Here is a 288358-nt window from a genome sequence, read left to right as displayed (position 1 = left end):
AAATAAATGGCCACATGGACTAAAAACAAAGACCCTCTCTCTTTCTTTCTCCAAGAACCCAGAGCTTTTGCTCAGACATGTTGATCCAGCTCTGTTCCATGTTCCCTAATACAGAACAGCCCCTTGCAGAACCCTTGTGTTCTAGTGTGGAGGAGGCCAGAGAGTCATTACACTTCTATAAAAGCCAAGTGGTGCCTAGACCAAGGTGGCTAACCTGGCAATGCCAGGGAGTCCCTTGGCTTTTTGGTAAGAGTCACAGTGCAGAAGTAAAACACAGAGGTCCATATGTGTTGTAAGAGATCACTTGTTCATTTTCCGGCCGCCCAGACTCCCAAAATTATCACTCAGAATCTATATTAATTAAAATGCTGCTTGGCCAATAGCTTAAGCATACTGCTAGCTAGCTCTTACATCTAGAATTAACCCATTCCCATTATTTTATATTTTACCACGCAGCAAATGGTCTACCAGCAAGGTTCCAACTGACAGCTCACGTCTTTCCCCTCTGTCGGCTACATAACATCTCGCAACTCCGCCTTTTTTCTCCCAGCATTCAGTTTAGTTTTTCCACCTAGCTCTATTCTTCAAAACCACTGGCCAAACATTTATTCATTAACCAATAAAAGTAACACATAGACAGAAGGACCTCCTACATCATATATGCACGAACTCACTCCCTTCTGAATGTCCTTGGTGTTTTCATCTATAAAATGGGGCCCTCTCCAGCTCATCCCCATCCACAGCTCAGTGAAGGAGAGTCACATGATGTGGTGAGTGGTGTGGATGATGATAAAGTGGGGTTCACTCCATCTGTTGGGATTGCCATCGCTCCACCATAGCTGGGATGGATTGATCAAATCCTAAGGTCAAGCTGCCTGCTCTGACCTTCCAAACCCTCAGGAAATAAGGCCACGGTTATATGAGGATGTAAAGCTGCATGTCTTTCTTTGTGGATAACGTGTTTTAAGCAGACACAGTGTAAAGAGAAACAGGGAAAAACATTATCCACCTTCTGCACTTGTGTTTTACACCTGTGTTTGTGCCATCCAGCAGCCTGTGTACGGGCAGCACAAGCCTGTGACCTTGGCCATTGCATCAGAGTTCCCTGACATAGGAAAAGAAGACAGGCAGGTGCCACCATCCCCTATAGCACGCCTTCACTCTGCAGCACGGTGAGGGTTCCTATTCTAGCCTGTCTTTGTTTGGAGACCTCACCATGGGAGTTCATGTCACAAGAGAGCCTGCTTGAGTCCCAGCTGCGGGAAGTGGAGGACGGTATACTGGCTGGAGAGAGAAGAGGGGCCCAGTACAATCCAATCAGAGACTTCACTCTGTGTACCATCTAGACAGTTTCCAGGGCTGGGTCAAGACGTTGTGCTAATAGCTGTGCACAGGACACTTCAGAGGCAGCTGGCAAGGAAAAAGGGCCTCAAATTGGGTGCTTGAGACAGTTGGGTTTACACTCTGCCTCCCCGGACCTCTGCACCTCATATTTTCTAACCTCTTCTAGCCTTAGGCATGTTCACCAAGGGTGCTTTTTGTTATTATTATTGTTTTGTTTTCATACATTAATCAAAGGAGTTTAAATGTGTGTGTGTGACATCACTAGCCATAAAAATGGTGGAGATCAGATGTCCTCCGAAGCCCGTATAGACTTCAAGTTTTTTTCATTTTTAAGGATAGTTCAGTATCTTCCATGTGTTGCCTTCATAATTGCTTCTGGCAAACTCGGAGGTCACAGAAGAATGCCCGTGCTGAGGCCCATGCAGTGAAGGTGGGGGATTATCTTGTGCAGAGTCCCAGTTGGCAAAGGCAGATTTAGAAATAGCTAAAATGGGCACACCGCAAACAAGCATGACTTGGCTCTGCCTCGCATGGCCTGTACGTGGGCTTCCAAACTATCTGCTTGGAAGGGCCTCCTCACCTCTAATGAAGTGACTCCACGGCCTGGCCAAGTCTCCACCTTCCCTGATTACTGTAGCCCCAGGTCTAGGCCACATGCCTGGGGGCACACCACCCTGGCCACAAGAAACCAGTCGGCCAGAATATGCTGGGAAATGGTTTGCGAGGCTCTGATATTTATTACTTTCCAAATGTATCACGGCTCTGCCTTCCTCCAAGGAAAAATGTGGTTTTGATTTTAGCATTGGTGAGTCCCAAAGCCCCTAAAATGTCTTGCTGGAGGCTGCCTGGGGCCTGGAGGACTCTCTGTAGGACCGAGACTGAGGCCTAGGCTCAGAAAAGCCTGCTTCTCTGATGCTGAGGCCACTGGCCCCTCTCTGTGTGCTGGATTTTTTTTTCCCATCACACACTCCTTTGACGGCACTTCCCCATGTGTCTCTGGCAAGCCAGCATCTTTCTTGGGAGACAAGGCAGAAGCCATTGTCACCTCAAGTCCCTGAGCACCAGACGTATACCAACATGTTGAGCCCAGAACAGCCTAGTCCTATTTACTCAAGGGCAATTCTGAATTGGAGAGACGAGGGAAAGAATAGCTAAGGCCAAGGTCTGGGTCAGATGAGGGCCACAGCCAGGAACAGCTTTCGCTGTCTCCTTCTGTTTCTCCAGGCCCTTCTCTGAATTAGCTAGCTTGTCATTGCTGTCACCACAATATCCGGTGGAAGCAACTGTAGGGAGAGGAGACATTTTAGTTCCTGGGTGCAGAGACGTTCAGTCTACCAACGATCGGGAAGTCAGAGCAGAGCAGCCCCGCTCATGGCACCAGGAGAGCATAAAAGCGAGAGCCAAGGTGGTCTGCTTTCCAGTGACCCATTTCATTCAGGTGGACACCCCTTATAAAGGCTCCACAACCTCCCAAAGTAGAGTTACCTGTGGCGGTGAAGACAACACAACACCTATGGGAGACATTCCAAATACAAATACACATCGGTGACATATGCTTACCTCTTCCTTTCTGTCCCTTTTCTTCCCTTTCCCCATGTTCACTTATGCTCTATTCTCTCTCTCTCTCTCTCTCTCTCTCTCTCTCTCTCTCTCTCCCTCTCTCTCTGTTTCTCTCTCTCTCTTTGTTTCTTTCTCTCTCTGTTTCTCTATCTCTGTTTCTCTCTCTCTGTGTTTCTCTCTCTCTGTTTCTCTCTCTCTGTTTCTCTCTCTCTGTTTCTCTCTGTGTGTTTCCCTCTCTCTCTCTCTTTCTCCTTCACCCCTTTCTTTCTCCCGGTCATGGTGTCCTAGTTAGGGTTTCTATTGCTGTGATGAAACACTATGGCCAAAAACAACTCGGGAGGGCGAGGGTTTATTTTGATTGTATTTTATATCACCATTCATCATCAAAGGAAGTGAGGGCAGGAATCCAAGCAGGGCAGGGACATGGAAGCAGGAACTGAAGCAGAGGCATTGCATGGAAGTATGCTGCTTGCTGACTTGCTCTTCATGGCTCCCAGTACCATAAGCCCAGGTATGGCAGCTCCCACAGTAAGCTAGACCCCCACACATCAATCAAGAAAATGTCCCAAAGGCTTGCCCACCAGGGCAGTGTGGTGGGAACATTTTCTTGTTTGAAGTTTCTTCTCTCTAAACGACTGTAGTTTATATCAAGTTAGCATTAAACGGGAAAGCACACATAGTCAGCTTCAGCTGCCAGCTCTGCACAACCTAGTCCTGCGGAAACCTCAACTGAAGAACAGCCTCCATCAAACTGGTCTGTGAGCATATCCGTGGGGCATTTTCTTGATCACTAATTGATGGCGCGAGGTCCAGATCACTGTGGGAAGAACATGCCTAGACAGGCGGGCCTGGGCTCTATTACAAAGGCTAGCTGGGTAAGCCAGGAGAAGCAGGGCGGTAAGCAGCCTTCCTCCACAATTTCTACTGGCGTTTCTGCTTGTGTTCATGACATGGCTTTCCTCTCTGATGCATTATAACCTAGAAATATAAACTAAATAAACCCTTTCCTCCCCAAGTTGCTTTGGTCATGGTGTCTATCACAGCGACAGAGAGACTTCCCTTCTGAACTTCTCAATCAGGGACCCTTTCCTGGCAGCAGCTGTGCCCAAGGCCTTCTGGGATGCCTTCTGGTCATCTTAGCCATTCTTCCGCTTTGTCCCACCATGCCTGCCTCTAGCCCCGTGCTTGCCCTCATACTGCCCCACCTCCAAGCTTCATTCTGACCCACTGAGCCATACTGTGCCTGTTCCCTGCCTCTTGGAACTATAGAGTGCTAGAATGCCACCCGCCCTCCTGCTCTTGGGTAGTTAATGTCACCCTATAGTGAGTGTCTGTCTCAGGAGGCCTCAGGAATCCTATTTCACTATCCCCTTGCTTCTCTATCCGGGTGGGAGGAGCCATCCCCTATGTCAGGGGTATTGGTGGTCAAGTCTACTCGGAACTTTATACATGAGAGAAGGGCCTAGCTCCAAAGCATCCCCACCCATAGCAGCTGCTCCCAAAGCCACTTGTCCAAACTCTGTGACTCAGTGGCTTGGGGGATGGGGAAAGTCTTCCTTCCTTGGTTCATAAACTCAGTCCTACATTGTAAATACTAATGACATTAGGTGATTGTCATTGTGTCCCTCTTGGACAAGAGGCCAAAGTGGATGCTGACAGATATGTTGCATCATGGAAAGGGACCAAGGACTAAAGAGGATACCTATATCATTCCAGAGGCTTGGTACCCCAGGAGCTCAGAGAGACACAGGTAGGAAGCATTGCAGTAGAGAAGAGAGTTGGGGGACACAGCAGGCCTGTGAGACACAGGCTCTCTGTGGCAGCAATACCTTCTCCTAGTGTTGCCAGAACCTCCAAATTTCAAGACAAACTGCAGAGCTAGATTTTTTTTTCTATGAAAATGTCAAGACACAACCCAAACTTTTTGAGAAGCACTCTGCAAGCCAAATAAAACACACCAACAGAACAAGTATGGCCTGTAGACCCTGGTTATGGCTTCTATGCAATAGCCCCAACACCTATCCTGACCCAGGACCTCCTAGGAGCTGGCAAGAGGCTTCCCCCTTCCCACACACTGCTCTCCAATCCTACCACAGGCTTGAGACCCAGCCGTCTCCAGAGCTGTCTCCACACTCAGATGACCCACACTGTGTGTAGACTCCAGACCTGTCAGCCTGCTCTCAACCCACAGACCCGTGGTCACTCGTCACTCTGCACAGATGGTTATAAACACATTAGAAGATGCCTGTCGGGCATTAGTGTCAGAGGTAGCCCCTGAAGAACCCCACTGCTAGAAGAGTATTTTCTTGGGCTCTTGGCCTGGTCTTCTGTCACGGAAGAGCCCCCCACACAGCTACTTTCTGCCTCGTCTAAGGCAGCCAGGGACATCATACCACAGATGAACTCTAAGGTCTCCAGAGGAGGCCCCTAGGGGGACCCTCAGTGACCAGTTTTGCTTCTCACCGGCTATACGAGCTGGACTGGAGCTTGAGATCTGTGGGTCTCAGTTCTTCACCTGTAGAAAAGAAATGCTACATCCAAACTTAGATGAAATTATAGAAACCCCTCATCTGCCAATCCTGAAACAGAAAGTAATAATGGTTGCCTTGCTGGTCCCTGTGTGGAAGGCTGGCAGGCACTGATCTGCCTAGCCCTCTTGGTTACTTAGGGGTCACAGTCACCCTCACCTTCTTTCCACCACACCATGTCTATGTCATAGACAGATACAAAGCCCCACAGACAATGACTATGGAGTCCCAATATGAAGTTCTAGGGTAGGGCTTGGGGCCACCCTGGCTGAGACTCCCCCTCCAGGCTGAGACCCCTCTGACCCTTCTAATTCTCTTGTCCTGGGATTGATTCCTTTCCCCACTGGGTCTTCTGTTGGTTCTGGGGCCCAGCGTGTGTGGACCCAGAGGCCTGAGCCATAGGAGGAAGCTGGCTCCTCCGCTACCCATGGTTTTAATAGCGCTTTTTTCATACCTCATGAGTCCGCTACCATAGTGAGTGATGTCCCTGGACAGAGGTGAATCAGCTGTTGCGGGTTCCTGTGTCATCTTGGGGTTGCAGCAGATGTTCTAGGGGCTTGGTTGCTTGCTTTTGAGAGTATCGTAAGGTTTAGTTCCCGGTTCCCAAATATTCCACAGCCTTCTACGGGCTCTGATGCTTCAGGGGCCATGCTGGAAGTACCCATCTTGTTATTGTGAATGCTGATCCTAGACTTGGCCTAGCGAGCACCCCTTCATTTTTGTTTTATTTTTACATTTAGCTCCAGATTCCTTATTCCTGGGTACTCTGTGTGACTTTCTCAGGACCAAGCAGAGCTGAGGGGTCCCAGAGTCTTGGCTGTTTCCTCACCCCCCACTGTGTGACATCCTGCGGTATTATTAGCACAGGAGGTGATGAGGTGAAGACGGTTTGTCAGCTAGAGCGGGGACTAGATTACCCTCTAAGTCATGCCAGAGAGGGGCCCCGCACTCAAAAATGCACAAATGTGTATTCCAGCTGTGGCAGGGCATCCGGGCCCGCTCAGAGGCACACTGCCCTCTGCTGGTCTTGTTGAGAATATAGTGCCAGCCAGTGGGGCCCTGCTGTGTGGATCTGTGGATCTGTGTGGAGAGGAACAGATGGGGTAGACAGGCATGCACCACTTCCTCGGTCTCCCTCCCCATTTCTCATGCCACAGTGGCCTGTCTCTTGAGACTCCACTCCCCACAGTGCTGGTATTTCTAACGGACCAGTGGCATAGTCAGTCCACATGTACATAGGCACCTGCTGCGTGCCCACAGGGCTCCAAGCTATCTCACCTGGGGAACCTCTGATTCCCGTTTCCTGTGTTCAGGTTACCAGAGTTCTCTTGTCCTTACTCCAAGGTCCACCGCCTCTTTGGGACTGGCATTTCCTGCTGTCTTCTGAACATGTGACCAGGGCCCTTAGCAAGTACTCTGTTCTCTCCTGTACCCATCTACCGTGCTGACCACTCTGCAACCCAGTCCTCTTGACCAAACAACTTCCACAGACCAAAGACGAAAAACCCATAGTTCCTCAAAGTAAGACCTTGACTGTAACGGTGCAGATCTGTTCAGAACTAGCTTTAGAAGGGCAGGAGCTGGTTAAGCCAGGGCAACAGCAAACAGAGGAAGTTTTTCCCATCATTAGGTACCATCAGAGGGGACACCACCTCCCTGATATACCAGGCAAACCACGGTACCCACCCGAATAGCAGTGAACCCTAGATAGTGAGCCCAGACTCAGCATCTGCCTCACAGGTTGCCCCTTGACTCCCCTTCCCAGCATAGGGGCCTCTGCATGGCAGTTCCTAAAACCCTTGCACACTCACCTGGTTCTTGTTCCCTAACCTACTAAACAGGGATCCCCTGAAAAGCCCCCTAGAGGACTCCCAACATCAAGAAGTGTTCCCCTCCCCACAATTTCCAGGGCCCCATCTTGTACAGGCTCTTGGGGTTCTGTGTGGAAAGGAAGGATGCAAAGAGAATACATCCTTTGCCTGTTCTCCAGGGGGAGCCTTTCAAAAGAGTTGTATTCACATGGGTAGCTTTGGTTCTCTGGAGGGCAGTGACTGGCCACCAGGGCTATGCATCCTGTGGGGTGAGACTGGGCAGCCAGCAAGCCATTGTTCATGCTCTACAGCAGAGCCAGGGTGGCCCTTCCTCCAAACAAGGGCCTGGGATACAGAGTCCTAATGGTCCATTTAAGCAGCTCCCCTCGAGCAGAAGTTTCCCACATGACGTTCTAGCCAGGGCCCCAGGCATTCCTGCCTCCACAGCAACTGCAGCCTCCTCTGCTTGGCATTCTGTCCAGCCAGGGCACAAGGGAGGCTCAAAGCAAGGGAGGAGGAGAGCAGCAGAGGTTCCTGGGCTTTTCTGGGTGAGACCTTTCCTGTGGGAACTATTAGCCCTCTGGGTCTGCTTCTGCCCCTTAGCAATACCCCGAGAGGCTCAGGAGCCACATCAAGCAAGGAGCCACTCGGCTAAGTCCACGTCACCGTACCTCATCCAAGACACTGCGTGACCTCAGGTAAGTGACAGCAGCTTTGACTCCCTGAGATGTCCTTGCTAATTTAAGTTCGAACGACACGTATGCCCATTAAGAAAGAAAGTTCACGCAGGAACCCAAATGCAGTCCTGGCCACTGAGTGATGCCTTCCTTTCCAACCTACCTCAGCCGCACCCTCAGCCCAAGGACCACCTGTCCAGCCTTGAGCTTCCTGGGTCTGGCTGTGTGAAGCCCAACAAGTGTGTGCCCAAGAGCTGCCTGCCCTTGTGCTACCCCGTCTGTCTCTCCTATACAATGCAGGATAGTTTTCTTTAGTCACCCCAAGTTCCTCATCCGCGGATTTAACCAAGCACAAATGAAGAAGATTTAAAAAATACAGTTGTGTACTGAGCGAACACATGTTTTTATTATTCTTCCATTAACCATAACAAAACAGCCTTTCTCATGGCATTTGCATTGTATTTAGTGAAAGAAGTCTAGATATAATTATACAGAAGGGGACGCAGGCTGTAGTCAATACAATACCATATAAGTCACTCAGCACCCATAGCCTGCTGTCTGTAGGGAGGGCTGGGCTCCAATCAGGCCTCTACGCCCTCAGAGAGATAGATGTGCTGAACTGTGTTGGAGATGTGTCAACTCTTCTCCCAAAGAGTCCTGAGGGCAGAGGCCCTCATCAGTCTGGCTTCTAATCTTCCAGACCCCTGTCTAGTCCACCCTAGCCCTCCATCCTTTCTCTGTAACCTTCCTACACTGTGTCCTACTCATGAGAGAACCTGGCCTTCTGTCACGTTACTCACAGGTCCCAAACCCTGAGTGCCTAGATGTTCTGCACTCCCAGATCCTGTCTGCCATGGTCTTTGGAGCCTTTGTGGACACGACAGCTTCCAAGACCTTTAAGGCTAAGTGCAGGCCCATGCAGCTCACATACCCATGCAGCTCACACCTGCTCCCATGTGAGCGAGGCCAAAGAGCAAGCTCCTTATTGTTCTGCGGTTCTCAGTTGTCACTATTCCTGCGTGTATTCCTATTTCCATCACAGCTCCCTACTGGGCTCAACCATGAGAGTTGGAATGGAGTTTGTGTGACTTACAATTTAGTTCTTTACTGTGTTCTGCCCAGGGTCTGCATAGGTGGATGCCTAAAGCTAATCTGAGCCGTCCAAGACTAGATCCTTAGGAGGGCAGGGCGAGTAGGGAGGATGATGTGATGCTGGCTTCACGGTGACCAGTTGCACTTCCTTCCACATCGGAAACCTGGGCCTCTGCAGTCATGAGTTGGAAATGTTCAGGCTCGTGTTCAAAAGTTTGCTCTCTAGCTCGGCCCTATCTTGAGAGGCTGAGGAGCCTTTGGTTATGCCTGCACTCCATCACTGGGATTCTTGCCTTGAACTCTGCTTCCTCATCCCCTGTGTATCTGTCTCATGTTCCCACAGTCATCTGTGAGTTGCAGCACTGTGTCTTCTCCACAACACACTGAAATCCTCTGAACTGGGATCCAAAAGAAATCTTCCCAACCTTAGGACATCTTAGTTCCTGCTTTAGTGCAGTGACAAAATACCATGACCAAGGTAACTTATGGAAGAAAGTGTCTAATGGGGCCTATGGGTCCATGACCATCATGGCAATGAGTTTAACAGCAGGCAGGCAAACAAGCAGGCATGGCACTAGAGCAGCAACTGAGAGCTGACATCCTGACCCACAAACCCAAGGCAGAGAGAGAACTGACTGGGAATGGTGTGGTCTTCTGGAACCTCAAAGTCTGCTTCATAATATTTTTGAAAGAGTTCTACTAACTGGGGAATAAGTATTCAAATATATAAGCCTATAGGGGGGTGCATTCTCATTTAAGTAACCAATACACCCACACTCTTATGGACAGACCAAACAACAAATGGGGGTAACCAGTGGATAGACAAAATGGGGGACACCTGCTGGGACCTCCAGGCCCTAATCCTTGCCCCACAGAAAGCTCCGGAAGTCTCATGCACTGGATACAAACATGTATTTCCTCCCGAAAATGAAAACTACATACACTATCACAATAATATACCTCAGTTAACAGTATGAAATGGGCCATTTCCCTAGTATCAAATATTTAAGCCTCAAAGGAACAGTGCTTCCAAGTCATACATGGAGACACAGACTCTAAATGAAGATGAGCCAGTCCTTATGGGTGGTCAGGTCATGCTTAGCGGCATCATTTCTACAGTGCACAGTAGTACTTGGAGAACAGGGAGCTCTGGGAAGGATGGGAGGATGCTTCTTACTGTCCTCTTGGCCCTGGGAATATGAGCGCCTCCATGCCCTTCCTTGGGGCAGAAGTGTCCTATGAGAACCTGGCATGTAGTAGGTATCCAGCAAAGGCTAGTAAGTGCTCACTCCCTGAAGGAGTGCAGAGGTGCAAGGGTCACTGGTCCATGTGATTCCCGTCTGAGGCCACAGCCCTCTGGCTCATGTGTGTGTCTGCCTCACTGAGGGAGGGAATTGTGTTGGGACAACTGGGAGCCTCTTTTCATTCCTGTGCCAAACAGGCACCACGCCAGAACTATGATCCAGGGCATCCTTGCCAAGTTTCCAGGCTCCTGTCATGCTACACTCCTACCCTGGGGGGACCCCTGCTCTGTCTCACTTCTTCTGAGACAAATCAAACTGAAGAAAGTTGGCTCGTATGGAGTATGAAGACTCTTTTCTGCACACACTTCTGGGGAGGGGATGAATTCTTGTGGATCTTCTCCATGAGATGGTAGTGGAGGGCCCTGGAGGGACGTCCTGGGCACCTACCACCAACTCCCAGGGTGGAACACAACGCAGAGGAGCACAGTGCCAATTGCAGCAGGCTCTGAGACCGAAAAGAGACATGTAAGGTGGGTCTCTAAAGGCCAGTAGTGATTGTGGCATGTGTGGAACGCTGCGGCCTGCATAGTGCCCTGAGAGTCACAGGCCACAGTGGGAGCCACTGTTGGTGCTGCAGGGCTAATGAAGCAGAAAAGGCAGATCCTGGCTCAATGCTTCTCCTGGGTCCTACCACCTTGAGCTTGGGGGCATACAGGAAGCACCCATAGTCGCCGGGCCTCTCTAAATCAGTGTGGAGCCTGCTGCCCAAGTGCCAGGGTGGATGATAAAGTTAGGCTTGGGTGAGAGATTGCTCATAGTGTGGGACATCCGTATAGTAGGCTGGAGTGTGCTTCTTCTAGAACAGGCTCGTGTCAGCTGAAGGGCAAGGCCACACACTAGGCAGCTCTGGTGGAAAACCATGGAGGTTCTTTACCACAGTGGGCACAAAGATGGGGACCCTGGGCAGACCCTGAATGGTTGTCTACCTCATGATGATGTCCAAAGCATTATCCATCCCACCAGTGAAGGAAGGAATGAGAAGACCCAGTCAGAAGAGTCCCATGGGTAAAGCACTTAGGAGAACTCCTGTTAACAGGGGCAAGAATGGTCCTGGGGCAGGACATGGCTTCTATTTCCTTTTAATCTATGAAAAAAAATTATTGGGCGATATGGAATCTCCTTCTGTATATGTGTTGCTTTTATTGGTTAATGAATAAAGCTGTTTTGACCAATGGCTTAGCAGAGTAAAGCCAGGTGGGAAATCCAAACAGAGATATAGAAAGAGTAGGAGGAGTCAAGGAGATGCCATGTAGCTGTTGAAGGAGACAGACACCAGAACCTTACTGGCAGGCCACAGCCTTGTGGCGATACACAGATTAATAGAAATGGGATAATTTAAGATGTAGGAGATAGCTAGGAATATGTCTGAGTCATTGGCCAAGCAATGTTGTAATTTATACAGGTTTTGTGTGATTATTCGGGTCTAGGTGGCCAGGAAATGAAAAAAGTCTCTGCTCACAGTTGGGTTCTGCTCCCTTTATCAGCAGGTCGGCTCAGCTAGAAGCTGAAGGAAGCAGGGAGTGCTCTGGTTCCTGTCCTCCTGTGGTTCTCTGTGGGAGTTGCCCTCTCACCTCTCCTCTCCTGGCAGTCTTACCCCCAAGTCCCTTCCCTGCTTCTCCATCTCTTCCCCAGGATTCTGCGTCTATGACACTGGGTGTACCACATCCACCCAAGCGGCATTGCCCCCTGCTTGGGCAACAGGCTGCTTTCCTGGTCCCCACCACCACATTCCTCCTTTGAGTGGTTCCCTGAGTTCATGCAGCACCTCCTGGGAGGCAGGTGTTCTTCGATTCTCATTTAATAGACAGAAAATCTATAGCCCAAAGGTGCCGAATGACCTGCTGAACGCAACCAGCTGACCAGTGGCAAAGCAAGGACTCCACTCAGCCTGGTGTGGGGCCAGGATCCGTGCAGTAAATCTCCAAGTCAGTGTCTCTGATAGATTAACATGATGTCCTCTAGTGAGGGCTTTGCAAATATCTTTCAAACAAATAAATCTAGACCACCTCCATTAGATTTTATCACCGCTACCCCATACCTACACAGCACTGTGTGAAACTCATGTTATGGAACCCCAGAGCTTCATCCTCAAGGGCAAGAGATGCCTTGGAGCCCGTGAAGGCAGTGTGATCCCTGCCTGGTGATAGGGTCCGCGCATGCTGCCTTTCGGGCTCAGCAGCAGGCAGAGGGCACTGAGCACTGGGCCACAGCTTCTTTCCTGATGCAGTGTCCTCCCACAGTGTCCTTCCCCTTCCTAGCACACCTTAAAAAGCACGAAGGCCTCCACAGAGACCTCATGAAAGAGATACCAACTCGTTAGTGGAGGGAGTAAAACGGGCTGAGTCCCATGTTCACATTCAGAAGCTGTGTGACCTTGGGAAGATGATCCATGGTCTCTGAACTGCTGCTGTCTCCCTCTCCAGGGGAAGCACACAGGTGGGGCCTGTGGGAGAGGGTACGATGGTGGCACAAGGCTTCCCACCCTTCTCCTGTCCACCCACCAGGGATTGCTTATGTTAATGTCACAGCTCTACAGCCTTATCGCCAGAGGCCAAGAGATACAAAAGGAAAAGTCTTTTTCCAGAGAATGGTGCTCTGTCAGGAGCCTGGGGCTGGGTGGGAGGGTTTGCACTACCCCTGCTGGTTTGTTAGTGGAGTGCATTCCTAGGACTCCTGCAGCCAGAGCTTCCTTTAGCCTCTGCCCTCCTCCGGCAGCTGTACCCCTCATTAAAGGATTAGCAACATTGGCCATGCAAGGCAGTGAGCTCCAGGCCTTCTGCGGCCATCCCACCCCAACCCTGGGCCTTATCGGGGCTCCTGAGCAGTGTTTGTGCTGGAAAAGCCAATGCCTGGATAGGGCGGAAATCATGGATCACTGGTGTCACGAGCTAATTAAAGACTCCAGGAGGCAAGTCCAAGGGGAAGAACACAGATTTTTCCCACCCAGGACCTCTCTGGTAATGCATGGCTGGCTACAGGCTGAGAAAGCTGCTGCTGCCAATAGCCCATATGAGAGTGATAAATGGGGATGGTGGTGGGATTTGTTTCGCCACTGAGAGAGGCAGGACCAGCCCACCTTGTCACCGGAGCTGAGGGGCCGCAAGTTGGGGAGCACATTTGACAGCACCCCTTTTCAACAGTCTCTGCTTTGAGACAGGGAGAAGGAACATCATGGGCTGTGGAACTCTCTGATTGTGAAATCAAGTTTCCAAAAAAGGAGACACACCCGTGTAAAGATTCTCCTGGCAGATTGGTTAGAACTTCTGTGATTATAGTGAATTAGAATGTCGCAGGTCAGGAACCACACTCTCTCGGGTTGTTTTTTTAGCTTTTTATTGTTTGCTTTAATAATATTTCCCTTCATTTTATTGTATTTAAATAAAGTGTATAGTGAATTCATTTTTTATTCTTTGAAGATTATCTATATAATATATATTTTGATCATATCTCCCCCTTACAACTCTCTTCTGAGACTCCCTAATAACATCCCATCCTGTCCCCCTCCTTACTTCATACTTTCCTTTTATAATTATCTATTACTTATTTAATTTTTTAAACTATCAAGTCTAACAGTGCAACAATATATGGGTTTTCCACTGGGACATGGGTAACCTGGCCAAATTCCTAAAGAAAAGTAGCACTCCATCTGCTAGCAGCCAGCAACTGTGATAGCTACTCAGCTAGGGATGGAGCTTTGGGAGCCTCCCCCAACTCCTGTTGGGCTGGCTTCTTAACTGGCTTGATCTTGTGCGGGTCTTGTACAGATGCTCACAGCCGCTGGGAGTGCCTGGGTGCTAGGCTCCTGCCAGGGTCAGCTCCACTGCTGTGTTCCATGCTCAGGCCCTCAGGAGTGGAGAGCCGTGCTCTCATTACTCATAGACTAACACCTCAGGTCCTCACGTTTGAGTAATGTGCTCCCTTCTCACTTCACTGAAGTCCTTTCGGGGAATTGAGCCCAGGGTGTGATTCCCCAAGGACAGGAAGTTATGACAGCCTGGTTGAGCATGGCAAAAATCACTACACAGAACATTCATGCACACAGGATGTACCCAAAGTTTACCGTCAGCCTGCGAGAGCAAGCGTTCCACTTTGCTGCCCCAGCAAGGTGGCCACTGTCAGAGCCAACAGCACTACAAGGCTCCAACAATTCCCCATCTAATTGGTTGGGAACCCCTAACAAAGCAATCCCATTCAATTCACAGTGATGGGCAGTCACTTCCCAAGACTGTGTACCATGCCCATTCAAAAGATTCATATGATCAGTGACCTCCAGGATCCCAGGACACTCTTAAGCCTTTCTCAGGAGCAGATTACTGGAGGCAGGCCTATCTGTGGCTCATGGCATGCCAGAAGCAGAAGTATTATGGGTCACTACTGTAGTCCCCTAGGAGGTCCTTCCCCTTGCCTCTCCTGCAATTCTCTATGCCTAACTCGTGGTGAGCAATGTGTCACTCAATCCAACTTCTTCTGTTAGGTGGTACCTCACACTAATTGAATATATACTGCTTTCTATGGGAGACTTTCTGAACATCCAGCCTTCTGTCAATAAATCTTTATTAGAAGTTAATGTTCATCTGTTTCTGAATCATCTGTGACTGATCTCAAACCATAGTTGCAGAGGTGAGTGGTTGTAACAGAGACCATAAAATATTCAGCATTCGTTGTCTGATTCTACACAGAAAGTCTGTGTCTCCTAGGGGGTTTACAAACAGTTTTAGTTAATCTGCATAAAGTCTTCACATGCTCAACCCTGATTTTCATTTAAGGGAATCTACTAAGACCTAACAGAGTCCTGCATTTCTCTGGGCTCTTGGGAGAGAAGGTGCAATTCAAGTCCTCATCTCTCTTTCTGAAGTCGCTCTCAGCCTTTGTCATGTCAGCACAAGCTGAGACTGAACGTTGCCAAGGCCACTGGGACTTTACCTCTCCTAAACCCGAAAGATGCCTAGTGACAAGACCCTGACTTTGTCCTTCAAAACCTTAGTTAAAATTAGAAGACAAAAAACAGTCACCTGGTTGTCTCCCCAAAGCCTGGACCGGAGAGGGAGATGCCAGGCATTAGGCACCAATGGACAAGCTGGGTGGCTGAGGTTTCCACGTATGCTCCTCACCATGTTTCTCTTCTAAAAATTCATCTTTATACATGCGATCACCCGCCCATTGACCTGACTATATTTAAAGTACTCTAAAATGAGCCATCTGAATCAAGAGCCACATCCCTGATGGCCTTAGTCAAAGTGAAGACTCATGGTCACAGTTACCCTCCCTGTGACTCACGGAAGTCACTTCTGCTGGACCAGAGACTGTCTCCTGAGCGCAGGGTGTGTGTGTGTGTGTGTCACTTTCAAAGCCTCAGACAGGAGCTGCAGGGGGACAGCCCAACTGTGTTGTGGCTTTAAGCACAAAGACACAGATTAGTCTTCGACGCAAATGGCCATGATCCTGTGTCCATTTCCTTATCTATGACACGGAAGAAGACCCCGAGGATCCTGACCTTTAATGTGTGGAACATACAACGCACAAGAAGAATTAGGTCATGTGATTGGCACAGGACCTGTCCGCGGCAGGTGCTCCCAAAATGGCAGGACTCATTAGCATCAAGATCCACAGCTGCCGCCTCAGCTCAGGGTCACTGTCACCAGCATCAGCGTCGTCATTCACTTCCCCGCTTCCTCCATTTTACAGCCTCCTGCGCTGTCAGTACCTGCTTGCCAGGGGTTCCTGAAGGCCTGGGACAATGATTAAGAAGAACAGTAATGAATACAAATAGTTCCCTGGGCACCACAGAGGCTGTCATGGGCAGTGTGGCCTCTCAGCACTAGCCATCCCTGCTCCCTCTGGATGGTCTGTCACTCCGCTGAGGCTGGCTTGATGAAGACAGATGACGACCCGCGCCTGGGGTGACACCATACTACAGCCGAGCGGAGCATTTAATCAGAACGCTGCTCTCGGCCAGAGAGGAGTAATTGGAGGCAGGTGCTAAGAGCAATTTAAATAAAATGTTGAGTTAATAAGGACAGCTGACAAGAATGTTACAAGTCCCCATCCAAGTTTTCAACAGGAATTTGTAGGCAGCTCGGAGGTCTGAGAAATGGTGACTTAATTTTCTACATGTCTCCTAAAAAAAACAAGTACGACAAACTGCAATTTTTTAAAAGGCTTATTTATTTTCACTTTAGGGATTTAAAAATGGTCAGAGAAGCAGACAGCGTAGCTTAGACACCCAGGACGGAGCTTATGGAACCTTCCAGTAGTTCCTGCTGCGCTGCCTCCCTGGCCGTCTACCCTTCCTCTCCCAACCCATGTCTCGGCCTGGGGGCTCACCAATCTCTCACCATGTAGACGGCCTCTGCCACCAGAACAGTTCTTCTGGAGGCACACGGCACCACCCTCCTGGAGAAAGATGTGGAAGAGCTCTTGACCCCTCCCAAGCAGAGCCCCTTAGGATACTGTGCCCTGGGGCTTTCTCTCATCAGTCCTGGCTCTCCATAGCTGTTCCAGAATGGTATGAATCCCTAAAACCTTCCTAAACCTATCCAAAGGGCCCACCATTTCCATGTCTTAACACCCTCAAGGTCCTCCTTCATCTGCTGGGTGTCTGGAGCATCTCAGCGCCTGTAGTCACAGCAGGGGACCACCACCGTCTCTAAATGTTCTGCAGATTCGAGGCTGGCTCTCCTCACCAGAGAGCTGAGGTGACAGTGGACTCTGTCAGGCCCTGTGAAGCCTATATAGCAGCCTGCTAACTGTACCTCATGGGGTTCCATAGACATGGCTGCCTCTCCCTGTGCCACTACTTGTCAACCAGAAAAGCCCCTCAGTGCTTTTCGGATGACCCCAACAGTGTCTGCAGTCACTCTTCTCAGCCCCAGTTCATGATTACATATCAACGCTGCCTTCTGGAAGCACGCAGGTCACAGGGGAGGAAAGGAGGAGAGAGAGAGCATGCGTCTTATCAAAGTGACAGACAAGTGAAAGAAAAAGCCCTCCCATGCGCTGTCCAGGGAAGGATGTCTCTGAGTACCCTCTCAGGCTCTGTCTTCAGTCAAGTAAAGTCTTGTGGAGACAGGCTGTGAATTGTCCACTCCAGGGGCAACTCCCCAGAGTCCAGAAGAACCCCATCTCAACCCTGAGGGAACCGCCAAAGATCCACCGGACCCAGATCCTGTAGAGAGGATCCTTCCGTGGTTTGAATGAGGCTTGATCACTTTAAAACTCGTGTATTTTTGAAGCTATGGAGCTACTGAGTGGTTGTCAGGTTGTTAAAGGGATAGTACTTTCCTGAGGGATGGGGTTAAATCTCACAGCGGAGTGAGTCCTTGTCTTTCAAGACTGGATTAGTTACCATGGGAACGCGTGGTTCTAGTAACATGTCAATTTTGCAGATACCTACCCACCTGCTTGTTGCTGTGGGGCTGTCATTAGAAGCCAGGCAGATACTGGCAATGTGCTGCTGGTGTCCTAGTCACCAGAACCATGGACTACAATGCACATCGGTTCTCTTTTAGGGGGAGACACCCCCAAATCACATAAGATCAAAAATGGGCATTTCTGCATTATCTCTAAAGTTGTAACCTAACTTCACAAGACCCCTCAGAGGAGGACTGCTGTGAAAACAGCAGCTCTGAGGTGTGAAAGACCCTGGGGCATCTTCATAGTCATGGTCCCCCCATTCTTTCCAGTGGAGCAGCTGGGGCCAACTGAGAGGGAGCTACCCTTCCCATGAACAGTGTCTGTGCTCCTTCATCAGTCTCTTGGAGGAATAGTCCCTCATGGTCCCAGCCTGCTCTTTCCTGCTTAGGCAAATTTATTCCTCTCCAGGAGACCTTGTGGAATCCAAGTCACACAGAGGAGGCCTCACACCCCATCCAGACAGCTCTGTTCTCACTGGTGAAAGTGGCCCTGGGAACACACTCCTGGCAGCTGTGACCACACTGACTTACCCTGAGCTTGAAGCCTGACTCGCTGGTCACGTGAGAAGCTCTGCACATAATGTCCCAATTCCTTTCCATCTATTCAAGCCAGAGTCACTCAGTGGAATGCGTGATGCGGAGGGCTGTCTCATGGGAGGCTGGGCCGGAGCTGCACCCAGCTTATCCTTGGGATGCTCCCTGGGAGTCTTTCCACCTCCCGCTGTGCCTCCAGCCTGGCCTCCACAGTCCCATCCCTTCAGATCCTTTCAGAAGCTCTACAGAAGTTCTCAGTCAACATGTCCCAAACTGAACTCTTACAGATTCCTCCAGACTATCTTGTGCTCCAAAGAATGACACGAACACCAGTCAGACCCCACAGCAGAAAACCTGGAAATCAGAGCCAGCCAGATGGCTCAGCAGGTAAAGGTGCTGGCTGTAAAGTGTGATGACCTGGGTTCAATTCTCAGGAGAAGCATGGTAGAAGGAGAGAACCAAATTCCTGGGATGTACACCCATACCCATATATACAAACTTAAAAGTAAATACATGTAACCTAAAAATTAGAAGCTTGGAAATCATTTGAGTACCCATCAACATTATCTATGCCCAATGATTAGTTAGCACAGTGGGTTGTCTTTGATTAAATCCTATCTAGCCCCCACCCCATCCTCAATAATTTCCCCAAGCAAGGTCTTCAGTTTCATTTGTCTGGGCTACTTAACTACAACAGCCTCTGAGTGTCATTTTGATGTATTACTGAGGTAAGAGTTTGTGTAGCAAGAGAGGATGACTTTGAACTCTTGCCTCTGGCTTCTGAGTACCAAGATCACAGAGTGAGTCACCACGCCCAGATTATGTGGTACTGAAGATCCAACCTAGGGTCTTGAGTGTGCTAAGTAAGCAATTACCAACCGAGCTTTATCTCTGGTCTTGACTGGCCTTTCTGTTTCTCGGCTGGACCATTTCCAATCCACATCCAACCCCAGCTTCAGGATGATCTTCCTGGAGGGCCAACTTTTGTGAACTTGAAAGAACACTCCACACTGGTGCTGTAGAGTTTGAAAACTTGACCCCCTGGCTCAGGCCTGTGCCCTCAGCCTTTCCCTATTGTCCTCTGGACACTCCTTTCATTTCTCTATGACCCTCATAGTCTAACGCGTGCTTCTCCCTCTCCCTGCCCAGGCACACTCTAGAACAATGACTCTCAAGCTAGGATCCTTCAGGTGCTGATGAGGGAGTCAGCTGTAGCCAGGAGCTTTCATTGACTCATCATTTTTAATTTGTTTTTGTTTTTTGTTTTGTTTTGTTTTAAAAGACTCAGTCTTACTACACAGCCCAGTCTGGCCTTGAACTCAAGCTCCTTCTGTCTCGCCCTCTTGAGCACTGGAATTGTAGGCATGCACCTCCCATGCCCAGCTCTAGGATCACACTTTCAAAGATGCCGATGCTACTGCTGCTGGCCTGGGCTTCTATCAAGAGTCTCCATTACAGAGGCACTCAGAAATGACTCTGCAAGTGCCAGGTGAATGACTGAGTGCAGAGATAGCACACACTCTGGCCCGACAAAAGCTTGAAGCTAATCGTTAAGAGTCTGTTGATCAAGTTTCATGCATGTGAGCAGTCTTGGGTGGAATTTCTGAGTAAGTCAAAGGAGTCAAGTGACATCCTACTTAGCAACGGTCCTACGGACTTGTCTTAGGCTGTGTCTGTGGTTAGGGCCCAGTTGTGTGTCTTGAGGGATCAGCATCTTTCCCAGGCACAGAGGTGGGAATTAGAAGCCTTAGGCCTGGGCCCCTGTCTGGATTCCCGTTACATCATTTGGATTTCTTTATAGACTAAAGAGTTTACAACATCGTCAAAACACATGTTTTTGTGATTTTTCCAATAGCCTTGATTCCTGCTACCATGTCCTGTTCCCAAGCCACTGCCAAGCACCACCGATACATGCCAGCACACATCTGAGCTCTCAAATGCATACAACATGTCCTGTCTCATATATGGGTGGGGTTTGGAAAATGAAAAACAGCCAGAGTATGAGGCATCTTGAAAATGCCAGTTCTTCCTACAAGTGGGCAGAACAGCCAGAGACTTCATGAGTTTACGGGGTCATGGTGGGTATAGCAAAGATCCCAGTACTAGCCAGGTACAGGAAGCAAATACTAGAAGACGGTCAAGAGTTCTAGACCAGCCAGAGTGAGATCCCGTCTCCAAAGCAAAACAGGACTGGCCATCTGGAAGGAGGGAGATGTCAGGAGAAACCATCCCTGTTGGCATCTTCCTCTTGAATTTCCAACCCACAAAACCTAAAGGCTGCTGGTGGAAGCTGCATAGCTTAATTGTTTAAGGCAGCCTGGGCAAACTTCACATATGCCCAGAGAGGCAGCCAGTGTAACCCTGCCTGAAGGATAGAGAGCCAAACAGAATGAGCCTTATGAACAGTCGGATGCACTCTCCTGTTTGGGAGTACCCTTCAGCTCTAGCTTTAAAGATTTCTCTTGAGTACCTCAGGCACCCACACGTCACCATGAGTGTTTTTGTTTGTTTGTTTGTTTGTTTTTTTGCAGATACGTGCCTTAGATCCTAGGACTGAGTTTGTCTTCTCAATGACATTACCAAGTCCCAGATAGCAATGCTGTCATTTGGTCCCTTGGGGGGCTGATCTCCAAGGAAGATGTGATGCATTTCCCCATGCTGACTCCCAAGGATGTGGCCTAGCTATTTCTGTGAGAGACCTCAGTTTTCTCCCGCTTGGAGCTGTGCCACACAGTCCCAAAGGGATTCTTTACAGGATGCCACCTCTGACTCTCTTCTTGCTTCTGCCATGGGGGCTCTGGAATTCACCTGCCTCTAGGTGACCACCAGGACCTTCCGCCAATGAGCCTGGGGATTTCCCTGGAGGTAGAATGCAGGAGGGAAGTTCAGATAAAGATGCTGACCACACTTCTGCCTGCCTGACTACACGTCTGGGTATCCACACAGACCACCATCTTTGGGGTTCATGATTTGCTAAATTGACTCAAAATACTCAGCAAATGGATCTTCTCACTACCAGTCTGTTGTAAATCCAGGAAGGAAGGAGGCATGGTACAGGCACTAAGCCAGAGGGAAAAGCTCTTGCCCTGCGTACCACCAGGAATCTGTCAAGCTGCCTGGCTTCCGGAGTTTTATTTGGTTTTCATAATATAGCCATGGTTGAGTAGATCACTGGTCACAGGTGGGATGACCTGTTGATCCCTGCCCTCCTCCCTGAAGGTCAGAGATGAGAAGGGGTAAAGTTCAGTCCCCCAAGAAAAAGATGGGTTTTCCTAATGGCCACTTGCTTTAGTCCATTCAGGCTGTGTGACCAAAAGTGTTATGGTTGGGTGACTGATAAACAACAGGAGTTTCTCACAGCTTTGGTGGCTAAAAGGACAGCACCACAGTTTCTATGAGGCCTTCTTTCTGGTTTATACCAGACACCTTCTCCTTGTATCTTTACACGGTAAAATGAGGTCAGGAGAGCTCTCTGGGTACACTTCCTAAGGTTTCTGATGCCATTCACGAGAACTCTACCCCCCCCCCGACCTAAATAATCTCTCAAAGACCTTACCTCATGATTTTATCGCCTTAGGTAAGATTCAATACATGCATTGGGGATAACACAAATGTGGCAAACAGTATGTTCCTCTCTGTCAGGACAATGGTAGGCACATATGCTGTGGCCTGCAGACTCTCATCTTGATCCCACTGTCCAGAGAGTCATGACCCTGGGGTTCCCCCACATATTGCTCCTGGAATGCCAGGGCAGAGCCTCAGAGGCAAGAGGCCCACTGAAGGGTATGGCGGTGTCCTGCTCTGTCTTCCAAGAGACACCTGATGATTGGGCTAATAAAAAGCTGAATAGTCAATAGCAAGAGAAGAGATATAGGTAGAACTTCTGGGCAGGAAGAGCAAGTAGGAAGAGGAATTTAGGCTCAGAGAAGAAAGAGAAAAGATGCCAGGGAGACATGGAGAAAGCAGGAAAGTAGGACATACAGAATGAAAGAAAGGTAAAAAGCCCTTGGCAAAACATAAATGAATACAAACAGGTTAACTTAAGTTAAAAAGAGCTAGTTGAAAAAGCCTAAGCCAAGATCAAGCATTCATAATTAATATTAAGTCTATGCATCTTTATTTGGGAGCCATTTGGCAGCTCCCCAAAAATTCCAATTACAGATTCTAGCCTGGCACCAAGGAAAACTTCGTACTCCTCTCTTTCTCCCCTTTCCTAGCTGAGGTGACCTCCTCACACAGCAAAGAGGCAGGAGTAAGCCACTGACTGCAGCACACAGTCCTCAAGAACTGACCCCTTGGAGCTTTTGTGGGGCCTGATATCCAGCAGAAACATAGGCCAGACTCTGACTTCTGCTAGTATTGCCAAGAATGCTTGGGAAATAGAGCCTAAGAAGGGTCAGCGGAGGATGAAGAGTGGGTGGCTCTTGCCCTCTTCACATACCTAGATAGCTCAGGGCATAGACAGCAGGACCCTGGTCGAGAGATGTCTGAGGGCCTAGTTATGGTTGGGAGAAGACAAGAGCCATTGTAGAGGGCACGCTTGGCAGATTCAATCACAGTTATTTTTCAAAGAACAAAAACTTTAAAATCAAAATTTAGTTACTGATTTTCCCCTCTCCTGCCCTGTGGAACACTGTGCAAATAGACATGGTGACCAGACTGGCCTTGGTGATTGGCAGACAGCTGGCAGGGAGCAATCTAGCTCTTATCTCAGGGGATTATTCTCTGTGCTCGCCTCTCCCACTGGGCTTTCCGGGATCTCCTCAGGCGGGATTCAAGCCTTGGTCTGTGATGCCTGGCTTTCGTTACCTCCTGGCTCTCTTTACCTCCTAGCTCTCTTTACCTCCTGGCTCTCTTTACCTCCTGGCTGTGAAACTCCAGTTACTTAGCCTCTCTGAGCCTCAGTTTCCACACTCGACAAGTAGTTGAAAAGACCCAAAGCAATAACATGTGAAAAATACATTGGCTGGAACAGAGGAAGGCCCTTACGTTGGATAGTTTTATGTCAAGTTGACACAAACTAAAGCCATTTGAGAGGAGGGGCTCTCTTGAGAAAGTGCCTTCATAAGATCAGGCTGTGGGAAAGCCTGTAGGAAATTTTCTTAACTGGTGATTGATGGGGGAGGACCCAGCCCACTGAGGGTGGTGCCATCCCTGCGGCCTTTAGTCCAGGGTTCTATAAGCAATCAGGTTGAGCAAGTCATAATGGACAAGCCTTTGCATCAGCGCCTTTCTCCGAGTCCCTGCCCCGTTTGAGTTCCTGCCCTGACTTCCTCTGATGAACAGGGATGCTAGTGTGAAAGTGTACCCTTTCCTCCCCAATTCACTCTTAGCCGTGGTGTTTCACCGCAGCAAAAGGTGCGCGCGCCCTCTTCCTCCATGAAATTAACACCAAGCTCTAGGAAATCAAAGCATGGCATGACTTAAGTTCGTGTTCAAATATTACTCAGGCTTAATGGCAATTTAGACATGAACTCGTGTCCCAGAAGAGAATGGAGAATTCACCAGGATCCATGTTTAGAAGGAGATTCTGAAAGACCTGCTTGGCCAAGATCAGTCTCTGGTTCTGCAGTGGCAGGCTCACATGCAGAGAGTGCCACCTAGTGGATATTCTTGCTACCATGAATGCCAGGCTAGCCCAAATAAACACAGCCCACCCTGGCTCCCCCACACACTGGACACACACTCTGGTCCCCACACCTGACTGCACACCAGAGCCTAACAGGGCCCTACCATCCTTTGCACCTGCACACAACACAGCTGCCTCCCAGCCCCCTGCTTTGTGACTCACCCAGGCCCTGGCATCGGAAACCCTAAAGCTGTGCTTCTTTCTCCTTCCAACGGTTCATTTCGGTGACTGTGTGAGAGAGCCAGATGATCCGCAGTGGAAAAGAGGTGAGCTCACACTAACTAAGGGTGCAGCAATGTGTGCCAAGCTTCAGCCATGAGGTAGGTGTCACCATCACACAGCAAGGTAAAGGCACTTGCCCAAGCCCACCCAGTAGCAGGAGGCTCTGCCAACCTCAGCCTGCACAGCAGTGTGTCTTGGTCTTTACAAGTTTCACAAATGCCTATCTATGAGGACCATTTGTCTGGATTCTTAAACTCCTTGAGTTGAAATTCTACTTGGAATGGAATTACACTGGTCTGTAATTCTAGCTGTGGCCCCAAGGAAATTATGTGACATCTGAACCCCAACTCCCAATAGCCTTTATCAAACCTGCCCTTCTACTGGCAATGCTCTGTGTGTGTGTGTGTGTGTACATTTGTATATGTATGTATGTGTGAGTGTCTTATGTTTATTTGTATATATATAAATGCATGTTTATAAGAATATGTGTTACCTGGTATGTATTCTCTCTGTGTGGTGTATATTATGGGGTGTGTTTATACAGTGTGCTGTGTATGGCTATCTACATTGTGTGATATGCATTTGTGGTGTGGACAATGTAGTGTGTTGTGGTTGCTGTGTAAGTACCTGTATGGCATATGCCTATCTGTCTGCGGTGTTGAGAGTGTGTGGTGTGCGGAATGGTGTGTGGTGTAGTATGTGTGGAATGTTTTTGCTGCATTCAATGAAAGATGAGGTCAAATCCTAGTTCCTCCTCTGGCCTCAGGGTGTATCACACCCTGGTATCTCACTTTGAATCTGGGCCACTCGTAATGATGAGTTCTAATGAACAGAATAGAGCAAAAGTTAGAGGATGCCACTTCCAACGAGATCATGGTAGGGTCTTGGTTTCAATCTGGTGTCCAACCTGCTTTCTCCCTCACTGGCTCCAATGCACCTTGGCTGTTTCCCCATGGTAGGAAAGAACCAAGACACGCATTACTGGGAGCCAGAACAACCAAAGACTTACTCAGAGATCCTGATGAAAGGACAAAGGGAACTTTGGTTTCATGTCCTTGTCTAGGAGTAGACTTGGCAAGACCTAACTAACATTGGAACCAGTGTCTCAAAGGAGTCAAGGTCCAAGGTTACTGCAGGTTTGGGGGACCCAACTCTTCCTCGTGGTCTGTGGTTATCAGTCCTTAGTCAGATGTCTGAGGTATCCTGTATTCTCTTTGTTGGTATTAGTTCAGCTGACCTCAGCCACCCCAATCCTGCAAGTAGTCTATATGATGCTCTACTGCTTTATACATTTGTTCGGCATCAGCATCAGCTTATGCAAGTCCTCCTGCTCCTAGCAATAACTTTTTGGCTACTTTACTTATCACCTCTGGTCATTCCACTCAACATCCTATTCCTGTGGATTTGGGACTGGGTTTTGTTGTCAGAGGCTGCTTGTTTGTTCCTGGCCACCCAGACCTGAAATAATCACACAGAAAATGTATTAATTAAAACATTGCTTGGCCAATCACTTACACATATTGCTAGCTAACTCTTATATCTTAAATTAATCCATCTCTATTAATCTGTGCATCACTACCTACTGGCAAGATTCCGGTGGAATCATGCAGGTATCTTTTTCTTTCAGAAGCTACACAGTGTCCCCCTGATTCTATCATTTTTCCTCCTTCATCTGCTTGGAATTCCTGCCTTGCTCTATTCTGCTAAGCCACTGACTGAAACAACTTTATTCATTAACCAATAAAAGCAACACATATACAAAAATTTCCACACAATTTCCCCTTTTCTATTTAAATAAAAAGAAAGGTAAAATTACATATAGCAAAACAGGTATCAGGCAAAAATTACAGTTACAATATTTACATCTACTTTATCTTTTATCATAACTAAGGAAAACTATAATTATTCTATTCTTCAACTCCATCAAAGACTCCAGAAGGATATAATTTTACGTAAGTAAAGAAGAAGTGCATTGTAAGCAACTTCCAAAACTTTAGAATTGACAGAGACATCTCGCTGCCTGGACAGTTACCAAAAGTTTTTATGTTATGTTGGGGCATCCATCTTCAGCCTACAGGCCCACAGTATCTGGCAGACTTCTCCATAAAGCAGGAAATTTCAAAGACAGTTCCACCTATATTGGCAGTTTGTCAGTCACTTCACTTTCTTCTGAGTCCTGCAGAATGTCTGGCAGACTCTTTGATGAAACAGGAACCTGAAGGACTATCTCTTCTTCTTTAGGCAACTTCAGCAATCATTTTTCTACAGATCCTGCATGTCCAGTTCATACAACATACCATCAAGCAGTACAGGCAAGAGCAGTTTCTTGCTCAAATGGCTAACCAATGTCATAAGGAGCCTCTTCAATGTTCATCATCCTCTTGAAGTAGATCGGTGCTGCCAATGTGTCCAATGGTCATGAAAAGTACTAAGTTTTTTAAATATTTTAAATGAAATATTCTGTATGTCTTTGAAAGGTTTGGAGAATAACTTTCTATCTGAAATATATCTCTGTACATCTAGAAAACCTAACTAACATGACTACAAGCTTGACTATTATAGATGACTCTCTATTAACCAGTGTTTCTTAATTATTCTTACATTTTTAAATTATCTGCACAAACACAATACCTTAACCAAGAGCAGAAATATACATATACCAAAATTGACCTCAAATTTATATCAATAAACCAAGATCCATACCAATGCAAAATATTCATCTCTATAGCATATTTCCCTTTAAATGTAAACAAACATTTATTAAACAGTCATTTAGGGAATTTGGGTGTAGTTCTCTCCAAACTGCTTCCTGTTTTTTGGGGGTGGCAAAGTAATTTTGGGCTGCTTGTTCATTCCTGGCTGCCCAGACCCAAAATAATCACACAGAAACAGTATTAAAACACTGCTTGACCAATAACTTAGGCATATTGCTAGCTAACTCTTATACCTTAAATTAGCCCATCTCTATTAATCTGTGTATCACTATGAGGTAGTGGCCTACTGGCAAGGTACTGGTGGGCTCCTGTGGGCATCTTTCTCCTTCAGTGGTTACATGGTATCCCCCTGACTCTGCCTTCTCTCCTCCTCTATCTGCTTGGTACTCCTGCCTTGCTCTATTCTGCTAAGCCATTGGCCAAAACAGTTTTTTTTTCATTAACCAATAAAAGCAACACATATACAGAAGGACTTCCCACACTAGAATCTTGAATTTCACCAGAAACCCTAAGGGAGTATGGAGAGGAGCTGCCCCCATGGAGCTTTGAGATAGCATAGTCCTAACCAATACATATGATGCAGTCAGCTTCTCAGAGCCAGGCTGGAATCCTGAACTGGAATCAAGTGTTACATGGTAGCAATACCTAATACACTGGGTTATGTGATGCACCAAACCAAAGCTAGTCCTTGTAGCTCCACACCCCACACCAAGTGGAGCTTGGAAAGACCTTCTCGTTAGGCTAACTCCCACTGTAGTTCCATGAGCTAAAGAAATGATTTTAAGGCACTAGTTTGGAGGCAGATTTTAAAGTGGTGACCAGAGTTTATGTGATGAGCTGAGATCAGAGTTCATGGCTGTGTTCAGTCACAGCTTCCATCCTGATTCTCCTTTAATGTACCTGGAGAACTTGTTGAGATTGATAGCAATTTTCCAGTTTTGAGAACACTCTGGAGTTGGGCTACTCATCCCACCACACACAATCTCCACCCGGATACCCTTTCAGGTGCATCTTTACTACATTTCAGTTTCCCAGTGACAAGAGTGCAACTCAAGGTGACCACTAATGACCCTTCAATTAGTCTGTTTTCCATTACTATCACAAAATACCTGAGTCTGGGTATTCCCAAAGGTGACTATTTAGCTTGCAGTTTGAGAGGCTAGAAGTCTAGAGTTGGATGGTCCCATCCCTTTGTTCCCCATTGCTCTTGACTGTATCTTGACATGGCAGATACCATCATAGCAAAGGGTGTGCTTGGTAGGGACAAGTCACACAGTGAGACACAAAGCCAAAGGGACTCAGCAGCCAGCTCCCCTCTTTAATGATGATCTGTTCTGATATGAAGTAACACATTCTTCAGAACCACATTATTCCTGCACAGACTTAATCACCTCTCATTAGACTCACCTTTTAAAGGTAAATACCACCACACTGGGGGAAAAAGCCTCCAACACATGAACTCTTGGGGAAAACCACATCCAAATGGCTGCGCCCTGTGCCCTTGTACAGTGTTCTTCCCTTGAAGGTCGGTAAAACCTGTATTAATTATGAACCATGACTATGTTACTTACTTGGCAACAGGACTTGGCAAAAGCTGTTAATGGTCCTAACCAGTTATTTGGAGATGATATTTTCCAGGCAGAACCGGAGCCCTTTCATGGCAGAACATTTTTCCTAATAATGAGAGATTGAGTAATCGTATTTCAAGTCTGAGGGGCTCGGGAAACTTGGAGAAAGTTCTCTCTTCTAAAATACAGGGAACAATGAGGCCAGAACCTGAAAGACACCTCTAGGAGCCAGGACAGTCAGCCAGTATGAAAGCATGGTCCTCAACCATAAGGATCAAGAATTTTCCAAACTCCTGGGTAAAAAAGGCACAGATTTTGTCCAGCATTCCTGGATAGGATCCTGACCCAGCTTACCTTGATTTCAGTCTCATGCGAGCCAAAGTAGGTATGTCAGTCAAGCCTAGCAAGACATATGACCACAGAACCCTAGCTTATAAATAGATACTGTCTTAAGTTCCTCAAATGTAATTGGTTGTATAGGAAAAAAATCACTAGAATTCTTGTTTGTAGATGTCCTTCCTATCATATCCTTCATGTTTTTATTAGAAATTTCATGACTAATAACTAAGATAGGAGTCCATAGCCTTGGGTAAAGACCCAGAGCCAGGCTAAGTAGGAAGAGTTGTACCCACTGGCAAAGACTTAATGTCTGGTGGAGCCTCTGTGGGAAGGATGAAATCCAAGTCTGAGGGATGGTAGCATGAAGCCACAGACCCCCAGTTATCAGACTCCAGAGGTCCCGTGTCAGTAACCAAGCCAGAACTTAACATCTGAACTCTTACACTCGGACACCACTGAGTCCATCAATTTCAGACAGCAGCAGACTCACTCTCTGCTAAAGGAGTCAGCCCCAAACTTCTTCCCACAGGATATAACTTTATTCCTGTCTGCTTCCAGTCTGGGTTCATCTTTCAACTCCTCTGAACCTAGCTATACTCAAACAGTAATCCCTTGTAAGGCTGTATGCCTTGTTAAATGTAAGGATGGAACCCAATATACCAAAGACATTTGCCCACTCTGCTCCCAGTCTCCCGGCACATACCTAAGGCAGATAGTGCAGGAGCTCCCATACCTATTTATAGTATGAGTATTCTGAGACTCTGGCATAGAACAGAACTCTTAGTACATAAAGGTAGGGCATTTTTCAGTCACCACACATCAGAAACTTCTGTGTAAGTCATCCACGTTACCTTAGTTGTCTTCAGTTGTCAACTTGACATAGCCTAGAGTCTTGTGCGAGAGCCTCAGTTAAAGAATTCCCAGGTCATGTCAGCCATATCTGTAAAGGATGGTCTTGACTGAGGATTCACATAGGAGTGTACAGCCCATTGTGGGCAGCAACATCCCTAGGCAGATTTGCTTGAGCTACATAAGAAAGCTCGAGCCATTAAGCCAATAAAAAGGCTTGGTCCAGTCTCTACCTACAAGCTTCTGCCTTGAATTCCTGGGCTGACTTCCTTCAGTGATGGAGCATAAGCCAAACAAATCTTCCCATCTCAAGTTGCTCTAGGCTTAGAGTGTTTTATCACAACAATGCAACAGAAAAGCAAACTAGACACATGTCCACTGGTAATAACTTCCTCAGAGAAAACAAGAGCCAGGCACATCTCGCATTATAAGAAAAATTATTTATTAGGTATGAGGTTATATATTTATCATCAAATCAAGAAGAAATAGATGGTTTGATTCCCTGGTTCCTTATTAATTGTCTTATCAGCATGGATTTTCCATTTATTTAGCAGTAAATAGAAACCTCCCATGGCAATTGGTATTGCAAGCTTTTTTAGGACTGGCAATCTGTTCTTTATACAAGTTATGGTAATACTATTTTTACATTCCAGAGCCATATTATTAAATCTATACACTTCATAATTGGAGCTTGCTTCCGCTATGACAATGTGTTGCTCCTCACTGCCTTTAAACGCTATCTGCCTTCAATTTATTTCATCTGCTAGTAACATCACTCTGCTATTTGGGACTGTGTATCTGATGCAGTTCTTCTGTCCCTTGAGGTTTTTTGTACCTTATTTTAATTGTGTCACTTATAAGCAATAAAGGATTAGTTTCTGACTTTATAGTTTTTGTTTCTTATGATTCTCTCCTCCCCTTTCTTTTTTTTCTCCACTTTTCCCCCTCTTTTTCCCTCCCCCTCTTTCCTCTCGATTTAAGCAGCCCCTGTTTCTTCTCTGCTTTTGAAATCATCTATTTTTTTCCCTCTTCTGGTAATTGGTACCTAACTTCCAATCCACAGAGTGAACTTTCTCCTTTCTCTCAAGGAACTTCAGTTTGTTATTTCCTCTCTTCTTCAAAGTGCAGCATGGACTTTGCCAAACTTTAACCACTTCTTCATCCCTTTGCAGTGTGCTGTTTCTGTGTGGTTAGTCACACACACACACACACACACACAGCTTTTAATTTTTACAATCAAAAACGAATTATACACATGGTCTACATTAAGATCCGATGTCCACCTTAGCTTCCTGCCCCTTTAGGAAGGCAAGCAGGCTGTGTGCGCAGCTCTGACAGGTCCCATTTCTGTGCTTAACCCCATCAACCGTTGCCAGTCTCCCAACAGCACCAGTCTGCCTGCAGGTACCAGGAAACAGTTTCTGGAAGTGATTACAGAAAGTACAAGTTGTGACTGGGGACCTAACACCTCTTCGGAAACCCTTCAGGAATTGGCCACTGAGCACGCTATTTGCGTCACACATAGACACACGGCACAGGTGCACAGCTGTGCTGTCTCCTTGACTCATGCTGACATTTTACAGGACTGTTTTAAAGAAGAGGCATAAAGAAGTGGAGAGTGTTCAGCCAGGCAAGCTCAAGCTACTCTTTCCAAGTCTCTTAAATGAGCCTTCCGTTTTCAGCATTTACATTACAGTATAATACATATACTAAGTTTTCCTCTGCTGGTTACTTTCCTCCAGACTGGTTAAAATCAACCGTGGAAGACTTTGATGTCTTGAAAACAAGTTTGAGAGGTTTTACTAAATAGATGCAACCTCACAGATTAAAATTGCTTTCTATTCTTATTGTTATCTTTCAGTTTTGTCTGATGCGAGAGTCAAGCAATCACTGTTTTTGAAGAGTATTCTGTTGTTGCCAGTCCATATTCTCCTGGAGTATCTGGGCAAGGGACAGAATGTGCTGCTACTGCTACACTGACCTTAAGGTTGTATGCATGTAATCTATGTATGTATGCATGGTATGCCTCTGCCTCCTGAGTGCTGGGATTAAAGGTGTGCGCCACCACCACTGCCCAGCAGTCTCATGGCTTTGAGACATCTTTGAGATTGGTTAACACTTGGCACTTCTAGCTCTAAACTCACTCAAAGGTTCACTCTCATAGCTTACTTTTCAACATCTCTACCAAGGTGACAACTGTCTGGTCCTCTGTTTCATCCTTCCCTGGTCATTTAGTTGTGTTCCTAAGTCTCCATTCTCCTTCCCATCCTTACTCACCTGGTGACTAACATTCACCCTGGGGAGATCTCAGTGGTGTCAGCTTGGAGTCTCGTCGTACTTTCCCATCATATTGATGTTAGCATTCTCAAACCATGCCCTCCCATCTCCCCACACTGGGGATTCCTATCGCTTTGCTAATAATTGACCTGACTTCTCATGCGTACCAGATCCCATCCCATGCCAGTCCATGGCGTGGCTCTAACACTGGGAACATTGGTAGGGAAGAGAGTTCACCTCTCTTTCCCTCCATTGCCGCAGCCGTCCCATGCTTCACCACACCCGAGCCTCCCTCATCTCAGAGGACACTGCCAGCATCCCCGGCTCTCGGTTTCACTCTGTTACTTAGCTTGCAGGGCAGGGTATGGACAAGACATCAGCCTCTAGGCTGGCTAATCATTTAGAACTCTGCTTCCGTTGCCTCTGGACCACGGGTTCTACCCTTTCCAGACATATAGTGTTGCATTTCCAACTCATGTTTCTCTGTCCCCCCAGAATCACTTCAGCTGCAAAGTCATGTCCTCTCCTGTCATGCTGCTAGTCCCCATCTGCCCGTCCATCTTTCTGCAGGTCTCATTCACCCCCTCTTCAGCCCCATTCAGACCAGTGTTTCTTCCTGTAACTTCTTCCAAAACCATTTTTATCCCTGGCCTCACACTCAGCCCCAACTCCTGACCCTTCTTTCCTGACATTTTTCTAGTCCCACCTTGTCACCCGTCAACTCTGAGTCAGCTACCACCTGCCTGTCTTTCTCTCCTGGCTATGCTGCCATGCAACGGCACGGCTTGGCCCCCTGATGAAGCAGTGCTCGCTGGCCTCCATGGCTCCACCGCTGAAGATCCCCCAGCAGCTGTTCCCAATCTTCCTCCTTTTCCGGAGCCCTCAAGCCAGACCCCGCTTCCTGGACTCAGAGCAGATGAATGTGCATTATAATTTATCGAGAACTTCATTCAATAATGACGTTCTCACTTTCGCTCCCCTTCTCTGAATGTCTCTATCTCCCCCCAGTGTGTCTTTATTGGAGAAATATCCTTCCTCTTTTCAAGACAAACTTTCCCCGCTGGACTCTAGATCCTTCTCCTTCCTGATTCCTTCCTGACCTCCTTCCATTTCTCTGTCTCCTAGCTTCTTCCTGCTAAGTTTAATATTTAGTTTTATTAATAAATTCTTATGAAGTACAACATATTGCACACATCTGATGTAGATATCCCCATGAATTTGGATATATGAGTACACCTGTGATCTGTCACCATAGCCAAGTGAACATATTCATCACCACCACGAATGTTCTTTCATGGCTCTTTGTTTTTGCAGGAACACAGTGTGAAATCTACCCTCATAACATTTCAGAGTGCGCACTAGTACATTCACGTGGGTCTCTAGAACTTAACTCATCTTGCATAATAGAAACATTATGCCAGTAAAAAAAAAATCATTTCTATTTTCCCCCATCTTTGAGCCCATGGCAACCCCCATTTCATGCTCTGCTTTCATGGGGTGGACTGTTGTAGATACGTCACATAAATGAAATAATGAAGAATTCATGACTTACTTCACTTCCGTTATCCATGTCACGGTTACAGCATATTTCCTTTGTCATTGATTGATCAGTGGATAAAGCCATTGAATCGTGTATGTTGTGGGATCGGGCAAATGTGATCTAACCCATTTCTAATATTCTGTGTAGCACCACGAGCTGGCTTACCAGGAAAGATCTTAACCTGTGTCTGTCTGGAGTGAGAGAATCATGGCAACTGACTGAATCTGCTTCTTTTTCCCAGCATTCTGTTCTGTTTACTCCGCCTACCTAAGGGTTGGCCTATCAAATGGACCAAGGCAGTTTCTTTATTAATTAACCAATGAAAGCAACAGATTAGAAAGAAATCACTCCCACATCAGAGGTTTGTGTCAGGGTTTCCTGTATTACTACTACGACATACTGAGCATATGGGTGCAGATACCTCATCAAGATCCTGCCTTCCATTCTTTTGGAGAAATATCTAGAAATAGGATCATACAGCGGCTCCTTTTGCATTTCACACCACTGTAGTGGCTGTTCCACTCTGCAGTCCCGGCCACAACAGTTCTGTGTCCTCCATACCCTTAGCAGCTCTTTTTAACCTTTCGTCCTTTCTGTAGTGGTCATCCCAACCTGCGTCAAGTTAGGTATCTCTCTGTGGATGTGACCTGCATTTTACTTATGACCACGACAGTGAGCACTTGCTGGTCATCTGGATATCTTCACTGGAGAAACACCTGTTCAAGTCTCTTGTTCATTTGTAACTAGGCCATCTGGATTTTGGCTGTTGACTTGTAGATTCAAACATATTTTAGATATTGACTTCTTATCGGATAGATGATTTTCAAATGTTTTCTCCTGTCCCACAGACTGCCTCTTCACTCTGCTGGAGTTTTCCATTTTCTATGAAGCAATGGTGTCATTTAGTGTAGTACCACTTAACTAGTAGAGTCTTGTTACCAGTGATTTCTCTTTTTAATCTCAAACCCAAAAAGTCATTCAGAACCAATGTCGCGAGTATTTTTCCTTACATCTTCTTTGAGGTGCTTCAGATCTAAACCTTCAGTGTATTTAGACTTGGGTTTTGCTTATGATGTGCAAGAGGGGCCCAATCTCATTCCTCTTCTGTGCATATTCAGGTATTCCAGCACCATTTGTTGAAGAATCCCATATTTTGACAGAACTCTTCCACACAATTCATAGAAACAAAGTTTATCCATGAGATTTAATGATAAATTCAGCACTTGCTGCTTCTTGAGTGTCTTTCATTTGCCCTTGGTCCTCGGGTCCGGTGGCTGGGCTCTTGGATCTCCTGAAAGTCATATGTATGGTTCCCTTCCTTGTTCGCATTCACCACAGCCTGTCACACACGCAGCTGTCCATCAGTCTCCGAGCAGTAGTGGTCATGGTCCTAGTTCCACTCTGCCTCCCCTCAGCCCTATCCACCCATCTCCAATCCTTACTGTCAGTGAGCCCCTTAACCAGGGTAGCAGGGACACAGAGATGCTTCCAGACTGCAGGTATCACCCACCCCAGGTAGCCTGTATGTTACTATCCCGTCCATCACTCTGCAGCAACATATTTGAACGTGAACAGAGAAGGATGCTGTCTTAGCCTGGTGTTGCCATAGCAGGATACAGGGAGGGCCCTCTTCCTAGGCAGTAGGAAGCATCATGCAGAATAAGCAAGTTAGACTCTGAGTTAAAGGATATGGTGGTTTGCTGCTCTGCAAACCTTTTTGCTGGTTTACATTTGAAGGACTCTCAGTAAGGATATTCTCCCCAGGGAGGAAAACAAGGTACACAGATTTTAGGGGAGATCATTATTGCTAGTGATTTTGTTGTTGCTTATCTGTTTTTGTGATTTACTTATTTTTTTTCAGGCTCATGGGATTAGTGGTTTTGAAACTAAAGCTCTCCTTACGTAGATGGGACTCAACATCCGGTGGGTCTATAACCTATTTCACGGATGTGCAACTACCCCGACCTCAAAATCTGACAGCCATTGCTCTTCGATGCTAATATGTTCCACCTGTTCCTTCTTGTGGGTCACCCCAGAGACATAAGCTAAGTGACCCCTCCTCCCCACCCCCTCCCTACCAGTTTCAACTGAAGCAATCAGTTTGAGGTTCTCTGAGTAAAGGCAATTTCTCACACTTCCATGAATTTATTTCCCAGTACTGGGACTACAGACAGGTGGTTTTTGAAACGTGTGTATTTGAATCTTCCCTATGACCTTGAGAATACCACATACACAGAAGACACTATATTGACTTCTGCCTATAAGATTGCTCCAGAAAAGAAGGGAAAACCCAAAGAGAGAATATAGGAGTGGGCAGATGTGTGGATGGATGGATCGATGGATATATGGATGGATAGATGCGTGGGTGCATGGATGGATGAACGGAGGGATGGATGAATAATTTGGAATATCCATATTGGAGAGTCTTCTCTGATGAGAAGTAAAATATATGGCATGATGAAGATTCCTTTCTTGACTAACTCCTTAGTCTCCTTGAAACCTGCTCTTCCAGTGAGATTTTGCTGAATTTTCCAGGAGACTAGGAATACTTCCATCAACCCTTGATATCAACCAAGTTCCTCTGAACAATTCCCTGTGCACTGATCCCTCCTAATGCCCTTTGGCTCTAACTCTCAACTAGCTTTGCCCTATGTGGAGTTGAGCTCCACCTACATTGTTCTCAAGCAGTAGCTTGAATAGAAAGAACCCTTTTGTCACTTGATTTCTCCTTGATAGGTAATAAGTGTGCCTACAAAGGCGCCAGTCTGGGTGTCCTTGGCTACCCTGGGTGAGCCTTGAGTTACATGGTGTTTCTCTTTCCACTTACTTTCCGATGAAGGGGCCACAGTCTTCAGCAGCAAAGTCTCACTGATCCAAGTTTGTTATCTCAGCTTAGAGATGCCAGAATAAGAATGGGCTTGAGGCGGGCAAGTCATAGGGCACAGGAGTTGAACTCTGATTCAGTTGTCACAGCACACCCGGATTTGTGCTAAGCCTTCTGACCAGTGAGCTCATCTGGTCTTGACCACCTCCTACTTTAACAACAGACACCCATCTCTGGGGCCCGTTAGCAGGAGCTGATCTAGTCTGAGTTCCGTACAGCATGGCAATGGCTTCTCTGAGAAAGCATAAGTTGCCTAGCGTCATCGCCTTGTCCACAGCTTGTCCGTAAAGACCCGCCAAAGGTCTAGTCTGTATCTCCCAGGCAGGAAAATTGTACCTCTCAAAATGAGAACAGTGTTCATGCATTAAGGAGAAAGTAACTGATAGTGGCCCTCCCCCAAGACCATTTACAGCTCACACCAAATATAAAGTTTCTTCCTCGGCGGATGAGCCTCTGGAAAAGGCTATGCTCATTGAGATGAGAAAGCAGTTGTTGGGCGCCTTTGGTCACAGACAAGAAGTATGTCACCCATACACCTGGGCCAGGAATAGGTGCTTACAGATTTAGAAGGGGACAAGAGAGTTCCACATTGAGTTCTGTAACAAACACTTGTCTATGAAAGCTCAGACACCACAAACCCAAGCTGATCTGGAGAGGGAACTGTGACTTTCTGTCCCATGTCATGGAGAGTCCTATGCTGTAGCAACTGGTCAACCTGCCCAGGAGACACCTCAGCAACAAGGGTCATGCCTGGTACTTGCTGGTGAGGCTGAGTAGGGGTGGATGGCTATAGCAGAGTCGAAACCTCACCTTCCAAACTTTCCCAAGCAAAGCTCTGGAGGCAAAAACACCTCCTGGTTGTTCTCATTCCCCAAATGGCTATGTTTTATGATGTGTTAAGTTTGGGGGAAAGAGAGAGTTCCTCCAGCTGTGGCGTCCTCCCAGCTGAAGGCATTCCAGTCTTAGAGATTTATGACCTGCTGAGTGCCAACAGCCCACTGGCTTCACCAGAGGACCTGGGAGTACAGTGGATTTCCAGAACTCTGTACCCAGCCCTGCAGGGACTATAACTATGGCTCCCAAGCCAAGGCATATCCTCTGTGGGCTCCTGATTTATACATGCTTGTAGCCTGTTTTGTCCTGTCACTGGTAATCTGTAGGATGTTGTGGTGGTTTGAAAGAAAATGGTCCCGAAAGAGAGTGGTACTATGTGGCCTTATTGGAGTTGGTTTTGTTGGAGGAAGGTATGTCACTCCAGGGGCAGGATTTGAAGTCTCTTTTTTAAGGTTCACTCAGTCTGACAGCCGACTTCCTGTTGCCTGCATGTTGTGGGACATTTGGCTATGTCTCCAGAACCAAGCTTGCCTCCATGCCGCCATGCTCCTCGCCATGATGTTAATGAACCAAACCTCTGGACTGTAAGCAAGCCGCCACAATTAAATGTTTCCTTTGTAAGAGTTACCATGGTCTTGGTGTCTCTTTACAGTGACAGTAACCCTAACTAAGACAGATATGTCTTAGAAGAAGGCCTGGATTCCTTGATCCCAAGGCACTGATGTTATAAGTTGCCTTTCCCTTCCTCAGGACCATGGGGAGGTGGCAGCCTCTGATGAGCCTTTGATCGTCAGTATCCCACTCCCTAATATTCTCATGAGATTTACCCCCCCCACACACACACCCAAGATTCCTTTCACAGAAGGAATAAGAAATTAGATTTTGTGGTGGCCCAGCCTGGGCTGCCTGAGGTGGGACTCTTGCAAGCTCTTGAGGATGGCTTCTTCCTTAAGAGTGTACCTGAGAAACAGGCCACCTGGAAGGCATGTACAATGCCTACTGTGTCAGGGTGCATGTATGATGATGCCCCATGCATGCGTGTGAGGCAGGGAGGAAGGAGCGAGGTGGGAGAGTGGTGGCAGGAAGACCCTTCAGAGAAGGTTAGAATGGCCCAGCTAAGGTCACATCCAGAGTCCTCCCTCCTGTGATGGTGCAGATCCTACCTGCTAAAGTCTCACTTGAAGACCTCCCCTCACCTTGTAGGCTGTCTGTACTTCCTGTAGGTTAGGGAAGGTGAGAATGAAGTCCCTGATGCAGACTGGGGCTTCCGTTCCTACCACCCGTAGCAGGGCTGTGGAAGTCATGTGACAATATGGCGGGTAAACAGGAAGTGCACACAGAAAGCTCTGGCCATGCTCCTATCAGCAGAAGTCAGTTGTGTCTCCGTGTCCAACTCTACATAGAAAAGGTCCCCAGAGAAGACACTTTGATTGCTATACACACCATAAACCAATAGCCATGGCCTGGATTTGCCTGTCCTTGGGGACAGCCTGACCCACTGAGAGAGGCTGAGCTCTGATCTCCAGGTGGAAAGAAAAAGAGCAGCAGCATCTGGTTCTGGCCACCTAAGGTAATTGAGCCTGCCAGGCCTCAAGTCCTCCAATGGCCAGCAAATCTCCCTTGAGGTTTGCCATGTGCTCCCTGGGAGACGCTGGCTAGGAAGGGCTTCTGGGATCCTACAAAACAGTTCTTTGCAGGAAGCACACCCCTAAAGCCCACGAGGACAGCACTGCTCTCCCCAACAGGTCATGCAGGGAACAGGCTAATATTTAGTTAATCTGAGCTCACCCTGCTGCCTGTTTTCATTAACATTTATTTATTCAGTTATATAACAAATGTGTCAGATCCAGAAAATACACTAGGCAGCAAAAATACAGAATCAATGTGCCAGAGTTGGAAATTTTCTTGACCCAAGAACTAAGCTTATTATTAATTCAATGATCAACTTGTAAAATTGTGGTCTGTTGTTCTGAGGGCTGGTCGTCAGAGGAATTCCTACCTGAGTAATTAGACAATAAAGGTTCTGGTGGTTGGCTCGCCTGGTCTGAGTCCTAGTGGGTGCTGGTCTCTGTTTGTTCATTAGAAATTATTATAGATGCCCCCTTGACTTATGATGGAGTCACTTCCCTATGTAAGTTATGTCATCAGTCTCAAATGCATTAAATAACTCAACCTCTGAACCTCCCAGCTGGGCCTAACCCACCTTAACTATTGTGCATAAGCTGCTGTTGTTGGACAAGATCATCTCCCGCAAGCTTACTGGACAATGACACATTGAGTATCTCATGTAATTTATTGAGGATTGTAACAAACATGACAAACAAAAGGGCCTTCTGGGTACTTTCACACCATCATACAGTTGGAAATTGTAACGTACAGTCATTTTAACTATGGGATCATCTATGCATGACCAACAGGAAGACAAATGTAAGTGACACAGCGGGCCAGCTCCCTTGGTCCCGCACCCTTCCTTCCTAACAGGCAGAAAGAGGCCAAGGCTTTCTCCTAACAGGAGTGAGTTCTAGTTGGGGCTAGAACAAGACTGGTCAGAGAAAATCATGTCACCGAGCTTGCCATGGCCTGTTACTAACGTCTGTCAGAAAACAGACAGGCAATTCAACTTGATAAAATTGCAGTCCTACATGGAGGAGCTCCCTTATGAGCCACACCTGCTAAGAAAAGAAGGGATCTGTACAGGGTCAAGGCAAGACCATAATGAGAGTAAGCCAGGCAAGAGTCAAGGTTTCCTCGCCGTAGCAGTGCTGTTAGGCAGATGGCCACATTGTGACCTTTCTGTTAACGGATAGTCCCAGAAAACTCAAGCTGAGCTAGAAAGCTAGTTCTTAGCATTTTTACTGTAGTTTTTCCATACTTAGAAATTGCCATGGGGCTACAGTTGCCTGTGGTACTCATACAGTACCATGCTGCATAGGTGGGCTACCTAGGAGCCATAGCGGTATCATCCAGCCCGAGTGCACAGCAGGCCTTACATAATAACTGTGTGTGTGGCTCTGAGATGCTTGCACAGAAATGCAGTTCTAAGAAGGAGTCCTGGTTCTTAAGTGACACAGGGCTGTACTGAGGAAGGACCACACACACTGCATAGCCACTGTCTTGATTAAGAAACCACCTCTTCTCCCTCTCCTCTTTTTGATTTCCTGCTTCTAATGTTCTTGGTGAGTAGGCTGTCCCTGGTACTGTCCAGAGAGAACAGTTCCTTTTCTACAGTTCCGTGTGGTACCACCTTTTCCAGCTTTCTGTGATACACCAGACAGGGAGATGTGATGGCTAATTTTCATTGTCAACACATCGAGAAAGAGGAAGCTTCAACTGAGGAATTTCTTCCATCAGATTGGTCCATGGGCATGTGTGGGGGTATTTTCTTGACTGTTAATTAATGTCGGAGGGCCCAGCCCACGGTGGGTGGTGCCATTCCTAAACAAGCAGGTGTGGGCCATATAAGAAAGGCAGCTGAATGTGAGTCTGGGAATAAACCAATAAGAGGCATCCCTCCATCCTTCTTGCCTAACTCCCCTCAAAGATGGACTGTGGCCTGGAAGCATATGACAAAATAAAACCTTTTCTCCCCAAGTTGCTTGTAGTCATGGCACTGAGCAGAGTAACAGAAAGTCAACCAGGAGTGGGGCTTTGGGATATTTAAGCCATCACACACAAAGGGCACCATCCCCTGGAAGACGATTTATTTTAACCAGCAAATCTTTCGTCTCTCATCTATTAGCAGAAGGGGCTAAGCACAACAAGCACTCTAAAATTTGAAGGATTAAATTAACATATTTCTGCAGGGCCTGTATGAACGCAAGGTGAGTAAAATCCGACCCTGTTACAGTGCATTATGGGGAGCTTTCCTCTAGTAAGAGATGTCTTGGGAAGGCCTGGGTCCCAGGTGCTGGCCCATCTGTCAACTGTCTCTTTAACCATTTTGGCTGGCACTGTATATGAAAATTCAAATGTGTCTCTTGTCATTCTACATAAAAGGAAAGTCCCTATGGCCTCTCGTGACAACATTGCTCTATTTATTCTTTACTCTGGAGAGGTGCTTGGCTTTTTTAGAGGCAAAGGAGAAACGGTGGTGTCTGTAAGAAATTACATGATGAAAATAAGGTCTCTCTGTATTTATTTGTTCTGTGAACTGAAGCTCCGGGGGCGGGAGGGGTAGGTAGCCATAAAATTGAAGGACTCATTAGAATTTTTTGACTGTGCCGAGCTGAATGTCACAGGTCCAGAGCCAAATTATCTCACCCAATCTTTAGTCTCCTAACAACCACTCATTGTCCACCTGTGTGCTCAACCTGACATCCTTTCAACCATCAGATCATCTCTTTGGGGTATATTAACAGACCATTAGAGTCTACCAGCCCCAATACTAATAACATCGTCAGAAAGCAGTACACCCTACAGCTCCCCTTTGCTGTGGCCCACTTCACTAATGTCCCCATTTACATATTGGGAATGCCTCGACTTCAGACTTTGGTTTGTGTAACTACTTCTACATTGGAACACATTATTTGGGGCACCCCAAAACCATGCTTCTGGGCCACGATATGTGGCTCCAGGATAATCTTTCTCCTGTTCCCTTTAAAGTGAGAGCTATGTTTTGCGCCGACAGTTTTACTCACTTACAATATGAACTACTTGGAACAGGACGGGGACATGAAGAGGCCCTTGTTGCTGAGGATATTTAGAGATAGCAGCAAAATCCAAACTGCCCCTGATGACTGGGGATGTGACTCAAGCAGGGAGAGCATGTGTCTAGAAAAGTAAAAGAGAAACAAAACAATGCCAAATCGGGGCTGGAGGTGAATGAACTATCCCTGTGCCCAGCCAGAACTAACTGGTAGAGAGAAGGACTGCTGTTCCCTGGAATCACAGGAAAGCTGCTCCGGAATCCTAACAGAAAGGAAATCAACAGCCCACGGCTGAGCATCCCCACCAGATAGGAACGACACTGAGGCTTCCACAAGACTGATCAGACACCAACCTGCAATGACGGTAATGGGGTAACAAAAGGAGTTGCAGCAAGATGACAGTGCACGGGGGCAGGGCTAGGGATATTCTTGTTTATTATCCAACCTTCCTGCTGGCTCACTAAGAAGGAATCAATGAACTGTGCTCTGTGCATGAAATGTGTATTCAATACTTAACATTCAATGTTAAGACAAAAGGAAATGACATTTCAAAACCTCCAACAGAGGAAAGATTGGCACATGAATTTGACAGGGATCTAAAGCAGCACCCACACAAAGACAGCCCACATAGGCAATCAAAGAAGTCAGAGATTAGCATCCCACTTTGAGAAAGTGACTGAAGGATGAGCTCCAGACAAACAAGCCCTGCATCATGCTGACCTCGGCAACAAAATCAAATATGGTGCACTCGTCAGTTGCTTGACCTGCTCATCCCTGTTCCTACAGCCGTAATTCCATGCTGTTGACCAAGAGACCTGACACTCTTGATAAGCCCTGTCCTTCCAGGTGTAAAGACACTAACACTGGAACACCAAGAGAAATGATGCAGTGTCTCTAAACCCTTGTGATCATGAGGCCATTCTCTTGTGGACAGTTCTGGAGAAATGGGTCTGTTATGCAGTATTAGCTGAAGATGTGTTACATTTGTTTGTGTTGTGGGACATTTGTTTACTGATGCAAAGATGTGTTGTATTCTTTTATGTTGCATTTGTTTAATTCTGTGAAGCTCTCTTACTTTACCCATCTAAAACACCTGATTGCGCTGACAAAGAGCTGAACAGCCAATAGCAAGGCAGGAGAAAGGATAGGCAGGGCTGGCAGGCAGAGAGAATAAATAGGAGGAGAAATCTTGAGGAGCTAGAAAAGGAAAGGAGGACTCCAGGGACCAGCCACCCAGCTACACAGCAAGCCATGGAGTAGAAGGAAAGAAAGGAATACAGAATAGAGAAAGAAGCAAAAGATAGACAGGATAATTTAAGGAAAGCTATCTAGAAACAGTCCAAGCTAAGGGAAGTTTGTTTATAAGAATCTGCCTTCGTGTATTTATCTGGGAACTGGGTGGCAGGTCCCCCAAAGAGCAAAGAGTAAAAAAATCCCTTACATGGGTCTGTACAATATGCCTCAGTGTTGGCGTTTGGGGGTCACACTCACCTCAGAAACAAACTCCAAACTAGGCCTAAGACTCCAGGGCCATTCATCTGACACTTCCTGAAGACCCACTATGGGACCATTATGCTGGGCACGTGACTCGAAGCCAAGCGAAGTATGGGTAAATCTTTGCAAAGATCACGGGAAAGACGTAAGCGACAAACTACGTAAGGTGCTTACTGTAAAGCTCCCTGATTTGGAGTCAACTATGACAGTTCTTGAAAATGAAGAAATTTGTTATCTGGACTTTTGCCCTCCTGGCCCTATTAGTCAGGAGACATGCTTGTCCATCCCCTCACATAAACTTCACACTTCCAAGCTACTCCTCATAACAGCTAACTTCTAGCCCAAACACAACTTTGATGTCCTTCCCACTCCCATCACTGAAACCTATAAGAGACCCCTGAACTCTGCCGTGTGGACCCGAACTTTCCTCAGAGCCCCTGCCATGATGCTGTCTGCTTGTTTCTGCCATGGATACTTCTTCTAATACGTGTCCTTGCTCAATCTGCCTCCATGTTCCCCTTAAACCCCACATTTGAAACCCTTCAGACCCAGTAGCCAAAGGTCTACATTCAGATAAACAGAAGCAACCCAGCTCCAGGGTGAACCTGCCTTTAAAAGCCCTTATGCCGAGGCCTTGGTTCTGCCAGGAGCCTTGGCGGTCTCTACCTGCTGGACAAATCTCTCTCACAGGACTTCACTGTGAGGTTAGGGTTCACCACTGTGCTCTGATACTACAGGAAGTCAATTTCTATGTAGCTCTGAGAGCAGCCATGAGTGGCAAGGGGCCCAGGTATTGTTTTCCAGAGGCATTGGAAGCCTCATATTGACAAGTATGCCAGCTTGTCAGAGGCCATGGGAGTTCAGCAGATGACAGCTAGTGTTCAGATGTCAACCCACCAGAGGAGTGACTCTTTGATGGAGGAGAACCCCATTTGGGAAAGGCCTGTGGGACCACTGACCCTGGAAACTTGCCCCTGTCTGTAATTTCATGTGTGCAAAAGCAGCTGTGGTGCCTTCCAGGTACTTGTAAATGAATCCCAAGTTAAAAACTTTACGGATAGGCACAAGGTCAGAATTGCAGATGTCTAACCAAGATTAACACAAAGCAACTTAAAAACACATGCCAGCCGGGCGGTGATGGCGCACGCCTTTAATCCCAGCACTCGGGAGGCAGAGGCAGGCAGATCTCTGTGAGTTCGAGACCAGCCTGGTCTACAAGAGCTAGTTCCAGGACAGGCTCCAAAACCACAGAGAAACCTTGTCTCGAAAAACCAAAAAAAAAAAAAAAAAAAAAATGCCAATTCTTCACTTGCCAAGTCTGGCTGATAAAAATACCTATGTCTCCCAACTTGTCTCACGGGGTACTGTGCCCCCAGCCTCTGGTCACAATCTTACGCCAGGAACCTTGAAGCCTTCCATTGCTATGGTAAATGGCTCTGCTCTTATTGTTTACCTAAGGAATGAGGTATGACCAATGAGATGTAACTCTTGTAGCCTTTTTCTTATTGCCTCAAGCCTCCTTTAAAATGTGTATTTATGCTAGGTGAACAAAGAAGCAAGGAAGAATTGAAACAGAGAATTGGAACTAAAGAGAAATAGAGTTGATTAGAGCAAGGGAATTAGAACTGCAGAATAATAAAAGTGACCCTCAGATATTGTGTGACGCTATTATAGAAAACTTTTAATTCTTGCTCCTGAGAACTCTTTTCTGAGTTGCTCTGGGTTGTGGCTTGGGAGCTAGACATTCAGTCCACAAAGCCAGCCCAGAATCCCTGCAGGCCCCAGCATGGCCATCCTTGGTGGCAGCCACAACAAAGTAAAGGGTGCATGTTTGTTGTGTGGGACCAGTACTACTTAGCCTCTCTCATTTGGCCTTGGTCGACTTTCTGCTTCATACCAGCAGAATCCCTGGGAAATAAGTGCTTTGGAAGTACTTACTGGAAGAATACTTCATTGGAAGAGCATGTGCTTTGCTAAAGATGGATATTTTGCAGAATGAAACACTGCCACTATCTACATTTGAGTTTGGCCTCTGAAAAGCTTTTTGTACATTGAGTTGATAAAGGAAATGCTTCTTCCCTAGCAGAGAGATACAGCAGAGTGTGTCATGGGTACTCTAAGGGGTAGGTTAATCAAATCCACTCATTCATCTATGAAAGAGTCTCAGGCTCATCACCAGCCTGACTGTGTGGTAGAGTTTTCCCACACTCACCCCATCCATTCTCACCGTACATGAGAGACGGTACTCGAGTTGTAAGAGACAAGCCTTCAGTTTTAATAAACACCTGTGGTATATTTGCTTCTGCTTGAAGGTGGTATCTGGAGATCAATGCAATTTCCTGCTATTCTTAGTTTTCTAAGACTCCTTTTCAACATTAAAGATGGGTAACATGTTGGAGTCAAATATTTCTCTGTGATCTACTGAATTGTAAAGAAGGAGGACTCTCAGGAATGATACTCTCCCAGCATCCTCTGATATACCACTTGTGCATAAATATCAGTCTTCTAAGATGAAATCCCAGACTTTTAATCTCCCACTGGAAATTATTTTTATATTTCTTTTAGTTGTAAACCTTTACTATCAAAAAGACTGACAGTAAGCTAAGTTTCCTATCACATTATTTTTGAATACATAACCAAAGGATTTTTAATTTGTTTCAAACTTCAGTAACTTCACTAGAGAAGCCTTTGTTACTTATTCTTCCTCATGTGATATCCTCAGGGACACACTATAAACCTTCAATACAAAGATTTAAATATTTTATTTCAGGAATATTTGAATGACTATTCAAAACTGTCTTAGCTGGGAAGTGGTGGTACATGCCTTTAATCCCAGCACTTGGGAGGCAGAGGCAGGTGGATCTCCGTGAGTTTGAGGCCAGCCTGGTCTACAAGAGCTAGTTCCAGGACAGCCAGGACTGTTACACAGATAAACCCTATCTCAAAAAACAAAAAGACAAAAAACAAAAACCTGTTCTTTGGTGGTGCATTTGCCCTGACCCTTGCTTTATGCTGTTAGAATCAATTATCTGTACGCTGGTTGTCTTAGAGAACTTTCGGTCACTGTGACAAAACACCATGACTACAAGCAAGTTATAAAAGAGGTTTTTTGGGCTTGCGGTTCCAGAAGAATCCACAATGGTGGGGAAGTATATTTTATATGCACACAGAAAGCAGAGAGAGGTCATGAGGTAAGTCTATAAATTCTCAAAGACCTGTCCCCAACACCACCCTGTGAATACTTCCTCCAGCAAGACTCCATGTACCAAAGTTTCCATAAGCTCCCCAAATAGTGCCACCAACTGGGGGCCAAGTGTCCGGACTGATGCATCTATAGGGGACAATTCTCATTCAAACCACCACACTCAGAATGAGATTTTTTTTCAGGAATATTCTTTGAATCACTCTTCAGAGTTGTTCTTGAATATTGAACCCTCACTTTGGTTATGTCTCTAAGACCTATTTTCTATGGCCTTGACCTGCTCACCTGCCCTCCTCACCTGTCCTCGGTGATTATTATAATTCATAAATTCTGATTTCCTGTCCAGTGTTAATGTTTCTTCATAAGGTGACAGTTGCTGAGTTTTTTTCTGTTTTTTGTTTGCTTGAACTAAATTTGAGTTTTTCTGTTTAGGCTGCTCTTCAGGTCCTACGTGACTTTTCTAATGTGTCTGTCTGTGTAAATGTCCTTGGAAATGGGCTACGGTTCATCTGATTTTTAAAAACTATTTTTATTTTTCCCTAACATAATATTTTTATTAATTACTTGAAAATTTTATAAAACAAACCCACATCACACTTGCTTCACATCCCCCCCAGGTTCACCTTCCCACCCTGTTCCCTCCCTAAACAAACAATCAAACTACCAAAAACCAAACCTACCAAGTCCATTTTGTGTTGCCCATTTATCGCTGGAGTGTAGTCAAATTCCCAGTGGCCAGCTCCAAAACTGACTCCTTTGCAGTCCCCACCCCTGCTAGGAGTCATCAGCAATGAAGAGTTACATTTCAGCATCTTTATCACAGGTTTAAGGACTCCCTTTAATGTCTTCCAGTCTAGACTGGTTCTTTCTTGTTGGGGAGGGAAGAAGAGGTTCTCACAGAAGCCTTCACTATCTCAATGATGAGTCTACAGTCGTTGATTCCACTGCAAACGAAGCTTTCTTGCTCACAGAAGCCAATAGGCAGCATGGCTTCTGGCTACAGCACAGATCATGGACAACAACAGTTTCTGGCAGCAGCATGGATCATGGACAGCAGCATGGCTGCTGGTGACAGAAAGGACTACTGAAGTCTTTTGAGGAGACTTAATCCAGAAAATGAGACATTCTTCATCTTGATATATTGTTGCTCGTGTTGGGGTCAGGGTGATCAGCCTCTGGATAGTGTGCCCTCAGCACTGGCAGTGCCATGAGCATCCTGGGCATGGCAGTAGTGTGTGTTCTCCTCACCCAAGCCAGCAAGCTGCAAGGCCAGCAGCAGCAGGTGCTCCATGCCCCAGGCTGGGCCTTCAAATCCAGCTGCCACATTGACCTAGTGGGCAGTGACTGGACAAGGTGGGCCTGAGCCTTCCTGGCAGCCTGAGAACCAGGTCTACTCAGCATGCGACATGTTCCTTTGTCAACTGCCAAGTCTCTGGTTCCCCTTCTCCACAGTGGGCACTGACATCTTTTTTCCCAGTACCATGAAACCACTTTTTAGAAGCATCTTCCCATGAGACCTGTCATTTTTTTGGTTGTTCTACAGATATTGTATGCTTTGCCAGCTCATCCTCCACCATCTCAGTCTGAGAAGTCTCCCTGGCTCTTCAAATCTGGCCTGTAGCCCCTTGGTTGCTGGCAGCCACCAATACATTCTTTGTAATAGAAAAACCCCAAGTCGTGTTCCTTGCCACTGGACAGTGCTCTGGCTCAGGCTTGGACTCCAGTGCAGCTCCTCCATAGTGGCTGCAAGGCTGAGAGCAAACGCGGGCAAGGTTTTTTGTTGTTGTTTTTATTGAATCATACATTTTTATCCACTTCTCTCTCTTCCTCCCCCTCTCCTTCTACCCACTCCCATGACCCCCATGCTTCCAATTTACTCCGGAGATTTTTTTTCTCCTTTCTATGTATATCCTTTTGTGTGGGGGCATGTGCATTTAACTTTGGGTGAATCATCAGATCCCGTGGAACTGGAATTACAGACAGGTGTAAGCCACAATGTGGGTCCCGGGGATCAAACCCAGATCTTCTGGAGGAACAGCCTGTGCTCTTAATCACTGAACCATCTCTCTAGCCAGGCTCCCTCCCAATCTGATTTTGAGCATGATTTTCTGTGCCTTTATTGTCCACACAGGAGTGATAGAATTTCCTGAATCTTTTGATTTCTTCAACTTTACTCATAGGGTATTTGATGACAACACTTTTGTTCCCTGTAAATTTAGTCTGGGCCTTTGCTGGCTTTCACGTACCTCTTGTAATCGTCAATGAAGGCGCTGTCTGGCTATGCTCACTCTCCTCTCTTCTATTTGAACTTTTCCTTCACCTCTTTTCTCAATGTTCTGTTAAAATTTTGTTTTAAGATTTATCCTCATTGTGGGACTCTGTTAAAGTCCTTAATTGTTAATCTTAAGTACTTTATATACTTGATAAAATGTTTTGAAACATTTTGCTTCACATTTTAGAGACATTAGCCCTTTCCACTGTAGATTACACATTCAGTTTTAGTCACCACCTTCAAATGAGACTACTCCATTTTCTAGTGAGTATCTGTAAGCTGTCAGTATCCTTTGGCATAGAGCTTAGGAGGTACAGACAAAGAATAAGATGGGGACAGACACCACTGTGTAGCAATTTCCTCTAAACTGAGGCATTCTACAGGAGGGATGCTCATTACCACCCAGGAAGTGAACAACACACAAGTCTCAGGAAGTCCCTGAAACTTATCAGGTTCACAAGGTCCCCCTGTACACAAGGTTATAAAAGAAGTAAGGACTACTGAGGAACGAGGACTCTCTGACCTGTCAAGGTGCCTGCAAGTTCTGCAGAGTACCAGCTTTAATGTGTTTCACCCATGCTAGGGTGGGTTTTGGATAACACAGTTGCCTTTGAGTAGACTGTGCTCCTAAAAAGAATCCCATACCCATACTTCTGAAAGAAACCCCCAATAAACCCATTCGTTAGCCAGGTTAGATTTCAGCAGTATCATTATTTTGATTGTCATTGGTGGTGGTTTGAATGTAAATTGGCCCCCAAAAGATCAGTATTAGGAGATGTGGCTTCATTGGAGTATGTTTGGCCTTGTTGGTGGAGGTGTGTCACTGTGGAGGTCTCAACTATGCTCAAGCCATGCCCAATGTCTCAGATACTGCCTGTTGCCTGCAGGTCTAGATTAAAAACTCTCAGCTCCTTCTCCAGCACCATGTTTGCCTATATGTTGCCTTGCTTCCCACCATAATGATAATGGACTGAACCTCTGAACTGTTAAGTGAGTCACCCCAATTAAGTGTTTTTCTTTACAAGAGATGCTGTGGCCATCATAGCAACAAAATTCCTAGTGAAGACAGTCATCAACTGCCCACCTGGGGAAAGTAAATGTCGGTACACGTTACCAAGGAATGGTGTCACACAGAATGAAGAAGTGGCTCCGCAGTCAGGCGACCAAAGGTAGTAAGAACACTAGAGCTCCCCAGGGCTCAATCCTTGGGTTTTCATCTTATATTATTTGAGCAGTTCGTCCCATGCCTCGGCATCATGTTCAAGGCAAATGTCCCCTCAGATCTGAGTTTTTAGCTTGGGAATAGTTTTAAAGCAGCTAACATGGAGGTCTCACAGGTACAAAATACAGCAGTGCTCAAACGGTATACACCACTCTCCCTCCTAAGGACATGACCACATCTCACAAGTTTCATTTGCATTTAGTCCAAAATACTCTTTAGTTTCTCTAATAATAAGTTTCTTTTTCGACTCCTGGGTTATTTAAAAAGATACAAATATATATTGGGCAGGTAAGATGGCTCTAGAGGCCTCTGCTGCCAAGCCTGGCAACCTAAGCTTGATCTCTGGGACACACATGGTGGGAGGAGAGAACCCACTTCCTTTACAAGTTGTCCTCTGACCTCCATCCACATTCATACTGTGAAACATGTGCCACCCTTCACAAAATAAAAAAATATTCTGAATATTTTGAAACTTTGAAACTGACTTTTGTTAATCTTATAAAAGTATTTAATATGTTATTATGATTCTTTTCAATTTTACTGAGACAAAGAATTTATTCTTAGAGAATATCCAGAATGATTCAAAAGAATGTGTATTCCGCTACAATCTGGTGCAGTGTCCTTTTTTTTATCATGTGGATCTGGTTGACAAGTCAGATCTCAGCAGAATTTCTCACCTTTTTCCACTTGTCCTGATAATTACTAAGACAAATGTTGAACTCTCCAAACATTATTGTATATTTGTCTATCTTTTTAGTATCATCAGATCTGTTGAAATTTCCTTTAATTGTTAAACTCTGGACTTTAAATACTAACTTTGTAACAAATTAAAAAAAATATAAGTGGACATGGGTTGGTGAGGTAGCACAGAGGTTAAGAGGCACTGGCTACCAAGGCTGATGACCTCAGTTCAGTGCCTGGGCCCCATAGTGGATTCCTGAGAGCTGTCCTCTGACCTCTCCATGCACTGTGGCATGCATCCACCCAAGTACATGTGCATACCTCCATGTGCACTGTGGCATTCACCCACCCAAGCACATGTGCACACTTTCACATGTACTGTGGCATGCATCCACCCAAGCACATATGCATACCTCTATGTGCACTGTGGCACACATCCACCCAAACACATGCACACACTGATACACACAAAATAAATAATAACTTAAAGATTTTAATGTAATGACTCTGTAATTGACAATTCTATTGTGTTCCACTGATTCATATCTCTGCACACTAATTGCTTGCTTTCTTTTTTTGTGTGTCCTGTGGATCAAATTCATGGCCTCACAAGTGCTAGGAAATGCTCTACCACTGAGCTACACTCCTGCCCAGAATCATAAGTGTTCAAATCCCTTTGACTTTTCCACCGTATGTGCTTACTCTCCTTCCATCCCAATTAATTTTCTTTTTCAAAATAATCTTCTCTTTAATTAATTTATTGTCATTTAGAGCATGGTCATTAACTGCTCGATTCTTATTAAGTTTAATCTTAAGTTGTTTTGGTTTTTGAAAGAGGGTCTCACTGTGTATCCCCGGCTAGCCTAGAACTCACTATGTACACCAGGATAGCCTTGAATTCACAGACATCTACCTGCCTCTACCTCTTGAGTTTATGAGATTAAAGCATATGCCACCATGCCTACATCTGATTAAAACATTTTGTACAACTTTTTAAAAAATGTTTTTATCTCTCTATTGATGATATAGAAGGAGCAGGCAAAACACTTTAAATGGGCCAGGCAGTAAATACCTTAGAACCACACCATCCCTGATAATATGAATTAACCCAGTCGTTTCTATTACAGCACAAAGCAGCTATAGAATGTAATTTACAAGTGAAAGAGGCTACAATATTACAAATAAAAGCAGGCTATGGTGTGCTACCTAAAGGTAGCTTAAAAATCATAGAGAATTCAATTTTATGAACGTACCTTGAAGTCGGACTTTGTAATATCTTTTCTAGTATTATTTCCAAAAACTATTATAATTCTATGGAGGCAAACAAGTAATTTTGTCTTAACTGTCCAATATTATTAGCAATGATCGTACTTTGTATTCTTACACTATCACCAGCTAACTCCTTAGCGATAGTGTTGATGGCATTGTTAATGGGCTCTCCTTTTCCACCCTCAAATATAATGTGATTTTTCTAAAAACTGTTCCTTATCATGTTCAGCCTTCAACGATGACAGTTGCATGGATAGCATTTACAATACCGTCAAATTCAGGCTGTTTCGTAATGACACCATTACTCCTACTTTTGGATCACAGCTAGAGACCAAGTGGTCTGAGCCATTCATCCTCCCTCCCCAGTCCACTGACCCATTTTTGCCGAGTGGACACATTCCAACTCTTCTCCTTCAGTTTTTCAAATCTCAAGACAACAGAGGGGAAAATTAAGTCTTTCCAGGGTTTAGAAAAAAACTAATAGGAAATGGAAATCTCATTTTAGATTTTTCAAGGTGTTTTCCTTTGAGATTTTTTCAATAAAATAAATCATTGAAATGGCTTGAGTCATAAATGTGATCTTCATTGGAAGTTGAATGATACAGAGAGAATAAGAGTGAAAAGACTGAAGAAAAAATAAATTAGCAGGAGCAGTGTGAGGATAAAATATGTAGTACTTATTTCTGAAAAGCCTTGGTCTAACACTTAAGTGTCCTTAAAGTATTTATTTAAAGTTGAAAGTTAACAAATATCTATGCTTGCTTATTTATAAATATTTTTAAACTTTCTTTAAATCAGCTTTCACACGCTCACAAAGTTGCCAATGAGAGTTGCATATTCCTACCCTAGGTGGAAAGTGACTCACTACTAGCAGTGTCCAGTTAACCCCAAGTTTCTACCTTGAAGTAAACCTTCAAGAACAATATCAAAACAAATTCAATTACTACTCCATGTTTATTACTTATATCCAGGAGAACTCAAAATAGTCCAGCTGTAAAGATAATGAAACACATTTTAGAAAAAAGGTATGCTCATCAAGACATGAATCACAATATCCTGATAAATAAAAATACTTCAGGCAATATATAGAAAATATTTTTAATTTAATAACATACAGTCCATCTTGGGAACATTGTTCTGTATTATATTATCTTTTAGTAACAGAATGAAAATACAGTTATAAATGCAAATATTAAAAACCAATAATCAAAATGGTATTTTTGTTCAGCATAGACTATTATGCATATAAACAGTATAAATAGCTATAATCATCAACTTGAGTTAATGTCATATATATGGCATATAATTATTTTTAAAATGAGACTTATTAATTCTAATTTAACCAATTCAAGTACTCATTTAACCAAAGCAATAAGCCTCTTAAAAGTTTAGGATTTATAATTTTAGGAATTTTCAGTATGATTCACAGCTCTTATCCTACTGAACTGACTGTATAATACCCTTATCAATTGCTCTATGGGTTATAATTAGGAATGACTGACCGATCTCCAAAACCCCTTAACCAAAGAATTACTATAACTGTCTGAGGCAGAATCCTGATATGATGAATATAATAATGGCCAGAAGTTTTTAGCAAGAATATAGAAGTTTCACTTTCACAACTACAAATTTAGTTTTCCAAAATCTAGTTCGAATGTCCAGAATCTAAATCTTTCTACAGAGGAAACAAACAACTTAATGGACCTCTGGAGAAAAGAGAGAGGAGGGGGGAGAAAGGAGGTGGGAGAGAGAAAGAAAATGAAGCTTCTTTTAGATCTTAGTTTGAAAAAAATTGGTTTAACAAGTAATAAAAAACATAGCAATATCATTATATTAAAGTTTATTTGTTAGCTAAAGATTAAGAGGCAAGCACCATATAATACTTGCTTCTGATAAAGCAGACAGAATGGTGTTATCTGGTAGGGCAGGGTAGAAAAGAAGTTTGGGCCTGAAAAACATTTCCACTGAATTTACAGATCGATAAGCATTTTTTGTTTGGGACTGTTCACTGGTGTGCTCATGTGAGGGCGAAGAGGGACTCTGTTCACCAATAGGGTGTTTCTCAGGGCAGCAGGACAAGGGCCTGGCTGCTCCAGAAAGGTAGCTGTTTCGTGGAAATCCCTAGGGCACTCTGGGACTATGCAAGTACAGGACACGAAAACCATTTATACTGAAAGTCAATCCATCCTAGTTAGAGTCCTTTTGAGTTATTCAGTTGCCAGCTGAGAGTATGGACCCTAGCTTCTCTAAAGACCATAGACAATATCTGCAAAATGCTCGTGAGAGGTCCACATATGAACCTACCATTTATTGGTCCCATGTTCTCCCAGAGTAAGGCCTGTAAGGCTTGGAAATCTTCTGAGGTTGTTGGCCACCTTTCCAAGTAAAAGCTTAATGAATATATTTCAGTTATTGAACTCTAAAATCCCTTAACCCAAACAGCTAAGCTGAGGTTATTTCATGTAACCTTTGCTCCACTGAAAAACATGGGTGGGTATTTTGCTACTGTCCAGAAAGATCAAGTGAAAACAGTTCGCTCTGTGCCCAAAGATGCTGCCTTCAGTGAGATTTCAGAGAGAAAATCAGAGGGCAAAGTGCACGGCCAGCAGTGCCTTCAGCACAAGCTTCTTGGTAATCTCAAGTGAGAGGCGCAGTCTTTCTTAACTCAAAGCCAGAAGATTCTGAAGAACTTCAAGCACAATTTCATAACAAAAGTGATACTGCTCCTGCGCACACACAAACGACACGGTTAAGCAACCAGAAGCCAAGGTCTCCTTCGGGAGTACACAGCTGTAACATGAGAAAATTCCCCTCAAAGATCAAATGTTGTCTACAAACCCTTGAGAGCTTCTTTAAGCAAGTATGTATTTAAATATGAAGAACATAAATAATCAAAATAAATGTCTTGGTATAGGACTCTTTAGCAGACAAGTATCTAAACAGAATGAAATCAAACATCCCTTTCCTTATATCTTCTCTAGCTAATCTAAGGCTCTCATGTAAGTTTAACATGTCAAATATAAACAATTGTTATATAATATATAACCAAATATATCCCTAATTATATATACATTTTATATATAGTATACATATCAGTTCAGAGGCAAGTGTTTTTATTATAAATATTCTCTTTATTTCTCCTGGTGGTTACAAACTAATCTGTGATATTAAAAAATATCTTTTTGCAATGTGCCAATAACCAAAAGACAGACAGACAGGTGTGTGTGTGTGTGTGTGTGTGTGTGTGATAGACAGAGAGAGAGAGAGAGAGAGAGAGAGAGAGAGAGGCAAGTACACATTTCAAATTACTGTCTAGAAACCTAGAAATAACATTTGATATACTGCTTATACAGAATGTGGTCAAGGCCTGTGATTTCAGTCTCAGTGCCAAGTCCTCCCCTTGTTCTCTAAGTAACCCCATGGAACAGACTCCATTGCTGAAAATCTAATGTACTTCATCAAGATTATCAGAGCAAAACAACTCCACCAAAGTTAAGAATTAATGCTATCACAAAGGTAAAAAGAGCACTATGAACTGTAAAGCGCTGCAGTACACTAATCTGTGTCTTGGCTGTCCTTATTAAGGTTTATGAGAGGAGCACCTACCTTTGTTTGGATCATGCCACAACGCTGTTTTCTCATCTGGGTCACTATGTTCATAATGTTGAACTGAAATGAGATGGCGGTAACTGAATTATCCAGACAGAGGAAAAACACCAACTCATATGTAGAGCACAAAAGTGAGCACTCTATACCTCCTTCTAGTGAAAAGGGACTTCAAGATGTAAGCAGAAAGGTCTCCTTCCCAGTTACAACGTCTGTTTGAAAGCACAGTCCGATGGCTAAGAAGGACTTGTTTCAGTCGACTTCTCACGGGGAAGAAGGAAGCCATCATTTACAAGAAAGAGTGTTCCCAAAAGGTGACCCCCTTTGTGCTACCAGGGAGAACTGAAAGCAGCACGGGCTCACATATGCTGTGCAGGTGAATGTACGTTTAGAACCCAGAGGTCATCTTTAGGTCTAATCCCTTGAGAGTTATCCACCTTACTTTTTTGACCTTTTGGGACCAAAGTTTTTTTATATACCCTAAGTCCACACTCTATGTTGAGCATTTAAGTATAAGGTTTTAATTAAGTATAATATAATTTAAATTATAATATAATTTAATAAGTATAAAGTATAAGGTTTTAATTAAGATTTATTTTACCTATTCATTTATTTATTTATTGGGTATGAATAACCATTTGTTCCAAAACCATTGTTGAAAAGGTTATTCTTCCTACATAAAGTTGCTGGAATACCTTTATTTAAAATCATTTGGAGAATTCTGGCTCTGCAGTTTGTTCCATTGATCTGTGTGTCTTATTCTGTTGCTAGTTTAAACCTTTGTATCTCTTTAACCACATAAAATATTTAATATTAGACAGAGTTATTCTTTATACTTTATTCTTACATTTCAAAATTGTCGCCGGGCGGTGGTGGTGCACGCCTTTAATCCCAGCACTTGGGAGGCAGAGGCAGGCGGATCTCTGTGAGTTCGAGACCAGCCTGGTCTACAGGAGCTAGTTCCAGGACAGGCTCCAAAACCACAGAGAAATCCTGTCTCGAAAAAAACAAAAACAAAACAAAAAAACAACAACAAAAAATTGTCTTAGCCAGTTCAGAATCTGTGTTTTCCAACATAATACTTTTTATTATTAGGTTTGTGTCTTAGGATTTCTATTGCTGTGATAAAAAGCAAGCATCTTGAAAAGAAAGGGTTTATTTCAGCTTATAGTGCCATGTCATACACAGTAAATCACTGGCAGAAATCAGAGCAGGAACTCAAGGCTGGAACTAGGGTTTCCTAGTTTCGTTCCCATCACCAACCTACCCAGAGATGGCACAACTGACAATGGGCTAGGCCTTCCTAATGTCCATCACAACTCAAGAAACATAATTTTCAAGAAAGGCCAATATTATGGAGGCGTTTGCTCAGTTAAGATTTCTTCTTCCAAGATATGTCTCTAACATCTGTCAAGGTGACATAAAACTAGTTAGCACAGCTTGCTTCTGGAATTGTGGTAAAAATTACCTGCAGTCTATATATGAATTTTTGGAGAGAACTGACAATTTCCAGAATTTTCATGAATTTAGCAAATCCATGAATATACTATATATTTCTTCATTTATTAATTTTTTTACATTCTTTTCTAGGTATTCTACAATTTTCTGAATCATGTTGTTTTTGTTAAACTTATTCTATTTCATTTTCTTTGAGTAAATTGTAAATTTACTTTTTTACTTTCATTTTTCACATACTTATTGCAATAAAAATGAAATATAGAAATGCAAGTGACTTTTTCATATTGATATTGTATCCTGTGATCTTGTCAAGCTTAACAAGTTAACAAATTAACAAGGTTAGCAGTTAATACAAGATCAAAACAGAAGAAAAGAACAAAGTTTGCTGAGAATATTTGACAAACGCTTAATGTTTCTTCAAGACAAGAACTAGTTTGCTTTCAATGTTTTAAGGGTTTTTTATCCTAACTCTAAATAACAATAAAAAGACATAAGTGGTTATGTAGTTTCCTATTTTTGTTTTGTTTTGTTTTTCAAGACAGGGTTTCTCTGTGTAGCCTTGGCTGTTCTGGAACTCTATAGACCAGGCTGGCCTTGAGCCCAGAGATCCACCTGCCTCTGCCCCCTGAGTGCTAGTATTAAAGGTATGAGCCACCACCGCCCAGCTCAAACTGTCTCTTGCACCCCAGTTTAGGAGAAAAGTACGAGATTGCTAATGTTTGGCTCACACCTGTGTATAATTCTCTCCTCATTTTATGCTAGGAAAACTGACTTTTAGGGCTAAAGAAACAGCTCCATGCTCAAGAGAGCAAACTGCTCTTGCAGAGAACTTGAGTTCAATTCCCAGTACCCATGTTGAACAACTCACAACTACCTGTAACTCCAGCTTCAGGAAAATCTGAACCCTTTATTCTCTCCTGGCATGTGCACATACCCATAAATATACACATAGTTAGAAATGTTAAATCACAAAACATAAAATAATACAGCTGATATTTGAGAGAGGATGAGCGACCTATATAAAGTCACCCAAATCTAAAGCATATAGGAAAATTGTCAGTTAAGCCTAGGGACCTCTCATTAACTCTGAGCTCAACATGTTTTCAGTATACATGCATGTCAGATTTGTTCATGGAAAGCAATCACACTTCATTGAAATTACCTAGAAAAATGCTAACGCCGCAAGTGGCACACGGAGAAAGGAAATGAATGCACACTTACAGAGTGTCCACTCCTTTCCACACTATCCTAGCAATTTACTTGTATAATATGCTTTAATCCTCCCCACTATTCCCAGGAGCCTGCAGCAAGTGCAGTGAGAATGAGGTCTCCTAAGCTACTGCGCATCTGATGTGGTCCACTGGTCCAAGTCAGTCTTGCAGTAACACCAGGCTGTTAAGAACTGTGTTTAGAGACAACATCAGTCCATCTGCTTCATCACACACTTACTGACAAGTTCTTCTCGATGGCACAGAACACGACATCCACACATATGAACACCCCCGTACGGCCTACGCCAGCACTGCAGTGAACAATCAGGGGTCCTGTGATGTGGCTCTTCCTCACATAACGGACATATTTGATGAAAAAGTCTGCTGAGGCAGGAGTGCCATGGTCTGGCCATTTTGTGAACTGCAAGTGTTTTACACGGTGACTCATTCCTGTCTGTTAAAGAGACACAGAAAGGTTTATTGATTTCTTATATTAGAGGTCTCATTTCAACTTCTAATATATCAACAACAGCAACAACAATGATGATGGAGATAACGCAAACTGGTATACAGAGCATTCAGAGTACTGGAACCTAATTTTGATGTTTACAGAAACTCTGAAAGTTATCAGAGTTGGCTTTTCTCCATCTAAAAAAGGAGAACACAATAATTAAAACAATAAAAATAAAAATGCTCTCAGGAGGCAGGAATTCAACACTTGATCCACACCAGGTAATGTGGCAGGAATTTCACATCAGTTATCTAATTTAATCCTTATATCATCATTTTTAGAGGCCAGGGTTGGGAGGTAAATATGCTAGGTCACAAGGCTTCTATAGTCAGAGCTTGTATTTGTATGTATGCCTTCCAAATCCTAAGCTACCTTTTTTTCTTCTCTATCATGAGGCTTCAGAAAAACCAAGATTTCAAAGTATTTGAAAGTAAAAAAATAGGCTGACACATTCAGAAGAATCTGCACATACTGGTACAGTAGCCAAACTTAGGCATAGTTGACATGGTTTCAAAACCCTCTTCATGTCATAAGTCACAAATCCTAAGCATTTTATTAAGTGTGGCAATTTTATTTAAAACAAAACAAACAACAATCCCACCTGTGAGTGTTTCATCCCAGTTACCATTTATTAAATTTATGTTCTTTTGAAGAAATCGGGTATGTTCCAGCTGGTCCCTGCTTTACGTTTATAGTCACACGTTATTTCTCATTGTTCCTTGATAATGAATGAATTTATGTCCCAGAGCATTTAACTTATATGTGTATGGGACTGTGTGTGTGTATGTGTGTGTGTGTGTATGTGCGTGTGACGTGCACGCCTAAGGCAATTTCTTTTTAAAATGTCTGCTTCCTTTCCTTCTCATCTAAGTCCTGCACGTTCCGTTCCGGTTGTGATGCTGCCTCCAGTCGTCCTTTTCTCCACCTTCAGGTAACACTAGGTTTCCCCATCTTAGCCCCAAAGCGCCCCATGTGAATCCAGTCACTGTGGCTGAGCACAGCAGCTCAAGAACGGGAAAATACAGATATCTCCTGGCTCACTGCTTATGGCGGAATCCAGCAGTAGTAAGCACGCTCATCTGGGCAGAAGCCAGCAAAGCACATCACAGGGCCATCTAGTGCCCACTCCCTGACCTATTCTCCCTCTCCATTTTCTTTTCTCTCCAGTTTGACTAAGCAGAAGTGAAAATTTATAGCTTGATTTTTAGAGAAAAGAGGCTAAAAGTTACTTTTATTTTTCTGTTAGAGACAGGGTCTCTCTAAATAGCACTAGCTGTCCTGGAATGCTCTCTGTAAACCAGGCTGGCCTCGAACTTAAAGAGACCGTCCTACCTCTGCCTCTGGATGCTGGGATTCAAGGCATGTGCCACCACCACCGATCACGGTTACATTTTTTCCCATTTATTTATTTATTTATTTATTTATTTATTTATTTATTCTTCATTCCGACTGTAGCCTCCTCTCCCTCCACTCCTCCCAACGCCCCCCTTACCCTATCTCAGATCCATGGCTCCTCCATTTCCCTTCAGAAAAGAGCAGGCTTCCCAGGGTTATCAAGCAAACACAGCATACCCTTAGTGCCTATTCCACCCTAGTGGAATATGGCAGCTTCTATCATAAAGCATGCATCTACTAGCGGCATTTTAAGACTTACGGACTTCTTCACAATTTGAAATATTTGAATGATGAAATATTGAGTTATCTGGCAGTTCTCCAGAAGGATGCTCAAGTGTTTCAATTCCAAAGGTTCCTTCAGAGAAATGGGCCAGTACCTCTGACACTTGATAACTCCACCTTCTATCTCTCTGGTTATCATAGCAATAACATTACAATTGTTTTCCATAACCATTTGCCAAAAGTCTTCTATAGTCTCTGGCAGTGGTCCTTGAGTAGCAATATAAAAATACTCTTCTTCATCATTTTCTATTCTAATATAACTAGCATTGATGTAGTTTTTGTTTTTTCCAAGAGGAACACGTGTTGAATCATCTATTATAGAAACAGAAACATGTGGTGAAAATATGGAAGAGTGGGTAGACAATCCATCCAGACTTCATAAAACATCCCACATAGGTAAATCCATGACCCTCCCCTCAAAAACTGGCACACAAGATTCTTTTCAAAAGGGCTAAGTTTAAATTCACTTCTCCACAAAACCTATTTGCAAGACATGAGAAATACACAGCCAGGAGCATACTGAGAGCAAGAGCCATCACAGGGCCCAGCACCTGTGACATACAGCAGTATTAGACCCAAGGGTGTCTGGTGACAGCTACTCTGCAACTGAGTATAGCAGCTGTCAGGGACAACAGTGAGTGGCATTCTCCTGAAAATCAGAGAAATCTGTACGTGTATGGCAGCAGAGACCACAGTTTTTACAGAATGGCATGATAATGGTTTAGCAACAAATTCTAGTATTAATGGAATTCCACCAATGTCCTTATTGCAGCCAGGCAGCCATATTTTCCAATCCTTCCTCAGCTTTCACTGGGTAAGGTAATGTGCCAATCAAAACAAGGTGTGGTGGTTTGAATGTAACTGGCCTCTATAAGCTCACAAGGAGTGGTTCAGTTAGGAGGGGTGGCTTTGCTAGAAAAGGTATGACCTTATTGGAGGAAGTGTGTCACTGCGGGGTAGACTTTGAAGTCTCATATATGCTCAAGCCATGCCTAGTGTCTCAGATCACTGCCTGTTGCCTGCGGGTCAAGATGTAAGACTCTCAGCTCCTCTCCAGCACCATGTCTGCCTGCATGCCACCATGTCACACCATGATGATAATGAACTAAGCCTTTGAAAATGTAAGCCATCCCAGTTAGTGCTTTTCCTTTATCAGACTTGCTGTGGTTCACAGCAATAAAACCCTAACTGAGACAGACACAAGGTAAGTGGCAAAAAGGTGGTACTGAAAGTACTGGCTCCAGATGGCATGGGACTTGTCTCACACTGTTAGAAAGTATGAGAGGGAAACTGGTATTTGGCCCATAATAAACTTCACCGTCCAGGAGCTCTTGATTTACTGCACACAGACATCTGGAGCTCTGTTCCACCACTGCTCCGACGTAAAACGCATCAGTGTGCTTTGCTCAGGGCCTTCCCTGCCACAGTGTTCTTCTCACCAGCTACTTTTCTTACTACTCAGGATGTCATGAGCAGTCATTTAGCAACTATGCTATGTTTAATGGTCACCAGACAAGGTCTGTGGAGTCTGACAGAGTCTGTCTTGAATTCCAACGTAGTATACAGAACTCTCTTATAAAGATGAACAGGAAAATCTGTTGCTAAATATAGAAAAACAAGTATTTTCAAATGGAAGCAAAGTCAGTAAATGCTGTTAACTGACAGGAATGTACTTTATATAAGCATTTTTAGTGTTGAAAAGGGAGATTAGAAGTGTTAAATAATTCAACCAAGTCTAGCTTAGAGATACAAACCAGAAGTACTCAATTCAAACTCCTGCCCTACTTGTCCCATTCTATGCAGCCTCTTGCAGGCTTCACAAATCCAAGCAATTATTGCATTCTTTGTGATTCTCAAGAAAAGAGACAGCTCTGCAGAAAGCCACCACTTGACTTGGAATAACATTGAAGAAGAGAGTTGTTAACAGCTTAAGGTCAATGTCATGGAAGTAAACAACTACTTTCTGATTGGATTAAAGGTACACTCCATAAGATGAAACCCATACTGGAAACCATTAGTGGCCCAGAATCAATGACTAGACAGTTACAGACCCTAGGGTAAAACCTACTACGATGGCTGCTAAAAGGCCAGAGTATTAAATCAACTCTTTATGACCTATCATTATACCCATATATTAAAGTATCCCTCAATCCTCATCAGAGGCACTTACATTTATAGTAGATAGTGATCAATGCACAGACCCACAATTGGGCAAAATTCCTAATTGAGAATAACAAACTGCAGAATGAATGTTCAGCCCTAAATGAAACATACACACCCACTCTTCCCTCCAAAGGCTCGGGCTCCACTGTAGAAGAGGGTACATAGGAATGTAAGAGCCAGAGAGGTGGAGGGCAACAGGAATGTGCTTTGTGGATACAGCAGGCAGTTGCATTTATGAACTCACAACGGTTGTTGAAGCAGACATAAGACCTCTGAGAGCCCAAGTCAGACCAAATGCCAGCATGGAGAGGAAAGTTGGGTGCAAAGTTCCACCCCTAGCTAAGGCGCTATTGGCAACTGATAGCTGCTGGAAGAAGTTTTCTCTAAGAGTGTGCTGAGACATAGACCATGCTCCAACAAAAGGCCCACATATTCCAGAACGTTTGGACAGACCAGTTTGGTCTTTATGGGGAAGGGGAGGACATAAGTCTGGGTGGGAAGGGAAGGGATGGATCTGGGAAGAGCTGGGGAAGTGTGAATGTGATCAAAGCATAAACAAAATCCTCAATGACCTAATGAAAATATCTCACCACCACCACCACAACAGAGACAATGAGAAGTCACACAGCCAGGAAGCAAACATTGTGCTGATGGCTTATTAGAGTGATGTTGCTCCTGTGTGTACCCCTTAGTCTCTGAACCCTGGCTAGAGCAGGTACTGTGTATACACACAGTCTCCTAGAGAATACTGTCCCAAGAAGAGAATGTCACCTATTTAGCACTGTAATTGTTTTCAAAAGGGCATCCAACCACTATATCAAGTAAGTCTCCCCAGAATGGTGAGTTCCTTTGTGCGGCACATCCATGATGGTGTATAAGGCATTCTGTAGGTCTACCAAAGGTATATTTGGAAAAAGCACTGTGTCTAGGTAAGAAAAATCCATATACCGAGCAAATTTATCTTTTGTTTAAAAAAAATCACTATCTCTTCCAGATAGAAGTGGCTCAATTATAACTTGCCATCTCAAGGAAGGGTTTCATGACAGGGACTCAGTGCTGGTCCATGCTTCTGGAAGCCCAGATACTCATCAATGGTTGCTCTTGGTAAGTGGCAGGAAGTCTACAAAACTGAATCCATACATAACCTCCAACAATGCTGAGTAGGCTGTTTTTTCATGAGCTACTGAAAACTGGCAGGGTAATCAGGGAAAATGGCTGCTGTCCATAGAACAATATTCTATCTGCATGGCTACTGCCCCTGTTGAAGCCACTCTTCATGAGTGCTCACATGAGACATCAGGATCAATGTGGGCTGTGCTCATTTAGAAAGCTCTGGCTACATACATTTTCCTAGACCTCCTCTTACTAATTTTTCAGTCATACATTTTCCGAAGCCTTGATCATCCACCCAGTTAAGGCACTGGCTTTCACCTAAGCTAACCCTCCAACCATTTCTCTCCAAGAAAAAAATGAACAATCAAGTACACCAACCAAAGTTATTCCCTCACCATTACACTTCAGAAATGTCTCAAAAACTACCTATCTATGGTGGTGCAATTGTCAGGTGACACAGCAGATCTATGGAAACAATACAGGCCACGTGGAACCCTCCCTTTGCTTCCCTTTGGGAATTCCTCATAAGAACATAGGGACAAGCAAGGGAGAGAAAGCAGTATACCAGGAATGAGGATCATAGATACTTAAGACAATTTTTTTCATGGAACTTATTTGTGCCTTCAAGGTTGTGAGGGGTTGAGTGAGGATGACCCCCATAAGCTCTTAAGTTTGCATGTCTGTTCTCCAGGTTAGAAGGTCTTGTCTTACTGGAGGTGGTGTGTTTCTGGGTAGGCTTTGAGAATTCAAAATCCCATGCCACTTCCCAGGTCTCTTTCTTTGCCTTGCACTTGTGGATTAGGTGTGAACTCTCAGCTACTGTTCAAGTTTCATGCTGGTCTGACTGTTAACATGATGTTCATGGACTCTAACCCTCTGAAATCATGAACTCCCAAATTAAATGCTCTCTTTTATAAGTTGTCTTGGTCATAATGCTTTGTTACAGCAATAGAAAAGTAACTAAGAGGGTCTACTCGACATGTCTACCATTTTTCTCTGATAATCAAGTGCTGTTGTGTATACCCAGCTTAATATCTTGCTTATTCACATAGAAGCAATCTCTACTTAGTTCTCTTCTATGCAGTCTCTGCTAAGGTGTAATAGTAGGCTAAAACCTGCCTCTCCAAAGGAAAGCAGTTCACAGAGGGATTGCAGGGCATTCCTTCAAAATCCTAAGAGGCTTTGGAGCAATGCAACAGGTTCTAAACATCACAACTGCCACCAACCATTACATCTTCTGAATTCAAGTGGCAGAGCCTTCCACCGTGGTCTACATTTGTGGCAGAGTCTTCCACTGTGGTCTACATTTGTGGCAGAGTCTTCCACTGTGGTCTACATTTGTGGCAGAGTCTTCCACCATGGTCTACATTTGTGGCATAGCCCCACACAGTGTCTACTTTTGTGGCAGGGCCTTTTTTAGAATTCCCATCTAAAAGAGGAATATGTTGCCACCCAGAGGCTAGAGAGGCTCAAGAGACATTGTGACATCATTTTTGGCTTGAGAAGTCTTATATAGTAATTCATCCTTCTTCATAGAAGAGAGTATTTCAAATTGTCCCACAAATTTGGACCCCTTGAAATTTCAACCAAAGAAGTTCCTTTTAAGTGTATTTTTCATTCTCTGATATGAAATGTGTTACGAAAAAGTCTAGACTATTTGCTACTGTTTTCTTACCATAATGGCCTATAGAAGGAAAAGACGTTGAAAGTCCTTTGACCTAAATTATGACAGAACTGAAAAGCTAATCTATCCTGAGTTCAGACAGTGAAGTGAAAGCGAACTACTTCTAGTCCATTCACCTCCTCAAAGTCTTCTCAAATCTTTTGTTCACTTGTTGTTAAATTGTTGTTCTTTGAGTCATAAAAGTTCTTACTATATTATAAATGCATATCCTTTATTAAGTAGATTTTTATACTTAATTTTTTCTAGCCTGCTATTTGTCATTTTGTTTTTAAGATGGCATAATTAAAAGCACAATTTTCTTTAAAAGTTTGATGAAGTCTAATTATTTTTCCTTTGGCAGTTTCAGAGTTTTGTGTCCTGCTGAGAAATTTTTTTACTTAATCTAATGATGCTAAAAAAATTTCTTTGGTTTTACTCCAAGAAGTTGTATGCATTTATGTTTTTAATTTAAAATATTTTATATGTATTTGTGTATTTCTCTGTGTGTCTATGCCATATGTAATGTGTGTACGCACATGTGTGTATGCATACACATTTGTGGAGAACAAAAGAAAACATCAGACTGCCTGAAACTGGAGTTACAGGCAGCTGTGAGCCATCTGACATGGGTGCTGGGAAATGAACTTGTGTCCTATGGAAGAGCAGCAAGAATTCTTAACTAATGAGCAATCTCTCCAGTCCCAAATATGACTTTTATTATATTTAGTTTTGTGACCTATTTTGAGTCCATTTTTATATAAAAGTATGAAGATCAGAAAATTTTTATATAAATATGCAGCTAACAAGAGTGTTACTTGAAATAGTATCTTTTCCTTATTGTTTTGCATCCTCAAATTCACATATTATTATCTCCCCTGCCTTCCTTGTATTTTTATAAAGAATATCCGGAAATCTGAGACACTATCTTGACCTAAAGACAAGTAACAGAAAAGATATTCAGCTTGGAGTTGGATACTTGACATACAATGTGTTTTCACTTCTTTTATAAGCCATTAAAATGGTTTGCCAGTTATAAAGTGTTAAATAAATACACTATATTGTGTTTCCACCTGGAAACCCTTGTAATAAAGGCCTTCTTTGCTTTGCATGATGGTACAAGGTCAAAATATGACTACACAAAATGAAGTTTCAAAAATCTTAATAATCAATAGAAAAATATGATTGTTTCATGGCCCTTACAATTTTTGTCAAAGCTCTAAAAATTTTCCTGTTGACTATAAATACACAGAAAAAATTAAAGCAAGATTTGTATTTATTTTGAATTCTAATCTAAAACATTAGAAACACTGAGAATAAAAGCCCTTCATTTTTAGTTTGAACAGGGTTTGCACTTCCTTTCAATGTATAACTCAGGGCGAGCCTCTTATTCTATCTTGATTGTCATGACCCCTCCTACATTTGCATTTGTTCCTATCATTTTGCCCTCTGTGTTTCCATTGTCGAGGAACTAGAGTTCCTGCAACACAAAGCTTCTAGCCAGCACACTTCTAGGTGCTCTTCATCCTGGTCATCCCAAACTTCCTGCTTTTATTTTGGTAAGCCACCCTTCAGCAAGTCCCTGGATGCAGCAAAAGAGACTCTTTTTTCAATATCAAATGCTCCCAGTCAACTATTTATTCCATAAGGTCGGGTGTGCTAAATTCTAATTGTATCCCCAGAATTATAATTTTTCTTTTCTTTGCTGTCAATGACTGGTATCTTTGTTGGTCAGTTCTATCTTGATTACCCTATTTGTAGAATACCATGTACGTTTCTCACTGGGAGATAAAGGGCACAGCATACAACTGTATGCTTTGCTGTTTGTTCACACAACACAAACAGATTTTGAAAAAAGTCCGGTTAGTCCTTGGTATGCTGCCCATCTTTTACTGACAGTAATTTGCACACTTAGGAGTGAACAGCCATATTTGCTATGTTTGCAACTATTCACAGTTAATACAATGACAACTGAAATCTGATTCATGTTTCAATATTTTAAACAATATATTATATAAATAATATATGTGTATGTTAGGTTTTGGAAGGTGAAGACTAACTGAAGTGGAAGAAAATAAATGAATTTTAGCCTTCTTGACATGCCATTAGAACTTCCTCTGTATATGTGATGAAGAAACCAAAAATATTTTCCCACCTACACAGGCTGACACTCAGATAGATTAGATTGTGTAATGGTTGCCATCTACATAGGCTGACACTCAGATCATACTAGATTGTACTATGGTTCTCACCTATACAGGCTGACATTCAGATCACACTAGACCGTGTCACAGTTTCACTTACACAGGCTGACATTCAGATCACACTAGTCCATGTCATGGTTCTCACCTACACAGGCTGACATCAGATCACACTAGATTGTGTCATGGCTCTTACCTACACAGGCCGACATTCAGATAACACTAGACTAGACCATGTCATGGTTCTCACCTACACAGGATGACATTCAGATGCTAGACTAGACCATGTCATGGTTCTCACCTACACAGGATGACATTCAGATCACGCTAGACTAGACTGTGCCATGGTTATCACATACACAGGCTGACAATCATCTTAGACTAGACTGTTTTATGAAGTATGCAAATCATAAATCAGAACTTAGTTGAATTATAGTTTAAATAAAGCAAAAACTTTAGGATGATTTTCCTATTTTTAACCATTTAAGTGAACTTTTTTTGTGTCTCTATATCTCCTTGTCAACCTTTGTGCCCAGGATAGAACTCAACCAGGATCAAGTATACATAAACTTTACTCTTAAAATGCACTTATTCCCTCTTAAAATCCTGAGAGGATCATTTTTTAAAATCTTTTTGACTTTCAATTTCCTTGATGAATAATTGCACATATCAGGATAAAAGTCAATATATGAGACCTTTGACCTTTCAGTGTAGCACCAAATGGTTTGCAACACTAAAATGTTGCATAGTGGATAGTTATGGACCTGATTTTCAGAAGTACTAGTGAATTTCATATTGTCTCACAGAAGATAACAAAGTACATCATTTTAACCATCTTGAGAAGGTACTCATTGATTTATAATCAATGTTATTTATGCTGGAATGAGCTGACAAAACACAAAGGTATCTATTTTATCTTGGCAGACAGTGTCCTGCTTTGATTCTATCTAGAGAAACAGCAAAAATCATTAAAGCATAATTTGGAAAGTGGGAAAAGTACTCACTAACAAGACACTAGGACACTTGGGAAATCAGCACATCTAGCTTTGTGGAAAACAACAGAGGCTGAACTGACAAGTTCTAGATGCCAGGGATAACTACAGCAGAGAAAGGAGGCCATTCTTGCATGGGTTGAAGATTTAATCATTTGGAGGGAAGAAAAAGAATGACTTTTAGAAACCTAAAGCAGGTACAGAGACAACCAGACAAACACCACAGAGAAATCAGCATGACTGTAACATAGGGTCACAGAAGAGGACGGCTGGGTGTCCTCACTATGAAAATCCCTCAGCAGCTCTTGTGAATGGGTAGGAAAGGGGCAGAATGAAGACGAAATCAGCTGAGAGGTGAGAGACATTCAGTCCAGGTTGGCAGCACTGTCAACAGAGAAGGGTGGGGGATTCCAGAGGCATTAGAGAGGTCAGAGGGAAAGAACTTCCAAGCACATTTTGTGTATAACAAATGACCCAGCCTTCTGGCTTGAACAGTGGATGGTTACAGTAAGACAGTAGTTAATAATGGAAGCTGGTCAAGTTATTAAAAAAAATGGTAAATTTGACTTAGAAAAGTCTGATTTTCAAAGAGATGATCATAAAATAAAATTTCCATTAAGTCTGCAGTATCTTATTTTTCTTTCTCTTCTCTGGATGATTTAGACTGACAAATATGGTGAGAAAATATACAGAAATGAGAACACCATTCTACCTTCTGCCCAATGCAGGGAAGCTACAGGTAGAACCCTGTTGATATAATAAAGCTGCTGCCTGTTGGGCAGTAGATTGATGAGTTAGCATGAATGTCTAGAGCAGAGGACATAAATAGCCCCACTGTATTTTAATGTTTAAACAAACTCCAGGGAAGGTAGCCAGGCTTCGGCTACCAGGTGACAGATGGCAGTTTAATAAACAGACTTAGTTTTAGATGGCAATCAGACTAACGGGCTGTATAAAGAACTTACTGACAGTACTCAGAAGAGATGCCACAGGTGCTTGCTACTAGAGTTCTTCATGATAAAGTTCAAAATGTGTCATGCAGAAAGTCAGTTTTTACCTTTTCCCAACTGTTAACAGGAAAATAATTTAAAATGCTCTCAGCTTACATGGAAGAATATCTCGGTATCTGTTTTTGTCTCTGTTGAGTAGTTCATTCCCGGAGTTGAAGTCATCGGGCACAGTCATTTGTTCTAACTCCTGCAGAAAGTAAAACAAACCACATATTTACCATTTAAAAAGAAGGAAACCCTCCATTTGATTAGCATTAATTATCCCTAAACTCTGTGTGGTATGACCTGCTATTCAATGTTACACAACAAACAAGAGAAACTTGAATCTTGTCTAATAAGGATAGCTGCATAGAATATACTAAGTTAAGAGAATAAATCAATGAGTTGCTTGATTTAAAAAAAAAAGGTAATTCTCAAGATAGTTTTTTTCCCTGAACACTACTGTTTACTTTTTCATAAAAAATGAAATAGAGTATTTATTATTAGAATCTAATTATAACGCTATCATTTTATAAAAGAAAATATAACAGAAACATTTCAAAACCCTATAAGAAGCCTTAAAATTTACTGCTTGAAGAAATTATAGCTGGGATACTGACTAAAGAAAGCTCTTCCTTTCAAAAGATTTTTTTCTTTTTATAAGATTTATTTATTTTGCATATATGAATGTTGGATCTGATGTGTGACTTTATGCCAGATTAGGGCATCAGACCCCACTATAAATAGTTATGGGCCACCATGTGGTTGCTGGGAATTAACTCAGGACCTCTGGAAGAGTTGCCAGGGCTTTTAATGGCTGGGCTATCTCTCCAGCTCCTCAAAAGAAATTCTTAAAGAAGTATGAATTCACCAAAATTTATTAAGCATTTAGTTCTAGATATTGGAATAAAAAGACAAACTAGAAAATTTTCCCATCCTTAAGCAGTGAATAAAGAATATTTATCAAATATGTGACTTATAGAAATAGTGTTAATGATAGTGTCTAAAGATACATAAGAAAACACCAAGAGAGTAAGCAGAATTTAGCCTGGGTCTTAGGAAACTATCAAAAGGACTATGTGAAAAGTAAAGTGGGTGGAAGGATGCAGGAAGGGTGGATGTAACATAGTAACAAGAGCTCAGGCATCTCATCTAGCTCAGAGATAGGATAAAACTAGGCGTCATTCCCTACGAGATTCATGGAAACCAATACTTGGTGGATATAAGAGGTGAGACAACAGTGGCCCTGGGACCCCATACCCCCCCCACTCCCTAAAACCTCCACGTGGGAGAAAGGCCAGGGCTTCCCCCTCCCCAGGTGCCTTCGGCATTCCTAGCACCAGCAGGGAGCTGGTCTGCTAGACAGTCATCTACCCCGCCCCCAACGCATCATTCCCTGCGAGCTCCGTGGAGACCAATTCTTCGTGAACATAAGAGACATGAGAGCTGAAGGAAGAGACGGGAAGGCGCCAATGCAAGAACTCCCCCAACATCCTAAAAAGCAACATATTACCACCAGAATCCAGTGGACACACAACAGGAAGACTTGATCATCCTAACCCAGAAGATATAGAAGAAAATGACTTTAACATTACTTAACGAAAATGATGGAGACCTTTAAAGAGAAAGTGGAAAAACTCCCTTAAAAAATGGAGAAGACAAACAAAAACTGGAAGAAATTAATAAATCCCTCAAAGAAAATCAAGAAAAAGCAATCAAACAGCTGAAGGAAACAGTTCAAGATCTGAAGATTGAAATAGAGGAAATAAATAAAACATAAACCGAGGGAACTCTGGAAATGGAAAATCTGGGTAAATGAACAGGAGCTACAGAGACAAATATAACCAACAGAATACAAGAGACAGAAGAAAGAATCTCAGGCACTGACGATTCTATTGAGGAAATAGACTCGTTGGTCAAAGAAAACACTAAATCCAACAAATTTTCTTTCTTTCTTTCTTTCTTTCTTTCTTTCTTTCTTTCTTTCTTCTTTCTTTCTTTCTTTCTTTCAGATTTCTGCCTCTTTCCCGCTACCGCCTCCCATTTCCCTCCCCCTCCCCCAATCAAGTCTTCCTCCCTCATCAGCCCAAAAAGCAATCAGGGTTCCTGCCCTGTGGGAGGTCCAAGGACCACCCACCTCCATCCAGGTCTAGTAAGGTGAGCATCCAAACTACCTAGGCTCCCACAAAGTCAGTACGTGTAATAGGATCAAAAACCCATTGCCATTGTTCATGAGTTCTCAGTAGTCCTCATTGTCTGCTATGTTCAGCGAGTCCAGTTTTGTCCCATGCTTTTTCAGACCCCGGCCAGCTGGCCTTGGTGAGTTCCCGATAAAACATCCCCATTGTCTCAGTGTGTGGGTGCACCCCTCGCGGTCCTGAGTTCCTTGCACGTGCTCTCTCTCCTTCTGCTCCTCTTTGGATCGTGAGACTTCAGTCCGGTGCTCCAATGTGGGTCTCTGTCTCTGTCTTCTTCTATCGCCTGATGAAGGTTAATATTCAGGAGGAAGCTTATATGTTTTTCTTTGGGTTCACCTTCTTATTTAGCTTCTCTAGAATCACGAATTATAGTCTCAATGTCATTTGCTGGTGGGAATGTAAACTTGTGCAACCACTTTGGAAAGCAGTGTGGCGGTTTCTCAGGAAAGTCAGGATCAACCTACCCCTGGACCCAGCAATACCACTCTTGGGAATATACCCAAGAGATGCCCTAACATACAACAAAAGTATATGCTCAACTATGTTCATAGCAGCATTGTTTGTAATAGCCAGAACCTGGAAACAACCTAGATGCCCTTCAATGGAAGAATGGATGAAGAAAGTATGGAATATATACATATTAGAGTACTACTCAGCAGTAAAAAAACAATGACTTCTTGAATTTTGCATACAAATGGACGGAAATTGAAAACACTATCCTAAGTGAGTTAAGCCAGACCCAAAAAGAGGAACATGGGATGTACTCACTCATATTTGGTTTCTAGCCATAAATCCAACAAATTCTTAACACAAAACATTCAGGAAATCTGGAACACAATGAAAAGACCAAACCTGAGAATAATAGGGGTAGAAGATGGAGAAGAATTCCAGATCAAAGGCACAGAAAATATATTCAACAAAATTATAGAAACTTTCCCAACCTAAAGGATATACCTATGAAGGTACAAGAAGCTTACAGAACACCAAATAGACTGGATCAAAAAAAAGAAAACATCCCCTTGCCATATAATAATCAAAACGCAAAACATACAGAACAAAGAAAGAATATTAAGAGCTGCAAAAGAAAAAGGTAAAGTAACATATAAAGGAACACTCTATCAGAATTACACCTGACTTCTCAGTGGAAACCATGCAAGCTAGAAGGTTCTAGATAGATGTACTGCAGACACTAAGAGACCATGGATACAAGCCCAGACTACTATACCCAGCAAAGCTTTCATTCCCCATTGACGGAGAAAACAAGATATTCAATGACAAAAACAGATTTAAACAATACATACGCATAAATCCAGCCATACAGAAAGTACTAGAAAGAAAGCCATAACCCAAGGAAGCTAACTACACTCACAATAACACAGGCATCTGATAACCCACCACCAGCATAGCCCATAGAAGGAAAACACACAAATATGACTACCAAAAGATAACCAGAGCCAACAACCACTGGTCATTAATATCACTTAATACCAATGGTCTCAATTAACCTATAAAAAGACACAGGCTAAGCGAACAGGATCCAGCATTCTTCTGTTTACAAGAAACACACCTCAACCTCAAAGACAGACAATACCTTGGAGTAAAGCATTGGGAAAAGGTTTTCCAATGAAACTGACCTAAAAAATCAAGCAGGTGTGGCTATTCTAATATAGAATAAAATTGATTTCAAACTAAAATCAATTAGAAGAGATGGAGAAGGACATTTTATAGTCATAACAGGAACAATTCATCAAGATGAAGTCTCAGTCCTGAATATCTATGCCCCTAATTCAAGAGTACCCACAACGCCGGGCGGTGGTGGCGCACATCTTTAATCCCAGCACTCGGGAGGCAGAGACAGGCGGATCTCTGTGAGTTCGAGACCAGCCTGGTCTACAAGAGCTAGTTCCAGGACAGACTCCAAAACCACAGAGAAACCCTGTCTCGAAAAACCAAAAAAAAAAAAAAAAAAAAAAGAGTACCCACATATGTAAAAGAAACATTACCGAAACTTGAATCGCACATCAAACCCCACACACTAATAATATGAGATTTCAAAACTCCTCTCTCAACAATGGACAGGTCAAACAGACAGAAACTTAACAGAGAAATAAGAGAACTAACAGATGTAATGAATCAAATGGACTTAAGAGACAAACAAAAAAGAATATACCTTCTTCTCAGCACCTCATGGGACCTTCTCTAAAACTGATCACATTCTCAGTAACAAAGCAAACACCCACAGATACAAAAAATTGAAGTAATCCACTGTGTCTTATCAGATTACCATGAAATAAAGTTAGAATTCAACAGTACTACTCCCAGAAAGCCTATAAGCTCACGGAAACTGAACAGTCAACTACTGAACCACTCCCGGGTCAAGGAGAAAAAAAGAAATTAAAATCTTCCTTGAATTCAATGAAAATAAAGGCACAACATATCCAAACCTAAGGGACACCATGAAAGCAGTGTTAAGAGGAAATTTCATAGCATTAAGTGCCCACATAAGGAAAATGGAGAAAACTCACATCAATGACCAAACAGCATGCCTGAAAGCTCTAGAAAAAAAAGAAGCAGACTCACCCGAAAGGAGAAGACAGGAAATAATCAAGTTGAGGACTGAAATCAACAAAACAGAAATACAGAAAACAATCCAATGAAACAAAGAGCTGGTTCTTTGAGAAAATCAACAAGACTGACAAACCCTTATCCAAACTAATCAAAAGGCAGAGAGAGAATATCCAAATTAACAAAATCAGAAATGAAAAGGGGGACATAACAACAGACACTGAGGAAATTCAGAGAATCATTAGGTCCTACTACAAAAATCTAGACTCCACAAAACTGGAAAATGTAAAAGAAATGGACAATTTTTTTAGATAGATACCACCTACCAAAATTAAATCAAGACCAAGTGAACAATTTAAATAGACCAATAAACTGTGAGGAGATAGAAGCTGCCATCAAAAACCTCCCAACCAAAAAGAGCCCAAGGCTGAACGGTTTTAGTGCTGAATTCTACCAGAACTTTCAAGAAGAGCTAATACCTATACTCCTCAAAGTGTTCCACATAATAAAAACAGAAGGTTCATTTCCAAACTCTTTTTATGAAGCTACAGTTACCCTGATACCAAAACCACACAAATACTCAACAAAGAAAGAGAATTAGAGACAAATCTCACTCATGAACATGGATGCAAAAATTCTCAATAAAATTCTGGCAAATTGAATCCAAGAACACATCAAAAAAATCATCCATCATGACCAAGTAGGCTTCATCCCAGAGATGCAGGGCTGGTTCAACATACGAAAATCAATCAATGTAATCTACCACATAAATAAACTGAAAAAAAATGATAATTTCATTGGATGCAGAAAAAGCATTTGACAAAATTCAACATCCCTTCATGATAAAGGTCTTGGAGAGATTAGGGATACAAGGATCATATTTAAATATAATAAAGGCAATATACAGCAAGCCGACAGCTAACATCAAATTAAATGGAGAGAAATCAGAGATTCCACTAAAATCAGGAACAAGACAAGGCTGTCCACTCTCTCCATATCTCTTCAACATAGTTCTTGAAGTTTTAGCAATAACAATAAGACAACATAAGGAGATCAAGGGGATTCAAATTGGAAAGGAAGAAGTTAAACTTTCGTTATTTGCAGATGATATGATAGTGTATATAAGTGACCCCCAAAACTACCAGAGAACTCCTACAGCTGATAAATACCTTCAGTGAAGTGGCAGGATACAAGATCAATTCAAAAAAATCAGTAGCCCTCCTACACACAAAGGATAAAGAAGGTGAGAGGGAAATCAGAGAAACATCACCTTTCACAATAGTCACAAATCACATAAAATATCTTGGGGTAACACTAACAAAGGACATGAAAGACCTATTTGACAAGAAGTTTATGTCTTTGAAGAAAGAAATTGAAGAAGATACAAGAAAATGGAAAGATCTCCCATGCTCTTGGATAGGAAGGATCAAAATAGTAAAAATGGCAATCTTACTGAAGGCAATCTATAGATTCAAGGAAATCCCCATCAAAATCCTAACACAATTCTTCACAGACCTTGAAAGAATGATACTCAACTTCATATAGAAAAACAAGAAACCCAAAATAGCCAAAACAATCCTATATAATAAAGGAACTGCCGAAGGCATTCCCATCCCTGACTTCAAGCTCTATTAAAGAGCTACAGTAATGAAAACAGTTTGGTATTGGCATAAAAACAGAGACATTGACAAATGGAATCTAATTGAAGACCCAGATATTAATTCACATACCTATGAACACCTGATTTTTGAAAAAGAAGCAAAAAAGATACAATGGAAAAAAGAAAGCATCTTCAACAAATGGTGCTGGCATAACTGGATGTCAACCTGTAGAAGAATGAAAATAGATCCATATCTGTCGCCATGCACAAAACTCAAGTCCAAATGGATTAAAGACCTCAATATAAATCCGACCACACTGAACCTGATAGAGGAGAAAGTGGGAAGTAACCTTCAATGCACGGGCACAGGAGACCACTTCCTAAATATAACCCCAGTAGCACAGACAATAAGAGCATCAATAAATAAATGGGAACTCCTGAAACTGAGAAGCTTTTGTAAAGCAAAGGACACAGTCAATAAGACAAAAAGGCAGCCTACTGAATGGGAAAACACTCTTCACCAACCCCCCATCAGACAAAAGACTGATCTCCAAAATATATAAAGAACTCAAGAAATTAGACATTAAAATTCTAAATAACCCAACTAAAAAGTGGTATACAGAAATAAACAGAGAATTCTCATCAGAATAATTTCAAATGGCCAAAAGATACTTAAGGACATGTTCTTCGTTCTTAGCGATCAGGGAAATGCAAATAAAAACAACTTTGAGATACCATCTTACAGCTGTCAGAATGGCTAAGAGCAAAAACATTAATGATAGCTTATGCTGGAGAGGTTGTGGGGCAAGGGTAATACTCATCCATTGCTGGTGGAAATGCAAACTTGTGCAACCACTTTGGAAATCAGTGTGGTGGTTTCTCAGAAAACTGGGAATCAACCTACCACAGGATCCAGCAATTCCACTCTTGGGAATAAACGCAAAAGATGCTCAATCATACTACAAGAGCATTTGTTCAACTATGTTCATAGCAACATTATATGCAGTAGCCAGAACCTGGAAACAACCTAGATGCCCCTCAACTGAAGAATGGATAAAGAAAGTGTGGCACATCTACACATTAGAGTACTACTCAGCAGTAAAAAATAATGACATCTTAAATTTTGTATGCAAATGGACAGAATTAGAAAACTTTATCCTGAGTGAGATAACCTAGACCCCCAAAAATGAATATGGTATGTACTCACTCATAAGTGGATACTAAACATAAACAAAAGGCAATGGGCCTATAGTTCAGGATCCTAGAGAAACTAAGTAATAAGGTAAACCCAAAGAAAAATATATACAGACCCACCTGGAAATTGGAATCAGACAAAAATTTGGGAGCAGGGAGAGCAGGAGGTAGAAGGAAGGAGAGAAGGGGGTTTGAAGAGAATTTGAGGGAATGGGATAGTCAAGATGGAGGAAGGACAGATATGAGAGCAAGGAAAGAGATATCTTCATTGAGGGAGCCATTATGGAGTTAGCAAGAAACCTGGCTCTAGAAAAATGCCCAAGAACCCACAGGGATGAACTCAGCTAAGACACTAAGCAATAGAGGAGAGGGTGTCTGAACTGACCTTACCCTGTAGTCAGACTGATGATTTTCTTAAATATCACCAGAGAACCTTTGTGCTACAACAGATGGGAACAGAGGCAATGACCCACATCAGAGCACTGAACTGAGCTCCCAAGATCCATTTGAAGAGTGGAAGGAGTGAGAGTATGAGCAAGGAATTCAAGATCAGGAGGGGGTCATCCACTGAGACAGTTTGCTTGAGCTAATGAGAGCTCACCAACTCCAACTGGACTAAGGGTGAATGAGCATGGCAACAACCAAGCCCCTCTGAAGGGGGCTGACAACTAGAGCAGACTGAGGGGGCCACTAATAGTGACACTGTGATGTACTGGCTTCATGGGATCCTATTCTCTTTGGATGTTAACCTTGCTCAACCTAGATGTAGTAGGGAGGGCCTTGGACTTTCCACAGGGCAGGGTGCATAACACTTCCTTAGGGTTGGAGAGGTGGGAGGAGGGTCTGTGGAGGGAGAGAAAGGGGACTGGGAGGAGGGGAGGGAATGGAAATTTGGATTTTTTTTAAGTAATAATAAAAAAAGAAAGACCCTATTTCATCATACCGTGGTATCTGATGTAGGTGGGTCTTCTTTCTATGTGTTGATTTCATTGGTTAATTAATAAAGAAAACTGCTTGGCCTCATAGGTCAGAACATAGGTAGGCGGGGAAAACAGAACAGAATGCTGAGAAGAAGGGAAGTGGGTCAGACGCCATAGCTCTCCTCTCCAAGATGGATGCAGGTTAGAATCTTCCCGGTAAGCCACCATCTCGTGGTGCTACACAGATTACTAAATATGGGTTAAAGCAAGATGTGAGAATTAGCCAATAAGAGGCTGGAACTAATGGGCTAGGCAGTGTTTAAATGAATACAATTTGTGTGTTGTTATTTTGGGTGTAAAGCTAACCATGCGGGAGCTGGGTAGGATGAAAAGCAGGCCTGCTCATGTCATCACTACAGGTATCCTCAAGGAACTGGCCCTAGGACTCCCACGGAAATAAAGATCTAGAGCCGTTAGAGTCTTGTATATATAAAATGGCGAACAGTGTTTTCATATGCCCTGTGCACATTCTTTCATGATTACATGATCTTCAGGTCACTTACACTCAATACAATATAAATGTATATACACAGTTGTTACACTATATTGCTTAAGGTATAAAAACAGGTAAGTTCAACACAGTTCAGCACAGATACAATGTGTTGCCATATTTTTTTGATCTATGATGGAGGTGGGTCTTGTATTAATCTGTTGCTTTCATTGGTTAATTAATAAAGAAACTGCCTAGGCCCATTTGATAGGCCAACCCTTAGGTGGATGGAGTAAACAGAAGAGAATGCTGGGAGAAAGAAGCCGAGTCAGTGAGTCGCCATGATTCTCCCACTCCAGACAGATGCAGGTTAAGATCTTTCCTGGTAAGCCAGCTCGTGGTACTACACAGAATATTAGAAATGGGTTAGATCAATATGTAAGAGCTAGCCAATAAGAGGCTGCAACTAATGGGCCAGGCAGTGATTAAAAGAATACAGTTTCCATGTAATTATTTTGGGTGAAGCCGTGAAGCCATGCGGGCAGCCGGGTGCCAGGGACGCAGCCCCACCGCTCTTATTACAACAGATCTACAGTTTATTGAGACCAGTAGTGTGGAAACCACAGACACAGAGGGCCAATGGTACAAAAGAAACTGGAAAATATCAGGTCCTTTTTATTCTAATATATATGAATAAAGCCTGAGACTCTGTATATTTTAAATTTTCTTTGCTAATTTTTGTGTATCCACTATTTAGCCACCAGTGCTTAAATGAGTGCCAACAACTGCTGCGATCATAAGATGGGGTTTACCTAGGTGTCAAGCACTATGGTACTATGGCCAGATTGACAATTTTATTCCTTCTGAAAACCAATTCCAAAACTAACCCAGAAAGAAATCCTTAAGAAGAATCAGAAAAAAGTCACACAATAGTAATTAAGGATAGTCCTAATATATGGTAAAATCCTAGAAATCTCGAATCAGTACATGAACAATAAAGTCAATTTTTAAAAAATTCTAAGATAAATGACATCAGCAGAACTTTCAGCATTGTCTTAAGACAAATGGACAGATATACAATAGTGGTTCCTTCCAAATACCTTAAGTCAAGTTAAAAATCTAACCGGACACTAGATGAAAGATTCAAATACTAAAAACAATTTTAATAGCACCAAGAAAATATAAAATAATTATTATGTTCTTAGAATGAAATGGATAATACTAAAAATATAAAAACTCAGAAGTTCTTTGGTCACCAGATTTCACTACTAAAAATTAGCTATTCCTTCACGGTAAACAAGTATATATGCATATGCTCACATCTATGTGTATATACTACACATTTAAACAGAAAAGGAATAGTTTCTTCATTATATGAAGTGCAATTAGTATGAGAAATAATAAGAAAAATTTTGGGTAAAGAACCACATGTAAATAGGCAATGTTTTAAAATATGGAAAGATAATTCTGTATCTAAAAATACAGAAATGACAAATCATCAACCAAAGTCATGATGGATAAATTTGAAAATGTGATAGCCCAAAATACTGTTTTTTAGGAATTTGTTCTTTAAAAAGACAAATGTATAATATACATATGAAGGATGTTTGATATTTAAAAAGCAGGGAATAGAACAGACTAAATTCCTGGAACTATTACAAGAAATGAAGACGCTTGGCATGTGATTAACTCAAAGGTTCAGCTGTAAACACTGGTCATATGAATGAAAACTGTCTGTCATAGGAAAGACTCTTTAAAGAGGTAGACACACGAATACAGAACATCCCAATACTTCACGCTTACAGGACAAGCCTATAGTCAAAGGGAACTTAGGGGGAAGTTGGGGGAGGAGAAAGGAGCATATCTACATATTTTATACCTTTTTATGCTAAGTTGATTATTTTTACCATGTACATCTATTATTTTTAAAATATGGTATTTAAAAATACAAGCAATGCACTTTGCAAAAAGGAAGAAAAAAGCAAAAGGAACTTTTGGTTGTGGTATAGAAAAGAAAATTATAAACTTTTCTTTAGACCAACATATTTACCAAAAACTCACGGATGATATCATATTCATCTTTTTTCTGGAGCGTTTTCAGACAATCCCTCATGGCAGACTGTGAAGAGTAGTTGAATATTAATGGTCGGATCTGTGCCAACTGAGTCAGCTCCTTTTCAGAGACAGTTGTTTTAACATCTGAGAAACAGAAAGAACCACATTTCTAAGTTCCACGTAGTTACTGAAGAGTTATTCTTTATTTCTCAGATTTTTTTCCTCTATAAATACAAAGCTTTAAACTTCAACAGAAGTTTACCTTTCCAGAAGCACCTCTTACTTTTAAATAGACTACCATTGTTTTCGAGAAAATACACTACCTACCTTGAAATGATGGAAAACCCATTCAGTGGTATGACAGACACAGTAGACTGCAGCATATTCTGTCTTGTAATATGAATGTGGTATGTAGACTGACAACTACATGAAGGGATATGCATACGACTTCAGACTAAGACAAAAACAAAGCTCCTTACCCTCCATGGATTTAGTATTTGGAGTATTTAGAAGTATTTGTATGTCCCTAGAGTCTAAAGAAGAGGATGCAGAGAGTCTAACACATGTCTCAATCTACTAAAATAGATCAAACAACACAAAACACATCAAAAGACAGAGTGGGTCTAAGTATTACAACCCACAAGACAGAATAGCAGATATACATCACACATAACAACAATAGAAGAGTATGTTCTTTATCAAATAGCTCATATGGAATCCATGATTTTATAATGACCTTTAGGTCACACTGTCACGTATAAGTGCCAAGTATCTGAAATTGTACAAGCATCATTTGAGGGTCAAAATGCAGTAAGCCTAGAAGTTCATAGTAAAATATATATTTTTTAATTTATTTATCTATTTATTAAATATTTCTGCCTCCTCCCCGCCACCACCTCCCATTTCCCTCCCCCTCCCCCAATCAAGTCCCCCTGATTTTCGATAAAGGAGCTAAAAGTATACAATGGAAAAAAGAGAGCATCTTCAACAAATTGTGCTGGCAAAACTGGATGTCAATCTGTAGAAGAATGAAAATAGATCCATATCTATCACCATGCACAAAACTCAAGTCCAAATGGATTAAAGACCTCAATATCAGTCCGAACACACTGAACCTGATAGAAGAGAAAGTGGGAAGTACTCTACAACACATGGGCACAGGAGACCACTTCCTATGTATAACCCCAGCAGCACAGACATTAAGGGCATCATTGAATAAATGGGACCTCCTGAGACTGAGAAGCTTCTGTAAAGCAAGGGACACGGTCACTAAGACAAAAAGGGAACCCACTGACTGGGAGAAGATCTTCACCAACCCCACAACTGACAAAGGTCTGATCTCCAAAATATATAAAGAACTCAAGATCCCAGTTTTTGCCCTGCAATCTTGTCTACTTCCCCTCTCCAGGCGGATGACTATATGATTTTCTTTGGGTTCACTTTCTTATTTAGCTTCTCTAGGATCACAAATTATATGCTCAATGTCCTTTATTTATGGCTAGAAACCGATTACGAGTGAGTACATCCCATGTTCCTCTTTTTGGGTCTGGGATACCTCACTCAGGATAGTGTTTTCTATTTCCATCCATTTGCACGCAAAATTCGAGAAGTCATTGTATTTTACCGCTGAGTAGTACTCTAATATGTATATGTTCCACACTTTCTTCATCCATTCCTCCATTGAAGGGCATCTAGGTTGTTTCCAGGTTTTGGCTATTACAAACAATGCTGCTATGAACATAGTTGAACAGATACTTTTGTCATTTGATATTGGGTATATTCCCAATAGTGGTATTACTGGATCTTGGGGTAGGTTGATCCCAAATTTCCTGAGAAATCGTCACACTGCTTTCCAAAGTGGTTGCACAAGTTTGCATTCCCACCAGCAATGAATGAGTGTGCCCCTTTCTCCACAACCTCTCCAGCAAAGGCTATCACAAGGGGCAAAGGGGAAATGGGATGAGAAACATGAGAAGGGGAGGATGGGAGGAGCTCGGGGGATTGGGATGGTTGGGATATAGGAAGGGAGGATACGGGAGCAGCGAAGTATATATCCTAACTAAGAGAGCCATCTTAGGGTTGGCAAGAAACTTGACTCTAGAGGGGTTAGCAGGTGTCCAGGGAGATGTCCCCAGCTGGTACCTTGGGCAACTAAGGAGAGGGAACCTGAAATGACCCTATCCTATACTGATGAATATCTTGCATATCACCTTAGAACCTTCATCTGGCGATGGATCGAGGTAGAGACAGAGTCTCAACTTGGAGCAACGGTCTGAGCTCTTAAGGTCCAAATGAGGAGCAGAAGGAGGGAGAACATGAGCAAGGAAATCAGGACCACGAGGGATGCACCCACCCACTGTGACAGTGGAACTGATTTATTGTGAGCCCACCAAGGCCAGCTGGTCTGGGACTGAATAAGCATGGGTTGAAACTGGACTCTCTGAACATGGCGGACAATGAAGGCTGATGAGAAGCCAAGGACAATGGCACTAGGTTTCGATCCTAATACATGAACTGGCTTTGTGGGTGCTTAGCCTGTTTAGACGCTCACCTTCCTGGACATAGATAGAAGACCTTCGTCTTCCCGCAGGGCAGAGAATTTGGACTGCTCTTCAGTATCAAGAGGGAGGGGGAATGGTGTGGGGGGAGGAGAAGAGGAATGGGGATAGGGGGAGGGGACTGGGGGGAGGGGGCAATATTTGGGGGGAGGGGAGGGAAATGGGAAACGGGGAGCAGGTGGAAATTTTAATTAAAAAAGAATAAAAATAATAAAAAAAAGAAAAAAAGAACTCAAGAAACTAGACTGTAAAAGGCTAATCAATCCAATTATAAAACGGGGCACTGAGATGAACAGAGAATTCTCAACAGAAGAAGTTCAAATGGCCAAAAGACACTTAAGGTCATGCTCAACTTCCTTAGCGATCAGGGAAATGCAAATCAAGACAACTTACCATCTTACACCTGTCAGAATGGCTAAAATAAAAAACACCAATGATAGCCTTTGCTGGAGAGGTTGTGGTGAAAGGGGTACACTCATCCATTGCTGGTGGGAATGCAAACTTGTGCAACCACTTTGGAAAGCAGTGTGGCGGTTTCTCAGTAAAATATAATTTTTAAGTTTCACAATTTTAAGGTAAAATATTGAAGTTCTCAAAAATCTCTTTCCAAAGAAAACAAAAATTCCAAAGAGAATAAAATTTAAGTTACTACTAATAATACATAAAAATCAATTAAACAAAAGAAGGAGATGACCATTTCCAAGAACCTCAACAGCCTTGGGTAGGTCATCTTGTCTTGTAACCACACACAATATAACCAGAATCCCTTTAGAGGGGCAGGAGAAAGAGGTTATTATTTAGATGAACAGCCAGAGAAACCCTACAGTTCTTTATAAATGCCTGTAGCAACAGTGAGAGAGGCAGTATAAGCAATCCATAAGGGGAAATGTAATTATCACAACAACAGAGGCTATTTTGATTACCTTTTAACCACAACAAAGATAAGCAAAAATATTAAAGTCTTGGAGATTCCAGTTGAATGACTTATCATATCATATCAAATCCAAAGACGTATGGTCATCTTGACAGATGAAGATAAAGCATTTAGTAAAATGTAACATCCTATCGTGGTAAAACAAAACATTTAAACCCTAGTTTAAAAATTTAAGAAATGTACCATAGTACAATATAAAGTTACACATTATAATCTGCAGCAAACATCCTGAAATGAAGAGCTAAAAGATTTTACTGCGAAGTCATGAATGAGATAATGTCCATTTTCATACTATTATTCAACACAGGATCCAGTGAAAAGATAAAATGGCTTTGTAAGACAAGTAAGGAGAAAGCCAGAGGTTACTCATTAATAGATGGCATGATTTTATATGTGGAAAACCATGAACTTTTCTCCTAAAACAAAATTTGTTAGAACTGATATATTTACTAAATTTACAGGATACAAAATCAAAAGACAAAAATATAATTTTATACATAAAAAAATTTGTTGATCAAGAAGTTAATAAACAAGCCTATTCATGGCAGCCAAAATAAAATAATCTAGTGGCATATTTAACAAAGGAAGTTGAGCTGATCTCTACAATAAAAAACTATAAAATATTAATGAAGAAAATGATCAGGATATTGAAAAGTGCAAAGACCTCCTGTATCCTTGGACTGGATAAGCCAATATTGCTAACCAAAGCAATTTACAGACATAATGTGATATCTAGAAAAATGCTAATGGCATTCTTCATATAGGAATAGAAAAAAAATCTAAAATTCACATGGAAGCAAAAAATATGCCTATTGGCTAATCAATCTTGAATAAAGCAAGGACATAAAAATTTGAATATCTGGCCTTTACATATTACAAGACTATATAGTAAACAAAACATGATACTGTCACAACAAAAGGGCACATAGCAATGAAACAGATCTCAGAAATTAATCCATAACATCTAAAGACAAATCATCCTCAACAAAGTTTCTGAAGTACACACTGGAAAGTAATAGTTTCTCTAATGCATAATGCTGAGAAAACTAAATCCATACACAGAAGAACGAAGCCATCTTCCACCGTCTGCAAAAATCAACTCCAAATGGACTAAATGCTTAAATGTATGACCTTAAATTACAAAACTATTTACTTCAAGAAAGCTTAGAGAAGTCTTTCAAGAAATTCATATAGACAACAACTTTTTGGATAAGACCCCTAAATGCTGTGCAAAACTGCTAAATTACGTCTGTTATTTCTCATGCAGAGAAGTAAGGTGAAACTAGATTAAAAACCTTAATTTAAAACCTGAAAAGCTGAGGCCACTAGATGAAAACATGGGACAGAGAGATAGACAGAACATTGAGAACATAATACCAATAGTACAGAAAATAGACTCAAGAATTCACAAATGGTTTTAAATAAAATAAAAAGGGTCCAAAGTGAGGAGACAACCTAGAGAACAGCGAAAACTCTTTCCAGCTACACTTCAGACAAGGTGCTAATATCTAGAATATGTACAGAATGACAAAAATGAACAAAACTGCCGGGTCAGCAAACTGGCCAGATACTTCTCAAAAGAAAACACAGAAATGTCATAACATAAGTATTTTTGAAGTGTTCAACATCCTTAGACATCAAGGAAACACAAATCCACTTTGAGAATCCACCTTTCCCCAATAAGAATGGCTATTATCAAAACAAAAACAAAACAACAAACAAAAAACACTAGCAAGAATATAGGGAAAGAGGAACCTTATTTATCATTGGCAGGAGTATAAGCTGATGCAGCTAGTCAGAAATCTGCAGTTTGTCAAAAAACTAAAAATGTTACTATCATACGACCTAGCTAGACCACTTATAAGTGTATACACAAAGGACTCTCTACACAAGAGATACTTACCCATGTTTATGAATTCTGTCTTCTTAATATTAAGGAAGCAGAGTAAGCATAAATGTCCACCAACTGATGAACAATGTAAAAGTGATATAAATACACAAAGGAAAATTATTCATGTATAAATTAAAATAAAATTATTCAATTTAAGGAAAAATATATGGAACTGGAAAATGTTATATTACACAGGTAACCCAGGTTTAGAAAGACAAATGCCACATTCTCTCATATATGGATCTCAACTTTTAATTTCTTTTTGGGGGAGCAGGATCTTGCTATGTAGCTCTGGCTGGCCCAGAACTTTCTATATGGACTAGGCTGGTCTCATACTCACAGAGATCTGTCTGGTCTGCCTCTGTCTCCCATTTGCTGGAATTAAAGGCGTGGGCTACCACACCCAGCTTTAATTTATATATAATGCATTGTAGTGAGGGACCATAGATGCCAAGGAACAGAACGGGGACCTGACAGGAAAAAAGAAGTTTTAAGGGGGAGCAATAGGAAAAGTAATAGAACACATGTGATATGATACTAAAAGGAGGACTACTTAGGATGGAGGGATTTGTTTAGATGTAGCAGGGTGAGGAGATGCTGAAGAGGGTAAGGGGAAGAACAATAAAACCTAGTAGGTATATAAGTGCCAGAAGGAAATCTGCTACTTTATATGTAAAGAGAGATGATAAATGGACAGATGATAGACAGACAGATATATGACAGGTAACAGATATAAACGATAGATAGATAGATAGATAGATAGATAGATAGATAGATAGATAGATAGATAGATAGATAGATGATAGATAGATAGATAGATAGAAAATAAAAGCAAAGGGGTGGTGGCGGGGGGACAAACAAAAAGCCAAGTGCCAGGAATGGGTTACCTCTTTAGGATGTGTTGGTCAGTGAGGTTACATAGTCCTCAAACATTACCTTCTATTACAGTCTACTGCCAATGTTCTTGGTGACCTTTTAGAACACGATAGTTAAGACCTTATTGCTTTAGTTACCACACAGTTTGGATATGGGTCATGGAGAAATCATGTTGGTCCTCACCTGGAAACCTCACCCCTACTAGATAGCATTCATAGTGTTGAAAGGTGTGGTGTAGGCTACCAGAAGAGGTCACTTTGGAATACTTAGCTCCAAACAGGACAGATATATTACATTCCTGCTTTGCAAGGCTTGTGGAAGAGGGTATAGAAAGATCATAAAAGCAAAAAGCTGTAGATGACTACAAGGAAACTCTGTTTTCCAGACATAGCAGGGTGACTGCATGTATGAACTCACAGTAGTTGTAACACCATGCACAAAGTCTGTGCAAGCTCAAGCCAGATAAAGTCCCATCATGGAGCAGGTAGGTAGGCATGAAGTTCTACCCCTACCTGAGTATCCAGCTGCAAATGCTGGGGGAGGACAGTAAGTTTTAATACTGTGGCCCCCGGTAGGTCTAAAATCACACATTCAAGAGTATATGGATAGCAAAAAATTGACTTAATTAGTTTGAAAAATGAAGAGGACATAATTTTAAGTGTGTAGGGCAGAAAGGCAGATCTGAGAAGCTAGCAGAGGGAGGTGAATATGATCAGAATACATACATGAAATTCTCAGAGAAAAATTGCAAAAACATTACAAAAAGTGTCCCATTTCAAAATGGAGAAACAGGAGCATAGCGAGGAAAAATGGGACCAAAGTAAAACTCAAGCCTAGCAAGCAAACATCAAACCCATGTCCAGAAATGGAGTTCCTCATGAACTGTCAGATCTAATGACCTGGGGTAGTCTTGCCCTTCCAGTTCTTGGTCTCTCTCCTTCTCTGTCTCTCTCTTTGTCTCTCTCTTTGTCTCTCTCTGTCTCTCTGTCTGTCTCTCTGTCTCTGTCTCTGTCTCTGTCTCTCTCTCTCTCTTAGTGCTGCAGACACTAAGAGACCACGGATGCAAGCCCAGACTACCAAACCCAGCAAAGCTTTCAATCACCATCAACGGAGAAAACAAGACTGTATTCATCCAAACACTGTCTGGCCCATTAGCTCTAACTTCTTATTGGCTAATTCTTACATCTTGATTTAACCCATTTCTATTCATCTGTGTATTGCCACGTGACTGTCGCTTTCCAGCAAAATTCTAACCAGCATACATCTCAGGCAGGATATCCATGGCTTCTCTCATTCTGCCCTTCTTCCCAGCATTCAGTTCTGTCTTCTCCGCCTACCTAAGTTCTACCCTATCAGGCCCAAAGCAGTTTCTTTATTCATTAAACAATGAAAGCAAGACATGAACAGAAGAACCTTCTACACCAGGTACTGCTCACCAAAGAAGTAAAAGACCTGTTCAACCTTTAAGTCTTTGTTTTAAAAAAATTTAAGAAAGAAATTGAAGAAGGTATAAGAAAATAGATCTCTCATGCACTTGGATAGGTAGGATCAACATAATAAAAATGGCAAGTCTACCAAAAGCAATCTACAGACTCAATGCAATCCCCATCAAAATCCCAACACAATTCTTCACAGACCTCAAAAGAACAATACTCAACTTCATATGGAAGAGCATAAAAAATCCAGGATAGCCAAAACAGTCTTGTACAATAAAGGAACTTCCAGAGGCATTACCATCTTAGACATCAAGCTCTATTACAGAGCTACAGTAATGAAAACAGCCTGATATTGGCATAAAAACAGAGAGGTTAACCAATGGAATTGAATCAAGGACTCAGATATTAATTTACACACCTATGAAGACCTAATTTTTGATAAAGAAGCTAAAATTATACAATGGGAAAAAGAAAACATCTTCAACAAATGGTGTAGACATAACTAAATGTTAACATGTAGAAGAATGAAAATAGATCTATATCTATCCCTATGCACAAAACTCAAGTCCAAATAGATTGAAGACCTCAATACAAATCCAACCACACTGAACCTTACAGAAAAGAAAGTGGGAAGTAGCCTTGAACACATGGGCACAGGAGACCATTTCCTAAGTATAACGCCAATAGCATAGACACTGAGAGCAACAGTAAATAAATGGCACCTCCTGAAACCGAGAAGCTTCTGTAAAGCAAAGAACACAGTCAATAAGACAAAAAGGCAGCCTACTGAATGGAAAAATATCTTCACTAATCCTACATCTGACAGATGACTGATATTCACAATATATAAAGAACTCAAGAAACTAGATATCAAAATACCAAATAATTCAATTAAAAATGGGGTACAGACCTAAACAGAATTCTCAACAGAAGAACCTTAAAATGCCGAAAGACACTTAAGGAAATGTTCAACATCCTTAGCCATCAGGGAAATGACTCTGAGAAACCATCTTACACCAGTCAGAATGGCTAAGACCAAAAATACTGATAACAACTCATACTGGAGAGAATGTGGGGTAAACAGACCACTCATCCATTGCTGCTGGTAGTACAAACTCATACAACCTCTTTGGAAATCAGTATGGCGGTTTCTCAGAAAACTGGGAATCAACCCACCTCAAGACCCAGCAATACTACTCTTGGGCATATACCCAAAGGATGCTCAATTGTACCACAAGGACATGTGTTCAACTATATTTATAGCAGCATTACTTGTATTAGCCAGAACCTGGAAACAACCTAGATGCCCCTCAAATAAAGGATAAAGAAAATGTGGTACATTTACACAATGGAGTTCTTTCTACTCAATGGTTTAAAAAAAAAAATGACATCTTGAATTTTGCATGCAAATGAATGGAATTAGAAAACACTATCCTGAGTGAGATAACTCAGACCTAGAATGATGAGCATGGTATGTATTCACTCATAAGTGGATACTAGCTATAAAGTAAAGGATAATGAGCCTATAGTCCATGACCCCAGAGAAGCTAAGTAACAAGTAGAACCCTAAGGGAAACATATATAGATCTCTCTGAGAAGGGGGAATAGATGAGATCTCCTGAGAAAATTGGGAGCATGGTGTGGGGGGGGAGGAAGGCAGAAGGGGAGGAGGAGGGCAGAAGGGGAAGGGAAAGAGAACTCGAGGGAAGGAGATGGTAAAGATGGGGGAAGGACAGAGATTGAGAGCAAGGAAAGAGATATCTTGATTGAGAGAGCCATTATAGGGCTAACAAGAAACCTGGCAATAGAGAAATTCCCAGGAATCAATAAAGATGACTGTTGGGGGAGGCTGCTTGTTGGTTTCCAGACCACCCAAATTCCCAAAATAGTCACACAGAAATCTGTATTAATTGCAATACTGTTTGACCAATAGCTTAAGCATCTTTCTGGCTTACTCTTATGTCTTAAATTAACCAATTTCCATATTTTATATTTACCATGAGGTTTGTGGCCTTCCGCAAGATTCCACCTGGCAGCTTGCATCTTTCTCCTCTAGCAGCTCCATGGCTTCTTCCTGACTTTGCCTTCTCTCTCTCTCTCTCTCTCTCTCTCTCTCTCTCTATATATATATATATATATATATATATATATATATATATCACACACACACACACACACACACACACATTCAGCCTAGCTATATTGTTAAGCCATTGGCCAAAAGCAGTTTCTTTATTAACCAATGAAAGAAACACATATACAGAAGGTCTTCCCATACCATTTCCCCTTTTCTGTTTAAATAAATGAAAGGTTTTTTTAAGAGTTTTATTTTTTTATTGATTTATATTGAACTTTACATTTTTCTCTGCTCCCCTCCCTTCCTCTCCTCTCCCCTTCAACCCTCCCCCAAGGTCCCCAAGCTCCCAATTTACTCAGGAGATTTTGTCTTTTTCTATTTCATATGTAGATTAGATTTATGTATGTCTCTCTTAGGGTCCTCATTGCTGTCTAGGTTCTCTGGGATTGTGATTTATGAGCTGTTTTTTCTTTGCTTTACCTTTAAAAACCAATTATGAGTGAGTACATGTAATAATTGTCTTTTTGGGTCTGGGTTACCTCACTAAAAATTATGTTTTCTAGATCCATCCATTTGCTTGCAAAATTCAAGATGTCATTATTTTTTCTGCTGTGTAGTACTCCATTGTGTAATTTACTATATTTTCCTTATCCATTCTTCTGTTTAGAGGCATTCAGGTTGTTTCCAGGTTCTGGCTATGACAAACAATGCTGCTCTGAACATAGTTGAGCACATGTCCTTGTGGCATGATTGAGCATCCAGTGGATATATATGCAAAAGTGGTATTACTGGGTGTTGAGGAAGGTTGTTTCCTAATTTTCTGATCGCCACACTGACATCCAAAGGGGCTGTACCAGCTTGCATTCCCACCAGCAATGTAAGGAGTGTTCCCTTTACCCCACAACCTCCCCAGCACAAGTTATCTTCAGTGTTTTTGATCTTGGCCATTCTTACAGATGTAAGATGGAATCTCAGAGTTGTTTTGGTTTGCATTTCTCTGATGACTAAGGATGTTGAACATGTCCTAAAGTGTCTTTCAACCATTTTAGATTCCTCAGTTGAGAATTCTCTGTTTAAGTCTGTACTCCATTTTTTTTATTGGATTATTTTTTCTTTTGATGACTAATTTCTCTAGTTCTTTGTAAATTTTCGAGATCAGACCTCTGTCTGATGTGGGGTTAGTGAAGAACTTTTCCCATTATGTAGGCTGTCATTTTGTCTTGTTGACCATGTCCTTTGCTTTACAGAAGCTTTTCAGTTTCAGGAGGTCCCATTTATTAATTGTTTCTCTCAGTGTCTGTGCTAAAGGGGTTATATTTAGGAAATGGTCTCCTGTGCCAATGTGTTGAAATGTACTTCCCGCTTTCTCTTCTATACGGTTCAGTATGGCTGGCTTTATGTTGAGGTCTTTGATCCATTTGGACTTGAGTTTTGTACATGGTGATATATATGGGTCTATTTTCATTCTTCTACATGTTGATATCCAGTTATGCCAGCACTATTTATTACATATGCTTTCTTTTTTTTTCATTTGATATCTTTTACTTTTTTATCAAAAATCAAGTGTTAGAAGTTGTGTAGATTAATATCTGGTTCTTTGATTTGGTTCCATTGGTCTTCTTGTCTGTATTTATGCCAATATCAGGCTGTTTTCAGTACTATAGCTCTGCAGTAGAGATATAAGTCAGGGGTTGTGATGCCTCCAAAAGTTCTTTTATTAACAGGATTGTTTTGGCCAGATAATCATTTTAAACAGCCTACCAGCCCTAGAGAAATAGAAGCAGTTATTGAAAATCTACCAACCAAATAAAAGCCTATGTTTGGTTGATTTTAGTGAAGAATTCTACCAGGATTTCAAAGAGGAATCTTTTTAATCCCTGATCTCTCCAGGCCTTTTCATTTTTTTCTGTTATTATTATTATTATTAAAAATTTCCACCTCCTCCCATTTCTCTCCCCCTCCCCCTCCCTCTTCCTCTCCAGTCCAAAGAACAGTCAGGGACTGATGGAGCATGTGATCAAATCAGACTCTCTGAACATGGCGGACAATGAGGGATGACTGAGAAGCCAAGGACAATGGCACTGGGTCTTGATCCCACGCATGCACTGGCCCCGTGGGAGCCCAGTTCGCCTGGATGCTCACCCCCCTAGACCTGGATGGAGGGGGAAGTACCTTGGAGCAGAGAAGTATATATCTTAATTAAGGGAGCCATTTTAGGGTTGGCAAGAGCCTTGACTCTAGAGGGGTTCCCAGGGGTCCAGAGAGATGTACCCAACTAGGTCCTTGGGCAGCTGAGGAGAGAGAGCCTGAAATGGCCTGATCCTATAGCCATACTAATGAATATCTTGCATATCACCATAGAACCTTCATCTGGCGATGGATGGAGATAGAGACAGAGACCCACATTTGAACAATGGAATGAGCTCCCAAGGTCCAAATGAGGAACAGAAGGAGGGAAAACATGAGCAAGGAAGTCAAGACCATGAGGGGGGCATCCACCCACTGAGACGGTGGGGCTGATCTATTGGGAGCTCACCAAGGCCAGCTGGACTTGGACTGAAAAAGCATGGGATAAAACAGGACTCTCTGAATATGGTGAACAATGAGGGCTGCTGAGAAGCCAGGGACAGTGGCTCTGAGTTTTGAACCTACTGCATGTATTGGCTTTGTGGAAGCCTGGCCTGTTTGGACGCTCGCCTTCCTGAACCTGGATGGAGGGGGGAAGACCTTGGACTTCCCACAGAGCAGGGAACCCTGACTGCTCTTTGGACTGGAGAGGGAGGGGAGTGGGGCGTGGGGAGTGGGGGAAGGTGGGAAGGAGGCGGAAATTTTTAATTTAATAAAAAAATGCTTGCAAGCTGAATCAAAAATACATTGAAAAGATCATTCATAATGATCAAATATTTCATCCTAGAGATTCAGAGATGGTTAAACATAATAAATCAATTAATACAATCCACTATCTAAACAAATTAAAGATAAAAACCACATAATTAATTAAGACCTTTGACAAGTTCAACATTGTTCATTTTAAATGAAAGGTTTTAACTTTAACATAGTAAAATGACATATAACAAAACAGGTATCAAGCAATAATTACAGTTACAATATTTATATATACTTTATCTTTAATCATAACTAAGGAAAACAATAACTATCTATTCCTCAACTCCATCAAAGACTCCAGAAGGATAAGTTACCAAAGTAAACAGGAAGTGCATTGTAAGCAACTTCCAAAACTCTAGAATTGACAGAGACATCTCTTGCTTGGACAGTCACCCCAAGTTCTTCTACATCATTGCAGGCATCATCTTGAGCCTACTGGCCCATAGTATCTGGCAAACTTTTCCATGAAGGAGGAAACCTCAAAGACAGTTCTGTCTATATTGGCAGTTTGTCAGTCACTTTCTTCTATGTCCTGCAGAATGTCTGGCAGATTCTTTCATGAAGCAGGAATCCTGAAGAACTGTCTCATCTTTAGGCAAGTTCAGCAGTCATTCTGTTGTGGGTCCTGAATGTCCCTTGCATGTGCAGTTCATCAAGGAGTCCAGGCAAGAGCATTTTCTTGCTCAAACGGCTAGTAAACTCCATAAAGAGCCTCTTCAATGCCCATCTTCCTCTTGAAGTAATTGCTGCTGCCAGGAGCAGATGTGTCTCATTGTCATGAAAAGTCCTAAGTTTTTAAAACATTTTAAATCCATATTCTGAAGTTCTCAGAAAGATTTGAAGAATACCTATCTAACAGAAATATATCTCTATATATCTAAAAACCTAAATAATTGACTATCTATTAACCTGTATTTATTAATTATACATTACATTTTTAAATGAACTGCACAAACACCTTAATCAAGAGCAGAAATACATATATAACAAAATTGACCTAAAATTTTTATCAATAAACCAAGATCCATAACATTGGAAATCTCTATAGCAGATGACCCCAGATAAGACCCTAAACAATACTGGAGAGTGTACCTGGACAAGACTTGCCCTGTAGTCATATTTATAACTACCTTAATTGTCACCATAGAACCTTCATCCAGCAACTGATGGAAGCAGAGACAGAGATCCACAGCAGAGCACTGGATTAAGTTCACAAAGTCCAGTCAAAGAGCGAGAGGAGTGAAAATACAAAGAGGTCAAGATCATGATGGGGATACCCACTGAAACACCTTACCTGAGCTAATGGGAACCCATTAACTCCAGCCTGATAGCTAGGGTGTCAACGTAGGACCAAACTAGGCCTTCTAAATGTGGGTGACAGTTATATGGCTGGGACAGACTGTGGGACCACTGGCAGTGAGACCAGGATTTATCCCTATTGCTTGTACTAGTTTTTTGGAACCCATTCTCTTTGGAGGGATACCTTGTTCAACCTAGATAGAGTGGGGAGGGCCGTGGCCCTACCTCAAAGCAACGTGGTAGACTTTGCTGACTCCCCATGGGAAGCCTTTCCCCTTCTAAGGAGTGGATGAGGGGTGGGATGGGGGGAAAGTGAAGGGAATGGTAGGAGGGGAAGGAGTGGAACAGATTGGTGTGTAAAAAGAGAAGATTTTCATAACAACCATCTAGCTTTACAACTTAAGGCATCCATAAAAAAAAAAAAAGAAAAAACTAGATGTATGGATTGATATCTGGGTTTTGGTTTGGTTCCATTGGTCCTCCTGTCTGTTCTTATGTCAATACCAGGCTGTTTTCAGTACTGTATCTCTGTAGTAGAGTTTGAAGTCAGGGATTGTGATGCCTCCAGAAGTTCCTTTATCGTACAGAATTGTTTTGGCTATCCTGGGTTTTTTGCTTTTCCATATGAAGTTGAGTACCATTCTTTCAAGGTCTGTGAAGAATTTTGCTGGGATTTTGCTGGGCATTGCATTGAATCTGTAGACTGCTTTTGGTAAGATTGCCATTTTGACTATGTTAATTCTACCTACCCAAGAGTATGGGAGATCTTTCGATTTTCTGGTGTCTTCTTCACTTTCTTTCTTCAAAGATTTAAAGTTCAAAAAAACAAATAATCCAATAAAAAATGGAGTACAGACCTAAACAGAGAACTCTCAACAGAGGAATCTAAAATGGATGAAAGACACTTAAAGAAATGCTCAACATCCTTAACCATCAGAGAAATGCAAATCAAAACAACTTTGAGATTCCATCTTATACCTATAAGAATGGCCAAGATCAAAAACACTGATAACAACTTATGCTGGAGAGGATGTGGGGTAAATGGAACACTTTTGCATTTCTGGCTGGAGGGAAAACTGATACAGCCCCTTTAGATATCAGTATGTCGATTTCTCAGAAAATTAGGAAGCAATCTACCTCAAGGCCCAGCAATACCACTTTTGGGTATATACCCAAAGGATGCACAATTGTACCACAAGGACATGTGTTCAACTATGTTCACAGCAGCATTGTTTGTTATAGCCAGAAGCTGGAAACAACCTAAATGCCCCTTGACTGAAAAATAGATAAGAAAAATGTGGTATATTTACACAATTGAGTACTACACAACAGAAAAAAATGACATCTTGAAATTTGCAGGCAAATGGATACATCTAGAAAGCATCATATTAAGTGAGATAACCCAAACCCAGAAAGACAAATATCCTATGTACTCACTCATAAGTGGCTTTTAGACATAAAACAAAGGAACCAACCTACAATTCACAATCTGAGAGAACCTAGACAACAATGATGACCCTAAGAGAGACAAACATGGATCTAATCTACATGGGAAGTTGAAAAAGACAAGGTCTCCTGAGTAAATTGGGAGCATGGGGACCATGGGAGAGGGTAGAAGGGGAGGGGGAAAAAGGAAGGTGAGTGGAGAAAAATATACAGCCCAATAAAACAATAAAAAAAGATGGAAAAAAAGAAAGGAATTAAGAATTAAAAGGGCAGGTATAATAAAGACTCAGAGATAATAGAAATACAAAGTTTCAGATATAAAACCAATAAAAACAAGGTAAGCATGTTAAAATACAACACCAAGTTTGGGTAGCTTTTCTTTAGATGATGTTATAACATGACTCTTAAGTGTAGCCAAAGAGCCATGTAGGAAAGTCTGGTCTCCCAGCATGACTCTATTGGCAGTGGTGGAAACTTCCATAGGCAGCGTCTAGTTGGGTGTTCTTCAAATCATTGGGGAAATATTCTCTTTCCCTTGTCTCTCATGTTCAATGAGTAACAACTTTGCTCTACCACATACATACAAATTCCACAATATGCTGCTTAAAACTAACAGTCAACCAGTCTGAGAACCTCAAAGCTGTGAGCTGCTATAAATCTTTTCTTTTTATGATTGAATTACCTTTTTGCTAACATAATGGAAATCTGACTAACACAAAGAAAAATATTCAGGTGACTAAAATCAAGAGTAAAGGTTAGAATATTAATACCAATTACTAGGAAATTAAAAATCTTATATTCAAACATATACACAAAAAAGTTAGGTAAGCTAAAGGAAATGGACAAATGGTGTAGGAGGTCCTTCTATATTTGTGTTGTTTTCATTGGTTGAATAAAGAAACTGCCTTGGCCTTTTGATAGGGCAGTTCTTAGGTGGGCAGAGTAGATAGAACAGAAATCTAGGAAGAAGGGAGTGTGGCAGATGCCATGCTTCTCCTGTCCAAGATGGACGCTGGTTAGACTCATGCTGGTAAGCCACAGACAAGTGACGATACACATTAGTGGAGTTGCGTTAATCAAGATGTGAGAGTTAGCCAATAAGAGGCTAGAGCTAATGGGCCAGGCAGTAATTTAATTAATACAATTTCTGTGTGGCTATTTTGGGAGTTAACCTATCTGAGCAGTGGGACACAGCCCACAGCTCCTACTACAGATTGGCGCTCCAATGTGATGGACTAAATCCACTTAAAAACCTGAGAGAGCTTAATTTTAAACACAGAACAAAACAAAGTTTAACACAGCTTTTTGCTGTTTGCTTGCAGGGTACCGCAGATAAATTTTCCCTACTCAGCCATAGCAGCAGTAAAAAAGCTGTGCCATTTTAAAATGAGGCTTGTGGGCCCTGCCGCTTGGTGCAAACTCGGGCTTTGGAGCATTTGTGGGCCTGGCTGGTTGTGGGCCCACTCAGGGTCGGGAGAAAAATATCTGAGATCATGTCCATGGCTCAGCTCTTTCTGCCTGCGTAGACAGTGGGGTCAGGTCTACTAGAAAGTGGCTGTTTTGAAATACCAGTTTCTGGGCTGTGCTGCCATTGCCATCTCTGTCTGAATCCTGTGGGAGACAGAACTTTTGAATGGGGTTTGTGAGTAAAGTGCTATGGCTTGCTTGATGGCAATGTGGACTGCTGTGTGCTTGGAACTGTGTGCAGCTAAAGGGCACCAAATGGCTCTGAGGCACGGCTCCACCTGCTGAACTGTGCTAATCTCGGGCAGGAACTGTTGTAATTATTATAATAACAGCACAGTTAAGGTTTAGACTGGGCAGGAAACAGGCGGTACCATATTACCCTTACATGGCACAAGCTAAGGTTTTAAAGAAGTGCTTAGCATTTTAAGAAGTGCTCCTGAATAGTAAAGAATTACAGATTCACAATAGGACAGATTCAGACATAAAAGACCTCTAAATGGGTCACACTGTTGAATAAATGTACATAGGCTAGGAAGAGAAAAGATAAAGAGCACAGAGACTCATAAAATAAAGTTAATGCTTTAAAAAATATTGGGTAAAGTCTTTAAAGAGACAGAGTAAAGTAATAGAGTAAAAAAATAAGCCACGTAAAACTGGAAAATTCACAGAGTTTGGAGTCTATGTATTATTGGGTTTTCTTTGAATTTTTTTACTGTGAAGGAGCTAAATGCAGAGAGACATTTCACTGCTAAGCTAATCCACCATGTATATTATAAAGGTATCTTGACTTCAGAAGTTGGGTCTAAGGATATGATGTTTTGGGAAAGAGATTTTTCTTTTGTTTTCACAGAGGATGAGACCCTGTGGATTGCTTCTAGACCAATATGGTATGATAGACCATGCCCTTCTGAAAGGTTGCTGTAAACACACTCAAAATAATTACTTCACTCATCTACCAACTGAGATGAACCTGACACACAGGATACACCATGAATGACCTAATTAACAGCGCCCCCATTCAGCATGAAGCTGTTTGGAGAGAAATAACTATGTCCATATTCTCAAATATTGTTTATAAATGTTCTTTTACATTTAAAGGGGGTTAGGCTATAGATATGAACAATTTTCATTGGTATGGATTTTGCCTTTATTGGTATAAATTTAAGGTCAATCTTGTTATATGTATATATCTGCTCTTGATTAAGGTATTGAAATTGTGTAGTTCATTTACAAATGTAATGTATAATTAGGAAATATAGGTTGTTAATGGATAATCATCGATAATAGTCAAGCTTGTAGTCATGTTAGTTAGATTTTCTAGATATACAGAGGTATATTTCAGTTAGATAGGCATTCTTCATATCTCTCAAAGACTACAGAATATGGCATTTAAAATGTTTTAATAACTTAGGAGTTTTCATGATAATGAGACACGTCTGTTACTGGCAGCACCAGCTACTTCAAGAGGAAGATGGGCATCGAAGAGGCTCCTTATGGAGTTTGCTAGCCATTTGGGCAAGAAACTGCTCTTGCCTGGTCTGTTGCATAAACTGAACAAGAAGAACTCACAGAGAGAGGACTGCTGAACTTGCCTTAAGGTAAGATGATCCTTCGAGGTTCCTGATTCATTAAAGAGTCTGTGGGACATTCTGCAGGATACAGAAGGAAGTGACTGAACTGTCTTTAAAATTTCCTGCCTCATGGAAATGTCTGCTGGATACTATGGGCCTGTAAGCTGAAGATAGATGCCCCAATGATACAGAGGAACTTTGGGGGATTGTCTAGGCAGCAAGATGTTTCTGTCAATTCTAGAGTTTTGGAAGTTGATTACAATGTACTTCCTATTAACTTAGGTAATATTATATCCTTCTGGAGTCTTTGAAGAATTGAAGAATGGTTAGCTATAGTTATAGTTTTCCTTAGTTATGATAAAAGATAAAATAAATATTGTAACTGTAATTCTTGCTTGATAACTGTTTTGTTTTATGTAATTTTACTATGTTAAAGTGAAAGTCTTTCTTTTTGTTTAAATAGAAAAGGGGGAAATGGTGTAGAAGGTTCTTCTGTATTTGTGTTGTTTTCATTGGTTGAATAAAGAAACTGCCTTGGCCTTTTGATAGGGCAGCCCTTAGGTGGGCAGAGTAGACAGAACAGAATGCTGGGAAGAAGGGAGTGTGGCAGATGCCATGCTTCTCCTGTCCAAGACGGATGCTGGTTAGACTCATGCTGGTAAACCAGTCAAGTGGCAATACACATTAATGGAGATGGGTTAATCAAGATGTAAGAGTTGGCCAATAAGATGCTAGAGCTAATGGGCCAGGCAGTAATTTAATTAATACAATTTCTGTGTGGTTATTTTAGGGGTTAAGCTAGCCGGGTGGCAGGACACAGCCCACTCCTCCTACTACAGACAAATGCCTAGAAACACAATGCCTACCAAGGAAAAATCACAAAGATGAAGAATATCTGAAAAGATGCATAGCTAATAATAGAACTGAATTAGTATGCAAATATTTCAAAGTAAAGCCTTAGACATGGTGACTTTACAAATAAATTTTAACATACAGTTAAAAGAAATAACAACACATTTCCTCAAAATTAATTATTCCAAAACCCCCAGCAGGGTCGAATATTCAGCAACTATTTTTATAACATCAGTTATCCTGACAATCCAGAATCAGATAAAGATGCCATATACTGACACATTTCACTGTGAACACTTATCCTGACAATCTAATGTCAGATTAAGATGCCATCAGGAAACCCTGACACACATCACTATGAACACTTATCCTGACGGTCCAGTCAGATAAAGATGCCATCATTAAATACTGACACATACCACTGTGGACATTTATGTGAAGATCCTCAACAAAATGTAATAGAGTAGTTACTCAACAGCATATTTAAAAGGTCATAATTAAGTTGGATTTATTACTGGAATTTAAGTATTGTTTGCATTAGAAATGCTTCAAGTAATATAACACAGTAATAGGATGAAGGATAGAAAAATACATGATCAAACTACAAATTATGTAGAACAAGCATTAAAAAATTAAACATCTAACATCAAATAATTCAATAATCTAGGAATATCTCTAAAATATAATGTTATAAAAGTTCTATATGAAACACCCATAGAAGAGCCACGAGAAATAGTGAAAAACCACAAGCTTTTCCTCTGAAATGATAAAAATAGCAAAGGTGATACCTTTGCCACTTCTGTTCACCATAGTACTAGGCGTCCTGGCAATCATAATAGAAATTCTATGAAGAAAATAGAAATAGCTAAACTGGAAATCCAAAACCAAAATTATCATTGTTAATGTACAGAATGACCATATGTCATAAAAAATTAAAGACAACACAAACACACATGCACATCCCCCAAAACCTAACAGAACTAATAAATCCAGTGAAGTAGCAACACAGAAATTAGACACACAAAATCAGTTGCAGTTTTATATATTAATAACAATTCAAAATGAAAATTCTATTAAGATATGTTATATGATGAAAACTTAGCATGTTGAGGACACTGTGCAATTTACAGACTGGATGTAATTTTTCACTTGCTTATTTGCTTTGAGGTGCAGTGTCCTGCAGCTCAAGCTCGCCTTAACCCAGCACGGAACTATGGATGACCTTGAGTTCCTGCTCCTCCTGCCTTTACCTCCTCTCAGGATTGGACTTGCACATGAATACCACCTTGGCTTCATGGAACTTAAAGAAATTCTCATTCTATATAAATTGTATACTTCTTTCACAGAATTAGAAAAACTTCCCTAAAAATGACATGTTGATGCCTTACCTTTAAAAACCACAAAACTACTTTGTCTCTAAGTAGGCAAATAAATTAAAGTAAGGATATTAGGGTGCTCCGCAGTCCAACATGACTAGTACCCTTGGAAGAAGAGATAAGGATGTAGACAGCTAAGAGAAGGAATTTGAAGAGTCAATCTACAAGCACCAGGAGAAGTCTCAGGGTAAGTCAATCATGCTGACACCTTGATTGGGAGACTTCAGTTCCCTGAACTGTGAAAAAATAAATTTCTATTGAATAAGCCAGCTACTATGAGAATACTTGTCACTGAAAATATAGAAAAATAATAATATACATATGCATTTTAAACCTCACCTGAATTCTTGGCCCAAGCAACTTCACTGACAAATTCTACCAAACACTTAAGGAAGTAATGATGGCAATTTTATATAGACTCTTCAAGAAAACAGCAGTGAAGGGAGCGTGCAGCTCACCCACAGACAAGAGTTCTCAGAGGACACTGTAAGACAAACATGCTTGAGTCTGAAATGTAAATTGGGGGCAACCTAACTTCCAGAGCCAGCTTCTCAGGAAGCTCAAATGGCACACAAGAATCCATCAATATAATGGCCACTACGCCATCTACCATGATAGTAAGAGATAAATTCTTAACAAAGAAAGTCACAGACAAAATCCAGCATGACCAAGTTGGTCTCATCCAGGAACACAATCAAGTTCAACATTTTAAAAAATCACCCTAAGCCAGGTGGTGGTGGTGCACACCTTTAATGCCAGCACTCGGGAGGCAAAGACAGGTGGATCTCTGTGAGTTCAGGGCCAGCCTGGCCTACAAGAGCTAGTTCCAGGACAGGCTACAGAGAAATCCTATCTAAAAAAAAAAAAAAAAAAAAAAAGCAAAAAAACAAACAAAAAAAAAAAAACAACAAAAAACATCCTAAGTGTTCAACCTTGATAACAGAAAAAGAAAAATGTTACAGAAATTCAAAAGATATTCACAAAAGGCTGATTTTTTAGATCGATTTACAAATAGGTTTCCTTTGGGTAGCTTCACACATAGTTTATTCTCTCCTTCACTCTTCCTTCTGTGCTTTACCATTCCACTATCATGCCCTTTAAAGCCTTTTCTCCCCCGACACAGTCCTCCTTCTAGTTTCCTGGCCTTTACACATATTTATTCCTACCTGGATACTTACTATTTTGTAGTTTGAGGTTACAAACAAACGGTATTTGTCTTTCTGAACTTAGACTATCTCACCTAAAATACCTCAAATTCCACCCATCTTCTTAGCGAGTTTCCTAATTTTATCTTTCTTTTCACTGTATATATATATGCCATATTTTCATTATCCATCTGTTCATTTGATGACAGATTCCATTTCCTTTCTCCTGTGAAATGAGAAGGAATGAACAGGATGTATAAGCACCTTTGTAATAGAATGTAGACTTCTTTGAGTAAAAACGGGATCACATGAGAGCACATTTTTAGAAGCCTCCACACTAATCTCTTTAGTGGCTACTCTACCTTACACTCCTACTAAAAGTGGGTAAGGGTTCTCTATTCTCACACCATTAGCATTTACTAGTATTTGTTTACTTGATGGTGGCCATTCTCCCTGGGACGAGACAGAAATGCAAAGTTGCTTTACTCTGCATTACTACAAATGCTTAACAGTTTTAAAGGTGTTTTGAGACCCTCACATCTAAGTTCTGGATCTATATCATTGCCACCACTCCTCCCATGCCCCGCTTCCCTCCCCAATTCATGACCTCTTATTTATTATTTCTGCACACATATAACCTAATGAGTCCATTCAATGTTGCTTTCATGTACATGTGTCCAAGACTGACCACTTGTGATTGTTGAACAGCCTGCACGGAAGCTTGTTTCTGGAGGAAACTGAATCTCTGTCTCGCTGCAGCGGCTGCCCACCTGAACCTCTCATCTAGAAATGGGACCTGGTGGAATTCCCTCATCAATGTTGGTCTATCCCCTGGTATTATCAGTATGTCTTGTTCAAGCAATCACATGGCTGAGTGTGCAGGGGTGCATTTTCCCTACCATGTCTGGGGAACTCTCTAGCAGCAGGCATCCTGGTCCCCTCGCTCTTACATTCTTTCTGCCTGCACTTCTATGCTGTTTTCCGAGCCTTTAGTGTAGCAATTGCATTTCATATATAAGGTGGGGCTGGACAGCCCTTAAACAGTTTTTAAAATATTTATTGGTCATTTCTATTTCTTCTTTTGAAAACTGTTCAGACATTTGTGCATTGATGAGCTGGCAGCTTTGTTTCTCTAGTGTTTAATATTTTTCAGTTCTTTATATACTCCAGATATTAACACCATGTCTGAAGAACAGCCAGCAAAGATTTGCTGTCCATTTATTCTGTTATCAGAAGTTTTTTTTAAACTTCATGTAATCTCATTTCTCAACTTTTGGAAATGTTCTTGTGATGTTTGGGTTCTATTCAGAATTTTTTTACATATACCTATGTCTTTAAGTATTTTCCTTTGTTTTATTTGATGTAAGAGGGCCTAGGCACTATAAGCAGTATCACCCCTGGGCGATGGCCCTGGGTTATGTAATGGAGGCAGCTAAGGAAGCAGCTTTCTTCCCTGGTGCAGCTTCAGTTCTTGCCTCAGAGTTCCTTCCCTGAGCTCATTCCCGGTTTCCCTCTATGGTGGACTATAACCTAAACCCTTTGCTCCTATATTGCTTTTGGTCATAAGTATATCACAACAATGGAAAGCAAACTAGGACATCCACTGATCATCTCATGAGCTCTAACTTGTGGGTGTGTGGGTGTGTGTGTGAAGGATGCATGCACAATTACAATTACAAACTTTTCTTTTAAGAATGTCTTAGAGGCTGGAGATATGAGTCAATATGGCTAAGAGCACAGACAGCTCTTCTAGAGGTCCTGAGTTCAATTCCCAGCACCCGCATGGTGGCTCACAACCATCTCTAGTGGGATCTGAAACCCTCCTTCTGGCATAAAGTTACACATGCACATAGAACATTCATACATGAAATAAATAAATAAATCTTTAAAAAAAAATGACTTAGCCAGCCTTAAAGCCCGCCCAGTAACCCCAGACTGTACCCCTGTCCCTGGGTTCCATGTTCAGGACCAAACTTTGGCAGAAGACTTCTGTTTTACCTGAGGCTAGGACAATTCTAGGAACCCAAAGTAAAACATTGTCCATAGCCTGGTAACACTCTCTCAAGACGTCAAGACCCAGCTATAACACTCCTGGGCATATCCCCAAAGAATGCGCTACCATACTACAAGAACATTTACTCAGCTATGTTCATAGCAGTTTTATTATAATAATCAGAAACTGATAACAACCTAAATGCTCATCAGCCAAAAGTGGATAAAGAAAGTATGGTACATTTACACAATGGAGTATTACTCAGCTGTTAAAAGCAATGATGTCATTAAATTTCCTGGCAAATGGATGGAACTAGAAACTAAAACACTAAAACAACAGTCCCAGATACAGAGGATGTAAGTATGTGGTTTTTCTAAGGCTCACAATTCCCATCCCTCCCCTTATTTTAAAGCCTCTTCTTTTCAATTCCTCCCTTTCTTTTAAAGCTTTAGGCATTGAACCAAGATTGTGGACTTGTACTATTGGTGCAGTAGTGCAGATCTACAGGGGTTTGTTTGTTTGCTCAAAAATTTAGTCTAATAATATTACTAAAGACTCAGTCCCAGGAAAATTTATCATAATATCTACTTATCCAACAAGAAATCAATAATATAGATTATGATAGTCAAACAATGGAGTATTATTAATTATCCTGAAAAGAAATTGTGATGTGCATAGCTATTTACTTTGAAAAAGATGTTTATAAAGGAATTTACTCATATCTTATAGGCATAATTATATTACTACTTCTGTGTTTGCCAAGTTATAGAAAACTATTATGAACATCATTCATGCCCGAAAAATATATTTGCAAGTTACTAAACACACGAAATTATCCTTTCATTGAACTTCTCAGCTAGCTGAGACAAGGGCAACTGAAAAATCAGGGGTCTGAAATAAGTCTGGGTTCTCTAAAGAGTGATAGGAAGTGGAACACTGTCTCCTCGTGGCTAGTGGGAAAGAAGAGATGGAGAACTGCACACATGGGAAACAAGAAGTGCATTGCCAAATGTGATAAGGGCAGTGTGACAAAACAGAGTTCTAATAAGTCAAGGGCACAAAGAGTCTGCACACACTTGTGGACTCAACTTCACACGTTACCCAACAAGTACTCCTTTAAAGGCCTGGGAGCACAGCAGGAATGGAAAGGATCATTTTCCAAGTAATATAGGCTTGGAAGAGAGAGCTACTACCACGGTGAAAAACACATAATCCCTGAGTAGGATCTAGCTCCCCCAGAACAAATGTTTTAACTATAGACAGAATTGCTGCCAATATTATTGTAGCAAAGTGAAGACCTACTACAAGCAGGAAAAGAGAACCCAACCAAGACTGTACTACAAGCAGATGGAAAAGAAGCAGTGCTGAACCCACTGTTACAATAGACCGATACCGTTACAAATTTCCTATCACTGAGTGGGTTCAAGAAACCTTCTCCTACAGTAGAACTGCTAAACACACTAGGCAAAGTTGGATGCTATGAGAAGATGCAGTATCACTGACATACGCACACTATGCAGACACCACACACACATACACACACACACACACATACAAACACACACGCGTGAAATTACAAATGGATTGAAAATTCCACAGAGCAGGACTAAGCCAGCAACCAGGGCCAAAGCAGGCCTGAGGAAGTGAACTCCATAGGAACAAGACTGAACCAGTGACCTAGGCCAAAGCAGGTCTAAGACAGCGAACTTGAAAAGAGCAGGACTCAGCCAGCGACCTGGGCAGGAGCAGGCCTGAGACAGTGAACTCCACGGGAACAGGAGCAAATCCAGACCAGGGTCATTTGTGGAGCAGGACTGGGCCAGTGACCTAGGCCGGAGCAGTCCCAAGGCAGTGATCTCCAGGGGAGCAGGACTGAGCCAGCTACCTAGGCCAGAGTGGGCCTGAGATGGAGAGCTCCACCGGAGTGGGAGCAGATCCAGACCAGGGACATTGACAGAGGCGGGACTGAGCCAGAGACCTGGGCCAGAGCAGACCTGAGACAGCGAACTTCACAGGAGCAGGTACACAGGAAAAACCACTCAGCAAGTGGGCCAGAGCCAGAGACCTCTGTAGGTTCGGGTGTGAGGGAGTAGACCTGAGCCAGGACCTCTGTGCGTCTGGGCGTGAGTCTAGGACCTCAGAGGAACTAGGCCTGAGCCAGGACCTCTGCAAGTATGGGACCTAGGAGGGAGTAGGCAGGAACCAGAAATCTCTGCGGATCCAGGTGTGAGTCTGGAACCTCGGAGGGAGTAGGCCTAAGCCAGGACCTCTGTAGGTCTGGGAATTGGTTTGGAACATCAAAGGGAGTAGGCAGGAACCAGAAACTTCTGTGGATCCAGGTGTGAGTCTGGGACCTCCAAGGGAGTAGATCAGAGCCAGGGACCTCTGCAGAAGTGGGTCCAAACCAGGGATGCTTACAGAAACAGGTCTGAGCCAGCAACCTAGGCTAGAGCAGGCCTGAGACAGCAAACTCCACGGGAGTGGAGCAAAGCCCAGGAGTGCTGAGAGACCTCCAGGAATATGGAGTGACCAATGGAGTAACTAGAACCGTGGCACTGAGTGTACCACAAGGAACAACCATCTGAGCCTTGGATCCACTGGCACCTAGAAGATTAATCAACAGAATCACAGGCAGCCTCAACCACACCAATTAGAGGAAAAGATAAGTAGATAAGGTAAGAACACACACAACACCACTAAGAGCAACATGACACCAGTAAAATCTAGAGACCCTACAACAGCAAGACTTGAACAACCGAATATGGATGAAGCAGAAGAAAATGAGCTAATAAATAACTTCAGGAGAATTTTTGAGACTCTTAAAGAGGAAATGAGAAATTCCCTCAAAAAAATGAAGGGAAAGACAAACAAAAAATTGGAAGATATTAGCAAATCCCTTAAAGAAAACCATGAAAAAAACCATCTAACATATGAAAGAAACTATTCAGACTTGAAAACTAAAATAGAGACAATAAAGAAAGCACAAACTGAGGAAATTACAGAAACAGAAATTATGAGAAATCATTAGGAACTGCAAGCACAGCATAAACAGCAGAATACAAGAGATGGAAGACAAAATCTCAAGCGCTGTAGATACAATAGAGGAAATAGACTCATAAGTCAAAGAAAACATTAAATCTAACAAGCGCTTAACCCAAAATATCCAGGAAATGTGGGACACCATGAAAAGACCAAACCTAAGAATAATAGGTATAGAAGAAGGAGAAGTTCAACTCAAAAGCACAGAAAATATATTTAACAAAATCATAGAAGAAAACTTTACCAACCTAAAGAAAGATATGTCTATGAAGATACTAGAAGCATACAGAACACCAAACAGATTGGATTAACAAGAAGTCCCCTTGCCACATAATAACCAAAACATTAAACATACAGAATAAAGAAAGAATATTAAGAGCTGCAAAGGAAAAAGGCCAAGTAGCATATAAGGTAGACCTATCAGAATTACACCTGACTTCTCCTTGAAGACAATGAAAGGCAGAAGGTCTTAGTCAAGCATTATGCAGACATTAAGAGATCACGGATGCCAGTCCAGACTATTATAACCAGCAAAACTTTCAATCACCATAGAAGGACAAAACAAGATGCCCCATACAAAACCAGATTTAACCAATACGTAGCCACAAACCCAGCCCTACACAAAATACTAGAAGGAAAACTAAAACCCAAGGAAGTTGGTTACATTAAGAAAAAAAAATACAGACAATTGATGGTCTCATAGCAGCAAATCCCAAAGGGAAAAACACATGAATTAACATCGCCAACAATGAAAACTAAATTAAGAGGAGATAGTAATCATTGGTCACTAATATCCCTTATTATGAATGGATTCAACTCACCTATAAAAAGACACAGGATGACAGACTGGATACAAAAACAGAATCCATCCTTCTTCTGCACACAAGAAACACACCTAATCTTCAAAGACAGACATTGCCTCAGTAAAAAGTTGGGAAAAAATTTTCCAATCAAATGGACCTAATAAACAAGTGGGTGTAGCTATCCTAATATCTAACAAAATAAACTTCAAACTAAAATCAATCAAAAGAGACAAAGAAGGACATTTCATATTAGTCACAGGAAAAATCCATCAAGAGGAAATCTCAATAGTGAACATCTATGCCCCAAATACAAGGGCACCCTCATTTTAAAAGAAACACTTCTAAAACTTAAATCATACATTAAACCCCACACACTTATGCTCGAGAAGTTGTGGGGTAAAGGGAATAGTCCTGCATTGTTAGTGGGAGTGCAAGCTGGTACAGCCCCTTTGGATGTGAGTGTGGCAATTTTCCAGAAAATTAGGAAACAACCTTCCTCAGACTCAGTAATACCACTTTTGGGTATATATCCAAAGAATACTCAATCGTGCCACAAGGACATGTGCTCAACTATGTTCATAGCAGCATTGTTTATCATAGCCAGAACATGGAAACAACCCAAATGCCCCTCGACTGAAGAATGCATAAGAAAAATTGATACATTTACACAATGGAGTACTACACAGCAGAAAAAAAATAATGATATCTTGAATTTTGCAGATAAATGGATGGAGCTAGAAAACATCATTTTGAGTGAGTTAACCCAGACACAGAAAGACAATTATCACATGTACTCACTCATATGTGGTTTTTAAACAGGAAGCAAAAACAAACAAACAAAAAAAAGCCTACAAATCACAATCCCAGAGAGCCTAGACAACAATGAGGACCCTAAGAGAGACTAACATAGATCTAATCTACATGGGAAGTAGAAAAAGACAAGATCTTCTTGAGTAAATTGGGAGCGTGGGGACCTTGAAAGAGGGCTGAAAGGGAGGGGAGGAAAGGAGGGGAGCAGAGAAAAATGTAGAGCTCAATAAAAATCAATATATTTTAAAAAAGACCATCATTCCTGACCTTAAAGAAAAGAAAATATAAATAAATTGAAGGGAAGAAATTTGTCTCATAAATAGGAAGTACTAGTGTTTTTGAGGTATGTATGTAGGGGTCATGAAACTGGAGGCGGGAGAAGAGATCTTGAAGGGCAGAAGATGTAACACAAATGGGGACCTGCTTGTTGTTGTTTTCTGCCCTGTCAGGTTCCCACAGCTGTTTAGCCCCAAAGAAAATCACACATAGGTCTCCATAAATTATAACCTGATTGGCCCATTAGCTCTAGCCTCTCACTGGCTAACTCTCACATCTTGATTAACCCATTTTTCTGGTCTATGTTAGCCATGTGGCTCAGTAGCTTTTTCAGTGAGGCAGATAACATCCTGCTGCTTCGGCGGTCTGGGCAGGAATGGGAGGAATCAACTTCCTCTTTCCCAAAATTCTCCTGTTCTCATTACATTATTTCTACTTCCTGTCTGGTTTTCCCGCCTATATTTCCTACCTGGCCAATCAGCGTTTATTTAAAATATGATTGACAGAATACAGACAATTCTCCTGCACCAAGAAGAGGCAACAGAATAGATACAGCATGAAAGCAGAAACAGGGGCACTGGTGAAGGAGGTAGTGGTCTGCAAGAGGGTTCAATGGAAGTGGGGAGGGCAATAGGGAAAGTAATACAAAAACAATATGAGAATGACTTAATGAAATCCATTTTTTAAATTCCAACTTTAAAAATGAATTGAAAATAACACATTATATAAGGAAACAAAAATAGGAAGTCCCCCGCCAGCCTGCAGATGAGAGACCTGCCTCCAGGCTGTACCCCCAGCCACACCACATACTGGACACTCCGCAGTCCAGTCCCACACACCTGAACATCCTCCTTGTGGCCAGCCCTCCCCTACAACCCCAGCAGACTACATTGGCACAGGAGCAAACCACATCAGCTGGAAAAACAGCAGACTACACAGGCCCAGGTGTAAACCACAACAGTTGGAAGAACAGGCACAGGCATAAGCCACACCAGTTGGAAGAAAAGATGAGTAAATGCAGGTGTAAGAATACATTCAACAACTGAAAGAACAATACAACACCACCAGAACCCAGACATCCTACAAAAGCAAGACACGAACATTCCAATGCAGCTGAAACACAAGAAAATGGATTTAAAAATTACTTTATAAAGATGCGAGAGACTCTTAAAGTTGTCAAGGAAAAGACAAACAAAAAAATTGGAAGAACAATAAATCTTTTAAAGAAAGCCAAGAATAAACAATCAAACAGGTAAAAGAAATGGTTCATGACTGAAAACTGAAATAGAAACAATACAGAAAACACAAATCAAAGGAATTCTGGAAACAGAAAATTTGGGAAAGTGAACAGGAACTACAGATGCAACCATCACCAACAGAAAATCTGAGGCGTTGAAGATATGAAGGAGGAAACAGATTCATCACTCAAAGAAAATATTAAATCCAATAACTTCCTAACACAAAACATCCACGACATCTGGGACACCATGAAGAAACAAGAATAATAGAGAAGAATTTCAGTTCAAAGGCACAGAAAATATATTCAACAAAATTATAAAAAGAACACTTTCCCAACCTAAAGAAAGACATGCCTATAAAGGTACAAGAAGCTTACAAAACATCAAATAAGCTGGACCAAAAACAAAAATCCTCTCACCACATAATAATCAAAACACTAAACATACAGAATAAACAATTTTAAGAGCTGCAAAGGCAAAAGGCCAAGTAACATATAAAGGCAGACCTATCAGAATTACACCTAATCTCTCCATGAACACTCTAAAAGCCAGAAGACCGTGGAGAGACATTTTACAGACACTAATGGACAATGGATGCCAGCCTAAACTACTACACCCAGCAAAACTTTCAAACAACATAGATGGAGAAAACAAGTTATTTCATGAAAATAAAAAAGATTTAATTGGTACCCATTCACAAATCCAGCATGACAGAAAGTACTAGAAGAAAAACTCCAACCCAAGGAACTCAGTTACATCAATGAAAACACAGGCAATAAATAATCTCACAACAACAAAATCCAAAGAAGGGGAAAACACACACTGCCACCACCACCAAATCCAAAAAATAACAGGAATTAACAGTAACTGGTCAATAACATCTCCTAATATCAATGAACTCAATTCACCAATAAAAAGACACAGGCGAACAGAATGGATATGAAGACAGAATCCATCCTTCTGCTGCATGCATAAAACACACCTCAACTTCAAAGACAGACATTACTTCAGAGTAAAGAGTTGAGGAAAGATTCTCCAAACAAATGGACCTAAGAAGCAAGCCACTGTAGCTATCCTAATATCTAACAAAATAGACTTCAAACTAAAAGAGATGGAGAAGGACATTTCATATTCATCACTGGAAAAAAATCCATCAAGATGAAGTCTCAATTCTGAACATCTATGCCCCAAATACAAGGGCATCCACATTTGTAAAATAAACGTTACCAAAGCTTAAATCACACATCAAACCTTGCTAATTAATAGTGGGAGACTTCAACACCCCACTATCCTCAACGGACAGGTTTGCCAGACAGAAACTTAACAGAAAATCAAGGGAACTAACAGATGTTATAACTCAAATGTACTTAATAGATATCTACAGAACATTTTGCCCAAACACAAAAGAATATACCTTCTCAGAACTTCATGGAACCTTCTCTAAAACTGATCACATACTCAGTCATAAAGAGAATCTCAAAAGACAAAAATAAATAAATAAATTGGAATAACCGCTGTATCTTATCAGACCACCATGAGTTAAAGTTAGAGTTCAACAACACAAACTACAGAAAGCACACAAACTCATGGAAACTGAACAGCTCTCCACTGAATCACCACTGGGTCAATGAAGAAATAAAGAAATTAAAGACTTCCTAGAATTCATTGAAAGTGAATCCACAACAAACTTATGGAACACAATGAAAGCAATGCTAAGAGGAAAGTGACTACATAAAGATTTGGAGAAATATCACACGAGTGACTTAACAGCACACCTGAAAGCTCTAGAACAAAAAGAAGGAAACTCAACCAGGAGGAGTAGATGTCAGAAAGTAATCAAACTCAGGGCAGAAATCAATAAAAGGGAAACAGAATAATACAAAGAATCAATGAAACAACAAGTTGATTCTTTGAAAAAATAAGATAGACAAACTCTTATTTGTAATATCTAGAACCTGGAAACAACCTAGATGCCCCTCAATGGAAGAATGGAAAAAGAAAGTGTGTCATATCTACACATTAGAGTACTACTCAGCGGTAAAAAAAATGACATCTTGAATTTTGCATGCAAATGGATGGGAATAGAAACACTATCCTGAGTGAGATAACCCAGACCCAAAAAGATGAATATGGTATGTATTCAGTCATTAGTGGATTATAGCCATAAACAAAGGACATTGAGTCTATACCACTCTTGGACATAGACCCAGTAATACCATTCTAGAGCATATACCTAAAGGATGCTCAGTCATACCACAAGGACACTTGCTCAACTATGTTCACAGCAGCATTATTTGTAATAGCCAGAATCTGGAAACAACCTGATGTCCCTCAACTAAAGAATGAATAAAGAAAAAGAGGTACATTGTAAACATAGACTTCCAATTCGTTCCCACCACCCAGACCTGAGTAATCACACAGAAACTATATTAATTACAATAATGTTTAGCCTATTAGCTCAAGCTTCTTATTAACTAACTTTTACATCTTAAATTAACCCATTTCTCTTAGTCTGTGCATTGCCATGAGGCTGTGGCCTACCAAGGTTTTTCCAGCGTGTTCCTACTTTGGCAATTACATGACATCTCCTTGACTCTGCCTACTCTCTCCATATATCTCTTCCAGTCTGGCAATATTCTGCCCTGCCATATGCTGAAGCAGCTTCTTTATTAACCAATGGTAATAAAACACATTCATGGCATACAGAGGGCAATCCCATATCAATATACCTTTACAATGGAGTATTACTCAGTGGAAAAAAAAACAATGACACCATGAAATCTGCAGGCAAAAGGATGGAACTAGAAAAAAATCATCCTGAGTGAGGCAACCCAGACCCAGAAAGACAAACATGGAATTTACTCACTCATAAGTGGATATCAAATGTAAAGCAAAGGATAACCAGGGTATAGTTCAGAACCCCAGAGAAGCTAGGTAACAAAGAGGACCCTGAGAGGGATGCATGGATCTCCCTGGGAAGAGGAAATAGATGAGTTCTCCTGGGTAAAATGGGGATTGGTGGTAGAGGGAAGGGGATGGAGAGATAGGAACGTGAATGATCAGTATGGTTGAGTTGGGAGTGGATGGAGGGGGGAAGTAATGAAAAGGATAATCTTGATAGAGGGGGCCCTTATGGGGCTAGAGAGAAACCTGGTACCAGGGAAACTCTCAGGAATCTACAAGGATGACTCCAGCTAAGTAGCAATAGTAGAGAGGGTGTCTGAACTGGCCTTTCCCTGTAATTAGATTGGTGACTACCCTAATTGTCATCACAGCGTCTTCATTCAGTAACTGATGGAAGCAGATGCAGAGAACAATAACCAAGCACTGGACTGAGCTCTGTGAGTCCAGCTGAAGAGATGGAGGGTCAAGATCATAATGGGGAAATATCATATGAGCAAAGGGGCAGTCAAGATCATAATGGGGAAACCCACAGAGACAGCTAACCTAACCATGTGGGAGCTCACAGAATCTGGACCAACAGCTAAAGAGTTGGCATAGAACTGACGACCTAGGCTTTCTGCATATGGGTAACAGTTGTGTAGCTTGGCCTAGAAGTGCGACCAGGATCTGTCCCTAATGCATGAGCTGGTTCTTCAAAACCTATTTCCTAAGGTAGGATGCCCTGGCCAGTCTTGATGCAAGGGGGAGGAGCTTGGTCCTGCCTCAACTTGGTATGCCATGCTTTGTTGACTCCCATGGGAGGCCTTACCCTTTCTGAATGGAGAGGAGAGGAGTAGGTGGGGAGTATGTGTTTGTGGGGGGAACAGGAGGAGAGAAGGGAGGGGCAATTGTGGCTGGTAAGTAAAACAAACAAATACAAAACAAAAATAAAATCTTTAAAAATTTGTCTTCACATTGAAAAATTTACTGTAGCTCTTCCTTTCATGTCTTATTAAGCATATCTTTGTGCATACCCTTTGAGAACTTACTTGCACCAATGGTGCAATAGCATACCAGGAAGCCGTGGGGAGACAGTCTTCGATGGCCCTGCAGGCTCTGTGTCCACACTGTCGCTCTGCGAGAAGTCACTGACATTCCATGTAGTCTCATCACTCTCACTAGAAAGAAACATACACGAGATAGAAAAACAGATAACATGTACACTTAGAAAGGACTCCATCACAATCTCATTGTTCAATAGACATCCACCTTCATACCATTGCAGTTCTAGTACTCCCACCCTCATCACCTCTAAGTGACTCCCTTCTAGGATAAGTCTAAACTTCTAACGCCTGACCTTATCTCCCTTGCACTGGGCTTGCAAACCCTTTAGCCAACCCACCTACTATCCTCTCTTCTCCCTTAGTTAAGCAAAAGTATAAAACAGATGGGACTCTGAAGACCAATTTGGAAGTCACTGCTAGGTTCTTAGACAATTTTTACCATCTATTCACTACAGATCACTGAATCATGTCCCTCATGCAGTCCTTATCCAATTCTCTTCCTTCCTGTAAAGCACTAACCACTCCTACAAAATATAAATCAGAACTTGAAAATAAATGCTGAGATTGCCAACCTTCCTCCTCATCATTCCTTACGTGTTCCCTGTTCAGAATTAACTATGACTTGTCTGCTTTTTAACAACTCATAATCTATATATTCTTTCATATCCTTAAATGTGTAATTTTCCTCATCTGGCTAATAAATACTACTACTGGAAATTCTCTGAGTGATTATTTTATAAGCGTTGTGGGGACCAATGGGTGGGAAAGAAGAAGCGGGACCAGGCAAGACAGACAAAATTTCCAACTACAAACCACTGCAAGTTTCATTGAACCCACTGCACTGACCTGAAGAAAGGGAACTTCCTGGAGTCAGTCCTCAGCTCACTACTGTGTGCCCGGCTCCTGCACTTCCATTTGCAGCCTCACTTAGCCAACCCTCCTCGCTGATGTCTGGACCTAATAGTCAATGTCTATAGAAGACTTCCTACAAGATGATTACAGGGCCATTCCAGAGTAAAGACTCTTTGTTGAACACATAAAGAATACTGCAGTTGCTTATTTTTTCACCATGATTTCTACATTTTTTACATGTACTTTTTGCTTTAACTATGTCTTTTTCTTTGGTTCTGTAGGAACTTTTTGTGTTTTACTATTTTCTCTTCATTTTGGAGCCACTGTAAACATGTTAGTTATTACTGTTTATTTCCTACCACTCTAAGCTATCCGCACATTTCCTCAAGTAACTTTCAAGCTGGGGGAGGAAGTAGAAAATATAGGGTGGATGGATGGGCACACAGTCAGAGGAATGAAACTAGAAATCTAATTCTGCTTCATTTTATTAATTAATTAATTAATTTATTTATTTATTTATCTATTTATTTAAGATTTCTGCCTTCTCCCTGCCACCACCTCCCATTTCCCTCCTCCTCCCCCATCAAGTCCCCCTCCCTCATCATCCCTAAGAGTAATCCGGGTTCCCTGCCCTGTGGGAAGTCCAAGGACCACCCACCTCCATCCAGGTCTAGTAAGGTGAGCATCCAAACTGCCTAGGCTCCCACAAAGCCAGTACGTGCAGTAGGATCAAAAACCCATTGCCATTGTTCTTGAGTTCTCAGTAGTCCTCATTGTCCATTATGTTCAGCAAGTCCGGTTTTATCCCATGCTTTTTCAGACCCAGGCCATCTGGTCTTGGTGAGTTCCTGATAGAACATCCCCATTGTCTCAGTGTGTGGGTGCACCCCTCGCGGTCCTGAGTTCCTTGCTCATGCTCTGTCTCCTGCCCTTGATTTGGACCTTGAGATTTCAGTCCGGTGCTCCAATGTGGGTCTTTGTTTCTGTCTCCTTTCATTTTAATTTTATAAGCCAAATAAAATATATGCGTAACTTCACAGACACTGAGTTCCTTAACTCCAGCACAGACTGGAGTTTAGTTTTAATTCTCCTCTCTCCAGCTTTCTATCATCCCAACCCACACACACCATTTCATCTTGAGGCATCCTGCTCACCATTAGAAAGATACTTTTACATGCCCTTACTTTTCTCAAACATTTCTCTGCTTGAAATTTCCTTCCCCCTTCTCACCTGCTAGGTTTTCTATTTACTTAAAGTCTAAATCCAGTAATAGTTATCTCTTTTTCAAAAAGTGCTTGTGAGGTGCTGGAGAGATGACTCATCGGTTAAAAGTGCACACTGCTCCCGTAGAGGACTGAAGCTTACTTCCCAGCATCCACAAGCACCTCTAACTCCACCTTCAGAGGACACAACACCTATGGTGTCCATGGACACCTGCACACACATACACAGATATACACACATACAGATAATTAGGAACTAAATACATCTTTTTTCTAAAGCTTGTTAAAAACTCCTCCCTGTAAGTTTTCTATAGCATAGTCTTTGGATTTTGACCATACAATACTCAGTGTGCAACCACTTGTCTTTCTACGTCTATTTGCCTACTTAAGTTATGATCCAAATGGCAAGGGTGGTATTTTGTATTGGAGTATAGAAATCATCAGACAATAGAGTCTCAAAATACTTAGAATTACCATTATTTTTTGTTTCTTTAATGCACTTCTGAGTACTATACAATATGTTTTATACAGAAACACATATAAAAATATTTACATTATTATATAATACTATTTTGGTGAATACAGCTAACGTTATTGATAAATTTCTCTGAAAACACAGTTCAATCAAATAGGTTTTGATTTAATATGTAATACATAAAATTGGACATTTTATAAACATAAAAATTCTCATTCTTATTGCCAAGCATGGTGGTGCACTCCTTTAAAACCAGCACTCTAGATGCAGAGCAGGTGGATCTCTGTGAGTTTGAGGACAGCCTGGTCTACAAGAGCTAGTTCCAGGACAGCCAAGAGCTGTTAACACAGAGAAACCCTATCTCAAAAAAACCAAGCCAGAGCAGCCCTTGGAGATCCTGTGGATCTGTGTCTTGCTTCAACAGTGTTTGGACGGAACAGACCTGGGGCCTCCCTTTGTTAGCTTCCACCACAGCTCCTCATCTGCAGTCGCAGCCTCCGGGACCATCTCCTCGCTGCCTTCAGCTCCCAGGACCAGCCAGCACCGTCGTCTCTTTGCGGGTAGCTCCAGACTGCGTCTCAGCCATGACCTCCCAGGTTCGTCAGAATTATTTCACCAAAGTGGAGGCTGCCGTGAACTGCCTGGTCAACCTGCACCTGCGGGTCTCCTACACCTACCTCTCGCTACGCTACTATTTTGATCGGGATGACGTGGCTCTGGAGGGTGTAGGCCACTTCTTCCGCAAATTGGCAGAGAAGCGTGAGGGCACCGAGTGTCTCCTCAAGTTGCAGAATGATGGCATAGGCCGTGCACTCTTTCAGGATGTGTAGAAGCCATCTCAAGATGAGTGGGGTAAAACCCAGGAGGCCATGGAAGCTGCCCTGGCCTTGGAGAAGAACCTGAACCAGGCCCTCTTGGATCTTCAGTCCCTGGGCTCTGCTGGCACTGATCCACATCTTTGTGACTTCCTTGAAAATCACTTCCTGGATGAGGTGGTGAAGGTCATTAAGAAGATGGGCAACCACCTGACCAACCTCCGCAGGTTGGCTGCTGGGCCCCAGGAGTCTCTGGGCGAGAACCTCTTTGAGCGGCTCACTCTCAAGCTCCTTCCGAGGTGCTCCCACCTCTGCTCTGCACCAGCCAGCTTCAGGACCTTCACCTGAACCTCTCAAGAAGCCACTAGGCAGCTTTGTAATGCCCTGGAGCCCCTCTCAAGTCTTGGACCAAGTAAAAAATAAAGCCTTTTGAAACAGAAAAAAGCAAAACAAAACAAAACAAAAAAACAAAAACAAAAATCAAAAAAACTTTTTTTAAATAGAAATTTACTTTCTTCTGGTTCTTCAATTTATTTTTAGACACAATATTAAGAATTAACCATTCTAGTTATACTATTGGTTAAAAACTGTAATTTTTCTTTCTGGAAACAGATCAACTGTTTAACAATCTGAGTATGCGCTGAGCTCTATGCTACTCCAAGGACAATGTCCCCTCCAGGAGCGTTACACACTTACGACACATCATAATACAGATACTAAATCTCCTGAGAACTTCTTTTTAGTGTTAATATCCCATTTATGATATAATTAAAAAAAACTTTTTCTAAGAAAGGCAAATTGGGTTTAAAAAGAATTGCATCATGAAATATAAAGGGTCCTTGATCAGCATGCCCAGTTAGAGGGCCAGCTATGAGCACAATGAGAATAAATAGAAAACTCACTCAATGAACACATTGTCCTTACCTTTCTGAAGGCTCTTGGAAAAGAAACTCATAATTCTTACTTGAGAATGTCATATGAGAGGAGTTTACCTTCTCAGAATTAACTTTTTTCTCAAAAACCTAGAGGAATAAGAAAGGAAAAAAATTTTAAGCACAATTTTAGGATAATATAGTTAAAAGAAATATGGTTGCTATTGTCTTAAAAGTAGTAAGACCTTTAATGACAATTAAAATAGTAATCACATAGTATTATTTAACTCTAAAAACATCACTTCAAATGTACATTGACTTAGTAAATACTTCTAATTTTCCAAAACAGAGTACAGACTTTTAATACCATTAAATAATTAGTATTCACCAATCATATATATTTGTGTACAAATATTTTATTTTAAATAATTAATTATAATTAATATTTATTACGTTACATAAAAATAATACTCAGGCTACCTAAAGTTAATAAAAATTAGCTTCATTTGAAAAAAATAATTGCTATAGGCTTTTATGTAAGTGCTTATGACATTTTATATACTGTGAATTTAAAATTCTTAATACTACATTTATCTTTACTTTAGTATTTTCAGTAATTCTACATGTGTCCTCACCATGAAATCTTGAACTGCCTAAGGGAAAAATTGTTATTCTTCTTTCATATATTTGTAGCACTCTGTATTGTACCTGGCTCACTAGTTGATAAAACTGAATTTAATTAGAGGAATAAAAATCACATAAAGATACTTTTCAAATCACACTTTAAAACAGATAAAACAACATGTGAAAGACCCAAACTAATCTAGAGGCTGGTGGGAAAGCTCAGGGTTTAAGAACATCTGTTGTTCTTTCAAAGACCCGAGGTTCAGTTCCCAGTACCATGCGGCAGTTTACAACCATCTGTAACTCCAGCCCCATCCTATGTGATTCAACACCTCTTCTAATGTCTATGGATACAAAGCATGTGCTTCGGTCAGTCACATACATGCAAGAAGGCAAAACACTCATGCATAAAAGAAAATAAATCTTTTAAAACTATTTTAAAGCAAACTATTCTAAATGGCTGAAATTCAATCTGAAGGCTCTATCATGTCTTTGGTTGAACGAAATGAGATTAGCTAACAATGCCAAGGCAAAAAGAAACACAATACCTTATTAAGACACTATGTCTTTGGGCAATTGCTCAATGAAATCAAACTAATAGCCAAGTAAAAAAAGAGCTGGGTAATTTTTTCTGAGGGTCCTAAGTTTTTTTACACTGTACACAAGGATATCCTTGCTGGGCAAAGTAAAAACAGCAATATAAGGAGACCAGGTCTCTGAGCCTCTAGAGCCACATAGCCACGGGCCAACTACTCCACCTTCATAGGTGGCAGTTTCTTCAGAACTGAAATGAGTAACAAACAAAAATTTACCCATCTTTCAGTATAAAATTTATTACACAATTCCTAAGAGGCAAAATCATATTAAAAAAGAAAGCAAGTAGTTACAGTATCAAATTGTCTTATGAAATGTAAGTTAGATGAAGTCTGGTAAAAATTAGTTAATTTCCCCTTACATATTCCAGAAGCCATCCAGGAATGTTATGAGATACTACTTAGAAGTAGGAAACATATCAAAACCCTTCCTAGATAATGCCATAAAATTTAACAAAAACAGAAGCTAAGTCACGAAATATATTCCATTTTAGAAGGACCCAAGCTGAACATGATGGTACAAGCCTGTGAGTACAAGTGCACAGGAGATGGAGGCAGGAAGAATCAAGAGTTCAAAGCCAGCCTATGCTGCATAAGGAGACCCTCTTTCAAAATAAGAATGTACACAGGAATCAAATAAAGTTGTATAAAGATAACTTCTAAAACAGATTTTTTTTTTTTAAAAAAGAGTTTGAACAGAAGTTTCCCATGTGGATGGGGATTTGAGTGCCAGGGCTCTGCTACTCCCTACAAGTTGTTCAAGGAAGTTCCTAAGACCACTAAAATAATACAGGCAATTGCCATTGCGGTTGGTTGTCACTACAACTAGATGGTAGAAGACACTAGTGTCTCTTGCTAAAGACATTCAGTCCTCTGTAAGACATACAGAAATCAAGCTATAACTTAGATGGTTAGCCCTATAGTGCTAGAGAAGTCTAATGGGAAGGTGCTGGGGAGGGGTGTCCTCAATACCATGCTGGTCCACAGACACTGTGTGCTATTCTTCTGACTGGTCAGTCAAGATGTGTCCACTGGTACAATGGTGCCAGAGCTCTTCTAGGAGTGGCTAACCACTTTCTGATCAGAACTAAGGACTGCTCCATAGGAGCAACTTCTATTTTCATAAACCTGGTCAAAAGCCGGTGGCTGAGGAAGTCATAGACCCTAGTAGGGAATCTACAGCTATGGTTTTGTTAAGAGTATACAATGTGCTCATCAATTATTTTCTCATAATTATTTTTATTCCCATATGTTAATTAGTTAATTATGTGTTAATTAGTGTTGTTGTGACTGGTCACAGAAGCTTCATTTTTGCAATGGGCAGTAAAAACAGTAGAGTCTCATAACTGGCCAAAGTGCTAAGAGTAAGTGACTGTTGAATGTTTAGCCATAAATGGGACGTTTATATCACAATCTTTTCCAAGACTTGAGGAGTGGAACATTGTAGTAGACAGAGCAGAAAGGACAGGACATGGAGCCAGAGGACAGAGCTATGGATGTAGAACACCTTCTCCTGGGCATGGCACAGACATGGAACTCTTGAGCTCACAGGAGCTATGATAACCTGCATAGACTGGACACTCAGCATTCTGCCATGGGAGAAGGAAGTTATAACAAGGCTCACTCTTCCTCATGGATTTTAAGGGGGTTTGAATTTTTAAATTTATTTATTTTTACTGAATGTGCATTGGTGTTTTGCCATGGGTGCCGAGTAACAGACAGCTGTAAGCTGCCATGTGGGTTCTGGGAATTGAACCCAAACCCTCCGGAAAAAGCAGTGCTCTTAACCTCTTAGTCATCTCTCCATCCCCTCCATGAGGATCTATTGGTAGTTAAATGGTTGCTGGTATGGAGGTTTGAATGAGAAATGTCACCCATAGGCTCATCTACACACTTGGTCCCCAGGTGGTGGTGCTATTTGAGCATCTATGGAACCATGAGGACACTGAGACTTGCTGGAGGAAATATGTCACTCTTGGCACACTTTGAAAGTTTATGACTTCACCCCACTTCTTGTTGGCTCTCTCTGTTTCCTGTGATGCAGTTGAGAATGATCTCTCAGCTTCCTGCTCCTGCTGCCTTTACTACCATTATGGACATATATCCCCTTGGAACTCTATGCCCAAAATAAACTCCCTAAGTTACCTGTGGTCGTCCCAGCAACAAAAAGATTACTGATACAGAAGTTGGTACCAGAGTGGGAGGTTTCTGTGAAGAACCTGACCATGTCCACTTTCCAAGGATGTGGAAGACTTTGACACTATGGACTAGAAAGCAGAACACTGTAAGCAGAGACGAACAGGCTGTTCTTATTGGAGCCTATGAGACAACAGCACTGAGAGTAATGCAGAGGGTGAAGGCCCAGCTCAAGAGGCTCCACAGAGGAACAACTACTCTATTAGCACCTGGGATAGAGGGTATTCCTATGCTATTTGGGCAAAGAGTCTAGCTGTCATCTGCCCATGTCCCTGAGAACTTACGTAAGACTAAATTTTAAAGTAAAGGATTGATCTATTGGGCCAGGGAAATTTTAAGTCTGTAGAACATTGAGTCTACAGAATGATTAATGATTACTCTCATATGGGTCTACAATGAAAAGGAGCAAGTAGGGCAGAGAAAAACACAAAATGTACAGTTTAGAGAGGGAAAAAGAGCACTAGAAAGCTTAATGTTGCCCTGAGGCTTGTTATACAAAAGAGGATGCTGCTGCTAAGGAGATTAGAGTCATTAAAAAGAGCAACCTAATCTACACTGAAACCATGAGAAGAGTGCCTCGGAAAGATCCCACCTAGCTAAGCTTCCCACTTGTGAAAAAAAAAGCATAGAGATAGAACATAATCAAAATACATTATGTACATGCATGAAAATGTCATAATGGAACTATTACTCTGTTTAATTAATATATGCTAATAAAAAGGGTCTCCTTGGGACATTCTGTGAAGTTGCTCACTTTAAAATCATCTTCACTAAAGAAAAAAAATCATTCTCTGTACTAGCAAACATTGCACTAAGCTAGAGATTTCAAGTCAGATGTGACTATGACCGTGATGTGCTCACCTCACGTACAATGGAAGGGCAGACAAGACTACAGACTACAACCAAGCTACGGGATTCTTTAAGCAGCACTCTTGCCAGCCATAGGTGGCAGCAGAAGTCTGAAGGAAGTGCAAGAGCACAGAACAGGACTTGCTCATTGTACAGATTGTTCTCTTCATTTCTACTGGAACTTCTAGGAGATGAAAGAGAGGGCAACACCACCATCAAAGTCCCCAAGCTCCAGCTGATTGGATAAGAAAAAAGAAAATGCAGCTGAGCACGGTGACACATATGTAATCCCAGCTGAGGGAGAAGGAGTATATAGACACAAGCCTTAGCTCTCTAGCAAGATTCCCCCTCAAAGAAAAATAAGAAGTGCAAAGCACCTATTAGCTTAAGATATACTTCCCTTCTTGTGCTGTAACCCTGGCAGCAGCTCCCCAAGAAACGCAGTATGCTGAGAATACTGGTCTTGCTAGACTCTTTGCAACCTTGTCTTTCTATAATTTGAAGACATTATACCATATTATTCCTATTGAAAAAAATTCATCATCAGTGTATAAAAGTGTTCTTTATAATTCATGAAATTTTTATTTTGTACCTGGTAGTAACACAAAATAGCATGAATGTCAAAACAAGTAAAATTTCTAGAGCAACAATGAAAGCAGTTTGCTTTAGATTGGCAAAAGCAAAACCCTCCAATCTTCTTAATCCCTATTTTGGCCACTTTTAATATCAGAAGTATTCTTTTAAAATAAGACATAATTGTGGTATGAAAAAGTAAATAAACACCTATCCCTATAAGACTGAAATGAAAGATCTAAGTACTACTTTCATCAATTAGCAGAGAATCCTGCCTTTTACTTTTACCTTTTTTGTAGGTGTCTTTTTCTGACTTGATGAAGGCAAAGTCTTTCGAAAATTCTTGTCTTTTGAATCATCCTCATCTTTATCATCTCTTCCTGAACAAAAAAGCAAGTACTTGATCAAATGAGAAGCACTAAAAGAAGTTGAAATCCTACTGATAAAAGTCTAGCTATGTGAGAGAACCTCACTGACTTTTCAAATCATCTTATCTTTATCTTTTATTATTTCTTCCCCCTGCTTTGAAAAACCAACACTGAAGAGTATTTTGCTTCTTAATATTATATTTTAAAAAACTGGTTTCTAAGTAATTCCTTTTTTCTTAATTGCCATACTATTCAATAAAATTTCTTCAAGTAAAATTTAAATATATATAACATATAGAACCTATGCATTGAGAGCTATAAAATAAAATTACTCTGTATTTCAGAGCCTATGAAACGAGGATATCTGTGAAATACAGCCAATATGGTCAACATAGTGAGTTCCAAGACAATCAGGGTTACATAATAGAGAGACCATGTCTCAAAAAGTTGAACTAAAACAAATGGAACAAAATGATCATAGACATTTGATAAAAAAAAAAAAAAAGCCAAAGAAAATTCAACGTTGTGATTTTACAACAAATTAGTAACATTTATTTTTGTCATGACCCCACAAATGCAGGTGGGTTTCACTGGGTAAGTGGCACCCTGCTGGTAAGTGCTTATAATCTGCTCTGGTAAATGATATAGCAGTTGGAAACAATGTCCAGACCCACTATGCCTAGTTTTCAAATCCTGCATATTTATTCTACAGCTGTAATTTAATTACAAACGAAAGCTATAGTTATCATTATGTGGTTCATAGTACATCTATAGTAAAAGCTAAGAAAATACATGTGCTAAGTATGGCCATAGTAAAAGGGAAAGTTAAGAATAATATATGTGCTAAAAAAGGAGAGAGCCGGGCGGTGGTAGCGCACGCCTTTAATCCCAGCACTCGGGAGGCAGAGAGAGGAGGATCCCTGTGAGTTCCAGGCCAGCCTGGTCTACAAGAGCTAGTTCCAGGACAGGAACCAAAAGCTACAGAGAAACCCTGTCTCGAAAATAAAAAAAAAAAAAAAAAAAAAATGGAGAAAGAGGCCCCCTGGTCTGTCCAAGTATAGAGGACCAGAAGGATTTCTAGAGTTGAAGCTGCAAAGTCAGGAAATGACTGGCCTAAACAAAGCCGAGCTTATACCTCTAAAGCAGTAACTACAAAAGATCCTGAAAAGCCCAAGCACCCACAACAAGAAGAAAAAGTTAAAGTCATTACACTTCCTAATTTCAAATTATTTCCAGAACTATAACTATAATGATCAAAATAGTATGGTGTCAGCATAAAAACATACACATAGACTAATAGAACAGAATGTTCAACACAGAAATAAATCCATATTTTTACTGTCAACTGATCTTTGTCCTGGGGGGTCAAGAATATACAATGAAGGAGTGGTAACATACATCTAGCCAACCACCCATGTAGAGAAGCCAAAGACTCTAGAGGAGAAGCTAATGCTGCCATTTTCCTAAATAATACAATATCTCACTATTCTGAATACTTAGCCACAAATAAGGTACCTCTGGACCCTCACCAAATAAGCTCTTTGTGCAGCAGATAAAAGCTACTAGAGATCAACAACAGGTCATACTGCAGAGAATAAGTTAGCTGTGGGTGCCCAGCTCCAATTGGTACAATAAAACCTATACACCTCAGACTCAGAGAACATTACTGAAGAGGGAGCTGAAAGATTATAAGAGTCAGATAACCAGGATGTGCTAGATAGTATCTTCTAGACATGCAGTCAGGAAAGCTGCATACATGAAATCTCAACAACAACATGGCTACCTAAATAAAATGACCATAATAAAGGTGCGACCCTTAAATCACGGGCTATTGGCATTAATGGCTGTTAACAGACGGAGAGTCTGTCTTCTACAGGATGGGCTCCCTGATAGATTACCGAATTCCAAATTATCATCTCTAAACACATGTGAGAAAATTACTAAATGAGCTCAGGTGTCTGTGTGTGTGTGCGTGTCTGTGTGTATGTGTGTGCCTGCATGATTCTGTGTCCTGAATGGTTTCTCGTAAACATGACACAAGCTAGAATTATATGGGAAGAAGAACTTCAATTGAGAAAATTCCTCTACCAGACTGGCCTGTAAGCAAGTCTGTAAGAATTTTTTTGATTAACGACTGATGTAGGAGGGACCAGCCCATTGTGTGTGGTGCCACCCCTGGGCTGGTGGTTCCAGGTTCTATAAGAAAGCAGGTTGAACAAGCCATGAGGGAAAAGTCAGTAAGCAGCTCTCCTCTGTGCTCTCTGTATCAGCTGCTGCCTCCAGGTTCTTTCCCCGTTTATGAGTTCCTGTCCTGACTTCCTTTGACAATGAGCAGTGATATGGAAGTGTTGATGGTGTTTTATCACAGTAACGATAATACCAATGAAAACAATGGTGGTGGTGGCGGTAGTAGTGGTGGTTTTATCACAGCAACAAAACCCTTAAAACTCATTCTCTTTTTCTCTCCTTACCACCCCCTTCCCGTGTGTGTGTGTGTGTGTGTGTGTGTGTGTGTGTGTGTGTATGTGTGTGTGTAAGGTCATGAACTTGAGAAGGGGATAAAAACAGGAAGAGATGGAACTGGGAAGGGTAGGAGTGGAAATAATATACAGTACTCATGTATAACATTTTAAAAACATAATAATTCTATTTAAAGAAAAGGCTAATCTCTTTAATAAGTGGTATTAGGAAAAATGGGGATCCACACATAGAAAAATAACACTCTACCCCAACCCAAACTAAAAACAAGTCAAGTCAAAATGTATAAATACAAATTTATATTAAATCTTAAATAGTAAGACCAAGACTATAAAACCACTAGAGAAATAAAATTCTTGAAACTGGTTTGAACAATGGGTTTTTGATATGACACCAAAAGTAAAAGTAACAAAGGCAAAAATAAACAAGCATCAAACTAAAGTACTCAAAAAGCAAAACAAACAACAGAATGAAAAGGAAGCCTAGGAAATGAGGAGCTATTTGAAGTCATCTCTGATAAGGGGCTAAGATCCAAAGTATATAAGGAATTAAGACAACTCAAAAAGAAGGAAGACAAATAACCTGATTCTAAAATGGGTAAAAGGCTAAATTTAGACATTTAGTTAAAAGAAGAAATAAAAGTGGTGACAAGATGTATGAAAAGGTGTTAAGAATCAGAGTCAGTAGGAAAATGAAAGTCAAAAGCACCAATAGAGTGACCACACACTGCTAAGAGTGCCAACTACTGAAAGACAGAGGATAAGGAGTGTGCAGAAGGATGCTGAGGAAGTTTTAGTTATGCTGCTAGCTGTTAATGAGGAGACACACTGGAAAGCCTCTTACAGAAAACAGTATGGCATTTCATACAAAACATAGAACTATCATAAAGTCCAGAAATTCCAAGTGCTAGGTATATTACACACAAACTAAATTAAGTAAAAGCTCAAAAGAACACATGCATTCCTGTGATCCCTACCACACAATTCTCAATAGCCGGGATATGGAGCCTGCCAAAGAAGAAACAGATAAACAGAATATGGTTTACATAAATATAATGCAATAGTCATCTTAAAAGAATGAAATTCTGCTATTTATAACTTAGATAAACCTATCCATGGACAGAGGACATTGTGCTAAGTGAAATAAGTCAGACACAGAAAGACAAAATTGCATTTATCTCAAATACAAATGAAATCCAAAATCACATGCATTGAAGCAGACAAGAGAATGGTGATTACCAGAGACAAGTAGGGTGCTGTTGGTAAAAGGACATAAAGTATTATTATATAAAATGAATAAATCCTCAAGGTACAGCGCCACTCCTATATTTTATGCCATCATAACTTAAAATTTGCAGACCTTAAGTGTTCTTACAATACACCAAAAAAATAAGAGTGCATTATGCACTGGCTAGTTTTGTGTCTCCATGGGATCCAGATGTAAGGCATTTTCTCAACTAGGAAGGCCCAGCCCACGGTGGGTGGTGTTATCCCTCGGTTGGTGGTCCTGGGTTCTATGAAAAAGTAGGCTCAACAAGCCAGGCTGAGCAAGCGAAGCAAACAGGCCAGTAAACAGCACTACTCCTTGGCTTCCACATCATCTCCTGCCTCCAGGTTCCTGGCCTGCTTGAGTTTCCGCCCTAACTTCCTTTGGTGAAAGTATAAGCAAAATAAACCCTTTCCTCCCCAACTTACTTTTTAGTCACAGTGTTTCGTCACAGCGACGGAAACCCCAGCTTAAAACACTAGCTAGAGAGGTGCTGGACATGCTCGCCGGCTCGCTTGTAGTGGTTATCTCATAATGTGCACGGATTCCAAAAGGATGACAGGACAGTGTGGACAAAGGCGATAGGAAAGGAAATAGGAGTTAAGTTGGTACAGAAGAATAAAGAGGGAAGAATGGATGAAGAAAGTATGGAATATATACATATTAGAGTACTACTCAGCAGTAAAAAACAATGACTTCTTGAATTTTGCATACAAATGGACGGAAATAGAAAACACTATCCTGAGTGAGGTAAGCCAGACCCAAAAAGAGGAACATGGGATGTACTCACTCATATTTGGTTTCTAGCCATAAATAAAGGACATTGAGACTATAATTCGTGATTCTAGAGAAGCTAAATAAGAAGGTGAACCCAAAGAAAAACATATAAGCATCCCCCTGAATATTAACCTTCATCAGGCGATGAAAGAAGACAGAGACAGAGACCAACATTGGAGCACTGGACTGAAGTCTCACGATCCAAAGGAGGAGCAGAAGGAGAGTGAGCACGAGCAAGGAACTCAGGACTGAGAGGGGTGCACCCACACACTGAGACAATGGGGATGTTCTATCGGGAACTCACCAAGGCCAGCTGGCCGGGGACTGAAAAAGCATAGGACAAAACTGGACTCGCTGAACATAACGGACAATGAGGACTACTGAGAACTGAAGAACAATGGCAATGGGTTCTTGATCCTATTGCACGTAATGGCTTTGTGGGAGCCCAGGTAGTTTGGATGCTCACCTTAATAGACCTGGATGGAGGTGGGTGGTCCTTGGACCTCCCACAGGGCAGAGAAACCTGCTTGCTCTTTGGGCTGAGGAGGAAGGAAGACTTGATTGGGGGAGGGGGAGGGAATGGGAGGTGGTGGCAGGGAAGAGGCAGAAATCTTTAATAATTAAATAAATTAATTAATAAAAAAAAAGAATAAAAAGAGGAATACTAAAAGCGGCGGCCAAGGCTGGGTATAGTGACACATGTCCCTAACACCCACACGGGGGAGGCTGAGGCTGAGAACTGCCAATTCCAGGTCACTGAATTAGTGATTTTGAGACCAGCCTGGGCTAAATAGAAGACACTACCATACAAAAGCTAAATGAGGAAGAGGAGGAAAAAGGAAGGGGAAGGGAGGTAGGAAGGAAGACAGAAAAAGGACAGCAAGCTACTGACTGAGTCTAGAGAATGACCATGTGGGCCAGCTGAGACAGGTGACCTCCATACCATATTATGAGCCAAGGCTTTAGAAATGTATATACCTTGAGCTTGTATCTAAGAAAAACTTTAGAAATAAACACAGCTTTGTGAGAAAGTTGCAGGTTTCATTATCTTCTTTGCATTCTTATGGGGTGATGTTTTGGTTTTCACAAATTCTGTCTAAAAAACTTGGTTTATGATAAAGCATATTTGAAAGAAGTCAAGTCAGAATAGAATGCACTCCTTAGTACTTTGCATATGACGGCTTCTTAGAAGGGTGCTCTAGAGTCAGGGAATTAGCCTTTGAGGTTAACGAAGCCACAGTTGGTCCCTATCCCCAGCTACAGCATGAGGCACAGCTCCAGTTGCTTCTATCCCCAAGTTCTTCCAGGTGCACAATGCATGAGAACCTACAAGACTGTCTTCTAACCTCCCTGAGTGAAGACATGTCCCCATAGCCGGGATGAGATGGGCAGAGGGCTTCTGCAGAGAGATGCTGAGCCTTAGCTCCTGGAGTCAGAGCCAGCATACAAGTGGAGCACTCCTAATCAAAAATGAACCAAAGGGTGTTCTATTAGACAACTGGGATTTGATTTCACATTTGAACTACTAAAAGTCATTGTCATCCAAAGGGCACTCAAATTCTTTAAATGCCTTATCTATGCTAAGTTAGGCCCTGGGAATTCAATACAGAATAAAAAGAATTAGGTGCAAAGCCTGTCATCAAGGTGCTCAAGGTCATTCAATATATAAAAGTCCTCATATGAATATTTTTAAATTTTCTAATCTTTGCCTTAAAATTGCCACATAATATCATGTTTCATTTTGTATATTGGCTAAAACATTTTATAGTGTGGGGTTGTTGGTCTTGACATAAAGTCTCGTTCTATAACTAAGGCTTCCATAAAACTATGTAACCCAGACTGGTCTTGAACTTAACATAAAACTTCTGCGTCAGCCTCTCAAATTCTGGAATTTTAAGCAGGAAGGTATTTTTTCATTAGCTACCTGAAAATGAATTAGTCTGAATTTAACAATGCCTTGATACAGAAATGTTTTAAATCAAGAGATATTAAGAAAAATTACTTAAAATTTGAAATAAGGCAAAAAGGCAGGTGGAATGTTTTTCCTATGTTCTGTGATAACAAACTATTCCAATGATGACTTGTGCAGGGAAATTCAAATCTGTTCAGTTATTTACTACTAAGCTGTCTAGACTTCTTAAACTTGGATAGTAACCTTTGCACTTTGTCTAGTTGTGATTCAAATACTTGCTTTCTGATAGAAAAGATAACACCCAAGACAGAATTTGCTGCTCTGTTAATTCTTAACCAGTGTTTTAAATGTAATAAGTATTTATTCCAACCTTAGTTCAAACTCCAGTGAGAATCTAGCTCTTCCAGTTGTCTCAGAAGGGCCTCTGCCATCTTCCTGCTTCCTTCAGTAATAACAAGATTGTAAGATTCTAGGTGTGATTTCTAATTAATATGAATTGCATTTTTGACTTCTTGGAAATTCTACTTTAATGCATAGGAAAAACAAACTATCTTTCTACAGAAGGAAGCTAAAAGAAGCCTTGCAGTTGGTAGTAAGGCAAAGGACATACCTGAGGACAATGCCAGAGGGAGCGCTGAGACACTAGGACTGTGCGCTAAGAACCTCTAACAACGACATCAATCCTTCACCTTTCCAAACACATAGTTGAAAATAGGCTCAAAAGCTTGTCTTTAAATTAAAGCCAAGATTAATTTCCTTTGTAATTTTGTCAGTTAAGTTCTAATTATTCCTTGGTAAGCAGAGACCTAATTTCTTATTTAAATATCAGGGCTCAAATATGCCATACCATCAAATAAGTGTGCGAAAAACTCAAATCCAGAGATTTGTTCTCTTTATATAAATATACATAAATTGGGTCTCTCTACAACAGATACAAAGAATGAAATCTTTATTAATCTATACCAAATAATCACTAGTTCTACATCTATAAGTCAACAATGCATCCAGACAATGTTTTATGTTTTTTAAAAGTTATTTCTACAGATGCAGAAACCCACAGTCAAACATTAGGTCAAGCTCAGGGAATGCTGTTGAAGAGAGGGAGAAAGGATTGCAGGAGCCAGAGGGGTGACACAAGAAAATCCACAGAATCAACTAACTTGGCTCATAGCACTCAGAGAGACTGAATCAACAACCAGACAGTCCGCATGGGACTGACCCAGGACCTCTGCACACATCTGACAGTTGTGGAGCTTGGAATTCTTGTGGGACTCCTTACAGCAGAAGCAGGGGCTGGTTTTGACTCTTCCTGGCTTTTGGGACCCTCTTCTTCATATGGACTCACCCTGCCCGGCCTTATACAAAGTGAGGTGCTTAGTTTTAATGCAAATTGATAAGCTATTTTTTGTTGACATTCACGAGAGACCTGCCCTTTGCTGAATGGAAATGGAGGAGGAGAGGGTTGGAGGAGGGACGGAAGGAGAGGAGGGAGGGAAAATTGTGGTCAGGATATAAAATAAATAAATAATTTTTTGAATTTTTAAAAATTGTTTCTAGTATAGTTGGGAGAATTTTTAAAAAATAAAGTTTTGTTTCTTTTTTAATTGGAAAGATAACTAATACTCATACTAAAAATAAAGTTACTAAGAGTACATTTCATTCAAAAAAGCATACCCATTTCTAAGATTTTTCCAAACTTCAGTAAATTAAGTCAGAGATAATCCTACAGAAAAACAAGAATCAAACTGGAGGAATAGGCAAAAAATAGTATTTAGCTGATGAACATTTAATTAAATTTTTGAGTGGCAACTTCAGTAATGCAGGAATAGTGCAAGATCGAGCCTCACTGCTGAGACAGAGCTACGGCCTACTCCTAAATTACTCCATGCTCTGTAAAACAGTGCTTTCTCAGGTCTGAAAGTAAGTGTCCCACTAGTACACTGCATCCAGCAGGAACTGATTACTCTATAGCACAGGTGTGTGAGTAGTGAGGGTTACCAGGGATGCATGAGGAGAGCAGCAAAACTTCTGTCTTATACTAACTGGAAAACAAAAATAGAAGGAGGAGAGATGAGCAATTCAAATTAGAAAGGAAGTAAGAATATCACATTTATTAACAGGACCAAAATTTTTGTGTATGATTATACTGCAAAAGGTAGATCTTAACGTAATAAAACATACTTCAATAAAATTGAGGTCAAACAAACAGAAACAAGGGCACGAAACAATTGTCAAGTCACTAATGAAAAGCATTTTTAAAAGTCATGACCCAGTCACAGACATGAAAGTAAACCGCTACCTGTGTCAGTTCCGAGCTTGTCGAGAAGTGCCGCGAGCAGACTTCGACAGAGCAGCCTCAGGTCCTGAAGCATTAGGGCCCGATGTACGTAAGACTTAGTCAAGCTGTAATCAGGGGACTAATCGCTATAAGCCAGACTCTGAACTTTTCCAGTTGGTTACAATAGCATGACTAAAAACGGCCACTCAAAACATCTTCCTGTTGTTCTCTTGTTTTGTCTTTGAGAAAGGGATTCATTATGTAGCCATGACCAAGGTGGTCTCAAACTCACAGAGATCTCCCTGCCACTGCCTCTCAAGTGCTGAGATTAAAAAAGCGTGAGCCACCACAACCAGTCATTTTTGAAATTTGTTGTTGCTGTTGTTGTTCTAAACATCTTTTAAAAGTGACTCCACAATATGCAATATTTCTGCTATTCTGTACTAAAGTGTATGATCTACTGACTCATTCATGACACAGTTCCTTTGGCAGAGTCCTTCCAACCTTCCAAACCTCAGAGCCATCTGCTTGCCCTTTCTGTCTTTCAGAAACGTTTCTAATTGTGTAAGTGTTTCATTTTAGAATACAGAGTTCTTACCTCCAACTCCAAAAAACACTGGTTCACAGGGCAGAGTTGAACCACTCTATCCTGTAGCTGATATCATGTCAGTCAGAAACATGCACACTGTAGACAAAGGCTGACACCACAAACCTGAAACTATTCTCTTAGTAATGTATGCTTAATAGTCTGACCCTTAGTTTATGTCTGGTTTAAAAACAAAAAAACAAAAAAAATATTGCCTACTCTAATACAAAACTTTCTCAAATTAAGTAGTTCACTGTGCCCAGATATTATACACAATGTGGTTTACGATGAGCGCACACCTTCATTTCACATGTCTGGAACATTGGCAAAAGCCCTGTCATGCCACACTTTGTGTCTCTCTCTGACTGACCCCAGATAAAGACTGGAGACTCCAAGCCTTTAATAAACATCTCTGTAGTAAGGAGCCACTTGTTCGTCCTGGCCGCCCAGAACCGAAATAATCACACAGAAACAGTTTTACACATCTCTTGCAGAAAATACACAAGGACTCTGCTAAGATTCTAGAAAGCTTGTATCCAGTTTCCTTTTGCTGACTTTGTCTTAGACTCTTAGCCATGAACTTAACTATTTGCCAAGTTCTGAGTCTAGACAGTCACTGAAACTAAGAGGCTTGGGCAAACCATGATGAATTATGTTTGTGTATAGCACCAGGAAACACATTGCCATCCTCATAAACAGATTATATGTAGCTCCCCCACCTTCAAAGTTCCTGTCTGACAACAGGAGAGAAAAATCTATGCTATGTTACCTGTATACTGCCTGTCCCTGGACAACCACAGAAACAGACATCTCTGCAAAAGGAACAATTAATTTTATTTATTTTTATTGTACATAATTTTGCATACAAGGCCAGTCTCTGCTTGTTCTCATATGAATGAATGTTTTAGGAATTAATGAGCCACTATTTATTTAGTATAAAAATGTATCTATCTGACAAATTTCAATTTATTCTACTATGAAGAGAGAGAATCCAGACAAATGCCTCATAATGTATGGTCTATGAGTATATGTAATTAATTTCTAAAATATAAAACTCAACAAAAGGTTAAACCAGGACAGATCCTATAGAAACTGTAAAGCAGGACTGTGTCTCCCAGCTGGTGCTCAGATTCTCCTGCACGGTCTGTCCTGCCTGTTCTCCCATTCTTTTTCACAACAGTCTCCTAAAAATAAATAAATATGAGCAAGTCACCTAAAGTACAAGAAAACATTTGCATAAGTAAGATAAAGCGAGAGTGAAAACATCCTTGCTATAGTCACTAAGTCCACACATCCTAAAGACTTGCCTTGTCTTCAGCATCTTAAAGTGCATTGTTACCCAATATGGGATTGCTTAACTGAATGTGTGAGCTGTGAAAAACTAATAATACCAAAAAGTTTCTGAGCAAGCAATGACTAAAAAGTAATTCAAACCTCTGATAATGAATCAGAACTGGAGGAATTCACTGCACCTTTGGTTCTGAGAATGGAACACCAGCCCTTCATACTGTACAAGCTAGCATACTGTGCAATGCGAATGAATGCTGCCTGAAATGCCTTGTCTCAGACTGCAGATACTGTACGTTACAACCTGCAGAACTTGTGCTCTGCTCCAAAGAAAGGCAACAGCTTAACTACAGGAACAAAGACTTCCAAAAGTTTCCTACCACCATTCCTCAGCAGACATTAGAATATTAATGTGTCTTTGTGTCATATAGTATTAGGATGCTTCATTTTTAAAACTGCTTTGTTCAGTTGCTAACTTCATTTTCATAAATATTAATAAAGTTTGTCTTGAGACTAGGCCAAAATTTCCAGCTATTTCTCTAAAGGCCCTAAATATACTTCTGCCATTTTGTGTTACATATTTATGTGTAGTGGTGTTCTAAGCATTGACAATAATAAAATCACAGTATCAACCAACACTGAAAAATGCTAAAGATTCCCTGCACCCTGAAATACTGAATATCAGCTAAGATTTAGTTCCTTATACAAAAATACACAAGCACAGATATCTTGTTGGTATGTAAGTTTGATCTCATATTTAATAGTCAAATTTTATGTATACCAAAGAACTGTTTGAAATACTTTTTATAATTATCAGTACAGTTTATTTATCTACCCAATTTGCATATACTCATACCTAACATCATATAAAAATTCCTCAGATGAAGATGGGCTACAAGAACAAAAGGCGTAAGAATCCCTGATCTAATATGTAACACATATGATTCAGCCAGGGCATCAGTAATGAGGGCCTTTTCCATATGCAATTTTAAAGTTTATAAAGCCTAGCTTTAAAATACTGAAAATCTTTGTTATGCCCATAATATTCTTCTTTGGCTGAGAAACTCTGACACAAACAGAAAAATAAAGCAAAGGCAAGCTGTACCCTCAGTGTTCATTAGACAACCAGTCTGTGAGAAATTAATAGGGAGAAAAGAAAAGCCAACCTCTGTTTAAGCTATGTCAATTAAGGGTGTGGGCCCAAATCTTCCATAGATCATTAAATAAAAGGTCAAGTTGTCTCTAGCTCACTTCTCAGAGAACCTTTCTTTCTTCTCTATGGTCTCTTAACAGGTATTGGGTGGAAAATGTAAAGTCGCTGCCCCAAGAGGGGAGAGTGAGTGAGGGACTCCATTTCTAGAAACAAACCTGTCTGTAAAGAATATCATATAGATGAGCATAGTAGTACATGACTTTAAGTCCAGCAATCAGGAAGCAGAAGCTGGAAGATCTCTATGAGCTTGAAGGCCAGCCTAGTCTATATAGTAAGTTCTAGGCTAGCCAGAGCTGGATAGTAAGACCCTGTCTCAAAAATAAATAAATAAATAAATAAATAAATAAATAAATAAATAAATAAATAAATAAATAAACAAATAAAGATGTCAAATGGATTCAGGCTTTTAAGGGTTTGGGATATTAGAAAATAACTAAACTTGCCCGTGAATTAATTCAGGAACAAAGAAAATGAAAGATGAAGGGCAGAAAGCAAGCCCTTAGCCACAATCAAATAGTTTCATTCAGAGAGAAAACTCAGTCAGTAAAGCGCTTGCTATACAAGCACAGGACCTGCATTCAGATCTCTGGAACCCACATAAAATCCAGGCATGACTGCATATACTGGAGTTGCATGTACTATGCTAGGGAAAAGATAGTCTAGTTGATAGTCTAGTTGAAACAGTAAGTTCCAGTTCAGTGAGAGACCCTGTCTTAAAAATATAAAGTACAAAGCAAGAGAAGAAGATGACTGACATTGACCTCTGGTCTACACACACACTCCCCTCCCCCATCTCTCAGAAGGAAGATCTCTCAAAGCTCCATATCTCAATTTCATCATTTTAGCTATTCACCTGCAAATCCAAGCTGACCATGGCTGCTAGAAGGTCAATTTTCACTTCTTACTAATTTCTTACAGGGAGGATGTCTAATGCCTAACAGCAAAGTAACTCACTGATTCTTGACAAGTCACATGATATCAACAGATCCATGAAAAGGCATTTGACAAAAGCCAAATTTACTCTTGATAATGATCAGAAAACTAGGAACAGAGGAGAACCTCCTTCAAATTGTTAAAGGATATTTACAAAAATATACAAAGACTTCATAAGGTTAAATTCGTGTATGTGAATAATAATTAAAGAGGTCATAAATGTAAGGGGGAGTTGGAGAGCCCGATGAGGGGGGAGATGATGTAAATATAGTACACATATATAAAATTTTAAATATTTTAATTATATACAAATATGTGTAACCTAATGAGAAACTAAATGCTTTCCTCAAAGAAAGGTTAACAAGGAAAAGGCAAGGATGTCTATCTTCTCTGACACTTCTATTAAGTACCATGAAATCCTAGATACTACAAGACAACAAGACAAGAAAAAGTACAGAGATGAATAGCTGTGGAAAAGTAAAGGTCTGCCTTCTTAGATGGCAGATTATCTGTATAAAACATAATCAAAGAATAAACAAAAGTAAAAAGCCTTTTTTAGAAGTCCCCTAGAAAGTCAATATCACTAATGAACAAGAGACCAAGTGTATTAGGATACTACAAGAAATGACAGATGAATTAGTATTAGAGATGCAGTGTGCAGGAGGCCCTGGGCTCCAGCCCCAGCACCACAAATAACCAGACAAAGAATACAAAGCTAATCTACAAAAGCCAACTCCTTTGCAATATAGCATCACAAACCCTTCAAAACTTTGGTAAGAACAAATATCTAAGTAATTGAAGAGAAGTTTTCATGTTCATGCAGATTCGCTACTATTAAGATCTCAATTCTTCCCAATTTTATTTAAAGAACGTGTATTCCCAATGAGAATCCTAGCAAGTTGCTTTGTGGATAATAACACACTCCTTCTAAGGATATGGAGAAAATAGCCAGAATTGCTAAAAATCCTAAAGAATAAAGTTGGAAGACCAATATGGGATTTCAAGACATTTCATCAGGTTGAAATAATCAATATTACATAGAACTACTGAAAGCATAGACAAACAGATCAATGGAATAGAGATGCCAATAAACTGACCCACACAAATGAGGTCAAGTAATCATTGATAAAGTAGCAAAGCAACACAATGAAAGAAGTATTTTTCAATAAATCATGCTAGAATAATTGGATATTCACATGCAAGAAATCTAGCCAATAAGCATTGTGCCTCTCACACTTCACAGTAGATCACAGTCCTGAGTGTAAATCACAAAGTTATAAACTTCTGCAAGATACTCACAGTGCCACTGTGCTTAAACTGTGAGCCATAAAAGACCTGTGTTCTCACTGTTCTGGACACCAGACATCCAGAGGGCATGCTCTCTGCAAGTTCAACACAAAGACGCTTCCCTGTTTCTTATTACTCTTTGCTGGATCCCAGCAATCCTTGGGTAGCATACTTCAACTTGTTGACACAATTAAAACCACAAAATCCTGCCTTCCTACCTCCCAAAGTCACAAATACTTACCTCGAGCTTTTAAAACACATACCCCATGTCAACATTTCCAGGAGTCCTGACTGATCCTAATCATCCAATCTGTTTCCAACTTGCAGAATACTGAAGTCTGACAACCTTTATTCTTCTCCCCAGGATACAGCAGTGCCTAAAAAAGTCACTGTAGTGGTAACAGTGAAGCTTAAGAAGTGGTGGGACTAGAGAGCTGCTAGTGCAGTCAACAGCTGCAGAAGACACAAAGGAACACAAGGGCTACGGATCCATGAGTCACTTGTCTCCTAATCTCTTCAGGAACAGCCAGGTGGCTAGACTACTTTTGCTATGCCCAGCTAGAAATCACAGTAGGAAAGGCAAGGGTCTTCCAGTGCTTGCTCCTCATGAGTCCCTTGGCATTAGACAACTATACTCAATAGCAGACAGCCTGAAGCTGCAGCAGTCTAGTGTCAGAAGGAAAACTTTGGGCAGGTTCTGGGACTCTTGGCCTTATGGTGACAAGCACAGCTTTTGTGTGGGTCTAGGAAGTCAAAATTTTCTGGTTCTTGATAGTGGCTAGTGTTATAGTGCCAAGGCCTAGGGTGTCTTAAGATCCTTGGGCCATGTATTAGTCAAGGTTCTCTAAAGGAACAGAACTGAAAAAAAGTGTTAGCATGTATCTATTAGGGTTGCTTAGAGGCTACGGTTTGAGCGGTCTAACTACAGGCGTCTTCCAAGGATCTCGTATTCATTCCTTCCATGAAACTGGATGTCTCCAGAGTCCCAGTCTGGTGCTGGAGTCCTTTAAAGCCGCTAGGATTCAGTCTACATTAGAATCCTGAGAAGTAGTTCTAACACCACTGCCACTGCTTTGCTACTTCTGTTTTTTGGGTCACTCTTGCAACTCCACTGTTGCTGCTGCCAAGGCTTCCAGCAGTTCCCACAGCTATCTCCTGCAGCTGTTAGATCCTCAGTCTCTCACTTCTGTGGCTCAGTCTGTCCATCATTCTCCACTGCATGGCTGCTTCTTCAGTGATTACACCACTTTGAAGTTTAGGCTGCCAACTGCTTCAAGCAGAAGCCACTCAGCTGGTTTCACCACCTTTTCTGTGTTTCTTTTTGTTGTTGTTGTTGTTGCTGTGGGTTGCTTTAAGATTTATTTTCATGTGTATACGAATGTTTCTCTTGAATGTAAATATGTGCACTTTGTATGTGGTTAGTGCCTGCAAGGGCCTGTAAAGGGTGCTGGATCCCCTGGAACTAGAATTATAGGTGGTTTTAAGCTGCCATTTGGGTACTGAGAGCTGAACCTGAAGTCCTCTGCAAGGGCTAATGTGCTCTTAACTGCTGAGTCATCCCTTCAACCCCCTAATGGTCTGTTCTTCAAATAATCTCACATTGTTCAGGATAGCCTCAAACTCAACTAAGTTAACCCAGGCTGTCCTTGAATTACTGAACCATCTGCCAACTGTTAGAATTATAGGCATGCATAACTGTATTTGCCTGACCTTTTCTTTACATTAACAGCACAGTACACTCTACCAATGGATTTCAAACAAAGACAAAAAAGGTTCACTTGAGCAAAGCCTCTTATTGAGCCCAATGTTGTCAACACCAAGAAAATAGCAAAGAAGCCATCAACAAGTCACCTCACAAAACTGACCTGTTTGGTTACACAGCCATAAAACAGCTGTGTGCATCAATTTCAGCTAACACACATGTGATCATAACATTGTAGACTTTATTGGATTGGTGTCTTGCTTTTGTTCCAATCAAGAAATGTACCCCAATCTGGCCTACATGGTTTTACAGGAAGGCCAGTGAAAGTCATTTGAAATAACCGTGGTTGAGGCTGCACCTTTGGGACTTGGAGCAAACAGTTGTGATCATTATGTAAGCTCCTCAATATGGTGCTGGAATAGGATAATTCACCTACTTCTGCCTAAAGTTCACTGTACAAGGCAGGCAGCTCACCGGAAAAGAGTCAGACAGCTATCCACTGAGCAGCAGACTGTCCCATCCCCCCAAAGATGGAGTGCCATTATTGAGTAGTAAGATAGCTCACTGGGTAAAGGCAGATGCCATGTAAGCCCAGCTACCTGAGTTCAATCCCCAGAAACCATGTAAAAGCTAAGAAGAACACCAACTATAGCCATTTGCTGAGTGCCATGACATGCATTCAAGCCCATACACATAAGAATATAAAGCTTTAAAATGTATTAACATTAGCCAATACTGACTTCTAACAGTACTTTAGCAATCATCAACTCTTACTCAGTCGCAAAAAGGTGAGTCTTCCTAATCTACCTCAAAGCCACACTTTGATCCTGTTTCTAAATCCTATTTTCCTGGATAGGTTGAAAACTTTCAAGTCATTTTGATTTTTGCTTAGGAAGTCTCTTTTCAACTAAGTTCCTCCCGCTCTACACTTTAATTATAAGCAACAAAGGTAAATTATGGTCCCAAAATACCTGCTTTAAAATGTCCTCAGTCAAATGTGCAAACTCATTTTTTACACAATCTTTCACCCAGCTGCTGCACAATCCAGGTGAGTTTCTGACACTCTTAAAAAAAGGACAACCTTCCTCAGTGCCAGTAACCGTAGTTATCACTCCTTTAAGATCTCATAAGAAAAACCTTTAATAGCAGCATTGTTTATCATAGTCAGAACCTGGAAACAACCTAAATGCCCCTCGACCAATGAATGGATAAGGAAAATGTGGTATATTAGCCAATGGAGTACTACACAGCAGAAAAAAATAATGACATCTTGAAATTTGCAGGCAAATGGATGGAGCTAGACAACATCATACTGAGGTAACCCAGACCCAGAAAGAAATTATCATATGTACTCACACATAAGTGGCTTTTAGACATAAAGCAAAGAGAAGTGGCCTACAAATCACAATCCCAGAGAACCAGGACAACAATGAGGACTCTAAGAGAGACATACGTGGATCTAATCTACATGGGAAGTAGAAAAAGACAAGATCTCCTGAGTAAATTGGGAGCATGGGGACCATGGGAGAGTGTTGAAGGGGAGAGGAGAGGAAAGCAGGGGAGCAGAGAAAAATGCAGAGCTCAAGAATAAAATCAATTTAAAAAGTGTGTGTGGGGGGGAAGAACCTTTAAAGTCCATGTCTCAAAGACAATTCTGTTCAGGATGATACACGCATTCTCTAAAACAAGCATATGATTGCACAATCCCTTCTCATGGGAGCCTTTCTCCAGAATCACATCCATATTGTTACCCAAGTCTTGTTAAACTTTAGAGAACTTTTGTCGTGTGTCTCAACACTCTTCCTGGGTCTACCAACCAGTTGTTAACCAATTTCAAAATCTGTACTAGATTAGATTAGATTCCAGGGCTTCCAAAACAAAATACTACACCACAAACTGGATAGCCTTTTTTAAAAATTAAAAATGAAGCCGGGCGGTGGTGGCGCACGCCTTTAATCCCAGCACTCGGGAGGCAGAGGCAGGCGGATCTCTGTGAGTTTGAGGCCAGCCTGGTCTACAAGAGCTAGTTCCAGGACAGGAACCAAAAACTACGGGGAAACCCTGTCTCGAAAAATCCCTCCCCAAAAAAAAAAAATAAATAAAATAAAAAATAAAATAAAATAAAAATTAAAAATGTATTATCTCACAGATGTGGAAACAGAAGAATGAAGTTCAAGTGTCAGCAAAGCTATCGTTCCCTCAGAGAGCTTGAAGGAAGGGCCTTCCTTTCTTCTGGTGCCTTCTGTCCACCAGCAGTCCTTGGCGTCTTGGTTGTAGGCACAGCACTCCCATTTCTGTCTCTACCGTCCTATCACACTGTCCCTGTGTGCCTATGTTCAAAGTTCTTTTGTCCTACAAGAACATGAGTTATTGGCTGGGGCTCGAGTTTCATTTACTCACTTCTGCAAAGGCCTTATTTTTTGCCTTATTTCCAAATAAGGCCACAGTATCAAGTACCAGGGTTAAAACTTTAAAGTATCCTTTGGGAAGTCAAAACTTCAAAATAAGATAATTACAAAGATAAAATCTAGGGAATCTAAGTTTGGGGAACTAATATTTTAAAAATTCATTTTACATTATAACCAAGGTTCTCCGTCCTACCCCTCCTTGTGCCATCCCACCTCACTCCATGCCCACCCCCACCTACTCCTCCCAAGAGATAAGGGCTCCCATGGGGAGTCAACACAGTTTGGCACATCTAATTTGGGGCAGGACCAAGGCCCTCCCCTCTGCATTAAGTCTGAGAACGGCATTCCCTCATAGGGAATGGGCTCTAACAAGCTAGCTCCTGCAACAGGGATAAACCTGTTCCTACTTCTTGGAGTCCCTCAGATAGTCCAAGCTTCACAACTGACTCCCGCATATGGAGGGCCAAGTTTGGACCCACAGAGGCTCCATAGATGTCCACCCAGAGTTCATGAGTTTGCATGAACAGCTGTCTCTGTAGATTTCTTCATCATGATCTTGATATCACTTGTTCATGTATCCGCTCCTCCCTCTCTTTGACTAGATTCCTGGAGTTCAGGCTGGTGCTTGGTTGTGGATCTTTGCATCTTGTTCCATCAATTACTGGAAAAATGTTTTAGCTTCTCTGGAGCTGTGGACTGTAGTCTGGTTATCCTTTAATTTGTTTTATATCATCTGTCCACTTAAGAGTACATACTGTGTTTGTCTCTCTGAGTCTGGGTTACCTCACTCAGGATTTTTTTTCTAGTTCCATACATTTGCCCACAACTTTCACGATACTGTTTTTTTTATAGCTGAGTAATAATTCATTGTGTAAATATACCCCATTTTCTTTATTCATTCTCCAGTTGAGGGGAATCTACACCATTTTTAGGTTCTGCTTATTAGGAATAATGCTGTTGTGAATATTGTTGAGCAAGTATCCTTGTGGTGTGATTGAGTATCCCTTGGGTATATGCTCAACAGTGATATTGGTGGGTTTTGAGGTAGACTGATTCCCATTTTCTGAGACTACTGATTTTCTGAATGACTGTATAAGACTGCACTCACACCAGCAGTGGAGGAGTGTTCCCTTACCTTCATGTCCTCTCTAACATAAGCTGTCCTCAATATTTTTGATCATACCCATCCTAGCAGGTATAAGACAGTATTTCAGAGTCGTTTTGATTTGTATTTCACTTATATTGAGCAATTCCCTAAATGTCTTTCAGCCATTTGAGTTTCTTCTGCTGAGAATTCTCTGTTTAGCTCACCACCCCCATTTTTAATTGAATTATTTGGTATTTTGTTCTCTTAATTTCTTGAGTTCCTTATATATTTTTATATACTTTAAATATATTTTTATATTATTTTTTAGAGGCTGGAGAGATGGCTCAAAGGTTAAGAACCTTGGTAATTAATTATTTTGTTGCTGTTTTTCTTTAGTTGCTATATTCATTTGCTTGTTTGCTTGCTTGCTTGCTTAGTTTTTGAGACAAAGCCTCACTACATACACTTTGATACCCTGGGAGTCCACATGCAGAACAGATTGGCATTAAACTGTGGTGACCTTCCTTAGAACTCTCCCAAAGTGTGAGATTATAGACATTGCCACCAAACTCAGCTGGCAATAAGTTTTTCTACTTTATTAAAAAATAAAAAAACTGTGTTTTGCATAAGACATTATTGAGAATAAAAAGATAAAAAGACCTGAAGAAAATATTTACAAATCAGATACCTGATCATTTATAATCCAAAATAGAGAACATTCAGCAAGAAAACAAACCAATCTAAAATAAATAAATGAACTAATAACTCACCAAAGAAATAAACAGATAAGTAATCACGTAAATATGTTTCACATTCAACATTATTAGAAAATTACTAATCAAAACCAGATACTCTTTTTATCTGTTATTTGTTATAGTGGCTAATTAACAATACCAAATACTAGTGAGAATGGAGACCATCAGAACAAGAGATTACTGATGGGCAGGGAATATGGTGTAGCCACTGTGATGGACAGCTTTACCATATCCTTACAGAGCTAAACACAGTATTAGCTAGTTACCATGAGATTCAACAATTGTTCAATGGAGCACTCAATATTTGTAGTTATTTTATCAAATTCTATCAAAAACTAGAAGTAAGTAAGATATACTTCAGTATTTGAATGGATACACTGTGATATGCCCATCAACAGAATATTACTGAATAACAAACAAACGAGCTTTCAGGCCATATAAGATATGGAGCACTCATAATAAATGTTAGTAGGGAAAGAAACAAATTGGCATAAGCTACATACTAGATGATTCCAACTAGGGAACACCTTAGAAACAGGGCAGCTGTAAAAAGGAGGACCAGATGCTGGCAGGAATTTGGAAGAGTAAATACAAGACTGAATCAATAGAGTGGCGGGGAGGTTAAAGAAATAATACTGTAAGTGGAGAAAGACGATATATTTTTCAAATTCTAGAGACCATACAAAGAGTAAACCACAGTGCCAAGTAGAACCTTTTGCTGGTGATAATTCACAGTGATTCAATTAGCAACAAATGTGCCAAAGCAGTAAAAGACAGCAAGAGGAGCACGAGAGGGATGCAGAAGTATATGAGCATCTGTGCTGTTGCTCAGCTTTCCTATACACCTAAAACTCCTTTTAAAAGCCTAAAAATGTTCAAACAAAAGAGACTAAAAATTTTATGATAACTAAAGCAAGAATAATAATTACACTGTGGAATTTATAACATCTATACAATAAAATGTATAGTAATTATAGCCCAATGTATGTGTGAGATGCCATGGTATAATACTAATATAAAATCATCACATTCTATGTGAAATGGGACATTATTAAATATAGACTGTGATCCAGGCAGTGGTGGCACACACCTTTAATCCCAGCACTCAGGAGGCAGAGGCAAGAGGATCTCTGCTCTTGCAGAGGACCCGGGTTCAGTTCCTAGCACCTACATGTTGGCTCACAGCCATCTATAATTCCAGTCCCAGGGGATCCAACACCCTCTTCTGACCTCCCTGGGTACCAGGCACACATGTGATGTGCGCTCACGCATGCACACGCGTGCGCACACACACATATGTAATTATCATACACATAAAATACATAAATCTAACTTTAAAAGTCTTATGCTGAAATAAAATATTGAAGTTAAAAAAGAAATCAAAACTAAAAGCCCTCAAATTGGAGGTAGTTTTAAAAAATTCACTTCTAAGAAAACTGTCATCTCAAATCAGTGACAAATGAAATAATGAATTATTTTAGTTGAATATAAATAAAGATAAAACATCAAAAAACTTTAGGCATGCATATGAAATGATGCTTCTAAATGTACAGTACTAGATTTACTAGTTTACATTGGGAAGTAACAATCTCAAGTTCATAATCATGTGTGGCCTAAGAATTTTTAAAAAGAAATGAAGCCCAAAGCAAACAAAAGAAAAAGAAATGAAATAAAGAGAGAAACCAGTAATGAAGCTGACAAATAAAAGAAACACCAATAATTTCAGAAATGTATCAAAAAAAAATCAAGAAAAGCAATAATCTTCTAGACCAGCACTTCCCAGTAGGGCCTGGAATGTGGGTAAAGCATTCTGTAACTGCACAGCCCCAAACAATTACTTCTGACTATAACATACTTAAAATGAGACCACTGTGACTGAGAAATTCCACTTTTATTTAATTCCATTTAAATTAATCACACCTAATAGCTCTACGGCTGGCTGGTGACAACCTTGAGATCAAATGTTGCACTTACACTACTGAAAGTGAGAATGACAGGGAGGGAAGTGACAGAGGGAGAAAGGGAAAGAGAACATGAAGAGAAGAGGGAAAGGGGTGAGGAAACAAAGACCCAAAACCAGAAATGAAATGAAACGGCGACTTCACTAGAGGCCTTTCTAGTGTCACTAGACAATCAGCATACAGTAAAAAAGCTATATCCCAGGTGTATAGCCCAGATAGCAAGGGCTATTTCCAGGAAGACTCAGAGTCCTGAAGCTCCCTCGAGAGAGCTGTACAGGGTCTGTGAAGGGTAATGACCCACAGCACACAATCATTGCGGGCCTATGTGCTTTCCAGCTGAACTCTATGAGACCTTGAGAAGACAATTTACACCAAATGCCCCACAGAGTAAAAGAGGAAACAATAACAAGTAATTTTATAAGACCACCATCAAGATATCAAGATCAAAGACATATCTTTACAAGCCAGTATCTATCAAGAATATAGATGCAAAAAACATTCAATAAAATAACACAAATAGAATCAATATATTGTTCTATTTTTTCAGTTCTTTAATTTCCTTCATAAATATTTTATAGTCTCAAGCATTCAATTATTGCAGAACTTCATTAAATTTATCTGTAATTTCTTCATGACACTGCAAATGATAATATGTTTAAATTTTTAGCTGTTCACTGCCAGTATTGAAAAATGCGACTGATTTCTTGTGGATTTCATATCCTGTATCTTTGTTAAAGTCACTCTTTAGTCTAGCAGTTTTTTTGTAGATTTCTTGGGATTTCCTATATAATTATGTCCACAAATATATTTTCATGTCTTTTTGAAAATCTGAATACTTTGTATCTTTCCACCTTTTTGCATTACCAAAAACTTATATTAGTATTAGGCCCTCCATAATTTTTATTCTTCTTCTCTCCTAGAACCAGCACAAGTCTGTATTGCTCAAAAGCAGTTTTATCATCCCATTTTCAAAAGACAACACTTCACTCTAAGTTCTAAAGAGAATATCTGCAAGTGTATTCCTTACTACACCCATTCAAGCTACTTAGTGCTTTCTAAGCATACAAAAGCACAAGATGTTTCACGTAAGGACTTATATCTGACCACTATGGGGACTCCTAACAATGAATAGAAACGGTGAAACATCCAGACCCCATGGTATTGGTGTGAGAACAGAAAAACACCTAAGCAAGGGAGAAAAAAAGGTAGAAATCATTCTCACAGGGACAACTAATGTTTGGGAAAGAAATCAAGACAGTACTTTCAACAAACAGTGTTGAAAAAAATTGGACCTCTCTATGCAAAATTATGGACTTCATCCAACTCTCATATTCTGTACAGAAATGAACCAAATCTAAACCCATAAAGCTGTTGGGGAAAACGAGGGGAAGCAGAGTAGGATGACACAGACCTGTCTGTAAATCCCAACACTTGAGAGGTGGAGGCTGGAAGACCAAGAGTTCAAGACCAGTCTGGACTACATGAGACTTGGTGTAAAACAGCAACAACCTAGGGGAGCTATGTAGGACACTGAATCAGATAAAACTCTCTGCTACAACCGTACTGAGCTCCCAAGGTTATAAGGAGGAGCAGAAGGAGAGAGAACATGAACAAGGAAGTCAGGACCATGAGGGGTGCACCCAACCACTGAGACAGTGGGGCCGATCTATTGGGAGCTCACCAAGGCCAGCTGGACTGCTACTGAAAAAACATGGGATAAAACCGGACTCTCTGAATGTGGCGGACAATGAGAGCTGACGAGAGGCCAAGGAGAATGGCACAGGAACTTTCATCTGGCGATAGATCGAGAGAGAGACAGAGACCCAATTTGGAGCAACGGTCTGAGCTCTTAAGGTCCAAATGAGGAGCAGAAGGAGGGAGAACATGAGCAAGGAAATCAGGACCACGAGGCGTGCACCCACCCACTGTGACAGTGGAACTGATCTATTGGGAGCTCTCCAAGGCCAGCTGGACTGGGACTGAATAAGCACGGGTTGAAACTGGACTCTCTGAACATGGCGGACAATGAAGGCTGATGAGAAGCCAAGGACAATGGCACTAGGTTTCGATCCTAATACATGAACGGGCTTTGTGGGAGCTTAGCCTGATTGGATGCTCACCTTCCTGGGCCTGGATGGAAGTGGGAGGACCTTGCTCTTCCTGTAGGGCAGGGAATTTGGACTGCTCTTCAGTATCGAGAGGGAGGGGGAATGGAGTGGGGGGAGGAGAAGAGGAGTGGGGATGGGGGAGGGGAGTGGGGGGAGGGGGCAATATGTGGGAGGAGGGGGAGGGAAATGGGAAACGGGGAACAGTTTGAAATTTTAATTAAAAAAGAATAAATAAAAAAAATAAAAAATAAAAAAAAATAAATAAATAAAAAACTCTCTGCTACACGAAGAATGCACCATGTTAAATGTGGCTTTATAGAAAAGTATTAAAATATAGACGTCATTAACATTAAGACAGTACACACACATACACTTGTGTGTATACACACAGACACACACACACACACGACTGGGAAAAGATACTTAACAAAATGTTTCCTGGGAAAGGAACGTGTACCCTATATATAAGGCTTGTGACTCAGAAACTATCTGAGCAGGCACAAGACCAAAGGAATACAGATGGCAAATACACACATAGAAAGATTCTTGCCACATTTGGTCAACCGAAAAATGAAAAAAAAATTCAGGAGATCCCATTACAGTCACTGAGTAGCCACACTCACAAAAAATGCAGAGTAACTCTAGAGAGGGTGTGAACAAGTTGCATTCATGCACTGCTACTGGGATCACTATTCATTGCACTTATTTTAATCTCTGTGTGGTGTGTGTGTGTGTGTGTGTGGTGTGCGGAGGCCAGAGATAACATGAAATGTCTTTTTCAATCACTTTCCACGTTAGTTTCTGAGACAGTCTCTCAGTCCACCTGAAGTTCACCTCACCAACTCAGCTGGACTGGTTGGCCAGCAAGCCTCAGGGATCCTCCTGTCTCCACCTTCCCAGCACTGGGATTCCAGATGCCATGTGCAGCTTGTTATGTGGGTCCTGGCAGTCTAACTCGGGCCCTCATGATTGCACAGCAAGGGCTTCACTGGCTGAGCCATCTCCCCACCTCCAGGACTTTGTTGTCTTGAAAGCACGGGCATTACTTTGAATGTCTTCATATATGTAAATCCTTATACCTATTATCTCCTTCAATGTAAATTTATAATGCTGGTGACTTGGTCTTTCTTGTCACCATTGTGACACCCAGTACCAAGAGTGCCTGGTACAAAGTAGACACTAAATACATATTTACTAAAAGGCAAGAACAGAGGGGGAAAAAGAACACTGAGAAAACTATGAGTGCAAAGATGGAGGCAGGAAACCTAGCAGAAATAGTCAATAGCAGGACAATAAAGCAGCACAAATAGAAATTAAACCATTACAAAAGCACACAGCAGACCGGCAAATGGTTCAGGGGGTGAAGGTGTTTGTCCATCAAATCTGGCAACCTGAGTTCAAGACTCAGAACCGCAGCAGAGGTGGCAGGACTGATTCTGGAAAGCATCCAAGCATGTGTCATGGCATGTGTACACATAACTCCCCTTGATAATCATAAATAAAGTTTTCTTAGATTGCCAGTCTGATGTGCACACTAGAATTAGCTCAAGAGTTCTGAAAAATTCCAATGCCTGGCCACCCCAGAATAACAAAATCAATATTTATGAGACTGAGATCCCAACACTGGCTGTTTTTAAAGTTCCCTTCCCAATGTTGAATACACACACAGAAAAATCATAAAACCATACTGGCTGGCCTGACAAATTCATGACTACACATAGGCCCTTAGCACAACGGAAATTCAATTCTGTCACCTCAGTTTCCTTTCCCACTCTCCAGAGGGCTCGGTTACAGAGTGCCCCCCAGCAATGCTTTACCCCGCATTGCCTGGCTACCAACATGATCCGCACCCATTGCCTCAGTTTCCCTTCTAGCTGCTAGCTGATTTTAAAATGCAGAACACAGTCTGTTGTAACTCTCCTCTCAGATTTTTCAAGGATTCCCTCAGGCAAAGTTCCTCTCTTTTATCTGTATCATTTCTCTCATCCTATGATCTCAATCACATTAGCATAGGGACAAATCCTAATTTCTTTTCTTTAAAAAAAAATCAATTTGACCAAAAAGTTCCTCTTTCTTATAGACTAAAATTCTGTTTATTAAAATGATTAAAATCTTCACAGTTGTCAAAAACATTTGGGGGTGAATTCTGTTTCCATTTGGCCTTGGTTTCAAGTTTGGGGTTGAAACAATCTTGTCTCAGCCAATATCTTACACAACAGCATTCAACACAAACAACTACCAGTTTTCCCCTCCTTATTTATTTCATTCTCCACTCTTCTTTGTGGAACTCTCAATTTCACTCAGTTCTCTCTAGACACCCCAACCTTCACTAGCTCTTGAGGGTCCATGGCACCCTAGTCCTCCAAACCTCCCTGGTCATCAGAGCCAGGTCTTGGAGACCCAGAGGGGCTAACTGCCAGTCCTATCAAAAGCATGCTCCTCAGCCGCACCCCCAAACCTTCCTCTACCCCACAGCCAGGGTTGGCAGACCCACACCCGTCACCCCGAGCGGTCACCCCGAGGCTAGACCGAAGCCTGCCCTCCTGCCCCCACGGTCAGGCTCACTCCACAGACCATGGGCCCCTCGGAGTCCAGCCTGCGCTCGAGGCCTCCGCGCATCCATGGCTCCTTTTCCTTCCTGAGAGGCAGAAGAAGGATGCCCCCTCATGCCCGAGCGCCACCTGACTTGGCCCACCTCTCTTCACCTGGGCCCATCGGCCCGTGGCCCCAACCGCCTTCCAGGAGGTTCGCGCCAGAGCCTCGACGACTCCAATCCCACAAGCCCCCACGAGCCTGCGCACTGCAGTCTCTTTCAGTCAGTCTAAGCCTGGTCGGGACGACAGTGCTTCCCCTGCTGGTCTTTCGCGGTACTGCAGCGCCCGCAGTAGCTCCCGGAATTAAGTTCCCTGTAGTGTTTGCCTCTAGCCTGAGTGTTTTATTTCCTTCCGGCCACGCTTACAAAGACAGCTGTTGTATAAGCATACATACCTTCTGTGGGAGTAGTTTCTAAGCCACCTACTGCGTCCCAAAGGGATGGGATGGGGAGTTCCTTTAGATTTAAGATCTGAGCAAGGCAGACAGATTAGTGCAGGAGTCCCTCGTCTGTGCCAGAATAGGAAGTCAATTGACTACATCAGCTAGAGAGGTCACATTAGAGGAACTTCAAGCAGTAGACATTGCCGGAGAATGTGAAGCCAGACGCCTTCTGTCTTGACGAGAACATCTTTCCATTTGGTTCAGTTCCCTTGAAAACATGACAAGACGTGTGTGCTGCGCTTAGCCCTGGTTACTCATGCTTGTCCAAGAAGACAGCCTACCTGAGCTGCCGTGTAGCCGAATAGCAAGAGCTACCCTTTGACCTGGCACAGGGCAGTGAGTTTCCTGTTCCAGGCTCCGGGGCTGGAAGTATTCTCTCTTCTCTGACCTTTCTTTTTTTTTTTCGGTTTTTCGAGACAGGGTTTCTAAACCTGTGTTTTGCCGGCTCTCAGTAGTGGGAAGCATCTTACAGGCCCTACTGTATTAAACAAAGTCATCGTTTTGCCTCCAGAGACCAGGACACCCCAAGAAACTTTCCAACTTTTGTCTCAGTTTTTAAAAAGGAGACCGAATTTTATGGGTGTGTGTTGAACCTAGACAGACGGACGCATTCAGCTCCAGTGCCCGCCGGAGTTCTTCCATGCTCACATCCCTGTCTTGACTTTTTCTCCGAACACCTAACCCAGTGCTCTGTCCCTTGGTCCTTCTGAGTTAGAAAGTAGGGCTGGATCCCCTCGTGGAGCAGACAATGATCCCAAAACAGAGGCCAAAACCCTGGTTACTAAGGTCCTTCTTTTCCTTAACCCAGAACTTAACCTCACAGCCACGTTCCCAAACCCTTGCTTCCCAGTACAGGCCTGGGCCCACTCTCTAGTCTACCAGCCCAGGTCTTAGCTCTGCCTATGTGAGGTCATTCTTTCCCAACCCCTTCAGCCTGGCAGACAAATGTCACTATTGATCTTTGGCCAGCTCTTCCTCAGTTACCACACCCCATTATTTTTGGTGTTAAAAAAATATGCCCACGGCTGAGTACAGTAGACACCATCCATGGGAATACTTTTCAAGAAGCACCATAGATGCCTGAAATCACAGAAGCTACCAATCCCATTTATATTCTCCTTTCTTTTTTTTGGGGGGGGGGGTTTCGAGACAGGGTTTCTCTGTGGTTTTGGAGCCTGTCCTGGAACTAGCTCTTGTAGACCAGGCTGGTCTCGAACTCACAGAGATCCACCTGCCTCTGCCTCCCAAGTGCTGGGATTAAAGGCGTGCGCCACCACCGCCCGGCTATATTCTCCTTTCTACATGCACATAAATATAGCAAAGCTTAATTTATAAATGAAGCCCAGTTAGACACAGCTGACAATGTTCATAATAAAGTAGAACATTGTAAAGATTTATCATAAAACTGTCATCATCACTATCACTCTTACACTCTGTGGCCTTTATTAAATAAGAGTAATTAAAATAAAATGTTGAGATAACATGACAGTCAATCGGAAAACCAAGAATGCTACTATTTGACCAGTGGGTGTGTAGCATTTGCTACATAGATGCTCTCGATGGAGGAATGATTCATGGCTCAAGCACGCAGAGTGGGAGAGGTTGGGCTTCTACCATACTGGAATTTTAATGCTAAGTCTATACATTATTTCGGGAGATTTTTGATTAATATTTTATCACAGTTGATCATAGGTAATTAAACTTTTAAAAAATCAAAACTGTAGATAGTGGGGAGCTTCTGTAATTTATGAAAAATGTCAATTATTTCTTATAGTTTTAGAAAATGAGAGGTCTAAAATCAGGGAGCCAGAGCCTGCCAAGGGTCTTTGTGCTCTGTCCTCCAGAAAGGATAAGCACTCTTTCATTATCTGTCAGATGGCAAAAAGATAAAGAGGGAAAGGGAGCAATCCCCCCCCCCATTTTATAGTGACATCAATCTTACTCACAAGGGCAGAGTCCCTAGCCCAATTTCACTCAAATTCCAGCATGAGAGTTTGTGTTTTCATTAAGGGGTTTTGGTGTGTTGGTTTGTGATTGGGTGGATGGGTTGGTTGGTGGGTTAGTGGGTGGGTTGGTGGATTGGTGGGTTTGTTGGTTGATGGGTTGGTTGGTTGGTGGGTGAGTGGGTCCATAGCTGGCAAAGTCACTTCTTCATAGTCTCGGAGGCCCAGGCGTAGTCTCAAGTTCAGAACTTTCCATCAAGGCTTCCAGCCTGGAAAAGCAGATAATAAAAAATTAAAAATACTGACAGAAACCTAACCATGGTAATACATACCTCTAACCCCGACGTTCAAGAATCACAGGCAGAAGGATCAAGAGTTTGTAGCCGAGTTGAAGGGGTGGCTCAGCTGGTAAAGTACATGCCATAAAAGTGTGAGAACCCGATTTCAGATCCGTAGAACCCAAGTAAAAAGCTGGGCACAGTGGCACGTGCCTGTAATGTGAATACTAGGAAAGGAGCTGTGGAAACAGGAAGATCTCTGAAGTTCATTCCAGCCAGCCTCGCCCAGTAGATAAGCTTCAGATTTAGTGAGAGACCTAATAAAAATAAATAAATAAGTAAATAAGTAAGTAAGTAAACAAACAAATAAATAAATAAATAAATAATTTGACCTCAAATAAATAAATGTGGAGGGTGGTCTGCCGTCTACCTCTGCCATCTATATGTGTGCACATGCGTTCTCAAACAGCCATCCACACATGTGATAACACCCACATTAACAATCGCATACAGCATATACCATATACATACCTCACGATATGACACACACACATGCCTACAGAGAGAGAGAGAGCTAGTTCAGGTTGACTAGGCTATGTAGTGAATTCCAACCACTGTGGAAGCCTGTCAAAGAAGAAGAAGAAAGAAAAAAGAAACCATGATTGAAACAGAATAATCCCTTGAGTGACATTTCCCCTCCACAACAACCCTGATGCAAGCCTCTGCTTGGTTGCTCGGTTTATTTTGGGATGGAATTTTTCACAGCCAGAATTAAATATAAGCTGATGAGAACCATGAGCTTGAAAGAAGCTGTGTGGCCTCTCTGTGTGCCGCTTTCTTTCTGCCTGACTTTGAGACACTTGCCATAAAAGACTCTATAAAAATAAATTGAGCGAAGTCCAATCCCAATAAAAGCCCCAGTGGAGACTGAAAACCATTTTATTTAAAGAGCTTCGGAAGGACATGCACTTACTTCGTAATAAATGCCCAGTCCCTGAGCCTGGCAGATGGCAGACACCCCACAAATATAAAATGATTGTTCCATTAGATGGCTGTTAACTCATCCACAGCTTCAATGTACCCATTGCTCCGTAAGATACACCTCGAGGAGAGAGGCTTTGCTTTTGTACCTCATTAATTGAACTTAACAGAGCACAACTTCTTTGTGTCTTTCCAATGTCAATCAAACTTGCTCCAGTGTCTTTTTTCACTAGGCTCTTGCATGTAAAGCCTCGGGCTGGTTCACGAGGTGAAGCACCCACAACAGTCCTGTTCTAGCTTACCTAACTGCTTGTCCCCATTCTGTATTCCCACCTGGAGAAAGGGAGCGCTACTGTCTTTTCCTTTCTCACCCTGCTTTACGTACATGCCCTACCCACCAGACCCAGGCTCTGGCACCTCTGCAGTTGGCATTCTCGGCAAAGAACTGTCTGGGCAGGTATGAACGATGCTCATTGCTTCTCAGGGATTTCTCTGCAGGAAATCTTCACATCCGACTTCATTGCCTGTGCGATGCCACATGACCTCCATCCACCATGGTAATTAACCCTTTCAGGGTTGTCATCAGGAGATCTCCAGCACTCACCGCAGGACAGAACTCCTACGTAGTTGGCTCAGAAGCTCAGTTATATAGTACCCAAGACCCAGGGTCCCTTCATCTTCCTGCTCGGATAGCCATAATATTAATTTCACTTGGCAGATTCTTAAGATTGGTTCTACTCTGTGGGTTCTAGAAAGACCAACAGTGTCTAGCCATTGGAGTGCATAAATAAGGACTTGTGAATTTCCTTCATAGATGCATGGAGGAACTTTTCCAAAACACCCCCCAAAATATCCCAGAATTAAATTTGATGGTTCATTCTATCACTACCAAAGGGGCATTTCTCTGAAGGCAGTCATCCAGGCAAACCCGGGCTAGGAGGAGGATGGTAAGATGCTGAAAAGGCTCATTACAGACTACTTTATACCCACAGAGAGCACACAGGAGTGATGTTAAGAATGGAGTCAGAAAGAAATTTGGAGTCTTTTGGTCTTGAGCAATCTTTTATCAAAGATGTATGCGTCAATGGCCTATTTTTTAAAATGGATTATCACCCTTTGTTTAGCCATCCATTGGTTGAAAGACATTTGGATTTTTCTGGCTCAGTGCAATTACAAATAAACTCACAAAGAATATTTGTATAAATATAAACTTTAATTTCTCTGGGATAAACTCACAATGTACAACTTCTTGGTCCTGTGGTAATTGTGTGTTTGGTTTTTATAAATTGTTATCGAGGTGTTTCTGGGTCAGATGCTCTAGTTTACATTCTTAGCAGCGTAGAGGCTGTGTATTCTTAGTGGTAACGAAGAGGCTGTGCAGTCTTAGCGGCAACGGTGCATTCTTAGTGGCTACATAGAGGCAGTGCATGCTTAGCAGTGTAGAGGCTATGCATGCTTAACGGCAGTATAGAGGCGGTGCAGTCTTAGCAGCAAGAGAGAGGCACTGCAGTCTTAGCAGCAATGGAGAAGCAGTGCAGTTTTAGCGGCAACGAAGAGGTAAGTACAGTCTGAGCGGCAACATAGTCAGACAGTTCAGTCTTCCCACATCCTCACTGGCTTTGGGTATTGTCTACATAACCTTATTTTACCATGTGGAGACATTCGTAAAACAATACTGTAACTTCAGTTTATATTTGTGGTTCATGAAATTCAGCGTTGATATGACTCTGTATGACACCTGCAGAGGAATGTCTACTAATAATTCATGTCAATTTTCTATTTGGATTTCTTTTTTGTTATTGAACTTTGAGGGGTTTTTTATATACTAGATACTAGTTCTTTGTTGTATTTATAGCTACCTTCTTTCATTTTGAAGTTTATCTTCAATCTTTTTACTAAAGTCTTTACAGGGGAAAAATGTCAATTCTTTTATTTATGGATCATCATGTCTAAGATCTCTTTGTCTAGTCATAGGTTTCAAAAACTTTTTTTCCTTTTAAAAGTCTTACCCTTTTACAGTTACATTTAAATCCATTACTTGTTTTATACAAAGTGTGAAGTTTAGATAATTGTTATCCCCATATTATTAAAAATTATTCTTTCTCCATGGAATTTCTTCTATACTTCTGTTAAAAATACCAATTGAGAATATGTGTGTGAACATATTTCTGGGTTCTTCATTCAGTCCTATGTATCTTTTTTTTTATCTACAAAATTACATAGCAAGCCTTAATTTGGGGTCCAGTAATTTCTCCCACCTTATTCTTCTTTTAAAAGATATTTTATCTATTCTAAAGCCTGTACCTTTAATATAAATTTCAGAATACATTTTCTTCATATAATTATATTGTGAACATAAAACAAAATTGATTGCAGAATAAAGTTTTCTACAGCTCCAAATTATTGTGCCAGGATTATGATAGGAACTTCAGTAGACATGCAAATAATTTGGGGAGACTTTGGTATCTTTACTATTTCAAATGAGTTAGCCAATGTTACATTGTATTTAGGACTGGATATATATTTCAGCAACTTCCAGGATATATGAGAACTTGAAATTTTTGGCAAGAAATGAGGATGAGAGGGTAGAGAAGTCACTGAGAAACCTCAGAGGCTCTCAGACAGTTGTCCCCAAATCTGGCCATATAAACAATCACCTGCTGAACTGGGTGATAGGATGTGCCTTTGGCATCACCCAGCTCTAGTGACTCAGGATTGCAAAGAGTAAGCCCACTGAGTCTGCATTTTGGAAGTTTGAAAGTGTTTCATGTAGAGAAGTATGCTGGTGTGTGCTGAGAGCCAGGGTTCACCACGGATTCACAGGACTGTACCGCTCCTTCTCATTCTTCCCCTGGCATAAAGTGACAACTGCCATCAAGTCCTTAAGTCAAGTTAACATGTTTTCATGAAAAAAAAATGGCTCAGCATGGACATACGTGCCCGAGGAGAAGGGATCCTGTCCTACAGGGAGGAAGACTATGTTTACATGGTTAGTTATCTGCCTATTTCTAGTTCAAGTATGGAGGAAGCAACTAGAGTTCAGAAGATTGGGGGAAAAAACCTGTTATTTAGTCATTTTATTTCATAGTTAATTAATTCTCCAAACTTGAGACCTACAAAACTGTTGTAATAAGAGCGGCGGGGCTGCGTCTCTGGCACCCAGCCGCCCGCATGGCTAGCTTATGAACCAAAATAATTACACGGAAACTGTATTCTTTTGAACACTGCCTAGCCCATTAGTTCCAGCCTCTTATTGGCTAGCTCTTACATATTGATCTAACCCATTTCTAATATTCTGTGTAGCACCATGAGCTGGCTTACCAGGAAAGATCTTAACCTGCATCTGTCTGGAGTGGGAGAATCATGGCGACTCACTGACTCAGCTTCTTTCTCCCAGCATTCTCTCTGTTTACTCTGCCTACCTAATTTTCTGTCCTATTAAAGGGGCCAAGGCAGTTTCTTTATTACTTAACCAATGAAACAACAGATAGAAAGATGACCCACCTCCATCACAAAACTATGCAGCAATATAGCAAAGATATATTTACTGTCCGAAACAAGGCTATTCAAGTTGCTGAAAAATTATTTTCCGTAAGTGGCAGAACAAGCCATGACCTACATTAAACATGCACCCTCATTATATTATGTGAGACCGTATCTCTGCTATGTGGTTCACATCATACAGTGGCACACCAGCGACTTGAACTGTGGTCCACCAGGTCTATTTCTTTTATGTATTTGCTAATTCCGTAAGTTTTATTGCAGCATCTACATAGCAACATCAGGAAATGTTGTTAGCTCTACTATAGTTTACATTTATATAATGAGAATCAGACATTAAGATCAAACAGAAAAGTCATTTGAAAAGAACACATGATTATTTGGAGTTGAAGGAAAGACAGAAAAAACAAAACAGAAAAACACAGAAAGTTATTCCTCCTGTGGCCTTTGAGCCAAGCCCTTGGGCAGATTCCTTCCAGTGTACTGGTGATACTTTGATAAGAGTCCTTTGACCGATGAAGACTCAACGGTGCAAACCAGAATGTTGCATCACCCATCGTGGAAAATGGTGCCCCTGTTTGGCAACCAGAACTTTCCCCTGCCGTAGTTTACCTTATCTAAATAATTAGTTCCCAGTTCCTTTCATGAGAGGAATCCCAGTCCATACACACAAAGATTTGCTTGACTTAAACCCCAGAGCTGAAGAGGAAGTCATGACTACTAAAGATGATTAGCCTCAGAAACACCAGGCACGAAGTCTTAGAAGTCAGCACTTAACACCCCATCTTCTCGGGGATGCTTCTTTGATGGTAGCACAGCAAATAGGTAGGTACATTCTCTGGACCAAAATCAGCTGAGGGTTCTTCCACCGAAAGGAGGCCCACGCAGGAGCCCTCAGGTTCTGTCCCAGGAGATGCTTTGCTCAGTGTGCTCATCTGAAAGAGTGAGCAGATGTTAGTAGGTGGCTGGTTGGTTGTGCAGAAACCTATCTAAATCATATAATTCAAATCTGTTCTTACTATCCCACTGAACTGTGGTTTGGTGATTTTGTTTTTACTGGGTTTTGTTGTTGTTATTTTGACTTTGCAAAAGAAAAATGCTTGTTTGTTTTTTTTTTAAAGGTGTGAACAAGCATGTCTGTCATGCAGTGGTGTGGGCAGGGAAAGGTGCCCCCTCACCCTTCACAACCTATAATAGATGAGGGAGCTGACAATACAGGAGAGCTCACCCTGGTGACGAGGACATGGGACAGCTGGTGAGCTGACCAACCCTGCAACTGCCCAAGCTCAGAACAAGGATTAAGTGTTGACCCACCCCAAGTCCACCCATCTGTGATCTGCTGGAGCACAGGGTGCAGGGAGCAGGGGGAGAATCCCGCAGGTCCAGGACTACAGGTTCTCCATGACTCAGGGCAGCATTGGGATGTCCAGGAAGAATCCTAGTGAGGGTCCAGTGTCCATGGTGTAACAGAGACCAGAGGCCTCAAACTAGACCGGCAATTCTTTGTGATGAATACCTGCTTGTAAAAATGTGTGAATAAAGAACTTTACTGTGTAAAATTAATTAACTTTTTGTGCTCCTGAGTCCTTAAAAAAACATGTTGTCCTCCTGCTACTTGATGGAAAGATGTGTTATAGACTCTTGTGGAAAGATCCATTCTGTGAAAATGCATCAAAAGCCAGTTCTGACAGCTGTGGAATGGATCCACACAGGATGTGAACCTGAACAATTTAAATAAAACAACAAAGTCTATTGATAGAAGAGAACTAATAATACCACAAAGATTGATTAAATTTACTTATAGAAAATACCTTTTTTTCAAAAGATTTCTAAATTGTATGTGTGTGTGCATGTGTGTGTTTGTGTGTGTGGTGTCTGCCACCTGTGTGCCTGTGTCTGTAGAAACTAGAAGACAGTGTCAAATCCCCAGGAACTGGATTACAGGTGGCTGCGAACAACCTGGTATGGGTGCTGGCAATCTGCTCTCCACTGTGGATTCATCTCTCTAGCATCAGGGAAAAAATTTATTTTTAATCATCTTTGTCTAAATGGAGCAAACAATACTTTGACTATAGCTGTAAAGGATGCACTGCTTAGCCATGAGCAAAGTCCTCTTGTATCCTCCTCTCCCGGCTTCTGGGACAAATAAGAATAATAAGCAGAAGTACTCACCTTCTGGATGACTTGGACCCTTCAGAGATTTTAAGGGATGTACATGGTCCTTTTCCCAAAAGAGTTGCACTGCCTAGGGATAGTGTGATTCATTGCCCTGGGTGCTATAAAGCTTACATGTGGAACAACCACAGAGCCTTGGCCCAAGCTGGCACCATGAGCATTCAACACCTGACTTCCATCCTCCATCAAGACCTGTTCTCTTTTTGGGGTAGGATTTGAGATGATGGCATGGTTCATCCCAACTACATCCCCAGTCTATAGCTGAGGGCCAACCAGTTCATCTATTCCACACTCAACCATCGATGAGTGCTTCTCCCTGCCCCAACCTGATGTTAGGACACAGCCTGTCTGCTTAGTGCCTTTGTCTATGTGGAAAAACAGCAGAATTATCTGTGTTCAAAAGCTTGCATCATCCCACTGAAGTCTATGAAAATAATAGCTAGCTGTTACCAAAAGCACCTTATACATTCGGTATTGTCCTCTCAGCCTTTCAACGACAGCCTCAGGTAGGCGTTATTGTCTCCATGTGCAGTGAATGGTGGCACCAGGATGGAAACATTAGCTCCTCCCATGGGAATGTCCTTTCCTCTCTGCTCTCTTTCTGGAGACAGCCAACAATGACTTAGTTGGATCCCTACGGATGTCCGTAGATGACTCAGCCTTCTTTCAGCTCTCCTGCCACACTGAGATCAACTAGAAGGGTGATCTTAACATGCAACCCTCTCCCTGCTGGCTTCACAGTTCTATACACCCATCCGTGTCTTCCTTCCATATCAGGATGTCGGATTCCCTACAAGTGTATGTGAACGGCCTCTGAGGCCTCAGAATCCTCCTAGTTACTTGTTGTCTATTTCAGATAAGAATGGGACTTTTTAGCATCATATTCATGTAAGAGGGGGGACCCGCTTGTTCATCCCTGCCTCCCAGCTAGCTTAGCCCCAAAATAACGAAGGCTCTATAAGCAGCCTCCAGTAACATGACACCGGGAGTATTCTCTGAAGCATATTCATCCCGGGGCCAGGTAGGTGTAGACAAGACAGAAACTAGCCCTTGACATGCTGGTCTCCAAAAAGCTAAACCTGGGGAGAGAAGGTGTGTCCACACTTGTGCTGGAGGGCAGCAGAGGGGACACTCAACGTGTGGACCCAGGAGCAGGGAGAGAAAGGCTTGAATTCTGCCTCTCTGCTTTAGTCACTGTAGAACCCTGGAGAAGCCTCTGGTGTAGCATATGAAACAGTTCCTAGTTGGTAAAGTAGTCATCATGGAACAGGGACCACAGTAAGCAGTCAGCAGAAACGGCTTCCAGATGATACTCTAGGGGACCATTACTCCAATCTAAGTGAGTTCTGTGAAACCTCATCCCACACAGAGTGTGGTACCCATCTGAGTGTGATACCCACCTGAGGATGCCACAGACTCCTCCAGATCCTCCCAGTCACTCTCACTCCCGGGTGATCCTTCCGGAAGTGTAGACTTTGCGAGAGCGCCCCAAGAACAGAACTGTGGCAGAGGAATAGTCTCAGAATCCGCCTCTAGACATTCTTCACAGGGCAGCTGGCCTGAGAACGTGGAGTTGAGGGTCAGGTAGTCTTCATCATCCAAGGTGAGAGAAGAGGTTTCGTGAAAAAAACATGTGCCACCTTCTGCATCATCCCTGTCCGATCCAGGACCAGAAAACAGAAACGTGTGTGGTCCAGCCTCCATCAGCAATTCCTGGCCTGCCTTCTCCTTGCCTCTCAAGAACCTCATCCTGGTTCATTACCTAAGACCCGGCCAGAGGATGTCCTGAGGCCAGGGTACAAACAGCAAATACTATGGTCCCTGAACTGGTGAGACTACCAGGCACATGAGAACAAGAGCAGCCCTGAAATATTACAGTGCAGGTAGTAAGCAGAAACAGCTCAGCATATCAAACCTAGGAGCCCATGGGGGAGCTGCCAGAGGGCACAACAGTGCAGGCAAAGCTATGAGCTGGGGTCAGTTCTAGGACCCACGTTTTACACTGAGACCCTGGGTGGGTGTACTGCTTATCTGCAATCTTGGTTTTCTCATCTGAAACACTGAAATTGTTAGAATTGTTAGAAGTTATAAATTAAATGATTGTTATACATTATATGCCCTCCAGGAGTGCTGGTACAGGGTAAGTTTTCCATCAGTGAAATGCTGCTATTGTGTGCGACTCTGATGGTTTGAACTATTTCAGCAGACAGATTAGAGGGAAAAGAGCCCACGGAGACTAGGAGCAACCTTCAAAGCACTTTGTGCAAATATCAGGTCCCTTTCAGAGCACCGATGAAGTCTTTAGAGAGGCAGCCAGCTGGAGTGACATTATTCCCCATGTCAAAAGAAGGACACAGGAGGCAGAGGACGGGAGAGACTCATTATCGGGCGATGCACACGCAGATGCAAGAGAAAGATTCAGCCTTCCAGCGAGGACTCAAGATAGCCACACATGCCTTGGACGAGAAAGAGCAGTCCTGCAGACAGCAGGGTGTTTTGTGCAGCACTGCACACATGCAGAGAGGCGCTCAGAAAGTATCTGTTGCTAATCTGGTTAGAGAAGAAGAGAAGGAAATCTAAGAGAAAAGCACAGACATTTAGTTGTTTTTCTAACCAACTGCCTGGATCCTCACTTCTTAGGCTCCTGCCCACACCCAGATCAACGAGTTAGTTTCATTACATGCTCCCATCCTGGCTCCCCTTTCCCCCAATGCCTGTCTCTCTTAAAAATCAACTCTAGAGTCCAGAATCAACCCATGCTTATTCAGTCCCAGACCAGCTGGCCTTGGTGGGCTCCCAATAAATCAGTTCCACTGTCACAGTGGGTGGGTGCATCCCTCGTGGTCCTGATTTCCTTGCTCATGTTCTCCCTCCTTCTGCTCCTCATTTGGACCTTAAGAGCTCAGACCGTTGCTCCAAATTGAGACTCTGTCTCTACCTCGATCCATTGCCAGATGAAGGTTCTAAGGTGATTATGCAAGATATTCATCAGTATAGGATAGGGTCATTTCAGGTTCCCTCTCCTCAGTTGCCCAAGGTACCAGCTGGGGACATATTCCTGGACACCTGCGAACCCCTCAAGAGTCAAGTCTCTTGCCAACCCTAAGATGGCTCCCTTAGATAGGATATATACTTCGCTGCTCCCGTATCCTCCCTTCCTATATCCCAACCATCCCAATCCCCCGAGCTCCTCCCATCCTCCCCTTCTCATGTTTCTCATCCCATTTCCCCTTTGCTCCATGCCACCTCACCCGCAAGTTCCCAGTTTTTGCCCTGCAATCTTGTCTACTTCCCCTCTCCATGCGGATGACTATATGATTTTCTTTGGGTTCACTTTCTTATTTAACTTCTCTAGGATCACAAATTATATGCTTATTGTCTTTTATTTATGGCTAGAAACCGATTATGAGTGAGTACATCCCCTGTTCCTCTTTTTGGGTCTGGGATACCTCACTCAGGATAGTGTTTTCTATTTCCATCCATTTGCACGCAAAATTCGAGAAGTCATTGTTTTTTACCGCTGAGTAGTACTCTAATATGTATATATTCCACACTTTCTTCATCCATTCCTCCATTGAAGGGCATCTAGGTTGTTTCCAGGTTTTGGCTATTACAAACAATGCTGCTATGAACATAGTTGAACAGATACTTTTGTCAATTGATGGGGTATCTCTTGGGTATATTCCCAATAGTGGTATTACTGGATCTTGGGGTAGGTTGATCCCAAATTTCCTGAGAAATCGCCACACTGATTTCCAAAGTGGTTGCACAAGTTTGCATTCCCACCAGCAATGAATCTGAGCATGGCGGACAATGAAGGCTGATGAGAAGCCAAGGACAATGGCACTAGGTTTCGATCCTAATACATGAACTGGCTTTGTGGGAGCTTAGTCTGTTTAGACGCTCACCTTCCTGGACGTAGATAGAAGACCTTCGTCTTCCCGCAGGGCAGAGAATTTGGACTGCTCTTCAGTATCGAGAGGGAGGGGAAATGGTGTGGGGGGAGGAGAAGAGGAGTGGGGATAGGGGGAGGGGAATGGGGGGAGGGGCAATATTTGGGAGGAGGGGAGGGAAATGGGAAACGGGGAGCAGGTCGAAATTTTAATTAAAAAAGAATAAAAATAAATAAAAAGGAAAAAAAATCAACTCTAGAATACCCCAATAACTACAAACCCACAATGCCAGACAGTGTGTCTCTCAGCCCGAGGTTTGCTATGAAGGGACATTATTTCAAGTCCTGAAAGCCAGCTACAGGATCTGTATAAAACTGCATCCATGTGAGCATAGGCATGCTTGTGTATAAAAAATGATTTTGTCAAGACTATAAAACAACTTAGAAATTATCAAGTACTTGGGCAAAAATTTGGTTTAAAAATGTAATAGACTTGGTCAACTGTACATAAACTATGTTTTCTTATAAACATAGAGAAGGAACAGTGGGTAGTTATGACAAAAAAGCAAGAAAAGCCATGCACAGCCAAGTTGCCTGTGAGTGCAGAGCACATCTGTCTGTAGGTGCAGAGCACAGCTGTCTGCGGGTACAGAGCACATCTGTCTGTGGGTGCAGAGCACAGCTGTCTGTGAGTGCAGAGCACAGCTGTCTGTGGGTGCAGAGCACATCTGTCTGGGGGTACAGAGCACAGGTGTCTGCGGGTGCAGAGCACAGCTGTCTGCGGGTACAGAGCACATCGGTCTGTGGGTGCAGAGCACATCTGTCTAGGGGTACAGAGCACAGGTGTCTGTAGGTGCAGAGCACAGCTGTCTGTGGGTGCAGAGCTCATCTGTCTCTGGGTGCAGAGCACAGCTGTCTGTGGGTTCAGAGAACAACTGTCTGTGGGTGCAGAGCACAGCTGTCTGTGGGTGCAGAGCACAGCTGTCTGTGGGTGCAGAGCACATCTGTCTGTGGGTGCAGAGCACAGCTGTCTGTGAGTGCAGAGCACAGCTGTCTGTGGGTGCAGAGCACATCTGTCTGGGGGTACAGAGCACAGGTGTCCGCGGGTGCAGAGCACAGCTGTCCGCGGGTGCAGAGCACATCAGTCCGCGGGTGCAGAGCACATCTGTCCGTGGGTGCAGAGCACACCTGTCCGTGGGTGCAGAGCACACCTGTCCGTGGGTGCAGAGCACACCTGTCTGTGGGTGCAGAGCACAGCTGTCTGCGGCTACAGAGCACATCTGTCTGTGGGTGCAGAGCACAGCTGTCCATGGGAGCAGAGCACACCTGTCCATGGGAGCAGAGCACAGCTGTCCATGGGTGCAGAACACAGCTGTCCATGGGAGCAGAGCACACCTGTCCGTGGATGCAGAGCACAGGTGTCTGTAGGTGTAGAGCACAGGTGTCTGTGGGTGCAGAGCACAGCTGTCTGCGGGTGCAGAGCACAGCTGTCTGCGGGTGCAGAGCACAGGTGTCTGTAGGCCAGTGCAGCTGCCTGGCTGTCAAAGCTTCATCTTCACCATCATCTCCCTCCAGACTTTCAAGGGATACCTTTATCTTTGATGTGAGACTTAGCCAAAGAGAAAGTGATCTGCTCCCACACCAAAAACAGAGATGTTGGACATCCTATAATGATGCCCAAGCATAACAAGACAGGCTATGACTGTCACCTTATGGCCAAACTTTACCAAGTAGCCTTGTATAAAAATGTATCCCCAGTCAAGCCCTCCTCTTCCATAGGTATCAACCCACACCTTCCATGACAATGTCTAATTTCCGGATGTAGGATAGAGATGGGCATGAGGAAGGATAAGTGAAATCTAAACACACACTGAGCTTGCTGGGGTGCTGGCAGCCATCTGCTGTTAAGATGGAGCAACCTGGCAGAGAGTAAGTTCTGGCAGTTGACTGAGAATTTCAATCGATACGGTTTGTTCTTTAACAAGAAATTGCCCAAGAAAAAGTAGGACTCCAGAACAGTGCTGAGTCCCTACTGTGTGCTAGGCCCTGTGCTATCTTATTTCGCCTGGCTTGCATAGTGGCCTAGGACTCATGGGGCTACTTTAAGCCTGGATAGCCCTCAACTAAGGGAAGCCAGCTCTCCAGGCACACACATGAAGAAGTGGTAATGCTGGCTCTAAATGACATGCTCCACAGATTTGTGCCTTTTGTCCCAAACTACAGAACATTGGACCCAGAGAGGCCACAAATCAAAGGCCAGTTTGGCTGGGACAGCCACATCTGACCTGCAGATATTCCTAAGGAGCCCGTGGATAACCACCATCCCACTCTGGAATACTAATTAGAACCCTACTGCCAAGGTGGGGACCCTTCTTTAGAGTTTCTGCGTATATGCTACACTTTTCTTTCTTTGGAAACAGTTGCTATGAGTGCATAAATGGCAGCTAAGCACTGTCCTGTGGAGGACGGCCTGCCATGGCTTTGTGTCCTGATTTCAGAGTGAAGAAAATTCTTGAATGGAAGAAGAAAATGAGGCAAAAGTAAAACCAGGAAATGAGGGGAAGAAGAATGTTGTCATTCCCAGGACCACCATAGTGCAAAGGGATGCAAAGGGGTGTGTGGGCCCAAAGGGTCTTGCAGGCTAGTTATTCATAGCCTCAGAAGCCTAAGAAGGGGGGGGGCAGTAACCATAGCAACTGAGGATCAGACGCCTCACTGGAATGTTCAGAACCTAAAAGACTCTAAGTGACCCTCAAAAGGGAATACCCTTCAAGAATGACAGGTTTTGGACATATGGTGTAGCCTTACAAGTAAGCCAAATTTAATCTGATTCAGGAAATAAAAAATAAATGACTCTCTTGTCTAAAAAAATATCCCACGCCTTGCCAAGAAACTGTTGGCATGCAGTTGCTGCTAGGTGAGAGAAAGGCAGTTGTCTTTAATGGAACAAAACTTAGTGTACTGGTCACAATCCAGGGCAGGCCTCACACCCAGGTGTAGTCAGCCAACACAAACTGGGGGAAGGGTGGTTTGTTTGGTTGTTAAGAGAGATGAGGTTGGTAGGGTAGTTGGGGAGAATCTGGGAGGAGTTGGGGGAGGGGAATATATGCTCATAATAAACTGCCTGAAATTTTTAAAGAATAAATAAAAGCATTGTTTTCTAAAAGATGAATAACAATAAGATCAGGATGTACAAGTAAAAAATATGAGAAGGTAAATAAGGAGCCTTGTCTGACCAACAAGGGTGTGGTGGCAAATGGTGCCTCGTGCAGGAGCAAGTTGAGCATCCTGGAAACATTCAGGTAAGAGCGGGCAGCCCTTGCTGCAGGAAGCTACAGTGCACTCTCAGTGGAGTATGAGGTTAGAGTTGACCATTTTTATATGCAATCCACTCTGCTGTGCTGCCATGAATGAAGCACTGATGGCCTCTGTAATTTAACTCAGAAGTTAAAAATGCTCTTATTTAATAGTAACTATATTGAGTTAAAGCTATATGGTAAATCTAGGTCTAACTAGACTTGCACTTAAATCCAGAAAAAATTTTAATCCAGTTATCAATGATCCCTTTTTTAAACTTTCTAGTAATAAAGCTTGTAGATATCTGGGGCTGGTGAGATAGTTGCTGCCAAATATGATGACCTGAATTTGAGTGTAAGGAAAGGGATAACTCTCCCAAGTGATCTTGTGACTTCTAGACATGCCCTTTAGTTCTTATACTCATCACACATGCACACATAAATATAATTATGTTTTTAAAGCCTTTAGAAGTCTAAACAAGTGGCCTTGTGCCTATGGGAAGGGAGAAGTCCCACATTAGCTTGCTAATGGTTGGCCTTCGGTAAATCTCTAAGTTGTTCCCTTATCACTTCATCAAGCACATTGTATAATGCCCTTGATTCCATTGTAATTTAAAAAAAAACAAAAAACAAAAAAAAAAACCTGTAACCGTAACATTGTAAGGAATACACGTGAATTATCAGATGATGAGATGAATAGTATGGATGGATGTGCTTTCCCATGCATGCTGTTTCTCTGTTGCAAAGCAGTTGGGTTCTGTTTGGCTTGCACAGCAATCTTTAAACATTTGTATCTGGATGCCTTTAGGTATTAAGCCTGGCCCCTATTTGCCACAGTTCTCCCAGAGCCCAGCTGTATTATCCTGCCTTCTGCTTCTCTCACTATCCATCTGAGAGAAGTTCTAGGACGCACACGCACGCACACACACACACACACACATACACTCCACAGATACCAGAATCCCCACATGCTGGAACCCCCTATATAAATGTAGTGCATGCTTGTGTATCATCTACAGACCTCCTATTTAAATACTAGCTCATTTCTAGATTATTTATAATAACTAATACAATGAAAATACTTTATAAATAGTTGTTATACTATATTGTTTAGAAAATAATCATCAAAACATCTGTTCATGAGCAGTACAAGTGATTTTCTAATCTTTTCAATCTCGGGCTGGTCAGACACACAAATGAAGAAGCTATAGACGCAGAAGGTTGAGTACCTCACGCCACCTTTCAGTCTCTGTGAGTCTATTCTTATCATTCTACTACAGTGACCCAAAAAAGAGAGTCACTGAATCCTAACAGCTTTAATCGTTTCAAACACAAAATATTATTCCCGGTTGTTGTCTGTTCACGTCCATGCATGCTTACAAATGCCTAGCAGCCAAAACACACCCTGCCTCCGTCTAACCTTCTTCTTCTCCTTCCTCCTGTCTCTGCTGCCTAACAATGTTCGAGGTATATGTATGTAATAAATAGTCTTCCAACTAAATTTCAAAGTTTTTTCGCCCCATGGGAACAGGAATTAAAACTAGAAATGCTTCAGGGTAGATAGGCACTGAACTATACACTGAATAAAAACAATCGCTGAAATGAAAGTTTCAGCCTGGCTTTGGAGATGGAACTATGCTTTCAGGTAGTATTGATAAGAAAGGTGTATGCCATCAATAGAAACGGGAACATGCAGAAAGTCTCCCTTTGCACACCAGCTAAAGAGGCCGTGGGACTATAGGATACACACTGTGTGCTGGCAGGAAACACAAGCAACTAAAGAGGCCGTGTGGGTACAGAATACACACTGTGCGCTGGGAGAAAATGTAAGGCCTGCCATTAGCAGCCTCGAGGACTTACTGTGGATGATTGTCCTCTGGGTGGAGTTTGCTCTTCCCCAAGGTTCCCAGGTTGTAGCAGCTCCCATCCCAGGCTTCTATAGTTTCTTATTCCCCTCAAACTCCCAGAACAGAGCTGGGCACAATAATCCTCTCTATAGTTGGTGACTGCTTGATTGTAATCAGCTGGCAATGCAACGCACACAGCTTACAAAATACCTGCTAATACGGTAAAGCTTACCTTCCCAGTCTCCTGATATCACACACAGAATAGCAGTTTTGTCTCATATCCTTTTCCAAAGAGGTAGCCAACGCTGGTGCCTCTGGTTCTTGGTGGAGTTTGCACAAGTGAGGATGGGATTCCATAGGGCGCCTCGGGGACTTGGCCCAGGGTCCCTGTCTGTGTTGGTCTCCTTTCACCTCTCTGACAGCCTTGTAGGACGACTCTGGTGTGGAACCCAGGCCTTCCCCTATGTCCAGGGAGGCACTGTCCCTCCAGCTGTCCTCTTGATCTAGGCTGGGGCTCTGCTCTGATTCAGTACATGTTGCCATGGTGAATCTTTGGTCTGCTGATAGTTCAGGGGTCTATTAAAGAAATGCGAAGGGTTACCAACACTCACACTCCAAAGAAACTCTAAAATATGTTTAAGAAATAAAAAGTTTGAAAAAAAAAAGAAAGAAAGAAAAAGTTTGGGGCTTAGCTGGTCGTTGGTAGCACGCATTTTTAATCTCAGCACTTGGGAGGCAGAGGCAGGCGGATCTCTGAGTTTGAGGCTAGCCTGGTCTACAGAGTGAGTTCCAGGACAGCCAGGACTACACAGAGAAATCCTGTCTCGAAAAGCAAACAAAACAAAACAAAACAAGAACAAAAACAACAAAAAGTTTTGGCTAAAGAAATGGCACAGTGGCTAACAGCATTTGCTTGGCTTTCAGAGGACCAGAACTCAGGTCTCAGCGTCCACATTAAGCAGGTAACAATGACCATAACTCCAGATCCAGGGGATTTGAAGACCTTGGCTGACCTAAGTAGGCACCTGCACTCATATGCACTTATCCACAGGCAGACATATCCACATACACATAATTTTTAAATTAAAATATTTTGTAAATAAATCAGAAGTTTTTCTGGATGCTTTTAGGTCTGAGCTACAGAGACAGAAACAAACCCAGAAAAACCCAGAAATCAGCACCTAAATCTGTAATCATCCCAAGTCCAGATGCTAACATGCCAGCAAAAGAACATAACCAACAACAGCCAGGGCAATATGTCTCCACTAGAGCCCAGCTATCCTACCACAGCAGGCCCTGTATATTCCAACATAGCTGAAGCACAAAAATAGACCTTAAAAGTAACTATGTGAAAGTGACGGAGGTCCTTAAAGGAGACATGAATAAATCCCTTAAACAAAGCCAAGAAAACACAAACAAACAATGGAAGTAAATAAAACTCTTCGAGACCTTAAATGGAAACATAATCAAAAAAGAAAATTCAAACTAGGGGAATTCTGGAAATGAAAAATTTAGGAATTTGAACAGGAAACTCAGAGGCAAGCTTCACCAACAGAATACAGGAGATTGAAGAAAGAATCTCAGGCACTGAAGATACAATGGAAGAATGGACATGTTGGTCAAAGAAAATGTTAAATATAAAACACTCCTGACACAAAACATCCAGGAAATCTGGGACACTATGAAGATACAGAGGAAGAAAAAGAAACCCAGATCAAAGGCCCAGAAAATATTTTCAACAAAATCTTAGAGGAAAAATTTCCTAAGCTAAAGAAGGAGGTACCCACAAAGGTACCTGAAGCATACAGAACATCAAGCAGACAGGACCAGGAAAGAAAGTTTCCTCAATGCATAATAAAATAGTAAAGACATAGAACAAAGAAGAATATTAAAAGCTTCAAGGAGAACACAGCAAGTACCACACAAAGGCAGACCTGTTAGAACTACCCGACTTCTCAATGGAGACTCTAAAGGCAGAAGGGCCTGGACAGATGTGCTGCAGACTCTAAGAGACCACAGATGCCACCCAGGGCTAACATACCCAGCAAAGCTTTCAATCTCCATAGAGGAAAATGAAATATTCCATGATAAAGTCAAATTTAAACACTATCTAGAAACACAGCCTACAGAACATGCTAGAAGGACACTCCAACCTCAGGATATTAAATACACCCATGAAAACACAGGAAATAAATAATCTCAGACCATCAAAATCAAAATAAGGAAAACACACACAATACAGACCAACAACAACAGCAAGACAGCAGAAATCAACAATCATTAGCCCTTCATTTATCTCATACCAATGGTCTCAATTCCCCCAATAAAAAGACACAGACTAACAGAATGAGTGTGAAAACAGAATTCTTTCTGCGGCATCTGCAAAACACATCTCAACACCAAGGGCAGACATTACCTGAGGGTAAAGGACTATAAAAAGATATTTCAAAAAAAAAAAAGATATTCCAAGCAAATGGACCTAAGAAGCAAACAGTATAGTCATTTTACTATCTAACAAAATAGATTTCAATAAAAAGTAATCAAAAGAGATAGGTAAGAACATTACATACTCATCAGAGGAAAAATCCAACTAGATGACTTTCAATTCTTTTTGTTTGGTTGTTTGGTTTTTGTTTGTTTGTTTGCTTTTCCAGACAGGGGTTTTTTTTGTGTGTGTGTAACTCCCCTGAGTGTCCTGGAATTTGATTTGTAGGTCAGGCTGACCTCAAATTTACAGAGATCCACCTGCCTCTGTCTCCAAAGTGCTGGGATTAAAGGTGTGCACCACCACTGTATGGCAACATTTCAACTCTTAACACCTCTGCTCCAAACACAAGAGCACCTGTATTTGTAAAATAAATACTACTACAGCTTAAATCACATATTGACCCTCATACACTGAGAGTGGGAGACTTCAATACTTCATTCTCACCAATGGGTCAGTCATCCAGACAGAACCTAAACAGACAAATATCAGAGCTAACAATATTATAAACCAAATGGACCTAACAGATATTTCTAGAACTTTTCACTCAAACACAAAAGAATAAATATGCCTTCTATACTATACCTCAGGGATCTTTGTCCAAAATTGATCATGTACTTGTCTCAATAAAGTCTCAATAAATACAAGGAAAGTGAAATAGCTCCCTGCAGTCGATCAAACCACCTTGGGTAAAAACTAGATATCAGACACAACAGAAAGATCACAAACGCAGGGAAACTGAACAACTCTCTACTGAATGAAAAAAGTAGGCCAAGATGGAAATAAAGTAATTAAAGACTTTCTAGAATTCAATTAAAATGAATGCACAGTATACTCAAACTTATGAAACACATTGAAAGCAGTGCTAAGAGGAAAGTTCATAAACTAAGTGCCTATATAAAAAAACTGGAGAGATCCCATAATAGCAACTTAACAGCACAACTGAAAGTTCTAAAACAAAAAGAAGCAAACTCAACCAGGAGGATCAGATGTCAGGAAATAATAAAAAGTGGGGCTCAAATCAATAAAATGGGGGGAGAATAATGCAAAGAATCAAAGAAATAAAGAGTTGGTTCTTTGAAAACATCAACAAGATAGACAAATCCTATCCAAACTAACTAAAGGATGGAGAAAGAATATCCAAATGAACAAAATCAGAAATGAAAAGGGAGACATAACAACTGACACCAAGGAAAACCAGAGAATCATAAGAGCATGTTTTTAAAACCTGTATTCCACCAAATTGGAAAATCTAAAAGAAATAAATAATTCTCTCAATAGGTATCATTTACTAAAGTTAAACCAAGATCAGATAAACAATTTGAATAGACTTATAACCCCTAAGAAAACAGAAGCAGTCATTAATCTTTCCTTCCCAACCCCCAAACAAGAAAAAAGCAAAGCCCAGGGCCAGATGGTTTTAGCACAGAATTCTACCAGACTTTCAAAGAGTTAACACCAAGCTCCTTAAATTATTCCACAAAATAGAAACAGAAGGGACATTATGCAATTCATTTTATGGGGCCATAATTTCCCTGATATCCAAAGCCACATAAATCTCAATGAAGTAAGAGAATTAGAGATCAATTTCCCTTCTGAGCATAGATGCAAAATACTCAATAAAATACTTGCAACAAAATCCAAGAACACATCAAAAAGATCATCCACCATGATGAAGTAGGCTTCATCCCAGAGAAGCAAGGATGGTTCAATGTAATCCACCATATAAACAAAATGAAAGGAAAGAAAAAATACACATGATCATCTCATTAGCTACAAAAAAAGGAGTTTGACAAAAATTCAATACTCTCCTTCATGATAAAGTCCTGAAGAGATAAGAGATACAAGGGACATATATAAACATAATATAGGCAATTTAGAGCAAGTCTATAGCCAAGATCAAAATAAATGGAAAGAAAGTCAAAGCAATTCCACTAAAATCAGAGACAAGGCAAGACTGTACACTCTATTCATACCTATTCAATATAGTACTTGAAGTCTTAACTAAAACCATAATCCCACTGAAGGAGATCAAAGGGATACAAATTTGCAAAGAAGGAGTCCAAGTATCTTTATTTGCAGATGATATGATAGTATACATAAGTGAGCCTAAAAATTCTAGCAGGGAACTACTACACCTGATAAACACTTTCAGCAAAGTGGCTAGATACAAGTTTAACTAAAAAAAAAAATGGTAGCCCTTTTATATACAAATGACAAACATTGTAAAGAAATAAAGAAAGGTTGGGTAATGTTGGTACACGCCTTTTATCTCAGCACTCAGGAGGCAAAGTACAGCGGATCTCTGTGAGTTTGAGGCCAGCCTGGTCTACAGAGTTAGTTCCAGGATAGCCAAGGCTACACAAATAACCCTGTCTCAAAAAAAACAATAATAGGAAAAAAAAGGGAGGGGGTAGAAACATCAGGGAAACAATATCTTTCATTATAGCCTCAAATAATATAAAATATCTTGGGTAACTATAACCAAGTGAGTGAAAGACGTGAATGGTTGAAAACTTCAAATCTTTGAAGAAAGTAATATAAGACAATGTGAAAAGATGGAAAGATCTCCCATGCCCACGGATCAGCAGGATCAACATAGTAAAAATGGCCATCCTACCAAAAACAATCTTCAGATTCAAACACAATTTTTTATAGACCTTGAAAGAACAATTCTCAACTTCATATGGAAAAACAAAATATCCAGGACAGCTAAAACAATCCTGAACAGTAAAAGAACTGCTTGATGCCCCACGATTTCTGCCTTCAAGTTGTACCACAGTGCAATAGAAATGAAAACTGCATGGCACTTGCAAACAGCAGACACATTGATCAATGGAATTGAATTGAAGACCCACACATATATCCACACACATATGAACATCTAAGTTTTGAAAAAGAAGCCAGAATTACACACTGGAAAAACAAGAAAGCATCTTCAACAAACTATATGTCTGCATATAGAAGAATGCAAATAGATTCATATTTATCACCCTGTGCCAAACTCAAATCCAAAGGGATCAAAGACCTCAACATAAAACCAGACACATTGAAAGAGAAAGTGGGAAATAGCAATGAATGCATTGGCACAGGAGACAACTTTCTCAACAGAAATCCAATAGCACAAACACTAAGATCAACAATTGATAAATGGGACCTCAAGTGAAACTGAAAACTTCTGTATGGCAAAGGACACTGCCCATAGGACAAAAAGTAAACCTACAGACTGGGAAAAAAGCTTTTATCAACTCTACTTCTGATAGAAGACTAATATTCAAATGCATAAAGAACTAGATGTCAGCAGACCACTGGGAGGAGAAACATAAGCAGCAGTGTGGTGGACCAGATTTTCCAATGAAACGGACCTAAGAAACAAGCTGGTGTTGCTATCCTAATATCTAACAAAATAGCCTTCAAACTAAAATTAGTCAAAGGAGATGAAGAAGTTCATTTCATATTCATCACAGGAAAAATCCATCAAGATGAAGTCTCAATTCTGAATTCTGAACATTTATGCCCCAAATCCAAGAGCATCCACATTATGTAAAAAAAAATTACTAAAGTTTAAAAGTTTAAATCATACATCAAATGCTGTACATTAATAGTGGAAGACTATGAAACTGAGTGAGGTAGCCTAGACCCAGAAAGACAAATATAATATGTACTCACTCATAAGTGACTTTTAGACATAAAACCAAGAATAACCAAAGTACAGTCCACAACCCCAGAGAATCTAGACAACAAAGAAGACTCTAAGAGATAAATACATGAATCCACCTAAGACAGAGAGAAAGACAAGATCTCCTGAGTAAATTGGGAGCGTGGGGGAGGGGGAGAAAGGAAGGAGCGTGGGGAAAAATGTATTGCTCAGTTTAAAACAATAAAGTATAAAAAAAAGAAAAAAAAGAACTAGATGCCAAAACAACAAATAATCCAATTAAAAAGTGGGGAACAAATATAAAAAGAATTCTCAATAGAGGAATATCAAATGGCTTCAAAACAATTAAGAAATGTTTAACATCCTTAGCCATCAGGGAAATGCAAATCAAAAGAACTCTGAGATTCCATCTTACACCTGTCAGAATGGCTAAGATCAGAAACTCAAGTGACAGTTCATGCTGTTGAGGATGTAGAGCAAGGGAGAACACTCCTCCATTGCTGGTGGGAGTGCAAATTTATACAGCTACTATAGAAACTAATATGGTGTTTCCTTAGAAAGCTGGGACTCAGTTTACCTCAAAACCAGCTAATACCACTCTTACACAAATGCCCAAAGGATGCTCCTTCTTACCACAAGGATATTTGCTCAACCTTGTTCATTGCAGTTTTATTTATAATAGCCAAAAACTGGAAATAATCTAGATATACCTCAACAGAAGAATGGATGAAGAAAATGTGGTATATTTAAAGCTCAGTTTTTAAAAAATCATGAAATTTTCAGGTAAATGGAACTAGAAAAAAATCATCCTGAGTGAAGTAATCCAGACCCAAAAGATAAACGTGGTATATATTCATTTATAAGGGGATATTACCAATTTACCAGTTAAGTAAATGATAATCAAGCTATGATCAGAAGATCTAGAGAGGTTATGTAAAAAGGAGGGGTTGACGGGGTGGGGGGAATACAGGGATCTCCCAGCAAGGGAGAAATAGAATATATTTTATGGGTGGACTGGAGGAGTGGGGGATCAGGTTTGGCGGGAAATGGAGTGGAGAGAGAATGTGGGGAGAGATGGCTGGAATTGGGAGGGGTGGCATTTGTGGAGTTGGAAAGTTAGTGCAGAGGAAACTTTGTACAACTTCATAAATTAACATGCTGGTCTTTGATATCTCCTTTGAACCATTTTTATTAGTTTTAACATCTGCCTGGTTCCCTATCTGACTGGGTTATATATGTATGAATATTTAAAACCGCATGGAAATTGGGATTTTATATTTTCCTGAAAATTAGGTCAGCATTCTCACCCTACAACCAACTGCCTTCCATCATAGATCACAATGCTGAACTCCCAGTCCCAGTCTCACTGAACAGAGGAAGCTTCATATCCACACCAAGGATCCTCCCTTGGGTGAGCCTTTGAGATAGCATGTGACCCCACCAAAAAAAGGAACACCCCAAAGACTCACACTTGAATTATAAATCATAACTAGTCCCCTGCTGGTAGACTGTGCCTATTATAAAGGGTATAATAATAATCAAAATCTGAAGTGGAGGAGATTTTAAAAAATAAAGAGACAGGAGTTTCCACTCCTGGAGAGCTCCTGAGTCTCCCTTCAAGGTCTTGCTCTCACTCCCTCCCAGACAGCCTCCCGCCCTTACTACTTAAAGTTTCCTATGATCTTGATCGCCATGCCGTTTGTTATCCCTACTCCTCCATTGTCAGTTTCCCTTTGACTCTGCATCCCTAATGTCACTCCCTCGTGAAGAAGGCCCCCAGCTTCCTCCTGCACTCCTCTCAGCTTCTGCCTCTGTTACTCTACACAATGCAAGTTCTTTCCAGTTCCCAGTGAATCCACCACAGCCCTCACAGCTGCCAAGCCTCTGGCCCTATGAATGCCATAAGTGTGGCTGTAGATGCCAATGCTCATAACCTTTCTCAGCATCAGTTCTGTTTCCTATAAATGAGCTTCCATCTTTCTCAAGCCCCCAGCACCATTCTTCCATTTTCCCTCTTCATAGCAAAAACAACACACTAATTAAGAATCCTCCCTCACCCACAGAGGTCTTACTGGTCAACCTCTATCTCAACCCCATTCGCCCTTCACCTACCAGCCATCCACCTCTTTGCTCGACTTTATGGCAAACTCTGAGTGGAATACTCTCCAGCAACTTAGCTTTCCTAAATCTCAAGAGCACATATCTGCCCTTTTCCCTCTCCAGTAACAAACTCCAAACTGGTAAATCCTGCTTAGTGGAAGTGCTTTGCTCAGACCCTTACGAGATGCCTACTGCTGCCTGGTCCAACCTCTTCTCTTGCCCCATCTCCTCGACCTAACTCACACTCTATGTGAGATGCCCACTGCTGCCTGGTTCGGTCTCTTCTCACATCCCTATCTCAGCCCCAGTTCTCTGTAGCAGACCTCTCACTACTGGGTTCTTCATGCTCCAAGGAGGGGAGGGGCTCAACCATTCCATGCCTTTATGTAAGTCTATGTACTCATGTTTTCTAATCTGGACCTCATATTTGTTCTTCACAAACAGCTACTTGATAGACTTCCTTACTGAAGCCCCAAAAGCATCTCCATTATTTTCTGTGGTACCAGAAACTATTGCTTTTCCTCCATGTGCTCAGGGAAAGCAGCTGCTGGCTCATGACCACCCAGCAGCTGCATTCAACTTAAGGGATGTGTTGTATTAGAGAGCGGGCCCCTTGTTCCATCCTGCCTGGCTAGCTTATGCCTGAAATAATCACACAGAGATCTGTATTAATTAAATTGCTGCCTAGCCCATTAGCTCTAGCCTCTTCTTGGTTAATTCTTACATCTTGATTCAACCCATTTCTAATAATCTGTATGTCACCACGAGCTTGTGGCTTACTGGGAAAGATTCAGCATGTCTGACCTGGCAGCTTCATGGCGGCAGCTCTCTGCCTCTGCCTCCTTTCTCCCAGCATTCTGTTCTGTCTACTCTGCCTAGCTAAGCTGCTGTCCTATCAAAAGGCCAAGGCAGTCTCTTTATTTAACCAATGAAAACAACACATAGAAAGAAGATCCTTCTACACCAGAGATGCTTCAGTAAAGCTAGGGTTCATCCTTACCACCATTGCATACTCTAATGTGGGCGTGCTATCCTGGACAGGTGCCAGAGGCCACCTCAGCTCCAGAGCTCCCTGTGGCATCAGCTGAGGGCTCTGTCAGGTGTGTACACTGACCTCCTCCTCTGCTGAGACAGCTCCCTATCCTCCAATCTCTGTCAAAGAGCCAATTTCCCAGAGACCAAGCAAGGAGTCCCCAGCAGTTGACAGATCATTTCGCCAGGGTACCCAGATTTTTTTAAAACACCACAACTGATATCACTATCAATATATTTTGGGGTGTGAGTAACAAGTTAGTAGCTTTTTTTTTTTTCAAGACAGGGTTTCTCTGTGGTTTAGGAGCCTGTCCTGGAACTAGCTCTTGTAGACCAGGCTGGTCTCGAACTCACAGAGATCCTCCTGTCTCTGCCTTCCAAGTGTTTTTGGACAAAGAGCATACCCTCTAGGCTGTGGAGAACCTTATCCAATCAGCAGAAGTCTTGGGGAGTAAAGAGTCGCTTTCGCCCAGAAATTCCACCTCCAAACTCCCACCCTGCTCACACCACACAGCTCACCACATAGAACCTGCGTCCACCCATGTGCTGTCACCTGCTCCAGCTGCTCTGTCCTGCCTGCTCCCCTCTGTGCCACCATCTAAGCATCCCAGGTCTCCAGCATGCTGGTTGGCCTTGTAAAGTTTACATTAGCCAGCCCCAGAATTATGTAAGTTAATTCCTTATAATAAGTTTCCTATCTGTCTGTCTGTCTATCCATCACCTATCCAGCCACCCATCCATCCATCCACCCATCCACCCATCCATCCATCCACCCACTCACCCACCCATCCATTATCTTTCTCTCTTTGTTCCGTTTCTCTGGAGAACCAGACTGATATACGCATATAGGCAAAGCCCCCACGTTTCTGTGGTCCCACTGGCTCTGACCTCTGCACCAGTCATACTTGCCTGTTTCAGGCTTTAGGTGGGTGGGTATGCATTTTATTCCTCAGTGTGGAAACTCCTACAGGAAATTCTTTTTGCCTTGGTTCTGTGCTCAGAGGACACAGCCCAGAACTTTCATAACCAAAGCCTAACCTTTTTTTATATACATCTATAAGATGGCCCGGATGGTGGGAGCAATGGGAACAGGGAAGAAAACAGATACACTAAGGTTTGAGGGGCAGAAACTTTTCTGCCCCCACTGGAAAGGGCTGGTGTTGTCCCCTCCCCATCCCCAAAAGTAGTGATGACCACTTCAGGACCACCAGGTCGAAAGTGACTGAGTAGAGACAAGGACCCATATCTTACCTGCCACCCCTGCTCCATCTCAGGCAGTGTCCCAGGATGGGGTCGGCAGAGGAGCAGTGTCACTTCCTCTGGAGCCCCACGCAATAAATGGAGCACTTCCTACAAGAAACCCAGTCACAGTCATATCTGGGGTTGCCTCACTGGGGTTCCTACTTTGTACTATTCACTGCTCCCAGGAAACCTCCTCCCCTGGCACTCTGACCCACAGCTTGGCTCCAGAGAACTTGGGAAAACACCATTGTAAGCTTAACTCCCCAAATACCCAGGATCCAGGAGTCACAAACTTGGGACCTCACAGCAGCAATACACAGAGGACTTCAGGAATCTCCTCATAATGAGGCTGAGGCCCAAGGGCTGTTCCCCTGTGGAACTGCAATGACTTCATCTCCTCTGAGGATCCTTGCCTTCTCTCAAGATCCTGCCTGCTTCCTTCTACATTGTCCAGGGGTAGTCTTTCCAAAGTGCACTCACCTGCTGAGCCACCTCCCTCCTCACCCCAACCATACAGATCACGGAGTCTGCACGCGCCTGCCACTGCCTTTCAAACTGCCCTTTCCCACCGGCTCATCTTTGTAACACAGCCTAAGCCTCTACAATTCTGAACCTGTGCTTGAGGTGCCCTCTCGCTGCCAGAGCACATGGTGCCAACATGGTTTCCATTGCTCGTCTCCACCAGGATCTTTCAACCTCCCCGGCTTTCCACATTTGGGGCTAGATAATTCTTTGTGGGGACCGGGTCAAAGGGTGTTCAGCAGCATCTCTAGTCTCTCTACCCGCCAAATGACAGCGGTACATATCAGTTGTGACAACCACAATTGTCTCAGGATTCACCAAAAGTCCCACAAGACACAACACCCATCTTTCACTTTTTCCCTCCCTCCCCCTCCTTTCCTCTTTCTTTCCATCTCAGCTGCCACGCAGAGAGAAGCTTCTTTTTTCCCCACATTCCCCATCATCAAGTCTGCTTCACCAAAGATCTATAGCCAGTGGAACTAAATGATCATGGGCTAAAAACCCTGAAACTATGAGACAAACTAAGTTTCCCTTTGTAATGTCAGCTTCCTCACGCATTTTGTCACCATGGCACAAAACTCACAGCCCCTCTTCCCGGACCTTGGATGTCTACAAAAGCCTGGGCTTTTCTTTCATGATTCATCATCAGTAGAGTCTGTGGTTTTCCTGACACAAAGCTGTCTCCTCAACACCATTCCCATATCTACCGTCTTCGGGAACTGAAGTTCCCCAGCAGTGACTTAGAGATCTGCACTTGGATCACACAGACATTAGAAGAGGAGAACTTGTCATCTAAACTCAGGTGGTTCTGGGGAATGCACAGCTCCTCTGTCTCACACAATACCCTGCTTATGTGGGCGGCATGAAGCAGCCACATGGGCTTGGCTGGAGGGAGGGACAGGGAAGAGAAGGCGCTTGGTGTGCTCCTGTCTTCCTCTGTTGGGTCATCACAGGATGACTACATCCGCCAGTGAAGGTCTCACACTGCCAGTGAACCCTTGCTACCCATTCTGTCTCTTAAGGTTGAGTAGCTGCACCTTCTCATGCCCTGAGGCAGAAAAGGTAGAGAGCTATACTCCACATTACTATGCTCACCTCTAACTTCCCAATCACACGCTCACACCATTGTTAAAGTCTTTTCAATGACAGTCTGGTATAGGAAGTCCTTCTATTTTTGTGTTGCTTTCATTGGTTAATAAATAAAAAAACTGCCTTGGCCTTTTGATAGGACAGAACTTAGATAGGTGGAGTAGACAGAACTGAATGCTGGGAGAAAGGGCAGAGTCAGAGAAGCCATGGATCCTCCACCAGAGATGGACGCTGGTTAGAATCTTCGGTAAGCCACTGCCATATGGCGATACACAGACTAATGGAGATGGGTTAAACTAATATGTAAGAGTTAGCCAATAAGAGTTAGAGCTAATGGCAAAGCAGTGTTGTAATTAATACAGTTTCTGTGTGGTTATTTCAGGTTTAAGCTAGCTGGGCAGTTGGGACAAACAAGCCAACCTCTCCCCTGCAACAATAGTCCTTTGCCAACACTCCATCTAACACAGACATTTCCTTGGGACTTTGTACTACAGGTCTTCCTCTTTCTTTCTCTTCCCCACCACCCTCACTAACATATTGTTTTTATTTTTAATTATGTCTACACCTGTATGTTTCTGTATGACCATGTACATGTGAATGCAGGTGCCTGCAGAGATCAAATTAAAAAAATAAGGATCAGATCCCCTGGAGCTGGAGCTAGAGGACTTTGTGGGCTACTGGACACAGATGCTGAGAACCAAACTCAGGCGCCCTGCAAAGCAGTATGTGCTCTCACCCACTGAGCCATCTCTCCAGCCCCTCATATTTCTGATCACAAATAAAACTAAGACAGTCTATGCCACACCATACAGGCAAAGCTATAAATTCAGTGCACAAATCTCAAGGAGAGTGGAAAGGGACCCTCTTTAGTTCCTCCAGCTTTACCTCGCCTCCTAGAATGTGCACAGATTGACCATTAGCCAGAACATAAGCCAGGTTTCAAGTTCAGGTTCACTGAGGGGCCTACTGAAAAGCAATACTTACTTAAGGTCATATATTTTAAAACGAAGATAGAAAATAAGTATGGGCATATCCTGTTGATTGCTTTCTGTAGGCAAGTGCCCAAAGTATTCTCTGTGGGGATGGCCCTCAAAGAAACATGGCATATCAGCTTGCATCCAGATTATGCTCCCCACCCCCAGTTCCCATCCAGATCTGTGCTCCCCACCCTCAGTTCCCATCCAGATCTGTGCTCCCCACCCTCAGTTCCCATCCAGATCTGTGCTCCCCACCCCCAGTTCCCATACAGATCTGTGCTCCCCACCCCCAGCTCCCATCCAGACCTGTGCTCCCCACCCCCAATTCCCATCCAGATCTTGCTCCTCAACCCCAGCTCCCATCCAGACCTGTGCTCCCTACCCCCAGTTCCCATCCAGATCTGTGCTCCCCACCCCAGCTCCCATCCAGATCTGTGCTCCCCACCCCCAGTTCCCATCCAGATCTGTGCTCCCCACCCCAGCTCCCATCCAGATCTGTGCTTTCCACCCCCAGTTCCCATCCAGATCTGTGCTTCCCACCCCCAGGGCTCTGAGCACCTGGAAGGCAAGGCCTTCTATGGGCTTCCCGTTCACTGCCAGGATGATGTCACCAGCTGCAATGGCTCCATGTTCTTCAGCTGGCTGCCCAGGAAAGAGCCTCTTAATCCTAACAAGGTTGCTCTTGAGATGGCTGCCATTCCCTCTCTCCATCTGCACAAAACTGAATCCCAAACCACTGCTGTTCTTCTTCAGTTTGACTTCAAATGTAGGACCTGTAACAGGGGGATTCATGAAAATAGACCCTTTGGTGGGTGACAGCTAGCAGGCCTTGACCTGTGACTCATCATGGAGACGATGGCTTCTGTCTTACAGAGAAGTTGTTCCTGCACTAACTTAATGACGAAGTCCATCACACACATGACAAATCTGTGCTGCATACAGATAAAATCTACATTGTAAATGCAAACCATAAAGGGCCTTTTAAAGCTTTCAAGTAACTACATGCTTTTATCTATTTATTTTTATTTTATTTTATTTGTATTTTTGAGACAGGGTTTCTCTGTGTAGCTCTGGCTGTCCTGTAGCTCTTGTAGATCAGGCTCAAACTCACAGAGATCCGCCTGCCTCTGCCTCCCAAGTGCTGAGATTAAAGGTGTGTGTCACACCACCCAGCTGCTACATGCTTTTAAAAGTGAAAAAAAGGGGGCTGGAGAGATGGCTCAGTGGTTAAGAGCATTGCCTGCTCTTCCAAAGGTCCTGAGTTCAATTCCCAGCAACCACATGGTGGCTCACAACCATCTCTAATGAGGTCTGGTGCCCTCTTCTGGCCTGCAGGCATACACGCAGACAGAATATTGTATACATAATAAATAAATAAATATTTAAAAAAAAAGTGAAAAAAAAAAACAAGTAAAATAATATATATTGCATTGAACTCAATACAGGTGCTCCTCAATTTACAAAGGGATTACTCCTGGTAAATCTATGAGAAAGACTGTTGAGAGTGCACTGAATGACCCTAACCTGCCCAGCATCCTAGAATAGCAACACAGTTGCTGCAGTTTCCCTGGCAACAGTGGTTCTAAGCCACATCTTATCACACATCCCAGCATCATAATGAGAGACCCAAGTTCCAAGCATGGCCTCCTCTGAAGATGTGTGACTTCACACCCTCATCATGCTATGTCAGAGACTGTCTACATATCTAAATGACTGCCACATCAGTATGCAATCAACATAAAAGATGACTGAGGTCATCTTCATTCTTCTTGCAGACTAAATCTTTGAACTCTAGTTCACTGCATTTGGATTGCCACAATTCCAATGTTTTTAATTTTTTATTTTTACTTTTTTTAAGCTTGTTACTTTTTAAAATTCATTTTTCTTTTTTAAAATTGTTTTCATTGAGCTATATATTTTTCTCCCCTTTCCTACCATCCTCTTCCCTCCCCTTCAACTTTCTCCCATGGTCCCCATGCTCTCAATTTACTCAGGAGATCTTGTCTTTTTATACTTCCCATGTACATTAGATCCATGTATGTCTCTCTTAGGGTCCTCTTTGCTGTCTAGGTTATCTGGGATTGTGAATTGTAGGCTGGTTTTCCTTTGCTTTATGTCTAAAAACCACTTATGAGTGAGTACATGTGATATTTGCCTTTCTGAGTCTGGGTTACCTCACTCAATATGGTGTTTTCTAGATATATCCATTTGCCTGCAATTTTTTTTTTTTTTTTGGTTTTTCGAGACAGGGTTTCTCTGTGGTTTTGGAGCCTGTCCTGGAACTAGCTCTTGTAGACCAGGCTGGTCTCGAACTCACAGAGATCCACCTGCCTCTGCCTCCCGAGTGCTGGGATTAAAGGCATGCGCCACCACCACCCAGCTGCCTGCAAATTTCAATTGTCATTTTTTTCTGCTGTGTAGCACTCCATTGTGGTTGTTCCCTTTTACCTGCTACTGTGGAGATTGTTGCTTCGGACGTGCTCTGACTGAGGTCGCTGACTCAGGCCTGTTCCCACAGATATCCCTGGCTTGGGCTGCTCCCCTAGAGGTCTCTGGCTCAGGCCTGCCCCCGTGGAGGTTGCTGGCTCAGGCCTGTTCCCACAGATGTCCCTGGCTTGGGTCTGTTCCCATGGAGGCTTGGGCCCAGTCCCTAGAAGTCTCTGGCTCGGATCTGCTCCCTCAGAGGTTCCTGACTCACACTCGGTCCCACTAATCCCAATGTTTTAAATGTTCAGCAGTCAGTCACACATGACAGGTGTTTGCTGTACTAAGTCTTTAAATATCAACAACTAAATTTATATGTAAGGATGGAGCTTTAGACATACACTGTCTGCTTATAGCATTCAGGAAAGCTTGTATTACATATACATCGAGATGTGGGATCTTAATCCTGTTGTTGTATATGCAACATGAAATCTTATGTAAACAGATCAGGGAGACAATGACAGTCAACTCTGAAGAATGTTCTCCCTGCCATTTTGTTTGGCCATGTACACTGACCATACAACCAGTCTCTTCTGGACTGCAGAGATGGACACAGCGTTGGGCATCTTGGGAGTCTAGTAACCGAAGGGAGTCTCCAGGCTTCTCCTGGCTTGTCTTCACTAGTTGAGAAGGTAAGCAGTGAACAGAGTGACAGAGCCTTGGCTTGTACATTTTCACTGGAGCAAGAAAGGAAATAACTGAAGCAGAGAGTGAGGTCTGTGGCATGAGCGCGTCTGCCATTGCCACAATGACTTCAGCCGCTCCGTGTTTAGCTCATTGTCTGAAGTTTCCATTTGCAGTGAGCACATGGAGGAGTCAGGGGGAGAAGAGGCAGCCTTGATTTAAGGATGACATCATCACCATGCATCCAAGCTGCCTCAAAGTTCCTATAGCATGGCCACAGCAACCCCTACAGAAGGAGTGGGATATGGTAAGCTCCAACCCATGCTGTTCTGTGGAAACAGGCCTTTCCCAGCAGGAAACAAAATCACAAGGACATGCAGAAAAGCAGCCCAGCAAGAGATGGAGTGTGCCCCTCTAGCTTGTCACAGCTCTAACTTCTTAAAGGATGCTACTAACAGGACTAGCTTCCTGATTGCTGAGTCAGTCCCATGATGTCTAAAGGATGCTACTAACAGGGCTAGCTTCCTGATTGCTGAGTCAGCCCCATGATGTCTAAAGGATGCTACTAACAGGGCTAGCTTCCTGATTGCTGAGTCAGTCCCATGATGTCTAAAGGATGCTACTAACAGGGCTAGCTTCCTGATTGCTGAGTCAGTCCCATGATGTCTAAAGGATGCTACTAACAGGACTAGCTTTCTGATTGCTGAGTCAGTCCCATGATGTCTAAAGGATGCTACTAACAGGACTAGCTTCCTGATTGCTGAGTCAGTCCCATGATGTCTAAAGGATGCTACTAACAGGGCTAGCTTCCTGATTGCCAGTTCCAGAATGTCTCTGTTGCAAGTGCCTGGCTGGAATGTAGAACCAATTGTATTTGAAAATTCCTGACCCTTTTACCTCCGTTTCATCCCTAAATATTTGTGTACAGACATGAATATTCAGGAGGGTGATCAGGAAACTGCACAAGGCTTGGGAGCAGAATTATTGGTGGTAGTCATATGGGTACAATGTATTTTTGTTTTTCAAAGAACATTCCCAACACCTCAGACAATGATCATGAGCCACGCTGCTGTCTTTTTTTTTTTTTAACACAGAGAAAGCCTCCCTATCTTTCCCCTCTGACCTTACAATTCTACAGCAGTACATGATAATGACAATAGCAATGCTTAATTCTCTCTCCTCTTACCATCTGTCACTGAGACACAGCTTGCAGGCCTGCCAGACCGGGCTGTTACCAGGGAAACAGCCATGTGCACATCTCCCATCCTGTCATCAGCGGAAGGACTCGGTAGCGCAATCCTGGGGCTTCTCCTCTCTAAGACTAGCCGTGCCACCTAGAAAGATGAGTGGACAGACTCAATTTGCACGTTACACGGCAACCACAGAGGCTTCTTCATTTTCTGCTGCTTCCACTAAGCTGCTCTATTTGCTTCTCAAATCTAGCCTTGCCCTTCACTGGGTACAGATTGGCAGATGCAACGGTAACCAGACAAGTGCCGCTGGAGGTGATGTGTGTACCTCAGTGTCGGCACGTTCGGTGGCAAGCTTGCCTCCTCTGCCCCGAGTTTGCTCTCCCCGCCCTCCTCATTCTCCTTAAAGTGTTCCTCCCTTTGTCTATGATCCTTTGGACCTTGGAGTCATCCCCCATTAGCATCTCAAGGGGCCATACTTGGAGTCATCCAGCTCTCCCCTTCTGCCTTCCAGCTCTCCCCTTCTGCCTCCGTGCTCCTTTGGTTTTAAAGCTTATGAGTTCTCCAGCAAAAGTAACTCCCTTGGAACCTCTCTGTTCCCTCTCCACTGCCAGGGACACTGCAGCAAGCTCTAACCTGGCTTGCCGGCCCATTTCCATTTCTTTGGTCCACTCCCAGCATGGTTATGAGTGAACTGGTCTAAGACACAAAACTGAACTTGCAACGACCAGTCAAGAGTCCCCAGTATCTCTGATTATCTGAATCCCAAACCACGGGATGGTCTCCCAGGCCCATGCTGATCGACCCTCCTCTATTTTTTCTGGCTTGATTTCTTATCCTTTTCCTGACAGCATCTCATGCTGTCATTACATAAAATGGTTCGAACGCAGTGGCTGGACATCACCAGGAAGTGAATTAGAAGTGCCAAGCTTCCATTTGGGGCACTTGACCCTGATGCCATCATTCTGCTGCCACTATCATTCAGCACCAGGCCCAAGACCCCACAGGGGCAATACCTACTTGTCACTGTGCAGGTGTCCAGACATGTTTTCTCTAACCATGTACATAAAGAGGGCCTAATAAACAGACGGTGCTAAGTAATTATGAGCCCTTCTGAAGATATGAGGCGAGGCTTCAGCTGTACCTGGCAGTTGAGTAGAGGGCAACTGGAATCTTTTCCCTCCCTGTTAACTCCTCTATCACCAGGAGAAAGCCACAGAAATAAGTGGCTCTGGATACCCGAACAAATAAAGGGTTCCCATGTAAGTCAGACAACAGCCCCGTGATAATCCTGGAACTCTGCATGGGCATCACACAGACTACAGGGTGCAGTGAGCAACTCTCGTTCCCAGTATCCTGAATCTCTACCTCACTACAGTGAACAGAAACCCAGTACTACCCAACTCAGGTCCTGGTGGGTATAAGTACATGCAGGGTGACAGACAAGGACATGATCAGGGAGACACGGGTCACTGTGGGCAAAGTGTGCAAGAGTTAGGGCCTGACTGCAGGTGCTTGCCCTGGTCAATGTGGTTGGCACAGGCAGGGGTACAGCCAGAGCCAGCTGCCAGGAGCCTGTGTTCTGCCTCAGTTCTGTTCTGCTGTCTGAGGCTCAAATCAAAGCAAGCAACTATATGCTTTCCAAATCTATTTAAAGGGTGTGAGGTTTTCTACTTTAGAACATCTGTCTGCCACCTCCTGGCTTTCACATTCTCATAGAAAAATGGTGTTGAGATGAAGAGTGAGAAAGAAGGAAAAGGAGACTTAAAAAGTCCTGTTTTGTTTCTCGGCTGCCTCGCTCCTACCTGGAGACAGCTGCTGGGAAGCTCTGGGAGTAAGGAAAGGTCCCCAGGAATGACGTACTCACCTGCCCTGGACCCTTGAGACACTGCACAGCCTGCTTGTGAGTGAGGCCGCACAGACTCACTCCATCCACCTGCAGAAGCCGGTCACCTGGAAAAGGAGTGCTGGTCATGTACCCTGTCCCCCAGGGATGCTAGAAGAACTCTCTGTAAGACTCCTGCCTATGAGGTAGGAAGCAGAGCTGCCAGGTGGCCCTGGGCTCAGCAGGAGCCTGCATGAGCCTGAGCATCAGCTGCCTTTCTACTGCTGTGCCCCTGGGCCTGTTCCTGAGGCATATGACAGAGCAAGGACTTGAAAGCCTGTCTATTATTGGCTCATAGAATGGCCAAGTCAGGTCTTGTCACCCTTGCCTTTCCTCCCATTCTCCTGTGAAACTATTTTTTAAAACATTTTCAACTCACTAGGGGTAATATTTATATCCCGAGGATGTTTTCTATTTCAAATAAGGGTCAGGGAAACAATAGCTGATGCTAGAAATACTGGAGCTCAAGGGGAAACAGAGATAAACAATATCTTCAGTGGCTTTTTCTGGTTCAGTTGCACAGTTTCGGGGAAGAAAAACCACTCTTTCCTTCAGAGCAACAATAAACGATCCAGGCCAGAGAAAACACTCACAGTGCCCCTGTTCTAAAGTGGGGTCACCAATGCCAAGCGTGTTTCCTAGAGGAGGGCACCTCATGATATCCCCCACCTGAAGTGAGGTCACCAATGGCAGCTCTTTTTTTCTGGAGGAGGGCATAGAGAAAGCTCACAGCTCACAATGCCATCCATGCTCAAGTAGTGTCACCGGTATTGGCCCTGTCCTCCCCCAGAAGCAAGTTTCTCTTACATTTCCTACTTGATTTTTATTATGGGCTTTAGACCACTGCCAACTGATCAGATGGGTGAAGCAGATGAAATCCCCCCCACACCCTTCCCAGGCAAAGACCTCAGGCCCTGGAGAAACAGGGGGCTCTAAAACTGAAATGAACAAGGCCTGAGCTTCCCCTCTCAGCCAGGGTTCAAAACCACAGAAAGCAGAACTCCCAGCATGATATGGCCCTCACCCTGTAGGATCTGTCCTTCCTTGGCAGCTGGGCCTCCAGGAATTACAGACTTGACAAAGATTCCTCCATGAGGGACACTTGTGTTAATGCCACCCTACAAAACACAAGACAATACACAAAACCCATCTATCCCGTCCGGGATGCCTCCAAACTCCCTCCCAAGAGAACCCACCTCTCCCCACAATGATCTAGCCCACACTGACAGTCTTCTCCCTTCACCCCAACAAACTCTCGTCCCCAGTGAGCCAGCAGGTCAGGTTTACACAGACCATAGACCATAGCAATATAGGCTGAGTGACAAAACCAAACCAAGCCAAGCCACAGGGGGCACAAGCGGAGTCCTGTGTGGTACACAAGATCTGTGTGCTGCAAGCAGCGTAAGTGGGCTTGCCCTAAGGGCTGAGGACTTGTGTTTGGCACACCCTGTATGTTTGCATGTTTACAAATTCAGGAGGAAAAATAAGTTTAACCTATCGGTATCTTGCAACTCTTTTATTTTTTTTCCTAAGACAGGATCTATATAGCCCAGGCTAGCATTGAACCCAGGTCCTCTCCTGCGTCCTAAATCGTAAAGTTACAGGCATGTGCCACTGTGCCTGTTTCTGCAATCTGTTTTTTTAAACTTGATAATAGAGTATGAACCTACAGGTCAGAAGATCAAGCTCCAAGGCTGCTTCTTTATTCCCATTTACTTTATAAAGGTAAACATGCATAAAGACTGATATTTTATTCATGGTATTTTCATTCCTGGTCAGTCTCTTACTCCTTCCCTGCCTCCACTTCCTACCTCACTCCTAACAACACAATCATAGTGAATATGCACTCAACCACCTCTCTTTGATGTTCTCCTTACTAATTCAATCACATAGAATTGACAATGGACAGCCAAGCCAGCCTGCGGAGACACTCTGTTTATATTGGATCTTGACTGTCCCTCACAGGCCTTGTGTCATGGCTCCTGACTCGGCACTATTGAAAGGCAGTGGAACCTACGAGAGTGGGGCAGAGTGCAAGTCTTTAGGTCACAGGAGTGAGCCCTTAAAGAGGAAACCATGCAATTCTCCCATCCCAGGGAAACAGATTTAAGTCTGTGCCGTGCTATTTAGTAGCTGTTGTGTCTGATTAACAAACACAGACCAATCCAGCTCAGCTAGGTTAAGTGTTGTGCAAAACACAGGCTTGTAGGGGCTGGAGAGATGGCTCAGTGGTTAAGAGCATTGCCTGCTCTTCCAAAGGTCCTGAGTTCAATTCCCAGCAACCACATGGTGGCTCATAACCATCTGTAATGAGGTCTGGTGCCCTCTTCTGGCCTGCAGGCATACACACAGAATATTGTATACATAATAAGTAAATAAATAAACATTTAAAACAACAACAACAACAAAAAAAAACACAGGCTCGTAGTCAATATTTTCCATATGGCTTTCTTCTCAAGGAATACCTGGTGGAAACCTTTCTAGTGGGTGGAGCTAGTACTGATTCCTTTGTCTTGGGGACAGTTTGGATTCTATGTAGTGTGCCAGAGCGCAAGCAACCTTTTCTCAGCTGATCTGTACTCAGTGTCTTCAATGCGCTTGTCGCTGATGGCAACACAGCACCCGACACATTCACACGCCCAGCCTTTCTCAGTGGGATCCACATTTCTGTGTCTGTGGGCCCAGAATATGTGCATTTTTTTCATTACAGTAGATTTGCCAGCTTGTGTCCTAACGTGAATGTGTGTGTAATGATTCACATTTCCACCAGCTCAGTGTGACAGTACCCTTTTCTGTGTCACACCAGCTATATTTGGCTAAAGTGACAGTTATAAATTCTAAAGTTTCCCTTTAACTTGCCTGTATCGTCCAGTAGCTTTTCATGGGTTTCAGTGTCTTTTATTTGTTTAATGGCCATTTGGATTTAAGGGAGACATTTCAATGATGATTTTTAAATGGAACTTCTCCAGAGACAATCAGTGTTTTTGCTAGCCCAAAGAAATCACCAATCTCCCGTTGGCATGTGCATATGCATATATCTGAATATCTAAATTTTAGCAAGTTTTTTAGATGAAAAATTGCTGTGTTTGGTGTCTCATGATGGGATTGTTTGATCAAGCCAAGAATAAATTGGCCATTTTAGTCCCAGACTGTTCAGTCCCTATGGATGCATGAGCCCGTTTCCCAGTGTTAAAGTCATCTGCTGGCGGTTTAGCAACTCAAGGATCCTTGCTCTAGATGCACAAGGGAAGCAAGGCATGCTCTCTTCACTCTTTTCTTGGTTACCTGTGGAAAGTTTTCACTGTCTTTGACATTTTCTTATACACTAGAAATTTCCACTCTATTTCTTTGAATTCAACAGTGTCATCCCGGAAGTCCAGCCCTATCCCAAGGTCCTAAGTTATGGGTCATATTCAGTGTTCACTAATGCAAGCAGCGCCTCCCCAACCCTCTGAATCTGTGTGCACCACCTTTGTAGACACCACTTACTGTGCCCTTAGGAGATTGGTTACACAGGGAATCTCCCTCCTTAGACATCTGCCAGTGAAGCTCAAAAGCCAGAGTAAAAATGTCAGACGCGTGGAAAATCTCAACGCGTGGAAAACCTCAAAGACTGAACTTTGCCCTGGCCTCTGAAAGATGGAGCACAAGTTTATGTCAATCTTCCTTGGGAGGACAGTGAGTTTTCCACTCACCTTCCGTTTCCACCCATGAAGCTCTGCCTTACTGCCTCTTTTTGCTGTCCAGCTGAAGCTTGAAGCCAGACAACTTTACCCAGGTTCTCTCCCATCACCTCTTTCTTCTGTTGCTCTTCCTCAGAACCTGCCCACAGCACAAGCTCAAGTGGTTCTGTCTCCCAGCTTGACTTTTGATTCTCACTCCCTACAGAAAGCTCAGTTTCTCCCTTACTTACAATGTGCACTTAAACACAATGAGCACATTATCGGGGCAGAATGCCCTCCAAGGCTCCAGATGGATAGCCTTTTACTCTTTTCCAAGCTCCCTAAAAAGTCTTACTGTCACACTGAATCCAAGGGTCCCATCTTCTTTAACCAGCTCCACAAAGTAGATTTCACCAGCATTGGTTTCTAGAGGCGATGGAGGACAATAACCAGCAGCCTGTCCCAAACAAACAGAAGAACGAAGCCATGAGGCACATACCCTACCTCTGCAAATACTCAGTTCTCATTCGCTACCAGGAGCCAGCAGCACTGCCTCCAGCACTGCTGGGCCCAGAGAGACTTCTCCAGCTTTATCAATTCCTTCCCATGGGACTCTCTCGGACCCCCTCTCCCCCATTTCCTAATCCATATAACTGGCCTCCGAGAGTGCCTCCTACCGTGACTGTGAAAGTCCTGGTACGTGTCAGGGACTGGAGGAATGCAGAAACTTCCTGTCTGCACTCACTTGGCAAACATCCATGTCATCACTGAAGCTGTTCAGGTCCTTCCTCTATCACTCAACACATGATGGCAGCCAAGTACAGCATGCTGGCTACCAGACCTACAGCAACTCCTGGAGGCAAAGCAAATCTCAGGAGGACTCTTGACCGTTCTTAGCTAGACTGGCCATGTTGTGGTTGATTTTCAGTAGCTGAGGGGTTTATTGAAAAGATCATATCATGTAATCAGGCAATTTCCTTAGTACTTGTGGCAATAACTATATAAGACTTGTTCATCCATTCAACTATTCCTGAGACATTTATTGAACACCTGTTATGACCAGGGTTATGCTGTGGTCTGAACACCTCCTCCACAAATCATCCTTAAATTTAATTACAATTGATATAATTAAGAGATGAATCTTTCTTAGGGATTATGCCATGAAGCCTCATGACTGCATTGCTGTGAGAAGAGCCTATGCATAAAAAGGAGGAACTTGTCCCCATTTTTTCCTTCTGTCTTTCACGTTCATGCACACTCTCCCTCACGTCAGGCCTCCCACTATACATGACACAACACAGTAACCTTCACCAGATGCGGCTTCTCCATCCGGGCAGTCCCAGCCGCCAAAGCATTATCCAAAGAAACCATTGCTTGTAATTCACCCATTTTATTAGGGCAACAGAAAGGGGAACAAGGATCTGGCACTACTATGCAAGTTCCTGGAGACAGTGATGAGACCCACCTGCCCACGTTGAATTGCTGCCTAAGGGGCTTGAGTCTCTTAGCAAGAAGATTCCCAATCACATAACCAATAACTTTTGTGGTAATAAGTTCATGTAGCTATGATTAAAGGGAGTGTTATCAGCTGGACCCTCAGAGATGCAGCTGGTATAGGAAAAACTGGAACACAAAGCGAGGTTCGGCTGAAACGTAAGTATTGTGGTATATTATCTGTGCATTAATAAATAAGGCTTGCCTGAAGGTCAGTGCAAAGCAGCCACACTAGTCTGCCATACAGACCAGGCAGTGGTTGCACACACTGTTATTCCCAGCAGCCACACTAGTTTGCCATAGAGGCCAGACAGTGATGGTGCACACCATTAATTCCAGAAATATAGGAGATGGGTCTCAGTCTCAGTCTGAGGATTCGTGGGGGCAGGATCGCCCATCTTCGGTCTGAGGTAGAGGTAAGGACCAGTGGTTGGCTGCTTTGCTTTTCTGATCTTCAGGTTGAACCCCAATATCTGTCTCTGGATTTTTATTATTTGTGCTACACATAAGCTCAAGGGCACAGCTGGAGTTTCCACAGCTTGTGCTAAGCTGACTGACCATTGCCTCTAGACAGAAAATGCTCCCCTTGCTGTCCATGCTCCAGTGCCTCTATGTGCTCTATATTCTGAGATTCCTGGTCTATGTTGAAAATACTATTAACTCACAGGAAAATCAATAAGCTGAAGTAAACTAAAAATCATTATTTCAACAGAAGAGCTTCAGGAGAGTTTCGTATAGAACAGAGGAAACGTCAGGTATTTCGAGGACTCCACACTCCTTGAATCTTAAGGAATGAAACAAGTGCATGGATGAGATCCGAAGTGGGCATGTGATATCACTACATCACTGGTTATCTGGCCACAAAGCTGGTCACAAGTTCCAAGAACCTGACGATGTAGGTCCTACAGATGTTCAGTCCCCTCTCAACTGCCCCTAAAACCAGCTTGCAGGTTTCCCACCCTACAGAGTCTTCTGCTGAGTCCTGAAATAAGGGAGCCTTCTAAAGAGCAGTCTGAGAACATGGTTTCTGCTCTCAAATCCAACACCATGGATTGCGGACTCAGATCTACCACTAACTCCCTGGAGTTTTAGCACAATCCTTTTATCTTTGGGCCCTGGGTAAAAACACACCAGGAGGAGTTGACAGTCATACTACCTTATATAACTGTCACCAAGCTTTTGTGAGATCTCTCATATAAAGTGCCCAGGATACTGCTGAACACATAAGCAGGTGACTGTTGCTATCATTATTATTCTCTTTGACTATGCCCAGCTCTGACCTTAGCTTCCCAAATGCTGAGATTACAGGGGTGAACCTCTGAGTCCAGCTGCATCCAGCTCATCATGCCTGCGCTGTGTGAATGAGCATCATGGCCAACTAAGAAGATATTAACAATAAAAGATCCCTACTGCATGCCAGACCTTAGTGCTTGGGGACAGAACATACGACATAATAACAAAGCCACGCAGTAAAATGACTCCTACTTTAAGGAACCTGTGAAGCAGCGTGAGTAGGCAAGTCTCTGGCCTCCTCTGGCTCTTCTAACCTGAAGCACGTCATTGGAGCCAAGGATTTTCCAACTTTTCCCCGAACAAGGCATAAGGTCCTCATGTAAGAAGTACCTTCCTTGTGCCCAGAGGAAACTGCAAAGGCTAAGTGTCAGGGATCCAGAGAATCAAACTAACAGCCTCTTTACATGTCCCCCAGTTGACTCCTGCTTTCTGCGTAGTTACAGTTCTCTATTTACACCAAACCTCCTATAGAATACACCTCGGTTTAACTGTATCTGTGGGTCTTCTTTCCAGACAAAATCTCCTGTATAACATATATTCAGTAAGCATGTATGCTCTTTTCTTGCCAACAAGCCGGTGTCTCAAGGGCCCTATCCAATAATTCCGCACGATGCCCATAGCATGCTTCTCTGAACTGTGAGTGAGAGACCTGTCTCTGTTCAGTTCTTTGCTGTATTAGCAGCTGACCAGAGCCTCATACATATGCAGTGGTTGACAAGTATCTGTGGAATGAAAGATAACTTTGCTTGGTTGAAGCCACTGAGTCAGGAGGAAGCAGTAGCCCCACCTAGATTGGAAAGAGTATGTGGAGTTCCACCTTGTCCTGTGGCTATGCATGGCTAGCCCTCCCTTGGGAGTGGTTCACAAAATGAAAACCACTTGAATGCCACAGCTTAGCAGTGATAAGCTCAAGTACCATTTTCCCCAATACTTGGGCCAAAGTGAGAAACCCAAACAGCTGCTCACTGGTGAGTACAGGCTTCATCTTTGAAGTCCTTGTGGTCAGACATCACTCTTCTTCCTCCACGAGAGAAACATGGGAGACATAGAGCAACCTGTCTAGAAGCTCCAAAAAGAATGAGAAGGTCTACGTACTCAGCCTGGGCCAGGGAGGAGAGTTAATACCAAGTCTGTTTCAAAGGTCCTGGCAGTTTTTAGAGAAAGCAGTGAGCAGCGTCTAAGCCTGGGGTAGAAGCAGTAGATTCTGTAGCTACTCCGAACCTGGAGCAGAGAGGGGCAAGAGGATGATGGAAACCAGGAAGTCATCCCCTAGTAAATATTAGCTGGTAGGTTCTCTGTTCATCACTGAGGGGGTGCCCACCTATGCCAGCACATGGCCAGTGGCACGCTTATCCCTATTTTTGGTAGAATTTTTCAGGCTTGTGTCAAAGCTTCTTCCAGGCAGAATCAACTAAAACAGCCAATGAACATAAGCTGCAAGGGAACTAGAGCAAAAGAAAAGGGTGGACCTGAGAGGCCATGGGGGACTTGTCTAGCAGTAACTAAGAAGAGAGCAGGCAATGCAGTACAGAGACTGGAGCCAAAGCCACACTTTGTTCTCTTGCTCCAGGGGGCAATGGTAAACACGGAACTATTTAGCTACTAGCTCAAGGACCAATTAGAAGTCAAGATTATAAGACATCTAGCGGTACATGCCTTGCCCCAGCACCAATTAACCCCCTCACATTGTCATTACGAGAAATAGTTCTAATAAACGAGTAGGATTTGAGGCTCCAACTGAGCCCTGCCCCCTGTGTCAGTAGCTCTTCCTGCTTCCCATGTTGGGAAGAGGTTAAGCAACTTGTAGCTGCTTGACAGGACACATCAAGAGCACAGGACAGCATAGGATGTGGGAGGGCCACTGGACTCCACAGACTATTCTCTTTCTTCTAGATTCTAGATCGTAGACCAAGAAGATTAGCATCTTTAACAATAGAAGGGAGGATGGAGGCCCCTGCCTGGGTGATGAACTCTGCACCTGAGCCATTTCTGGTCCTCTGGCATTTCCGTTCTGGTCACGTGTGTGTGCTGACTCTCTTCCCTGGCACCCATTGCTCAGGATATCAGTACAGAATGTGCCAGAACTTGCTGTACTATTCTTTTCTTCATTGGAGATATTTCCACAAACACCTACAAAAACAAGCCAAGAGGTCAATACTTGGAAAGACTGGCATATTGGTAGCATCCTATGACACACAGAATTTTCCTTGAGTGACAAGAGCTTTTAGAGTTGCAGAGGATGCTCTGAATTCAACATTTCATGAAGAATGTTACATTCAGAATAAAGAGAAGATTTTAGAAGTGATCAGAAATGTAAATAGAAGTCATTTGTGTTTTCCAGTTATGAAAACATGCGAGCAAGGATAGTGAAGAATGTCAGCCCCTCTTTATGAAACTCCTGTCATTCATGTGATGGGAAGGGATATGATGAGAAAAGAGATGAGGAAAGGAGGGGAGGGGAGAGGAGAGAGGAATGAGATCTTTTCATCCTCTCAAGAGGCCACCAGGAAGATGTTATCTCAGTTTAATTAGAATCAGATTAATTATTTAATGAATTAATTAAAACAGAATCAAAAGGATAAACTAACTTGTCCAAAACCCCATACTCAACATGAGGGACTTCTCTTAGCTCTGACCTTCTGCAAAGCCATGAGGGGCACAGCTGTTACCAGCATGTGACAAAATGACCAACATGTAGCATCCTTGGGCTATATTTGGTAATACCAGGCTCTGGGCTCCTCTGAGAGATGGATGCTCATGGATTCCTGCTTACTCTAACTGGCATAGAACAACGAATAAAAACGTGAGATAGGGATCAATAGGTAAAACCTAGAGTAAGATAACATTTCTGGCCTTTGATTTCTTTATATCTAAAATAGATACGTCAGTAGCATAATATTATAGGGTTAGTAAAAAAGAGATTATTCATAGACTTAGGTTTCTATATGTATATATAAAGATGTGTATGTACATACATATGTATGCTCAAATACACACATATATAGATAGGCATATATAAACCAGCAAACATGTTTACTGTTGACATGCTAATACAATATTAGTGACTCAGCAGATGCGTGTTGGAGAAAGGCTAACAGAGCTCCTTCAGATCTAGAGGCAGGAACACACAGGCAGATTTCCTGCTTTGATACAGCTTACTAGCACCCAGGGAAGTGCACAAGCTCACATATCCAATGAGTTTGATTTAATAAATTTGGTCTTGAGTTATCCAAATCTAAGTTTATTTAGTACAGTATGTGTGTGCATGCGTGTGTGTATGTGTGTGTGTGTGAGTGTGTGTGTGTGTGTGTGTGTGTGTGTGTGTATAAGGGGGCCAGTCTGTAATACTGGAGTCCTCTGCCAGTGTCCTTTGGGCACTATTACAAACATCTGTTCACTTTCTCCCATGCCCTTCGTGGGAGCAGACAACCAGACTTTAGACCTGAAAAGTTGCCTGTTCCACTGTTCTTTGTAACAGAAGTGAAAGCTAGGAGTCAACCGTGTTGGTTAATCACGTTGGAACTTGATGGGATCTAAAGTCAGCTAAGAGCGGTACCCCTGGGCAGGTCAGTGAGGGCATTTCCGGGAATGGTTAACTGAGAGCTAAGCCTTTCCTCAGAGTGGATGGCACCTTCTGGCCCTGGCCCAGAAGTGGAGACCGAAGGGAAAGTAACACCGCTCCCTTTCTGGACCCTCTCTCCTGGCTTCTGAGTATCCTTCCTTAACCTTGCAGTGTGAACTGAAGACAGTGGCTTCCCAAAAGTCCTCCAGGCCTTCGGTGCAAATGGGACAGTGGAAGCCTCCAGTCTCATGGACTAAGTAAGCAGCCCCTGTCCTCATCCCCTTCAGCATGCAGGCAGCCACCATTGCCAGCCGACATCACTTAAGCCAGTCTGAAAAAAAAAACCTTTGACAATATACAGTCATTCTATCAGTTCCATTGCTCTAGGGGGCCCTGACCTTTTGTGGGTGACTACAACCCAGTTTATAATGGATTTTCATAGTTGCTCATAATGCGCTGTTAGCTGCTGGCTCCTAGGGTCCAGTCTAGAACAGCTGCCTTAGCAGAAGACCATCACTAGACCTTTTCTCCCAGCAATAGACCAGCTCAGCAGAAATACCAACTATGGAATGTCATGTTTCTGACATGTAAATGGGCCACCCCAGGGAAATGGCACATAACTGCCAGGCAGTGGACACACCTATTGTCTGGAATTCTAATACAAGACTGTGGTCGGAGCACTTAGATTTTGGATCCCAATTTTTATCATTTTGACCACCATGATAGGCTGTCCTTGGGATACCCTGAGTTGTGATTCGATCGTCTGAAATTTTTGCCCGACAACACAAGAGGAGAACTGAATGCCCTCAATGTGAAAAGTGTGAAGGAAAAGCCCAATATTACTGACCTGCCTCCCTAAGAAGTGTCAGCACTGTGACATCTAACAGAGACAATGATCTTGAGACTGGCATGATGGAAATGCTGGGGCTGGACCCTGAAGAATGGGGAAAGACCCTAGTGCAGCTACCTGCAGTGAGGGTGAGAGGAAGCCGCCAGGGGAGTGTGCATGCATGCACATGAGACTGGTTCTCCAAGGGCACAGCAGGTGGAGTGTCTGCATTAATAGATGAGTGTGTAGGCTACCTTCTGTAATTTACAAACTCGCCCAGGCTAAAAAGCATCATGATGAGAGGTGTCAGCCCCTTGCCCTTCCCTCTATCAAGAACCCACCAAAATGTCCCCAAACAAACATAACATTATTCTTTGGCCTAAACGTCTGTTGCTTGGCTATTGTTCTTAAGTCAAGAGATTAAGTAAAGAAGGCTTAGACAACAAGGACTTCGCGGGTTGATCTGGAGCTGCACAGCAAGAATACGGTGCTTGCTGTGCAGATGTAAACTAAAGACAACCTCACCCTCCTTCCCAGATGCACAGGTGACTGCTCCAGCTGAGCCCAGCTGTAGACATCTTGGACTCGAGCGTCAATAAGAACTCCCTCCCCATCATGCAAGGAGAGCAGGTGGGAACGCATATACACTGGGTGTATCCAGCCACACCTAATGAGGAGGCTGCTGCCTTTCAGAAAGACATGCAATCATGTGACCCTGCTCTGGCTCTGAGATTACACAGCATACTGATTTGTGCCGCTGGGTTGCCTCCTTGTGAGACAGGACAGGTTGCATGGAGTTACATAAAAGACCTACATGGAGCTCTGTGTTTTGTGCCCATGGTGGTAACAGAGGAGGCTGTTCCATTGCTGAAAGTAAGATGAAATGTACCTTTTGACTGTGAGATGATTAATTCTATGTTGTCAGGAGAATTCTGGATCATTCTAACTGCCATGTTGAACGTGAAGCCCTCAAGACTGATGTGATTCAAGGCTAATATCTTCCCTCCTGGAGAAAAAAAAAGATTCAATAACTCCAGCAAGGAAATAAGAAAGGTCACTTAAGACATCTCTGGTGATTTAACTTAAGGTGTACCTGGTTTGATCACTTTAGCCTTTTCTGCTGGTCCCCCAGGTATAAGGGAAGATATGAAAATGCCAGGCTTTGCTTGGTCTGTATCTTCTCCCTCCTTAATGACAAAACCTGTAATCCAAGATGGCATGTAATGATAAGATGATGTTTAATGACTTTGTGGCTCAATAGCTACCAAGTGGCATGACTGATAACTGCATCTGAGTGAGACCTCCCTTTACCAACAATAGCTAATGCTAGAAATGCAGCCCTCCAACACAGCTGGCTGTGACAGGACTTGAGGTTGTCTGCATCCATCATCTCTCTCTCTCTCTCTCTCTCTCTCTCTCTCTCTCTCTCTGTGTGTGTGTGTGTGTGTGTGTGTGTGTGTGTATTTTACATGTGTGTAAATTCTCATGCATATGTGTGTTCATGCATGTGGAGCCCCAGAGTTTGATGTCTGAAGTCTTCCTGGATTGCTCTCTATTTTTTTTCTGTTTATGGGTGTTTGACTTACATGTATGTCTCTGTACCACATGTATGTAATGCCTGTGGAGGTCAGAATGAGGCATCAGATCTCCTGAGATTGAAGTTATGGTTGTGAGCCATCATGTGAGCTTTTGTCCCTTAACTTTGTTGAAGCTGTCTGTCTGTCGCTGAATCCAAAGCTCACTGATTTCAGCTAGTCAAATTAGCCAGCTTGCTGGAGGAATCCCTGGCTCAGCCTCCTGAGTGCCAGGATTGCAGGCATAATACCACACACACCCAACCTTTTTATGTGTGTGCTGGGGAATCTAAACTCTGGTTTTACACTTGCATGACAAGCGTTTCATCAGTGGCACCATCTCCCCAGTCCCAGGAAAGATGATCTCTAACCAAATACCCCATCTCAGTGGGGTTTTTTTTCTTACATGTTTTTAAGGATTTTTAAATGTGGCCAATAATTGAAGATACAAAAGATTGTCTACTCCTCTCCAACCTGTTTATACTGGAGAAAGCCTCGTGCAAGGTGTGTGGGGAAGGGGGATTTTATTTTTATCATGTGCTTAGATGCATCCAAAAAATACAGCACTTGCAATGAATCTTTTGTACCAAAAGTGTTTGTGTTCTTTGCAGGCACTGAAAGGAAGGAAACAGTGGAAGGGATTGTTGAGAAACACAAGATAGAAGAGAAGAGGCCAGATTGGGGCAATGAATGGTGCTTGTCCCCGCTCGATGAGCGGAGGAAGTCCTCTTACCAAAGCCACGATGTGGATCACGCTTCAGCGTTACAGACACGATGTCTTGCTTGGATTCTCCCATACAGCTCTTCCTCCCGCTGTTCTGTGACCCTGGTGGAGAATCAAAGCACCATATTTGGGTTTCTCCCCCGAATCAGTTGGAACTCAACAAAACTACACACATACAAGCAAGAACAGGTCACAGCAAATCTCCCATTGGCTTGGCGAGCACAGTTCACCAAACTACAACCGAGCCACTGCCCGTCAAGACTGGGCTGCAGGAGCAGAGACCGTGGCAGGATGGCCGATGGTGTCCACTTTCTGAGTGATTCACCTTAGCCCTCCCCATTGGTGTTAGAGATGGAACCTAGGACTTTGAAGATGTGAGGCAAATGTCCTGTCACTGTGCTAAACCTCTAGTTCTTGCTATTTTTTAGACATGATCTCTCTGTTTCTCAGGCTGACCTGCAACTTATTATGAACCCAACACTGGCTTCAAACTCTTGATCACCCTGCACTTGGATTGTAAGCATGAGCCACCATGCTCACCTAACCTTTTTCCTGCACACATATTTTATTTATTTATTTATTTATTTAAGATTTCTGCCTCCTCCCCGCCACCGCCTCCCATTTCCCTTCCCACCACCGCCTCCCATTTCCTTCCCCCTCCCCCGATCAAGTCCCCCTCCCTCATCAGCCCTAAGAGCAATCAGGGTTCCCTGCCCTGTGGGAAGTCCAAGGACCACCCACCTCCATCCAGGTCTAGTAAGGTGAGCATCCAAACTGCCTAGGCTCCCACAAAGCCAGTACGTGCAGTAGGATCAAAAACCCAGTGCCATTGTTCTTGAGTTCTCAGTAGTCCTCATTGTCCGCTATGTTCAGCGAGTCCAGTTTTATCCCATGCTTTTTCAGACCCAGGCCAGCTGGCCTTGGTGAGTTCCCGATAGAACATCCCCATTGTCTCAGTGTGTGGGTGCACCCCTCGCGGTCCTGAGTTCCTTGCTCGTGCTCTCTCTCCTTCTGCTCCTGATTTGGACCTTGAGATTTCAGTCTGGTGCTCCAATGTGGGTCTCTGTCTCTGTCTCCCTTCATCGCCTGATGAAGGTTAATATTCAGGAGGATGCCTATATGTTTTTCTTTGGGTTCACCTTCTTATTTAGCTTCTCTAGGATCACGAATTATAGGCTCAATGTCCTTCATTTATGGCTAGAATCCTGCACACATCTTGAGACAAGATAAAGGGTAAGTGGGGGCTGTACTTCCTGTCAGTGACAATTGGAACTGAAACACAGAGATGAGACAGCAAAGTCTCCCCCATGAGTCTTGCAATAGCTTGAATCTCGAATGTCCCCCAATGGACCATGAGTTGAAAGTTTTGTTGCCACTGTGTGTCGCTACTGGAGGTCTGGAGGTAATACAACCTTTAAGAGAGGGTGCCTTAAATGTCTGTAGATATTCGCATGGATGGTTCTTGAAAAGGATACTCAATAGCAGTCTCTTTGTCTCTTTGTCTCTCTGCTTCCCAACTCTCATTAGTGAACAGGCCTCACCCATCATCCACTCCCACTATGATGCGATCTACCATCACAGGCACAAAGCCATGGGGTCCAACAACCTGGACTGATACCTCTGAAGCCATGGGTAAAAACAAATGTTTTCTTTCTTTTATTGTGTTTAAGGTAGGATCTTATTATGTAGCCCTGGCTGGGTCAGAACTTGATATATAACTAGGCTTGCCTCAACTCACAGAGATCCCCTGCCTCTGCCTTCCCACCTTTCCTCTTTTTAAACTGACTTCTCTCAGAAATTTGTTCTAATAACGGAAAGATAATATGGGTCTCTGAAATGAAAATGAATGAAATGTATGCCCTGGCAATGCTGAAGCATGCATGGGCAGCCAGTATATGGCTGTTCTGTTCAAACTGTCAATATTGGGTTTCATGGTCTGCGTTGATGAGGACAACTGACCTCAAGAGGGCACAAGATCTCATTACAGATGGTTATGAGCCACCATGTAGTTGCTGGGAATTGAACTCAGGACCTTTGGAAGAGCAGGCAGTGCTCTTAACTGCTGAGCCATCCACTCACCAAAGTGTAGGGACTGATGGCCCAGCTTGCTTGTCCTGGTGTACTTTCCAAATTTATGACTAGAGGAGACCCAAAGCAGAACCCTAATGCTGTTTCTAGAAAGCTGGAGTCTTGGGGTATGACATAATTCCTGTGGGAAAATCTCCCACTGGTGGCCGACCACCACAAGCAATTCACGTCTTTCCTCCCCAGGGACCATGCTTGAGTCTGGCAGGCAGGCAGTTTAGTTAATCGCAGAGAGCTGTGGTGGCTTCCAGATGTGGCTTCTGGCTTGACATCCTTTAAGTATCAGTAGTCTTCTTAGTTACAGCACCTCTGTCTTCACTTTTGACTGAGCTTGAAGAGGTAAACATACTGCCCTCCCTATGTCCCTATGGATGCTTTCTGGGGAGCACTGGGAGATACTGGGAGTCCATGAGAAGCAGTAGGGGTGATATTCCTCATACTCAACCACAGTTTTGGAAACCACCTCCCCAAAACTCTCCCCTTCTGGATTTGTGCACCACCCAAGGCCAGATGTTAACTAGGATAGGCCTTCTCAGCTCCGAAAAGTTTTGAGAAGAATTTGTAAAGCAAGACAATGGTGAGCTTTCTTTGGGAGACAAACTAAAGAGGTGGGAAAAGTTTGGAAAGAGCCACCCTTCCCACACCTGGCCAAGGTTCGGTACCTGTGCACATATTCTGGACAGTTGTCCCAGAGAGAGGCTGACTTGGCTTCTGAATCGAAGTGATGCTGTTCGGTTGCTCTCGGCCAGTGTAAGGGCTGAAGGGAAAGATGGAAACATAAAACTGGGAGCTCCTGAAAGGGGCCACCTTGGCCATTTGTGAGTGTGGCTTGAAGAAGAAAGCCTTGTGCCAAATAATTCAGTAGACCCTTAGACCAGCTACACCACAGGCTAGCCTAGTGAGCAGTACAAAACAAGCAGGAATGTTATTAGGGTCGCTGTCCCAGAGGGCTTCTCATGGTCACCCAGACCTCACATGGACCTCCACTGTCCATCTTAGCTTGTTATGCAACAACTGTAGAACCCTGATGGGGGAGAGTCTTCTGTTTTGTGTTAATTTCATTGGTTAAATAAAGAGACTGCCTTGGCCCTTTAATAGGACAGAAAATTAGGTAGGCGGAGTAGACTGAACAGAATTCTGGGAGAAAGAAGCCGAGTCAGGCAGTCACCACGATTCTCCCACCCAACACAGACGCATGTTAAGATCTTTCCTGGTAAGCCACACCTCTTGGTGCTACACAGATTATTACATATGGGTTAAAGCAAGATGTGAGAATTAGCCAATAAGAGTATGGAACTAATGGGCCAGGCAGTGTTTAAAAGAATACAGTTTCCATGTAATTATTTCGGGTAAAGCTAGCCATGTGGGAGCCAGGCAGGGGGAAGTGGCCCACAGCTCTGCTACAGAACCCCATTTCCTCAGTCATAAAATAGGAGTCATCTTCCAATTTCCCAGGCTCATGAAGTCGCCAAACTCTAGCAGTAGCCATACAGAGCTGTGGTGGCTCTCCTAATGGCTTATTGTTTGCTCTTGCTTTCAGTTAAAAGTCCCTAGAAGGGTCAGGCAACCCCACTTACGCTGTGTTCCTTGAGGACAGCATACTCACGCATCTATCAGGAGGAGTGAGTTGGAGTCCCCCTTGGTATCCAGGAGTTTTTGAGCAGGTGTTCAGCTGACTAAATGTGTACTGGCATGGTTCTGATGTCATTTCCTCCCCAGGGTTCAAGGGTTCAGCTGTTGAAAGTTTGGTCCTTCGGGGCAGGTGGGGAGATGCTACTGGGAGGTGACTGGATTTTTATAAAGAGGGGCTTAGTGGGATATGATTACATCACTGGGGATACCCTCCTTGGAAAGGATTAATTAGTTCCCATAGGACCCCAATTAGTTCCTATAGGACCCCAGTTAGTTCTATGACACAGAGTTGCTTTAAAAGGGCAAGACTAGCCTGGCTCCTGGCCCTGTCCTTCCATTGAGTCTAACATGCATTCTTGTGAAATCATCTGCTATGGGCTGGAGCAGAGGGTCCTGCAGAACTAACCATCACCATGCTGCTTGGATTATCAGTTTTCAAAATGCAAGCTGCCTAAACCCTTCTTCTCTTAAGGTGCCCAGCCTTGTTAATCATTTTTACAGCAACAGAAAACAGACTAGTGCATATATTATTCCAATCAGCAAAGATTGTTCTAGACTCTAGTAGACTGATAATGAACCAAGTGACCCAGGATCCCTCAAAAACACACTCAAAAAAAAAGCAGAGTGCAGAATTTAAAAGCAGATGCCAGTGTGTGTGTGTGTGTGTGTGTGTGTGTGTGTGTATGTGTGCAAGTACTCAGAGCTCTGGAAACAGCCAGCATTGGGCCTCCTGGACAGGCAACCACCAGACCAGTGTCATTTAGCTTGTCCCGAACACCAGGGAGGCTGCCCTTACTATGTGGATTAGACAATTGGACTGCAGCAGATACAGGTAGCCATGCGTGGACCCTCTCAGGGTTCCCAGGTTTGGGAGGCAGGGCTTGTGGGGGGGAGCAGGGACAAACAAAAGCTCTTCTTTCCCAGCAGGGAGCCGCCTCATTCTGTATTTACTCTTGTTTACATCTGGTCCTTGACAAGTCCAACCAAATTTGATTAGAACCAACTAGAGACCAGGCCTGGTCTTGTAAGGTATATGAGTAAGAGATGGGCCTGCCCTCTAGAAGCCCACTGAAGGGAGAGATATAGGCTCAAGGGAAGAAAAATATCCCAACATCCAGGGAGGACCTGAGAGAGGCTTGGGCACTGTCTCCAGGTACCCTTTGAAGAACAGCAAGGACTTATCTGGTCTGGGTTTCTGTGACTCGTGTGATCTGGGTCACCCAAGGAACTGGCTCTCAGTTGTTAAAAACCCATTTACTATTGGACACACGGGGACAAATGGCGTGTGAGTCAGTTACTATGTGAGGAACTTCGAGGAGTCACGCTCACAGCCAGAAGGTAGAGTGTGGGTACCAAGGGCTGTGTCAGGGTTAGGCTGGGTGGGAGGGAGTGCTGAGGGAAAGCGGGTTCCACGTGGGGCGATGAAGACCCTGTGAAGGATGCCCAACAGCAATGAGGATGTGCCAATGCCACTGGCACAGAAACAATAAAATAGAAGGCATAAAATGATAATGATGATACATTTTATGCTTTGTGTATTTTACTACAATTAAAGAGTGTTTCTTTTTCTCTCCCCCCCTCTCTCTCCTTCCTTTCCCCCCATCCCTTTCAAAATACCAGCATCTCAAAATCCATTTACTGAAAATTTCCACATTCCGCCTTCAGAGCTGAGGATACAACTGGCGCACTGCTATTCTGGGGAGTCTCTGTGTTTAGAGCAGAAGGTTGAAGCATGTGCTCGCCGGAGTGGGCACGCACAGGGAGGGGCTTCAGCCTCTTGCTAGGCAGTTAGAAAAGGCTTCAGATACGTAATAAAGAAAGGTGGCCAACATTCCTACGTGCAGAAGCTCTGTGGAAATGGCCTCTGTGAGTGGCGCAAAGAGAGGGTCCCCTCAGGGTCAGTGCCATAGGCTGCCCACTCTAGCCTACATGCCTTACACATCAGGCCATCAACATGAGCTGCTCTTCCCCACATCATCCTGACTGTTCATTTCTGCCTACCTGTGAGCACCAGGAGGCATTGACCCTGTCTGCACTGTGACTACCAGATTCTTAGCACGTATCCAGGACACCTAGGACAGGCATGCAGTAGATGCTGAAGACACTACTTGAGTTAGACTGGCAGGCTTGCCCATGGCTTTCCTCCCCTCTGTCTAACTGAATACGAATCCTACCTGCCCACTAAGGCCTGATGTCACACACACCCCCGTTCCCCCAATGTACCTATGCCTGACTTAGGCCTTGAACCTATCCTGACCTCCTCCCCTAGAGTTCAGGGCAAGTTCTCAGACACCAGGTGGAACTGAACCCTAGTCATCCCCAGTAGCTCTTCTATGACGTACACCCTGCACTAATGCTCCCCCTTCCAGCCTCATTGCCATGAACCCCACCTGCCCCAAGCCATGGGTTCCTGTTGTATTTCAGATGGTCACAGACTCAGGCAAGTTCTGAAATTCCCCACTTTGCCTAAAGGTCACCAGTAACCTCCCCTGACATGAGTTGTTAGGGACTGCGGAAATGGTCAATTAAAAAGCAGTGCAGAGGTAAACAGGATATAAAGAAGGAGTAGGCTTGGTGGAGGGCTCTAACCCACTTTCCTGACAGAAGGCAGGCTCACAGGCAATGCTGCAAAGTTCCCACACTGTTAAGCCCTTCCGTTCTCATGGCTGCCATGCTGTTGAGACGTTTCCTAAGCAGTTGCTAGGATTTCAGTCAGTGTCATCCAGCGCCCGGGTGCAGTCAAAGCTTTGGGCTCCTGATGTGGGTCTGTTGGGAAGTACATCCTTCAGAGGTACGGCTTGGAAAGAGGTTGTCTTAGGCAGACTGTGTTACTGTGATGTCTGATAGAGGCAACATAAGGGAGGGGCAGTTTATAAGGACTTATAGTAAAGGTTTCAAGCCACAGCCCTAGGCAGCGCTGAACACCATGGGGCAAAGGAGAGCACCATGGGGCAAAGGTGGCGGAGGCTGCTCACCTTATGAAGACAGGAAATGGAGAGAGACAGAAAAGACATGGACAACTATACTCCTAATTCCTGTCCCCAGTGACCTACTTCTTTTAACTAAATCCCATACCTTAGAGTTTTCAGCATTTCCCAAAATAGTGTCACCAGGCAGGAGGTAAGCTTTCAGTATATGATTTTTTTTTTTGAGACAGGGTTTCTCTGGAGCTTTGGAGTCTGTCCTGGAACTAGCTCTTGTAGACCAGACCAGTCTTGAACTCAAAGAAATCCTCCTGCCTCTGCCTCCTGAGTGCTGGGATTAAAGACATGTGCCACCACCACCTGGCATGATTTTTTTTTAAAGATACTTCCTATTCAAGCATTAACAGAGGTCTTTAGAAGAACAAGACAGACGACCCCCAGTTCCTTGCTCTTGCTATCTTTTCTTTGCCTCCACCAGAAACAAATGGGCTTCTTTTACCACGTACTCCTGCTGTGATGCGCTGCTCCACAACTGGTCTAAAATCATCCTGGTCAGTTGATGATGGACTGAAACTATGAGCCAGAATGAACCTTCGCTCTTTTTGAGTCCATTCCCGAAGTATTTTGCTACAGTAACAGGGAGCTAGCACAATGGCCTTGAAAAGGCTGTAGTTACTTCTGCAGTTTCTCTTTTTCTTTACATTTTAAATTACATATGCATGCACGCGCACGTGCATACACACGTTCATTTGTGGGGACACACGCATGCTAAGGTCAGAGGACAGCCTTCAGGAGTTGGTTTCCTCCTTTCACTGTGTGGGTACCAGGAACAGAACCTGGGATGTTAGGCATGGCAGCAAGCACCCCTGGCTGCTGACACTTCCCAGTCCTGCTTCTGCTCCTAAACAAAGCAGTGTTATAAAATACCATGAACCAATGGGTGACAGGTAAAAGACACCACAAACCCACTGACACTCGCACATTGAGATGAGGCCCATTTCTAGTGCCCTTGAATTTGTATGAACCTGGGAGGGACGGCAGAAGTGAGGAAATGCTCTCTCTGGGATGCATGTTTTGACCATTGGAAGCTCTTCCCAATTCTCAGAGCCCAGAGGAACACTGGAAACTCTTGATGGAGCCCCTATATGGAAAGGGCCTCCTGAGGCTGCACAGATAGGGGCGAGAGGGCACCAGTAGGAAGCATACCTCAGCCACCTCCATCCAGGGGGCACCTGCTGAGGACTGTCGCAATGCCCTCAAAACCACACAAGGTGGAATTCTACCTCCTTTTCTAACTCATAAAGTTGTGAAGCAGAATAACAAGATGGCTGCTGGGCTACGCCACTGTGCTTGGGGTGGTTTGCCATGGAAACTCAGAATGAGTTTTGCTTCCTCGTTATTGATTGATTTTGTACTGCATAGCGAGGCACATTTGCATCAGCAGAATCGGGGCAATAATTTTCTAAGCATCACTTTGAGCTATCTGTGTATATGCATGTATTTCAGTTCAAATGAATCATCCATTCTCTCCTGCTGAAGCAGATGCATAACTCATTTTCCCCCACCCCAAAGCGGATCCTGCCACCCCACCCCCTCCTCAGTACACAGCCTGGGAATCGGTGCTATTTCTGTAACTTGCCTTGTAAGTGTAATCCAAGTTCTAGGCTATTTTTAAACGCATGGATCATTGTTTTACAGTGAACACGGCATTGATGAGCTCCCTGCTTTCACATTTGAATGTCAATGGCAAGCCTTCATCCTGGAAAGAAGCGGCATGTCCGGATTCCCAGGACAGTCTCCAGGACGGACTGCTGTCTGTAAGTCCTAACCCTGCAGTTTCCCTTCTGGAAAATAGAGATAATGGGAAAGAACCAACAACTGCACGGTTGGGAAACCAGCTCCCAGAGTGGTGCCTGGTTTATGATGATAGTCCAAAGGTGATTGTTGGCATTTGCTAATTTTCCCTTCTCCGTCTTCCCATGACCACTCAGCTCTTTCTCTACCAGAAGATATGAAGAGAAGGATATGTGCGTGAGACCTGGCCTGACGGCAATCGGCCTAATCACTGTAGTGGTCTACAGTCCATCTCTGGATCAAGTTAACAACAACCCAGTGAACATACACGTTCTCTCGGCATTCAAGTCCATGGACATTAAATATGCTTCAGGTACAGACGATTCTACTGCACCATGCGCCTGGCAGTCTCAGTGCTAAAGAAAACCAAAACCCACCTGCTTTTGATCCCCTCTGTCCCGATCTCCTTGCTGCCTTGCATGTTCTCCACAGACGTGCTCAGCCGGCCTCCCATGGCATCCTGCAACCTGGGTACACACAGCTCGTTTTCTGAACGCGACAGTTTCTGAATCCAAGTGAGAGGGTTGGCCTGTGTCTGGTGTGCGGAATTCAAGTTGGCTATGTGTACAAACTTATCCTGATCTGAATTGGGGGAGAAAAAGATAGGCATACCCACAGGATTACACTGGTTTCAGTCATTGGTCTCGATACAACCATACCCTCCTGACCCTGGCTCTCCTTCCCAGTTCTTTCTCTGCACCAAGAGACTTGTCATTCTGCCTCCCATGAGCTTGGGGAATTCTTGTGCCTAGTCCTGGAAATGCAAGCCTGACTTGGGATCCCAGGTGCTTTGTTACAGGACTCTGGGATCCCAAGTCAGGCTCTGCCCTGTGGAATATAATCTTTAATCGCTACACAGCTGTATTAGTCCATGGAAGAGTCCCCTGCCAGATATATTAACACACATTAAAAGTGCGAACCCTCCACTCAGACGCATTCCTTTCCCCCTTCTTATATAGGCTTAGTAGATGTTTCCAGTGACGAGACTCTGATCAGGACAAATGCCCCATTTTACTGTCTGCATTATTCATAGAAAATTGAGATTTTATTAAAAGATCTCTTAGGTCAGCAAGGCCTTGCTCAAAACATCTATTGTAATAGTGCATCTATTGCGCTGCTATGGGGTTTTACATGCTCATTTTGTTGTTCCATTGTTGAGATAGGGTCTCCTGTAGTCCAGGCTAGCCAGGAACTCTTTTTATTGTCATGACAAACTTGAACTCCTGAACCCTCTACCTCCACTTCCCAAGTGTTGGGATTACAGGAATGAGATACCACACCTAGCTTGCACTTATATTTGGAGAAAGGAAAATGGTGACTATTTTTTGGTCACTCGCTCACTACTGAAACCAGGAAGGAAAGTATATAACAGCATCCACATACTCATTATCCATGTTTCCTCCTTCTTTCACTGTATATGTATAGTGTTTATGTATATGTAAGTACGTGGTATCTTCGTGTGCATGTGGGTAGAGGTGTACAGAGAAATGTGTATCATATGCACGGTTTTCAGTTATCTTTGTATACATGTGATGTGTGCACATGTGACATGGTTATCAGAGGTAGAAGTGTTTATATCTGTGTTGCCATGTATATGAATGCTCAATAAAACACCCCTGCAAGAACAGGGTGAGGAACATTTAACTACATAAGCAGAATTTCTCTGTCTGGTTCTTTTTCTCTGGTTCTTTCTCGTTCTGGTGTGTTGCCAGGGCAGTTACCCTTGAACAAGTTAGCCACTAAAAAAACAAATTCCTTGTTGAGAATTTGTGAGTATGGGGACTGTGGAATCGCTCCTTACTTAGAGTGAGTGAGAAAGGATGGGGGGATGTAAGTCATCTGAATATGTCCTGTAGCTTCTGCACAGATTTTATAGTCTTACTCCAGACCATGGGCCTGTCAGGAAGAAGGTAATACCAGTAGCGACTTCTGACTAAATGTGTCCTGTGTGACAGTCAGTGGCAAGCATCGTCACTTCTACTGTCTCACACGGTCCCCACCAGAACTCTCTGGGATGGATAGTGTACCCATTTTACAGATAAGAAAATTTGAGGACAGACAGCTTTTTCTGGTTCAAAGGTTGGTTAAAGTAAGAGAGCAGGTTTCACAGTTAGTCTACCAGCTCCACAGTCCACACTGGGTAGTGCACGCGGTACAGACACTGAGCCACAGACAGCAGTACCAAAGATTCACCTAAGAACTCCCAGCCTACCAAGTCCTGAAGGGACAGTGACCTTGTACTTAACACCTGACAGAGATTTTCTAGGCAGGGATGGGGAGGCTATCCCAGAGAGGCTCAGTGGTTTGAAGAGGACTGCACAGAGACTGGCATTCCAGGAAGCAGCTGTTCCCTAGGGAAAGGGACTCACAGAAGGGAGCAGAGAAGTGAAGGCCCCACATGCCTGATTCTTCAGGAGCTATATGCCCAGGGAATGTTGGGAGTTGAGTGGGCCTTAGGACAGAGGCCACACATCAAGGTGAGGGATGGAGACCACAGAGGCTAATACTCAGCCTGACAGATTCAAAAAGAACAGGACACCAGTGTCACCAGGCATGTTCCATGCACAGGACAGAGACCAGAAAGCAAGGAGACAGAGTCAGCAGGAGCAGGAGCAGCAGGGTCAGCAGGCCTACACTCCATGGTGCTGTACAAATATACCAACAGATAGGCGGGAGAGCCAAGCATGCTGGTCTCCCAGGATTAGAAGGAAGGGTTGCCACGAATGTCCGAAAGACACTGGCATGCTAAGAGGGCAATGTCTGTCCTAATTGTGATACCAGTAAAGTAGCTGAGAAATGTCTAACTCTGTCTGGATGCTAAATGTCAAGTCCAAGTTAGTTATAGCATCCCAAATACCCAAGAGGCATCCTGAGATAAGGCCAAAAGGAAAAAATCACTGAGTGAGACCCTGGAGGACACAAGAGCAGTCCTGCAAGCATGAGTTCAGAGAAGGGCCAAGCACGTCCCACAACCCAGGACGTGCCCACAAGAAGGACTGAGAAAAGATTTCAGCCCACTGGGTAGTGATGACAGATCTTGCCTGGAACTGTGCGCTTGTAGGAGCTGGTGGTTTTATTTCTCTCTAGGGATCCAAATATAACTATGAAATAAAGTGCATGTTGAGACAATTCACAGGAGAATGACTAAGAGACATTTGGAAGATGTTCAACTTTTCACCCGTCAAAGAAGCAAAACAAAGCCACAGTGAAAGATCATTTTTACCTGTCAAACGAATACACAAAATACAAGGGCATCTATTCTTCGAGAATGAAAAATAAAAAATAAATAACATCAGAATGGCAAGGAGATCCAGCATTCTAGAATAACAGTCAGAGACACAGAGAGGCCTTAAAAATTCCCTGCCTGTTACCCAAAGTTATACTTCTGAGCTTAAGGAGTGACATGGAAGCCAGAAAAAAATATTTTTCTAGTAATATTTTACAGTCGCATTTGCGATATTGAAAAATATATGTCAAAAGGAAATGATTCATTTTTTCCATACAAGTCATCCCTCTATCCATCTGTCCATCCATCCACCCATCCATCCATCCATTTCTCCATTCATCCATATTTCCACCCATCCATCCGTCAGTCCATCTGTCCGTCCATCCATCCATCCATTCATCTGTCCATCCACCCTTCTGTCCACCCATCCATCCAAGAAACAGGTATTAAAGACAGACCCTGTAGCCTATAATCCAGCACCTGAAAGGCTAAGGCTGGAAGATCATGAATTTAAGGCCTCTTTGGACTACACAGCCAGACCGTCTCTAAATTAATCAGTTAATTAATAAATACATACAGTAAAAAGCATGTGTATATCACTTCTTATTTGTCACACTCTGTTCCATACTGGAGCTGGGAAGGCTGTGTGATACTTCAAGAAATTCCTCATCTATCCCAGATGTAAGCACAACTGAATATAGCAAGGTCACAGGTGAAAGGACAGAGGTCTGCAAATGGAGGCAGTGATTCACTCCGCCCGCCTTCAGGAATCATCTGGGAAGAGCCAATCCAGAGAGGCTTCAAGATAGAGGTTACCTCTAACTTACTCTAGGAGAGGTGCACTTATCTTGGTAGCCTGACCCCAGGGGGGTTAGGAAAAGCACCACAGTGGAGGCCGCTGTATTGTCGTTCCTTTCCTCTTTTCTGTGACCAAATACCTGACCAAAACACCTTAATGGAGAAAGCTTTATTTCATCTCATAGTCCAAGGGGAAGTCTGTAATGGTGGGGAAGGCATGGCGGCCGAAGCATGAGGCTTCCCATCCCATTGCTTCCACAAGCAAAAAGCGGAGAGCAAGGATTGTGGATGCTTTCTTTCTCCTGTTGTATCCAGGACTCTGGCCCATGGAAATGGTGCTATCTGTAGTTAAAGAGAATATTTGCACTTGCTGAACCTGATCTCAGTATTCCGTCATGGCTATGCCTGGAGGCTTGTCACCTAGGTATTTCTAGATCCTGTCAAGATGATGGTTAATATTAATCATCATAGCCACAGAGCACCAAGACACAGAAGACTGAGATGTGGTTTTCCGCAGCCATTTTCCTGGCATGCAGGAGAGTTGGAAAGAAAAGAGAAGTATCAGGACAAGAAAGAAGTCAAGGCTGGGGCCAGACTGAGAAGAGTTCACTCAGAATTGGGGGTTTGTCTCTGCTGTCAGTGTGGAACTGTGAACAAGCTTTAGCTGGGAGAACACGACTGGACTGGTCCATCTGAAAAGCCGCTCCAAAGGCTGGAAGGCAGTCAACAGGGTGCAAATCTCAGGCAGATGCCTTTCCAAGAACACGTGGTGGTACCCCGGTGGGGTAGGAAAGGAAGGTGTTGGTCTAGGTTCCGGTTTCCTGGATGAGTGATAGATGACTCCATTTGCACAGGATAAAGATCATGTCAAGGAAAAGGGATGGGGAGACATGTCAGAAACGAGTCTGGGGACTGGGAGAGGTAGGGAGAGTGCAGCATTGAAAGTGATGTCTGGGGTCTGGAGAGACTGCCCAGTCCTGCAAACTCCAGGACCTGAGTCTGAGCCTCAGAACTAACAGAGAAAAGACAGGCACAGAGGTACGTGTTTGCCATCCTTGTGCAGGGGCTGGGGCCGGAGAAAGACACACAGATCCCTGGAGCTCCCTGGCTTGGCAACTTTACCCAATCATCAGCCCCAGGTAGTCAGTGGGAGATCCTGTCTCAGTGAACAAGGTAGACAGTTCCTGAGGAAAGACACCTGGGAGTGTTTTGTCCTCTGGCTTCCACATGTATGTACACACACATACAGGCACAGCACACACACACATATATACACACATGGGGGTGGTGGGTGGAGAATGGTATCTGCAGAGAGTTTCTCACAGAGATTCTTAAAAGGCAAGAGGGGATTGGTTATGTGAGTCCTTTTAGTACAAATAAAATGTTAAGAGTCCTGGAAACTACTAAGACAACAGAATTTGACGTTTGAGAAAACAGCATATTAGGAGCGAAATAGGCCTGGAAGGACCAATTTCACAAGTGAATTCAAAGCGTCTATATAAATATTTTACAGTCACTGAAATCAGGCCATAAGAACAGTATTGGTAGTGTTTCACATACAGTTTCTCAGTGCTAGCCGGAAAGTCAGGTACAACGAGTGTGTTTATCATCCCTAGAGCCCTGGAAATCTGAAACCGGCAGCCCATGGTTTCAGAGACTCTTTCACTGGTTTGCTCTGCTACAGACCGTGAGTTACTCTCAGTCTCTGTTTGCTTCTATTTCTGAAAACTCAGATCCTGTTTTCCAGTTCATGCAGGCCATGCACTGGACCCTAAAGCCCAGTGTTGAGACCTCTGTGTGTATTGTCTGGAACGGAAGCAAAACCTATCGGTAGAAGCTGCTGTCACCATGGTCACAGCACACTGAGCACTGGGCAGGGAGCTGGAAATGTGATGTTGCCCTGCTGGAGCCCAGCACAGACCTGAGATGCTCAGCGTGTTCTCACAAGAGAGGGGATGTGAGCTACCCAGAGCCATGCAGCTGCTAAGTGGCACTCAGCTGATTCTCAGGGGCTCTTCAGGCCACTTCCACAGCCAAGACTTCACTGCCTTGCATTTGTGTTGAAGTCATGTAGGGTTTTTTTTTTTCCTTGTTTTTTTTTTTTTTTTTTTTTTTTTTTTTTGTACACGTGGATTCTGGTTCAATAGAGGTAGGGCAGTTCCCGAGGTTCCACATCCCTAGCATCTCAGAGGAGCTCAGTGCATCGTTATAGCTAACTGTTCCCTTTCACAAATCGGAGAAGAAATCCATTTAGACTCCAAAGGAAACCATGATAAAGTCAGCACTCGAAGCAAAGTCTCACCCAGTAAAGGCTATGTTTGGCAAATGGTAAAAGGCAGAAGCAGGGGATAAAGCAAATAGGCTCTGGGCACTGAAAGCTTGACTCCACGACCAAGCCACCGGCACACGGCTTCACTTCACACCCTGGTCTGTCCCTCACAGCAATGCAGCTTCTAGCCTCATAAACTGACTTAACCAGTGCAGTCTGAGAAAACAACGTGTATGTTGTGATCATAAATGAAATTTTTATGTGTGTATATGGGGGGGGGGGTTGCTTGCATGTGTGTCTGTCTACCACATACATGTCTGGTGCCCTCAGAGACCAGAGAGAGCTTGGGATCTCCTAAAACTAGATCAGAACCTGTCCCTGGTTCTTGAGCTGAATTTTGGGAACCTATTCCCATTCTGGGTTGCCTTGCCCAGCCTTGGTACAGGGGGAGGAGCTTGGTCCTGCCTCAACTTGATATGCAATGCTTTGTTGACTCCTGTTGGATGCCTGTCCCTGAATGAAGATGGAGGAGTAGTGGATAGGTAGGAGTAACTGGAAGGGAGCAGGAGGGAGCAGGAGGGAGCAGGAGGAAAAGAGGAAGGAGAAACTGTGATCTATTCATAGAATAAATGAAAAAATTTAATTAAAAAAGATTTTGGCTTTATTTCTGTATTAGTTCTTGTTTTGTAACATGTGAACATTAACCACATATGAATATATGTAGCGAGCTGCGTGAAGCCACACCTGATTGGCAATGTAGAGAGCTGTGTGGAGTCACACCTGATGGTGCTGGCTCCCACCCTCCGCGATCCCGAAAGCGAGTGCTCTCTGTGATAATCAACTCCTAATATCAACTAGGCCTGACTTATGCTATTATCACACAATGACTGTCAGCTGCTTGCATATGCGTGAACCTATGAGCAGTGCCACCTGGCAATCCAGGATTGGTAGCCCAGGCCTACTTAAGGGCTGGGAGAGGTTTGCCCAGAGAGAGAGAGAGAGATTTTACAATTGTCAAAAGGTCCTGAATAAAACTGCAGTGAGAAGAGCTCTGGTGGTCGCGTCATCCTTGCTGGCCGAGGGGGACAGCGACAAATATACATAAATGAGCCATTCAAATTTAAACATAAATAACTAACTTAAGCAAGATGACAGGTTTAATTTCTAAGTTGTTCCTGCTACCATTTAACTGCTGTTAAATGGTACCCCTGGCTGGGGTCCTACCCCCCACTGAAGGGTGGAGCTGTCCATCACAATACTGCGCTCGGGTCTCCTCTCCCGCCCTTCCTCACTCAGCCCTGTACCACGGACAGTTCCACTGCCATCAACTTCTGTATTCCTTACCTCAGGATAAAGGTCTACAGTAAAACTGTGACGTCAAAGGGATGTAGAGCTCCTTCCAGTTTTTACAAAGTTAGATGGATCGACGGAGGGAGAAGGAAGGGAGAGTGAAAGGGAAGAAGGGGAGGGTAAGGGAGGAGAGAAAGTCTCCAGCTGAGTTCCAGGAGAACTGTATTAATTTCTCCTCCTAGTGCTCTTTCCACTTTTGTCAGCTCTGAGAATAAAATCTATAAACCTAAACTTCGTTTTTATTGTGTTCCTGCCATTGTTGGTGATGATTTTAGACTTTTCAGCCCTTTGGGGGTCAACTATATCTTTTCATACAAATTATTTGATGAACGAGCAAGCTGTCTGCTTGTGTGTTACTAATACCGTATACACTCACCGCTTGAAAGACACGGCAGCTGCTCGGAGTCCATCTGGGCATGAAACGAGTGCTGGGCGGAGCAGAGGCTCAGCAAATATTTACAGGTCTTGGCTGAATCAGTGACAAAGGTATATTTCTTTCCAGTGATACTGCTGGTGATGGTGAGCTTTTTTCTCTGGAGGAAGCGAGCACAGAGTTAGACCCTTGACTGCCCTCACCCATCCCTTGAAATACATGTATGTAAACAGCAATAAATGATTAGCTCCTCGGTTCATTGTCAACATAGTTCTGGAAGTCCAGGGCAGGGTATGCCCGACAAAGGTCCAATTTCTTAGACAATGGAAACAAAATCCTTCTATTTATTTTCCTCCTTCATTTGTGAGCCAGAAGTTTATCATCAAGGAGTGTGCTGGGCAGAAAGAAGATGAGTTCAGTCCGCGGACAGACCGTCTTCACAAGCCCTGTGAAGTGGCCAGCAAGCACCCCATTGTCTTTACTGCATGAGCTCCAAGCCTCCTGCTCTGACGAGACTGGGAGCCGGCAGAAACCGAGCAGGCAGCTGCACTGTAATAAGCCAGCAGAGAAAGTGAGCTGTAGTCAGTCCCAGCCACCACCAAGGCAGCAAAGAAACTGATGGAGAACTGACCCGGATCTTCATTATGCTTCATTATACTACATTAGCATAGCGAAAGCTCCCCAAGGGAGAGACAGAACAAAAATACTGAAGTGTTTCGAGCAGCGTGCAAAGTGGCGCATGCACATTAGAAGCCTCCTCCCTTGTCTGGAATGGCAACGTGGGCCTTTGTCTCTGACTCCTCCTCCTAGGGGAGGCCTGGGCTTATTTTCTGTAAGAAACTTTCGCTTTTTAAATTTTCTATCCTAGCCAAGACAAAAGGCCCCACAGATATGCTAAGAATTTCGTGAGCATTTATACATCTTGTCTTCATGTCTGCAGAATGAGAAGCCATTATTCTTTACCCTAAACACAAACTAGAAATCTTGGAATCTAGAAACAGATCTAGACGTCTCGGAATGCACCACAGGATGGGTGTGGTACCACACTCCTCTACTGCCAAAACTCAAGAGGCAGAGGCAGGTGGATGTCTAGTCTAGCCAGGGCTACATAAAGAAACCCTGTCTCAATCAATAAATCAAATTAAATAAAAATAAAATCTAATAACTATCCTCAAACAAACCTGAAAAGGGAGACACACACCCGCGCACTGCATACAAACACGCATCCCAGAGTCTTGGGCATGTGTGCACATGGTCTCCCCATTGGTAGTGCTGTTTGGGGGGCTTATAGAACCTTTAGAAGTGAAGCCTTGCTGGAGAAAGTGCAGCACTGGGGATGGACTTTGGGATTTTACAGCTTTACTCCCATTTCCTGTTCCCTCTCAGCTGCTTCTGGCACGTGGATGAAGACGTGACCATCCCGCTTCCTGCTCCTACGACAAGGCATGCTTTCCTTGACCTCAGATTTTCCCTCTGGAACCTCTAAGCCCAAATGACCTTTTTCTTCTATAAATTACTGTTGGCTGTGGTATTTTATCATAGCAGCAAAAATGGAACTAATCTGAAGGGGTATGAGAAAAAATGAAGTGCCCACTCTGTTTCTGGGCATATGTCTGATGATGCCCTTGACAGTGGGGTGATGGGATTTATATCTGCTTGCCATCACCCTGAAAAACTTCACTTCATGGAATTCATAACCACAGCTAACTTGCCCCAGGGCAAGCTGCTCCTAGAATAAGGACACAATAAGGGTATATAACTCCAACCTCAGGTCTTTTAGCACAAACCTGGAAATCTCTTAAGCCCGCTGTCATTGTAGCGCACACAGTCTAGGTGTTTTCCCAACACCATATTTATTTCCTAGCATCCCTTTCCCATGCTGGAGCAGTTTAAACCCGTAAGTTTTGTTGTTACTCTTTCTTTATTCACAGTCCATTTGCTCGCTCACCTGTTTGTTTCCCTACATCTTTGCAATTACATCCTTCTAGACACGGGCAGATGCTCATGAACCTGAAGCTCCAGCACCCTCGCCTGATCACACGCTTTCTGGAAGCAGCCCTGGCTAAGTGCATACATGCTCTGGTAATGTCAGAAAATAACATGTTTCCACAGTAGTTGACCCTCATTTCTCCTTTGACCTCCCCTCTGCTCTGATCAGGATCTTAAACAGCCATCAGAGGTGCATTGCTAAGTAAAAGCTTGGTCTCCAGAGGGGCACAATTGGGAGGTGGGTCTTTAGGAGGTGAAGCCACATGGAAGGAAGTTAGGTCATTAGGGCATGCACTTGAAGATGATACTAGGATCCCTCCCCTAGTCTCTCTTGATTTATTTGCTCTCCGGCCATGATGTAAGTGATTTCATCCCACCCAGCTCTCCTGCCAGACTGCGCTACCTCACCACTAGCTCTAAGCAGCACAATTAAGCAGCCATATGCGACTCTGGGTCAGAATAAAACTTCTGCATTTATTTATACTTTTAACGGTATTTTATAATTATTATATTTTGTAAGTAGTGAGAGAAGAAAAGCACACTCTCCTTCCTAATTTGACCCTCCCACTGGGCAGTGCTGGGCACTTTGGGAGCAGACCCCTCTAAGGAAAATCAGAATGAAATGAGGGGAAGCGGCTTTAGAGCCGGTGTCATCTGTCTTTCCACCACTTGCAGCTATCTTTTACAAAGGCTACTTTGTTGTCAGGCATCTCAGAGTGCACTCCCATTAGTCAAAAACACGTAGGTCTCGGAGCAAGGACCAGCGAACAATGAAACTAACTGCGTGCTATGATATTGAGCTCCTAGGAGGGGGGCAGAAATGTACAGAGCCAGTGGCCGCACTGAGGCAGACTTTCACAGTCAACATAAATTGAAAACTAAAATTTAGCTCTCAAAAACACCCAATCAGGCCACATACTAGGAATCAAGTAAGATGCTATTGTTAGATTGTTAGTACTTGGGACTGGGATCCAGTTCAGGGGAAGAACACCAGTCTATCAAGTATTCGGCTTTAGCATCATCTCCAGGACACCACCCCTCCCCAACACACAAACAATCCCTGCATTTGCAGCACAGAAACATGTAACAACCCACAAGGAGCAAGTGTTTCTCTGTGCAAACTGCCTGCTCTACCTAGTCTACCACAGCCATACTTAAAGATATGTTAAACTGTATTTCTATTCTCTCTAGATAAAACGACATTATAAAATGCTGTCATGTGAAAAAATAAGAAAAGAATATGCCACCCTAAATCTGAAAAGAGAGAGTTACAAGCTTTACCAGGAAGTTCATGAACGGAGTGGTTCTCTGGCATCTGCACTGTTTGAAAAGAGTGTCCTCTCCCTCGTTTCTAAAATCTTCAACTTTTGGGTTTCATTTTCTTATTCTAAACAACATTCCCTTCCATGAGGTAATTTCTATTTGCCATTTTGTATCTTTTGCTTAAAGGGGGCCATGTACAGTCCTGTATCGTCTGTTCCGTTCCGAGCATTTATCTCCATATATTAGAACTAATGCTTGACAACCCCAACGTTAACAGCACCATTAGGCTCCTTGTTCTAGATAGAATGGCTTTTGATTGAATAATCAAGTATACATAGAAGCCAAGGCAGCCAGGGATTGCACTCCTTGAAAACAGCATCCTTATTCCAGGGCTGCTTCCCTTCAGGGTGAAAAGAAGAATGAGGTGTGATTGAAGTATCTTGGCTCCAGCTATTAGCAAACAAAACCCGAAGCTAGCTTCCTAAACTAATTTCAGGTTCCTCGGATCTCGTTCACTACTGAAGAAGCACGAAGAGTCTAAGAGTCGTTTTCTGTGGAAGATGCTTAACTGGTCAGAAGCAGCTGGTGAATTAGTGCACGGGGTGATTTCCCAGCAAGACATCCACCATGCCAAGGGCAAAGTGGAGCATCAGGGTCTGGGGATCCTACATAGACAATTGTTCTGAGCTTGTGAACTTGATGGCTTCCCAGATTTTATGTATTTTTTGGCCTGGAAATGAGAAAACAAATACCTCTAAAATTAAATATATAGTTGTGTGTGTGTGTGTGTGTAAATAAATTTATGGGGACTGTTGAACTTTATAAACTCAAAATTTTTTCATGTTTCAAATTTGCTACTGCATTTAGTAAAGATGATTCTATTATATATCATATATTGACAATGTTAATTTCAAAAATCAAGATAAAAGTCCATAAAAGAAACATTCAAAAATTGAATAAAAGCAACTGTTTTACCTAGGAAATGCTAATGTCAGATAATAAAAATAATGATCTAACTAGTAGAAAAATTTAAACAATAGGAGAAAAGTAAATAGAAAAAAACTGAAAAGTGTATGAGCCAAAAGGCAAAGAACTTTGTATTAAGAGAAATCTTCAGTAAAACATAAAATACTGACCTGGACAACTCTGGGACAGGCAGGGATAGTCAGCTACCAGGTCCCAGTGCCAAGCTGATAGAAACTAAGTTGGGGAACTGGACAGGAACTGGGCTTATAATATGATTTGAAATACAGCAAGTTGGCTGTTCAGTGGGTGTTTACACATTTTAATTTTTCAATGGTCATTCGACATTGTCTGCCAGGGGACCTGCAGTCCACCCAAGACACACCAGGAGTCTGTATGTGCAGAGGAGACACAATCCCTAGGCAGAAGTTTCAAAGCCTGGCAGACACTACTCAACCTTTACTCCGTTCTATTCCTCTGGATCCCACTTGTCCCTGCTTTGTCCACAGATGGGCTCAGACAGAAGGTTATGGAGAAGGCGTGGAGGAAAATGTAGCATTTTAGGCTATGGGCTGTTTATGGAGTCTTGTTAGAAAGCTTGCAATAGAACATGAAAAAAAGGGATTTTCCTGGGGATTACCCTGACCCCACCCCCTGAAGAATTCGGTCTATTTGGTCCTCCAAAATATGTCAATATACAATGTACCAAAATACAGACTAAAGGATGGTAGGCTATATATGAATATGCCAAGACGGATCCACGTAGCCACTGACACTGAAGAGGGCCACAGATCAAAGGAAAGGGAGACATGGGTGGCTAGCAGCTGAGTTCACTCACATGAGTTGAAATCATCCCAGTTTCTCTCCATGGAAACCGTGATGTGGCGATTCTGCGCCTGTTTTTCACCTCGTAGACTGTGATACCTTTGGCACAGACCCCCAAGGCCATTTCTCCATCTGGTCTCTTCTTCTCTGGGAAAACTCGGTGAACCAGGACTCCATATTCTGGGAGTTGCTGAACAACCTGGAGGGAGGAAAAGGCCATCTTAGGACCCACGAGTTGAATGGTTCAAAATCATGACCCTCAACCCCTTCTGTGGAAAAGGTTCATTGTTGGCAAACAAGATGAAGAAATATCCAGATAGACAGTTTTACTTGCTTTGGAACATCTATACCTTTGATATGATGAAATCTTTCTTTCTTTCTTCCTTTTCTTTTCTTTCCTTTCTTTCTTTCTTTCTTTCCCTAAATAAACTTCTATTTGTAGGGTGCCTAAAAAACATTTGAGGTACATTCTTATAAATAAAGGATACACTAGGATAAAAAAGATGAGGAACAAGTGTTTCTTATGATTCAGGCTCTCTTGGGATATTTCCAATTGTGTCAATCATCTGGTCCCATCTTTTCATGTTTTAATTTCAAAAGCTGAGGCTGAGCCAAGAACAATTTTTATGGGAAATGCCTATCACTCCAGCCTGTCTTTCTGCTCAGCAATGCATCTGTATGATCCCCACAGCCCCATCTCTTGCCTCAGTTTACCAAGCTTGGGGATTGATTTCTGTAAGAGGCCCAGGGTCAATTAAAGTTGGTATCTATATCAGGTCAATTGAATTCTCAAGAAAATTTTAGTCATGAGCTCAACACAAATGTTTGATAATCTGAACAGTCGTCACATGGTCAAGAAGTCCTCATCAGAAGGTTGATGCAGATGGAGCTGCAGAAAGGGTTTCCTGCTCCAAACATGGAAGAGCCTCTCAGAAGGGCTTCTCTGGTGAGATCTGGTGTGGTATCTCTACCCTCAGCACACTTCCATGACCTGTCTATGCAATCTTCCTCATCCTCCGGCATAGTCATAGAGAGAGACCAGTTAGAAATTTTACTAATCATTTGTTAAGTTCATTGCTGACCTCTCTCCCGTTGATGAGTCATCACTGAGCCTGCAAATGCTCCGTCTCTCTGTGCGATTGTGATCAGATGTCTGGATATTGAGCCTCATGCTTTTAGCTTAGAAGAGACACTGTCATCATTGTTAGCATCATTATCATCACAGTCAGCACTGTCACGCAATAAAAATGCTGGAGCATTTGTATTGAAATACCCATGGCTGAGCAGGACTGATTAAAGTATGGCAAGGAGAGGCTGTCCAAGGCAGTGTGGTGCACTGTTAAGGAACTGGATGAGCATTGCTTTAAAGCACTGAAATAGAAAGTCACCGGGAAGCCAGGCGGTGAAGGCACATGCCTTTAATCCCAGCACTCAGGAGGCAGAGGCAGGCGGATCTCTGTGAGTTTGAGACCAGCCTGGTCTACAAAAGCTAGTTCCAGGACAGGCTCCAAAAAGAAAAAAAGAAAGAGAAAAAAATTACTACAGAGAAACCCTGTCTCAATTTAAAAAAAAAAATCACCAGGACAATAAAATGCCTCTTAAACCTTTTTTAACTGCTTAGCATTAATGTTTCATTTTTGTTTTTTAATTATTCTGAAAGGGTTATAATACTTGAGTACTGATAACACATGCTGCCAAGCACAGGCAGGTATTGTTTCATTAGCATTTAGCTTAGCTTTCATAACAATCATAACACAAAGGTGTAGCTGTCTTTTTCCAAAGGAGAAAGCAGAACCACGGAAAGGTCAGTTGAACTTGGATGAATTAAACTTTTTGTTGTTGTTTTTGTCTATGCAGGTCAAGTTCTTCAAATTCTTCAACTGAAAAGAAACCTTCACAAAATCCAACATCTTAATGAGCATGTGTTTCTTCTGCTTTTCCAGCCTAAGGAAATCACAAATACAGCTTAGACCTGAGTTTCATCTCCAGCACCTATGTAAGAAGCCAGGCATGGTGGGTGCTTGTAATACAAGCACTGGGAATGCAGAGGAGGAGGATCACTGGCCTGCTTGCCCAGGCCCCAGACAGACTCAAAAATAACATAACAAAACACAAAGAAAACCACTGTTGAAATCAGAAATTCCATTCTCTCCTGTATTTTAAATTTGAAATCGCTTTCACAAAGCATAGACCCAATAACCGCAGTGCCTGAAGAGTCTCCATGCTCCCTCTCATTCCTTGCCAGTTGACAAGTCCTGTTCGACCACACAGCCAAGCAACATCAGGACCGTGCTCGGGTGAGAGAGCAGAACTGTTCTTCACTAGGCAGCTATGGGTTATCTGGATTAAATATGGGTTATCAGTGGCTGCTCTGCCCAGGCTTCGTTGTCTGTTTTAAAGTTCATCGTTCACATTCACACAGCTCCGCCAGCTGTGGCTGCGAGGTCATTCAGCCTCCCCTTTGTTTCCAATATGCTCTGGCTACCCATGCGCTGCCAGCTTCTGTTTTCTGTCCCTCTTGATGTAAATGCCTAAAATATCAAGCCCTGTTGGAACAAATATAAAACACGGTACAGGGCTATGAGAGCCATTTGTGGTAGTACTTCGGAGTCTGCATGGCTATACTTAGTTGGTTCAATTTGGAAGCAATAGTTTCAGTTTCTTTTCACTGCATATATCAGAAGAGTTTTCTATTATTGAATGTGATGTTCAAACTTTTGACTCGGCAAGCTTAGAAAAATATTTTGGAAATAAATTCTCTTATATGTGAGAGACAGATCATTCAACTGATCCAAGTAACCTGCCTGCATTCCTTGGAGGCAGGAATGGGAATCTCGGTAGAGGTGCCAGTTTGATTCTGAGAATTTACTCTCAACAACTAAAATTCAGTTTCCCTGAAGACTGGGGACATAGACAAATAGGCGTAATGTCCTCTGGAGCATCTCAATCTGCTAAAAGTGAAATCATGTTATCTGTCTACTGTCCTCCATGGTGCCTTTCCTCACCTATCCCACCATGGATTCCTGCTCTCCCAGCAGCAGATAGCAAAGGGAAACTGGAGCCATGCGGTCCTGACTGTCCCTTGCTGCACTGAGAACTGTGGGTCACAAGCGGATTGTTCTTCCCAATTCACAGCAATCCGTGTGCTTTGGCCCCTGCAGCCCCATTTATGAGACTGTGCTCCAGGAAAACATGCTGCATAACCAGGCAAATGTTCCTCCTAATTCTCTTCCTAATTTGGTGCAGACTTGCAGGGATAGAATAAGTAAGTGCAGGACAAAATGCACGCAACACCCAGGGAATGCATTCATTAGAATGCTAAGGAGAGAAAAATACAGAATTTAACCAACTTGATTCCAACAGGTAACTGGAACTGCTTTCCTATCACATCCCAATCCCTAATTGAGTGGGAACACGTCTAGCATTGAGGATGTCTGGAAAACAGTGAGCTAACTTGGAAGGGGTTGTTCAGGGATTCACACACTCACACAGCTGTGACTCTTCCAGAAGAAGGGCGGTGCTCAGTGGTGCCCATACTGGACTGTCGCCAAGTCTGCTGCCAGCGGGAGGAAAGGAATTGGCAGAGCACAGCATCCGTAAACCAAGCCAGCAGGCAGCCACCTGGGAATGGTTCCCTCTTTTTATAAAATAGAAGAGCCTAGAGGAACTATAATTAAATACCTAGTGATTATTTGGGGTATAATGGCTTTGCAGTGGGCTCTGTGAAGCCAGGGCACTGGCATTGACATCCTGGTTAGAGGGACAATGAATGTCCAGAGATAAGTGGAATTCAAGATGCCTCAACAATATGTGGCATCAGTGGTTGAACTCAACACTGCTACCCACCTATGTGACTCCTCTCATGAGATTCTCACCTCTAATAAATGAAAGATAAATACAGCCAATGATGGACACAGAAAATACTAAATTTAGTATTAAATTTTGGGACTATTTGTATGGCAAAGAATACAGTGTTGAAGAGGAGTGTGTATTGATTCAAAGTAAGTTTTCGAATTTTTTGCAATGCAGGATTATATGAATACATAGAAGTACTTATATAATATATGCCCACTTGTAAATGTATATGCATATACATATATAAATACAGATAGAAAGATGAATATATCAAAATGTAAGTGTGCTCACTCTCGGAGGCAGCATGATTAAGAAATGTTTTCTTCCATATTTTGGAATGAAAAAGACTCATTCAGTGACATGGATGCTCCCAGAGAGAGAGCATTAGTCACTGAGATAATGCCGCCAAAGAGAAGGGTAGGAGGCAGAGTGTGTCCCGACATGAATGCACACTGTGGGAAAATGAAACAAAATCTGCCCAATGCTTTTTGTGAAAGACAGGAAGAAAAGAAATAGTCTTTTGCTTTTTTCTTCTAAGATGGGAGATATTTTTGTAGTCACTTTTTCATAGTTCTGCCAGTGGGGGGAGGAACATGACAGAACCCAGCACGTAAAGCTGGGCACGGGACAGGCCGAAGGCAGCGTTCATCTCACAGTTGTGATCAGCAGGGTGAAGTCCTATATCTCAACCCAGTTCTCTAGTTCCATGGCCATTCACCACCCAACAACCTCGAGTTCTCCCTGCATCCCTCGTCAAGGGAATGTTCCTGGCAGGGAGCGTGTGGGAGCGTGGACTGCAGAATTCAGTGAACACTGCTGCTGAGATTCAGACAAGAAAATGGCCGCAGGCTGCCCCCATGCTAGGTGTTGGGGTTCATTTTCCTGGGTGATTGGCCAAAAAGAAAAGGCAAAATCTTGCTTTTCCAGTTTGTCTGGAAAGCACTCATCTCCTTAAAAGCAAAAACAAACAAAAAAACACATGGACAGAAGAATATTTTGACTCTACTTAGGAGGCCTAGCTACACAGAAATGTGTATTCCCATGTGTCCTATGGAAACTGTTCCCCAAGTCCAAAGGTCCAGCTGCACAAACCATTTCTAGAAAATCCTCCCCATTGCACACACCTTACTCATACCCCTGTAAGGAGGCTGCTCTTGCCTCCTCCCACCAGTCACTGGCATTGGTTCCGTTCTCTCTGAGCATCTCTCACAGTGTGCCCACCTCTAGATAAACAGTTGTCATTCAAGACCTGGGACCTACCAAGGATAGGGAACATATGCTTCTTGTCTCCATTCCCCACAGCATCTGGCCGACAGTGAGGGGAGGCAATGAAGCAAAAATAAAGCATCCATCACCGGGGTGCTCTTGGCGTCTGAGACTGAAATGTCGCTGCTTTGAGGTGAGGAGAAAAGAGGAGAACAGAAGGGAGCCACACCCTACACAGTTGCATTGACAACCTCACCCTACACCTACACAGCTGCACTGACAGCCACATCCTACACAGCTGGGCTGACAGCTGCACCCTACACAGCTGCTCTGACAGCCGCACCCCACACAGCTGTGCTGATAGCCACACCCTACGCAGCTGCGCTGACAGCCACACCCCACGCAGCTGGGCTGACAGCCACATCCCACACAGCTGCACTGACAGCCACACCCTACACAGCTGTGCTGACAGTCGCTCACTACACGGTTGCACAGACAGCTGCACCTACACGGTTGCGCTGACAGCTGCTCAGAAGGCTGCACACAAGGAGTCTCCTGACAGCTCTGCCCAGCTTGTAGCCCAGTTCTCTGCCTCAGTTGTTCTCTGTGTCATCTATGAGGTCTCCCTGCACACAGGAAAGTATCACAGATGTCTCTCTAAGGCCAAAACAAGGCCCTGTGACACCCAGTCTAGGCCAATAGATCATATCCCTTTGAGGGGTCATTTCTAATGTCACCTATTACCAGAGCCTCTCCTTGTTGACCAGGGTGATGAAAAATTCTTTCTTTTGCCAATACCTCCTTGTAACTTTAATCCCTTCTGGTCACTAGATGTGGCTGCAGAGAGAACCACTGACTACATTTCCTGGGCCCTGACACCTCTTTTGGGATCCCAAAGGCCTCACCTCTAAGAACTTCAGCTCCGCATCTTCTCCCCCAGGTGCGGAACTGAGCCGGTGCATCTCAGAGATTTCCACTTGGGCCCGGATTGCTGTCATCCGCTCAGTAAGCCTTGCTGGGATGTAATCTTGAATTCGGAAATATGTTTTATTCTCTACCTGTGAGGAACAACATGCCGAGAAAAGAATTTATCCAGGAAGCCTTCCAGCCAGTTCTGAATAGAAGTGTGCATGGAACCGTACTCCCAATGGGGCGCAGGACAAGGATGTCCCCTTGAGGTGCCTCTGGGACATAGTGTTATTTCTGTCTTAGAAGTGGAGCCAAACAACAAGGAAGTCTCAGATACGACATCATTCCTCTACAGGATCATGTCTGAGGAGACCAGATCCCTTCTCCCATCCAAGACCTCAACCTTCAGTCAGTCTGCTGCTTAGGAAGCTGAGGCCACAGCCCCTTGGGAGAGGCTAGAGGATCAGTGCCGCCTAGCATTGAGTTCCCTCCACACAGGCTTGGGGACAAACACAGTATGGTGAAGCTCATGAAGGTACAAACTCCAGGTCCACTGCAACAAATGAGGAAGGCAGGATGGTGTTGGGGGGGGGGGAGAAGGCAGGATGGTGGGGGGGAAGGCAGGATGGTGTCCAGGGGCGGAGGGAGGCAGGATGGTGAGGGGGGAGCTTAGCCTACATCTGTATTTGATTCAGTCTGTCCTGATCTTGTGGCGCCCCTGCCAGTCTACCCTGTTGTGGAATAATCTTTCTTAGTCTGTAAAGATGTGTATCTGCCTAAGGCACCTTCTGATTGGTTTAATAAAAAGCTGAATAGCCAATAGCTAGGCAGGAGAGGATAGGCAGGACTTCCTGGCAGAGAGAGAAACTCGGAGGAGAAATCTACGCAGGTGGATTTTTCCAGAAGACTAAGAGCAAGTCAGATTTGCAGTACTGAGGAAAGATAAAGAACCACGTGGCAGAATTTACATTTAAAAACATGGGTTAATTAAGTTATAAGAGCTAGTTGAAAACAAACCTAAGCTAAGGCCATAATTAATAATGTCTCTGTGCCATTATTTGTGGCTGGTGGCTCCAATGAGAAAGTACTACTACACTGCTCTGGGACAAATCATTGTCCCCAGTTTTGATGGCAGAGATCCTGAAGAAGCCAGCTGAGGGCTGGGTGAATCTGACCTCTATTCAGAGGGTAGGTGAGTCAGTCTGCTGGGACTCAGAAGGGCACACACCACTACACCCCACATTCATGCTGTGGCACAGGCCTATCTAAGTGTCACCATAGACTGAGAATCCCCAAATTCTCCAGGTGACTCAGGCTGAGTCAGGGTTCAGATCAGAGGCACAAAGTAAAAGAAACATCTCAGCAATCTAGTGCATTTAAAAAAAAAAAAGTTAGATTAGCCAAAATTCAGAATACTGACAGCAACGCCAAGCACTTTTTGAAATAGAAGCAACAGGAACTCACGTTCATTGTGGGTGGGAGTAGAAAATGATACAGCCATTTCGGAAAACAGTTAGCCAACTTCTTACACAATTAAACAGACTCTCAGGCCCTGGCAGTCAACCCACAGACATGGAGACCTGTATCCACAGAAAAGCCTACCGTGGAGCTGAGAATGAAGCTCAGGGGAAGAGTGCCTGCCTAGCATGTAGGAGGCCCTGGGTTAGTGGCACTGCACACAACTAAATAACCGCACATGGTTGTTAGCAGCAGCTTTATTCATAATGGCCAAACCTTGGGAGCAAAAGCTACCCAGGGAGTGAGTGAAGACACAATGGCCCATCTGGGCAAGGGCTTCCTAGTCAGCACCAAAACTAAATGAGCTGCCAAAGAAAAGATGTGAAGGTGCTTAAATGTATGTTACTAAGTGACTTAAACCTATATGAAAGATTACATAATGTCTCCAACTATGAGATCCCTGCTACAGATATGGTAGTGATGAGTGGCTGTCAGGGGACAGACAGGCACAGCACTAATAAGGGGAACATTGGTGATTTCCAGAGCAATGAGACTGCTCTGTATGACAATATGATAGTGATTCGTGCCATCGTATGTTTGTCAAAATGCATAAACTAAATGACACCAGGAGAGAGCCCCCATGTTGACCAAGCATTCTGGTGATGACAACCTGCCAGCATCCGTTCATCAACTGTAACAAATGTGCCTCTGGTACAAGATTAGATTGTTCACTAGGGGAGACTGCAAGGTTAGATTTGACACAGCGGATCTCGCTACCTTCCTACCTGCCATTCAGCTTCCCTGGAAACCCAGCCATTCTGTTATGGTTTGGATTTTAAGTCCCTCAAGGGTCCATATGCTAAAGGCTGTCATGAGCAAGTGGCACCATTTGGAGACCCCTTCGGCAATGGGACCCAGTGGAAAGGAGGGAGATCCTTGAAGTTTTACGGTAAGTTTGCTGCTGGGACCCAAGCCCTTTCCCCTCTTTCTGTGGTTTTGCTTCCCGACTACCATGACCTACCACGAGTTTTGTTCTGTTCAACCCCTGGTGTTTGCTTGCTGCCTCAACTCGTCCTGCCTACAGTGGGGGAGCCTGCAAACATGGGCTGAAACCCGGGAAGCCAAAATAAAGCTTTCCTAATTTACGTGGATTATCTCGGGTATTCTGTCACAGTGACTGAAAGTTGACCAACGGGTGTCACAAAAAATAAAGTTTATTGAAACATTTAGGGCGGGAAAAGGGCACATAGGGTCTTTATCCCAGCATTTCTTGATAAGAACATACCTAAGAGAAGAAGTCAGCATGGACCTAGAAAGTCCTAGGCACAAGTGTTTTATATACTTGGCATTTATAAAAGTGATGCTCAGATGCAGCTAGTGTGACAATCATCACAGTTATCACTTACGTGGCACTCTCAGGAGAATGCCAACAGAAGGCATGGGATGCGTGAAGAAAGTCCCAGCCCATGTAACATGCAAGCACTCCAGCTCTGCGGCAGCCTCGGGAAGGTCACACACATGACGAGAGAGCGCAGACAGAATGCAGCAATGTCTATGGCTGTATAAAATCCCGATATGTGATCTGCTGGAAGAGTGTGTGCCCATGGAATCCTGGCCTGCTGTGATGGTGTGATTAAGGAGAATTATTTTTATACTAAATTGCCTTTGTCTCCTTCTTTAAAATGCAAATGTAATCATGCTACTTCCTCGCATAGAATTCTGTAGGGGCTCCCATCTTTCACGGCAGAGGTTTCCAGTTCTTTCCCCGCCACCAGAAGCTCTTTTCAAACAGAGCCCCCTAGCAAGACATACTAAGTCCTCCCAAGTGTGGCAGGTTCCACCTAGTCAGCCTCGTCACCTCATGGGAAGCCTGAAGCCTCTTCCTCCTGCCCACTGATGACAGAGAGGGGCTGCTCTTGCAGTCGAATGTTCAATGTCCCCTGGAGGCCATGTGATTTCTGAGCACTGGGTACTATTAGAAGGAAACAGGATCTCTAAGAGGTAGTTATGTGAGAGAAATTGAGTCACCAAGGCACACCCTGAGATACTGGGACCCCAATCTCCTCTCCTGTCCCTCTTGCTTGCCTTGAGGTGAACAGCCTTCACCTTCCCTTTTATCATGATTTACTGGGTCCCCACATCTCAGGGTGACAGAGCCAAAGACCATGGATTCAAACTTCTGAAATGGTGAGCCAAACAGATCTTTCCTTCTATACGTTGATGGCCGCGGGTACTCTGTTACAGCAATGGAAGTCTAGTGCACTCCCCCAATGCTGTCTGAAGTGCCCAGGTTGACTGATTGTAACAAACATAGCAGGAAGGTTACATTGGTTTTTTGTTGGGGGAGGGACTATAGATAGGGAGCAAGAAATCTCTGTATCTCCTCCCACTTAATCTTACTATAAAGCTAAAACTGCCCTGAAAAAAAATAAAGTTTATTGACATCTTTTTATTGAAGACAGGTATTTTTATACAATATATTCTGATTATTGTTTTCCCTCCCCCAACTCGCCCCAGATCTCCCCTACTATCTCACCTACCCAAATCTCCACACCTTTATGTTAACTTTGCAATGTCTGTGTGAATTAGATGTTGAGGTCAATGGTAGATAAGGTGATCTCTCTCTCTCTCTCTCTCTCTCTCTCTCTCTCTCTCTCTCTCTCTCTCTCCCTCTTTGGTGTTTCGAGACAGAGTTTCTTTTAGTTTTCCTGGAACTCACTCTGTAGATCAGGCTGGCTTTTAACTGACAGAGATCCACCTACCTCTGCCCCCCAAGTGCTGGGATTAATGGTGTGTGCCACTACCGCCCAGCAGTCTCTTAATAAAGATTAGCTATTCGTATTGCTGATACTGGTGATAAAAACTCAGCAAGTGTATACATTACTCTGGTTTGGCTCTGGTCTGAGTGGTCCCTGAAAGATACAGTGTAGACAGTCTTGATCTCAAGCATAGTGTTATGGGAAATGATGGGACTTTCACAAGCATGGTGTTATGGGAAATAGCAGTGCTTTCGTGGATAAGGAATTGATGGGAGCCTTAAACCATCGGAGGCTTCCCTTCAGAAGGGACCATGGGATCTCAGTCTCTCTCCCTCCGAATTCCTATTTATCATCATGGAGTCCCCTCAGCATGTGTTCCTACTATGAAGTACTGCTACCCAGAACCTATGGGGTGGCCCAACCTTGGACTTTGAGCTTCTAAACCTACAACCTTTTCTGTTTGTAAATTAACTGCTTGGAGTATTTCATTGCAGTAGCACAAACTGACTGCTATAAAGAGGGATATAACTACATTACAGTGTATGATCTTGGTATGTTTATCCTTATATAACCCAGAACACATGAAAAGTGTTCAATGAATGTTTATCTGATAAACGAATGGGTGGGTGGATGGGTGGATGGATGGATGGATGGATGGATATATAGATAGATGGATGAACATAGTTTACCCCAATCTCAATGATAGATGTTAACAGCACTTAACAAAAGCAAAGCCTCTCTCTTCCTAACAGCCTCCTCCTCCCACAGTCCTCTTTCCAGTGACCCAAGATATCACCCCTACCTCCTTAGGATAGCTGCCAAACTCAGCCTGCAGGGCAAGAACCCCCAGCTGCAGGAGTGTCTCGTCGTTGCAATACAGCCTTTCTTCTAAAACATCTTTCCGAAGCTGCAAGTAAAACTGATGTCTTGTCCGGCTGTGCCTAGCAAAGAAACACAGGGGAAAGACAGCTTGAGAGTCAGGAGAGTGCCGCACTGGAGGACTGCTCCATCTGGGAAAACAGATACAACCCAGCAGAACCGGAGAACAAAACCAGAGAGACTAATGTGGGCTCCTCCTCCAACACCGTGCCCCTCCTCCTGATGAGGGCTTCTCTACACCAGATATTCAACACCCATAAGGATGCAGTGCAAGGCATAAAACTGATATTCAGTTAGATAGTGTCTCTAGAAAACAGCAGAAAACAGAGAGGGTGAGCTGCCTTCAAAGCCAACGCTCTCTCCTGGAACTCTTACCCCTGAGCTGTGGAGCTGAACATGGCAGGCACTTAGGGAAAAGAGAACTTGCTACTGAATGGACTGTGTTTGAATCACAGGGAACAATTTCTCATTTTGATCAGGGCCTGCCTCTAAAAGACTACTTTTCCTCTTGATTCTATTACTTCCAAACCCCATGGACAGAAATTGACCTTTCCATGCAATCTACCATTCCCCACACCTCTATCTATCCACTACCTGTAATGTCAGCCTGGACAGTTATAGACCCTTTAATGATCCTAGGAACAGACTGGAGCACTTACTGGAGCAGCCCATAGTGACTGACAAAGAACTTTATCCGCAGGAAGAGTGTTAAAGTATCCGTGGAACCTTTTTGGTACTGTTCTCTCCAGCCTTCTGGGGCAACTTTGCACAATCTGGTGTCCTTGTCCAGGAAAAAGAACTCTTCACCTGAGATGGAAATAGAGTTTGGAGGAAGAATTGAGAGAGTGTGCCCCACCAGCCCACAGACTCATCCCTTGAGCTCTTCCCAGAGGGGTAGGGCCTAAGCTGCATTGGTGCAGGAGAGAGCAGATGCTCCCTTCAGTATCTGGTAACAGAGGACTCTTGCATGGGTCATAGGAGCTGAGAGGAGTCAAAGGAAAACGATCAAGAAGAAATGATCACAACTGCCTCCATATGCATAGTCTGTGTCGGAAGATTCAACTAACCACACGGGAATGTTTATTTTATATGTACTAAATATGTAGAGGCCTTTCTGCCACTGTCCCGGCTACGATATAGTATAGTACTTTGGTGCAACAGCCCAAACTGATCAAGTCAGCAATAAGCACTATCTTATTTGCAAGCTCGGGTCTTCAGCTCCAGCAGAGTTGATCCTGCAGCCCATCTAGATAAAGGTTAGATCAGTCAGAACCCCTGCATATACTGTCCCCATTCCTCAGTCAGAACTACTGGATATACTGTCCCTGTCCCTCCCCTCCCTTAATCTTGTTCTCAGCCAGACTGAGTATCACAGACCACTCCCAGGATTTCTGCAGGTCTGCCGCTCTCTGACTATATCCCACATTGTCTGCTCCTGTGTGCCACCCTCCAACCTCAGAGTGTATGACCATGGCTTATCTAGGGTGGGCTCCGACTACAGTAAGAAGGTGGGACTTTTAAATTAGCAGCCAGCTTCTGGTACCTGGGAGGTATGTGTGGAGAGGCGGGTAGATGTCCAGGTACATTAGAATAATGACCATCATCCCCAGCCCTCCACCGTTGCTGCTGGATTTGGCTCTCCACACCATATTCACTTTCCCTTAAGACAGATTCTCTCCAAGGGGTAGATGGGGTCCCAACACAGTCTGGCTAGCAAACCTTCCCAAGATGGTCTCTATCCAGATGGATGATTTCTCCATGAGGCCCCTTCCTAAGCAGCCCTGGAAATCCAGGAATCATCCCCATGAGAGCCCTTGATTGGAGGGTAAAGGTTGTACTCACCTACGCGCATGCTTGTGTACCTGTGGGAGCTTTTGTATGTATGTGCCTGTGGAGCCCAGAGGACAATTTTGAATGCCATTACTCAAACGTCAGTTACCATTTGTATTGAGACAGGGACTCTAGGTATCCTGTAAGTCCCTGAGTAGGTTCTATTGGCATGCCAGCAGGCCCCAGGCACCTGTCTGTCCCTGCCTTCCTAGCACTGGGATTACAATGACACACCATCACACTTTGATTTCCTTTGTACATGAGTCCTGGGAATCAAACTCTAGTCCTCTTGCTACAAGCCCTTTACCAGTTGAGCTGTCTCCCTAGCCCTGGCTTTTCCTTGGATTTTTCATTTCAAATAAATAAAATGCAGTGTTTTCTGCGGGCTGCCCAGTCAGAAAATGTAGCTCTCACCTCTCATCAAAGGCATTCCTTTTACAGAAGACAGAGACCTTTACAGAAAGCTACCACTGGTCAAAAGGCAGAGAACAACCAACCATGGGCACCCAACCCCAAATGGTATGTCTATAACGTAATCCCTCCACCTAAAGCACCACACAGCAAGAGAGGGAGTAAGAGGATGTGAGAGCCTGAAGACCAGGGAGTCTGCTGTAAGACTGTGTCTTCTGGGTATGGCAAGAAAGCCACACCCAACAGTATGGCTAACTAAACAAGATTCAAATAGTGCAATGCCAATTGGCATGCGAGCATGAATAGAGAAAATCTCATGGAGCTCTAAACCTAGATGAAAGGCAACAATGACTGTTGAGAGAGAAGGGAGAATTAGTTTTCCCTAGAGATGAGCTCTTTAATTAGTTATCCAATACCAAGTGCCATCCTTAACATACATGCACGTAACAATAATAATTAATGAATAATAGGTCATGAGTTTGAAAGATGGGCGTGGGGGGGTTTGGAGGGAAGAATAGGAGGGGGAAAGTGATATAACTTTAATTCTAATTAAAAAATTTTAAATAAGATGTTTTGAATAGGAAAGAATCACTTGAGTTCTTTGGGGCCAATGTGCAAAATGCCAGCAGCACCCCAGATAATTTACAAATGCTTTTAATATTTGTTTGTCTAACTTTAGATTGTTATTTACTGATCATACCTGGCAAACATTCTCTCATGACAAGCTGTTCTCACTTGACGCTTTTCACAAGGGATTCAAAGCACTCTCTGGGCTAATTTGTATTGAGGTAAGCAAAGTTAGGTGTCCTAGGATCAAGCAGCTTTTCAGGAGGAACAGAGTTCAGGTATCCATGTACCTGGTTTTCCATGAGTTCATGTCAACAGTGTCTCCAAGAAACACATACCTTTCACATAAGCCAAACCAAAGTAGGTGGTCTCCCCGAGGTTGGTGAAGGACATGACAGCATTGAAGACAGCTCCGGCTGTGGACTCCATGTCGCACTTCACCTCCAGACACTGTCCGTTCAGCAAGACCACACAGAGGTCTCTGAGAGCCAAGAAGGATTTCCCTTTTTTGGTCTGAAAACAATAATAGTATCAATGCTCACAATTAAGAGGAGACTGAGTCCAACTTGGGCAAGTTCACCAGGCTAAGTGTGTCCCATGGCTTCGTTCATTTGATTGTCTAGTTACCTATGAGTATAGTTTTGCTCCCTATTAGCAGATGAGAAACTGAGGTTTAGAGACAAAGAGGAACTTTTCCAGGATTGCACAGTCGGCAAATGACAGAACCCAGACCCAAGTCTGAGCTCTCTGAAGAATATTCGAGGTCAGCAACGTGGGGAGGTAGGAGACATATGTTTCCCCAGCTTTCCTTCAGGCTCCTCCGTGAGTCATGGACTCCTGACTGAGCCAGAGGGGTGCCCTAGTGTTTATTCTCGGAGCTACAGAGAAGACAAGCATGGGGATGACAAAAGAACCTGGAAAAAGAAAGACACCATACCAGGCTTCCCACAGCCCTGCCTCCAAAAGACCAAAGAGTCAAAAGACCGCATTACCAGACAGGTTTGGTCAGACCGGCATCTTGGCTTTAGGAGTATGGAAAATGGGAAGGGTCATCTTGCCAGATGCTCATCATTAGCTGAGAAGCTCATGGCTCTGGGCTGGGAAAGAGCCAGGAGGGCATGGACTTGACTGAGCTGGGTAGCATATTCATATAATGCCCTCCCTCTGCTAGAACCTTTCCTTAAAATCCTCCATGCTGCTTCCCTGGCTAAAGGAGCAATTTTCCCCCACCCTCACCCATCGTCTTCTGCCCTCTCCCATCCTTATGCGTCTTCTCAATTTTATTAAAGCACAAAGTACTGCCTGGCATGCTTTTCTGTTATGCATTTGTCTCCCTTTTCCTCCTCCTGCCAGACTATAGGCTCCACATGGAAAGGCATTGGTACACCAAAGCATAGAGTGGGACCTGGCAGAGTACCCAGTCTGAGATGGTCCCTGCACTTGTGCTGAGTGAGGAGATGAAGGCTAAACTGAGATTAGGGGCAAGGACAGGGAAGAAACCACAAGGAGCTCCTCTCAGAGGGGAGACTGAGAGGCAGGGGTAGAATGGCCATGCCCTGGCTGGGATCCGGAGGGACAGGGGAGATGGGAGAAGATGAGATGGATGGAAAGGAAAACAATCATCTTTAAACAGCTTTGAGAAGGCAGCATGAGCAGAAATAGGAGGAAGAGAGGTAGGGAGACATGGAGTTCATGGGAGAAGGCTCTAGAGCAGGGAGACTACCAAGATACCCCCAGAAAAGATCCCAACCAGAGTGCAGTCAGTCTTAGGTTTGTTTGACTCGATTCTCTCCTGTCCCACCCAGGCTAAGCAGTAGTTACCACGATGGATCCAGGCAAATGTAGGGTCACGGGGGCCTCTCCAGCCAACAGGATAAACTCTGGTCTGGAGAACTGAGAGAAAAAAAAAGCATCCAAAATAATCAAACACAGAAGAAAAAAATGGGTTGTAGGCTTTGAAGCTCATTTCCTTCTGCCTTCTGCAGCCCTCTGCCCATCCCCCACCCCACTCAGTGCCCCCCAAAGAAACAGGTTTCAGTAAGACAGATGAATGGACTGTCCATCTTAACAGGGGCCTAGCAGTGCGGTCTAGGAGGCGGGCAGCATGCTGGCTTTCACTGGGCGCATCATTAGAGGTTAGCATTTATACAGCAGTACATAATCTTCACGTGTGTCAAAAGCCCGAAACGAGCTGGGATAGAGGCACACGCCTGTTATCTCAGTTCTTAGCATCAGAAGTGTGATGAGCTACCCAGTAAGACTCTATCTCAAAAGCAAAAACAAACTAAAAAAAAAAAAATCAATGACTGTGAAGATTTTCAGTCAGTAAAGTGCCAAGTACAAGCATGAGGACCCAAGTTCAGTACCCCAGAACTCATGCAAAAGCCAGGCATGGCGGCATGCACCTCTAAACCCAGCACTGGGGGGTGAGGTGCTCAGGAAGTTCCCTGGAGTTTGCTGGTCAAGCAGTCTAACTGAATTTGCTGAGTTCCACATCCATTGAGAGACCCTGCCACAAGAAAACAAGGTAGCGAGCAATTTGAGTAGGCCTCTGGAACTGATCTCAGCCATTAACTAACCTCAGCAGAGGTTTTCTATGAAAAATCCACAGGAGATGTAAATAGACCACAGGGGCCTATCTATGTCCTATTAGCTTGGCCTTCAAGGCTGGGCAAGTTGGTGTGACTGCTCTCTGGCCTCAACTCCTCCATATTTTTCCAATCACACACACACACACATGCACACATACACGCACGCATGCACACATACACACACGCATGAACACACACACATGCACACATACACGCATGCATACACACACACATGCATGCACGCATGCACACACATGCACACATACACGCACACATGCACACATGCACACACACACACACCAACAAGACACTTCTTCCTAGGTAAACCACCTTGCAAGCCCAGAAATGCCCCTGCATTTTGTCTGCCTAACGGTCTATTACAAGTGCATTCTGCTTTGTCCTCTCTCTTACATGCCACCCTGGGCTATTGTTCGACACACATGGCCTCAAACTTCAGGAAAGGTGGGCCTGAAACAAACCTCACATCCTAAACAGCACCTACTGCACAGCCAGGGGTTACAGAGAGGGGAGGGGAAGCTGGAGGATACCTAGCTTCAAGTGGCCAGGTTCAGGTTTCCGTCACCGCAGATGTATGAACGTCAGCCCGGGGCCCCTGAGTACTTAAGCCCCTCCTTGTATTCTCCCTCTGTGTTATAGGTCCCAGCTGGGACCGCTCTCAACAGTGTCCTTCAGCGACAGACCTCTTTACTCGCCTTTCCGTTCCTCTGTAAAAAATTCCTTGGAGAAGATGTTGCTAGCTGTGAGCTTTCTGTTTCTGCCAAGAGCATAGGCCCAGAGCCACACTGCAGGCCCTCCTCACAGTCACAGGGATCCACACCTGCCAAAGCGCTGTCCAGGAGTAAGGAAGAGTAAGGTACTTGATGATACATCTGTCCTACCACAGACTCAGTCGCTACCTTATGTTATTTCCCACATCATCCATTGGTGAAGCTGAGACCCTCAGAGGTTAAGGCTACACAGCCACAGGCTGGGGAACTACTTAAGGTATGAGACCACATATACCCCTCACCCACCACCACCACCACTACCCCAGAACTCTGCCTCTGTGCCTGCTCACCATGATCTCAAGGTCCCAATATTCCCTAAATAGATCATGGCTCTGACTTTGTTTTTAAAATTTTGGACATTCCAACTCTTTTGACAACAAACAATCATGAAGCACCTGTTGATGCTTTGGTCAAAAGCAGGCCAACTGTGTACACAACAGGGGTCCCGAGATTCAATGAAGCTAGCAAACTCCAATCACTTAGACAGGCTGAAGCCAACAGTGTGCACACGATGTCATGGGGATGCAGGGGTAAAAAAACCCGCTCCCCAGGAGTGAAGCCTCCCCAGTCAGTGACTCAGCTGGTCACAGATGCAGAAGGTGGCCAGAGAGGCCAGGAATTCTGGCTAAACCCCAGAAATCAGCACGCCCGGGTCATGAGCTCCGAGTAACTGTGTCCAGCAGGCACTGTGCTGTGTGGTTGTGTGCTGCGTGGCAGGCAGGGTGTGCCTGGGGATCGCCATTAAAACACCAGTGCTCGTGATGTTCCATTTCTGGGCCTGAATGGGCTTCCCAGAAGATATGGGTTCCCAACAAGACCATTGCCAGCAGGCAGAATATACTTTGACTTTTCACTAATGGCCTTTCCTGGAGAATGGGCTTCTTGTGGCTAATCAGCAAAGAATCAGTTTGTGTAGACTCCCACACCAAGGTCACAGTGTGAGCTTTGCAAGCAGGAGACTCACCCATGAGGGAAGCCACAAGGACTGTGAGCCGTGATGCTCCAATGTCGCTCTGAGGAGCTCTGTGTCTCTGTACTTCTTTCTGAAACTAACCAAACAGCGCGGTAGGGAGGGTTGGTACAAACAAACAATGGCCAAGAATATGGACACCGCCCCAACTGATCAGCTGTGTGCCCTGGGGGGGGTGGTCACTAAATGCCTCTGACTCTGTGCTCCCACACTACAAATGGAAATGACAATCACAGGAGAGTATAGGGAGGTGAGATTGTGTTAGCGAGGAGGATCAACCTAAGGACAAAAGGCAAATCAGGTCCTTGGTTTAGGAACAACAAACAACAACTTTAAATAAAAATAAACAAAATAAGGCTCGGTGGTACACACCTGTGACCTTGTACTGGGAGGTTGAGGCGGGGAGGACCAAGAATTCTAGGCTACATCACGAGATTCCTTTTCAAAATGAGTAAGTAAATAAATGAGGTGCAAGGGCTAATACAGATCGACTTGACAAGATCTGGAAATGAAGCTCTGGGCATGCCTTGAGAGACTTCTCAGATCTGTTTAATTGAGATGGGAAGATCACCTAGCTAGAGTCACACCATTCCACGAGCCGGGTTCTCAGGCTGGGTGAAAAGAAGAGAGTGAGCTGAGCACCAACATCCACCTCTCTCTGCTTCCTGCCACGTAACCTTGTGACTGCAGATGCCATGTCACTCCTCCCACCATGCCTCAAACTGTGAGTGAAACCAAACGCTGCCTCCTTTGGGTGCTTGTGGCTGCTGTTACTGTTAAGTAAAAAATAATAAGGGTATCTTTGCCAGCACAAGAAATCCAATTAGGTCAAATCGAACCAAGTCAAAATGCCCATTGTTTTATTAAGAATGATGCTCTCGTGTAGCCGAGCACACGGTGGGGAGACAGAAAAGCAGGGAGCCCATGCGGACCCGAAAACCACGTGTTTCTCCTCTGGGAGCTCACCTTGTGGGAGTGGTCCTGGAGTCCAGAGCAATGCAACTCCCAGGCCAGGTTGGCTGGGATGGATGCCAAGGGATGGAGGCTATGCTTCAAACTTAACAGTTACCTCCCACAACAAGAAAAGAAACTAAAATATAACTCAGGTTCAGGGAACTGAGAAGCAGGTAAAAGCATATTTGAAGGTTAATGTAAAAACCACTCTTTGAGCACACCTAGAGTAAAATCAAACAAACAAAGCCTCTTATGAGTCACTGCTTGTCATTCCACTTAGCAGGTTATTTTAAAACCTTTTTCTGTTGGCGGGCTGGAAAGATGGCTCTGTAGTTAAGAGCACTGACTGCTCTCCTGGGGGCCCTGAGTTCAATTCCCAGCACCTATGTGGAGGTTCATAACCATCTGAAACTCCAAGACAGGGGATCTGACGCATTTGTCTGATCGCCATAGGCATCAGGTTATACACATGGTGCACAGACCAAAAACCCTCATACATAACATAAAACCTTTTTGCCAGGCAATAGTGGCACATGCCTTTAATCCCAGCACTTGGGAGGCAGAGACAGGCAGATCTCCATGAGTTCAAGGCCAGCTGATCTACAAAGTGAGTTCCAGGACAGCCAGAGCTGTTACACAGAGAAACCCTGTCTTAAAAATAAATAAATAAATAAGTAAATAAATAAATAAATAAAATTTAAAAAAAAAAAACTCTTTCTTGCTTTTTCTAACTTAATCATCAATTTGGACAACTAGACTCCAATTTAAACAGCCAATATTTAATATAATTAACTCTATTTAAGTGTTATAAGTTTAGTAGGCACACTGACCCTAGGCCCAGGCCCTTAACACTTCCTGGGAGAGAAGCACTTGCATGGGCATGCTCTGTATGTGTAGCAGGGAATATCCACACTCAGGACAGGAGACAAGGTCACTTTGCACACCATCTGTCTAAATAGGTCTGCTCAGAGCCTTCACTTACCTCTTCGCGGCTGCACACCATCAGAGGCACGATCTCCAGGGCTCTCACTGGCAGCTCGATGCAGCTTACTCCTGAGAAAGTAGCTTCTGCTCTGCCGCTCACAGGTACCTTCCTCCACAACTCGTCTCTCCACCTGAACGAGGGTTGATGGACTTGCAAGTCAACAATCAGGTAAGAGGGGTGCATACCAACACGTGCAAGCTACCTGTCATGCTAACTAACTCCTTAGACAAGTACCCTATCATGGAGCCCCTGGATTTTTTTTTTTACGTTCAATTTCCTTTTAACTAAAATTTGGTTGACTTATATTCCAATAGCCATACATAGCTAGTAGCTCTCCAATGGGAAAGATGGATTCCAAAACTGACCTCAGAGATTGTGCCCAGCACCAAGCCCACCAGCCGACTGACGTGGAGACTGGCAGGGGCTGGGTATACAGCCACTTCTTCCTGATGAACCCGGCAGGCTTCCAGAACTGCCTGCAGTGGCCGCCGTCTTCGAGGCTGGTCTTCGCACATGGCCAGCAGGAGGGAGTGCACGGGCTCCCGAAGCTGCAGGGGCTGCAGAGGACACACTGGTGACAAGTGTGGCCGAGTGGAATGGCTGCTGCAGGGCACCAAGGCCCACATGCCCCAGAGACTTCAGGAAACACACTCATCACTACAGAAACAGATTTGCTTCTGGAATAGACATCTGATTTGTCATTGAGGCCAAGCCACGGTTTCGACATCTGCTGTCCTTGCTACTCTCTGATCTGAGCTCATCAGCTCCAATGCAAGCTTGGTAAGTTGATGAAAAGCCTGTGCCAGACATCATAGACCTCGACTTGAGCCAAATGCTTGGCCACACTAGTGGACACACACACACACACCGCTACATTGATCTGGTAGCCTGATGCTTCCAAGAGTCATTTGGTGAGGGAGGGGCAGTCATCTCATGGGGACTTCCTCCTGGAACTTGAGTGCAAGGGAGTCAAATGAGTCAAAGTGGCCTTTCATGCGGTGAGCAGCAGGCAAGGGCTCCGTTACAGTCATCATTTGTAGAACTCTATGCCATGCTCACGTCAGGCCAAAGGAAAAAGAGTCTTGTACACACACTCTCTTTATGCTCTCAGGGAGCCTTGACTATGGTGCCGTCTTCACAGCAAGAGGCCACTGTGTCAAGTAACACAGTTGCTCTTCAACCTCATTGCCTTAAAGCTCACAGTCCCACACAAATGTTATTACTCAAAGAGCAAGAATAGCTGAAAATGACAAGGACTTGACCCCGAGGAAGCACAGGACCCCACAAGTATACAGATGAAAGCTGGACCCAAGCAGACCTCAAACAGCAGCAGGGGTTTGGAAAGGCAGAATGAGCTTTCTGTTGCGCATGCACAGAGGCAAGAGGGGCAGGTGAGCTGGTGTGGAAACTGGTGTGTGTGCCTGAAAGGAAAGAACTGCAGCAGGGGCTATGAAGCCCCAAAGTCCTAGGTACAAGATGACGCTGGCAGAGCATTAAGCCAAGCACAGGATTGCAAGTCACACATCCATAAGACAAGCCCTGGGGCTGCCAGAGAACCAGCAGACAGGAGCAGGAGCCAAGTTCTGAAATCCATGTGCCCTGGTGAGATGCTGAAATAAAACCATGAGGGCAGCAGGTAGCCAGTGAGGGTCTCACTTCAGACAGAATGTGTTGTAAATAGTTTTCTGCTTAAGAGATGAGGAGAAAGAGAAAAGGGGAGGTAGGGAGAAAGGGGGGGGGGGGACTGGTGAGAGGGGAGTCAGGGCTCCATGGCCAGGTTCAGCAATGCTTCTCATAGCCCTAGTTTTTAAAGGTTTCTTACCATGTCAGATGAAAATGCATTAACACACACACACAGGCACACACCCATATAGGCACATACATGAATGAATGCATTCACATAGTGCATAAACTCATCAAATTGTGCAACATGCTTTGTCCCATCGAGTTTCTGTGTTTTGAGTCTTAAACAGTCTGTAACAAGCTAGTCTGACAGCTCTTCCAGAGGAGACAGTGCAGGGTACATTTTCTCTCAGTTACTGAGCACAGAACCCTTTTCTCAGTGGTTCACTTCAGGAAGGGCTGATTCTAAAAGCATTTGGGAGAATACATAGATAACTATCTTTGGTATATGTGAAACCCTCTAGCTTTCTACTTCTTGTGGTCCAAGAGGACGAGTGAATCTTGACTGCCAGTCCCAACTTGGATCTTCTCTGGAGTGTTTAAGAACATGCTGAAGTTGTTTATGGACCCAGGGGAATGACTGTGCAATCAGCTGGTAACGCCTGTGTAAGGCTTAGACCAGAAGGGTGTTGATAACCACACTTAATGCATGTGGTCCAGCCTAGGGGAGAGCTACTAAGCTAATCCAGATGGATGACCTGGTAATGTGGGAGGCATTCTTGTTTGCAGACCTGATTTGGTGGAACACGATACCCAGCTGACCAGTAGAGCGTCATCCCTAAGGAGTAGACATGCATCTGCCCAAGAGAGAAGCACGTGGTTAGAAGTCAGGCATGAGTCCACAGTCCCGCAAGCAAAGCACAGCAGTTTTCAGGAGCAAGGGGTGGAAATCTGGCTAGGCTAGCACGGCACCATCTGCACCTCCTTAACCTTTGCTCCCTCCTACGCTGCAGGCTAGAAATTTGTTTTCTAGCAGTAACTATGACTCCCCAGTTTGGTGAAAAATAAGAGAACATCTGTTAGGGTGCTTACGGAAGAAAAAACAAAACAAAACAAAACAAAATGAAACTTTTGCTTTATTGAAAAAAAAGTATGTGACTGACCTCACACTTGCCCTGTTGTTTAACTGCAATACCGTACGATGTGTGGAGCCACAGCAGCCATCTTGCAACTGTGTGGAAATAAGCACAGGGACTAGAATAGAAATATATATTCTGGATCCTTGTTGATATCATTGAGTTGCTGCTACCCATACCAAAATTGCTCCTTAAGTAACTAAGGACTAACTGTGACTCTGGCTGTTGTATCTCAGACTTTCTGTTTCTTGTAACCATAGCTATCCATCCACAACATGCTAGCGGGCAATTTTATTGCAAAGCCTTGTGTCTTGTCAGAAAAAGCATGGCCCAACTTCTCTGAAGCTCTGTATTTTTAAAGATGAGTGGTCTGCCCAAACCCTCATAAGCATGGAATATGAAAGCACTTGGGGTGGTTGTTATTATCAGGCTGAGCCCTATTCTAAGCCTTTTGTTTATTTAAATGTATTTGGTCTTCACAACAATCCTCTGAGGCAAGTTTTCAATTGTCCTCATTTTAGAAAAGAGGAAACAAGAGCAAAAGGAAGCTAAAGGAATTGCCTAATAAGACCCAAACATGGGATGGAACGCAAGCCCTGGAATCCCATAGCTGTGACCTCCAGACTAATCAATGTCCTTTGTTGATGCTGGTAGATTTCACTATAGGAGGAAAAGACAATAATCATGAAGATCCTCTTCAGGAAAATGCTTTTGGAGCTGTGCAAGAGAAGCCCCTGAAGTAACAAACTGTGTGTTAAACCCGTGGCCCGTGGTTACTAAGTGCTGCTGGGGACTTTCCCGCTGACCTCCAGCACTTGCTGGGAAGGCTTCACCCTCTCCATGGTGGTTTGACTCCCACACCTCTGAGGAGGTCTGGCCAGTTCTTTGTCCTAACATCCAGAGCTAGAGAAAATACAGCTCTCCCTATATTAGACTGTCTAACACAAGTGATCTGAGGTCCCATAAGTGACCCCTGTTCCTGTAAATTATTGTCTTTATTTATTTGAAATTGCTCCCCTATAGCCCAGCCCCATCCACAGACCCACTGCAGTTCACAGCTGCAGTGACCCTGAGCAGAACTGGGATGGCATCCTGGGCACAACTACAGTGACCATGAGAAGTGATATGGCATCTGGGGCACAGCTACAGTGACCCTGAACAGAAGTGATATAAGCATCCTGGGCACAGCCAGAGGCACCACTCACACCCACAACTCTCCATGGGTGCCAAAGCTCCGTCTAAAAATGTTCTGGGTGCCAAGCTGAACCCAGTAGGCTCCATACCAAATCCTAAATGCAGCTGAAACCTCCTGAAGCTGCCTGAGGATAAACACCTATGGGGGCTGGCCGGGTCATTCGGAAGGCCCTTATTTCAGGTAGCCAGTGGCCACTTTATGAAAACCATTTGCCCACAGTGTTCCCCAAGACTTCTCTTTATACTTCTTTCTGTGTGCAGTATGGAAATATACATATATGGGTGGTACTCCACGCCCACTTTATATTTTGAGATCTCTTACGGGACCTGGAGCTTGCCAGCTGGCTAAACTAGCTGGCTAGCTAGGCCCTGGAATCCCCCTCTCTCCAGCTTTGAGAACTGGGATCATAGGTATGCACCATCACACCTGGCTTTCTGCATGCTTACATGCAAGCTCTTTAACCCCTGAGCCACCTTCCCAGCCCCCAACACTACTTTTAACGCTGGTAAAGCTTGATTCACAAAGTTATATTTGTCTTGCTTAACTGACTGAGAAACTTGGTCTCAATGAAGTTGAACGGCCTTAGCCAAGAGCTGGTAAATTACTGGCAAGACAGTCTGCAAAGAACATGCATTAAACCTCAGAATTGGGGCTGGGCAGGGAGTTTGAGGTGTCTCCCTCAGGAAAGGCTTTCCCCAGGGTACTGAAGCAGGGCGACACACATCCAACCTGTGATGCTTCGGGCTGCTCATCCTCATTTGGTCCCTGGAGCAGTTCTGGAGCCTTGAATGGCGCAGCCTCTATGTGAGAAACATAGTCTTGGAAAGAAAGACTTCCAGCTGCAGAAAGCAGGAATGACCAGGGGCAGATCACATAGTCTGAGGAATCTGGAAACGAGGCAATGGTGGGGCATAAGAACACGGTCACTGTCTCAGACAGCACTTGCTTCTAGGATTGGTACTGACCAGGGTCTCTTCAGGCACGGGACAGGATAAATTCCACTCAGCACATAGAAGTGTGTATTACAGAAGGTGGTTCCAATTGTGGATAAGAATTTAGTGCCTGCATCTGGATGTCTGAGGACCTGAGCATTTTAAAATAAAAGGTCAAAAACGACCAAGACCAGCTGGGAATTGGTGAAGACTTGAGTTTGTTGTAGCCGAGTCGGGGACTGAGGCCCACTGGTCGTGGCATAGCTCTACAGTAGTTCATCAGATCCCCCAGGGCAGGAGACAGGCAGGAGGGCTCAGGAGGAAGAGAAGCTAAGCTAAGCATGCAGCCTCCCTCCACTGGCTGACACTGGGACCCGGCACCCAGCGGAGCCTATGCACTCTCACGTGACCTGAGCCATGTTCTGCAGCTTCTCAGTCTGGGGAGGGAGTCTACTGAGTCAATACCTATATGCAGCCTCCCTGTGTTTACTTCACCTGCTGACTGAACACCCCACAGCTCCAAATCGCCTTTCCATAGGGCTTCTTTAAGCATTGCTGCTGTCAGCACTATCAACGTTCTTCTCAGAAGAGACACTGCAGAGACCTCAGAGGAAGTAGGTCCTCTCCTGCCATGTTGGGAAGCCAGTGGTATGAATATAAGATGACCAGGCAGGAACACACTTGTCCTGAACTCAGCCACAGGACATGAAAGCCCTTGCATACCTCAAGGCCTGGCCTTGTGCTGTGACCACTTCCTCATGGACCTGTCCACATAGATGCTCCAGGCTCCAGTCTTCCTGCCCTCACACTCTCAGCCTGTTCATCTGAGCGTGCCACATTCCAAAGGGTCACCCCAAACTTCTGAGTCATCACCTGGCTGTTGCCTCTGCGTCACCTGGACCATGACTGTAGACTACTTCTGGCCAGATCATCTAGAGACCTTCAACATCATGAGCTGCAAGACAGTTCCTCCATAGGCTAAAACCCAACAGGGGAGGAGGACCTGTCCGTGACTCTAGGGGTCCACATAGGATTTTCTTCCACCTTCATTCATATCACAGTTTAGTGATTTTCATATTAACCCCTCATTTTTAGAGCGCACTGTAGGTTCTGTCTTCTGATGGGACAGAATAAACAGCATCTGAGGGATGGCTTGTGGGGACACCCCAGCTGTTGGGAGAGGCCTAGTTGCTGCCACTAGTCTCTCTGTAAGCACCGCACAGGTCCAAGGCAGGAGCACCACCTTTCAGCTTGGTCAGAAAGCATAGGCCTAGGGAATAGGCCACCACTCGGCAGCCGAGGCCTAGGGAATAGGCCACCGCTCGGCAGCCGCCTGGTAAGGACCGTTTGCCCTCTTGTTCGAAAACCTTAGGGTTGATCACAGATCAAGAAGCTGCCAGAAGGAAATTTGCTTCAGAAGCTTTGCCTTCAATTTCCTAGGACTCAGTTGGCCCAAATACTCCCTTACCGTTTCGGAGGTCTTCCAGGAGCCTCTCAGCAGCCATCGACAAGAGGGACCAGATTTCCTCCTCAGACAGGGCTTCACCTCTGACCTGCAGGGCACTGGCAAGTGTCACCGAAGCTGCGTTCATGTCTGTGGAGACAGAGTTCTGCACAGTCTGGGGATGCTCCATCACTGCAGCTACTTGGTAGCATATGTTCGCCTCGCTTCCATTGCCCACACCTCCGAGGCACAGGACAAGCAGAGGGGAGAATTAGAAGTGGTCACGGCACCTGGCCAGACAAGCCGGCGGCTTTTTAGTAAATGAGCAAATACACAGATCAATCGGCTCTCAGACGAAAAGTTGAGGAAATGGGTGAAGGACAAGTGACTTACAGCAAGTACCCCTCCTCCAGGGAGCTGGCTGCCCCAGGGAGTGGCCAGTGCCTGGTCTTCATCTCTGTCCTGGAAACCAGACTGACAACCATCTTGTATGCCTTTGGCCATTAGCTGCCACCATGGAGCTGGCGGCAGTGCCTGGGCAGGCAGACCCTGCTGTCAGCTCTTGCTTACAGGACTAGTGAGAATCGCTCCCCCCACCACCAAGAGTACAAGAGCCTGAATTTCAGATCAGGAAGAACACACAGGGAAGCTGGAGGAGGTGCCACCGCCAGGAGAGCAGCTCTCTTTCCTTCTAGAAGTATCCTCTAAACCAAAGCTGACATTTCCATCTGCCCGCCCCTCTTCCCCCCAATCCCACAACACACACACACACACACACACACACACACACGCATACGCGCGCACACACACACACAGAGAGAGAGAGAGAGAGAGAGAGAGAGAGAGAGAGAGAGACCCTCACTAATCCCCCAGCCCTGCTGGAGGCAGCTGGAAGGGCCAGGCTGCAGCTTTTCCTAAGCTGTTTATGGCTGCAGAGCTTGCTCTCCAGTCAGAGCCTGGAAGGCAGGCCCCCTGCCCCCTGTCCCCCCTGGTGCTAAGCAAAGCTGTCTACTCACCAACTGCTCAGCACCCTGGGGAATGGAGGTCGACTCCCAGCTTTTCCACGGGACACCTAGAGGGAGCCATGAGAGCTCCTGAAGACACCTGACCTATGAGCTGTGATTTGTCATAGGTAGTCTGTGAGGGCAACTGGGGTCCCCAGTCACAGACCAAGTGAATATCTGAGGTGTAGGTGTTCTGGTTACACCCAGGTGATCATTACATGCTATTTAGGGTCATCAGAATCACACCATACCCGTATTTGTGTGAGTATACGTGTCAGTAGAACTTTTCCGGAGATAAATTAGGACCCAACCCAGGCCCTCTCCTTCCTTTCTTCTTTTCCTCTCTGCTCCGCTATTTTCACTTTTCGTTTTCTTCTTTTCTCTCCTCCTAAAAGTTGTTACAGAACGATGGACTTAGACATTTGCATTTAGCCATATGTTTCTAACTCTGTAATCATGGTGAAGGACTTTTATTAAAGAAAAGTGAGAAATACTTTGATTCTCAGACAAAAAAAAAATCCTTAAAATCCCAGAGGGGAGCCAAGACTAGAAGAAAAACAAACTGCCCTGTCAGCTGTGCAGGTGGCAGCTCGGTGAGACCATGGCCTCATACAGCAGTCCCGAGGAGAAAGGGTGGACTTTCCAACCAACAGCCACGGCTCCTTTATCGGAACCCTGAGCAAGGGTCTGAATCACACACCTTTACAGAAATCAGTTCAAAGTGGGTCATAGATTTAATATAGTATGTAAAACTATTCACTTTTAGGGAAGCAAGGAAGAAAATGCAGGGACTAGGATTGGGGAAAAGATTTTGTGAACTTGACGCCAAGAGCATAATCTACAAAAGGATGTTTAAGTGATGTCATTGAAATCTTTCTTTCTTTCTGGTTTTTTTTTTTTTTTTTGGCTCTGAGAAAAATCCCATCAAGAGTATGAAAAAGCAAATTATACTAAGATAAAACATTTTAAAATTATATATCAGAAGAGACACACATATTTAGGGTGTCTATTTTTAAGCCCTCAGAACTCATCAGTAAGAAAACAGATTCAGAGAGAACTCAGTGGTCAAAAGCTCTTGCTGCCCAAGCGTGAAGACATGAGTTCAAATCCTCAGAGCACATGTAAAAGTTGGCTGTAACACAAGAGTCTACAGTCACCTGCAGCATGATGGGAGGTGCAGACAAGTAAGTAAAGACCCAGAAGTTAAAATGCCAGCTATCCTAGTAAACAGAGGCAGCACCGTCTGGGATAGGGTGGACCCTGCCTCAGAAAAGGTGGAAGGTGAGGACCAGAACCAAGATCATCTTCTGACCTATTTGCACAGGCCATGGTAGGTGCATGCCCACACTCACCCACATGAACACTTACTCAGATTTATAAATACACACAAGAAAATAAACAGTATAATTAGAAAATGACACAGACATTTCCCCAAAGATATTTACATAGATACCAAATTAAACCAATGAAAAAATATTAAACATCATTAGATATTAGAGAAATGCAAATTAAAGCCATAATGACATGATACTGCATACCCATTGGAATTACTAAGACAAACATTTGTCACAACCCCAAATGCTGGTGAGTGTGCCCAGAAACCAGCTCTCTCACACTACCAGTGAGACTGAGAAGGAACAGGTACACTGGGAAACAGCTTGTTGGTGTCTTACAAAATTAAACGTGCAATATCACTCCTGTACATTTAATTGAAGATAAAGGGAAATTTATGCCCTCACAAAACCCATCTGTGAATTGGCTTAACAAATCACCTTGAAAAAACAGCAGGAAGAGGTAAATCTGAACATTCATGTAAATGCAACATCAGGTACCTCACACAACATCAGGTACCACTCTAAGTGTGGATGCTCTACGCAGGGCTTTCCCTGGAGTTGGTGGCCCCAGACACATGATATGTATGTACATGCATATACATATACATACATACATACATACATACATACATACACACACACACACACACACATATATATATATATTTCAAACACTCATCCCTGCACAAAGTACATGGTACCACCTAAGAGGCACATTGAATTTCATCAGAATGCAATTGTAGAATCCAAAACAGGGAATGTGTAGGTCAAACAGCCGGGGTCCTCAACAAAGGCATTATTTAAAGAAAGCAAAGGAAGGGAGGTCACAGAACACCAAAGTAAGAACCGTCCCAAATCTTCCGATCCATAAAAGCAATGATATAATGAGCAGCTCCCCCAGACACCACAGACTTAGGCCACAGCTGTGGCTCTTTCTAATATCGTTCTTTGGCATTGCCATCCCCAGAAATCTCTCTCAAGAATTATTTGTATTGGGGCTAGGGAGATGGCCCAGCAGTTAAGAGCTTGTACTGTTCTTGAAGAGAATACACGATTTTTAAAAAGTGAAATCTTGAAACTAACTTCAAACAAATAATTGTCTGTTTTGACCCAATTCAGAGTTCCCCCAGTGACAACAAATATTCCTGTGGAGGCGCTTTTTTTTTAAATAATCAGTATCAATTATTTAATATTGCATCTGTCTGTGATTACAAAAGCATTTGTATTAACAAGAGAACCAAAAAGCCACAGAGAAGCGGTAAGGAAGAAGACTGTAGCCAATCTGAAAAATCTTTCAATATCTCCAAGAACCTAAAGAATTACTTTTATATGTAGACCTATGTCCAAGTTCTGGGTGGCGCATGTGTTCTGAAATACTCAGGACTCTAAATAGTTCACTCTGGTCCTCCATCAGACACTGAACGAGTAGGAAACAGGGGTAAGCCAGATTTGCGGGCTTCTCAGCAGATACATAAAGGCTTGTCTATGCATCTCTCAGAGCCCTGTTGGGAACACAAAGGTCCCTGTGCTCAAAGACAAGCAGGAAGGAACCAGGAGCGTTAAACAAGTAGAATATAATTGTCTCTTCAACAAGAGATTTGTATAACCTGTTTTTCCACAGAGAAAGCTGGGAATGGAGGTGGTTAAGAACCTGGTGATTTGCGCTATCTATAGGGCCAGGCCATACCAACCTCCCTCTAACAGAGCCGGAGATGGCTAATAGTTTAGGTGACATTTGCATTATCTGTATGGCCAGGGGCTCCCCCAAGCTCCCACAACCAGGACTGGAGATACTTAATCATCTAAGTGACCTTTGTGTTATCTTTCTAGCCAGGGGCTCCCCCAAGCTCCCACAACCAGAGATGAGGACCCGGACACTGTCAGTATGACTGAGATGGCCCCAGATCCTCCCATAGGGCCTGAAGACAATAGTGCACCTTATCTCTAGAACACATCTTCGTGGAAGAAATGGCGTGCACTTTGAGAAGAGTTCTGGTGTAATTATGAGTACTTGTGCCCAGGGGATTGTGTTACACCAGGAAACTTCTTTTTTTCCAAACCATGCTGTACTTAAATATGCCTACAATACACTGCCTGGTGTATGGCTTTTTTTTTTTTTTTTTTTTTTTTTTTTTTTTATTTTTTTATTCTTTTTTAATTAAAATTTCCACCTGCTCCCCGTTTCCCATTTCCCTCCCCTCCTCCCAAATATTGCCCCCTCCCCCCACTCCCCTCCCCCTATCCCCACTCCTCTTCTCCTCCCCCCACACCATTCCCCCTCCCTCTCGATACTGAAGAGCAGTCCAAATTCTCTGCCCTGCGGGAAGACGAAGGTCTTCTATCTACGTCCAGGAAGGTGAGCTTCTAAACAGGCTAAGCTCCCACAAAGCCAGTTCATGTATTAGGATTGAAACCTAGTGCCATTGTCCTTGGCTTCTCATCAGTCTTCATTGACCGCCATGCTCAGAGAGTCCGGAATCAACCCATGCTTATTCAGTCCCAGACCAGCTGGCCTTGGTGGGCTCCTAATAAATCAGTTCCACTGTCACAGTGGGTGGGTGCATCCCTCGTGGTCCTGATTTTTTGCTCTTGTTCTCCGTCCTTCTGCTCCTCATTTGGACCTTAAGAGCTCAGACCGTTGCTCCAAATTGAGAATCTGTCTCTACCTCGATCCATCGCCAGATGAAGGTTCTAAGGTGATATGCAAGAAATTCATCAGTATAGGATAGGGTCATTTCAGGTTCCCTCTCCTTAGTTGCCCAAGGTACCAGCTGGGGACATATTCCTGGACACCTGCGAACCCCTCTAGAGTCAAGTCTCTTGCCAGCCCTAAGATGGCTCCCTTAGATAGGATATATACTTCGCTGCTCCCGTATCCATCCTTCCTATATCCCAACCATCCCAATCCCCCGAGCTCCTCCCATCCTCCCCTTCTCATATTTCTCATCCCATTTCCCCTTTGCCCCGTGCCACCTCACCCGCAAGTTCCCAGTTTTTGCCCTGCAATCTTGTCTACTTCCCCCTCTCCATGCGGATGACTATATGATTTTCTTTGGGTTCACTTTCTTATTTAACTTCTATAGGATCACACATTATATGCTTAATGTCTTTTATTTATGGCTAGAAACCGATTATGAGTGAGTACATCCCATGTTCCTCTTTTTGGGTCTGGGATACCTCACTCAGGATAGTGTTTTCTATTTCCATCCATTTGCACGCAAAATTCGAGAAGTCATTGTTTTTTACTGCTGAGTAGTACTCTAATATGTATATATTCCACACTTTCTTTATCCATTCCTCCATTGAAGGGCATCTAGGTTGTTTCCAGGTTTTGGCTATTACAAACAATGCTGCTATGAACATAGTTGAACAGATACTTTTGTCATTTGATGTGGCATCTCTTGGGTATATTCCCAATAGTGGTATTACTGGATCTTGGGGTAGGTTGATCCCAAATTTCCTGAGAAATCGCCACACTGATTTCCAAAGTGGTTGCACAAGTTTGCATTCCCACCAGCAATGAATGAGTGTGCCTCGTTCTCCACAACCTCTCCAGCAAAGGCTATCATTGGTGTTCTTGATTTTAGCCATTCTGACAGGTGTAAGATGGTATCTCAAAGTTGTTTTAATTTGCATTTCCCTTATCGCTAAGGAGGTTGAGCATGACCTTAGGTGTCTTTTGGCCATTTGAATTTCTTCTGTTGAGAATTCTCTGTTCAGATCAGTGCCCCATTTTTTTATTGGGTTCATTAGCATTTTAAAGTTTAGTTTCTTGAGTTCTTTATATATTTTGGTGATCAGACCTTTGTCTGTTGCAGGGTTGGTGAAGATCTTCTCCCAGTCAGTGGGTTGCCTTTTTGTCTTAGTGACAGTGTCCTTTGCTTTACAGAAGCTACTCAGTTTCAGGAGGTCCCATTTATTCAATGTTGCCCTTAATGTCTGTGCTGCTGGGGATAAACGTAGGAAGTGATCTCCTGTACCCATATGTTGTAGAGTACTTCCAACTTTTTCTTCTATCAGGTTCAGTGTGTTCAGACTAATATTGAGGTCTTTAATCCATTTGGACTTGAGTTTTGTGCATGGTGATAGATATGGATCTATTTTCATTCTTCTACACGTTGACAACCAGTTCTGCCAGCACCATTTGTTGAAGATGCTCTCTTTTTTCCATTGAATACTTTTAGCTCCTTTATCAAAAATTAGGTGTTCATAAGTTTGTGGGTTGAAATCAGGGTCTTCTACTCGGTTCCATTGATCAACTTCTCTGTTTTTATACCAATACCAAGCTGTTTTCAATACTGAGGCTCTGTAATAGAGTTTGAGGTCAGGGATGGTAATGCCTCCAGACGATCCTTTATTATATAAGATTGTTTTGGCTATCCTGGGTTTTTTGTTTCTCCATATAAAGTTGATTATTGTCCTCTCAAGATCTGTGAAGAATTTTGATGGGATTTTAATGGGGATTGCATTGAATCTATAAATTGCCCTTGGTAGAATTGCCATTTTTACTATGTTGATCCTCCCTATCCAAGAGCAAGGGAGATCCTTCCATTTTCTGGTATCCTCCTCAATTTCTTTCTTCATTGACTTAAAGTTCTTGTCAAATAGATCCTTTACTTCCTTGGTTAGGGTTACCCCAAGATATTTTATGCTATTTGTGGCTATCGTGAAGGGTGATGCTTCTCTGATTTCCATCTCTGCTTCCTTATCCTTTGTGTATAGGAGGGCAACTGATTTTTTGGAATTGATCTTGTATCCTGCAACGCTACTAAAGGTGTTTATCAGCTGAAGGAGTTCTTTGCTGGAGTTTTTGGGGTCGCTTATGTACACTATCATATCGTCTGCAAATAATGAAAGTTTAACTTCTTCCTTTCCGATTTGAATCCCTTTGATCCCCTTATGTTGTCTTATTGCTATTGCTAGAATTTCAAGCACTATATTAAAGAGGTATGGAGAGAGTGGACAACCTTGTCGTGTTCCTGATTTTAGTGGAATAGCTTTGAGTTTCTCTCCATTTAATTTGATGTTAGCTGACGGCTTGCTATAAATTGCTTTTATTATATTTAGGAACGACCCTTGTATTCCTAATCTCTCTAAGACCTTTATCATAAAGGGATGTTGAATTTTGTCAAATGCTTTTTCCGCATCTAATGAAATGATCATATGGTTTTTTTCTTTCAGATTATTTATATGATGGATTACATTGATAGATTTTCGTATGTTGAACCAGCCCTGCATCTCTGGGATGAAGCCTACTTGATCATAATGGATAATTTTTCTAATGTGTTCTTGGATTCGGTTTGCCAGTATTTTATTGAGTATTTTTGCGTCGATGTTCATGAGTGAGATTGGCCTGTAGTTCTCTTTCTTGGTTGTGTCTTTGTGTGGTTTTGGTATCAGAGTAACTTCAGCTTCATAAAAGGAATTTGGCAATGACTTCTCTGTTTCAATATTGTGAAATACATTAAGGAGTATAGGTATTAGGTCTTCTTGGAAGTTCTGGTAGAATTCTGCATTAAAGCCGTCTGGACCTGGGCTTTTTTTGGTGGGAAGGTTTTTTATAACAACTTCTAATTCTTCGCGACTAACAGGTCTATTTAGATTGTTCACCTGATCCTGGTTTAACTTTGGTATATGGTACTTATCTAAAAAAGTGTCCATTTCTTTTACATTTTCCAATTTTGTGGCATACAGGTTTTTGTAGTAAGATCTAATGATTCTCTGAATTTCGTCTGTGTCTGTGGTTATGTCTCCCTTTTCGTTTCTGATTTTGTTAATTTGCGTATTCTCTCTCCGCCGTTTGATTAGTTTGGATAGGGGTTTATCAATCTTATTGATTTTCTCCAAGAACCAGCTTTTTGTTTCATTGATTCTTTGGATTGTTTTCTGTGTTTCTATTTTGTTGATTTCAGCCCTCAATTTGATTATTTCCAGTCTTCTACTTCTCCTAGGTGAGTCTGCTTCTTTTCTTTCTAAAGCTTTAAGGTGGGCTATTAGGTCTCCAATGTGTGCTTTCTCCGTTTTCTTTATGTGGGCACTTAATGCTATGAACTTTCCTCTTAGCACTGCTTTCATAGTGTCCCATAGGTTTGAGTATGTTGAGTCTTCGTTTTCATTGAATTCAAGAAAGACTTTAATTTCTTTCTTTATTTCTTCCTTGATCCAGGTGTGGTTCAGTAGTTGACTGTCCAATTTCCATGAGTTCATAGGCTTTCTGGGGATAGCATTGTTGTTGAATTCTAACTTTAATCCATGGTGATCTGATAAGACACAGGTGGTTACCGATATTTTTTTGTAACTGTGTAAGTTTGCTTTGTTGCTGAGTATGTGGTCTATTTTCGAGAAGGTTCCATGAGCTGCAGAGAAGAAGGTATATTCTTTCTTATTTGAGTGGAATGTTCTATAGATGTCTGTTAAGTCCATTTGATTCATTACCTCCCTTAATCCTCTTATTTCTCTGTTAGGTTTCTGTCTGATTGACCTGTCCATTGGTGAGAGAGGAGTGTTGAAATCTCCTACTATTAGTGTGTGTGGTTTGATGACTGCCTTGAGTTTTAGTAACGTTTCTTTTACATAAGTGGGTGCTTTTATATTAGGGGCATAGATATTCAGGATTGAGACTTCATCCTGGTGAATTGTTCCTGTTATGAGTAAAAAATGTCCATCTCCATCTCTTTTGATTGATTTTAGTTTGAAGTCAACTTTCTTAGAAATTAGTATGGCCACACCTGCTTGTTTCTTAGGTCCATTTGCTTGATAAACCTTTTCCCAGCCCTTTACTTTGAGTAGATGTCTGTCTTTGTGGTTGAGGTGTGTTTCTTGTAAGCAACAGAATGTTGGATCCTGTTTTCGTATCCAATCTCTTAGCCTGTGCCTCTTTATAGGTGAGTTGAGTCCATTGATATTAAGTGATATTAATGACCAGTGGTTGTTAACTCCGGTCATTTTTCCTTTCTTTCTTTCTTTCCTTCTTTTGGTAGTAGAGTTTGTGTGTTTCCCTTCTTCAAGTTGTGCTGGTGAAGGGTCATTAGATGTCTGAGTTATTGTGGGCATTGTTGGACTCCTTGGTTTGTGATTTTCCTTCAATTACTTTCTGAAGGGCTGGATTTGTGGCTACGTATTGTTTAAATTTGTTTTTATCCTGGAAAATTTTGTTTTCTCCATTTATAGTGAATGAAAGCTTGGCTGGGTATAGTAGTCTGGGCTTGCATCCATGGTCTCGTAGTTTCTGCAGTATATCTATCCAGGACCTTCTGGCTTTCATGGTTTCCATAGAGAAATCAGGTGTAAGTCTGATAGGTTTACCTTTATAGGTAACTTGACCTTTTTCCTTTGCAGCTCTTAATATTCTTTCTTTATTCTGTATGTTTTGTGTTTTGATTATTATATGACGAGGAGATGTTTTTTTTTGATCCAGTCGATTTGGTGTTCTGTATGCTTCTTGGACCTTCAAAGGAATATCTTTCTTAAGGTTGGGAAAGTTTTCTTCTATAATTTTATTAAATATATTTTCTGGACCATTGAGCTGTACTTCTTCTCCTTCTTCTATCCCTATTATTCTTAGGTTTGGTCTTTTTATTGTGACCCAGATTTCCTGAATGTTTTGTGATGAGAATTTGTTGGTTATGCTGTTTTCTTTGATGAGAGTGTTTATTTTCTCTATGGTATCTTCAGTGTCTGAGATTCTTTCTTCTATCTCTTGTAATCTGTTGGTGGTACTTGTCTCTGTAGTTCCTGTTCGTTTATTCAAATTTTCCATCTCCATCCTTCCCTCGGTTTGTGTTTTCTTTATTACTTCCACTTCATTCTTCAAGTCTTGAACCGTTTCCCTTACCTGTTTGATTACTTTTTCTTGTTTCTCTTGGTTTTCTTGGGTATCTTTGAGAGATTTATTCATTTCCTCTACCTTTTTGTTTGTAATCTCTAATTGGTTCTGGCAGTTTTTCACCTCCTGTTTAAGGTCCTCTATTATTTTCATAAAATTCACTTTTGAGTCGAATTCTTCTAATTCTTCTGGATTAGGGTGTACACTTCTCATTTCGGTATTCCTGGATCCTGGTGATGTCACGTTGCCTTTCAAGTTGTTGGGGGAATTCTTGCATTGGCGCCTGCCCATCTTTTCCTTCAAATGGAGCCAGGAGAGGCCTGATGTCTTGGACCAGTCTTTGCTGTGACTAACTCTCTAGGTGTATCTCCTCAGTGTAGGGGCAGGAACCGTTCCCTTCCAGATGAACTCCTCAACACCAAAACATGGATGCGTGGTATTCCAATGACCCGCGTAAAGAAGGCCGAATGCAAGGGGTCGGGCGGGGTCGAGTAGAACACAGGCGACACTGCAGTACAAGCTGGAGGTGCCTGCACTCCCTTTCGGGGGTTGCTGAGGCCTGCCCGCTAGGCAGGCACTCACTGCTCTGGTTGGGTAGCCTTAGTGTAGGGGCGTTTGTGCTCTCTACCGGGACCGTCCGCCCCAGGATAGTACACACTCACCCGTCCCGATGAAACTTCTCGGCACCTACACAGGAACTCCTGGATGCCACAATGAGCCAGGGACAAAGGGAAGTAGGGTGCAGGCAGAGCAGGTCCAGGAGATCACAGCAGAGACTGCAGCCCCAGCAGCAGGGGCCCGCTTTCCCTGGCGGGGACCTTGAGGCCTGCCCTCTAGTCAGGCACTCACTGCTCTGGGCTGGTAGCCTTAGTGAAAGGGCAGGAAACTGTTCCACAGCTAAGGACCTTGCAGACAAGGCAGGCTTGGGGGTGGGGGTGGGGGGCGGGTGTGTAGGAAAGAAAGCCTTGCAGCAGGAGCTGGGGGGGGGGGGGCGTTTGTGTTCTCTACCGGGACAGTGCGCCCCAGGATAGCACACACTCACCCATCCAGATGGGACTTCTCAGCACCTATGCAGGGATTCCTGGTGGCCCCAATGAGCCCGGGACCAAGGGAAATAGGGGGCAGGGAGAGCAGGTCCAGGAGATCACAAGCAGAGACTGCAACCCCAGCAGCAGGGGCCCGCTTCCCCTGGTGGGGACCTTGAGGCCTGCCCTCTAGTCAGGCACTCACTGGTCTGGGCTGGTAGCCTTAGTGAAAGGGCAGGAAACTGTTCCACAGCTAAGGACCTTGCAGACAAGGCAGGCTTGGGGGTGGGGGTGGGGGCGGGTGTGTAGGAGAGAAAGCCCTGCAGCAGGAGCTGGGGGAGGGGCGTTTGTGCTCTCTACCGGGACCGTCCGCCCCAGGATAGCACACACTCACCCGTCCCGATGAAACTTCTCGGCACCTACACAGGAACTCCTGGATGCCCCAATGAGCCAGGGACAAAGGGAAGTAGGGCGCAGGCAGAGCAGGTCCAGGAGATCACAGCAGAGACTGCAGCCCCAGCAGCGGGGGCCCGCTTTCCCTGGCGGGGACCTTGAGGCCTGCCCTCTAGTCAGGCCCTCACTGCTCTGGGTTGGTAGCCTTAGTGAAAGGGCAGGAAACTGTTCCACAGCTAAGGACCTTGCAGACAAGGCAGGCTTGGGGGTGGGGGTGGGGGGCGGGTGTGTAGGAAAGAAAGCCTTGCAGCAGGAGCTGGGGGGGGGGGCGTTTGTGCTCTCTACCGGGACAGTGCGCCCCAGGATAGCACACACTCACCCATCCAGATGGGACTTCTCAGCACCTATGCAGGGATTCCTGGTGGCCCCAATGAGCCCGGGACCAAGGGAAATAGGGGGCAGGGAGAGCAGGTCCAGGAGATCACAAGCAGAGACTGCAACCCCAGCAGCAGGGGCCCGCTTCCCCTGGTGGGGACCTTGAGGCCTGCCCTCTAGTCCGTGTATGGCTTTTGAAGTGTGAACCAATACCAGCTAGTGAGTCATACTGAACCAAATGGATCACTTGGATCGACACTCTGATGGCCTTAGTGTTTACAGAGATCTCTGCAGAGCCCTCACCAAAGGCTGGAAAGCTTAGATCCAGGCATTTGAAGTTCTTTAGACACAGTTGGTATTGGCTATGTGAAGACATTTTAAGCAGCTAGTGAAAAGTCTTTGTCTAGTAGGCCCAATGTCAGTGTCTCCTTAGGAACAATGACTTGTCTGCTTTTTGTTCTGTGTGTGGGCTGCTTAATAACAGATTCATTTATTTGTATTTATGTGCATGAGGGTGTTATCAGGATGATCATCGGGAGGCATGGAAGAGATTCCTCAGCAACCTTAAGTGACAACTGAACCGAGTGTGACCTCAGCAGCCACACACAACAGAGAATGCGGAGCCGGAGAGGAAGTTCTGGGAATTAAAGATCTGAGCAGTAGCGACGAAGACAAAGAACAACTGTGGCAGTCCTGGAGCAAAGCAGGAGTGACATTTTTCCTCAAGTGCTCACTGTACTAGTTAAAAAATCTATTTTTAATTCACCCCAGAAAAAAAAATGCAATACATGCAAAAACAAAACAAACAAACAAACAAAAAAAACAAGAAAAGTTTCCCATAGGGGCTTCAGAGACAGCTCAGAGGGTGAGAGCACTTGCTGCTCTTGTGCAGGGCCAGAGTTCAGCTCCCAGCAACCACCTGGTAGCTCACAACTATCTGTAATGCCAGTTCCAGGAGTATTTTGGACTCTACTGACTCCACACTCATCTGGTACACAAATGCACATTTTACTCATGCACATAAAATACAGATAAATAAATCTTTTAGTAAGCAGCCTATACACAGAACCAAAAGCAGACAAGCTTTATTCCTAAGGAGACACTGGCACTGGGTCTACTAGACAAAGGAGTTTTATTAGCGGTCTAAAAAGTGTTCACATAACCAACATGAACTGTTTCTAAAGGATAAAGGGAAGCCAGGCACGGTGGTGTGCGTCTTTTTTCTGCACTTGTGGAGCAGAGGCGGGTTGGCCTATATGAGTTCATAGCCAGCCTGGTCTACAGAGTGAGTTCTAGTATAGCCAGGGCCATGTACAGAGACCATGTGTACAGGAGGAGAGTGGGAAGAAGGAGGAGAAAGAAGGAGAAGAGGAAGAGGAAATAAAGAAGAAGAGGAAGAACAATAAAAACTGAGGGAAAGCAGCAGAAAGATCCCTCACTAAGCAGAGAACAGCAGTGATGAGACAGAAACTCTAAGAAGAGGAATCAAAGAGAAAAGAAATGTCTCAGAAGACAGCTGATGTTATCAACAGTAGTGAACTCACAAACAAGGGGCTGGACATTATGGGCCTAGGGAGATGGAAGAAAAAATAATGAGCAAAGATGAGCAACTGTTCAGTTATCTGCAGGACACCGTCAGCTTCACTTACTTCCTGGAAGCCAGAATCCCTGGGAAAGGAGAAACAAGAGCAGAGTGAGCTATGAGCAGGATCGCCCCGAATATAAGGAAAAACATTCAGCCACACATCTAAGAAGCTCAGGGAAGACAGAGGAAGATAAGACCAGCCAGACCCACAGCTTCCACCTTAATTAAGTGCCGAACAACAAACTAAAGGCCATAGAAAGCAGGGAGAAGAAAAGAAGGTACAGATAGCAAATCCTCAATAAGGTACACACAGCTGATTTGCCATTTAAACCCATTTCGGTGCGGGAGGTAACTGTAACATATTCAAAGAACAGAGAAAGAAGAGCTGTCAAGCATTCTGTACCAAATGAAGCAGTCCTATGAAATCAAAGGAGAGGGGCTGGAGAGACGGCTTAACAGTTAATAACATTTGCTGCTCTTGCAGAAGACCGGTGTTTGATTCCCATCACCCACATGACAGCTCACAGCCACCTGTAACTGACAATTCCAGGAGATCTAGTGTCCTTTGTTGCCTCCCTGGGCTTCTGCACACACGTGGTACACGTATTCAGGCAGACACGTGCACACACACACACACACACACACACACATAAAACAAATGAATAAGTCTGAAAAAGAAACTGAAAGGGAAAATAAGGTATTCCCATATAAACAAAAACACTAGTTTATTGTCAATAGGTTTGCCCTCCAAGAACTACTAAACGGAGCATTCAGACCGGGGTGACCAGACACTAGACGGGGATGCCAACCCACATGAGAAGTAAGAACGCCAGCAAAGGTAACATAAAAGGCAAGTCGCAATGCTCTATTTGAAAGAAGGGCAGCATCCAACAAGAAGACCACACACGTGCTAATTTGTCAAACAAGCGCTTCTCTTGTTGTCAAGGCTAAGAGACCCTTGAGACTGGAAGCTGTGGCTCTTCCTATAGAAAGTGTCATGTCAGTATCACAGCAGCCACACTGAATGCAGCTCTGTGCACCCCCCACACACCTGTTCCAAAGCCGAGATGGCTCTGCAGAAAGGAATGTGTACATGCCACTTCTCTGTGCAAACTGCCTGCCTGCCTAGCTCCAGGGCTGCAGCAATGTGTCATCACCTGCCCCAAGGGTACATGAGAGCCAGAACTGAATACAGGTGCTTAGAACCATCTGGAATCCTGTAGTCCCTGGCAGCCATTAGCCACAGTCCTCCACACCGGCTGCCTGCAGGAGACATCCCAGTGGCCAGCAGTAGCCCTTGTGGGTCTACTTCACAGACTCCACTCCAATCCAGGCCTCAGGAACCAAGCCGGAGTCACAATGTGGTTTCAGAGCTCCTTGACACTTTCCCTGAACAAGATCGCGCTTCCCTAGTGCTTCCCAAATGTCAGGCAGGGCTCAGTGTGGCAACTGAATCGACCATCTTTGCCTCACTACAGAACGTAAACTGCGCTGCTGTCAGGCCCACTTTACAGATGTGGAAAGTGAGGGGTAAGGCAGAACGACTTGGCCCATAGCATCACCTGGCTTGTGTTTAAGCTCGTGTTCCTGATCTCCAGGGCTATGCGCTTCTCCCCCACATTCTACCGGCTGTGGGCTCGGCACAAAGCACCTTACAGAGCAGCAGCCGGGAGCTGGGAAATAGTCCTGAGCCTTTCATCACACCGTGAAGCCTCTGGGCTTCTGGCCAAGTTCCTCTAAGTGGTCTGGTGGGCAGGTACTGCTGCGTGATGAACTACATAGGGTACTATTTACTATTAAAAGAACACAGGATCACATTACACAGATCAGTCTGGTCAGCCAGCCAGAGGGAATTTTCTGGAAAAGCATGAAGCCAATGGGGGCTGCTATGGCCTACTTACACAACAACACCCATCCTCATCTCTCAGGAACTCTCTGTATCTCGTCTCCAGGGACCTCATTACCTGAGGGCTTCTGGAGTCATCTCGCAACCTCAGATCCCTCTTTCCATCCAAGGCTAAGCATTCATATACTCCCAACCCTGTGCATTTCCAGGGTCGTGGTTTGGCTCAAGCTAACATATTCTGCTACCTGTAGCTGTCAGTGCTTCTCACGTGGGCCATGGAGACAGAAGCTAGAATTCCATCTGTGAGGCTATCCTGACACTGCTTTCGGAGCTGTCCTTTATTTAATAAGTATTTATTAAAGGCATAATGTGTCTCAAGCTCTCTGGGTAGGTAAGTGACCAGTATAATACCCTGCCTTTGTGAGGATTGGGGACAGGCATGGGAAAACAAGGCAATGAACAGGTAAGCAAATAAATAGCACCATCTCATAAAATGAGAGAAAATGAGGCAAGCAGGTGGACAACAGTATACAGGATAGGGAGTACTTTAGGAGACGATGAGGAGAGGAATCTTGGGAGTCTCATTCGAGCTGAGACTCAGAGGTTGAGAAGGTACCGGGACAGGAGTGATTCAAGTAAAGGACAAATATCCTCCTTTGCCAGGCTAACAGTGTTCAAGAACACAAAAGCCCTGCGTGACTGGGAAGACAGGGTTAGTTTGGAGGCAGAGTCGCAGAGATGAGCAGGCACAGTGTGCATTCTCGCCTGGCAGCAACAGGAAACTTGGCCAGCTACGAACTGCTAGCGGATAGAACAAGGGTAGCGTGCTCGGAGCAAAGGCTGCCTGGAGCATCCGTGCCCAGGCCTGCAGCTGAGCCACTGAAGGAAGTTCAGAATCTGAGCATGTGTCAGTCTGACATCTCGCCTCACCTGGGCCTCACCAGTCACGTGAGTGCCTCGTTTTCATCACTGATAAGGCCCACATCTATCTCTGCCCCCAAGGAAGAACCCTGATCGTGGGTCCCAGACAGCGGCCGAGGGATGATCACTGGATAGCTGCTTGTGACTGAGGCCACCTACCCCAACAAATGCCACGTGTGTTTGTTGTCAAGCTCCTTGGCAGTGGTTGCCAGGTGCTGTCTTCTGAAGAGGTAACAGTCTTTGCTGGCCGTATGTGTCTTTTGACTGAACAGTGAAACCCAGAGAACCTCCCAGTTCTCTCTCCAGCTTCCATCAAGGAATCATGGGGGAACTCTAACCTTGGCCCATGGCTTCTAGAAAGACATACACCCCTCTGGATGCCCTAGGAGGAAAGTTAGACCAGGTCTTTTCTCTGGCATTCAGGATACTGATGCCAACAAAGGAAGGGCATAAACATGCAGTCACAGATGGCAGGGCGGACGACACACACCACCTGTCTCGTGCGGACAGGCCAGGCCCTACCTATTTCCTCCAGTTGCTTTCTGCTACTCCTTCCTCCCTCTTCTCCTGACTTTCTCAGTGTCCATGCTGCTTCTCACACCCTCTGGAGTGTCAGCCTTCAGAATGTGTTCTCAGGCCCTTTCAGGATGTGCCCTCGGGCCTTCTATGATTTTCTTTCTTTATTATATTTTCACATATTTCCTCTATTATTTTCTTATGACTGTCATAATAAATTACCACAAGCTTGGTGACTTAAAATAACAGAAATTCATTTTCACATGGTTTCAGGGGCTGGAAGTCTGAAATCAATTTCGCGGGGCTGAAATCAGAGTCAGGACAGGGCCATGCTCCCTCCGGAAGCTCCAAGGGAGCCTTTTCCATGTTCTTCCAGTTTCTGATGGCTGTCAACATTCCTGGGATTATGACCACATCATTCCAGTGTCGGCTCTAGAGTCACACTGTCTTCTCTTCTACCTGCCCCATCTTATGAGTGCAGTGATGACTAAGATCTACCTAGATAATCTAGAATATTCTCCCATCTCAGATCCTTTAATTCAATTGCATATATAGTCTCTTCTGTCATATAAGGTAACAGTCACAGATTTCCAAAATACAGGTATGGATCTCCCTATTCTTAGTTTGTGGAGGGGTGTTGCTCAGGCTTTCTCGGCCCTGCTTTCATTCTATACTCTTTCTCTGAAAAAGATGCGGCATGTCCTTTAGACATTGAATCCCCACTTTCTGACTCTGCGGCTATGTGACCTTGTGCACTGGCATATGCTTAACCTCTCTGAGCCTCGGTGTTGTTATCTGAAGACTCGGGTCAGCAGCTGCTGCATCGTAGAACTGTGGCAGTTATATTAAAGCCCTGGGAACAGAAAAGGAGCCGAGCTCATCTTGACTACTGTCTTTTTCCAGCTCTGCAACGGCCATCCCGACAGAGATTTTCAGCGTCAGAACTGTGAGCAGCTTCAACGACAGGACTTTGAAGATACAGCGTTAATTGTTTCCATCTGCCTGCCAGGATTGACGCGCTATATAAACATCTCATTCCAACCTTAGTGAAATGCTTCAACAATCTCAGGGCCCCCAAAATAGACACCCCAGAAGGAACCAGGGAGGATCCCAAGGAATTGCAGCTTGCAAAACGATCTTGTCCCTACTCTTGTCCCACCCCCACCACCTCCCTACTTGTGCCTTTGGAAAGTCATTGAAAAGCATCCACCCACAGTCAAATCAAGACCTGATTTGATCAGTTTACCACAAGACAAGTTGCATCCACCTCTCCTCAAAGGAAAAGAGTCTTCTACTCCATTCATGCTTAAGCTCAAAAGACTAAAGACACCAGGGCTCTGTTCTTCCAGAACTCTCTGCCGTGACTTCTGCATTACTGTGACCAAACACAGGACAGGAGTGACTTACTTACAGAGGTGTGATTTTCTTTGTCTTGGTTTCAAAGGCACTCTCCCTCATGGCAAGGATAGCAGCTCTTCCCATGATGGCTGTGGTGGCTTGAATAGGAATGGCCTCCATAGGCTCCCATAGGCTCATATATTTGAATGCTTGGTTATTAAGGAGTGGTGCTACTTGAGAGGGATTGGTAGGTGTGGCCTTGTTGAAGGAAGTGTGTCATTGGGGGCGGGATTTGGGGTTTCAGAAGTCCAAGTCAGGCTGTATTAATTAGGGAATGAAGAAACACCATGACCAAAGCAACTCTTATAAAAGAAAACACTTCATTGTGGCTGGCTTACAGTTCAGAGGTTTAGTCCATAATCAGCATGCTGGAAAGCATGGTAGCATGCAGGCAGACATGGTGCTGGAGGAGCTGAGAGTTCTACAGCTGAATTGGCTAGCAGTAGGAAAAGAGAGCGTCCCGGGGCCTGGCTTGGGCTTCTGAAACCCTAAAGCCCACTCTCAGTGACACACTTCCTCCAACAAGGTCACACCTACTCCAACAAGGTCACACCTCCTAATAGTGCTACTCTGTGGTGACCAATCATCCAAATATATTAGCTTATGGGGACCATATCTAGTCAAACCACCACACAGGCCCAGCGGCTGTCTCTCGTTACCTGTTTCCTACAGATCTGAATATAGAACTCTCAACTTCTCCAGCACCATGGCTGCCTACTTGCCACCATGCTTCCTAACAGGACAACAATAGACTAAACCTCTGAAACAGCAATCAAGCCCCAAGCAAATGCTTTCTTCTATAAGGGTTACCAAGGTCATGGCGTCTCTTCATAGCAATAAAACATTAACTAAGACAGTGATCAAACAGGAAGCAGAGTGAGAGGTGGAACCAGGGGCAGGCATGACCTTCAAAGGCCAGCTGCTGGTAACTTAGCAAGGCCCCCACATCCTCAAAGTTACATACCCTTCTGAGACAGTGCCACCAGCCAGTGACCTCAAGATCTGGAACATTCCAGATCCATAACATAATAAGTATAAAGTGCCTGAAATTGTGCCACTATGGCTTCTCCACATGTATCTTTTCTGTCCTCCAAGCCGCATGACCCATCCACGTGGTGGAGACAGCACAGTAGTGACATGACTTGGAGCAAGGACACTCTTGAACCCGTCTGTCCCCATCTACTAGGCCAGGATGGCAGTTCCTACCTTACAGGTTAGGGGAGATGGCAACTCCAAAGTGGCTGCTCTCTCATCTGTACCCGGATGCATTAGCCAATGGCATCCATCTGGAGGACCAAGTTAGAGTCATTTGAGGTGGCATGTCTCCTACCCCACCCCAAGTCATTGACATGCTATCTCTCATGTTTTTTACAGTCTCATTCACTTAAGAAAAAGTTTCTGCCATGTAGATGCACTTGTTTCCAAAAGAAACCGTTTGTTCTTATAGAAATGGGAAACTTGTATCATTAGACATAACGAGAAGGAAATTATAACCATTCTTTTTAATGTAATGAATTCATGACAGGCAATATGCTCCAGAGACTCTGAGCCTGGGGCCTGGTCTTTTCTTCTGAAAGGAACAATTAGTTTGAGAAATGGGGAAAGCACATGGTTCTAAACATACTGTCTTTCTGACATTATCTGAAAGCTTTAAAGTCAAATGTCAAAAACATAACTCAAGATTATTAATACAGCTTTCTGTTCCACCTGTGCACAAACGGTCCTGCCTGCCCTTCTAGAAGCACAGCTTGAGCCTTTCCGAAGTCTTGTGGGACTGGAGCTATGTCCTCAGCATAAGCTGGCTGAAGCCTCGGTGTCACATTTGATGGTAATGAATTGTAGGGAATAGAGAACTTGACAGCTTTCAGAGTTTCCTTAAACTTTTGAAGTTTCCATGAAAATGCTTTAACCCCCCAAACAAGGCAAAGAAAGTGGAATTTAACCACTGTAGAATTACAAAGGTCACATGACTATAAGAGGGAGGGAGAAACCTGTTAGCTAAGGAGGCTCGTTAGAGCTACCCCTGTTTATGTAGCTATCATCTTATTTAGGTGATGAGTTTAAAAAGTGCTTGTGTAAGCCAGGCAGTGGTGGTGCACGCCTTTAATCCCAGCACTTGGGAGGCAGAGGCAGGTGGATCTTTGTGAGTTTGAGGCCAACCTGGTCTACAAGCACTAGTTCCAGGACAGGCTCTAAAGCTATAAAGAAACCCCGTCTCAAACAACAAAAACAAAAGTGCTTGTGTATTGAGCCTTTAAGTCAAGCTTCAAAATACTATGCTCCACCAATCCAGCGATTTACATTTCAAAAGAATCACTGCTTGTTCCTCATGGTTTGTTCATCCTGCTTTCTTATAGAACCCAGGACCACCAGCCCAGGAATGGCACCACCCACCATGGGCTGGACCCTCCCCTATTGATCAATAATTGAGAAAATACTATACAACTGGATCTCATGGAGGAATTTCCTCAACTGAGGCTTCTTCCTCCCTGATGACTCTAACTCGTGTCAAGCTGACACACAAAACCAGCCAGTACAGATGCCTATCAACAGATAAATGATAAAATGTGGTATAGAAATACAAGGGGGTTTTATTTGATCATAAATAAAAATGAAATTCTATCACTTGAAAGAAAGTGGAGGAAGCTATGTATGTAATGTTAAGCAAAACAATCTGGGTGAGAGGGGCAAGAGGATAGGACAATGAGGAAAAGGAAGATAGATACGCATGTTTTCTCTGATATTTAAAATCTAGTTTTATTTATGACAGAAGGGAGACTATCTAGGAGACAGAAGGGAAAAGGAAGGACAAGAGTGGACAGTAGAGGAGAGAACATGAGCAAAGGACAGTGATGTGCAAACATGAAAATGCCATAATGAAGCCCATTACTTTGCATGCTAAACACACGCACACCCAGGCACGCACACACACATTTGCATGCACTCTCGTGCATGCATGAGGCAAAAACTGGTAGAACTGCAATGGGAAATAAACAGTGCATTATTGCAGCTGCAGATGTCAACACTCCTCTCTCAGTAATTAACAGACTCAGCAGGCAGAAAATCAATGAAGATGTAGTTAAACTGAGTGCCTCATCCGCCGACTGGACCCAATTGACATCTATAGACTACTTAATCCAGAAGACTATATATTCTTTTCAGGCTCAAATGGAACTTTTACCAAGACCTACCACAATTGTACACCATAAAACACACTTTAACAAATTTCCAGAGATCATACAAATTATTTTCAGCAGAATTAAACTGAAAATAAGTAACAGAGGAGCTGGAGAGATGGCTCTGCAGGTAAAATCACTTTCTGCACACAAGAAGGAGTGTTGAGTGAGTTTTCTGTCCTACCTGGTTCATTCAGTTCCAAAGAAATCACACAGAGGTCTACATTAATTATAAACTGATTGGCCCATTAGCTCAAGATTCTTATTAATTAATTCTTATAACTTACATTAGCCCATAATTCTTGCTTGAGTTAGCCACATGGCTTGGTACCTTTTCCTGTGAGACAGTCACGTCTTGCTTGCTCTGTGTCTGGATCATGACTGCAGACTGAAACTTCCCTCTTCCCAGAATTCTCGTTGCCCGCGTCTACTTCCTGCCTGGCTACTAACCAATCAACATTTTATTCAAAATAATACAAGTGACAGGATAAAAGACTTTTGTCCCACAACAAAGGAGTACTGGGATTCAGAGTTCCAGCAATGTAAATCCTAAGCTGACATGGGAGCCTGCCTGTGATTCCAGTTAGACTAACCAAATTGTTGAGCTCTGAGTTCAGGTGAGGACCCTGCTTCAATATATAAGAGAGTGACTGAGGAAAACAGCCCCATTCATGATTTCTCAGCTAATCAGAAATAAAAAGAAATTTTCTCATCATGATTACAATAACAGCAATAGCAACAACAAAGGGACACAGCCAACAACTCACTGGTTTATCAGTCAATGATTAGAAAAGCAAAATACAGAATGTTCATACAATGAAATATCATTCAGTCATCAAAAGGATAAAGTAATGATACATGCTACAACATGCCTAAACTTTGAAAATCTATATATGATTGTTGATTTTATTCATAACATAAGCTTTATTTATAATATCAAAAAATTGTTAACAATGGAAATATCCTTTGTCTAGTGAGTGGATCTACATATCGTGGTATAGTCAAACCATAAAATACCTACAGGGAAATAAAAATCAGTGAGTGATATGTGTAGTAATGTGGATGGATTGCAAGGGCATTGAGCCAAGTGGAAAATGCCAGTTTCCAATGATCATGTATTGTGTAATAAGTTTAAAAATGTGTTAGCAAGATGAGGGCTGCAGACTGGGCCCACTCATAACTCCCTTTTAATCTGGGAATTAAATTTATTTGCATTTTTAGAGCAACGTATTAAAATTAAAAATATAATCCTTCAAAGCTGTCACCAACCCATCATTACCTACAGAATGTCCCTAAATGCTACACAGAACGACATGAACAGGAGGGAACACCCACAGTTAACATAGATGCGCCTGGAATAAGAATGCCCAGAAACAAGATAAACACACTGAAGGGCAGATTCCCACAGGAGCCGGGGCCAGGCAACTCTGGAAGCACCCCCAAAACAGAGAACATGATCCCCCGTCCCTGTGCAGCAACCGATGAGGAACAAATCTCTGACTGAGGGGACACAGACAGGACAGTGGCTCGAGGGTTCTCGCCCTGTCATAAACCTCACCGAATCAAATCTTGTTTTAAACTAGTCTTACGAACTACAATTATCCCATTCAGACAAACTCAGCCACCCAGCGTAGATTATTAAACAGTCGTGGCTGGGGAAGAACAGCTTAATTCTGTGTATCCCACTGACGCCCAGATCTCACTTCTGCCCAGACAGGCAACGTGAGAGCTAACAGTGGGAGCCACAGAGGCATTTCCCAGCATTCCGTGCTGTTAGGCTTCGGGAGAGAAGGTGCTGGGCTGTTTTCTGCGCTTCACCCCACCCCTACACAGGCCTCCTCAGTCCTGGAATTAGCAAGCTGTGTCTCCCTGTGGCATCTACAAACTGCAGTGCAGCAGACACAGCTAGATCGCGTAAGAGAGAAAGGTCAAGTTGCAAGTGAGTTCGATTTGAGCAGTTAGAAAGGAAGGAGTCATGGAGGTCCCAAGAGATCCTGAGATTAAGGAAAAGTCATTCTGCAACTAGACAGATGGCTCAGAAATTAAGAATTTATACTGTGCATGCAACTAAAAACTGCCTTTGCCTCCAACTCCAAGAGATTTATTACCCTCTTCAAATACGCACACACATGCATGTACACGCATGCAGATGCGCACACACGCATGCGCTTGCACACATACATCTCTTTTATGTGCATTGGTGTTTTGCCTGCATTTATGTCTGTGTGAGGGTGTCAAATCACTTGGATCTAGAATATAGATAGTTGCGAGCTGCCATGTGGGTGCTGGAATTTGAACTTAGGTTCTCTGGAAGAGCAGACAGTTATCCACTAAGCCAACTCTCTAGCCCCCACATATATTTTTCTTAAAAGAGAAGGCATAAAGAAATTATAATGTATTATTTTAAAAGCGTGACGAATTGTCTACCCTATATGAAACAAAAGATACGCAAACAGAAACAGTCGTGAGGTTGCTCCTCTGCTTACCAAGTGAGCTTTGTTGATGGGCATTCAATGCTCTGAAGTCTCCTGGAGGCTGCTGCCCTCAAAGACCTAAGATGCTGGCCTGTTTGAGTCTATACAGCCATTCGGCATTTGCAGTATGAGCCACGGACTGCCCATACCTGCCATCATATTCTTCCTTCCTGGGAATGTATGCTAAGGATGGAATTGAAAAAGAAGTGTGTGGAAAGATGTTTTCCTTGACACTGTCCCAAGGACAGCCAGATGTTTGTGGCCCGCAGAGTACTTTCTGCCTAGCAACTCTTATTGAATCACTCCACATGTTCTGAAGCTGTCAACAGTCACCCCGTCACGTTCACAGCTCTGTCCCAAACTCAGACTTTAGCCTGTGTCTATAGCTGCTGCTTAACTTTGCTTGGCTTTTCAAGAGTGAACTCTCTTTCTCTCCTCCTCCTCTACCCTTCCTCATCTAAATACATGGTGCACCCACTGCTATGGTGTGTTCAAAATGGATCCCCAGCAAGGCAATACTTGGAGGTGTCGCCTTGGGGACTTTACCCTTGTGGATGGGATTAGGTGCCTTTTAAGTTTAATGTCCTTCTACCTTCTGCTAATTGAGGACATGGCACTCTTCTCCTCAAAGGACACTGTGTTCAAGGTGCCATCCTGGAAGCAGAGACTGGACCATCACCAGACAGACAGCCCACTGGTATCTTCATCTTGGACTTCATCTTAGCAGAGCTGTTAAAAACACAGTTCTGCTCTTTCGAAAACATTCAGTCTCCAGCATTCTTCCACAGCAGTGCACAAGGAACAAGCCGACTGCCTTTCTAGGCACTCAGGCCAAACCTTCAGGTATCACTGTTGGTCCCTTCCCATCCTCAACTCCCCATCCACCTTCAACTCTTTCTTAAAAAATCTATTTTTATCTCCAGCACTGAAAACTGGCTGCCACTGTTGTCTACATCATCAGCCCCACTCCCTAAATGCTCCCCGCAATCCTCCTGCTCCACCATGGTCTAAGCCATCAGCCCCACTCCCTGAGTGCTCCCTGTAGTTCTCCTGCTCCACCATGGTCTAAGCCATCAGCCCCACTCCCTGAGTGCTCCCTGTAGTCCTCCCGAAAGGTTTCTTTCATCCCTGTCTTGCTGACTTTCCAGTCTTTTTTCTACCCTGCAGAATCCTTATTCCCAAAACCCAAATCCAACCTTCAGCAGCTTTCCATTCCCTACAGGATCTGTTCTGATCAACATTCCAGAAAAAGGCTCAGGACCCTCAGGCCCCACCCTTGTAGCTGCCCCACCCCCTGTCACCACAGCCTTTTTTATCTTCAGGTGTATCACACACTTCTTTCCTGTCCTTGCTATCCCAGCTGGAACGCTGGATGAACGGTTGAGGATATTGAGAGCTGTTTCTACTCTGTGGATATATTTTATCCAGAAATGAAGAGATAAATGAAGCCTGAGATTGTGGTTTATCCCTGTCAACCAAGTGTCTGACTGGAGGCTGAGATGGAAGCAAGACTTGACTCCTTAATAAGACTTCATCAAAACACCAGAAGAGGAATAGAAAAGGGATGGAAGGAGGGAGAGGAAGAGCAGGTAGAAGAAAGGAAATGCTTCGATGGTACTTTTGGAAATGCCCAACATTTAGTTGGTGCCAGACTACCGGGACTAGACCTTTCCACCACTCCCTAAGAACTTCCTCCCCTCTTCTGTCACCTCCCGCTCACTTTGTGTCGCCAACTGTACTATTTCCAACAACCCGGGGCAAACACAGCCACTTTACTTCCTGGAGATACAAGAATAAAGAGATCGATGGCCAAGGGAAGGAAAACTGGGCAGACAATTCATGAAGAGCGACGTGACGGCCAGGTTTCCGTAGAGTCCCCAAAGAAGACATCTGCAGAGTAAGCCTTTATGCTGTGGCAGTCACAAGGCCATGGACACTCGCAAGGAACGGGGAATCACTAAATAGAGGAGCTAGACAAACTCTGAGGTCAGCATGGAACCAGCCCTTGCTTTACTTCAGGAGAGTTATGTATTCTCTTTGCACAATAAGTCACCATGTCAGGCGTATGCTAATTTCTCAACTAACACCATCTACTCACGTTATTAACACTTGGCATGCGTGAGCACAGGAAACAATGCAGGTGTATGCAGAACTATGGCTTGAGAACAGAAATGACAGAAGTCAAATCAAACTTTCTAATATCTAGTGGGCTCATGTGACCTTAAGGGTCAGAGCTTAGGGTAGATCTGCAGAGTGAGAGAGTTAAGAACATCCATCACCAAAAAAAGAAAAAAAATCTAGAAAGCTCTGATTAACTGTTTGGGGTTTTTTTTGTTTGTTTGGTTGGTTTTTGGATTTTTTGTTTTGTTTTGTTTTGTTTTTTTGGTTTTTCGAGACAGGGTTTCTCTGTGTTGCTTTGGAGCCTGTCCTGGAACTAGCTCTTGTAGACCAGACTGGCCTCGAACTCCACAGAGATCCTCCTGCCTCTGCCTCCCGAGTGCTGGGATTAAAAGCGTGTGCCACGACCGCCTGGCTGATTAACTGTTATATTGGCACTTTAAGCTGTTATTCAGGTCTACTGTTTTGGTTCCTGCCAACTCAAATTTATATCGACAAACATGAAGGTGGAAGAGGTATGTTTTTAAGCAATATTCAAAACAGTCATTTCTGGGAAACAGAAACGTTATTGCTTACTGGAAGAATACACACTAAATGCTGCCATGTGGCTGTTGTTGTTCCCACTTTACAGATGTGGAAACTGAGTCTTGGGAACTTTAATTGTTTCAATTCACACAGAAGTCAAGCTGCAAGGCAGTAGCCGAAAGAGGGAAGAGTCTGACTACAGTTCGTGTCTTCTCTTCTGAGTCCCCCCTTTCTGCTTAGACAACAAATGCCATATTATCAGACCCTGCAGAGGCCTGTGGTAAATACTCTCCCAGGATCACTAATGCAGGACCTGACCCAGATGTATCATCCTAATTCTCCCAGTCTCCTCTGCCACAGATTCACACTTTCCCTGATTCAGATTTACAGGAGAAAAGAGAGCCATGTCCAGCGGTACCTGTGTCCTTTGTCAACGGCTGCATCCAGATATCTCTGCGAACTGGTCTAGGCCTTCAGCTTAGAAAAACTTCCCAGCCATAAACAGGATCAACGGCCTGCAAGTCTCTTTCCTGAAGGAGCAGCACAGCCTGCTGAGGCTGCCTTTGTTTACCATTTGTCTCTAAGCACTGGCTGCCCAGTGAACAAGTCAACAAGGCCAGTCACTTTCCCACCTCTCTTCTCTCTGGCCAGTAACAGGCAGAGTCGCCCAGCGGCCTTTTCAAGGCCAGTGGGCCCAAGGGCAGTAAGAGCTCAATCGGATTAGGTGCCACTGAAGGACTGAAGGCTGCAGGGGCCGGCTCAGGGAGGCTTTTACAGTGACGTTGCTTTATCACCTGGTCCAATAAAAGAAAGATCCCTGCAATGAAGAGGGTGGCAGGGGGGCCACATCTCAAGAGTCACAACTCGGTTTCATCGGTTCCCCAGTCCTCCCTGCCCCTGAAGGGTCAGACTTCTGACCTGCACCCCAGTAACCCATAAGCATAGACAATCCTACCTAGGCCCAAGATCTTGGAGCTGCTGGTGGAAAGACCAGAGGAAGCCACCAACCTCTGTTCCCTGAATTCAGGAAGGACAAAGTCGGGACAAAGAAGAGCAAGAGACAGATAGCTCTTTAGAGGTGGCCAGGAGAGAACAAATCTTTTAAGCTCTTTCGGAATTAGCAGTGTCAAACTGAGAAATATTTTTGAAAGGAAGAATATAAGGCTTTTGTTGATGGAAATAATCTAATGCGTGTTTGATCCAGCTGGTGGGACCAGTGAATGAGTGTATTCTTATCTCTTTAAGGAGTGCAAAGTGCACACCACCTTTGCAAACCCAGCCACTCAGAAGTACACTTCCGAAAGCCCATGTAAGCATCTAAAAACAGATACACCCTGCAGTCTAGCTGTTTTATTTCAATTTTTAATAACATGTAAAGTTGCTTAGTATGTCTTTGTAATGCCAAAACCCTAAAAACTATCAAGTTCCTGTCAACAGTGGGTCTGCAAACAGAGTGTGGTTCACATACAGAAGAAAAGGAAATGCTTGGCTGTGCAGAGGAGAGAATCATATCTGGGTCTCAGGCAACGCAACAGCTGCTCAGCAAGTATTTAAAAAAGTAAAAAGTGTCGCACAGCCCAATACGATTAATTTCCTTGCAAATAGATAAATATAAAAATCAGGCATCCAAGGACTAGAGATGGCTCAGTGACTAACCCTAAGCAGGTTTCACTTGCAGCATCCACGTGGCAGCTCACACCATATGTAACTCCAGATCCAGGGGGACACAAGGCCTTCCTCTGGCCTCTGAGGGCACTGCATATACCACATGATGCATAGATATGCATGCAAGCAAAACACCCCCACACATAAACTTTTATAAATGAAAAAAATAAAAATAAGCATAGGAATACATATTCTCTATTTAGACAAGTCACGGAAATGTAAAAGAAAAAATATCACCTATTCTTTCCTCCCTTGTATTTTTGTATTAAATTGTTTAAAAACAAAAAAATGCACACTGTTCTATAAAAATTTATCTTTTTCCACTTAAAATTACTTTTACTGACACTCCCAATTAGTCAGAAAATGCATTTTATGATATGTGTGACCATCTGTTTGGTTTCTCCAAAGTTTCTCCATGCATCAGATTCAACCAGGGGCTTGATAAAATGCAGATTTGCAGGCACTGCCTGGTGCCTTTTGAGCCTTTGTCTCTGAGGCACAGCTAAGAATAGGTGGGCCTTCAGCAAGTCCCTGTGTAACCCGCACTTAGCAATCCATTCATTCCAGCTACAGGCAATTGGAAACAGTCCCGGAAGGAGGAAGTGAATTTCTCCAGTCACGTGGTTATTTGTGGTAGAACACAGAGCAATACCTAAGTCGGGGTCATGCAGGTGGTGCTGGTCTGCCTAAAGTCACTGCCACCTCCATCTTCTCTCTTAGAAATGCTTGCACTAGCAAGAGAGCTCCTACTGATAGTTCTACAGGTCAGACTAAAACACAGGGGAAAGATCTTGCTTCAGTATTGAAATATTCGAATTCATACATTTTTGAATTTTTCAACTGCTTCGCTCTCAAGACCTGCTTATTCATAACTATGCACTGTCCTTGAAAGTACGGCTTCCTATAAAGAGAGACCCAACACTGTAACCAACCACCAGTTAGCAAGGTTCTCTGAGCATATGCATGTACATATACACACAGACTATAATTGTATTCAGTAGATACAGAGTTACTCCATGCAGTTATAAAGGCTAAATACCATAATCTGCCATCTGCAAGCTGAAACCCCACGCTAGCAGAAGATACAGTTCCTGTCTGAGTTCAAAAGCCAGAGACTCAGGAAAGCCAATGGGTTCAACCCCAGTCTGGGGGCAATAGACTAATGCCTCAATCTCAGTAGTTGGCCTTAGAAAGAAAGCAATTTCTCTTTATCTATCAGAATGACCCAAACTTCTATTGCTGAAAGGTCCAGGCCACTATAAGTTTGGGCTGAATTAGGTTGTTATAGTCTCCCAAAGATCTTAATCACAAGACATGGTACGTGACTTAAAGCATGAGGAGGACATTGTAAGCTAGACACAAATGCCACACTGGCACATAACTTACAACTTCAAACCAGGGCCCAGGGAAACTGACCTTTTGCCCTATTGTCTTCTCCAGTCACAATGTCAGGATCCAAGGGCACAATGTATTCAATCCTGTGATGACCCGGATACCCAACATTGGTACCACCATCCCTAATTGATGCACAGAATCCTTGTTCCTGGTGTGCAGACAATGTGCACTGCTATAGGTCTGCAGGCTCCATTCTAATTTCTCTTCCGGGTCTGTGTTTGCAGGATCCTGACAGTCCCAAGCAGAATGACCGGAAATCTGGGTGGGTATGGAAGACTTAACTATTTAACTTTTTTTTTTTTTATTAAAGATTTCTGCCTTCTCCCTGCCACCACCTCCCATTTCCCTCCCCCTCCCCCATCAAGTTCCCCTCCCTCATCATCCCTAAGAGTAATCCGGGTTCCCTGCCCTGTGGGAAGTCCAAGGACCACCCACCTCCATCCAGGTCTAGTAAGGTGAGCATCCAAACTGCCTAGGCTCCCACAAAGCCAGTACGTGCAGTAGGATCAAAAACTCATTGCCATTGTTCTTGAGTTCTCAGTAGTCCTCATTGTCCATTATGTTCAGCAAGTCTGGTTTTATCCCATGCTTTTTCAGACCCAGGCCAGCTGGCCTTGGTAAGTTCCTGATAGAACATCCCCATTGTCTCAAACACTATACTGAGTGAGGTGAGCCAGACCCAAAAAGAGGAACATGGGATGTACTCACTCATATTTGGTTTCTAGCCATGAATAGGGGACGTTGAGCCTATTATGCGTGATCCTAGAGAAGCTAATTAAGAAGGTGAACCCTAAGAAAAACATTTAGGCGATGAAAGGAGACAGAGACAAAGACCCACATTGGAGCACTGGACTGAAATCTCAAGGTCCAAATCAAGAGCAGGAGACAGAGCACGAGCAAGGAACTCAGGACCGCGAGGGGTGCACCCACACATTAACTATTTAACTTTAACAAGACTATTTCAGCCCACTAGCAAGACAGCAGAAGTCACTGATGGGCCCCATAATAAAAAGTGTCTGGCTGTACTTTAGGGGGATGGCTTTCTCACCCTCTGCCTCTCTCAGCTCAGTAAGAAACTGGGAGAAAACAAGACTACCTACCCGAGGCTGAATATTTAGCATGTGTATTAGCTGTTTTTCTCAATGCTGTAGCACAAATTCTAATTGGTCTTAATAATAAAAACTCAGAGTGAGCTATCAGCAGTGAAAGCTGAAGGATCAGAGAGGCAGAGCGGCCAATCACCAGAGAGTTCTTATCTCTACTACTGCTCAGACCAAAGGTACAACTCTGTCCTCGGACCACCCTCACACTCCATCCTCAGACTGACTCCTTCCTCAGATGGCTTCAGACTGACTGCTTCTTCAGTCTCCTCCTGCCTTCTATTCCTCTCTCTGTCCAGCCATATCACTCCTGTCTCCACCTCTCTAGTGCTGGGATTAAAGGCACGTGATCCCAAGTGCTGGGGTCATCTTTTTGTGGGCTCTGTTTCTCTTTCAGACTGGATCAATTTCATGTAGCCCAGGGTAGCCTTGAACTAACAAAGACACGTCTGTCCCCTGAGTCTTGAGATTAAAGGTGTGTGCCACCGCTGCCTGACCTCTAGTGGCTAGCTCTGCACTCTAATCTTCAAGCAAGCTTGATTTGTTAAAACACAAACAAAATATCACCACACAAATGCTTTGACAAACTATATGAGAGCAACTCCTTTCAGGAACTTGGTTTTCTTTTGATTAATAGTTCCAGAAGCATTTCCAAGTGGTTCTCTGGTGGCATGAATATGTGGTGTAGCTGCTTATGTGATAATCAGATCAGGAGGTAGACAATGGTAGAGGAAACAGGGCCAGCCTTAAACAGCTGCCCCCAGTGACCGACCTCCACTAGTCAGGCTCCATCTCCTATAGGTTCCTTAGCATCCCAAAACAATACCACCAGATGTTCAAACACGTAAGCCTACTGGTAACATTTCACATGCTTGCTGTAACAGCATGTACATCCTCTACCTGGGGATTCCAGAGCTGTTCTAGGATAGAAAAGAGCTAGCCTGCTGAGGCTTCTGGGAACATTCGGGGTTACAGTGTACCTTCACACAGGAGACTCTTCATTTGGAGGTCTTCAACATCTATGCGACAGAGATGGCTCAGTCAGTAAGTTGCTTGCCACACAAGCATGAGGATGGAAATTTGGAATCTCGATACATTTGTGGGGGAAAAAAGCTGGACATGTCATCACATGCCTGCAGTCTCCGTCCTGGACAGGTGGAGACGGAGGATCCCTGGAGCTCTCTAGTCATCTAGCCTAGCTGAATCTGTGAGCTTCAGAGTCATTGAAAGACTCGGTCTCAAAGATTAAGGCAGGAATTAACTGAAGAAGACATCCAGCATTGACCTCTGGCCTCCACATGCACAACATTCACGCAAGACACAACATACGTACATGCAAACATGTGCACCCAAAATCACACATATATGTATATACTCTACACGCACACACACACAATATATACCTTCATGCAAACGTGTGCACCCCAAAATCACATATGCATGTTGTACTACACACACACATATATATATACATTCATGCAAATGTGTGCACCCCAAAATCACATATACTTGAGTATGCTATCCACATACACATATATACCTTCATGCAGATATGTGCATGCAAAATCACATATACAGCCATAGGCTATACACAGACATGCAGGCACATTCACACACATACACACACACACACACACCTTTATGCAGATATATACACACAAAATCACATATATGTATCATGCCCAGGCACGTGCGGACACACACAAGTATATGCAGAACCAACAACTTCTCTTTCCTATAGGAACTCAGGCCTCTACTCGGCATTAGGGAAGAATCCAGGCAAGCCAGACAGTACTCTTTTCCTACCTAGTTTTAGAGTCAGGGGCTTTGAAAGAACAGGGATGTGAGGACAGTCAGTGGCGATTTTTCCATCGTTGTGATGACCAATCGTAATCACCAACTTGGTGGGCTTTAGAATCACCTACATTACTAATGCTCACCTCTGAGTGTGTGCACGGACAGTTCCAGAAAGGGGTTGTTAAGGGAGGGAGCCCCATCCTGAATGGGTGGCACCATCCTACAGACCAAGGCTCCGAGTGGAATGAGAGAGAAAAAAAAGGAGAAAGGCCACTAGCACAGTGTCATCTTCTCTTCCTGCTTCCTGGTCACCATGAGGTGACCACCACACACCCTCCTCTCCCTCATGTTCAGCCTCACCTTGAACCTAAAATGGCAGAACCCAGGCCACTACCTAAGACCTCAAAAGCAGTACCATTCTCCCTCTGTCGCTTTCTTCAGGGTTTGTCATGAGTCAGAAGGTCTTACTAATCCAGATGTTAGCTTTCAAATATACATACACATATACGCACATTGTACGTATATGAACCTATTATACATACATACATATTGAACATTATATATATGATATACAGTATGTATACATATGTGCATATATAAGTGTTATATGCATGATAGAATGCCTTTGAAGTATCTCCATGCTTGAACCGGGACATATGCTGTATCTCATGCATTAGCTAGCAAGACTATTAAAGATGGTGATTACCTAGGTATATCTGATGGTGCAAATACCTGGAGCTGCATATTTTTTACTGGCTGCTGCAGATGTACACCTTACCCTCTCACCTACAGTACTAATGCAAGGTTACACCTGCAGGCTCTTGAAAACAGAGACTGCGCCTTTAGTTTCCCGGTCGCTCAGACCCAAATAACCACGCAGAAACTGTATTAATTACAGCACTGTTTGGTCAATGGTTCGAGCGTATTTCTAGCTAGCTCTTATATCTTAAATTAACCCGTTTCTATTAATCTGTGTATCACCATGAGGTTTTGGCCTACATGCAAATGTTCATTGTAAAAAGTAATTGGTCTGGTTCAAAGTTTCTGGTTTCTGGTTTCCATAAACACTGGACCATCGCAGAAGCTCATCTTGGATAGCCTGTTGTTGCCCCGAGTCAGGGGGATCTTGCTGCCAGGGCAGGGGATCCAGGAACAGGATTCCCATGAGCTCCAGGCTACCGCGCACACACATACACACACACACACCCCACTCTTGGTGCTGGCCCAATCACTGGGCATGACCTCTTACAGCTTGTGGGCAGCTCCCTAGTCCGTGCTTGCTGCTCCATGCTACCAGCTGGCCCTCAGGCCAAGGGCCTGCATTTTTCAGTAATGCCACGTTCTTGGTCCACTGAAACCACACTCTCCCATAAAGCTCCCAAACCCTGTGTGGTTGAATGGATTTTCTCTCTATCCACTCCCAGCATGGTATTTGGATGCACTACTGACATGGATTAGAACTTCCAAAACTATGAGCCAAAACAAATATTTTTCTCTTTATAAGTTAATTGTCATGGGTATTTATTAATGTGGACCACCACACTGCCTGAGTATGAATAGTTTCTATTCTGGATATCAGACGAAGGAGTTAATATTTGTCCACTGGAAATTCACCAGAAGACACCTCCCACCAGGTATCACTGAACCACCTCCTTTTTCTTGATCAAAGTGACTGTGTCCATCACTGCTCCCTCTCTTACTGCAGCTCCCACATTCGCATCCATGTAGGTTCACACTCTGGATTTGATTGACTTTTCAGTGTCTCATCGTGTCCCAGATTTCTTCTGGGGAAGGAGGAGAACACGTGTCCCAGGGAAGCTGAGAATGCTTGTAAGTCTAACTCCAGGGGTATACACGCTGCTGCCTGGTTAGTCTACTCCACTTACAAAGTAAACAGACTTCATTTACAAAGCTCCAGTCCAAAGATGAATCTGTAAGAACTTTAAACTGCTAGCATCAGAGCAGTGAACTAAGCAAGTGCAGTTTGCTAGGTACTTGTCAACAGTCATACCCTAGAGGAAGAAGGATTTGCTTCTGTGTGGAGATTTTAGTCTCTAATCCACGACTCTACTGATTCGGAGCCCATGATGAGGCAGGACATTATGACAGCAGGAATATGTGGCAGCAGCTGCTCTCTTCAAGGTAAACAGGAAATACACGGCCAGGAATATGTGATGACAGTCAAGATACCCCCACACGACTCATTCCCAGTGACCTGTTTGCTCCAGCTAGAGGCCACTTCATAAAGTTTCCAGAGACTTCCAAAGTAGCACCACCAGCTGGAGCCAAGCATTCCTAATGCACAAGTCAAAGGCCCATGAAATCAGACCTGCTCTGAGGGGACAGCACATGAGGAATGAGATTAGTCATTCAAACACGGACATTTTAGAAAGTGTGTGACATACTAATAACGAATGAGACTAGAGTAACCCAGGACACCTGACCCAGATGCTTGCTTGCACTCAAAGTCTCATGTGATTCTTTCTCTCCCAATGTAAATCTTTACTTCTACTATCCATGAACCACACACACACACACACACACATTCCAGAAAATACCTCAGGGTGTTCTACATCAGAAACTCAAACTGTGATAGCTCATCCATTCCTTCCCTGTCCATTTCCCTCTTGCATGCTCTTCTCTGTATTTGCAACCATTCTCGGTCTTTTAAAAAATGAATTTATTTTATTTTATATGCATTATAGTTTTACCTGCATATATCTGTACACCCTTGCATGTCTGATGCCATGGAGTCTGGGAGAGGGCAGAGAATTTGCTAGAACTGGAGATATGGACTGTTGGGAGCTAGCACGTGAGTGCTAAGGATCAAACTTGTATCTTTTGTAAGAACAACTAGTGCAAGCCATCTCTCCAGCCCCTACTCGCAGTCTTTTTATTAACTTCTCATACTGTTCTAGTTTGAAGAGTAATGGCCCCCATAGGTTCGTATGTGCAAATGATTGGCCCATAGGAAATAGCACTGTTAAGAGGAGTGGCTCTATTAGGAGGTGTGGTCTAGTTGGAGGAAGTGTGTCACTGTGAAGGCAGGCTTTGGGGTCTTATAAGCTCAGCTGGTCTGGCCAGTGGGACACAGTTTCTCCTTCTGCTCCTACAGATCAAGAAATAGAACTCTCAGCTCCTCTTCCAGTACCGTATCTACTTGCATGCTGCCATGCTCTGATAATAATGGACTAAACCTCTGAAGCTGTAAGCCAGCTCCAATTAAACCCTTTCCTTTACAAGAGTTTCTGTGGTCATGGTGTCTCTTCACAGCAACAGAAACCTTAAGACATACAATAGATCCTGATTACAGCCTTTCCCGACTGCTCCTCTCAGTTCCTGTCCACCTCCTCTCCTCTCCGAAACCACTCCCTTTCTGTCTCTCATTAGTAAAGAACAGGTTTCTGCGGAATAACAACAAAACATGATAAAATAAAATAGATTAGATAAGACAAAAAGCATCATATCAAAGCTGGACAAGAAAGAAGGAAATGAGCCCCAAGAGCAGGCACAAGAATTAGAGACCCACTCATTCACACACTCAAGAGTCCCATAATAATACTAAAATAAAAGTTATATACACAAAGGACCTGATGCAGACCCCTGTGCTTGCTGCTTCCATCTTTGTGAGTTCATATAAGCCTTGCTTAGTTGATTCAGAGGCCCTTGTTCTCCTGGTATCCTCCATTTCTACTGGCTCTTACACTTTTTCTACCTCCTCATCTGCAGGATTCCCTGAGTTCTGAGGGGATGAATTTGATGGGGACATTCCATTTAGAGCTGTGTCTTCCAAGAACTCACTCTCCATATGAAATCTGACTGTGGATCTCTATATTTGTTCCCATCTACTATAGGAGGAAGCTTCTCTGATGATGGCTGAATAAGGCACTAATCTATGAGTAAAGCAGAATATCACTAAGAGAAATTTTATTGATAATTCTTTTTAGACCTGTAGTGTTTGGTTTTTCTCTGGGCTATCTAGTCTCAGGTTCTTGGTCACATAAACAATGTTGGGAATGGGTTTTGTCTCATGGAGTGAGCCTTAAGTAAATCAGTCATTGGTTGGTTACTCCCACAAATCCCGTGCTGCGACTGCCATAGCTTATCTCGGAGGCAGGAGAGACTTTAATTCAAAGGTTTTGTGGCTGAGTTGGTATTTATGTTTCCTTTTTGATAACCTGCAGAGTATGTTCCCGCATCAAAGACCCTAGAGCATAGAGGTGACAGCTCCAATAGGCACCAGCTCGACTTCTGTCTGTTCAATGAGTTGTATGGGTGCTGTCCTTAGCAATATGGCCCTCACCAATAGTTTGTGGAGAAAAAACCCTTGTCTCAGCAACATCCTAAGCAACAACCTAATGGGTTCTTTGGGGATTTCCATGGGACCCCCTTGGCCAGCAAACTAATTGAATGCAACCCAGTCCTGATATTGGAAGCCTCCTATTGTGACAAGAGACAGAAGGTTGGGATTCTGTATTATTAGGAGACCTCATTAGGATCTTAGGATCACCTTCCTATGCATAATACATATTTACACACATACACACACACACACTCTGCAGAGTTTCCATTTCATTAGGTCTCCATATCATCCCTCAAATGCCTCTTAATTCCAGCTGTCTCTCCCCACTCCCTCCCTCAACCCTATCTCCTCCTCCTCCCCACCTGAAGATTCTCTAACTCCCATCCCTACCTACCCCAAGTCCACACATAACATCATTTCTATTTTCCCCTCACAGGGAGACCCATGTGTCCTCCACTAATCCCTTCCTCTATACATAGGCTCTCTGGTTCTATGGATTAGAAGTTGATTGTCATTTATTTAACAATAGCCACATAAGTGAATACATACCATATTTATCTTTTGGGGTCTGGGTTACCTCACTCGGGATGATTTTTTTCTAGTTTTATCAGTTTGCCTGAAAATTTAATGATGTTATTTTTTTTTAACAACTGAGTAGTAGGCCATAGTATAAATGTGCCACATTTTCTTTACCCATTCTTCTGTTGAGGGACATGTTGTATATTGAACCATCCTTGCATCTCTGGGATGAAACCTACTTGATTATGATAGATGATCTTTTTAGTGTGTTCTTGAATTCAGTTTGCAAGTATTTTTTTTTAAGTATTTTTCCATCTATGTTCAGAAGGGAAATTGGTCTTTAAGTCTCTTTCTTTGTTGGGTCTTTATGTGATTTATGTGATTTGGATATTGGATAACTGTGGCCTCATAGAATGAGTTTGGCAATGTTCCTTCTGTTTCCATTTTGTGCAACAGTTTTTTTTTTGTTTTGTTTTGTTTTTTGTTTTTCGAGACAGGGTTTCTCTGTGGCTTTGGAGCCTGTCCTGGAACTAGCTCTGTAGACCAGGCTGGTCTCGAACTCACAGAGATCCACCTGCCTCTGCCTCCCGAGTGCTGGGATTAAAGGCGTGCGCCACCATCACCCGGCTGCTGTGCAACAGTTTGAGTAGTATTGGAATTAACTCTTCTTTGAAAATCTGGTAGAATTCTTTGCTAAAACCATCTGGCCATAGGCTGTTTTAGGTTGGGGAAGCTTTAACAACTGTTTCTATTTCGCTAGGAGTTATAAGTTTATTTATATTGCTTTACTGATCTTAATTTAATAACTGATACATATGTGGAAAATTATCCATTTCTTTTAGATGTTCCAGTTTTATGGAGTATAGATTCTTCAAGTATGTCCTTATGATTCCCTGGTTTTCCTTGGTGTCTATTGTTCTTTTCCCCATTCCTTTTTCATTTCTGATTTTGTTCATTTGGATATTCTCTCTCTGCCTTTTAACTTGGATAAGACTTTGTCTATCTTATTTCCTCAAAGAACAAACTCTTTGTTTCATTGATTCTTTGTGTTTTTTCTTTGTTTTTGTTTTATTGATTTCAGCCCTGTATTTGGTTGTTTCTTGACAGCTACTCCTCTTAGATGTGATTGCTTCATTTTGTTCTAGAGCTTTCCCGTGTTCTCTTAAGTTGTTATTATGAGATATTTCCAGATTTTTTGTTGGTTTGTCTTTTATTTTTTTATGTAGATCTTGTTTTAGACACTTAGTGATGTGCCTCTTAGAATCGTTTTGTGTTTTGTGTGTGTGTGTGTCTTTATATATGTACTAAGTTTGGGTTTGCTGCGTATTCCATTTTCATTTTCATCCTATTCTAGAATTTTCATTTCAATTCTAGAAAGTCTTTAATTTCTTTCTTACTATCTGTCTTGACATTTGATATCGTTCAGTAGAGAGTTGTTCAGTTTCCATGAGTTTGTAATCTTCCTGTTGTTTCTGTGTTGTTGATACCCAGCTTTAATCTGAAGTGGTCTGATAGTGTTCAGGGAGTTATTTCAATTTTCTGGTATCTGCTGCTACTTGCTTTGTGTCTAAGTTCATCGTCAGCTTTAGAAGTTCCATGAGGTGCAGAGAAGAATGCATATTCCTTTGTGTTTAGGTAAAATGTTCTATAGATATCTGTGAGGTCCGTTTGGTTTATAATATCTGTTAACTTCATTATTTCTCTGTCTCGTTTATATCTGGATGACCCTTCCATTGGTGAG

At 43.3% G+C, this 288358-nt stretch overlaps 2 protein-coding genes and 1 pseudogene across 2 annotated transcripts; 1 reads left to right on the top strand and 2 right to left on the bottom strand.

The window, feature by feature from the left end:
• Window positions 1-54564: 54564 nt before the first annotated feature.
• Window positions 54565-132672, bottom strand: Ptpn20 (protein tyrosine phosphatase non-receptor type 20). Its single transcript, XM_057770007.1, has 11 exons — window positions 132600-132672; window positions 123788-123879; window positions 118717-118814; window positions 114438-114541; window positions 112436-112456; window positions 80503-80651; window positions 69603-69693; window positions 60345-60679; window positions 58418-58633; window positions 55511-55573; window positions 54565-54630 (listed from the first exon to the last, which is right to left on the bottom strand). Exons 1-11 carry the CDS (start codon window positions 132670-132672, stop codon window positions 54565-54567), a joined length of 1308 nt encoding a protein of 435 aa, XP_057625990.1.
• On the top strand, window positions 117562-118140 carry LOC130874483 (ferritin light chain-like; annotated as a pseudogene).
• Window positions 132673-162347: 29675 nt separating the features above from the next.
• Frmpd2 (FERM and PDZ domain containing 2) lies at window positions 162348-276278 on the bottom strand. The gene is made up of 30 exons (XM_057770006.1): window positions 276257-276278; window positions 249348-249473; window positions 247677-247834; window positions 245408-245473; window positions 243359-243550; window positions 242991-243123; window positions 241049-241133; window positions 239998-240145; window positions 238527-238598; window positions 237044-237218; window positions 234557-234704; window positions 233821-233959; window positions 228798-228950; window positions 222845-223030; window positions 217795-217951; window positions 210153-210357; window positions 204028-204122; window positions 201290-201382; window positions 200076-200183; window positions 199872-199988; window positions 196549-196721; window positions 194074-194112; window positions 192160-192261; window positions 189167-189260; window positions 188125-188210; window positions 186254-186401; window positions 182518-182732; window positions 179381-179479; window positions 169084-169430; window positions 162348-162393 (listed from the first exon to the last, which is right to left on the bottom strand). Exons 2-30 carry the CDS (start codon window positions 249469-249471, stop codon window positions 162348-162350), a joined length of 3903 nt encoding a protein of 1300 aa, XP_057625989.1. The 5' UTR covers window positions 249472-249473; window positions 276257-276278.
• Window positions 276279-288358: the final 12080 nt, after the last annotated feature.

The sequence above is a fragment of the Chionomys nivalis genome, chromosome 5 (assembly GCF_950005125.1).
Source record: "Chionomys nivalis chromosome 5, mChiNiv1.1, whole genome shotgun sequence".
NCBI classification, from domain to species: Eukaryota; Metazoa; Chordata; class Mammalia; order Rodentia; family Cricetidae; genus Chionomys; species Chionomys nivalis.
Note: the sequence above shows the minus strand (reverse complement) of the source record. Positions and strands in the feature narration are given on the sequence as shown.

Coding starts and splice junctions, on each gene's coding strand:
- Ptpn20 (XM_057770007.1), bottom strand. CDS start 132,672: ATGCTTCAGGACCTGAGGCTGCTCTGTCGAAGTCTGCTCGCGGCACTT. Junction 112,457..114,437: donor TGTCTCCCCACGGCTTCCTG/GTATGCTATTGC, acceptor TCTTCCATTGAG/GGGCATCTAGGTTGTTTCCA. Junction 80,652..112,435: donor GGCATCTAGGTTGTTTCCAG/GTTCTAGATATT, acceptor TCTGTTTCTCAG/ATGTTAAAACAACTGTCTCT.
- Frmpd2 (XM_057770006.1), bottom strand. CDS start 249,471: ATGAACGCAGCTTCGGTGACACTTGCCAGTGCCCTGCAGGTCAGAGGT. Junction 243,551..245,407: donor ATCGTGTTCCACCAAATCAG/GTCTGCAAACAA, acceptor TGTCCTCTGCAG/CCCCTGCAGCTTCGGGAGCC. Junction 199,989..200,075: donor GGCTAAAGTGATCAAACCAG/GTACACCTTAAG, acceptor TTTTTTCTCCAG/GAGGGAAGATATTAGCCTTG.